The 288,358-nt window shown below is 40.3% G+C and overlaps 1 long non-coding RNA gene across 1 annotated transcript; it reads left to right on the top strand.

Annotated features, from left to right (window-relative positions):
- Positions 1-26,795: 26,795 nt before the first annotated feature.
- On the top strand, positions 26,796-36,689 carry LOC132407570 (uncharacterized). Its single transcript, XR_009516515.1, has 3 exons — positions 26,796-26,981; positions 27,855-27,984; positions 29,360-36,689. It is a non-coding gene; the product is annotated as an uncharacterized LOC132407570 (long non-coding RNA).
- Positions 36,690-288,358: the final 251,669 nt, after the last annotated feature.

Here is a 288,358-nt window from a genome sequence, read left to right as displayed (position 1 = left end):
AATGTCACTAAAGAACATTGCAATAATAGCCGATGAGAGATGAATGATTTAAATTTAGGCTGTCTTGCTGTCATAGATCGTATCAATATTAATATTCTGTACCAGCAACACAGCCCAGATGGCAGCAATTTAATTAGAAGCTTAGTTTTGCTAATGGGCTGCCTGAATGTTGTTATCTCAGTGGTATTTGCAGAAGCTGTTACTGTCAATTTTGCGAACAGCATCAGGAGGCATTGTTGTGATATCCAGTTGTTATCTTCTAATAGATGGCATTTTACAAATTAGAGTATCTCTATTTTTTTTCTCAATATTGTTTCCTATATCTGATTTCAGTGCTCAGGGAGATAATTTCTAAATTAGAAAGGGCTTTGTTCTTTTTTATTAGCTCTTTTAAAGTCATATTTCATGTGTGCTAATGTCAAAGTTTCCTATTTTCGGAGGCGTAATTTAGTTTTGATTTGTGTCTCATTTATTGCGAATTGGAATGATAACTTTGCCAAAGTAATTAGAACACTACACTCATCATGTAAATTTGGATTAATCTGCTTGCTCTTTACATTTTCATCTGTGCTACTAAAATGCAAACAATAAGTCACAAAGTTCAAGAAAACAGATTTTAATCTTTCAAAGTTCAAACTTTGAACCATGAAAACAGACTCTAATCCTTCATTTATTTCTGTCACTATTTCTGTCAGGAACAAAAACAAAATGCCAATTTCATCATCTCTTATTTTTCTAAGATTATTGAACTGTCTTATGGAATTTTGGTACCCTTGTTTTATGGAATATTGGTAAACCCCTTCTGCGACGGACACAGCGATTTGAATAGATAGGATCACAACACTCTGTCAAGGTAGGCCAGTTGAGTCTCTCAGAAGCAGAGGTGGAGTTATATGCTTCATGGTAGTGTACGAATATTGCTTACAAACATGGAATGCCTCGCAATTAAGTGCCTGTCATTTTATATGCCACGAGAGATTTCAGCGATTTTTTTGGTAGCAGTGTATACTTCACCTCAGGCTAATGTCAAACAGGCTCAAGGTGAACTGAGTGATGCAATCAACAGGCATAGAACAGAACATCCTGATGCCTCCCCCATCATTGTGGGGGATTTTAACCAGGCTAACATGAGAAAGTCACTAATTGATTATTATCAACAAATTGCCTGTAGTACCAGAGGAAGTAACACATTGGACCACTGTTACAGTAAGTTCAAGAGTGCCTATCGTGCTATCCCACCCCCACACATTAAGCCTGATTACCTCTGCTCCCTGAGTATAGGCAGAGACTGAAGACTGCAGCACCAATAATGAGGACCAAGAAGTTATGGATCAGGGAGACACAGGAGCATTTACATGAACATTTGCTTAGAATCAGTGGACTGGACTGTGCTCAGGGAGTCATATTTGAGCCTGGATGAGTATACCACAGTTGTCATCAACTTCATTAAAAAATTACGTGAATGAGTGTGTGCCTACAAAGACTTACTGTACATTCCCAAACCAAAAGCCATGAATGATCCAGGAGGTTTATAGTCTGCTGAGAGCTAGATCTGTGATATTTAAGTCTGGTGAATCAGGTCTGGATGAGAAAACCAGTTAAGACTTGTGGTGGACTATTTAAAGAACCAAGAACAATTCTTCAAGGTGACATTGGATGCAAGTCAACTCCGGCTGGGTTTGCAGCTTTTACATCCTACAAAGCAAAACCCAACATCATGAATGGAGTGATGCTTCACTTCCAATGCCTTCTATGCCTGCTTTGAAAGGGAAACTAAAACCACAGGTATGAGGGTCCCTGAACCATCTGATGACCATGTGATCTCTGTTCAGAGGTCAACATCAGGCTGTCTTTCAAGAGAATTAACCCTCACAAGACAGCAGTGCCCAGCGGAGTACCTAGTAAGGCTCTGAAACCTGTACCAACCAACTGGTGGAAGCATTCAAAGACATTTTCTATCTCTCACTGCTACAGTCGGTTGTTCCCACCTGCTTCAAAAGGGCAACAATTATACCAGTGCCCAAAAAGAGCAGTGTAAGTTGCCTCAATGACTATCATCCAGAAGCTCTCACATCTATGGTGTTGAAATGCTTTGAAAGATTGGTCATGGTCAGAATCAACAGCTGTCTCAGGAAGAACCCGGGCCCACTGCAATTTGCCTATCGCCACAATAGGTCTACAGCAAGTGCAATCTCAATGGCTCTCCACGCAACTTTGGATCACCTGGACAATGCAAATACCTTTGTCAAGAAGCTGTTTATTGACTATAGCTGAACATTTATCACCATCATTCCTACAGCCCTGATCGAAAAGCTACAGAACCTAAGCAACCTAGTACCTCCCTCTGCAACTGGAAACTTGACTTCCTAACTGGAAGACGACAAGCTGTGCGGATTGGAAATAACATCTCCACCTCGCTGACTATTAACACTGGCTTTCCACAGAGATGTGTGCTTAGCCCACTACTCTATTCTCTGTACACTCATGACTGTTATGACTTGTTATGCCATGTTAACCAAGTGCAGGTTAATCAGCGTGAGAACGCACAAGTTAGAAGTACGAGTGTGCCATTTACCTTTTAGCTTACTCCACCATTCAATAAAATTGCCTTGGCATCACTTTTCCCACACTAAACATGCATCCTTTGGCACCCTGAATGTCTAAAAATCTATCCAATGGCACAGCAAGCGTGCTGAAACCAGCAATTATTTGAACATAGGTTTGGGACTTCAAACTTAGGAGCCTTAAGCTTCTGCCCTATTAGGGAGGTGAAAGTATACCATTCTGATGAAAATGGCCAGCTTTTGATGCCCAGGGCTACATTACATAAGCTAGACTAGAAGGTAGGTCAGGTTTTTATTTAGATGTTAAAGGTGATTGCCAAGTAATTTTTGACTAAAAGCAAACATAGGTTGCTAATGTAAAAGATATGCAATTCAGTAGCAGACAATAGGTTTCAGTATTGCATGTTAATAGATTAACAGATTTAATACCTTCATTTATATCTGCCTTATGATTGTCCATGCATAATGAAATGGTTGATGGGGTTAAATAAGTGCAGAATAATAGTATCATTGGATAGATTATATGGAATTAATTGGAAAAAAAAATGGAAGCCTGTGTGTGTATGCTTAGTTTTTCTTTTAGTGAGGTGCTCATATATGATGTGGTAAAGTAATGACATATGCCATTCACATACTTCTTGTATATAAATTATGTAAACAAGCAAGAATGATCAAACAAACAATTTTTGTACACTTCCGCAGCATAGCAAAGTTTAAATTATCCCATTCAGGCCTAGAGATTAATTGCTGTGGTGGATTGTGTACTCTTGAGAGATAACAGCTTTCCTGACAGGGTGGGGGATGGACACTTTGCTTGGCAGGTGAGACAGGTGGAATTTAAAATGCAACCATGAACACATGTTTTTATGGAGCTGTGCACTGGAGTTGATGTCATACCACAAAATGCTGTTTAACTTTCATTTTGGGTGTCTGGAGTGTGGGTGTGAAGAAGGATGTGTGGAGTTCAAAGGAAGCATCGTAGTATATAGTAACTATAGAATTGTCCTGCTGTTATCTTTGTTCTTTAGCATATAAAATGTCATGTAACATTGGGTTGAACGGGCCTCTTCCTCCAGGCATGTCTCACTTTGTTGAATAAAACCCTTCTGCATCTATTAGCTTCAGTGTCTCTCTAGTGACTTTGTTTAAGTTACAACACATGGCAAGCTGCTTCATTTGCTGATCTAACCCAGGCCACCAGACAATGCTTTGAGCTAATGTTTTCATTTTGACCACACCTACATGATCAGCATGTAGCTTCTCGGACACTTTAGCTCTTAGCTTGGATGGTACAACAGCTCTCAATCTCCACATAAGGCAAATCCCACCAAGAGCAAGTTTTTCTCTGTGCTGGTAAAAAAATAGGAGAACTGGAATTTTTGTTGCACATTCCAGTCATTGAGACAGTGTGGGTTCTTTTCTGGCTTCCGTTTGGATTATTTCTGATGTAAAAGGGAGGCTTTCGATCTGTGTTAATGAGAATTGTATGTCAAGAGGAGTGGTAACTTGCCTCAATGACTACAGCCTGTGTGCATTGACCACCATAGCCACCAAGTGCCTGGTGGGATAGGTTATGTCCTACATTAAGAGCACCATCCATGCCACTTTGGAGCAGCACCAGTTTTCAAATAGGGCAAACAGATCGACTGGGGGTGACATTTCCATTGCTCTCTATATCGTATTGGAACATCATGAGCATAAGGACACCTACGTCAGAATGTGTTTCATTCACTACCTTTCTGCCTTCAGCACAATGGTTGCCCAATAAACTACACAATCTGGGACTCAATACATCAATTTGCAACTGGATTCTGGACTTTCTTACCAAACCCACCCAGTCAGACTAGTCAAATACTCATCAACCTCCCTGACCCTGAACACCAGGCACCAGTGGGTTGTATGCTGAGCCCACCCCTTTAACTCATGACTGTGCCCCTGCCTACGCCACCAACTCTATCATCAGATTTACAGAAGAAACCACAGTGATTGGATTAATTACAAATAATAATAATAATACAGCAAACAGGAAGAAGGTACGGCAATGGAATTGTGCAATGACCATAATTCAACATAAAAAAATAAAGAAGTCATAATTGACTTTGGGAAATGAAATGAAGAAGACACAAAATGCTCCACTACTCATAAATGGTGAAGCAGTGGAATGGGTCTCCGGCTTTAAGTTCATGGGAGTGAATGCCACAGAGGAGCTCTCTTGAACCACTGACACCTCCTTGATAGTAGGGAAGGCTCAGCAGTCACTATACTAGCTTAGGTGTTTAAAGAGAGTAAATCTGCACCAAAAGCTGCTGGGTGAACTTTAACTGATCTGCCATTGAGAGCATACTGACCTACTGCAGGACTGTATGATTTACTAGCTGTAATAAGATTTACCAGAAAGCACTTAAACGAGTGATCAGGATGACACAGAAAGTCACTGGGCCATAACTACCAAATATAGAAACCAACTATGAATCACGCTATCTACGATGGGCTCGCAACATCATGATGGACTCATCCCACCCCAGTAATCAACTATTCAATCTCATGCCATTCAGGAGGAGATACAAAAACATCTCTGCATGGACATCTAGACTGAGAAACAAACTTTTCCCCAGAGTTGTTGTGCAACTGAACAATAACCCCACCATCCACCCATCGTCCATAGGTACTGTGGACAATCTCTAAGTGGGCATATATGGGCATGCACTATATTTGGGGGTTAAATGGAACAGTTACCTTCCTTTGATTTCAGAGCTCTTTGTTTCTTTTTAATTTCAACATTAATTTTTGATACTAGAATGGGGCAGTCACTGTTTCCTTTCATTTTAGAGTAGTTTGTTTTCTGCAATCAACAGTTCTAAATGTTTCAACATTGCAGTCATGACAGCAGCAGAGCTCATATTGGCTGGTTTGGTTGGAGCAGCTAAACTTCTAAGTAAAGTGTATGCTTCTCCATCAAGTATACTTGGCAAAACATGGAAGCTGGGATGTGTGCACTTTTTCTTTTAGTGAGGTGCTCACGTATGACATGGTGGCATAATCACGTATTCCATTCACGTATTTCTTAAATATAGCACATAATGAACTATGTAAACAAACAACGTTCAATCAAACAATGTATTTACAATATTACTTAAATATTACTGAAATATTAAATACACTAGTGCAGGAGTGGAAGAAATATTAATAAATAAATTAACTACCATGTACTTCACTTGGTGAAAATTCCAGCAACATTGAATGCAGTTCAAAGACCCTGTTTCAATAAAGCTACATTTCATCTCTTTTTCTTTGATGAAACTAGATTTTGAAATTAAAAACTGTTCTTGCAATGGTCTACACAGAATCAATTTCACTGATCTAGTGGAAAGCAAATGCATCTTCAAAGATACAAAATATACATTGTATTTCCAATGTTGCATTATGTTTGATGTGCCAAGTGATAAAACTCCATTATCTTGTGTTTGGCTAATGCAGGCAAAAAGCCCCATGGTCACTTTGTTTTGCAAATCAGACCTTTTAGCAACCAACCACCTGCTGAGAGCTAGTGACCTATGCCTCAAACTGATTGCTGCTTGCAATTTACATTACAAAATTGAGTCTTGTTCTTGTTTACAGCAAAAAGCTGAGCGAAGAAAATTGTAATAGGGACCTAGAGGTGTGGACCTCAAGATCCCGCTGTTCCTCCACACTATGAATCCTGGCATTAAGCTTGTACTTTCCTTCAGGTTCATCCTTCCTCATTCATGTGCCTACCTAAGAGCCCCTTAAATGCCTCAATTAGTTCTGCTTGCACTACCACAGTGTATTCTAAGCACCCACCATTCTCTGTATTAAAAATATACCTGTGCCTCTCCCACAGACTCTCATTCTAACTGCTTGCCCTCTAGATGTAGTCATTGCAGGAGCCAATTCAAGCACAGCAAAGCCTCACTGACAGAGACTTGACGAGAAACAAATAATCTGTTTTTATTTCAGATATCAAGCAGCTGCAGTTTTTTTTTTGCCAGTCTGCTTTAATTGAGTGAAAAAAATATTCACAGTTCAATGTAAACATATTATTAAAGTACATACTGTGTGTTGTTTCATGAATGAAGTTACCAGAGAGAAGTGCTGGTAGACATGAAGCAGTCTCTTTATTCTACAAATTATCACAAATATGCTGACAGCCTTTGGAAACAATGTATATGTAGACAATGAGTTAACTGCCTGCTTCCTGGTCTGTCTGATATGCATTTTACTGTTCTGAGCTGCATTTTAAATTTAATCTTCAATGCATATTTGAGTGTGGAGCTTGGTCACTGATGTCAGTATTTTGTATTGCTATACGTCCTAACCCCAACAATCACTCTAACACTGTATATGTCACCATATACTACTTTTTTTCCTTGTGAATGCTCACAGTAAGTACAAGGAGACGCAATAGAATCAATGAAACACTGCACAAAAAGATGGGCAAATGACCAATGTGCAAAAGAAGACAAACTGTGCAAGTACAAATAAATAATGTTGAGAATAAGAGTTTTAAAGTCCTTGAAAGTGAGTCCATAGGTTCTGAATCAGTTCAGAGATGAGGTGATTGATGTTATCCATAATGGTTCAGGAGCCTGATGTTGTAAGTATAATAACTGTTCTTCAACCTGCTGGTGTGGGACCTAACACTCATCTACCTCCTTCCTGATGGCAGCAGTGAGAAAAGAGCATGGCCTGGATGGTGGGGGTCCTCTACGATGGATGTCATGTCATGAACAAAATCACCAGGGAGACACTAACACTAACAGATATAGAAGTGTTTTGTTCAACAAAAATGAGCAACAGTCATCATATTGGGACACACTTGTAAGAAGAGCTCTGCTGATCCAATATGACATTGCAATCTTATATGCTAAAGATGTATTTACAATGCTTCCTTTGAATTGCATATAGTTTTCACACAACTCTTCCTTTGCACCCACACTCCAAAATAAATATTAATCTCCACTGACTCTTGACCACCATCATGCATATGCAAGCCCTGAGGTCTAATTGTTCTGAGCTGAGTTTTCAATGCAATCTGCAATCCACATTCAAATCTGAAGATAGATATTTACTATATACCCTAACCCCAGAATACGCCATAGTAATTGATGCTGCTTTCCTGCAACAGTGCTCCTTGTAGATGTGCTCAATGTTGTGGAGGGCTTTACCTCTGATGGACTGGGAAGTTAACGTTACTTTCTGTAGGCTTTTGTGTTCAAAGGCATTGGTGTTTCCAGAACAAGCTGTGTTGCTACTGTGCATCTATAGGTTTGTCTAAGTATTAGATGGTTTGCTGAATCTTTGCAAGCTTCTACCAAAGTAGAGATGCTGCTGTGCCTTCCTTGTAATGGCACTTACATCCTGTACCCAGGTCAGAACCTCTGAGATGATAATGCAGAGGAGTTTTAAGTTACTGAACTTCTCCACCTCTGATCCTCTGATGAGTACTGTTTTTTGGACTTCCAGTTTCCTCCTCTTGTAGTCAATAATAATTTATTTGGTTTCCCTGATCTAGAGTGAGACGTTGTTGTTGTGGCACAATTCAGTCAAAATTTCAATCTCCCTCCTATATGTTGATTCTTCACCTCTTTGCTTCAGCCAAAAACAGTGGCGTCATCTGCAAACTTACATAAGGCATTAGTCTGTACTTAGCCTCATAGTCACAACTGTAAAGTGAGTAGAGCAAAGGGCTAAGCACACAGCCTTGTGGTCCAGCTATGTTGATGGTGATTATGGAGGAGATGTTGTTTTCAGTCTGAACTGAATGGGGTCTGCAAGTGAGGAAACCGAGGATCCAGCTGCACAAAGATATATTGAAGCATAGGTCTTGGAGTATATTGATTAGCTTTGGGGCCTGATAGAGTGGAATGTAAAACTCTACTCAATGAAGATCATCCTGATGTATGCACTTTCACCTCCAGATGTTTCAGAATTCAGTGAGCAAATGAGATGGCATTTGCAGTTGACTTGTGACAGTTGGCAACTTGGAGCAGACCAAGTCACGTCTCAGGCAGGCAGGAGTTGATATGCTCCATCACCAACCTCTCAAAGCACTTCATCACAATATATGTATGTAATACTAGATGATAGTCATTGAGGCACATTACCAATTCTTCCTGGGCAAAGGTATAATTGAAGCCTGCTTGAAGCAAGTGGGAACCTCAGATTGCTGAAGCGAAAGGTTAAAGAACTCCAGCCAGCTGATTAGCACAGGTCTTCAGCACTCAGCCTGGTCCACTGCCTCTGCCAGCTGCTTTCCATGGGCTTACTCTCCTGAAGAATGCTCTCTTATCGTCATCAGAGCTGAAATCACAGAGCTGTCAGGGGCTGGGGGAGTTCATGAAGGTGCCCCTCTGTTATGTTGGTCAAAACCAGCATAAAAGCATAGAGATTATCTGGGAGGAAATCATTGTTGTCATTTATCTTGCTTGGTTTTGCTTTGCAGGATATGATGGAATTCAAGCCCTGCCATTGCTGTTGAGCATCTCTCAGTGATTCAGGCTTAGTCTGAAATTGTCATTTGGCAAGTGAGATGGCTTTTCAGGGGTCATACCTGCATCTCTTGTACTTTCCTTAGTTGCCAGACCTGAACACCACTCATCTAACTGTCTGCAGATTGTGAATATCTTGGTTCATCCAGGGCTACTGGCTGGAGATGGCCCTGAATGATTTTGTGGGGAACACTGGACCATAAGTGTATCTATACAGTCCATGACAACCGCAGCACATTTGTTCAGATCTACTGATGTGTCCTCAAACATGGCCTGATCCACCGACTCGAAGCAATCCTGTAGCTGCTCTTCTGCCCCCCACATTGGCTTGGACAAGATGGCAGCTCTTTCACTTTTCAAGATGGTACCACAGGAACTTTTTCAGTCATTTAGGAGGTAGGAAAATGCAATTGTTTACCAGTACATCCAACAGATTGTTTGCTGGTGCAATATAATGCAAGCAATGTTTTCAAAGCCAAACACAGTCATCTCAATGAGAAGCCAATTGCGTTAAAAGCTGACACAGGCCATACTGTGACTAAGGTTGACTCAGTGGTGCAGGTTCTAGAGCTGCTAGTTTATAGCTTAACTAATCTATTCCTTCTTATGAGAACTTTTCATGTTCTCACTTAATTAATATTAGACAACTTCTGGGTGCTCTGATTCCTTCACAAAACTTCTAAAAAAAAATGCACTGATTGCTATTATAAGTTGCCTCTGGTGTGCAGATGGGCCATTGAATCTTGGGAAGGAGTTGTTGGGAATATGCAAATAATTAAATTTGTAGCATTCATGTAAAAATGGCTTTTTAATTGTTGGCACAGATTCAGTAGGCTGAATTGCTTTCTTCCATGTTGTACCTCCCTGACAGCACGACTGTGAAAAAGATCAGCAATGCTAAGTGATAAGTCAATGACAACAAGATGTAAACCTGCCCAGAGCTGCCAGATTAACCTTCCAACATAAGTACAGAAAGTAAAGGATTTTATATAAGAACATACGAAAATAAAGTGTTAGCGCTTGTTGGCATATTTCCCTATGATATTCAGCTCCCTTATTACCTCCTCCAAGAATAATAACTCCAAGAATAACTTGTCTATGATAATGTTGCTCATACCGCATTAAATAAAATTAAAACATTAAGACCAGCATCCAAGGAAATATGATTACTTTCAATCAGCTGAGAATGAATGTCTTCTGGAAAAAAATCTAACATCTGAAATAATCTTTCAGCTATCCACAGGCATTTGCAACAATTCTATATTGGTTGGTTGCTGCTTTAAGCCCCTGCAAATGGGAAGCTGATATCCCCATTATTCAGGCTGAAGAAATTTCTGATCTGGTCTTAAAATTACATTTGGTTTTCAGACCAATTTTCCTAATCAAGCCACAGGGGTTTCAGAATGAATTCTCATCACTTAATGTCACCAATCCATAAAATTTCAGTTTCATTTTTCATTTATTAGTGCGTCTTTCCAACTTGACAAAAAATGAGATCAATAAACAATTGAAAAAAATCATTCTTCAAAACCTTAAGTAGATTTCTGAACAATTCTGATTTGATATGATTGAAGCAAGGAATTGAAATGTTACAATGGTTAATGGATCAAAAGGTCACAGCAAAGGTGCACTTCCAAAAATAAAAGGACGTGTGCACAGATGCTTGAACTCCATTTTAAAGTTGGATGGTACTTTTGACCATAACTTCATATCCAAAGGTAGCTAATTTCAAGGTTGAGTTGAAAGGAGATTACTTTGTTTGTATAGAAGTAGAGGTATAGAGCAATACAGCAGGGATACTGGCCCTTCAGCCCAACTAGTCCATGCTGACCTCAGAGTCCACCAGGCTAGTCCCAACATTCTGCATTAGGCTCATATCCCTCTAAGCCCAGTAGGATCAGGTAGCACCTGTAGAGTTTATGAGCAACTGGCACATGATACATCATACACAGAAGATGAATCTCTCCCTTTTTTTAATCTAGAGACACATTTTTATTTAGCAGGCCCTTTTGGTCAAATGAGTCCATGATGCCCAAGTACACCTCAAAAAAGTAGGTTAAGTGACCAACTAACCTACTTGTTCTGGTTTGAAACTTCAAAGCATTAAACTAATTCAAATGAAGATACAGAAGTCCAAAAGTGCGGGTGTAACTTCTAGTTCACTTTTATGCGAGGCACACACATATCACGTGGTATAGTGTGATGATATATGGAATTAACGTATTTTTACATAGAACCCATAATGAATTATTTAAATTAACAAGAATGGTTAATCAAACTATATATATATATATACACGTGTGTGTCTGTGTGTGTGTGTGTGTCTGTGTGTATACACACACAAACACACACACACATATATACATACACACACAAGATTACTCGAATACTTCTGAAATGTCAAATACACAACACTACTAATCTGCACATCTTTGGGATGTGGGAGGAAACCTACACACCTACACTGTCACGGGGACAATATACAAACTCCTAACAGACAGTAGTGCAAATTGAACCCGGATCCCTGGCATTGAAAAACATTAAGCTAACCATTACACCATTGTGCGATTGTGAGACGACTAAAGTGCAATGTTTCTTTCACTGAACACTAAGTGCTGAGTCCACTCTGACCAGTCAACTCACCTCCACCATGTTTGGCTAAAACGTCCAGGAGTCATAGAGTGTACAGCACAGTTACAGGCTCTTTGGCCCATCTAGTCCATGCCAAAACCATTTAAACTGCCTACTCCTATCGACCTGCACCGGGAACATAGCCCTCTATATCCCTACCTATCCAAACTTCTCTAAAACATTGAAATGAAGCTGGCATGGACTACTTGTGCTGGCAGCTCATTCCACACTCTCACAACCCTCTGAGTGAAGTTTTCCCTCATGTTCCCCTTAAATTTTCACTTTTCACACTAAACCCATGACCTCTGGTTGTGGTCCAACCCAATCTCAGTGGAAATAGCCTGCTTGCAGTAATCCTATCAATGCACTCATAATTTTGCATACCTCTGTCAAATCTCCTTTCAATCTTCTACTTTATGAAGAAAGTGGTCTTAATCTTTCTTTTGGTAATTTATTTTTTATTGAAGTTCATCAAACAAACATGTCCATAAGATGTATTTTAGACATTGTACATATATATCAAATAATCATATATAAAACAAATCTCCACAAAGCATTTATCTGAGGTATACACTTATAGAAAAGAGTGGAAAGAAAAAACAAGCAAAAGGAAAGAACTATGTACAAGTAGGGAGTGATCTTTTTTTTTACAACAGATTCATTGATTTGTGAGAATAAAATCAGGCCTAAGAGGCATTATGCAGTTAAACCATTTTTCCCAGTATGAGACAAATTGTTCCAGCATATGATTAACAGATTCTGTTATCTTCTCCAATTTGTAAATGTCCATTGTAATTTCCATCTATGTATTTAAAGTTGGGCTCTCCTGTGATAACCATTCCTAGTAAGAGTCTTTTTACCAGCCACCAACAGTATATTCATTAAATATTTATCTCTTTTCAACCATTCAACCATGAAGTTATCCACTTTGGAAGCAGGAACAAGAGGGCAGAGTATTGTCTGAATGGTGTAGAGTTAGGTAAGGGAGAAATGCAAAGAGACCTAGGAGTCCTAGTTCACCAGTCAATGAAGTTGAATGAGCAAGTGCAACAGGCAGTGACGAGGGCAAATGGAATGTTGGCCTTTGTTACAAGGGGAATTGAGTACAAGAGCAAGGATGTCCTTTTGCATTTGTACAGGGCCCTGGTGAGACCACACCTGGAATATTGTGTACAGTTTTGGTCTCCAGGTTTAAGGAAGGACATTCTGGCAATTGAGGAAGTGCAGCGTAGATTCACTAGGTTGATTCCTGGGATGGCAGGGCTGTCTTATGCAGAGAGATTGGAGAGATTGGGCTTGTACACGCTGGAATTGAGGAGATTGAGAGGGGATCTGATTGAAACGTTTAAGATAATTAAAGGATTTGATAGGATTGAGGCAGGAAATATGTTCCAGATGTTGGGAGAGTCTAGTACCAGAGGGCATGGATTGAGAATAAGAGGTCAGTTATTTAAAACAGAGTTGAGGAAGAACTTCTTCTCCCAGAGAGTTGTGGAGGTGTGGAATGCACTGCCTCGGAAGACGGTGGAGGCCAATTCTCTGGATGCTTTCAAGAAGGAGCTAGATAGATATCTGATGGATAGGGGAATCAAGGGATATGGGGACAAGTCAGGGACTGGGTATTGATAGTGAATGATCAGTCATGATCTCAGAATGGCGGTGCAGACTCGAGGGGCCGAATGGTCTACTTCTGCACCTATTGTCTATTGTCTATTGTCTATTGTCATTCTTGAGGTATATATCCAAAATATATGGTCTTACTCTCCAAGGGTATTTCACATTTAAAGATGTCTTGTAGGGCATTGTGTATCCCCCTCCAATAGTTTTTGATAACAGGGCAGTCCCAAAAAATATGATAATGATTTGCATTTTGATTTCCACAATTTCTCCAGCAAACAGAGAGTTTACTATCATATTGGGATTTCTGAGACGGTGTAATGAAATATCTTATCAAGTTTTTCCATCCAAACTCACTCCATTTCTGTCAACTGATACACTTCCATTGATATCTCCATATTGTTGTCCATTCTTCCTCTGATATAATTATCCCTCCTTCCTTTTCCCATTTTGTTTTAATGTATGAATTCAGAATCAGAATCAGAATCAGAATCAGACTTTAATCGCCAAGTACCTGTGCACATACAAGGAATTTACTTCCGGCAGATGTTGTCTCTCTGCTCATAACAGATGATAAATATAAATGAAAATATAGATTATACATACAAGTAGTGCAATCCAAGTAATAGTTAGCCGACAGTTAACCAGCAGTTAACTGTTCAGCAACGTGACCGCAGTCGGGAAAAAACTTCTCCAGTGCCTATTAGTCTTAGTCTGGAGGGATCTGAAGCGCCTACCAGACGGAAGCAGTTCAAACAGTCCGTGCGCAGGATGGGAGGAGTCCTTTATGATGTTTCCCGCCCTCTTCTTCAACCTGGAAGAGTAGAGGTCCACAATAGAGGGCAGGGAGGCTCCAATGATGCACTCAGCAGTCCTCACTGTGCGCTGTAGTCTGGTTCTATCCTGCTTGGTGGCGGCTCCAAACCACACAGTGATGGAGGTGCACAGGACAGACTCAATGTCAAATGTGTTTTAAGATTTGACAACCCCTTATACATGCTTGAAATGATTCTACTACCATTATCTGAATTATATGCTTTTCTAAAGAGCTCTATCAAGCATGTATTTGCCTTGGTTACATTTTTAAGCGACTTATTAACATATTGTCGCATCTGTAAATACCAATAAAAATCTTGTTTTTCTAATAAGTGTTTCTCTTTAAGCATTTCAAAACTGAACAGTGTTCCTTCTTTCATTATGTTGCAAAGAACTGTTATTCCTTTAGCCGTCCAATCCTTAAATCTAGCATCCAATTTATTTGGTGTAAAATCCGAGTCATATGCACACCATTTAAGAATTGCAATATCTCCCTCTAGATTATATTCTTTTATAGTAGTTTTCCATATTTTAAGAGTCAATTACACCCATGGGTTATCAATAGTATTTATGTGCCTTTGCAGGTTGTTATCAGCCAAAATTGCTTGTATGGGGATGGGAAGTACCCGCTCCTCAATGTTTTTCCATTGAGCGTCATATGATGGGTTGCACCAACATATCACAGCTCTCAACTGCTGCAAAATAATAATCTCTAAGAGAAGGCAAGCCCCATCCCCCCCCTTTTCCTTTGCTAATTGCAAAGTTTTGAGACAAACTCTAGGCCTTTTACCCTGCCAAATATACCTTGATAGCATCTTGTTCCATTCAATGAATTGATTTTGATTAATCTCTGTTGGTGGGGTTTGCCAGAGATATAACAGTCTGGGCAGTATATTCATTTTAATAGACTCAATCCTTGAACTGAGACTGAAAAAAGGAATCAGGCTCCATCTTTCCACATCTTCCTTATTTTTTTATATAAAGGCTGATAATTACATTCTGATAATTTTGCCAAATCTTTTGGCATAATGATGTCCAAATATTTGAAAGACTCACAATCCTAATCTAATCAATCTTTCCTTGTAACTCAGGTCCTCCAAACCCAGCAACATCATTGTACATTTTCTCTGCACTCTTTCAACCTTGTTTACACTGTTCCACATTATTTGCTGAAATTTGCTGATCAAGTTACCACATTATCATCCAAGTCATCGATACAGATGATAAACAACAAATGACCCAGCACAGATCCCTGCAGCACACCACTAGTCACAAGCCTACAGTCAGAGAGGCAAGCCTCTACTACCATGCTCTATCTTTGCTCTCAAAGCTACTGTCTAATCCAATTTACTACCTCATCCTGAACACCGAGCAACTGAACCTTCTTGTCCAGCCTCCCATTTGGGATCTTATCAAATGCCTTACTAAACAACATCCACTGCCTTGGTTTCATCCACTTTCCTGGTAACTTCCATGCATGAAGCCATGCTGATGACCCTTAATCAGTCCATGTATATCCATATACTTTTATATATGGTCCCTTAGAATACCTTCCAATAACCTTCCCACAACTCAGAATCAGGTTTATTATTACAGGCATGTGACATGAAATTTGTTAACTTAGCAGCAGCTAACTCAAACAGGCTGGAAGCAGAACAAACTGCTCTTACAGTGCTGCTGAATGAATTACATACAGCATAACAGTAAAGATGTGAACCAGGGCATTACACCAATCTCGGTCTCCACAATCTCTTCACTAACTGTTCTGGCACTTTGGTTCCCATCCCCCTGCAAATGTAGCTTAAACCCCACCAGGCAGCATTCACAAACCTTCCAACTATGACATTAGTCCCCCTCCAGTTCAGGTGCAAACCATCCCTCCTGTACAGGTCCAACCTTCCCTGGAGTCCAATCATCCAAACATCTTATGCATTTTTACATAAAAATAAAATCCTCCTACACCAACTCTTTAGCCATGTATTAAACTCTATCTTCTTACAAGTTCTGGCCTCGCTAGCATGTAGCACAAGTAGCAGTCCTGAGATCAAAACCCTGAAGGTCCTGTTCTTTAAATTTACAGCTAAATCTCTGAACTCCCAATGCAGAACCTCATCACTCATCCTACCCATGTCAATGGTATGTACATGGACCACAAACTCTGGCTGTTCACCCTGCCACAAGACTGCTGAGCACTCGATCTGAGATGTCCTGGTCCTGGCACCTGGGAGATACCATCTGGGAATCTCTTTCTCACCCACAGAGCATCCTGTCCATTCCCCTAACTAATGAATCCCTCATGACCACAACTTACCTATTTTCCTCCCCTTCCCTTCTGAGTCACAGAGGCAGACTCTGCACCAGAGAGTCATCAACTGTAACTATCCTCTGTTAGGTCAACACCTCCAGCAGTATTCAAAGTGATATACCTGTTGTTCAGTTCAGGGATAGCCACAGGAGTACTCTGCACTGGCTCTTTAACCCTTTTCCCTCTCCTGACAGTCAACCAGTTTCCTGTGTCCTGCACCTTAGGTGCAACTACCGCTCTATGTGTCCTATCTACCACCCACCAGTCTCCCAAATGATCAAGAGTTCATCCAGTTTCAGCTCTAACTCTGTAACACAGTTTGTCAGAAGTTGCAGCTGGATGTACTTCTCACAGTTGTAATCGTCAGAGACACTGGAGGTCTCCCTGCTTTCCCAGATCCTGCAAGAGGAGCATTCAACTATTGTCCCAGCTGAGCAGATATACAGTAGAGAAGGGAAAAAAAAACTTTACCTGGAGCTTTTCTTTGCTTTCTCTGACTGAAGCCTCAAAGAGCTAAAGGTTCAAAGGTTCATTTATTATCAAAGCATGCATCTACTTACAATTTGAAATTTATATTCTCCAGATAACCACAAAAACAAAAATGAATATGAAGGTCATTCCGAGATAAGCATCAAACCCACATACCCCCTCCAAACACAAATTGCATCCTGATCATCAACACCCTAACCCTCCCCCCCCCCCACCAACACAAAAAAGAATAGGAACATCAAACACCCCCCAAAAAAAGACAACTCCTCCTCCGCACAAAAAACCAACAGAACACAAGAAAACATCAGCCCCCAAGTGGACTGGTCCTATGACTGGGTTCAGAGTAAATCTTTGCTTTAGGAGACACAAGGTACTACAGATGCTTCCTATTTTGCGATTTTCAAAGCAATATTTGTTCGAAATGGCTCACCCTGCTAAAGTTAACAAAACTCAAATAGGTGGACAAGAGGACAGGTTGATCTACTCATGAAGCAAGCAGCAAAAACACAATCTTGTCTTTTTTGTAATTTAACTTGCTGATTTTAATAAAATAAAGATAAAATGTGTTAAAATGTGTATATACTTTAATAGGTTTCAGTGATTAAATTGAATGAAAAGACATCCAATTATTGGAATACAGTTATAAATTAAATGATTTTAGAGATATTTTCTGGAGTAATGATTCAGTTGTGATTAATGAGAATTGAATAACAATATTTATTTCATTATTTATGGGGAATAGATTTTTGGAATAGCAAAGGTAGCATAATTCATACTTCAAGCATAGAAACGATTCATTATGCTTTATGAAGTATTGAGGATAGTCTTGCAAAAATGCAAATTTGCTCAGGCTTGATTAGTCCTGATCCTGCATTAATCACTGGCCCAGCTAAAATGAATGCATTCTCATTATACTGAAGTGTGAGTCTTAGTAGTAATTTGAGTGTTTAGTCAGGACTGTTGTAAATATTAGCCTATATATTATGTGGATAAGCTTTCAGATACTATAGCCTGATATTTGCATAACCATATATTCTAGAGGAATAGTTCAGAGATTCATGATCTTTATTCCTCTCCTGCTAAAATAGCTCATTAAAAGATGTGGTACTAAGGGTACAATTTCAAAATGATGTTTTCCCTAAGCAGCAATTCCTAATGTATGATATGCAGAATGAAACAACTTGGACTTATTAAGCATTTTTAACAGCAACAGGAATTCCAGAAGTATTTTAAAATGGAATGTGTCCATGTATGATCATGATTGTAATGAAGGGTTCGTTAGAATTCAAACTATAAGCAGAAATTGTATTTCAGTACATCCAAAATACTATGATTGCATTCTCTAAAAGATAGGTTTTTATTTCACAAAATTTTAAATATAATTTGCAACAACAAAATGACAGAAGAACAATAAAAAATGAACTCTAGCTAAAACATTAATTGCATGGAACATCAAATGTCTCAGCACCCAAAATATTTATCCATGACACAGTACATTAGTTCAATTGTTCAATTAATCTCAACAACCACTTGACTAAATACTAAAGTAGATTGCTATTCATTGGCTTATGATTTGATTTTCCTCCAAAGTCCATGAAAAATATTCTGTCTGGCTACATTCCAGAATCAAGCTGACATTGTTTGGAGCTGAATATCCCTTATCATTCTGCTGCCAATATTAAAAATTGGAGTCATAGAACCAAACTCTGCTTGCTGAATTGTTTTGTGATTACTGTAAAAGACTACCTGGATATTTGCAAATGTATAATTATATGAGAAAAAATGTTCAAATGTCTTCTGACTTTCTGAATTCAGTGGAGAATAAAATTAGTCTGAGTAGTGTTTGTAAATAGTGATTTTAGATAACTACATGCTATACACCAACTGATATTTAATCCTATTAGAATTATTGGCACAACACATTAAGCACTCTGTATATCAACTGACCTTTCCATTATCACCTGATTTACTTTGGCATGTAACATGAATTTTTAGCACAATTTGTTGGCTTGGCTTGTCAATGGGAATTGCCTCTGGGTTTACTCATTCTCCCCTCTATTGGGTCACTTGATTGATGTTCAAAGAAAAAGAAAAGTGACAGGAGTTTAATTCTGTTGATTTATCCATTAGCTGCATTCAGGTGAAGGATTCACAGTAATTTCTGCACCTGCCCGCATTGTGCATACAATTACATTGTTTTTCCGTTACCTAATTTCTATTCAGAACCAAACTTCCAAGCAGGAGTTTGCCAATTTATAAAAAGCTCACCTTCTAAATCCATATTGAATCCTAAAGTTCACTAGCAGCTGACACCGTAATAATTGAACACAGCCTTGATATTGAAATTCTTGTGCTTGTATACAAGTATTTCTGTGACAGTACTCCCGCTATTTTAAAACAATCCCCAGCAATGTATCTCCCGTTAATCTATGTATTGCTCTAAACTGGATGTCAGATGATAAAATAATTCTGAAAAAAGGTCATTGATCTAGAATATTTATCTGCCCACAAAATCTGCTCTGTCTTTATAGCCTTTAAAAAAAGAAACAGTCCTTCATCTCACGAGATCATCAAGCAGCCATTCAAAAACTTCTGGACAGTTATCACTTTATTTATCTAACTCTAACTCTATTCCTCTCCTGCTAAAATTTTAACTCTAATTGCAGTAGAATCTTAATTTTATTGTCCCAGTTAGAGATAGCCATGTCATCACCGACTAGGCATGAAAGACTGATTCCTTCCTTGAAGCTGACCAGCTCTCCCTCCTCTATTAAGAAGCTCTGTAAAATTAACACTTTAGCAAAGCAATCATTTATCTGTCCTAAAATCTCTGTGGTTTGGCATCAGATTTTATCCGATAATCCTCCGTTCTGTTGGCTTGAGTCAACTTGTTAAGCTTAAAAATGTTATAGAAACATAATCAGTTGCACCTTTTGTGACAACACCCACCACCCAGGTCATGCTCTCTTCCCACTGCTGCCATCAGGAAGACCATAAGACTAGAAGATATAAGGATATTCAGCCAATCGAATCTGCTCCACCATTCCATCATGGCTGATCCTGGATCCCACCCAACCCTATGCACCTGCTTTCTCACCATATCCTTTTACGCCCTGATTGATCAGGAAACGATCAACGGCCACGTTAAATATTCCCATGAACTTGGCCTTCACTGCAGTCTGTGGCAGAGCATTCCACAGACTTACTACTCTCAGGCTAAACAAAATCCCTCCCTAATTCTGTTCTAAAGGGTCGCCTCTCAATTTTGAGGCTGTGCCCTCTAGTTCTGGATACCCCCACTATAGGAAACGTCCTCTGCACATCCACCCTATCTAGTCCTTTCAACATTTGGTAGGTTTCAATGAGATCCCCATGCATTCTTCTAAATTCCAGTGAGTATGAGCCCAAAGCTAACAAGCACTCCTCATGTTAACCCTTTCATTCTCAGAATCATCTTTGTGAATGTCCTCTAGACAGTCTCCAATGACAACACATCCTTTCTGAGATATAGGCCCAAAACTGTTGAGAATACTCTAAGTGCGGCCTGACTAATGTCTTATAAAGTCTCAGCATTATCTCCTTGCTTTTATATTCCATTCCCCTTGAAACTAATGCCAACATTGCATTTGCCTTCTTTACCACAAAGTCAACCTGTAAATTAACCTTCTAAGGAAGGAGGTACAGGGGTTTTAGGTGCTACACCAACAGGTTCAGGAACAGTTATTACCTTTCAGTCATAATGCTCTGGAACCAACGTGGATAACTTCACTCATTTCAACTCTGAACTGATTCCACAACCTATGGACTCACTTTGAAAGGATTCTATAACTCGTTCTCAGCATTATTTATTTACTTTTTAAATTTTTTTTATTTGCAGTTTGTCTTCCTTTAAGTATTGATTATTTGTCAGTCAGTCTCTTTGTTTAGTTTTCCATTGTTTCTATCGTATTTCTTTGTTCTGAGAAAGTGAATCTTAAGGTAGAATAGGTTCATAAGAATGATTCTGAGATTGAAAGGCTTATCACATGAGGAGCGATTGATGGCTCTGGGCCTTTATCCACTGGAATTTAGAAGAATGGGATCTTCTTGAAGCCTAACAAGTGTTGAAAGGCCTAGACGGAGTTAATACGGAGAAGATATCTCCTGTGCTGGGGGAGTCTAGGACCAGAGGGTACAACCTCAGAATAGAGGGACATGCATTTGGTATGGAGATGAGGGGGAATTTCTTTAGCCAGAGGGTGGTGAATCTATGGAATTTGTTGCCATTGATGGCTGCAAAGGCCAGGACATTGGGTGTATTTAAGCTGGAAGTTGATAGGTTCTTGATTAGTCAAGGTGAAAAAGGCTACGGGGAGAAGGCAGTTGTGGTGAACTACATATACCTGTCTGGACACGCCCCTCTGCTGACTGCTCCTGTGGCTCCTCCCACAGACTCCTGTATAAAGGTGATTGGGTCACTGCTCCCCCCTCAGTCTCCGAGATGCTGTGCTCCGTTTTGTTGCTAATAAAAGCCTATCATTTGCCTCACGTCTCCGAGAGTTATTGATGGTATATCAGCAGTAAAATGGGGTTGAGAGATAAATGGATCAGCCATGATAAAACAGCGGAGCAGACTTGATGGGCCAAATGGCCCAATACTGCTCCTATGTCTTAAGGTTTTAAATGGTGTCACATACATACATTGATAATAAATTTATTCTGGACTTTGAATAATATGTAATTGTTAGATGGACCAATCCAACACTCTTGCAATGGTCATATAAACAAGTAGAAAATCTAAATTTGTTCAAGAACACTATGACAGGCAGTACTTCAAAAGAACTTGATTGCATTTAAATCTCTTGGAAATGTCCTGAGGCTATGAAATATGCCACAAAATATTGTTTCATTCCATAGATAAGTAAAACTTTATTAATAGCAGTAAAATAAATCTGCAGTATATCAGAATGAGAGCAGGAGGTTAATGGCCATACATTTCGATAAGACTTAGTCACTGTTGGCTGAATCAAGTGGAGGAGTCTGATACATTGAAGCAGAGCAGTCATATTTGTAAAACTACTACTTATCCGATAGAGCAGCATATATTTTTCTTCCACAGAATATGATTATTCCTTCAATGTAGGTGTTCTTTCCCCAAAATCTGAATAGGTCCACTTGTCCTTTGTATTCAAATAATCACACTGAGGCACAAACCAAACATTATGTGCACAATGCCTCTAGATTTCTTCAGTAGGAGTATTGTGATGTTTCTATAGGCGCAAGAGATTCTCAAGATGCTGGAAATCTAGAGAAACACACACAAAATTCTGGAGGAACTCAGCAGTTCAGGCAACATCTCTGAAGAAGAAGAAAGAGCAGATGTTCCTGGCTGAGACCTTTCATTAGAACAGGAAAGGAAGGGGAAGTATCCAGAACAAGAAGGTGGGGAGAGGGGATGGAGTAAAAGCAAAGGTAACAGGTGAAGCCTGATGAGAGGGAAGGTAGGAGGGTGGATGAAGTGAGAAGCATGGAGGTGATAGGTGGAAAAGTTAAATGACTGAAGAAGAAAGAATCTGATAGGAGAGAAGAGAGGATCATGAGAGAAAGGAAGGATTTCCTGGTGGGCAACCATTTTAATTCCACTCCCCATTCCCATTCCTACATATCAGTTCATGGCCTCCTCTACTGTCACAATGAGGCCTCCCTCAGGTTGGATAGCTCCCAACATGGTGGCATGAACATCAATTTCTCTAACTTCCAGTAATTTCTCCCAACCCCAACTTGCTTTTCCAATTCCTTTTAGCCCTTCTCCTACTCACCTTCAAACCACCCCTCTGGTGCCCCTCTTCATTCCCTCTCTCCCAGTCTCCTCTGAAGAGCAGTCTCCTCTTCTATCAGATTCTTTCTCATTCAGTCCTTTACCTTTTCCACCTATCACCTCCCAGCTCACTTCGTCCTACCTTCTCGCCTACTCGCCTACCTTCCTCCTAATCTAGCTTCACCTATCACCTTCCAGCTTGCACTCCTTTCCCTCTCCCAAGTTTGTATTTTGGTCTGTTCCCCTTTCCTTTCCAGTCCTGAGAAGGGTCTTGCTCAAATTGTTAACTCTTTATTCCTCTCCATAGATCCAGCCTGACCTGTCGAGTTCCCACAGCATTTTGTGTGCATTACTTTGTGAGCTTTCTGTTGGTTACACTTTGGTTTTACAGTGAAAGAATTTTAGAAGGACTCTAACATGACTGAGGCCATTAAGTATATCAAGGTATCATAAGCGTATGAAAGGAGTTTGAAATAACTTATGCCATCGGTTTGTACGCGGTTTCAAGCAGTTTGAGGAAACGAAGTGCACTGGTCAATGAAGATGCGGTGCTAACTCATCAAATCAAATTAAACCTGAGGTGAAAGTCAATGATGTCAAACTGTTGCTGGAATCTCATTGAACAAAAATATAACACAGACACAGAATGTTGCAGATGCTGGAATCTTGAGGAACATACAAAGAACTGGAAGTGCGCAGTAGGACAGGCAGCATCCAGATATAATGGAAGAAAGCTTCAAACAGCTGCTGAAGAGACCCAAGTAGATGATCCCCTGGAGGATGAACTGTGAAAAAGTTAACTGAGGCATCTGGAACTTCAACACTAGACTACAAAGCTTAAAAAAAGGTCAGCAGTATCCTCTAAGTCAGATGAAATGAAAGGCTCCTGTGCAGACCACTGGACAACTTAATAATGAAAATTTAACAGTCATTGACATCTTCCTCTTCAGCAGCATTGGCACAACTCTCACCCAGTCTCATTAGTTTCTCCTCTTTTCCTTCTTCAACTGGTTAGTTAACCATTGTTCCCTTTTACATCACCATCTCCTTGTATAAGTGAACCAACACTAGGATTAAGCAATATCAGGTTAATGTTCAATTATTTTTTGATTAATCCACAAGTTTAATTTTATTTTAGAAGAGGGCATTTAATACATTGACATATATTTTCCATTGCAGTTTGCAGTGTATGGGATACGATAGGATAGAATCTACTATCATCAATTTTAAATAAAATAGAAAGCATGCATATAGCTTGAGTAATATCACCTTATGTAGGAGTTTCCCACAATTTCCAAAATGAACTTTTACCTAAGTTGAGAATTTGTTGTATTGATCACTATTTTTTTTAATAATGTAATTTTTTCCTTGTTTCTCTATTTCCTTAGAATCTATAACCTGAATGATGCCTTTATAAACTTAGATTAAACTCTATTACAATTTACCATTTTTTGTTGATGAGATGGGAAGAAGTTGCACCTTCACTTTGTGACCTTCAACAAGTCACCCTTTTTGATAATGAATGAATGCCTTGTGTTGATGATGTGATGTCTGCTAACTGTATCAGTGTAGAAAATACAATTGGTGTTGCAGGTATTACCACCGATATTTTCTATCTTGAGTCTTATGAATGTGGGAGATGACTTTATTTCCATTCTATCTGTATGCCTCTCTTAGTCTTTGAGGATGTATGATCATGAGGCATCACCTTTATCACTGACCTTAAATGAGTTCCTGCTTTTCAGAACTGGCTCTTGTACACGCATTGCTTGCTCTCTAACAAGTCATAGAGACACAGAATGGAAACAGGCCCTTCCACTCTTTGATTCCATGCTAACTATCAACCACGTATTTAAACTCATATTGATCCTTCTTTTTATTTTCCCAGCATTCTTCACACCCCCAACACCCACAGTTTCTAGCATGCTCATAAACACTAGGGGGTAATTTACAGTGACTGATTAATCCAACAATCAGCACATTTTTGCATCTTGAGTGGCAACTGCAGCACTCAGAAGAAACCCACATGTCCACAGGGACTATGTGCAAACTCCACACAGCCAACACCATGATCAAAATTGAACTCCAAGCTTTATACTGTGAGGCAGCAGTTCCACTGTTTTGCCTTAAGTCAGTCATGATTCAGAATAATTGCTGAAGTGCAGGCCTTGTGATTCACTTGTGCATCAAGCAGCTTTGGTCTTACTTTTTTGTCTTTCGGAGGGTATAAATATGCTGGTCAAATTTGCTTTGTACTTTCTGCCATTTCAAAGTTAGTTTATCGTCATATGCTCATGTATATGGTGCAATGAAAAACTTGCAGCAGCATCACAGGCATGTGCCATGCATTGCAATGAGCAGTATTCACAAGAAAATCATCAACATAAGCTAGACAGAATTTTTTTTTACCACAAAGAACAGCATTAAAACAAAAAGAAAGAAAAAGTCCACTTTACTACAAAGTGATCAAAGTAGTTAGAGTGCTGCTAAACTGTAGTGAGTAGGATTGGAAGCACCTATAAGGAGAAGCACTGTCGACGTTTCAGGCTGAGACCCTTCGTCAGGACAGTGCTTCTCCTTATAGATGCTGCCTGGCCTGTTGTGTTCCACCAGCATTTTTTTGTGCATTGCTTGATTTTCCAGCATCTGCAGGTTTCCTCGTGTTTGGTGATTAGGATTGTGTTGTTTTGTTGAAGAAGTGAATGGTTGAAGGGAAGTAGCTGTTCTTGAACCTGGTAATATGGGACTTGAGGCTCCTGTGTCTTCTGCAAGAAGATGGCATGGCTCAGATAGTGACAATGTTTGATGATGGATGTTTCCTTTTGAGGCAGCACCTCCTGTAGATGCTGCCAACATCATCTGGGCCTTAAGAGAAGAGTTGACTGGAAGTGCAGTTATGCAAGGCATGGATCCAACTTACTGTTTTTGAAAAATAATCCTCCTGACTGTTTGCACATGGCTGTCCATGCTTTTTTTTTAATCACTGCCAGTATGAAGATGAGTAAACAGCAGTACATTTGTATCACTTTGATAGCTCAAAATATTCTGTAAGTGAGTTGCCTGGTGATTCTCTGGAAACTTCAACATCCATGTGTTGTGTAAGTATTTGGTCCTACTTAAAGATGAAATTGATGAAAAAAATCAAAAGATTAGGAAATTGAGGACTTGGGAAGACTGGCAGAGAAGAGGAGTTGAGTCCCAGGATAAATCAGCCATGATCATATTGAGTTGCCATTCAGACTTGAGAGACAATGTGGCTTATTCCTGCTCTTTTTCTATACTTACGGATTTCATTATCGCACACCAGTTCCTCTGCATTCACTTATTCTGAAAAGAGGATTCAAACTGTTGTGGTTCTTGTTGCGTGTCCTCTGATGATTGTGTAGCTGAGGTAGGTTATATCCATGAGATACCATATCTGGTTGTGTGGGAATTAAACAGCACCATGTTATGCCATGGTCTGCATGGTATTTCTGCAGGTATCATCTCTTCTTTGTGTTCTGCAATATTAGGTTTCTCAGTATGTTGACAACATTCATTCTAAACATTTGCAGTGGTCATTCCAGTAGCATTTCTTCATACCCTTCTGACTGTCGTGTGTCTTCTGAATTAATTCTCACGTAAACTGTGTTGGTGATTTTAGATCCAGCCACGTTATCTCTGGTAACACCTTACAGGGGGTGATTGATAAGTTCAAAGCCCAAGGTAGAAGGAGTCAATTTTAGAAAACCTAGCACATTTATTTTTCAACATAGTCCCCTCCTACGTTTACACACTTAGTGCAGCGGTCGTGGAGCGTACGGATCTTGGGCCTCCAGAAAGTGTTCACAGCATGGGTAATTGATAAGCTCGTGGCCTAAAGTAGATGGAGATGTTATACAGCTCCCGTTACATGTACATGCAGGTAAACTCTTTGAGTGATTATGCAGAATGTTTAAAGTTAATAACTCATCTCCTTCTACTTTAGGTCACAAACTTATCAATCACCCCTGATGAGTTATTAACTTCAAACTTTGAATCACATAATGAAATGTGTTGTTTGTGTCAAATCAAGGATTGTGCTGGGATGCTGAAAGTGTCACCATACTCCTGGCACCAACAGGACATCCCCAGAGTTCACAAACCCGAACTGTAATGAACGTGGGAGGAAACCAGAGCATCCAGGAGAATCTCCTTACAGACAGAGAAGGCATTCAAGCCCCAATTTTACAGCTGGTGCCATAAAGTTTTGTGCTAACTACAACACTACCAAGGTAAGGTTGATGGACCCACTGGTCTTGCTTCTCCCTTTGTATCATACCCTGCAGTAATGTATTTGGATAATGTTTATCAAGGTGTTACATGAATTAGATTTTCATTGTTGATTCTTAAATGTAATAAAATAGTGGATGTTGTTCTTCCCTCTCTTTGATCACTGAAATAAAACTGCTGGAATCATTGCTCTTGATGCTTATCTTCAGTTTGAGAGTGCAAGTATTATAAAAATTATGCCAGTATAATTGGTTGTTATGATCAGTAAAGTTATGCACTCAGAGCAAGACTTCATGCAGAAAATGTTACAGGTTGTTTAGCTGGCTTATATCTATTCTACACATGCTTTTGGAAAAAAAGCACACTCAGATATCAAGGATGCATTTCAATTTCATTATTTGATATGCTCCAGCTTATTTTGAACAGAGTGAAAATTAGTATTCAACTCAAAAGCAGAAAAAAACCCACTTTCAGTTCATCTTTCAACTGGCAGAATTCCCATTAAAGAGTGTGATAATTATTGTTTCTAGGTAATTATTCATCAATTCAGATAAAGGTCACCCAAATATTGAAACTCTGATATGATAGTGCATTGGCCTTTGATACAAAGATACTGTACTTCATTATAATGGAATAAACAGAATAATATATTTTTCCAACTCTTTTATAGATGTTATAACGGAGTCTGATGATTATGCTGGCACTGATATTGCAAAACTGTCTTATTAATTTTGAAAGCCAAGATGGATTAATTTTAAATTATGAAGAAAATGCTTAAACCTTGCATATCACTTAGCAAAGCCAATGTAACAATTTGCAAAAGTGGAATGGGAGAAATATTATTGTTTGATTTCTCTTACACTTTTTCCTTTCAGATTGGGATTTGGATGGAATTATTTACCTTTACAATAAAACTTACTTCGGAAACATTCACTTCATGACATCATCGAGGGTGAAATGGTGCTTTTCAGCTTTAATTGAAAGTGGATTTATAAAGAAAGAGAGGTATGAGGTAAAGGTTTAATCATGAGTCAGAAGGTTCAAGATTCAAATTCAATTTCAGACAATCTGAGCAAAGGAATATGTGATCAGTTTCCCTTCCTATCCCTAACTCTTCCTTTCCTTCTACCCGACATTCTCTTCCTTTCTCTTCCTCCTTAGCTACCTCCATCCTTCCATTCTACCCTCACCCTCCTTCTCTCTCTCACCCCTTCACTTTACTTCACTTCCATTCTCCCTCTCCCTCCATCCTTCTTTCTCCATTCCACCCTTTCTCTTTTTGGCTTCCTCTCTTCCTTCACCCTCCCACTCTTTCATTGTTTGTTTCCCTGTCTCCCATTCTATATTTTCTAAATCAAAAGGTACAAATCCCAAATTCAATTGCAGACAGTCCCAGTAAAAGTAAGTGGAATCATGGCTCTCAGCTCTTTGTTGACATCTAGCTCTATAGGTAAATGTGAGTTATTGATTGACCCTGTACTCTCAATCATGTGGAAGCCCCCCCCCCCCACACACACACACACACACACACACACACACACACTTTTCCTTCACAAGGGGATGTACAAGAAATATTCACATCATTGTCTGGGCAAATGTTCATCCCCCAAGATTTTCATCAATTCATGAAATCCAAAAGAAGAGCAAGAAGACATCACTGGAAAAAAAATAACTAACATTACAATTCTGATCAATGAGCGGTCATTTATCTCCTATATCTCACACCCATTCTGCACTTATAAAGCTTCTGACAACTCATCCAGTTTTCCTTAAACTTCCCTTGGTCTCTTTCTTAACCAAGACTGGCTCCACTTTTTGCGAAGATGAAATGGCCAAAATGCTAGCTAAAGTAACATGTAACAAGATGGCATTTCTTTATAAATGGCTGCTTTGGGCTACATCATGAGTCTTGCTTACTTGGAAGACTAAGCTTCCTGAGAAAAGATCCTTTTAAGCCAACATTCCATAATTATATTGGTTGTTCCAATTGATGATTCTATGTATCTTGTCTCCCTAATGATGAAAATTATAAAGCAAAGTTGTACAAATATCTTCACTCCTGCTGGACTCCTTGCCCGCACCTAGGCGCTCTAGACACACTGAATATTAATTTTGTAATGTACTTTACTTAGAAATATGTAACATTAAGGCTTTGCTTTAAAAAGAAGCTATAAGAATTATTATAAATCTATGTTGAATTCAAGGCTTGGACAAGCAAACTGAAATAAGATCTTCATATTTATGCCAAAAAAGAGATTTGGAGCTGAGACCAAGTTTTAACTTTGTTTCTGATTTCAAAGTGAAGAATAATCGTTTTAATGAGCCTGATTTGAGGCAGATTTTAAAAGATATCATATTTCATGTTTCTTTTTAATATTAGATTCATGAAAACACTTGAAAATATGGTCCAAAAGTACATTCACATCTGCAAGCAGTCAGAGATGCCAACCAGTTAGTCCTAATGCATTGTCTTGATCTGAAACATTGACAATTCTTTGTGCTCCAAAGATGTCACTCAACCTGTTGAGCTCCTCCAGCAAATCGCTTCTTACACCAGATTCTGCAATGTTTCTAACTCTGAGTTGACAGATAAACCTTCCAGAACACAGCAACAGCAACTCTACATCTCATTCTCTCCACTCGCACCCCTCTTTCTCTGCATATGAAATAGTTCATTTCAGATGATACACAAGCTCATCAACCTTTAGATTTAACTCAGTTTCTCCCTTCAAAGGTGCTGCCTGAACTGCTAAGCATTTCCAGCTTTTTTTTTCGGCTTCATGCTAGTCATAAATAAGGTGGAGTTTGTGTCTGAAGAAGCCTCTCAGATGACTGGCAAAACATCTTCTAGACAACACAGCAATCCAGTTGACTTGGTTTACTCCTGCTTCATAAGGAGGCATTTATTTCATTCATAATTCATTTTGTTTTATCTTGCACAATGTAACTTTTACAGACAGAATAAAAGTAAGTAAAATGATACAAATAAATCAAGATTTCAAATTCAAGGAACAAAGCAATGGCAATCAAATTTATATGGATGATCTGGCCCTTCTGATATCCAGATTATGTCCATATAGACTCTTAATGCAGTAAGACTTCTCAAGGTGCACATGGAGGACTGTTATAAAACAAACTCTGACAAAAAGCAACAAGATATAAAACAGTTAACAAAAAATTGAAGAGGAGAGGCTTAGGAAAGAATTACAGAGCTTAGGTACCTGACAGATGAAGACATAGTTGTCATGGTCTGGATCAGTTCTCCTTTAAATTTAGTTAGGTTGCGTTATAATCTGGACCATTGACTCCTAGTTCCCTTCTAATTTCGTTTCACATGTCCCTTGAGCTTGGCCATTAAGGTAATCTACTCTCGACCCGAACCAGCAGCTTATAAGCCCTTGGCTTTAGCCATCCGGGGCGAGAGTGTTAGGAAGCCTTAGCAAGTCGCCATCGCTACCACAAGCCAGAGTTGCCTAGCCCGCTTTGGAGTTCCGGCAATTCGCCTTCCTTCTCCAGAGTGGGACTGGGCAAGGTCAAACTGCCAGAGGTGAGTTGAAGGTGGAGCCCTGGCTCGATGTTCATGCCCCATGTCCGTGTCTATCCCTTGAAGAGGAGTCCTGGATCAGTGATTGTGGTGAACTACATACACCTGTCTGGACACATATACCTGCTGACTGCTCCTGTGGCCCTTCCCACTGATCCCGGTATAAAGGCGATTGAGGCCTGAGCCTGGCCCTCAGTCTCTAGGATTTGGTATGGTGGTCAACTACTGCTTGTTCTTTCTTCCAGTCAATAAAAGCCGATATCTCGCCTTCATGTCTCAGAGAGAGTTATTGATGGTGGAGTCCTGGCTCGATGTTTATGCCCAGTGTCCGTGTGTGCCCCTCAAAGAAGAGTCCCGGCTTGGTGCCTGAGTTGAAGGTGGAGTCCTGGCTTGATGTTCATGCCCAGTGTCTGTGTGTGCCCCTCAAAGAAGAGTCCCAGCTTGGTGCCTGAGTTAAAGGTGGAGTCCTAGCTTGATGTTCATGCCCAGTGTCCATGTCTGTCACTCGAAGAGGAGTCCCGGCTCAGTGCCTGAGTTGAAGGCGGAGACCTGGCTCGACGTTCCGGTCCTGTGGTTAACCGAGTGTCCACGTTCTGGCTGAGGTGACCCATGGTGTCCACATCCTGGCTGCAGCGATCCTTGGTGTCCACGTCTGGCTGTGGCGATTCAAGGTCCTAGTCTCAATGTCCAAGGTCCGCTGCGGTCCACGTTCCAGTGTCCCAAGTCCAAGGTCCATGACAATCCATGTTCCCAATGTCCAAGTCCAAGGTCCACGGCGGTCCAACTCCCTAGTCTCCTAGTCCGAGTTTCATGTTCCTCTTTGTCCTCCTTGATTTCCCAGTTCTCTGTGCAGCGAATGATAAACGCTATTTTATTGAACCTAAGAAAGACATGTTTTGTGTCCTGCCTGTGGGTCCTCTCCCAGCACCCTTGCCCCCACCGTGTGACAATAGCTGCCATGTTCCATTCAGAAATAACTCTCCCTTGAACTTGAGGATCAAAGACATTTGGGGATTTGAAAAACTGGTGAGGTGATACAAATAAGAAGGGAAAGCCTTGTAGACATATGAACAAAACACCGGTCTGTATGTTTAGGGAAGCTATCATAGTCTGATGTCATGATGACAGCCCATTCAATTGTTCAATTGATTTTGTGAATGGTTGTGGTAGCACCTGGAGCAGATGCCATGAGACATGCTTGACTTGTACAGTCATCACAATTTACCTTGTGTCTCAGTTTCCACTTATGGAACTATCGGTTACACCAGCAGTCGGCTCGAATTTGTTTGAGCTTTCCCTGAAAGGTTGAGGTCTGGGCTTCCATTGCTAGGATCGGTTCACACCGTACATTCAGTGATGTTTGCCAAGAGTATACCATCAGGAGATGGGACTGACATTTGATTGTAGAGGTTGGATTGTGTTCCAGTAAAGCTGCAGGATTTCATACAGAACTGGGACAGGGATTTAATGTTCTTTGTTAGTGAAGGAGTGCTTTACAGCTATTAATGGGTGGAGATCTTTAAGGAAAATGTTTTCCCTTTGGACAACAAGACACTCACTGTGCGCTGCCACAGAAAGCCTCCTGAATACTGTTTGTCTCTGAACTCCAAGACTAGTCCTCTTGCTGTCCCAGTCATGAAAATCTACTACTTGTTTTCTGGCAGTTCCTGAGGATGATTGAGAAGTGTTGAATTGCAGTACTTTGTTGGATTGGCCAGAGCAAATGAAGTAACCTGTAGCATACTGGTTCTCCTACCCCTGATGTTCAGTTATTTCTAATCTTGGGTTCAGTGTTGCCCTGATAACTACCAAACTGCTGCAAAACAAAAACACAAACACATAAATGTAAATAGCAGATATGACAGCTTTGTTCCAAAAGGCCATCACGTCCTTTAATCAGGTCCATTTCAATTTTTGGAAAAAATATCTCATTCAGGTCCACAAGCATCAAAAGAGTCCAGCACTATTTGCTGTATATATTGCAGATGTTTGCAGCTTAAAAACACATTGTTAGGGAAGTATATTACTGGCTATGTGAGCCACACACTGATTATTTAAATATCTTCCTCTTCTCAATAAAAAACAACAGCAAACTGCCCTTCAAGCTACTAATTCTGTACAATATCCTTTCAAGTAAAAGCAAATTAAGGGGGAATCATGTTAATCTTCATTGTCTCTGAAGTAATTAAAGGAGACGGAATCCAACAACTGAAGCTACTTTGTTGTATAAATCGAACTTCATTTTGAATCCACTTCTATAAAGGCTCAAAGCTCTTAGAATTTCATGAATAAGGCCTTGCTTTTGTTCAATTATGTCAGTGGTATTCTCTTTGGACTGGATGTTATTTTCTCCTTTCTTCAGCATCTATTCATTATAATTTATTTCCTTTTACTTTAGCCTATTTTTGTCCTATCAACCAATGAGGAATAAATTGCAAATGCTGTCCCTGAACACGATGAATATTGTGGCGAGCATTTTATCCATGATTTCAGATGAGAAAACTTGTTTAACATTGTGACCAGTACAAAAACAGACTGGGCGCTATGACCAGGGAGAAAACTCACTCTTGCACACCCCGGTTGGAGTCAGGGTGATCCACAAATACACATGCAAGCAACTGTATAAACCAAGCTAAAACGTTACATTAAATGAACTCAAACACCCCACCATAATCCTAAAAGCATTTTAACACAAGCACAATAAATCACGCTGGTCATTAGGAATGCTGGGGTGAGCTGTTGACAACACCGCCAAAAGCATCACATTGCTTCCAGCTAAGGGTCAGCCATCCCCGGCAACTGCAGAGACCACAACGAAGTCCAAATGTCCAGGTGGTGGTCGATGCCCCATCCTGGAGTGCTGGGGGCTTTCTGGAGCCCTCACAGGAGAGGAACCGTTTGGTGAGACAAGAGGCAGAGCCCCTGGAGTGCCACTTCCTTCCTGGGTCGATGCTGGCCGAGAGCTGATATTCTGCCAGCCAGTCCCAATGCAGCACGACTGCCTTCTGCCACTCGGGCAACTGCACCCAATATACCACATTAGAGGTGCAGTTGAGCACCTCTTCTGGCCCCTTCCAATGGCTTCCTAGCTTGGGGGATAGAGTCTTCTTCTGGGAGGGTTAGTAGATCCACACTGGGGCCTGGACCACGGACTGCTGCATTGGTGTCCGAGACTGATGGTCCAGCCCCTTTTGGGATGTACAAGTGGTGGTACCAGTGGTAGTACGATGCCAGCCCCAGGAAGCTGCCAGGCTCAGAGACATGGCGGATGGGTGGGCCATTCCTTGACGGTCGCCACCTCTTTGGCACTCACCATGTACCCCAGGAACTTCATCTGATGGCGCAGCAGGCAGCATTTTGTGTGCTTGAGGCTCAGGTCCACCTGGCGAAGACGTCTTCCAGGTTCCAAAGAGCATCATCAGAAATGGCAGCGTGCACCAGGAGATTGTCCAAATAGATGACACTGCAGTTCCACGGATTGTGAGCCAGCACCTTCCCCATCAGTCCTTGAATGTGGCTGGGGTATTACACAGACCTAACAACGTTACCTGGAAGTGCCGCAGCCCTTTGCCAATGGTGAAGGGAGTCTTAGGCCGGGCTCCAGGGTACGTTTGACCTGCCAGTGGCCACTGGGGAGAATGAGAGAGCTGAAACAGGCCAAACCCTTGATACAGTCCAGGGCATCATCAATTCAGGGCAGTGGCTAGTAGTCCTTCTTGGTCACTGCTTTGAGAGAGCGGTGGTCAATGCAGAACTGCCACAACCCATCTTTCTTCCTGACCAACACCATCAGGGCTTTGCATAGGTTGTCTGAGTGCTCAATGATGCCATCTGCTGCCTGGCATTTGGCGAGGGTCAGGTGATAAGGTCGCAGGAGGATGGGGTGGACATCCCTGGTATTAATGTGGTGTTGGACCAGCCCCCTGCACCTGCAGTCTTTGTTCCCGGCTGTGAAGATGTCGAGGTGTTGGTCCAGGAGGTTTTTCACCATCCGCCCGCTGGCCCTGGTCCAAGTTCTCGCTGCTTCACTGCCACAGCCCTCGCACTGAGTGGACAGTCTCACTGGAAGGCACTGCAGTAGTGCTGCCGATGCCATCATACTGTGCAGATGCGGCTGTTGATCACTGTGTGCTGTGCTGGGGTGACCGGTGGCAGTTGTTGCTCTGCTTGGTCTGCTTCCTGGAGCTGCCCTGCCGGTCAGCCACGGATCTAGTGCCGAGCTAGAGTGTTGGTGACGGTTGACCCTACGTCCACCAATGCATGGTATCTCGTGTCCGGCACCGTGCATTCCACGTCTAAGCCTTGTTCTTCACCCGCGGCCCACCCGGGGAGGTGACAATGGAGGGATTCTGTTGGAGGTCTCGAGTGGTGCTTCCCTCATGGCACCGCCCATTCAGCATTTCCCGGCCGCCACGCTGGGCCGTGGCATGGGGCAGTTCCAAGCCACGTGGCCTGCCTGGTAGCCTGGAACGCTCAGTGGCACACAGCAGGGCTGGAGTGGCTCTGGTCAGACCAGTCTCACGGACTGCTCCTCATGAGTTTCCTCCTCCACCTTGGTAACACCATCCCAGCTCACGGCATGTGAGGCATCTCTGGAATGCCTTGGGGGGCTAAAATAGCTTCTTCCCTCACCATCACGACCGATGATGATGGCGATATCAGGTGACCATGTTGCCGAAGGCACTCCAGCGTCATTGCCTTTACAAAGGGATGGAGCACAAGCTCTTCTTGGGCCATGGGAGGGACTGAGGTAGCCTGCCCAGCACAGTGGTGGAGGTCTGCTGCAAATGCCCCCAGGTTTACTCCCACAGGGGGCCACCTCCTGCCCGGTTCTTTCTTCAGCTTGGAACACCACTCCAGCACCATTATGAGGGCCCTGTAGTCATCCTGCTCAGCCAGTGTTAGGTCAAAGAGGACAACAGGACAACTCATCCAGCACCAGGGCAAGGTGCACTGCCGTCTCATTGGGGCTCCACCGGTTGTGCATGTGGCAAGTTTGACTTTCAGCAGCGAAGGCTCCAGGCGGTTGGTACCGTCATATCTGGGGAGCTTCAGGGTGGACCCTGTGATGTTAATTGCTGGAGCCCATTGGTCCCCCATTTTTTCCTAGCAGCATTGTTGATGACTGCCATGTTTCCTGTCCTCCGATGTCTTGGGCTCCCCAGTACAGGCCACGAGGGAGGCAGGTGATGCGCTCTGCCATGTCCCCATGTCTATCAACTTATTACCCTGGTCTTAAGGCGCTCCATCCGATGTCTTAGCTTGTCAATTTCACTTTCAATTTCTAATTCCACTCCTGACACAAATGTAGCGAGCAATTGATCCATGATGACAGACAAGAAAAGCTCATTTATTTCCACTGCCATTTTTATTATGATAAGTACAAAACCAACCAAATGCAATGACCCAGAGAGACAGGCCAAAGATACCAAGATACATACATACTGGGCAGGTGATTATAACAGACCCTGGACGCAGGGTGACCCACAAACACACAAGCAAGCAACTATATGGCCCAAGCTAAAATGTATCAATAAATGAACTTGAACATCTCACCATAATTTCACAAATGCATTTTAAAACAAGAACAATATGTAGCGCTGTCCACCAGGAATTCTGGAGCCGGCTGTCGACTGTGACCCCAGAGCGCACATTATCACATATTGCAATGCACTGCTGCTGCAAAAACACAAATTTCACGATGTACAGCAGTGATATTAAACCTGATTCTCTTTCTAAGATAAAAGTATGAAAATTTGAACCAAGTTGTAGGTGCTGGAAATCTGAAATAGAGCTGTGCTAGAAACACTCAGCAGATCAGGGAGCATCTATGGAAAGAGAAACAAGGTTAACACTTCAGGTCAAAGTGACTCCATCACATTTCAGTTCAGAACTTGCGGATGTCTATTTGGGAAATGGTTGGGAGAGCAAGTTTGAGTTTTTATTGATTGTTTTCACTCTTCATAATTATCCAAGGATTATTGACACTGAAGAAAACTTCAAAGTCAAAAACTGAAAACAGAAACCCTGAGAATCCAACCATTAAACGTCATATGGTGATACTGAATAGATCTTAATTTCACATTTTGTATTGTATCTTCAGTTAAGTTATCTTTACAGTTTAATGTACTATTAAGAAAAGTAGCCCCTTGTCTCATTCTGTACTATGCTCAATAACACCAGTGGTTTCAAACCTTTAAGTGTCATTAATTCTGGAATTTCAGTGTTGCTCAGAGATTTTACTGACACTGCAGGGACATATTAAATCAACGCTGTATGGAAATATCACCAATAAGTGAGAAACCAGGCAGAAATACACTATTACATGCTAGGATCAGGCAGGATCGAACAGGCCTTTCATGAGGAAATCACACAAAACCATTTACTCTTTGGTCCAAGCCATTGTGGATAGTAGTGTTGCTGCAGGAATTGAGTTGGGAAGTAGGAAGTGTCTGGAAGAATGATCATCGAGGATGAGAGTTATGGAAAAGAGAGATAATCATGAATGCAGTTTTGGCAGGAGTGGATGAGACTGTCCCATTTTGGATCAGTTTGTGGTAGGATGGCCACTTATGGAGACTATCAAATGGGAAAGCTCAGAGAGAGGCAATGTAATTGCAAAGAAAGCTCCTAGTTCCTTAGGAGCCTGCAGAGATATGGCATGTAATCATAACCTTAACCTGAACAAACTTTTATAGATATGTGGTGAAAACTGTATTGACTAGTTGCATTACGGCTTGTTATGGGAACACCAATGCCTTTCAGCAGAAAATCCTACAGTTGTGGATTCAGCCAAGTACTTCATGGGAAAAGCCTTTACAACCATTGAGCAAATCTACATGAAATATTGCCACAGAAAAGCAGCATCCACCATCAAAGATCCTCACCATCCAGGCCATACTCTTTTCTCACTGCTACCATCAGGTAGAAGGTACAAATGCCTCAGGACTCACACCACCAGGTTCTAGAACAGTTACTATCCCTCAAACATCAGGGTCTTGAACAAAAGGGGTAACTACCCTCACTCTACTTCTGGTGTTCCCACAACCAATGGTCTCACTTTAAGGACTCTTTAACTCGTTATTTGTTACTAAGCATTCATATTTGGTATTTGCACAGTTTGTTGCTCATTGATCCTGTTTATAGTTACTGTGCTATCGATTTGCTAAGTATGCCCACAAAAAAAAGAATCGTAGTGTTGCATGTGGTGACATGCATGCACTCTGCTTATAAATCTTACTTAGAACTTTAAACTTAAAAAGTTGGACTAGGGAACAACCAAGCCCAGGGTGCAGTTCAATTAGGATGATAAGTTGGACAATATAGCTTAGGAAACAAATAAAGAGATGATTGCTTTTGGAGATTAAGAAATTAAACATTAATGTAGAAAATCTATTGAGCAACAATAAAACATTAAAAGTAACTTCCTTCTAGAATACCTCAATATCCTGTCACTGCTGTACCATGGCATGATAAAGATCTTAAATATTGCTGAGGCAGCCCTTAGTTTCCTCACTAAGATCTCTTCTGTATTCATGTCCCATTCCATGTATGTGCCTTCACTATGGAATAATTACGTCCTGCATTGTCAAAATGAGCCCTTGCTGTCACCTCAGCCCTACAGCAGATGTATCACACTTTCCTGGTATCTGCCCAGAGAATTCCTGCCATTTCCTGGGAATATTTTCTTGTAGACAAGGTTTCCAAGTCTTATGGTCACTTTTTTAAAATATGCATCATGAAACAACAATAATTAGATAATGCTTTAGAATCTCTTCAAATAAGCCACAATCAACAGACCATCACCCCCTCCGTACTAATCAGCAAATTTCAAAACCTGTAACACCCTCTGCAACTGCTTTGTTGACTTTCTCATCTGGAGACCACAGTCCATGGAGAGCAGAAATAACATCTCCTCCCTAGTGACGATCAGCACAGGCACACCTCAAAGATACATGCTTAGCCCACTGCTCTACTCTTTGTACACTTATGACTGTGTGAGTAGGTACAACTCAAGCACCATCTATAAAATCACTGATAACACAACTGTTGTCAGAAACTGAAATGGTGATGAGGAGGCATAAAGGAATGCAATAGATCAGCTGGTTGTGTTACAACAACCTACTGCATCAGTAGGACCATGGAATTGATTGTGGACTTCCAGAAGTGGAAGTTGGGAGAACATACACCAGGGATAATAGCGGGGTCAGCAGTGGAAATGTGAGTGGTTTCTGTGTTCCTGGGCATCACATCTCAGAGGCTCTTTCCAGGGCCCAAGGCATTGACATAATTATGAAAAAGGCTTGCCAGTGTGTATACTTCATTAGGAGCTTGAGGAAGTTTGGTAAGTCACCAAAGACTCACACAAATTTCTATAGATGTATAGCAGAGAGCATTCTGACAGGTTGCACCACAGCCTAGTTTGGAAATTGCAACATACAGTATTGAAAGATAATGCAGGCAGTTGTAGACTCAGCCTCCTCTATCATGGGCACAACAGCCCCAAATATTGAAGACAACTTCAAGAGGCAATGTCTCAAGAAGGCAGCATCTATCATGATGAATGCCTCCTTATCCTTAGAATCCAGGTAGTAGAAGTTATAGAAGCCTGAAGATGCATATAGTCATCAATATAGGAATAGCTTCTTCCTCTCCACCACCAGATATCTGAACAGTCCATGAACCCATGAACACAACTTCACTATTTTGCTCTCCTTTGGCTCTATTTATTTTTTTTTACATATTTTTGCTGTAACTTCTACTATTTTTTTACGTATGACATAGTACTGCTTCCTCAGAACATATTTCACGGCATTGATAGTCAGTGATAGTAAACCAGATTCTGATTCTGTCAGTCATCGAATGAGAAAGTAAATAACCAGCTCCAAGAGCAGCTGTTTAGCAGGTGGCACTTGAAAATATCCAGCTTAAGACGAGAAAGGCAGAACCCTTAAAAGGACATCAAGTGCTCCTTATAGAATTTATTGCTCTTGTAAATCTCATTGTGTTTTCCTTTCACCTGATTATAACTATAGAAAATCACAGACACATGCATCTCTAGATTTTATTGATAGCTTAAACTGATATCATGTGATTCCCTGGATGAGCTAATTGGACTGATCTGCATACAAGCACCAGGAAAGTCAATGAAAGAGATAAAGCACAATAATATTCCTTATCTCCAAATTTGTCCTTTTTCCCTACAGTCTCCAGGAGTTAATAGCTGAAGTTCAGCTATACGTAATCATTGCTTCTTGATATGATTTCCTCTCAGTCTATTAATTTAACAAGGATCATGACTTTCATGATCAGCTTTTGCCCTTCATAGGTTTTCCAATGTGTGGAAGTAATTTGCAGCAAGCTACGAGTTATTTTTTTCCATTTAGAATGGTTTTCTTGGTTACAGGTGATTTTGTAATGTCTGCTCCCTGAAACGCTGCATAGCAGTGAGCACCTTTTAAATTAAGGCTATGGAGAACTCACGGAACACACTCACAAGCTGAGACACCAGAAATTGCAGATACTAGAATCTGGAGCATTTTGGTAGCATGTGTCCATACCACCTCTGGGCAGTGTAATGAATGAGGGATTTTAACAGAGCCAGCTTGAAAAAGTCTCTGAATTATTACCAACAAATAACTTGTAGTACCACAGGAACCAACACATTAGACTACTGTTACACCACCATCAAGAACACTTACTGTGCTATCCCACACTCACATTTAGCAAAGTCTGATCACCTGGCTGTACTTCTGTCGCTTGAGTAGAAGCAGAGACTAAAGACTGCAGCACCAGTAGTGAGGACCAAGAAGGAATGGACAAGGGAGACAACGGAGCACTTACAAGACTGTTTTGAATCGGGTGGACTGGACTGTATTCAGGGATTCATCTTCAAGTCTGAATGAGTACACCTCAGCTGTCACTGGCTTCATTAAAAGCTGTGTGAATTAGTGTGTGCCTATGAGAACTTATGAAACATACCCTAGTCAAAAGCCATGGATGAACCAGAAGTTTCTTAGTCTGCTGATGGCTAGATCAGAGGCATTCAAGTCTGGCGACCAAGGTCTGTACAAGAAAACCAGATACAACTTGGGGGAGGTTATTTCAAGAGCTAAGGAACAATTCTGAATGAGCTTGGAGGCGAAATTGGATGCACATCAACTCCTGTAGGGTTTTGCAGGCCATTACTTCCTACAAAGCGAACCCCAACATTATAAATGGCAATGATGCTTCACTCGCAGACAAGCTCAATGCTTGCTTAGAAAGAGAGAATAAAACTGCAGCTATACAAATTCCTGCAGCACCCAGTGACCCTGTGATCTCTGTCACAGAGGTTATCTTTCAAGAAGGTGAACCCTCACAACATGACAGGCGTTGATGGAGTACTTGGTACAGTTCTGAAAACCTGTGCCACCAACTGCTAAGGAAGTATCAATCTTTCATAGCCACATTCAGACATCCCAACCTGCTTCAAAAGGACAACAATTATACCAGTGCCCAAGAAGAGCAATGTGAACTGCTTCAATGACAAATGAGGCCTCACCAGTGCCTTATAAAGTCTCAGCATTACATCCTTGCTTTTGTAGTCTAGCCCTCTCAAAATGAATGCTGACATCACATTTGCCTTTTTCACCACCTGCACATTTTTGAACTTTCCCTCCATTTGGAAAATTGTTTTATTTCGTGTGATGGTCTTTGCACTCTTTATGAGAAAATCACATTACATAGTAATATAGTAGGTGCCGGTCAGCCATCAGAAGCTCATAGGAAAGAGGCAGTGAATAGAATGCACACTTCTAAAAGTAAGCTTTGTTTACAAAAATAGTAATATATACAAAATATTTACATGAGTAAGAACAATTCAAAATTTCAACATTCTGTTTAGGTTCCAAATCTCAGATATCAAATGAAAGTCAAATTCCTTTTTAGTTAGAGTCAGTGAGATTCATTAGAATAACCTTTATTACTCCAATTTCTCTAACTAATTAGATCTAGTGTTATTCCCTATTTAAAGGTTTACAGACTAACCTTTCCTTTTTTATTTATCCCTAGTTAGCTAGAAAAATAATTGAATTCCTAATCTTAAGTATTATAATTAACTTCACTTTCAGTTCAGGTCAGTATGTTTACGAATTCAAATTTAACTCCCCCTCCCAAAAAAAATATATACATAGCTCAATTCCTTGCATGACAAATTCTCCAAATTCACAACTTTTAAACAAAATAAATCTCATCCAGTAACTCATTAGTTCTTCCAGAAAATCAAATACAGATCCTTCGAATGAAAAATTAACCTATACATCCAGCATATTAAATTGTCTACATCATCAAACACTCTATTCCTATGCTGGCTCTTCGATCTCAGCTTGCCATCTTAATTCTTGGTTTGGTAGATGAAATACTTGATCATCCATGGAAAGTCGATTCACAAAACTCACACAAAACATATTCATACAATAGTATTATAATCTATAAATTCTTATTCACATCCTATTTTCTACTTCAAAATAGCTCAATATCACATTGTAATTTCCAAACGTTTCTCAGTTACAACACTACTGAACATATTTCACACATAAATTATACACTCAAAACAGTAAAGTGTTTAACTCACCAAATACTGTGGTATGATATAACAGAACTGATTTCCAGTTACATGGTAGAGTACTTGGACACTCATCTCTGCCAGTATTTCCCTTCTCCAGCTCTGTACCACTTTCGCCAATCATCTTTCCAGCTCTTAGCTTCATCCCACCCCCTCCGGTCCACTTCTATCATTTCGCATTTCCCCCTCCCCCCTCTACTTTCAAATCTCTTATGATATTTCCTTTCGGTTTGTCCTGACGAAGGGTCTCGGCCCGAAACGTCGAAATCGCTTCTCCCTATAGATGCTGCCTAGCCTGCTGTGTTCTACCGGCATTTTGTGTGTGTTGTTGTTTGAATTTCCAGCATCTGCAGATTTCCTCGTGTTTGTCTTACTATAGCTGCTGCTTGTTATAGCCATAGCTTCAATAAATCTTTTATCAATATCACTCCGCCCCAGGGACTTCGCCCTGAGGTTTTCAAGGAAATAGGTAGAGATACTACTAATTTCACTTTTAACGGTTTATATCTTTAGTTTCTAATAGTTTGCTGTGTTTCTCTCACTTGTCAGCACCAGTATCAGCCACACCTCATTCTCACATTGCTGATTTTTTTTCAAGTTCTCTGTTTTGTTAAAATTTGGTAAACCTCTTTTTCATCCCTCCACAGGTGGAGCTTTCTTATGTTACATCTTTGGGTTTAATTACCCTGGGTTACACTAAACTTTTATTTCTTCTTCCGAAGTACATAACCATACTCTTCCTGACATTGTATTCCATCTGCCACTTCTTTGCTCATTCTCCTAATCTACCTAAGATCTTTTGCAACTTCTCTGCTTCCACAAAACAACCTGCCACTCATTTACTTTTGTATGATCAGCAAACATTCCAGAACTCAGTGATTCTTGAAAGATCATTACAATTGCCTCCACAATCTCTTTTGTCTCCTATTTCAGATTCCCAGGGTGTCAACAATCTCGTTCAGGGGACCTATCTACTTATATAGCTTTCACTTCCCTAATAACGTTCTCCCTAGTAATGGCAACTTGAAACACTTCTGCCTCCTGACACTCTTACAATCCTGGCATTCTGCTAGCATCTTCTACAGTGAAGACTGATGCAAAACACTTCTTCAGCTGACATTTCTTTGTCCCCATTACTACCTCTCCAGCATCATTTTCCAGTGGTCCGATATCTGTTCTTGCCTCTCTTTTACACTTTATATGTATGAAGAAACTTCTATATATTGGCCAGCTTACCTTTATATTCCATCTCTTTCTTCTTTATGACTTTTTTGTTATCTTCTGTTAGTTTTTAAAAGCTTTCCAATATTCTAATTTGCCACTCATTTTTGCTCTATTATATACCCTCACTGTGGCTTTTAACTTGGCTTTGACTTCTCTTGTCAGCCAAGATTACTTCACCCTGCCTTTAAAATACTTCTTCTTCTTCTTTGGAATGTATCTATCCTGTGTCTTCCAAATTCCTCTCAGAACCTGTAAGGAAAAGGTTACAAGGCTACAGAAACGTGGCTTTTTGGGGATACATATAGTGAATTGTTCAGCTAGAGAAGTTGTATGGAGACAAGTAGCCTTCTGTGTTGTAAGTATTCTATGATCTTAAAAAGATTTATGATCTTACTATGTCTCATTAAAATTGTTAAGATATTGATTAAGCCATTAGCAGTGTAAAATGGCCTACACTGTGAAGATAAATGTCATTGAAATCTCTCCGTGAACTGCATGCAACTTCATCATAAACCTCAGTAAATGAAATAAAAACATGTTCATAAAATGAGATGTGCACTTCACGGACATGAAAAATTGATACCCAAAGGCAAATGACATCTCAGCCAGAATTTCATTTGGATAGTCCATATAGAAAATTGAGTCTTAAATGTTTTATCTCTGTGAACTTAGCAAAGATTTCTCCAAATCCATTAAACAGACTTATCCAGTTTCTAGCTTTAAACTAAATTCTGATCTGATCAAGTAGCCTCTAAATCATCTTCTCCCAACTTATCATCTGCCTTTGTCCTAACATGCCTTCCTAAATTCTTGCATATTTTATTTTCCTATTTTTTGCTGCAAGCCTCAGCTTTTTTAACCAGACTGAAGCTGACAATTACCCATAACCTGTAGAGAACAGTTTGCTGATCCTCTGCATCAATGATCAATCACTCTTCCATGAAATTTAATTGTAAGAATAATAAATTATCTTAAATGCCAAAATGAGGGCTGGGTACCTAAAGGTAACGGAAATATATTTGGTAATCACATTGCAATATGTTAATGTGTTGTCTCAGATCAAATATCCGTCTAAAATTCAATGTATGCCACCAAAGTCAAGAAAATGTATTACACTGATTATACACTGATGTCTGTTTTTCAGTATAAAACTGATTGGGTAAGTCCTACATAGTAGCTATGAACCTTAAACAATGACAATGTTGCACTTATACCTCCCCATTTATATTCAATATACATTGATTTTCTCTGACGGACAATACTGCATGTTGGACAGCACCTAGGGCTTTGTGCTGAGCCCACTGCTGTACACTCTGCTCAAACATGACTGCATGGCCAAACACCCGAGTAATCACATTGTTTAGTTCGTCAATGATATGACAGTGGTTGGGCTCATCACCAACATCTATAGAGACTCCCTACAGAGAGAAGATGGAAGAGCTTAAGGACTGGAGCCAGGCAAATAACATTTCCTCAATGTCAACAAGGCAAAGGAGATAGTATCAACTTCAGGAAACTTTTCACCATTCACATTCCTCCTTAAATCAGTAGTACAGCATTGGAAACTGCAGTTTCAAACTCCTAAATGCAGATCTCATAAACCTCTCATCTCTCATCTTGCACCATCAAGAAAGCACACCAGTGCCTTGACTTTTTGAGGAGACTGAAGAGAACTTGGACTATGCACATCGATACTAATGACCTTCCACAGATGTGCAGATGAGGGCATCCCAGTATGCTGCATGACTGTGTGATACAAAACTGCACTGTGGCTGCAGGAAGGCTCTACAACAGGTAGTTAACACTGCCTAATACATCATCAGCACCATCCTACCCACCAGCAAGGAGAAAATTAACGGAACAAGGCCAGTAAAATCAGAAAGGATTCCACCTAACCTATTTTGGTTTGTTTGTCCACCTCCCATCAGGAAAGAAGCTATGCATCATCCATCCCAGGAGAACTAGACCTCAAAATGGTTAATTGCCCTAAAACATCAGGTTGATCAACACCTCCACCCATTAACCCACCCCATCAAACCCCACCACTATTTCATTCATGTCAGTGAATTTTCCCCACAGCCACTCGGTACCCCTCAGCCCCCATGCACGGTCACTTTACGCTTAAACTCCACACCTCATACCTACACTGATGCAGTCACTGCACAGCTGTATTTTCATATGCGCTACTGATACCTGGAAGAGTCCCTCTGGTGGAGAGTCACTTTGTCACTTTAACATCTCCTACCAAGTTCACCTTATGTTCAGATGCTTTATGTATATAGAGTGTCTATAAAAAGTATTCAACCCTCTTGGAAGTCTTCATGTTTTATTATTTTACAAGATTGAATCACAGAGGATTTAATTAGTTTTTTATACACTGATCAACGGAAAAAGACTCTTTCGTGTCAAAGTGAAAAGAGATCTCTTTAAAGTGATCAAAATTAATTACAGATATAAAACACAGAATAATTGATTCTATAAGTATTCAGTCCCCTTTAATTTGACATACTAAATCATCACTGGTGCAGCCAACTGGTTTTCAAAGTTTCATAATTAGTTAAATGTGGATCACCTATGTGCAGTCAAGGTGTTTCGATTTATTGTAGTGAAAATACACCTGTATCTGGAAGGTCCAACTGCTGGTGAGTCAGTATCCTGGCAAAAACTGCACCGTGACAAAAGAAGACTTCAAGCAATTCTGCGAAAAGGTTATTGAAAAGCACAAGTCAGGAGATGGATACAAGAAAACTTCCAAGCCACTGAATAATCCTTGGAGTACAGTTAAGTCAATCATCAAGAAATGGAAAGAATATGGCAACAGCTGTAAATCTGCCTAGAGCAGACAGTCTTCAAAAACTGAGTGACCATGCAAGAAGGGAACTAGTGAGGAAGGCCAGCAAGAGATCTATGACAACTTTGAATGAGTTACAAGCTTCAATGGCTGAGATGGGAGAGATTGCATATACAACAACTGTTGCCTGGATGCTTCACCAGTAGCAGCTTTATGGGAGAGTGGCAAGGAGAAAGCCACTGTTGAAAACATTTGCATGAAATCTCCACTAGAGACATGTGGGAGACTCTAAATTCAGCTGGAAGGAAGTCTAAATGCTTTGTTTGGTGTAAGCCAAATACTGCACATCATCAGAAACACACCATCCCTACCATGAAGCACGGTGGTGGCTGCATCATGCTGTGGAGAAGTTTCACTGTAGCAGGCCCTAGAAATAACAATTTAGGAGAAGATTTATTTTCCAGCATGGCAATGGCCTGAAGCATAAAGCCAAAGCTACCCAGGAATGGCTTAAAAACAACAAGGTTAATGTCCTGAAATGACCAAGTCAGGGTCAAGACCTCAATCCAAATGAGAATCTGTGGATGGATTTGAAAAGTGTTATTTTCTCATGATCCCCATGCACTGACAAAATTTGAGCAGTTTTGTAAAGAAGAATGTGAAAAATTGTAGTGTCCTCATGTGCAAAGCTGATAGAGACCTATCCACACAGCCTCAAGGCTGTAATTGCTGCCAAAGATGCATCTATTAAATACTGATTTGAAGGGTTGAGTAATTATGCAATCAATTAATTTGTATTAAATGAATGTATTAAATTTATATCAATTTGTAGAAATCTGTTTTCACTTTGACATGAAGGAGTCTTTTCTGCTGATGTGTCAAAAAAGCCAAATTAAATCCACTGTGATTCAATGTTGTAAAACAAAACACAAGAACTTCTAAGGGGTAAGGGGGAATACTTTTTTATATACTGTATATACAATCAATCCAGGAGAACATAAGCTAATCATATGCATATATAGATGCACTCAAGTAACTAGTACATTGTGTTTTATAGAATTGCCCTTATATTTATAGTTAGTGTTTTTATGCTATGTTTTTTTTAAAGTTGTATTGGATCCAGAGTAACAATCATTTCATTCTGCTTTACACTTATGTACTGAAGAACAACAATAAACAATTTTGAATCTGATTTGCCACATGGTAACCTTTATATCAATTTGTATAGGCAGCTGGAAACATGAGCCTGAAATGGGCTGAATGAGCACAAAACAAGTTTTTTTTTGTTACGCTCTGGGTGTTGAGGGTCTGGAAATCACTGCCAGGGGTACTGGTGAATTTGGGCTCAGATAGATTTAGCCGTAAAATTTCAAAGTGAACTGAATGAGTATCTGAAGAAGGAATATGGCAGGTCAATGAGGAAAGAGCCAAAGGAGAGGGAACTAAATGGAATGATTTTTCATGGAGTTGGTAAGGACAAATGGCTTCCTTTCATGCTGCAATAACCATGTTGCAAAGCAGGCTTCTGATTCTATGATTTCCAACACCTGCAGTTTCTTTTATTTCAATAGCTGAGTCTGTATGTTGATCAGCCAAATGAAGGGCAAAGTCAGGAATCAGAAATCAAAGCAGCTCTTTGTCTCCCCTGCATTGAATGCAATAGAGTTAATATATTTCAGGATTACAATACATATTTTCCCTAACATTTTATTTGCTTTTCCTTTTCCTTCACTCAGCTGGTCTTGAATTTTGATCTGGTCATGGGCTCTGTCTAATCTCTGGTGATAAACATATGGTAAAAATTAACTAAATTAAAAAGAAACATTTCTGCATTTCCACTTTCTCCAAACTCAAGGGGTAGACCGAGTACCTGTATGGGCCACAGCTATCCCTGCCTTATCATTGGCTATGTAGAGCAGTCCATGTTCCAAGTCTTTACCAGTAATGCTCCCTAAATCTTCCTGGCTGCACTGTTACTGTTTCATGCAACCATGCTAAGCTCATCAATTTTATCAACTTTGCCTCCAACTACCATATGGTCCATAAATCCACTTGGTTCATTTCTGACATTTTTCTTCCCTTTCTCAAACTCTCATTCTCCTTTTATGGAGACAAACAATCTCCTGTTATCGTTAATACATCTACCAATTCTCATGACTATCTTGACTACACATGCTCCATGCTATCTCCTGTAAAAATGCTATTCATTTTTCTCAATTCCATTGTCTCCACTGCAAGTGTTCCCAAGATGAGGCTTTCCTTTCCAGGACAGCAGAGATGTCCTCCTTCTTCAAAGAACGGAGTTTCCCTTTCTCCACAATTGATGCTGTTCTCCACTACATCTCACCCATTTCCCAGACATCTGCACTCCTTGTATCTCCCTGCCACCTTAACAGAGATGCAGTTACTCTTGTCCTCACTTACCATCCTATGAGCCTCAAAAGACATCATTCTCTGCAACTAACACCATCTGCAATTGGATCCTACCACCAAACATATATTTACCTACCTCCAGCCCCCCACCCCAATTTCTGCTTTCCACAGAGATCGATGATTTCCTTATCCATTTGTCCCTCCCCAGTAATCTCCCTTCTGGCACATATCCCTGCAAGCAACAGAAATGCTACACCTGCCCATTCTCCTCCTCCCTCACCTCCAGGGCCCCAATCAGTCCTTCCAGGTGAGATAACACTCCACCTGTGAATCTGTTGGGATTGTTTATTGTATCCAGTGCTTCTGATGCAGCCTCCTCTAGTTTGGTGAGACCTGACATAAATTGGGGGACTACTTTGTCAAGCACCTCCACCCCATCTGCCATTTCCTGGTAGCCAACCATTTGAATTCCTATCCCCATTCCCATTCCAACATGCTGGTCAATGACCTCCTCCTTTTCCACAAAAAGGCAACTCTTAGGGTGGAGGAGCAACACCTTATATTCCATCTAGGTAGCATCCATCCTGAAGGCCTGAATATCAAATTCTCCTTCCAGTAACTTTTTTCCTTCCCTCTTCTTCTATTTCCCACTCTATATCTCTTCTTCTCACCTGCCTATCACTTCCATTTGGTGTCCCTCCTTCTTCCTTTTCTCTCATGGTCCGCCTTCCTCTCTTGTCAGATTCCTTCTTCTCCAGCTTTTTATCTTTCCCATCCATGTAGTTTCACCTGTCACCTTCTAGCTAATCCTCCCTCTCCTCCCTTCATTTCCAGTTCTGAAGAAAGGTCTTGGTCTGAAACAATGGCGTTCGTTCATTTTCTTAGATACTGCTTGATCTACTGGGATCCTCCAGCATTTTGTGGGCATTGATGTGGTTTCCCAGCATCTGCAGAATCTCTTGTGTTTATGCATTTTCACTATTCTTGCTCTGAAGTACTTATTTGTTATAACACTAAAGGAAGACATTTGGTCTATGAGGCTCATGCTAGCTCCTGTGAAATTCCACCAATCCCTTCAACACACACAAAATGCTGGAGGAACTCAGCAGGACAGGCAGTATCTGTGGAAAAGAGTAAAATCGATGCTCCAGGCCGAGGCCCTTCATCAGGACTGGAAAATAAGATGAGAAGTTAAAGCAAGTAGGAGGAGAGGAAGTAGTAAAAGATGGCAGGTGATAGGTAATATTGGGAGGGGGGACGGGTGAAGTAAAGGGCTGGGAAGCTGATAGGTGTAAGAGATAAAGGGATTGAAAAAGGGGAGTCTGATAGGACAAAGTAGAGGACCTTGGAAGAGAAGGGACAGCACACCAGAGGGAGCAGGTAGGCCAGTAAGGAGATAGGGTGAGAGAGGGAAGCAGGTATGATGAAAGGAGGGCAATTCCCAGAAGTTTGAGAAATTGATGTTCATGCCACGAACTTGGATGTTACCCAGATGGAATATAAGGTGTTGCTCCTCAAAACTGTGCATGGCCTCATCACCATGGTTGGGTACTGTCTGCACCTAATAAAGTGGTTCATGGTTTGACGTGTTGTGCATTCAGAGATGTTCTTCTTCTTTCCTTTGTTGTAATGCGTGGTTGCATGACTTCCTGTTACCTTCCTGTCAGCGTGAAGCAATCTAACTATTTTTCTCTGACCTCTCTCATTAGTGAGACATTTTAAATTACAGAACTTCCACTCACTGGATGTTTTTGATTTTTCACACCATTCTCTGTAAAGTCGAGGGACAGTTGAGTGTGAAAATATCACATCAGCAGTTTTTGAGATACTCAGACCACCCTGTCTGGCATCAACCATCGAGTCAATTAGATCACATTTCTTCCCCATTCTGATGTTTGGTCTGAATAGCAGCTGAACCTCTTGACCATGTCTGTAGGTCTCAGAAACTGAAAGTTAGATGAAAAGAGGACCTACCACCGGCATTAGAAATTCATTGTCACTGTCTCTCACTGGCCCCACAAAAACTCACAATGCAGTACTACACCATGCTGTTCATTCAATTCAAACTTCAACAGCAACATTTATTCCTGTTTACTATCCTGACTGCTGCCATGCCTTGGATGGTGGAATCAACAACAGGAAAATCATAACCTCCAGACTGAAGATGATTGAAGGTAGGACTGATTAGAGATAAAGATGGGAAGATGTGCCTGGAGGCTGTGGAAGTGAGCGAGGTCCTCAATATATACTTCTTTTTTGTGTTCACCAATGAGAGGGAACTGGATGACGGTGAGGACAATATGAATGAGGTTGATGTTCTAGACCATGTTGATATTAAGGGAGAGGAGGTGTTGGAGTTGTTAAAATACATTAGGATGGATAAGTCCCCGGGGTCTGATGGAATATTCCCTGGCTGCTCCACGAAGTGAGGGAAGAGATTACCGAGCCTCTGGCTAGGACCTTTATGTCCTCGTTGTCCATGGGAATGGTACTGGAGGATTGGAAGGAGGTGAATGTTGTTCCCTTGTTCAATAAAGTTAGTAGGGATAGTCCAGGTAATTACAGACCAGTGAGTCTTACATCTGTGGTAGGAAAGCTGTTGGAAAAGCTTCTTAGAGATAGGATCTATGGGCATTTAGAGAATCATGGTCTGATCAGGGACAGTCAGCATGGCTTTGTGACGGGCAGATCATGTCTAACAAGCCTGATAGAATTCTTTGAGGAGGTGATCAGGCATATAGATGGGGGTAGTGCAATGGATGTGATCAACATGGATTTTAGTAAGGCACTTGACAAGGTTCTGCACAGTAGGCTTATTCAGAAAATCAGAAGGTATGGGATCCAGGGAAGTTTGGCCAGGTGGATTCAGCATTGGCTTGCCTGCAGAAAGCAAAGGGTCGTGGTGGAGGGAGTACATTCGGATTGGAGGGTTGTGACTAATGGTGTCCCACAAGGATCGGTTCTGGGACCTCTACTTTTCGTGATTTTTATTAAGGACCTGGATGCGCGGGTAGAAGGGTGGGTTGGAAAGTTTACAGATGACACAAAGGTTGGTAGTGTTGTGGATAGTGTAGAGGATTGTCGAAAATTGCAGAGAGACATTGATAGGATGCAGAAGTGGGCTGAGAACTGTGAGGTGGTACACTTTGGAAGGACAAACTCCTAGGCAGAGTACGAAATAAATGGCAGGATACTTGGGTGTGGTGAGGAGCAGAGAGATCTGGGGGTATATGTCCTCAGTTGCCTCACAAGTAGATAGGGTAGTTAAGAAAGCTTATGGGGTGTTAGCTTTCATAAGTTGAGGGATAGAGTTTAAGGGTTGCGATGTAATGATGCAGCTCTATAAAACTCTGGTTAGGCCACACTTGGAATGGCCAAAACCCACTTTAGAAGAGAAGATTAGAATGTCATCCAAATAAACGAAAATGAAATGGTTAATAAGGTCTCTAAGAACATATTTCACCAGCGCTTGGAAAACAGCAGGGGTGTAGGTGAGATCAAATGCATGACCAGATATTCAAAATGACTGAGGGGGGGGTTTTAAAAGCTGTTTTCCATTCATCTCCCTCCCTTAACCGGACCAAGTGATAGGCTTCCCACAAGTCCAACTTAGAGAAAATTATGGCTCCCTGAAGGGGCTCAATAATCGAGTTGATAAGGGGCAGAAGATACTTATTCTTTATGGTGATACTGTTCAGGCCACGGCAGTCGAGGCAGGGGCACAGTAAGCCATCTTTCTTCCCCACAAAGAAGAAACCTGTGCCTACAAGGGAAGATGAGGGTCGGATAATGCCAGCCATGACAGAGACATTCAAGTAAGCCTCCATTTCTTCCCTTTCTGGTCAGGATAGGTTGTACAGCCGACTGGTGAGTAGAGGAGTTCCGGGGAGAAGGTCAATTGTACAATCGTAAGGGCGATGTGGAGGCAGGGAAAGAGCTTGTTGCTTGCTAAACACTTCTCCCAGATCGTGATACTCTATTGGAACCTTGGATAAGTCAGGGGGTTCAGAGGTGGACAAGGTCATGGTGACCCCCACCGGGGAAAGGGCTGATTGCAGTCAAGTGGAATGGCAGAACAATGGTGGACCAGTCAATATGGGGGTTATGATGGCTTAACCAGGAGTAACCAAGAACTATAGGAGCTTGAGAAGAGGAAATTAAATTGAATCATACCTTTTCTCGATGGTTTCTGGAGAGAAGGAGAAGCAAGTGTTCTGTACAGTGTGTGACTCGGGCAAATACTCTACCATCCATTCACTGGGCTTCCCTTGGATACTCAATGGCTGTCGAGGAATTCTGTCTTGGAAAGCTAGGTTTCAAAAAGTTCAAAAAGTTTCCCTCAGTGCCAGAGTCCACTAGTGCTAACAGAAACAGGGACTGTTGGTTGAAGCTGCATCTGAGTTCTGGGGAAGGTAGGGAATGTTGTCTGGCTCACCAGGATCCCCCTTTCTACCAGTGAGCTTTTTTGGCCGAAAGAGACAGGTAGAACGGAAGTGGCCAGACTGGCTGCAATATAGACACTCACCTGCTCTCAATCTCCAGAGTCATTCTATGGGGGAAAGGCGGTTCCGTCCCAGCTGCACGGGTTCATCCCCCGAAGTGGTAAAACGGCCGGGCTGGGAGCTATTCTAAGAGAAGGAGGAGGAGAGAGGCTTGTTCTGGCGGGAAGCAGTAATGAGTGCTGTGGAGTGGCCAAAGGTGGTGGATGACCAGTTCTTTCTCTATAGCGTTCTCGGAGACGATTGTCCAACCTGGTGGCTAGGTTGTATATTAAAATGTATATTAAAATTATGAAAGTTTCTTTACTTTTTTTTCTTTTCATGGAATGATAAGAGGAGAATTGATTATTTTATTTTTTATTATATACTATTAGATTAATACTATGTATGATCTTGATAATGTTTATTTTACCTTTTATATGAATTGTTATCAATATAGATATTGGAGATAGTTCTCCTCTTGTTTGTATATATGTACTTTTTTAATTAATAAAAAGATTGATAAAGAAAGAAAGAAAGGGAAGCGGCAGAGAAAACTTTTCTTAGCACGGAGAGACAGAGTTACACAGGTAAACCTCAGAACTGGAGTTGAACTTAGAAAACTTATCTTGACTTGGAGAGACTGAGTTGCATAGGTAAATCTCTGTACTGAAGCAAATCTTAGAACACAAAATCCTAAGCGGGTGGGAAACGTTAATTACCACACTGACAAAACCAACGATCTGGCAACTAGTGGGTGCAAAGCTGAGGTTCTTATACTGCAGGTCTTGATGAAAACCAGGTGTGCCACCATCAAAGAGAATTAGGAGAAAATGGGGAATTACTTAGGACTGTGACACTCTGGCACACTTAAACAGGATCATGAGTTATTTGCAATTATACACAGGGCTGAACATTTCTTTTTGGTTTAACATACAAAAAGCTGGATGAACACAACAGGACATTTTTAAAGGCATATTTTAAGGGAAAAGGACAGTAACTTTTTGGGGTCATGAAGGATCTCAACTTGAAACATTTACTATTTGTTTCTCTTTTGAGATGCTACCTAAAGTTTTAAGTTCCTCCAGCTTTTAGTGTGTCACTTGATTCCAAAACTGCACTGCCTTGTGTATTCAATGTTGCAGTTTAACTTGTTGCTCAAAAGACATCATCTTAAAGAGAGAAGCACTGTCAAATAGACTTCGGTACTCAATTTTCCATTGTAGGAAAATAATCTATAAGTTTTAGCTGAGAATCTTGGCCTATAGATTAATTTGTGAATAGTGTAAATGTACAGTATACAGAAATAGACACCACACAACGATAGAGCCAATGAGTTAATACCTTCACAATTCCTTTCCCGACCTGGAGCTCCCATTTATGAGGTATTTTTAAGATAAAACTGTTAAGTTCATCAAGATAAAATAAAACATTCTAAAATATGATCCAAAATATGCAGGGAACTAAACAATTTAATCTGAATGATGAAAAACAACTTGGCTATGTGCAAATCCAAAAACTAAAGAGGCTGTTTCATAATATTAAGTTAAAATGAAATGGTGTGGAAAGAAGAATCAGTTGGGTAATTAATTAGTTTAAATACCATTGATAATATGCAGTAAAAGACAAGCTCTGTGCTGATGGTCAGTAAGTAAAACTAATGAGAGCACTCAACAGAAATAATCACTGCCCAAAAATGTGTTGTTGCTGAATAATTTTATTGTGAATGTGCAGTGTTATTTCTCTAGGTAGTTCGTAAAATCCTAACAAATTTGTTAACACCTGTCTGTTAAATTTAAGGATTGGAAATGGCATCCCCTTTTCCGTGGGTTCCCTCAATATCCAAAAATCTATTGATATTTTCTTGAAAATATTCTTTTTTGAAAATTCTTGAAAGTAAGTCCATAAGACATAGGAACCTACTTAAGCCATTTGGCCATTGAGTCTTCTCTGCCATTCCATCATAGATGATTTAATAACTCTCTCAAAACCATTCCCCTGCCTTCGCCCCATTTGAGCCCCTGATTATTTTAGAACCTACCTCTTTCTTAAGTATATTCAATGACTTGGCATGCACAGGTGTCTGTGGCAATGAACTCCACAGATTCACCACACTCTGGTTAAAGAAGTATTTCCTCATCTCTAAAAGGATGTCACTCTATTCTGAGTCTGTGCCCTCCAGTCCTAGACTCCTCACTGTTGGAAAAGTTATTGTCCCCACATGGACAACGTCTGCAGTGCAGCTTGCTAAGGTTGCCGGCACTGTGTGGTAATGAGAGGGAAGAGGCTGCACATCACTGTAGGGAAAAATGCAGTACAGTACGAGGTGTAGCTAGCCAACATCTCGGACTTCTGCGTCATTGGCCTGGACCTTTGTCCTTCTGGGGGCCCTGTGCAGATGCACCAGGGACAACATACTACCTCAGTGCTACCCACACCATGTTCCTGTCATCAGCTGCACTACTGCGGCGCCCTCCTGCAAGACTGTTCGGGTATTGCGAGAGCTGTGGCAGCAGAGCAGCAAGGGCTTGGATCAGGACCAGCGGCAGATGCCGAAAGACATCCTGGACCAGCACCTTGACATCTTTACAGTGGAGATGAGGACTCTAGGTGCTTGGGGTTCGTCCAACACTACCTTATTAGCAGGGATGTCCATCCCATCCACCTGCAGCCTTATCACCTGGCAGCAAAGCAGGGGATCAAAAAGATGGCAGCGGCTGGCATCAGTGAGCATACCAACATCCTGTGGGCAGCCCCAGTGGTGTTGGTCAGGAAGGAAGACAAGCCATGGCAGTTCTGTGTAGACTACCACTGTTTCAGGGCCTTGAGCGAGAAGAACTCCGAACCACTGCCCTGAACTGATGATGCCCTAGACTGTATCATGTGTTTTTCCTGTTTCGGTTCGCTCAGTCTCCACAGTGGCCACTGGCAGGTCAAACTGGCCCAAGAGCCATGGCCCAAGACTCCCTTCACCATTGGTAAAGGTTTGTGGCACTTCTGGGTAATGCTGTTGGTCTGTGTATCGCCCTGGCCACATTCGAGGACTGATGGGGAGGCTGGCTCACATTTTGTGGAGTCATAGTGTAATCTATTTGGATAATCTCCTGTTGCATGCCACCATTTTTGATGATTCTCTTCACAACTTGGAAGATCTCTTTGCTGCCATCCGCCAGGAGAACCTGTGCCTCAACCCCACAAAATGCTGCCTGCTGTCCAGAGTGGACAGAGGTCTCTGCCCTGGATCCAGAGACCAAAGCCCCACAGTCTCAATGGGGATGCTGGAGGTGCATGTTGAGTTGCTGTTCCAGTGGTTGCAGCTTTCTGATAGTGGTAGGCATCTCCTGCAGCTGGATCTCTGCACTGTACCACAGTGCTGCAGTTGGCACACGGTGCGACTTTTTGTGGTTGCAAAGACTCTGGACAAACGGATCTACTGGTCTGGGTGCATGCAGGATCTGGAGCTGTTGATGCACTGCTGTGATGCTTGCATGTTCCAGAAGGGGCTGGGCCACCAGTCAAGGGCAGCACCTGCTGGAGGCCCCAATGGAGTGGACAGCAGTGCACCTCCTGGGCCCTTGCCCCCCTACAGATGCCAGGAACAGTTACATTGTCATGGCATGGTGCCCGCAGCCAGGAACTGGACTTCACTATGGGGGACAGAGTATTGGTCTGCTGCCTCATCCAGAGGAAAAGACTATCCCCCAAGTTTGGAAGCCACTGAAGGGGGATGGGACAGGTGCTCGATCGCCTCTCTGATATGGTACATTGTGTGTGGTTGCCTGGGCAATGGAAGGCAGCCATGCTGCAGTGGCACCAATGGCACCATATCGGCCCGTGGATACCATCCGTCCAGTGAGGCTGAAGGAACAATGTGACCCACCGTGTTTCTTGTTTCTTGACTCACCAAACAGTGTCTCCCATGCAGGGGCTCCAGATCATTCCTTATCATTCTTTTTTTGTAAAATCCAATTGTGGAATTATGACGAGATGTTCAAGTTTTGTTACATTTTAGCTCAGGTTATACAGTTGTTCGCTTGTATTTTTGTGGGTCACCCTGACGGTAACCGGGGTCTATAATAATCATCTCTCCCATCTGAATGTGACTGAGTAATTCTCTCTCTGGGTCATTGCGTCGGTCTGTTATTGTGCTTGTTGCAATAAAAATGGCAGTGGAGATCAATGAGCTTTTCTCATCTGTGCAAAAAGAGAACAAGAGGAACAAAAAATATTGAGGTAGTGTTCATGGGTGCCATTCAGAATTCTAATGGCAGAGGGAAGAAGCTGATCCTACACATTGACTGTGTGCCTTCAGGCTCCCATTCCTCCTCCCTGATACTAGCAATGAGAAATGGCATGGCCTGAGTGATGGCGGTCCTTTGTGATGGATGCCATCTTTTTGAAGCATTGCCTTTTGAAGATCTCCTTGTTGCTGGAGTAACTAGTGCCTTGATAGAGCTGGCTGAGTTTGCATCTATATGCAGCTTTTCCCAATCTTGTGCTGCATATACATGGTGATGCAACCAGAATGTTCTCCACAGTACATCTGTAGAAATTTGCGACGATCTTTGGTGTCATACCAAGTCTCCTCAAACTCTTGATGAAATATAGCCTCCGATGTGCCTTCCTTGTACTTGTATCAATAAGCTGCATCCAGGATAGATCTTTAGAGCTGTTATTCTTTCCGCTGCTGATCCCTCGATAAGGACTGGTGTTTGTTCCCTTGACTTCTCTTCCTGAAGTCTAAAATCAATTTCTTGGTCTTATTGATGGTGAGTGCAAGGTTGTTCTTTCATCACCATCTGAAATTCTCCCAAAAGTAGTTGTGTCATTGGCAAATTTATAGATGGTATTTGAGCTGCTTGCTAGCCCCATGCTCATCGGAGTAGAGCGGTGGACTCAGCACGTATCCTTGAGGTGCACCAGCATTAACTGTCAGCGAAGAGGAGAAGTTATTTCCGACCTGCACTGACCATGGTCTCCCGATCAGGAAGTCAAGAATTCAGTTCAGTCAGAGGTACAAAGGCCCAGGTTTTGGAGTTTGTTGGTTAGCACTGAGAGTATAATGGTGTTGAATCCTGAGATGTAATCACCAAGCAGCAGCCGTATTTAGGTATTGCTGTTGTCCTGTTGATCTAAGGACAAGTGGAGAGCCAGTGAATCCGCATCTGCTGCGGGCTTATCATGGCAATAGGAGATTTGCAGCGGGTCCAGGTCCTTGCTTAGGCAGGAGTTGATTCTGGCCATGAACAACCTCTCAAAGTACTTCATCACAGTTGATATGAATGCAACTGGGCAATAGTTATTGAGGCTGTTCACCCTGCTCTTCTTTGGCACTGGTATAATTGTTGCCCTTTTGAAGCATTTGGGAATTTCCGACTGCGGCAGTGAGAGATAGAAGATGTCCTTGAATTCTCTCACCAGTTGGATGGTACAGGCTTTCAGTACCCTACCAGGTACACCATTAGGACCTTGCAAGAGTTCAGCCTCTTGAAAAATGCTCTGACGTTGGCTGCTGAGATAGAGATCACAGGATCACCAGATGCTATAGAGGTTCACGCATAATTCTCCAATTAGACCATGGTTCTGATTTAATGGGTTGTTAAAGAAAATAATCCCTTTGTGTCCAGGAAAAGCAACACCAGCTGATGCCAATAGTTCCCAGAATTTTGCCATTTAAACATCATTGGTTCTGGTACTTCAGCTGAATCATTGAGACATGTGGACCTCCAGCTCTTAATGGTGTAAGCAGTATGCTGAAGGAGCTGTTGCCACATCTAGAGTTTTCATTTTTGTCATCCCATTATGGAAGGATGGAGAGGCTGTAGAAAAGGTTGGATTAGGAGGCATGTGCTATAAGGAGAGTTTAGACAAACCTTGGCTGTTGTGTGTGGAGTGACCAAGGCTCACGGGAGACCAATAGAACATTAATCAAGCCATGAAAATATCACAGATAGATGGCTAATAAGAGAGAATAATATTATCTGAAATTGAGAATTGAATATTAAGAAGATGAGGTGCTGTTCCTCAAGCATGATTTAGCCTCATTGTAACAGTAGAGGAAGCTGCAGACTGATAAGCTAGAGTGGGAGTAGGATGGAGGATTAAAGTGGTAAGTAACTGGTAGCTCAGAGACTGAGCACAGGCACTCTGCAAAGTGTCTACCCAATCTGAAGTTGTTTTCTCCAACATAGAGGAAGCCATATTGTGAATACCAAATACAGCACACTAAATTGGATAAAGTGCAAGTGAAGTGTGCCTCAACTGGAAGAGCAGTGTGGATCCTGGGTGGTGTGAAAGGGAGAGGCAAGAGGGAAGTACTGTATTGCCTAAGGATGCAATAGAAATTGCAATAGTTGATATGAATAACAATTGTTGTTGGCAAGAGTGACTCAGAAGTCACAGAGGGAAGAGTACCTGCAAAATGCTAAGAGGAGAAGAGACAACTGATGGTGGAAAATATGCAAAATAATCTTTTGAATGTGGGGTTGAAGGTGAAGACCAGGGATATCCATCTTTGTTCTCTCCCAGAGGAGAGTGTGTGAGAACAGAGATACAGGAAATCAAAAAGATACATTCAAAAGATAACAATGGAAGATGAAAGCCATGCCACAGGAACAATGTTTGCAAGGGAGCCACTGGTACTCTCCACCATAAGTTACCCACCACACATTTAATCTAGTGGCAATTTACAGTGATCATTTCTCCTACCTTGGGTTGTGGGAGGAGACATGCCATTTGGGAAAAACCACACAGTAACAGAGAACATACTAACTCCATACAGAGTACCAGAGGGATTGAGATTGACCCAGTCACTAGAGTTGTGAGACAATTGCACAATCTACAACACCACTTGGCTACAAAATTATTGTCTTTCATTTACTATACATCAAGGGTGGCCAAACTTACTTAATGTAAGAGCCACATATGATTAACTTCAGGTGCTTGAGAGCCGCAAGACATGAACAAAATTTACACACACATTTTTATTGTTACATACATTGTTACAAAAATTTTATATAAATGTTAAATACATGTATGCAATAATATTTATTTATGCATGTAGTTTTTAAACTGTTAATTTGTATTAGTTTCAGTAATCATAATGCACATATATACTAAATGTTTTCAAAATCTTGACTGATGATTGTTTTAATTATATTGAGTGTATTTAATACGGCAATGAACTCTGGGAACATCTAAGAAAAATATACAAATTTGCATTTCAGTAACATAGTCGGATTAGAATGCCAAAAATAAAAATCTAGGGGAAAAAAACAGATTTTTTTAATGATATTTATTTATCTTGTCATTTGTGGAAAATCAGCCGAAAAGGTTTTGTGATTTGTTTCATAGTGGTGTTTCAAATTACTGGCTTTGAAATGACTGAGTGACACATTGCAGATAAGACACAAAGGTTTACCTCCTTTAATGGTGAATGAAAAATTTCCCTCTCACTGTGGCTTAAAATGTCTGCTTTCACCTTCTTATTTTTGTTTCTTACAATTTGATGACGCCATCTTCCTTCACAAAATTTTCACAGACACGTGTAAACAAAACTTGTATCCGCAGTGTACCTACTAGGTCCGCACAATTCAGCGTCCTGTGTTACACTGCTTTATTGTACATGACGTGAGAGAGGTTGGTCCTAGACTCACTAACACTTTGAGCACAAAACTACGTCTGTGCTACTTGTGCCTTCAGTGCCCAATGACATAGATCTACATCAGGTATTTTGAAACTCGCGCCTCTGTCTTCAAGCTGTCTTCAGTGCCACGTAGTGATTCTCACCAACTCCTGAGCAATGGAATTAAGTCTCAAGCGATTTTATCATCAAAATGCTTTCCCATTTATTTCTACGCAATGGCAGCACATGGTAAAAAGGAGGTCAATCAACGTATTTCCATGAGCCGCACATTGAATGCCAAGGAGCCGCATGTGGTTCATGAGCCACTGTTTGGCCACCCCTGCTATAGGTAAACCCATGTATTTAAATTTTCTGGATTGCTGGAGTATCAGAGTGAAAAACATACTTTTAAAAAGTTGCTAATCTAGTAAATTAGGCAAATTTAGCAGTCAGTTCTGTTCCACAAAGTCACTGAGAGATATGACAAGTCGGTGATGAACTGGGATTTAAAGAGAAAAAGATACTTAACAAGTGCAAATGCTCTTCTTTGAAAACAAGCATACATTTCTTGACAACTATCTGAAGGATTTCAGCCTGAAACGTCAACTGTGCTCTTTTCTGTAGATGCCGCCTGGCCTGCTGAGTTCCTCCAGTATTTTCTGTGTTGATCTGAGGGGGTAGTTAGTTTAGAAATTGTTCAATACATGTCATCTCCAACTACAATGTGCATCACAGCCTCAGTATAGAAAAAACAGCTCAGTGGTTGTTCCACTACTATAAATCTAATGCCTAAAGAGCGGGTGATCCTCCAGCTCTGGCCTGAATTCAATGTGATGGATGATGATTCATGGGACTGAAGTACTCAGAGCAGAAAGGCAGTGGATTCATAGCCTTGGATATACTTATTCTATGAGCCTTAGTACATGGAGAGCACATGTGAATGTTAGAAATATTTCAGACAACACCAGCAGGATTCAGTTAAAGGAGATGAAAATTGCCTGAGTAACACACACAAAATGCTGAAGAAACTCGTCAGGTCAGGCAGCATTTAAGGAGAGGAATAAGCAGTTGACGTTTGGGCCGAAGTCCTTCACCATTAGCTGTTTTTCAGGATTTCCAGGACCTAATTATCAGGATTTGAAAAGTACATGTCTGTCGTCAGCAATCAGTAATTCCTAAAGATTCCCAATCAGAACTGCATTGTTCATAGCAGTCATAGTTTAATTTTCTGTTGATCACTTGTAATAAAGATATACTTCAACCTGCAACTTGCACTTCGAGAAATATCATAGAAAAGGTAATAGACTGTAACACTGAGATACCATTCGGCAGGTAGAGTTGATACTGCAACACGTACAACAAGCTGGAGGAACTCAGCAGGTTGGGCAGCATCCATGGAAACGAGAAGTCAATGTTTTGGGCTGAGACCTTTCATCAGGACTGAAGAGGGAGGGGGCAGGGGCCCTATAAAGAAGGTGGGCGGAGGGTGGGGAGGAGAAGACTGGTGGGTGCCAGGTGAAAAACCAATCAGAAGAAAGATCAAGGGGTGGAGGAGGGAAAGCAGGGAGGGGATAGGCAGAAAAAGTGAAGAAGGAATGTAAGGGGAATGCACTATGTGTAGTAGAAGAAGGCAGAATCATGAGAGAGGTGATAGGCAGCTGGAGAGGAAGCAGAGTGAAACTGGGATGGGGTAAGGGAGAGAGAGGGAATTACCGGAAGTTGGAGAATTCAATGTTCATGCCAAGGGGTTGGAGACTACCCAGATGGTATCTGAGGTGTTGCTCCTCCAACCTGAGTTTGGCCTCATCACGGCAGTAGAAGAAGTCATGTATGGACATACCCAAATGGGAATGTGAAGCAGTGTTGAAATGGGTGGCAACCGGGAGATCTTGTCTGTTGTGGCGGATGGAGCGGAGGTGCTCGATGAAGCAGTCCCCCAATATGCATCGGGTCTCACCAATGTAGAGGAGACCACACCGGGAGCACCAGATGCAATAGATGACCCCAACAGACTCACAAGTGAAGTTTTGCCTCACCTGGATGGACTGTTTGGGGCCCTGAATAGTGGTAAGAGAGGAGTTGTAAGACAGGTGTAGCATTTATGCTTGCAGGGATCAGTGCCAGGTGGGAGATCTGTGGGGAGGGACTTGTGGACCAGGGAGTTGTGGAGGGAACAATCCCTTTGGAAAGTGGACAGGGGTAGAGAGGGAAAGATGTGCTTAGTGGTGGGGTCCTGTTGAAGGTGGCAGAAGTTGCAGAGGATAATGTGCTGGATCTGGAGGCCAGTGGGGTGGTAGGTGAGGACAAGGGGAACTCGGTCCCTGTTGTGGTGACAGGACAATGGGGTGAAGGCCAAAGTACGGGAAACGGAGGAGATGCGGGTGAGGGCATCATTGATGATGGCAGAAGGGAAACCACGATCCTTAAAGGGAGAGGACATTTGAGATGTCCTGGAACAGAAAACCTCATCCTGGAAGCAGATGCGGCAGAATTGGAGGAACTGAGAATAGGGAATAGCATTTTTGCATTTGGCTTGTGTGGGAAGAGGAATAATCAGGTAGTTATGAGAGTCAGTGGGTTTATAGAAGATGTCAGTGGACAGTGGACCTCTGCCCCGTCCGCCACAACAGACAGGATCTCCCAGTTGCCATCCACTTCAATTCAGCTTCACATTCCCATTCGGATATGTCCATTCCATACATGGCCTCCTCTACTGCCATCCTCCCATCCTGTGCACGGACTGTTTGAACTGCTTCCGTCTGGTAGGCACTTCAGATCCCTCCAGGCTAAGAGTAATAGGCACTGGAGAAGTTTTTTCCCTACTGTGGTCACTTTGCTGAACAGTTAACTGCCGGTTAACAGTCGGCTAACTATTACTTGGATTGCACTACTTGAATGTATAATCTATATTTTCATTTATATTTATCATTATTATTGTTATGAGCAGAGAGACAACATCTGCCGGAAGTAAATTCCTTGTATGTGTACAGGTACTTGGCGATTAAAGTCTGATTCTGATTCTGATTCTGATTCTGATGATGAGACCAAACTCTGGTTGGAGGAGCAACACCTCATATACCATCTGGATAGTCTCCAGCCCCTTGGCATGAACATTGATTTCTCCAACTTCTGTTAATTCCCTCCCTCTCCCTTCCCCCATCCCAGTTTCACTCTGCCTCCTCCTCCAGCTGCCTATCACCTCTCTCATGATTCTGCCTTCTTCTACTCCAGATAGTGCTTTCCCCTTACATTCCTTCTTCACTTTTCCTGCCTATCCGCTCCCTGCTTCCCCTCCTTCACCCCTTGTTCTTTCCTCTTACTGGTTTTTCACCTGGCACCTACCAGCCTTCTCTTTCCCACCCTCCCCTCACCTTGTTTATAGGGCCCCTGTCCCCTCCCTCTTCAGTCCTGATGAAGGGTCTCGGCCCAAAATGTTGACTGCTTGTTTCCACGGATGCTGCCCGACCTGCTGAGTTCCTCCAGCTTATTGTACGTGTTGCCTTGAACCCAGCATCTGCAGTGTACTTTGTGTTTAGAGTTGGTATTGTTATAGGGCAAGATTTTTATGCAGATGGTGATAAGTACCTGTAATTCAGTGCCAGGTCTGGCAGTGGAGACAAATATAATAGATGTGTTTAAGAGGTTCTTAATAAGCACATGAATGTCTAGAGAATGAGAAAAAGTAGACATTGGATAAGTAGAAGCAATTAGTTTAGTCAGGTAATTAATTACAAGTTTAATTATTTCAGCGCATCATGAGCTGAAGGGCCGATTCCTGTACTATGTTCTATGTTCTATGTTCTACATAGTACATAGTATCTGTAATAGGGATCCAGTTAGTTCCTCTCTTGCCCCTTCTACAAAGGCCTGAAATGTTTTCAGTCAATCTCACTTCCTTCTTAATGCACTAATACCTTCATTGCTACCTCTGACGATATATTCCAGCCACAAATAACCTGCTGTGAAGTAAAGAATTCCTCATCTCATGCTTTGTTCTTCTGGTCAATCACTATCACTCAGTGACTCCCGTTTTGCCAATGACAACAGTTTCTCTCCATCTGTTCAGTTCATATGCTACATAGCTTTAAATATCAGATCCCCTCGCAAACTTTTCTCATCCAAGGAGAACAATCTTACCTTTTCTATTCCATCCACAAAGCTAAAACCATTCATCCCTGGAATCAATTTCACTTTATTTTCTGTTTCCTTCATATCTTCAGTAAGTTATAGCATGCAGAACTCTTTACAAATCTCCCATCATGGTTGAACCAGCTATGGCATGATATCGTAACAGTCTGGACGATACTATTACTGCTTGGAGCATCTGAGTTCAAAGTTCAATTGTGGCTCTGTCTGTCAGTATTAAGTCCTTCCTGTGAGCACGTGTATTTCCTCCAGGTACTCCAGTTTCCTCCCACAATCCAGAGACGTACCAGTTAGTGAGGAAATTGGTCTTTATCAATTGTCCAGTGTTTCAGGTTAAATAGGTAGGTAGCTAGGCGGTACAGCTCGTTGGACTAGAAGATCCTGTTCCTCTCTGTATCTCTAAATAAAAAAAATAAAAAAATAAAATTTATGAAGGCGCATCATGTTTTCCTTACTCTTCACCTTTACTTATTATGGACACACTCTCATATTCTTTTTAATCTATTTTTTCTCACCCTGCCCTGTCAGCTGGGCACATACAACACACAATATAGAACACAGAGAAATACAACCAAAGAATTGGCTTTTTGGCTCACAACGTCTAGGCCAACCAAATTAAAATAATTCCATCTGTCTAGACATGGTCCTCATCCCTATTTCCCCTGCCTACTCATGTGTACGTCTAAGTGTCTATTAAATGTTGCAATGGTATCTGCTTCTGTCACTGACCCAGATAGCATATTTCTGATGCCTCCTCTTGCACATCTTTGAAAAATGTGACTGTAATTTATTCTTATTCCTATCATCAAAATGCAACACTTTGCATTTCTTAGCATAACACTTATTTCGCTACCCATTCCATTGGCCGTCTGTACCTCTTTGGTTTATTACTATCATCCTCACAGTTCATTATAGTTACAGGTTTTGTGTAATTTGCACATTTAAAAAAATTGCTCTGAATATCTGTGTTACTAACATATAATAAGGAAAGCAATGGACCGGGATACAATCTTCGTGAAAATTCCGATTGCACTTGCTGTCAGTTTGAAAATAACGTTTCGATAAGATCATAAGATATAGGAGCAGAATTAGGAAATTCAGCTCATTTAGTCCTCTCTGTCATTTCATCAGGCTGATCCCAGATCCCATTCAACCCGATGCACCTGACCTCTCACCATATCCCTTGAAGCCATGACCAATCAGGAATCTACCAACTTCCACTTTAAATATACTCACAGTCTATGGCAGAGCATTCCACAGATTCCACAATCTTTGGCTAAAAAATTCCTCCTTACTTCTGCTTTAAAAGGCCTCCCCTCAATTTTGAGGCTATGTCCTCTAGTTCTGGGTAGCCCCACTAGAGGGAACATCCTGTCCCCATCCACCTTATCTAGTCCTTTCAAAATTTGGTAGCTTTCATTACAAGTTTCTGGCTCCTGCTACTTGCATTCAATCTGGATCTGGTGACTTACTTCTTTAAGTGCAGCCAGAATCTCCAGTACATCCAGATTAAAAAAATATTCTAGCTGGTCTAGAATCTAATTACATCTTCCTTTGCTGATGCTGTGAGCATGTTCCTTGAAGAAATCAAATGCTAAGTACTATTTTTGGATTTACCTTTACTCTATAGGAGGAATTTAACAATGCTTCTTTAAAAAAAAGTCCTTTCAAAATTGAGAGCTAAGTAATAGCAGAGTTACTTAATAGTAATAGAAGAGTTAGAAGAGCTAAGTAATGGTTAAGTTGGGTACAGAATGAAAAAAATTAAGCAAGGGAAAGATTAAAAATTAGAGATGGAAACATCCAATCAACAATTATAAATCTGATCTGTTTAAACTCTGCAAATAAACAGTCTTATAAGCAGCTAAGACTGAAGAATTTAGGAGCAGAGATAATTTCAGATTTAAAAAATAGTTTAAGTGGTAGGTAAACTCTAATCAGAATTAACATTTGGCAATGTGTTTTATGGGCAATTAATGTGCAAATCCAGCAAGCTTTTGAAAACAACAGGAGATCAAAGGAAATGAAGGCAACAGTTATGAAACAAACAGAGAAATGGTGTAAATTAACCAGAACATCGTGGAGATTTGCAATTCATAATGAAAGGTAACTAATTCCATCCATCATCTGTGTAATTTGCACATTTATAATGAGGTGCATCATGAGCATGATTTTCCAGAAATCTTCCTGAATCACACAACTGGTTAGCAGTAATTTGTGGTTATGTTAGATCACTGTATGAAAGGGACAGGTAGAAGAGCGAAGTGTCGTCTTTCAACTCTGAAACCTGTATTTGTATTCCGCCCAGTGTAATGATAGCAAAGTTTCTTTAATTTCCCACCTATTACCGTTCAAAGTGAGAAAAACACAGACAGCTTTGGGTCAATTCCCTGTAAGTTCATGTTCAGAACACAAAAGAGCTATAACTTGTGCCATCTCAGAGAGTGATACCAATTGGACATTTTATGTGATAAAATTAAAGTGCATAAAGGTCTGTTCATATCTGATTTTGATTGAAGCCATGATTTTTGAAATAGGTGGAGAACCTCTAGACCGTACCTCAACCACCAACAGTTACCCCAAGCTGCCTTACTAATGGCATCTATCATAGACAATAGACAATAGACAATAGGTGCAGAAGTAGACCATTCGGCCCCTCGAGTCTACACCGCCATTCTGAGATCATGGCTGATCATTCACTATCAATAACCAGTCCCTGCCTTGTCCCCATATCCCTTGATTCCCCTATCCATCAGATATCTATCTAGCTCCTTCTTGAAAGCATCCAGAGAATTGGCCTCCACCGTCTTCCGAGGCAGTGCATTCCACACCTCCACAACTCTCTGGGAGAAGAAGTTCTTCCTCAACTCTGTTTTAAATAACTGACCTCTTATTCTCAATCCATGCCCTCTGGTACTGGACTCTCCCAACATCTGGAATATATTTCCTGCCTCAATCCTATCAAATCCTTTAATTATCTTAAACGTTTCAATCAGATCCCCTCTCAATCTCCTCAACTCCAGTGCGTACAAGCCCAATCTCTCCAACCTCTCTGCGTAAGACAGCCCTGCCATCCCAGGAATCAACCTAGTGAATCTACGCTGCACTTCCTCAATTGCCAGAATGTCCTTCCTTAAACTTGGAGACCAAAACTGTACACAATATTCCAGGTGAGGTCTCACCAGGGCCCTGTACAAATGCAAAAGGACATCCTTGCTCTTGTACTTAATTCCCCTTGTAACAAAGGCCAACATTCCATTTGCCCTCTTCACTGCCTGTTGCACTTGCTCATTCACCTTCATTGACTGATGAACTAGGACTCCCAGGTCTCTTTGCATTTCTCCCTTACCTAACTCTACACCATTCAAACAATACTCTGCCCTCTTGTTCCTGCTTCCAAAGTGGATAGCTTCACATTTATTCACATTGAATGACATCTGCCAAGTATCTGCCCACTCACCCAGCCTATCCAAGTCTCCCTGTATTCTCCTAATGTCCTCTTCGCATGTCACACTGCCACCCAGTTTAGTATTGTCAGCAAACTTGCTGATATAGTTTTCAATGCCCTCATCTAAATCGTTGACATAAATCGTAAAGAGCTGTGGTCCCAATACAGAGCCCTGTGGTACCCCACTAGTCACCTCCAGCCAGTCCGAGAAACACCCATTCACTGCTACCCTTTGCTTTCTATCTGCCAACCAGTTTTCTATCCATGTTGAAACCCTGCCCCCAATGCCATGAGCTCTGATTTTACTCACCAATCTCCTAATCACGTAGTATGCTTTACTCCTATTAAACTTGCATTCAACAATACTTATTCTGAGTGACAGAAATAAATCTTAATCACAGTAAAACAATAAAATTGCAGAAAACAGGAAAGCAAAATATATTAAAGAATTAAAGCATCAGTTACAAATATTTCACAATGAAAATTGAAAGCATTTGACTTTGATTTTTTTTTCTTCAGGTTGTTTATTGAGGTACTTTGCAGGGAACTCAAAAATAAATGGAAAATATTAATTTCTGGGAAGACCTGGTGCATTTTGGCTGAACAGGGTGAATACACATCTTAAAGATTCATTCCCAATGAATATACAATTTGGTCAATGGAACCGACTTTCAGAGGAGTACAACGTGCGTGCAATTTTATAGATATTCTAGTGCACTCATCCTAGTGCAGCTAAGTTGCACATCCTGGTCCTGTTTTCTTGAATCAAGTCTGCTGATGAATTAGGGAGGAGTCTGTCAGAACAAACCACTGTCAAAGACAAAGGCTATTTATTTGTTAGGGAATCTGGGAAAAACAGGTTCCTCAGATTAGTTTATCATCAAATACATCAGTATGCTGTGTAATTCTTTGCTCTCTTGAAGCTTATAGTATACTCAGGAACAATAAATACAACAGTGATGAGCACAAAGCAACAGAATGATGCAAAGATTGCAATGCAGTCTGAAGTAGTGCAAGAAGAAATGATTAATTGACAATAATGGAGCAACCAATCCGCAAATCTCTTGGTTGTGTGGTTGTGAGGAGAAACTAGAGTGTTTAGGAAACCCATGCAGTCACACCGAGAATGTGCAAACCCTACAGCAAGGAAGGTTCGGTTTCAACCGCTGGAGCTGTAATGCAGCAGCTCTGCTAGCTGCATCATGTTATCACCCCAGGAGCTCCATCTTAGCCGAAGTAGTCATCATAATTCACCAATGCATTTAGTGTGCTTGCATAGCTTTTGATCAACTAAGCAAAAAGGTGTTTGAAATCAAACCTTCAAACCTGGCACAAACTTCATTACTCTGTATACACACATGACCATGTGGCTAAGCCTACCTCCAATGTCATCTTCAAATTTCCTGACAACACCAGTGTTGCTGGACAAATTGCATGTGATGAAGTATCAGCTTATTGGAGCAAAATAGGTCACCAGCTTGCCCTGTTGCCCAACATCAGCAAAAATAAACAGCTGACTGTTGACCTCAGGAAGGGGAAGGAGGGAAAACCTGCAGTAGTCTACATTATTGGATCAGAGGTGGATAGAGTTGGCAGTTTTAAATTCCTAGAATTAACATACTGGATGTCTTTTCTTGAACCCAACATATTGATGTAATCATAAGGAAAGTGCATCAGCATCTTTACATTCTTAAAAGGTTAAGGAGGTTTGGCTAGTCTTTAATAAATCTTCGATAGATTATTCAGACTGGTTGAATCATGGTCTGGTGTGACAATTTGAATACACAGGAACAAAAAAAGCTGTGAAGAGATGGGGACTCTGCCCAATACATCATGGGCACATTTTTCTCTCATTGGTGAACTGCCTCAATAAGGCAACATCTGTCATCAAAGATTTCCACCGTCCATGACGTTATATCTGTTTTATAGCAGTTATTAGGCAGGAGGTATAGAAGCTTGAAATCCCGCACCACCAGGTTTAAGAATTACTAAGAAAGTAGCTACTTCCCTTTAATTGCTGAACCGACTAGCGCAACCCTAACCACTACAGTTTACCAACACCATGGCTACTTTCACCACTTAACATTAAAATTTATTTTTTTGTTCTATTTGTATTTTCTTGCAATTTTTGTGTATAATTTATGCTTAATTTATGTTTTACTTGTGAATGTTGCTTATATGATGCAATGTATCTGTGATGCTGTTGTAAGTTTTTCATTATATTTGTGCATAATGTACTTTTGCATATGACAGTGATGATAAATAAATAAAGTCAAAGGTTTTCTAGTCATTTGTGATTCCTGAACTTCTATTTCCTCTTGTGGCTACCTACGTCTAGCTCCTCAGATCACCAATTCTGTTTCCTCCATAGCCTCCAAATCCCCTGGAAAGATAAGTGCACCAAATCAATGACCTCTCTCAGGCCAACACTCCCAGCATCAAACCCCTAATTACACTTGGTCAACTGAAGGGCAGGCCACACTGCTTGTATGGCTGACAGCAACTGCTAAAATGGAAACTCTATTTTGAACTCTCTCATGCAAACTGATTACCAGGTGGACAGAGAAAGGGAACAATGTCCCAAACGCTATCTTAAAAAAATGTCAGCAACCTTATTGTACTGGCCTCACTGAGGTGTTGTAACATCATCTAGACAGTCAGCCAAAATCCATTCAAGAATAACATGAGAGTCAGGGTATAGTCTCCTAGCTTCCTGGTTTTATTGCAGACTCAATGGCATGACATAGTGAAACTGAAAAGCAACAAAATAGAGTGCAATTACTGCATTGTTCCATTCACACAAGCAAATATACACAGGTAAGGAAGAACTTGGTTAAGTTTTCTGAAGGTAAATATTATAAGATTTTGACAAGTAAATAGTACGGTACATGTAAAGCATTAGCATCTAGGTTAGTGAGAAAATAAACTCAAAGTCGTCATTCTATTTCTTATTGATACCGTTTGATTAATTTATAAACAATATAATATCAACTTACAAGCAATGATTCTCCTGAGGAACAACAGGATGGCTTTGGATAGAAACTCCTTCGTCTCCTAACATAAACTTCTGGCCTACTTCCAGCCAATGTGCTGTTCTACTTACTATGTCCTGGCTGCACAAGAAGTGACATAATACAGATCAGAAACTACTCATTAAAATAAAAGCTGATTGTGTTTAATCACATAGAAATATCTAAATCAATTGCCCAAAAGGACAGAACACTTATTAACTGCTGGAAACTCTTCTCAGAGTGGGAAAGGGATATTTGAGATCGAGATCTGGGAAGCTTAAATCCATGAGTAAATGGTGCACTGCGTAAAAGTTCAAAGGAATAAACTGCCAGAAACACACTCGTCTAATTCTTCATTCGGCTCCTGCTCTACTTCCAGAATAGTCCGTAGATGTTACATTGTTCTTCAGTCACCTCAGAAGTTTGAAAACCAGAGTGGGCTCTTTTTGATTCCAAGGGACTCCTGAAGGAGAAACAGAATATTCCTCCAATGGGCAGCAGGTGCAAAAAGTGAAATTTTAAAATGCAGCTAAAAAGTTGAAGAATAATACTTATAGAACAGTTGAGAAAGAACTACTTGTTCAACTTTGAGTGACAGATGGGTTTGAGTGGCACTCAATATCTGCATAACTAAACAGAAAAATAGTTTATTACATGTCTGTTATTCCAGCAATATACAAGTGATTCAGTAGAAGTGAGATTTAACCAACCGATGATCTTCCAGAATTCAAACAGAGCTAATGTGACTATTAATACACTTTCTGGTCCAGCGAATGGTTAATGAGGCTTGGTTGACTGATGTGGTGAATTATTTCTGGAAATTATTTCAAGGTGTCCCTGCTGCCACTATGTTTTCTGTTTAACTTAAGGTCTTCTGAAGAGCAAATAAACTAATACCTTGTCTTTGCATTTGCTTAAAATGTGTCCTACAACCTAGATATAATACTATCTGTATGGGTACATGGAATGGAAAGGTTTACAGGAATATGGACCAAATGCAGGCAAAAGAGACAAGTTTAGATGGTAACTGTCAGCCTGGACCATTTGTGCTGAAGAGTCTACTTCTGTGCTGTGTCATCCAATTGACCACTGGTGTTGCTTTCAGAAAACTGAATTTCATTATCCTTATAAAGTAAATCTATAGCTTTGTTTCTGGATAAAGTGGAAAACTCACCAACCACTAAATGTCTATCTTTTCTTGTCCACTTACTTTCACCATACATTCTCCATCAGTTTCTGAATATACTGGGAAAGGAATTGTATTATTATATGTATTAGTAAGATATTCCAATTCATGATAATGTATAACTACCTTGTGATGGGGTAATTAGTCTGCAAAGGATATGTCATGTCACCTGCATGCCTAACGCATGTCTTCCCAAACAGATGCTTTACTTCCAATTGAAGGAAGGTCAGTGAGCCACTAGTTGTCAAAGAAAATGTTTTAAAGTTAACGTTAAAATCAGCCTGAAGAAATTCAACATTACATCTAAAAACTGGGAATACATTTCACTTGATAGACATATCTGCAGGAAACCTGGTCAAGAATGAACCACGTTACATTAAAACGAGCTCTGATTCGCCACAGAAAACAAGCGGCAGGAAAGACAGAACAACCAAAAGACCCAACCTCTAAGCTCAGCCATCACTTATTCTTGCCCGTACTACAAGATTCAGAATAATTCTCTACAGCCACCTGAGGACCCCCGGTAGACAATCCCTCAGGAGAACATCGTAGTCAACTCAAGTGATCACACTACTGCTTTGCAACTGCATTAGTTTCAAATTCTGATCTAATGTGTAGTGAAGTCTTGGATTATCAGGATCCCTGATGCATTTTACAGCCATGTCACAAGCAATTACACTTCATAGAAATAGCTTCTTGGACTCACCATGCTCATGTCAATCATCAAGCCCCTACTCATTAAATTTTCAGTTTTCCCTTCCCTTCCAGGGGCTTGCAACTGACAGAAAAGGATATGTTTGTGTTAGGCATCCGGGTGACGATTACTACCTCACCCTGATGCTCCTGCTGCTCTTACACATAAGGGATAATGTAACAGGCCTATAACCCCCAACAAGCACTTCTTGGAAATGGGAAACAAACCAGAGCACCCAGGAGTGGGACCATTTGAGAGGATGTAGAGACTCGACTGGGACAGCACTGAAGGTCCGGATCAAACGCGGGTCTCGGGAGCTGAGGTGAAGTCATGATCACGGCTTGTCTGTGTTGAGTTGACTTCGTCAGAAAAGGAGTTGGCGAAGTTAACTCCTTTACTGGAAAGTAAGGCTGGAGCTATAACTCAGCAGGATGTTCCTTTCATCACCCACAGCAGCTGCTTGTAACATAGCACAAGATGTCATTTAAATATGGCTTCTCTTCTGCAAGTGCCCTCACGACTGCCATCAGAGGAGGCCTGAGACATGCTCCTTCCATTGTTACCATAGAAATAATGAATTCATTACCTAAAAGAAATGTAAAACATTTGGCTGAATTGCAGTTAGAATTTCAAGCATTGGAAACATACACGTAAGTGAACAAGGTCTGTGCTTTACTGGGCTAGGTGGAATGACAATTCTGTCACTTATTATTATTCTTTCAGAGACACATATCTTTCATAGAAAAGGGATGAATACAAATCATATTGAACTGTCACATTCAATGGTGGAGAAGTACTGAAACAGGCAAATAAAGAATGTTCTGATCAGAATCCATTTTTCCTAAATGCAACTGGTTTTAAATCCATGATTTTGTATCCTCTTCAAGGGCTATAATACAAATCCTAACAGCATTAACCAGTCTCTTTCTTTCTAATAATCACTTGCCTACAGTTACAGGAGAAATTTTCTGTAATTTCCCTGTACTTCAAAAGAAGAAATTCATCAATTTGCCATCTTTAATTTGATGTTTATATTGTCGTGGGCTGCTGTAAACAGAGGACAACTGATGTATAGTCCCTGCAGTATGCTTGCAAGCTAAAGCTGAATGCACAGCAGATAGAAGTAAGGGGAAAAATATTGAGATGTTTTGAAAATGTTACATGCCAGAATTATGTTAAGGAAAAAGCAAGCTTAAGGTAATGACTTGAACTGACAATTTAAGAACTGTCATGTTTGTTGACAGATTACTGAAATAGATGGTCAAACAGGAGCATGACTGGTTGTGAACAAAGGCCTTGCCATAATAATTACCATGCTTGTATGTTTGGCTCATTTTGAGATAGCTTGCTATGAATTGCCAAATTGGGAAGGTCATTGCTGTTTGTGAAGTATAAAGCTTGGCGAGTCCAGAGGTAGAGGCCTGAAGGGGTCACAATGGCCAGAGACCTCCCACCTCATCAGGGTCAGAGTTCTCTGCAAGTCCTGAAGTCTAGGTTGAAAGTTCAAACCTTGATCGGTGAGTCCTGTGGTCAAGACCCAGAAGATAGTAAAGTCAAAAATTAGAGGCTGGATATCTGTGACTCTGCAACTGGAGGTCCAGAGGCAGCAAGTCCTGGCACTGGAGACCTGTTTGCTAATGTGAATGTTTGGTTGGGTGAAAGGGAGAGTGGGAACAAGGCTTGCTTTTAGCTGTTGTTATCTTGTATTAATTGTTGTAATTACTGCTTGAGTTGTCCTTCTGAAGAGAATGGCATGCTATGTTGCCACAAGAACATGTGGCGACACTTATGGACTGCTCCCAGGACATCCTAGGGTGTGCTGCTTGTTAACAGAAATGTTTTTCATTTCACTGTATGTTTCAATGTGATAACTAAATCTGAATCTGAATATGATGCTAATGTCCATTTGGTGTAGAAGAGAGGACATTCATGATATCAGTCCTTGATCAATACTGATTTGGTGCCACAATGAACTGCCCGTCTAGAAATTTGGAGAAAAACTAGAGTAATCATGGGCCTGGGCTTGCAAGCCATTGTTGCATCTCCTTTATTCTGATACATATAAAACTTTGCCTCCTCAAAAATATCAGTATTTATGGAAAATAGCTGCTGTTACATTAGCAAAATAACACTGATTTGGAGCCTATACATCTGTCCATGTGATGGAGTGTGGATTCCAGATTATCCTCAACAGCACATCAGAACCAATTGAATTACAAGGCAAGCAATCCACTCTCAATTCCCGTGGAATGCCTAGGATGACAAATTGCATTTCAACTATAGAGTCACCATTTCTCATCGCAAACCTCTCCTTAATGGAAGGAAGAAAGCAATGTCTTTTTAAAGAGATCAATTTCTTAAGGCTTTTTCTGAAAGCTTAGGAGATGCGATTGCAAGAATTGTTATGGTGTTTGGATAATTGTTTTAGATGTCTTCAGTAAGAAATATGACTGACATTACACCTCTAAACAAGTTAAAGCATACTGGTACAAGATTTGGAGCATTAATAATAAATCTTTTTGACTTTCCAAGCCAATTGCTACAAGAATGAGAAGGACCTTAGCATGAAGCCAAGTGCACCAAGGGATCAGTTATTACTTTTATTAATTTTAGAGATACAACATGGTAACAAGTCCTACCACACCAACCAATTACACCCATGTGACCAATTAACCTACTAACTACTACGTCTTTGGAATCAAAGGAGGAAACCCATGCAGTCACAGGGAGAACACACAAACACTCCTTACAGAGTCCTTACCTGGGTCGAATTGCATTACAGTAATTGTCACACCATGGTCCTGTTCTGATGCTCAAAGTACATTGAAACAAGACCACAAGATATAGAATTAGCCCATCGAGCCTGCTCCACCATTTCATCTTGACTGATCCAATTCTCCCCTCACCCACAATCTTTTGCCTTCTCCGCATGTCCTTTCATGCCCTAACCAATCAAGAATCTATCATCCTCTGCCTTAAATATACATAAAGTCTTAGCCTCCACAGCTGCCTGTGGCAGAGCACTCCACAGATTCACCACTCTCTAGCTAAAGAAATTCCTCCTCATTTCTGTTCTAAAAGTATGCACCTATATTCTGAGGCTGTGTCCTCTGGTCTTAGACTCTTGCACCATAAGAAACATCCTCTTCACATACAGTCTATAAAGGCCTTTCACTATTTGATAGGTTTCAATGAGGTCACCCCTCATTCTTCTAAATTCCAGTGAATGTAGGCCCAAAGCCATCAAAGCTCTTCATATGACAAGCCATTCAATCCTGGAATCATTTTTGTGAACCTCCATTAAACGTTCTCCAGTTTCAGCACATCCTTTCTACGATAAGGGGCCCAAACTTACTCACAGTACACTTGGGCCTCATCAGTGCTTCATAAAGTTTCAGCATTACATCCTCACTTTTGTATACTGGTCCTCCTGAAATGAATGCCGACATCACATTTGCCTTCCTCTCCACAGACTCAACCTGCAAATTAACCTTTAAGGAACCCTGCACAAGGACTCCTAAGTCTCTTCGCACCTCAGGTTTTTTGTATTTTCTCTCCATTTAGAAAATAGTCAATCCTTTCATTTCAAAGTGCATTACCATACACCTCACGACCCTATATTCCATCTGCCATGTCTTTGACCATTTTCTTACTCTGTCTAAATCCTTCGGTAGCCTGCCTCAAGACTACCTGCCCCTCCACCTATTTTCATATTGTCTGTAAACTTTTCAACAAAGCCATCAATTCCATCACCCAAATCATTGATATATTAGTTAAAAGAATCAGTTCCAGTGCAGACCCCTGTGGAACACCACTACAGACTGGCAGCCAGCCAGAAAAGTCCTCCTTTGTTCTGACTCTTTGCCTCCTGCCAATCAGCCACTGCTTTATCCATGCTGGACTCTTTCCTGTAATACCATGGGCTTGTATCTTGTTAAGCAATCTTATGTGTGCCACCTTGTCAAAGGCCTTCTGAAAATCCTAGTACACAACATCAACCAATTCTCCTTTGTCTATTGCACTTACCCTGCTTATTTCTGACAAAAATTCCAAGAGATTTGTCAGGCAAGATTTTCCCCTGAGGACACCATGCTGACTATGGCCTATTTTATCACGTGCCTCCAAGTACCCTGAGATATCAGTAAAGAGTATAGTTAATGTTTCTGGCTGGGACCCTTCAACAGGACTGGAGAAAAAGAAATGTCTGACATTTCAGTCCATGGCCTTCTCTGCTGTTGCTATGAGGCCACACTCAGGTTTGAGGAGGAACATCTTATATTCTGTCTGGGTACCCTCCAACTGGATGGCATGAACATCAATTTCTCGAACGTCCAGTAGTGCCCCCCTTCACTATTCCCCATTCCCATTTCCCTTTCTCACCTTATTTCCTTACCCAGCCATCACCTCCCTTTGGCGCTCTTCCCCCATTTCTTTCTTCCATGACTTTCTGTCCTCTCCTATTAGTTTCTCCCTTCTCCTGCCCTGTATCTCTTTCATCAATCAACTTCCCAGTTCTTTACTTCACTCTTCCCCCACACTCGCAGTTTCACCAATCAGCTTGTATTTCTTCTTCCCTTCCACCCACCTTCTAACTCTGACCTCATCTTTTTTCCTCCAGTCCTGATGAAGGGACTTGGCCTGAAATGTCAACTATACTGTTTTCCATAGATGCTGCCTCGCCTGCTGAGTTCCTCCAGCACTTTGTATGTGTTGCTTGGATTTCCAGCATCAGCAGATTTTCTCTTGTTTGTTGCTAGAAATTCTCCCTCCTGTAATCCAGCACAAACAAATTTTCCCAAATTACCTGCATATTGAATTCGTCAATAGCTATTGAATCATTGCCTTTTTGGCATGCATTTTCTATCTCCCATTGTAATTTGTAGGGCACATCCTTATTCCTGTTGGGGGTCTGTAAACAACTCCGATCAGGATCTTTTTTACCCTTGCAGTTCCTTAGTTCAATCCACAATGATTCAACACCTTCTGACTTTATGTCACCTCTTTCTATTGATTTGATTTCATTTTTTACCAACAGGTTAACGCCGCCCACTCTGCATTCCTGCCCATCCTTTTGATACAATGTGTATCCTTGGACATTAAGTTTCCAGCTACACTCTTTCAACCATGATTCTGTAATGCCTACAATATCATACCTGCCAATCTGCAACTGTGCTGCAAGTTTATCCACCTTATTCTGCTGTATACCGCACACATTCAATTACACCTTCAGTCCTGTATTCATCCTTTTCAATTTTGTCCTGCTTTTACCATTCAACTCATGCTGTTGACTGCAATTTTGCCTCTCCTCACTGCACATCGCCTCTGTTTGTTACCTCTTTTTCAGCACTATCATCTGCATTTCCTACGATACTTCTCACATTGAGATATAAGCAGCTCATCACACTAATCGCACCATGTTAAACCGCTTGATTCCTAACATGACTGGATTGGGGAGCATGCCTTTTGCAAACAGGTAGAGTGAACTCAGCATTTTCTCCTTGGAGTGACGGAGGATAAGAGGTGACCTGACATAGGTGTATAAGTTGATGAGAGGCATTGATCATGTGGATAGTCAGAAGCTTTATCTCAGGGCTGAAATGGTTGCCACAATGGGACACAGGTTTAACGTGCTGGGGAGTAGGTACAGAGGAGATGTCAGGAGTAGGTCAGGAGTAAGTATTTTACTCAGAGAGTGGTGAGTGCTTGGAATGGGCTGCCAGCAGCGGTGGTGGAGGTGGATATGATAGTGTCTTTTAAGAGACTTTTGGATAGCTGCATTGAGCTTAGAAAAATAGAGGGCTATGGGTAAGTCTAGTAATTTCTAAGGTAGGGCATTTTTGGCACAACTTTGTGGGCCGAAGGGCCTGTAATGTGCTGTAGGATTTCTATGTTTCTATGTTTGATGTCTTACCAACATCTGCCTCCACAACCTCTCCACTAATTGTTCTGGAACTCTGGTTCCCATCCCCTGTTACAAGGGGGTGTTGAGAGTGAACTCAAGTGCAGGACACAGACACAAGGGTAGTATAAACAGAACAGTGTTCATTAATAGTTACTAGGGAGGCCAGTGAGTGAGGACAAAATGTCAACATGGACCTAAACTTTAGATAACAAACCAGTAAAACCTAGACTAAGACTTGGACTTGGAATTGGACTTGAACCTGCATTGGACTAGGATTCTTCACCTCGGCTTGGACTTGGAACTTGAACCTTTGCTTGGACTCAGAACTTAAATCTCACATTGGACTCGGAACTTGAACCTCGGTCTGGACTTGGGACTTGGATCTCGGTTTGGTCTCTGAATTTGGATCTCGATTTGGACTCAGATCTTGGACCTCGGCTTGGACTTGGAACTTGAATCTTGGCTTGGACTTGGAACTTGGACCATGAGCTTGGATTTGGACTGGACTTGGACCACAAAAAAACAGAATACCCAACTTGGAGTAGCAGCAAATGGCCAGACTTACTCAGCTGGAAAGGACTTGGACGACAAGGAGACAAAACCACACAATGACAGTCCACACATATCTTTGCTTGGAGTGGGAGCAAACAGCCAGCAAGTCTTCAGCCAGCCACAAAAATGACAGAATTTGTACCTTACTTGGAGCTGTGGCAAAACAGCTGGCAACTCAGCTGGACATGAAAACGACTGAATTTGCTAAGCAGCCACAGGCACCAAGGCAACTAGAGTGCACAATTCCTGGAGCTCCCAGGATGATCATAGCCACAGTGGCTACGGTGAGATGATCCGATGACTGGTTTCCAGTGACGAACTTCTGGTGATGGTCCAGCAATCACCACTGTAACCCAGAGCCTCTATGTTGCCAGTACCAAATGAAGATCAGGTGCCTTAATCAAGGCATCCAACAGAACATGGGGAAAAGGAAATAACTGGAATGAAGAATCCATGGATCGGACCATGACATTCCCCTGCAACTCCAGTTTAGACCCCACCGTGCAGCGCTAACATACTTTCCCACTATGATATTAGTCCCTTCCAGTTCAGGTGCAAATAGTCCCTTCTGTACAGGTCCCACGTTCCCTGGAAGAGAGAACAATAATCCAAAAATCTTAAGCCCTTCTTCCTACACCAACTCCTTAGCCACGTATTAAACTGTATAAACTTCCTAATTCTAGCCTCACTAATGTGTGGCATGAGTAGTAATCCTGAGATCACAACCCTAGATGTCATACCCCTTAACTTAGCACCTAACTCCCTGAACTCCCTATGCAGAACTTCATCCCTCACCCTACCCTTGTCATTGGTACCTATATAGACAACGACTTCTGGCTATTCACCCTCCCACTTAAGAATGCTGAGGACTCAGTCCGAGATATCCCAGACCCTGGCACCTGGGAGGCAACATAGCATCCAGGAATCTTGTTCTCGCCCACAAAAGCTCCTGTCCATTCCCCTAACTAATGAATCCCCTGTCACCACAGCATGCCTCTTCTTACCCTTCCTAGTATCTAAAGTCATGTACCTATTGTTGAGGGATAGCCACGGGAATAATCTGCATAGGCTCCTTAACCCCTTTCCCCTCTCTGACTGTCACAGAGTTTCCTGTGTCCTACATGTTGGGATGTAACTATCCCTCTGTATGTCCTATCACCTCTTCAGCCTACCAATGATTCAGAGTTTTTCCAGTGCCACCTCCAACTCCTTAATGTGTTTTGCTAGAAGCTGCAGCTGGATGAACTTCTCACAGTTGTGGTCATCCGGGACTCTGGAGGTCAACCTGCCTTCCCACATCCTGCAAGAGGAGCATTTCACTATCCTACCTGGCATCTCTACTGTCCTAGCTGAACAGCAATAAAGAAGAGAAGGGAAAAAAGAGCTTTCCTTTCCTTTGCTTTCCCTGAGTGAGGCCTCAAAGAGCTGAAGCCTCAAGGTCACCACTGTGACTAGATTCACTCAGACGACGGCTGCTGTGATGATGTCTGTGTACAGTTACTACAAATGCAGCTGCAAACCAGGTTGCACCTGTAATACCAGAGTCATTGTTGTGTAAAAATTCATCCTCTCAGGATAGTGGAAATGACTATTATCACTTTCCATTTCAGACGTTTTAATCAGTGTTGTAAAAATTGCTGCATGATCAGCCTTGGAAAATTTTCTAAATTGGTCCAACCTCGGCATGTGCGCTCATCGATTAATTTCAGAAGTTTTTTGTGCTGTGATCTCTCAGCAGTTTGTGCAGTTGCTTTATCCTTCAGTCTCCCATTGCAAATGAAAGTGCTGCATTCATCTTCACTTACCAGCGGGAGGAAGAATGAATATTGCCTACTGCTGTTCAGCAGCACGTTCCCTGACAAAGTGTTAACCTGTTATCAGGGATGGAGTCATCACTGCAGCAGCTTTCTATCAGATGAACACCCAGCAATGGATAAAATTAGTTATAACGTCAATGAGCGATTTAGCCCATCAGACAAATAGTTTGTTTCTCTACTTTTTGCACTAACCATCAAACACACAGTTTATAACAATCCTGTCTGAATCCTTTTTTAATTCTCCCACAAATTCTCCGGCTCCTCCCAGACTCTGCCACTCACCTACATACTTGAGGCAAAATGCAGCAGTCAACGGATTCCTGCCGAATGGTCTCGGCCCGAAATGTCAACGGTACTTATTTCCATAGATGCCGCCCAGCCAGCTGAGTTCCTTCAGCAGCGTAAGTTGCTTAGATTTCCAGCACCTGCAGCTTTTCTCTTGTTTGTCAGTCAATTACCCTCTGTATTTGGAATATCCTTGTCTTTCAGTGAGGCTTCCATATAAGACAGACATACTTTATTGATCCCGAGGGAAATTGGGTTTCGTTACAGTCGAACCAACCAAGAATAGTGTAGAAATATAGCAATATAAAACTGTAAATAATTAAATAATAATAAGTAAGTTATTCCAAGTGGAAATAAGTCCAGGACCAGCCTATTGGCTCAGGGTGTCTGACACTCTGAGGAAGGAGTTGTAAAGTTAGATGGTCACAGGCAGGAAACACTTCCTACGACACTCAGTGTTGCATCTCGGTGGAATGAGTCTCTGGCTGAATGTACTCCTGTGCCTGACCAGTACCTTATGGAGTGGATGGGAGACATTTTCCAAGATGGCATGCAACTTGGACAGCATCCTCTTTTCAGACACCACCGTCAGAGAGTCCAATTCCATCCACCCCCACTACATCACTGGCCTTACGAATGAGTTTATTGATTCTGTTGGTGTCTGCTACCCTCAGCCTGCTGCCCCAGCACACAACAGCAAACATGATAGCACTGGCCACCACAAACTCGTAAAACATCCTCAACATCATCTGGCAGATGTTAAAGGACCTCAGTCTCCTCAGGAAGTAGAGGCGGCTCTGACCCTTCTTGTAGACAGCCTCAGTGTTCTTTGACCAGTCCAGTTTATTGTCAATTTGTATCCCCAGGTATTTGTAATCCTCCACCATGTCCACACTGACCCCTTGGATGGAAACAGAGGTCACCGGTGCCTTAGCCCCCTTCAGGTCCACCACCAGCCAGCTCCTTAGTTTTTTTTTCACATTAAGCTGCAGATGATTCTGCTTGCACCATGTGACAAAGTTTCCCACTGTAGCCCTGTACTCCGCCTCATCTCCCTTGCTGATGCATCCAACTATGGCAGAGTCATCAGAAAACTTCTGAAGATGAAGATGTTGTAGTTGAAGTCCGAGGTGTAGATGTTGAAGAGAAAGGGAGACAGGACAGTCCCTTGTGGAGCCCCAGTGCTGCTGACTACTCTGTCTGACACACAGTGTTGCAAGCGCACGTACTGTGGTCTGCCAGTCAGGTAATCAATAATCCATGACACCAGGGAAGCATCCACCTGCATCACTGTCAGCTTCTCACCCAGCAGAGCAGGGCGGATGGTGTTGAACGCACTGAAGAAGTCAAAAAACATGACCCTCACAGTGCTCGCCGGCTTGTCCAGATGGGCGTAGATACGGTTCAGCAGGTAGACAATGGCATCCTCAACTCCTTATCAGGGCTGATAGGCGAACTGGAGGGGGTCTAAGTGTGGCCTAACCATAGGCCAGAGCTGCTCTCAAACAAGTCTCTCCAGGACCTTCATGATGTGGGAGGTCAATGCCACCGGTCTGTAGTCATTGGAGACACTGGGGCGTGGTGTCTTCAGTACAGGGATGAGGCAGGACGTCTTCCACAGCACAGGAACCCTCTGGAGACTCAGGCTCAGGTTGAAGACATGTTGAAGTACTCCACATAGCTGGGGGGCACAGGGTTTGAGCACCCTGAGGCTGACACCATCCGGTCCTGCATCCTTGCTTGGGTGGAGACTTTTCAGCTGTCTTCTCACCTGTTCAGCTGTGAAGCCCACTGTGGTGGTTTCAGGTGAGGGAGGGGTGTAGTCATGAGAGCAGGGTGGGGGGCTGTAAGGAGGGTATATAAGTAAACATGCAGCTATTACTCTACAACCATCAGGCTCCTGAACTGGTGTGGATAAATTCACTCAGCACAACTCTATATATAAGGTACTGTGAAAATCACTCCAGGTTTTTTTTAATGTAAGTTTTGTTTTAGATTTTTTTCTGTTGAGCAAATTTTAGATTTTGAAACATTTATTTTCTGAAAAGTTTAAAGTGACAGATAATTTTTTTATTTCATTAAAGAAAATAACATATTAAGTGCATTGTTCCTTTCCATGCCTTGTGGTGCATCAGGTGGCAACCTTGCCAATTTTTCAGTACTTTTTGTCTGTTTTTTTATGAGCTTGAGTTGCAAGGTTGATGCTCGGCCCAGTTTGGATGGAGAGCGTTAAGGAGCCAGCTGGATTCGAACCCTTACCACTCACCTCGAAGTCCAGTGCAGATGCCACTACTACACTTCCACCCAGATTTTCATATTGATGTATAGACCACTTTTCAAATAAAAAACTTGATTACTTTGTAGACATATAGTCCAATGGATTATTAAACAAAGGTGACAAACAGGATGTTAATAATCAATCACATAATGAGTTGAATGAACTAAACTGAATAACTGAAACAGAAATGGGTGTGGAAGGAATCAAAATGGGCAAAGCACAATCAATCCAAAAGGCGAGGTGTGGTAGTTTAATCTTTAAGTCAGCAAGCTTTACAGTATGGGAACAGTGAGCATAACAAAGCACAAGGTGGTCATCCTGCATCAGCAAGGTCTCTCCCAAGCAAAAATTTTGCAGCAGCCAAGAGTTTCAAGATGTCCTGACCAAGTTCTTATGAACAAGCACAAAGAAACCTGTAAGGGTGGGCACCAGAAACACAGTGTTATTAATTTGTCAGTGTGCATCCATGGTTTGATTTTGCGAGTCCATAGCAACAACTCAAATTTTCCAGCTATCAGTAATGCATCTAGTAAAGGGTCATATTGAAAATGTACAGATGTGGACTCAGTTACAAATGAGAATAAGAAGGATTCTCTACTCAAAAAGATTGCTTTTGATTATCTCAAAGTCAAAGTAAAATTACTATCAAAGTACCCATAAATTACCTTGAAATTTTAAGGCATTTACAGGAAATTAGAGGCATGCAATACAATTTATGAAAAAAAGACTACACATAAACAAACCTTACCAACTACCAATGTGCATATAAAGCCAAATGTGCAAATAAAAATACATTTAAAATATAAACAGCGGGTTCCAGTTAATTGGGTCTTAAGTTAGTTCGGGCAACCATTTATTTGGGACAACTCTTTAAAAAAAACCAAAAACTAATCAAGAAAATAACTGGTATTCCCTTCATATATATGTGGGACTCTGCTGCTTAATTGAGACAGAAGACTGTTGTCAAACAGTTCCTAACCTGCATCAGTGAAGTGAACCTCTGCAGCTGTTAGATACTACACCATGCCTAAGTATGTTCAATAAGTAAATCTATCCCTCCTGGGCTGATAAGAACCATTACCTTCTTACTAATTTTTTCAGACTGTGGTTGCAAGCTTAATTATTTGCACCAGATTTAGTCAAGTACCCACCACCTCTCAACCAAAGTTGGATTTCTTTAAGAAATCTTAAAAGCTCGAGAAGTTTACTTTGAACCTATACGAGTAAAAGTTCAACGTAAATCTATCTATCTATTTATTTACTTACTTACTTATTTATTATTTATTTTGTGATTTAATTTTATTGAAGTATATCATCAAATAAACATTTCTATAAGATGTATTTCAGTTACTGTACATATATCATATAATCATATTTGTCAAAATTCTCCACATAATAATTATCTGAGGTATACACTTATAGAAAGGAAATAAGAAAACTATGTACAAAGTAGGGAGTGATTTTTTTTACAAGATATTCATTGACTTGTGAGAATAAAATCAGGCCTATGAGGTATTATGTAGTTAAACCAGTTTTCCCAGTATGAATCCAATTGTTTCAACTTCTGATTAACAGATGCTGTTACCTTCTCCATTTTGTAAATGTCCATTGTAATTTCCATCCATACATTTAAAGTTGGGCTCTCCTGTGATAACCATTTCCTGGTAACGGTTTTTTTTTACCAGCCACCAGCAGGATATTCATTAAATATTTATCTCTTTTCAATCATTCTTGAGGTATATACCCAAAATATATGGTCTTACATTCTAAGGGTATTTCACATTTAAAGATGTCTTGTAGGGCATTATGTATCCCACTCCAATAGTCTTTGATAACAGGGCATTCCCCAAGGGTATAATAATCTTATCAAGTTTTTCCACCCGAACTCCCTCCATTTTTGTGAACTGATACAATTCCATTGATACCTCCATATTATTGTCCATTCTTCCTCAGATATAATTATCCCTCCTTCCTTCCTTCTCCCATTTTGTTTTAATGTATGAAGTCAAATGTGTTTTAAGACACGCTTGAAACGTAAATTTATTAGCGTAAATTTATTAGCGAAACGTAAATTTATTAGCGAAGCACATATATACTGCATGTTACCATATACTGTCGGCTGGTGGTGTAGTGGCATCCACACAAGACTTCAAGGTGAGTGGTCCAGGTTTGAATCTGGCTGGCTCCTTGCACACTTTCCAACCCATGCTGGGTTGAGTATTGAGCTAACAACTCAACCTCGTAAAAAACAGATCATGGCGAAAGCAACAGCAAGGTTGCCCCCCGATACGCCACAAGGCATGGAGGGGAACAATAACCATATACTACGCTGAGATGAATTTTCTTGCAGGCATTTACAGGAAATATGTGGAATACAATAGAATTTTATGAAGAACTATGCATGCTATGAGGTTTCACTGTTAAGGCTAATGTATTGGCTTCTATGTAATGTTCCACTGCTAAGGAAATGGTTTCTCTGTAGCAACAATGTTTCGAGATAGCGGAGCTTTCGAATGCAGGGGTTAGCCAATGAGGAAACGCTGCTCTTTCTTGTGTGTTTGGAAGCTGAGTTTTTTGTAGGCTTTCATTAGGGAGCAATGGAGAAAGAATTGGAAGACTACTGGATGGAGTGGACTGAGGAGTGAGGGTCCAAGGGCTGGCTACTCTTGGAGGTCAGCGATGCTCGGAGGAGGTCGATGGTTGATGAATAGCCATATCAGTGAGTTCCAATGATGCGCAATAGACTTCTTTCCTTAAAATGGGCCCTTTTTCTTTTTACTTTCTTCACTAATCCTTTATTCAGATAAAGATTTATAAAGATCAATTATTTGATTGCATATTGTGTACTGTTTGATATTTTGTGATGTGGATTTGTAACCAGGCAACACATCACACAGCATCCACATAAACAAGATTCTAAGTTTTGCGGGGTCAGAGGTTGTTTTCCCCTAGACTAACACATGCTGGCCAAGTCTGAGGGTTACACATAAACAGATGAACATAGACAAGCAACTAATATGCGAGAGAAGACAAATTTGCAAATAAAAATAATACTGAGAGCATGAGATATAAAGAGTCCTTGAAGTGAGTTTATATGTGTAGAATGCATTGAGAGTAGTGATAAATGATATGCCTGTTCAGGATCCTGATAATTGTCAGGGATCTGGTGGTGTAACACCTAAGATTCCAGAACTTCTGCTGATAGGAGTAGTGAGAAGAGGGCTACATTGGAAGAGGATAGAAGGATATACGAGGGGTGATTGATAAGTTTGTGGCCTAAGGTAGAAGAAGACAATTTTAGAAAACCTAGCACATTTATTTTTCAGTATAGTCCCCTCCAATATTTACACACTTAGTCCAGTGGTCATGGAGCACACAGATCCCTTCTTTGTAGAAGTGGTCCACAGTAGAGGTGATTGATAAGTTTGTGGCCTAAGGTAGAAGGAGATGAGTTATTAACTTCAAGCTTTCCGCATTATCACTCAAAGAGTTGAACTGCACGTGCATGTAATGAAAGCATCTTGGACCTCCAGGTGGTCCACAGCAGGGGTGAATGATAAATTCATAGCCTCAGGTAGAAGGAGATGAGTTATACAGCTCTTGTTACATGCACATGCAGTTCGACTCTTTGAGTGAAAATGCCAGAAGTTTAAAGTTAATAACTTATCTGCTTCTACCTGAGGCCATGAACTTATCAATCACCCTATGCTGTGGACCACTTCTGGAGGTCCAAGGCGCCGACTTCTACAAAGAAGGGATCCGTATGCTCCAGGACCGCTGGGCTAAGTGTGTAAATGTAGGAAAAATAAAAGTGCTAGGTTTTCTAAAATTGACTTCTTCTACTGTAGGCCACAAATTTATAAATCCCCCCTTGTAAATAAGTATTTTTTAATAGTGAGTTAACTATTGCAGACTCAGATTTCTTGAATATGAAAGCTTTTATTAATGTGTTTAGAAAACTGAAAAGGAATCAAAACCATTCATTAAATGAGGGCAAATTATACTCAAATTATATCACTAGGTCTAATTGTGGTGATCTTAACAAAAGCAGAATTGCCTAATATAAAACAGTACTTCACCTTCAATGTTTCCTAAAGCACCTGACTCAAAGACTGATTATAATGGCAATGGATCAGAGAGGTTAGGGAAAGCAACAGGCACAGTGATTAGTGCTGAACAGCCACTGTAATCAATCTAATTGAGTAAAGGATTCCCAACGTGTAAGATTCAGCTGTCTGCCATATTAACAAGATAATTGCAATGTATATTATTGATGGGAGTTTGATTAAAGAAAAAGTTATAAAACAACATGAAGTATATTACAAACATCAAAAGCAGTTCCAAAAGCAATAACTTTAAATGTATTACTTATGAATATATACCAGTAAAGAGATGTGAATAATTTTCCACAAAATGCTTCAGAAGATGGGAATGCATAATTTATATTGACACTTGCTAATTTTTGCTGGAAGAGGCAAATGTAATCAATCACTCTGTTTTTCTTGGGAGAATCCAATTAGTGTTTGCAGTTGACTAATAATGGGTATTGTAGAAGAGTGCAAAATGATAACTATTGGTAGAAGATACATGAACTAATTCAAAGACTTAAAGATTCAATGTGTATTTATTGTCAAAGTTTGTATGGAGTATACAACACTGGGATTAGTCTTCCCACAGACAGCCACGAAACCAAGAATACCCTGGAACCCATTCAAATGAAAAACATCAAACCCCCACTCCATGCAAAAAAAATTGCACAAACAGCAAAAAAAAGAGTGAAAAACATAGAAAATAAAATACAAAAGATAAAGAGTTCAGGAATATTCAGTTCAGCTCAGTTCAATTCAATCTCGCACTTGTCATTCGTTATCTACAGACCACCCCAATCAAAATTGCCCAAAATTGTAACAAAAAAAGGAGTGATCTGAAACCAGAAATAACATTAACATGAGACCCAGAGCAAAATACTTCTTCCACTTCTTCACTAAGATCACCAAGATCTTAACGGTTGTAGGGATCACTTGCAATGGATTGAAAATCTTGAGCATATAGACATTAACAAAGAGGATGTGCTGTTGCTTTTGGAAAGCATCAAGTTGGATAAATCTCCAGGACCGGACAAGATGTACCCCAGACTACCATGGGAGGCGAGGGAGGAGATGGCTGAGCTTCTGGTAATGATCTTCGCATTATCAGTGAGGACAGGAGTGATTCCAGAGAATTGGAGGGTTGCAGATGTTCTCTATTCAAGAAAGAGAGTAGAGATAACCCAGGAAATTATAGACCAGTGAGCCTTACTTCAGTGGTTGGTAATTTTAATGGAGAAGATCTTGAGGGGCAGGATTTATGCACACTTAGAGAGGTATAATATGATTAGGAATAGTCAGCATGGCTTTGTCAGCATGAATTATGATTGAATTTTTTAAATTCTGATTTGTCTATCCATGGCCTCCTCTATTGTCAAAATGAATCCAAACTCAGGTTGGAGGAACAACAACTTATATACCGCCTGGGAAGCCTCCAACCTGATGGCATGAACATTGACTTCTCTAACTTCCGTTAATGCCCCTCCTCCCCTTCTTACCCCATCCCTGACATATTTAGTTGTTTGTTTTTTTTCTCTCTCTTTGCCCATCACTCTGCCTGTTCTCCATCTCCCTCTTGTGCTCCCCTCCCCTTTCTTTCTCCCTAGGGCTCCCGTCCCATGATCCTTTCCCTTCTCCAACTCTGTATCACTTTTGCCAATCACCTTTCCAGCTCTTAGCTTCACCCACCCCCTCCAGTCTTCTCCTATCATTTCGCATTTCCCCCTCCCACTCCTACTTTCAAATCTCTTAGTATCTTTCCTTTCAGTTAAAACTTAAAACTCTGCCCTCTCGTATTAGCCAGTTCAGTCCTGGAAAAAAAAAACCTCTAACTATCCACACAATCAATGCCTCTCATCACTTCTATCAGGTAACCTCTGCCGTTCCAAAGAGAAAAGGCCAAGTTCCTGCAACCTATTTTCATAAGGCATTCTCCCCAATCCAGGAAACTTCCTTGTAAGTCTCCTCTGAACCTTTTCTATAGTTTCCACATCCTTTTTGTAATGAGGTGACCAGAACTGAGCACAGTTCTCCAAGTGGTTTTGCTGTCCCGAAACATCGACAGCGCTTCTCCCTATAGATGCTGCCTGGCCTGCTGTATTCCACCAGCATTTTGTGTGTTGTTCAAAGTTCCAGCATCTGCAGATTTCCTCGTGTTTGATTTTTTTTGAAGATGTGACTAAACACATTGATGAAGGTAGAGCATTAGGTGTAGTGCATATGAATTTCAGCAAGGCATTTGATAAGGTACCCCATGCAAGGCTTATTGAGAAAGTAAGGTGGCATAGGATCCATGGGGATCTTGCTATGTGGATCCAGAACTGGCTTGCTCACAGAAAGCAAAGTGTGGTTGTAGACGGGTCATATACTGCATGGAGGTCAGTGACCAGTGGTACGCCTCAGGGATCTGTTCTGGGACTCCTTCTCTTCATGACTTTTATAAATAATTTGGATGAGGAAGTGGAGGGATGGGTTAGTAAATTTGCTGTTGATACAAAGGTTGGGGGGTGTTGTGGATAGTGTGGAGCACTGTCCCAGGTTACAGAGGGACATCGATAGGATGCAAATCTGGGCTGAGAAGTGACAGGTGGAGTTCAACTCAAATAAGTGTGAGATGGTTCAATTTGGTAGGTCAAATATGATGGAAGAATATAGTTTTATTGGTAAGACTCTTGGCATTATGAAGGATCAGAGGAATCTTGGGGTCCGAGGCCATAAGGACATGCAAAGCTGCTGTGTAGGTTGACTCTGTGGTTAAGAAGGCATATGGTGCACTGGCATTCATCAACTGTGGAACTGAGTTTAAGAGCTGAGGTGTAATATTACAGCTATATAGGACCTTGGTCAGACCCCACTTGGAGAACTGTGCACAGTTCTGGTCACCTCACTACAAAAAGGATGTGGAAACTATAGAAAAGGTTCAGAGGAGACTTACAAGGAAGTTTCCTGGATTGGGGAGAATGTCTTATGAATATAGTTTGCGGGGACTTGGCCTTTTCTCTTTGGAACAGCAGAGGATGAGAGGTGACCTGATAGAGGTGATGAGAGGCATTGATTGTGCGGATCGTTAGAGGCTTTTTTTCAGGGCTGAACTGGCTAACACAAGAGGGCAGAGTTTTAAGGTGCTTGGAAACAGGTACAGGTTTGAATCCAATATATTAAATCTTCATGGATCCTATGTGTTGTAATCTTCTTGATCAGCCTACTATGAGTAATCTTGTTAAAAACTCTCCTAGTGCCCATGTATACAACATCAACTGTTCTATTCTCAAAAATCATCTTAATCTCCTCAAAAAAATCTCCATCAAGTTTGTAAGGCATGACCCTATCTGCAGAAGGCTACATATAGTTTTCCAAAAGAAATCTATGCCTTTCTATATGTGATTAGATCCTATCCCAATTAATCTTCTCCATTATTTTCCCTACCATTGATGTAGGGCTCGCTGGTCTATTATTTTCTTATCTGCCTTTACTGCCCTACATAAAATAACGAGGAAAGGTATTTGCAATTCTCCAGAGCTCTGAAACCTCAATTGATGCTGAATAGGATTAAAACACATCTCTATTAAATTTCTAGCAATCACCATTCTTGTCTTTTTCTACATTGAATAATCCCATCATGCCCTGACAACATCCAACTTCAAGAGACCAAACACTTCTTCCTCCTTAACTTCCCTAGAATATCATCTCCCTGATCTCATGATCCTCCTGTGTAATCCCACCCTCTCCGTAGTGCCCATTTTACTGTTAATGTATGTATAAAATGATTTGGGATCCTCTTCAGTCTGACTCACCAAAGACACTCCATAGCCACTTTAGACATTCTGATTCCCTGTTTATGTTCCCTACAGTTTACTTTATATTCTTTAAGAAGTCTTGTCCGATTTTAGCTTCCTAATCATAAAACTTAGAAACATGGAATATTACAGCACAATACAGGCCATTCAACCCATGATGTTGTGACATCCTTTTAGACTGCTCTAAGATGAATCTAACCCTTTCATCTCACATAGCCCTCCATTTTTCAATCATCCATGTGCCAATGGAAAAGACTCATTCATAAATAACCATTAAAATATCCTGGTAGTGCATTCCATTCCACTCTGTCAATGCTTCTTATCTTGTACACCTTTATTACAACACTTCTCACCCTCCATTGCTCCAAAGTGAAAACCCCTAGTTTGCTCAACTGATCCTTATAAGACATATTCTCTAATCCAGACAGCATCCAGACAAATCTCCACTACACCCTCTCTAAAATTACTGCTGATGATGAGATGACCAGAACTGAACACGATATTAAAGGGGTGATCTAACCAGTGTTTTATGGAGTTGCAACTTTATCTTGTATCTCTTGAACTCAATCCCTTGAATAATGAAGTCCAACACCAACAAGCTTCCTAACAACCTGATGAGCCTGTCTGAAAGCTCTGAGGGGTCTATAGACGTGGAGCCCAAGATTCTTTTGTTCCTCTAATCTGCTAAGAATTCTTTCAGTAACCCTGTATTCTGCCTTCAAATTCGATCTTCCAAAGTGAAGTACTTCACACTTTTCAGGGTTGAGCTCCATTTACCATGTCTCAGCCCAGCTCTACATCCTATCAATGTCCTTTGGTAACCCTTGACAGCATGTAAGCTACCCAGCAATCTTACAATCCCACCCTTCCACTTCCTCATCCACGTCATTTATAAAAATCACAAGGAGCAGGGGTTCCAGAACAGATGGTTGTGGAACAACACTTGTCATCGATCTCTATGCTCCATCCAATACTAACCTCTGCTTTTATAGGCAAGACAATTCTGAATCCACACAGCAAAGCTTCCCTGGATCCCACGGCTCCTGACATTTTAAATGAGCCTGCAATAGGGAACCTTATCAATCACCTTGCTAAAATCCATATGCACCACATCTAATGATTATACCTTCATCAATGTGTTCTTTCACATCCTCAACAAATTCAATCAGACCTGTGAGGCATTCCCTCCTACTCACAAAGTCCTGCTGACTATGTTTAATAAGACTTTGCTTCTGTAAATGCTAATAAGTCTTATGCCTAAGACTCTTCCCCCACCACTGTGGTGAGACACAATGGTCAACACTGAGTGGCCACTTCTTCAGGCACACCTGCACATTTGCTCATTAGCACAAACTTCTAATCAGCCAGTCATGTGGTAACAACTCAATGCATAAAAGCATGCAGACATGGTCAAACAGCTCAGTTGTTACTCAAACCAAACATCAGAATGGGTAAGAAATATGATCTCAAACCATGAGACGATTGTTGATGTCGGACAGGGTGGTTTGAGTATCTCAGAATCTGCAGAACTCCAGGGATTTTCATGCTTAACAGCTCTGGAGTTTACATGGAATGGTTCAAAGAACAAAAAAAAATCCAGTGAACAGTGTTATGTTTTGTAGCTCCAAATCATAAAACTAATCAAAATAATGTGCCAGAAATGATGTGTTTAACTTTGCTTTACTATAAGCGAGGCTTGCATATATCTTGATCAGTAGTGTAACACCCCAAACTCTTGTATATCACTCGCTTGTGCTTGATGATATCATCTTGGAAGGGGGCAAAACAATTTGTAAATAACAAACAATCTATAAGGAGAAGCACTGTGGTCATTTCGGGCCAAGACCCTTCATCAGGACTAACTTCTTACTTCTCAGGCTTCTCCTTATAGATGCTGCCTGGCCTACTGTGTTCCACCAGCATTTTGTGTGTGTTGTTTGAATTTCCAGTATCTGCAGATTTCCTCGTGTTTGTAAATAACAAATATTACTAGATGGTCAGCAATGAATTGGAAGATTGCTCAGCTACCCCGTTGTTTCTGGTATTTGGTGAGATCTATATCGATTTTTCTCATGCATATACAGTAACAAGATCATTACTAACAATAAAATAACATACACACAAACACAGATGCATACATGCACACATAAACTCATACATGCATTATATTTAAAACTAATGCTTTTTGATTAATGGATGATATAACTTCAGCTTTAAGTTAAAGCAAATCCAAGTGAGGTTACAGAGTATTTAATTGAATTTAATTTATTTGAATTTAATTCAATTATAAAGAAAGCAAGACAGTGGCTACATTCCATTAGTAGTTTAAAGAGATTTGGGTTGTCTCCTAAAAGCACTCGAACACTTCTATAGGTGTACCATGGAGAGCTTTCTGACAGGCTGCATCACTGTCTGGTATGGGGGTGGGGGCTACTGCACAGAACCGGAAGAAGCTACAGAAAATTGTAAAATTAGTCAGCTAACCTCCATTAAACCCAAGACATCTTCAAAGAACAGTGCCTCAGAAGGTTGGCATCCATTATTAAGAACCTCCATCTCCCAGGGCACCTCATGGTTCCCATCGGGAAGGAAGTACTGAAGCCTAAAAGCACACACTCAGTGACTCAAGAACAGCTTCTTCCCCTCAGTCATGTGATTCCTAAATGGACATTGAACCCATGAACTGTACCCAATTTTTAAAATATATATTAGTTCTGTTTTGTGCTATATTTATTTTACTAGTTAATACACATACATGTACATACAGCAATTGAGCTACTTTATTTTTTTCTTCTTTCTATATTATCATGTATTGCATTTTACTGCTGCTGCTAGGTTAACAAATTTCACGACACACATCGGTGACAATAAACCTGACTCTGAGTTTGGTTCTGATCGACTGTATTTCAATGAAATGACCAAATGTCCCTTTGATAACAATGTCAACAACTTATTTTCTTTTTGACCCAAAGCAAAGATTTCTAAACTTGTAACCAAAAATATGACTGGCAAATATCACATGCGTAAACATCATGTCATCCTGTATTCTTTTCCATATCACAATGTAACTACTTGATAGTGGAGATTTGAGGCCTTACTTGAAATACCACTGGAAATGTGTGTGATCTGCAGTCAGGGACCAGTGATATGGTGCTCTGCTCCATTCCCTGGTCCATGATGCCTTTTAAATGTTCCATGTGCGGGATGTCACAGAATTGATCCTTCTTATTCCTGTCTTTGCTGCATAACAGTAAGCTTCTTGGACCTTGCAAAAGTTAACCAGATGAAGCACAAAAAATGGCATGCAGCCTACTTTTCAATTATGTTTCTCTTGCCACTTTGGTTCATAAGAAGAGTGTGTACATGAGTGGGGTGTGGTGCTAGAGAGAGTATTTCCAGAGGTTTATATTCTGATTTTTATTTAAGTATAAGGTTGCAAAGGGGAATGTTTTAAGGACAGAGTTCAAAGCAGAGTTCATTTTGAAAGGCAACAAGGTAATATATTCACCTTAAGCTTTGATTGTTCCATTTGATTTGATACAGCAACAACATCTATCATCACTAACTACAAGTGTTTAAAAATGCAGTCTTTCATATTAAGCATCTTTAGGGAAATCACTGAATACTGAGTGAACACTTATTCACTGGGTTCAATCAGGTTTGATAAAAGTTCTGCTCTATCACAATGATTCAGTCAGAAAGTAAACTTGCTGATGAAGTCCTTGGGGAACATTGCTTTACTTTAAAGACAAAGCTTGACTCTCTCTAAACTTATTATAGCATTCTCCATTTCATGTCATTTTGGACATCAGCTTGTCAGATAACCGTTGTTATCTCCAGGCTATAGACAATGATTAGCTTCAGTGACAGAGGAAAAGACTCTCAGACTCGCTAAGTATTTTCTGCCTGTGTGTGCTGTGGGCTAGCAGAAGCTATTCTTGGTTCTGTGATTATGTCAAAATTGGGATAAATTTTCTGTGGAGGAAGACTGGAGTGCCAGACAGATGTTGCATATTATAAGTGACAGTTCAGTCATGAGTTGAATATTTAATAATACTTTTGATACGTATTTTGTATGTGATGTGACTTGATATTAAATGCATTGTACTGCAGTGATAATGCCATCACCACCAATTATAAGCAGAATTTCTCCCTCAGTCAGTGATGGAAGAGGAAAGGACTAACTCATAAATTTAAGAGACAACTAAAGATCAACCATTAATTGAAACACCATCATGCTACAATCATCATCCTACTTTAAATGACCCACTCAATATCTTATTTTCAGTGAACACAGGACTAAAGGATACCACAGTATTTGTCTTCATCAACGTTAAACATCTCCATCACAAATTTGGAGCAACAGATCCCTCAAGTGTAATTCATCTTACCAATAGATAAATTGTAGCTTTCTTCAATGTGTGAATATGCTCAGTGTCTGATGTTTGCTCTTTATTTCAGGTGTGCAGTCCCACTGTTTTTCTCTCAGAAGGAGAAGTCTGAAAGTTTGACTGCCTTCTAGGATGGAGGGAGCACTAGTGCTGAACAGTGGATGACTTTGAGGCTGATTGTTATGGCGGCTTACTGAACTTTTACCTATGTTTTCCAGCTGTATTACAAACAATTCTATCATTGAGAAATATCTTAAAATAGGCAGTATTGATTAAGCATGTTTTATAAATCAAACTGCTTCTTTATATTTTGATCGGAGTCAATGGAAATTGGCATGGTGGAAAAGTTCTATGGTTTTTACTCTTGAATCTCCAGCATATTTTATGTGTGTGAACGCTGCATTTGAGATGGCAATTGTTCCTGAGCACTCTCCCATTTGCTACATTCTCACTTAAGGAAAGAGTTATGTCCCCCAGTCATTTAAGTGAATTCTGGCTTCTCAGACTTAAAAGCCTGGCAAGGCTTTAAATGAATATTTGCTCATAATATATACAGTGTTGACATCTTCTGAATTTCATTAACATTAGCTGAAACATTGACAAGAAATTAATTATCAGAGAAGCAAACAAGAGAAGATCTGCAGTGGCTGGAAATCTGAGCAACACACACAAAATGCTGGAGTACTCAGAAAACCAGGCAGCACCTATGGAAAAGAGTACAGTCAGCGTTTCGGGCCGAAACCCATCAGAAAGTCTGGAGCAATAGAAGCTGAGGAGCAGATTTAAAAGGTGAAGGCAGGGGAGAAAGAAACACAAGGTGATAGGTGAAACCTGAAGGCGGAGGGATAAAGTAAAGAGCTAGGAAGTTGATTGGTAAAAGAGACAGAAGACCATGGAAGAAAGAAAAGGGGGGAGAAGCACCACCTTTAAAATCTACTCCTCAAACTTTGTTTTTTACAGATAGAATTAGCACATTTTTAAATTACCTGTTATTTTGAACTTTTGCTTGGTGAGAGTGTTCTAGCCGTACAATGCTGTGCATTGAAGGACAAGATTATGACAAGAAGAAATGTGAGTCGACTTAAAGTAATTAACCATGGATAAGAATACCTCTGCCTAACTAGCAGAACCTGTATCTGAAACATCTTTAAAATCCCGCATGGCAACGAGCTGTTCTGCTGAGTCAACCTGTATCAACAAATTTTGTCAAGATAGTTGAAGTTTGACCAGCAACCATTTAAGAGTCTCTGGTATGGGATAACTACTCCCTAATTGAAATTACTGTGCTCCTGGCAAAATATGCATGCCACGTTGTCAGGTAAATTAACCCGCACATCATTAAAACATAAGGTCTTGCCCATCGATGTATTACTGGAACAGAATTATTGACCTCATTAGTTCTCCTTGGCTTTGCTTGGCTACATCTCATTATTGGACTATGATGTCAGGAAGATAAACAGACTTAAGGGCCTCTCTTAACATCAACCACAAAGTTGAATCATTTCAGTGTGACTTTGCATCATAATTTTTGCATCATTTCTCAGCTGCACATACAGCTTCTAATTATTACCTCTTAGACAGCCTGATGAAAATCGTGAATTTATACTGTGATAGAGTCATGCTCTGAGGTCAAGCTACCCTTGTCTAAATATCAGTTTGATTCCTTATCATTAACTCAATAATTAAAGATTATCTTGTCACATGAATCAGCAAGGATTGTGCTGGGTACGTCACAAGTGTCGTATCACTTCAAGCACCCTCAAATCCCTAACCTTAATGGAATGTGGGAGGAAACCAGTTCACCTGGAAGAAACCCACCATGATTTCCGTAAATAAAAGACTGTTAAAAACAATGGGGGGAATAGAACGTTTCAACATGATGTAAAAAGGGAATAAGAAAACATTCCAACAGTCTCTCAAACTGGAATTTAGCAGCTTTTCAGCATTTCTCTAAAGTGTGATGCTAGTTAGTAAATCATATTCAATATTTTCCTTTACCTTTGGGAACTATGCAACCTCTGTTCATGAACACTCCAACAAATTCATTTATGAGGCTATCAGAAAACAAAAAATATATATATACTTTGATTTGGGGCATCCAACTCTTTTTATGCCATAGACATTTCCCATTAACAGAGGAGTCTGTGAAACTCCAGGTTGGGAACTCCTGCTTCAGATACTCATGGATGATGCATGAAGCAGTTCTGATAGGATTAGGTTTCTTGGTTATGGAGAATGTGGGAAAACATGGGGTAGACTTGAGGGTCATGTGTTTGGAATGGACATGGTGCAAAGATAATGCAGCTGAATACCAGGAGAAAGACGTTTGCCCAGTGACTGGAAAGGCTGGTTACAAGAAAGGAGGAAATAGATGCAAATGTTGGAGGCATTCTAGGGTAAGATAGGAAGAAAGGCAAAAAGAAATTTGGGGATGAGGCGATTGCCATTGGTAATGAATGGGCAGAGGAACCAGAAGGAATCCATGGGCAAAGAGACCTTTGCTTGAGCCACTCACATGTGTGTCTTGTGCAGGTAGCTGTTTATGTTTACCTCCAACTGCTTGTATATGTTCAGCCCATGCAACAATATTGGGTGGGTTTCTTGTTGTTCTGGAAGCCAATTCTATTGAAGAAAAGCCTTTCTGTGTCAACTCCATAATATATAGCTGGTGAGCAACATCCAACCTCACATTAAAAGAAATTAAGCAGATTGCTGCTCCTTAAAATAAACCCAAAATCTGCAACGTCAGGATCCCTTATGGAGAATTCTAACAGCCCTGAACAATCCCTGAATGTCACTTCTCTTTCATAGCCTAGGAACCCAGATAATTTGATAATGGTATCACTATCTTGAGTGAGACAAGAGAGGAAAGTGAAAGTCCAAATAAATCAACAAGGTGACAGATATACCTTCTTTTGGGGGGAGAGGAAGCTCATGGGATATACTTTTACATTGAGAATGATGTCCCTTCATGTCTTAGGGAATTGACCTGTAGGATAAATGAACATCATCTCACTCTACTGTGGGATACCATATACCTGGGGTTTATGGAATGGGCAAATGGGTCTTCCCTTCCATCCCAAAAGGAGGTAGATTAATTCTTAGACCATAAGACATAGGAGCAGAATTAGGATATTCAGCCCATTGAGTCTGCTCCACCATTCTATCATGGTTGATCCCGGATCCCACTCAGCTCCATTCACCTGCCTTCTCACCATATTCTTTGATGCCGTGACTGATCAGAAAACAATCAACATCTACCTTAAATATATACACAGATCTGGCCTCCACCGCAGTCTTCAGCAGAGCATTCCACAGATCCACTACTCTCTGGTCCTCCTGACCTCTGTTCTAAAAGCTCGCCATTCAATTTTGAGTCTGTAACCCTTTCATTCAGAATACCCCCACCATAGGAAACATCCTCACCACATCCAGCTTATCTAGTCCTTTCAACATTCGATCAAGGTGACCTGTAAATCAGGATCAGAAAAGACACCAATCTCTGGTAAGTTTTGGTTGACAAGCAAAGTGTAGGGAACTTCACTGCAATCCTCCTCCTGATACAATGCATAGAACTGTTAAAAATAGCATCTTACTTCTCTTAATGTACTCTTTAGTTTTCTATGTTAGACAACATAAAATTTAGTCTGCATATGTAATGCTTTCTCTTAACTAATAGAAAGGAGATTGCAGGTTTTAAAGAACATTCAGGGTTAACAATAATATTTTTTTTATTTCAGGAGAGGTAAATCAAAATAGACAGGGTTCAGTTCTCTTAATTTGTAGAATAAATAAATGGAAACTCACAATTTCTGATTCTGCTACATTCAAATGTAGTGGCAATAGCACGTCCCACCAAAGAATGACAACAGATTAATACATGCTTTTCCTGAATGTTTAAAATTCATTGTAAATCCTCCTTGAAATAGTGTCTAAAGGATGCAGCTCAAATTGCATGCATCCATTTGAAATGAAAGACAAATTTAAAATAACCACCTGATGTTGCCTTGCGATAATTTATTATAGTCAGTTCGGCTTGAACAGAGTTGAAATGAACTTCATTGCCTGGACTGGTAAATCAATAACACTTAATCTGCTTGTTCCTAAAGAGATAAAACTTAGTTTCACTGGCATTTATTTATGGACCAAATGTCAAGGCATTTCTAGTCACTAAATCAGGTGTTTATGTATCTAGAAGAGTATGATCAGTAGAGCTAGATGACAGAAATAATAAATCCCAGACCCATATGCACGGTATTACAAATTTAATTTATGTTTCTATTGAAAAATTTTGATAGGAAGTCAGGGCCCAATATGCAGGACACCATCAAGGTTGATATCAGCAGTAACAAGAAATTAATAGATTACGATACCAAGGTTATTAGTTTAAAAAATATGTAGATCACACAAGAGAAAGTCTGAAAGTCCACTGTTAGCAACTGTGAAGGAATAAGTCTAGAAATGAGGCACTGTGGCAAACAGAAAACAATAAAATCAATGACAGTGCTGGAAGAAGTCATGAGACAGAGGCTTGCAAGGCAGCAAAATAGACAGAGCAACACACACAAAACACTGGAGGAACTCAGCAGGCCCGGCAGCATTTATAGAAGAGTAAATAGTCGACAGTTTAGTCTGAGATCCTAAGATAGACAGAGGGTGAGACTTGAGGAAACCAAATATTAAAAAGTCAGTCGCATACATCTTCCAACTTGCTTTAACTGTTGCTGTGGTCATGAACTAATTTTTCGTCTCCACCCGGCTGTCCTGCTTGGAGACAAGAGATGAGTTGCATATTAAAAAGATCTTTTTTCTTAACTTGACATGTTGCTGATGCCGATGTTTAGTTCCCTTATATGAGAAGAATGTAGTATTAATAGTAAGATTCTTAGCAGTGTGGAGGATCAGATTCTATAGGACACTCAAAGCAGCTGTGCAGGTTGAATCTGTGGTTAAGAAGGCGTACAGTGTATTGGCCTTCATCAATCATGGTATTAAATTTAGGAGCCGAGAGGTGATGTTGCAGCTATATAGGACCCTAGTAAGACCCCACTTGGAGTACTGTCCTCAGTTTTGGTCGCCTCATTGCAGGAAGGATGTGGAAGCCATAGAAAGGGTGCAGAGGAGATTTACAAAGATGTTGCCTGGATTGGGTAGCATGCTTTATGAGAATAGATTGAGTGAACTTGGCCTTTTCTCCTTGGAGTGACGGAGGATGAAAGGTGACCTGATAGAGGTGTATAAGATGATGGGAAGCATTGATAGTGTGGATAGTCAGAAACTTTTTCCCAGGGCTGAAATGGTTGCCACAAGAGGACACAAGTTTAAGGTGCTGGGGAGTAGGTACAGAGGAGATGCCAGAGGCAAGTTTTTACTCAGAGAGTGGTGAGTGTGTGGAATGAGCTGCCGGCAACGGTGGTGGAGGCAGAGACAATAGGGACTATTAAGAGAATTTTGGATAGGTACATGAAGCTTAGGAAAATAGAGGGCTATAGGTAAGCCTAGCAATTTCTAAGGTAGGGACATGTTCAGCATAACTTTGTGGGCTGAAGGGCCTGTATTGTGCTGTAGATTTACTATGTTTGTATGTTTCTAATGCCACAGATTGTCTCTTTTCTGTCATTGGATTTCAAGGCCACAGGAAGGAAATAATTTTTCTCCCTCTAATATATGGGTCAGAATTTATCTGAGGAATCCATTATACCATCATAACGTATTTGGAGAAAAAAAATCTTTTTTTAAATATGTTACTCACTATATGATCAATGACTCCATTAGTTTGTCAGATAAAGGGATATCTATTAAGTAAGATAGATTTTTACTTAATTTGCTTCATTCAAACCTGCTTAATTATTTATGTGCTTCTAGTGGTTTAACTTTGCTTGCATTGCTTTCACATCTTAAGGATTTTTTTCCCCTTTTTTGTTAAACAATTTTTACAGTTTCTGAGAACATGTTAATGTCACAAGTATTCAGTTTGCTTGACAGCTTTGACAGCCAGTCCAGCCTGGGAGCATGAGGCAATCAGCTCTCAGCACATTTCTGTGGGATTTGCTGCTGGAGGGATCGATACTGCCTGTGTGCAGTGCTGCTCTAAGGAAATTCTGTTGCCAGAAATAAGATCTGAGGCTACATTTTATTTTCAGAATATTTTCTTCTCATTTCTGTTGGTCAAATATTTAAGCTTCAACTTTAGCAAGGAAAATAATATCAAGTTATATTATATTTTTCAGTACTGAGGAATGGAGAAGTTGGGTTAGAATAAAAAGGTTGGTGGGGGGAGAGGAGGATGGAGGCTAGCTGGGAGGTGGTAGGTGAAGCCAGGTCAGCAGGAAAGGTCAAGGGCTGGAGATGAAGGAATCTGATGGGAGAGGAGAGTGGACAGCAGGAGAAAGGAATGAGAGAGGGGAGCCAGGGAGAAGTGATGGGTAGGTGAAAAGAGTAAAAGGTCAGAGTGGAGAATAGAAGAAAGGAGGGGTGGAATTTTTTTTCCCCTTAAGGAGAAATCGATATTCATGCCATCAAGTTAGAGGCTGCCCAGGTGGAATATAAGATGTTGCTCCTCCACCCTGAGTGTTATAGTTCTTGTACTTGCACATTTTGTGCCAGGTGAAGCAGACCTATCTGGTCCATGATATTTCATCCTGAACACTGTGAGTAGACAGTCCTCTCCCTGTGGATGCCATATCTTTTTTCAACTAGTCACAAATTCCAGGCGAATGCAGTTGTCAATAGTTGTTATATAAGCATCATCCCAAGACCATGCATGTAGACTATGTTATAGAGTCAGCTGGTAATTGTTTTGCCCCCTTTATATCATATAGACACTTGTCATGAATGAACAAAGCTGGTTAGCGCTAACCATTAACAAGAGAAAATCTGCTGATGCTGGAAATCCAAGTAACACAAAGAAAGTGCTGGAGGAACTCAGCTGGCCAGGCATCATCTATGGAAAAGAGTAAACAGTCACCATTGTGGGCCGAGACCCTTCATCAGCCCTAACCATTGATAAGTTTGAGAGATGCAAGCAATTTAGAATAAAAGAATGACACATGCATCTAAGTCCAGTCAGTGAGTGTTGAGAGTGTCAAATGTGTTGCCATTGGAGATGACCGATGTGGGTTGGATTTAAACATTTAAGAGATGCTTGGATAAGTACATAGATGGGAGGGGTATGGAAGACTATGTTCTAGGTGCAAGTCAATGGGACTGTGCAAAATAATGGTTTGACATGGGTAGATAGGCCAAAAGATCTGTTTCTGTTCTGTAGTGCTCTATAACTCTACTTCTCTTTAAAGATAGATAGATAGATAGATAGATAGATAGATAAATATTTACATATTAATGAATTCAATTGATGTGGAGATAGGCAAGTGACTTTGAGGTGAAAGCTAGATCTAGATCTCATTGAAAACTAAATACAAAAGGCTTAATACATAACACCTATTTCTGCTTGTTACATTTTCATACTTAATGCTGTCAAAATGGATTCTAAGTTATCATGCAACTTAACTCAGCAGTGAAACCACAAGGTCTCACTGAAAGAATGGACAGGAACAATAACCTCTTTCACAGAAACACATTATTGTAAAATTGCAAGACCCAATAAAAGTCTGAAGTTTACCTAAAGGTTATCCTGCTATTTTAGTTTGAAACGTTCCGATGGAGCTGGCCAGATGACAAATGGTTTTGATGAATATAAGGGTAGATTACAAACTCTGGAATGTTCTATATCTTCCCCCAGTAAGGTTGCCAATTAGTTTAAGATTAGTTAATTTGGAATCATTTATTCTAACATATCGTTATTAAAAGATATATTTGTCAGATTATACAGTAAACATACATTAGGGACACAGAGAATTTGAGATAGTACGGTAGTTTAGTAAAGCACAATGTTTTACAGTATCTGCAAACCAGGTTTAATTCCCACTGCTGTCTGTAAGGATGTCCCCCTGACCACGTGGGTTTCCTCCTGGTGCTCTGGTTTACTCCCATAGTCCAAAGACATACCAGTTGAGAGGTTAGTTGACCATTATCAAGCGTCTCATGATTAGGCTAGGATTAAATTGGGGGTGCTGAGCAGCGAGGCTTGAAGGGCCAGTAGAGCCTATTCTGTGCTGTACCTCCATGAATAAATAAATAAAAGTAAAAGGAATTATGCAATGATGTCAAACCTACTTAAAAAATCTCTAAACCTGCATTTTTGACATTGGTTTTAAAAATGCTCAGATAATATTCATTAGATTTTATTGAGTTTAAGAACAATGGAAAAAGACTGGAGTACGAAACATATTATTACTTTATACAGAGCTTAAAGCAAGATATTATTAATTTATATCATGTTGGACAACTCCTGCATCAGTAAAGTGTTTGAATGAAGTAACCTTTATTAACAAATTTTCTTTTGAAATGTGGGCAATGAAAATGAGATATCGTGAAATGAAAATAATTTACTGCACAACATAAATATTCTCTGCAGTGCATAATATTAAACATACATTATTCAAAGATATGCTGAAAAACAAGGTAATTCAAATGAATTAAGATTTGTTACTAAGCTCCAGTGTAATAAAGGAATTAGTAAGTGAAAGCTGTGTCATAATTCCCGTCCCTCAGTCATCATGAATTATGAATGTTGATTGTAGTTGGTGTATCTCACACTAAATACAGCAAGCTGATAAAGTGCAAGCTGTAACTTTTCCCCCAGAAGAGATCTGAAGGTGGTTTTATATTATCTCTGCATGCAGAGTTAGAAGCATCATTTATTTTCTGTCCTCACCTTGGATTTCATCCCAAATTGGTAGACTTTAATGTACTATTCATTAGCATTTGTGCTTGTTGGCTTCATTAATTTCAGTAGAAAAAGTTTTTGTAAGTGTAGCACAACTTCCATCATTCAATTTAAATTTGGATGTTTGGAGCTGCCACTTCTGTATTATCTATGTGAGGCTGAGCTAATACCTCATGAAAACTGACTCAGTTTCTCTCAACTTTATTATAATTAAAGTTACAGTCTAGGAGGAAATGATTTTGCATGTTATATATGTGATTTTGTTTTTACTTTTTTCATACATTACTGTCATTGATTAAAATGCCAGTATTTATTATCTATTCCAATTACCCTTCATTTAGAAAAGGTAGAGAATGAGGCAAAGGGAGGGGAGGGTAATTGCACTATTAATCAGAGACAATATCACATCTGCACTCGGGACATATAATGGAGAGGGCAGACACTGAGTCCATTTGAGTAGAACTCTGGAATAGGAAGGGTGTAATCACACTGACAGGATTTTACTACAGAATCCCAATTAGCCATTGGGACATTGAGGAACAGATATGTAATCAGATTAAGGAGGTGTGTAAAAATAATCAGGTTGTTGTCACAGTGGATTTCAACTTCCCTAATATAATTTGGGTCCTGCTTAGTGCACGTGGTTTAGATGGGGCAGAACTTGTCAAGTATATCCAGGAGGTTTCTTAAATCAATATATGGATGATCCAATGAGAGGAAGGCCCGTACTGGACCTGGTGTTGAGTAATAACATTGGTCAGCTGACTGACCTTTCAATGGGGGACCAGTAAGGGAATAGTGACCACAACTCCTTAACTTTCAAGATAGCAATAAATAAGGATAGGTATGGTGTTTGTGGGAGAGTTTTAAATTGGAGTAAAGCAGATTACAAGGTCATTTTGCAGGAACTAAGAAATGGCAATACTTTTTCTCTGGCAAATCCACGTCAGACATGTGGAGGGTGTTTAAATTACAGAGGACAGGAAAGGTGCGTTTCCATTAGAAGGAAGAATGGGGATGGAAATATGTGAGAATTTTGGATGTCCAATGAAGTGAAGAAGTTAATCAAGAAGAAAAAGGAAGAGTATGTAAAGCTTTGGAAGTTGGGATCAAACAAAGCACATGAGAAGTATAAAGAAGTCAGAAAAGAACTAAAGGGAATTATGAAAGCCAAGAGGTGCCATGAATAGTCCTTGCAAGTAGGATTAAGGTGAATCCCAAGGGATTTTTTACATATATCAAGAGCAAGAGGATAACTAGGGAGAGGATGGCACCACTCAAGGATAAAGAGGGAACAATTGCCTGGAGGTAGAGAATGTGAGTGAGGTACTTAATGAGTACTTTGCTCCATATTTACCAAGGAAAAGGATATGGAGGACCAGGAAACCAGTGCTGAGTGTATAAATATGTCAGGGTGTTTAGAGGTCAAGGAGGAAGCAGTGTTAGGTCTCCTAATGAGTATTAAGATGGATATGTCCCCAGGGCCTGCTGAGATTTACCCCAGATTATTGAAGGAGGCAAGAAATAAAATTGCTGGGCCCCTGATCAGTATCTTAATCTCCTCTCTAGCCACAGGCGAAGTCCTGGAAGACTGGTGATTGGCTAATGTTGTACCACTATTTAAGATGGAAAAATCCTGGGAACCATAGACCAGTTGGTCTCATGTCAGTTGTAGAGATATTGCTGGAGAAAAGTCTTAGGAATAGGATATATGAGCATTTGTAAACCCATGGCCATAGTTGGGAAACCCCACCTGGCTTTGTGCATGGCAGGTAGTGCCTTACCAATTTGATTGAGTTTTTCTGACAAGGTGATGATAGAGATTGATGATGGTAGCACATTGGAAGTTGTCTACATGAAATTTAGTGAGGTGTTTGACAAAGTCCGTCATGGGAAACAAATCCAGAAGATTAGCATGCATTGGGCCTGCAGCAAATTGGCTGTTTGGATTCAGAACCGGCTTGCACATAGAATTCAGAGGGTAGTGGTTGAAGGAACTTATTTGAGCTGGAGGTCTGTAATTACTGGTGTTCTGCAAGGATCTGTGCTGGGACGACTGCCGTTCATGATGTATGTAAATGAACTGAATAAAAACGTAGATTAGTAGACTTGTAAATTGGCACGCAGTTCCAAGATTGTTGGAATTGTGGACAGTGTAGAACAGAGGCAAAGATTATAGTATGAAATAGATCAGTTGCAGATATGGGCAGAAAAATGGCAGATGGAGTTTAACCCAGATGAGTGTGAAGTGTTACACCTTGGAAGGGCAAACGCAAGGTAGGGCTACACAAGTCGATAAGGTGGTTAAGACTGCTTGCTTTTATTCATTGAGGCATTGAGTTCAAAAGTCAAGAGATTAAGTTTCAACTTTAAAAAACTCCAGTTGGACCACACGCAGAGTATTGTATGCAGTTCTGGTTGCCTCACTATAGGAAGGATGTTGAGGCTTTGGAAAAGGTGTAGAAGAGGTTAACGGGATGCTACTTGATTTAGAGGGCATGTGCTATAATGAGAGGTTGGATGAAATTGTTTTGTTAAATTGTATTATCGCCGCAAACAGTGAGGGGGCAAGTCGAGTTTGGGGGATGAACTGAGATGGTGTGTTGCAGAATTGATGCAGATGGAGTGAGCCATTGAGAGACCAGATCAGGTCAGTGTAGTACAGATCCCTACACAACTGGCCCATGTGTGAGGTTGGATCTCTCTGCATGCTGAGAGGAGAGGTTAGGGGTAGAGGAAATTAGATGCCCATACAACTGCCCTGGCTGCAAGGTTGGATCAGTCTGGGCATTGAGCTGATTTGAAGACCTTGAGATTGGCTTCAGTCTGGGCAGTGAAATCTGGCCCAGAGTGAATCACTTGTTATCATGCCCTAGACCCTGATCCCTTCGCAGCGGGCGGTTCCTAGTGTGAGGTACAATCCTCTGTTAATACAATTTAAATGCCAACCCAGATTGGAGGCAAAATCCAAAATCCCTCACTCACCAAATGGTCACTCCTCTCTCTAGGGTGTTTTGCTGTTCTGTTGTTTGGTCAAATTAAATGCTGGCCCAGATAGACTAAAAAGACAGGGTGTTGGGATCTGGGGCTAGAGCCGATTTTGCTGCTCTCTGTCATGGTGCTGAGACTATGAATACTGCCCCAGCTGTTGTGAACCGTGCCCACTAATATGATGAACTAATAATTGAGGCTTTGGGCCTACACTGCACTGTTCCGGGTTTCAAATCTGAAGATTCAGTTTGGTTCAGAATGTTGTTGTTCACTTCAATTGTTTGCATGCTTTGTGTTTTCATTTTCTTTCTCGTGTATCAGGTGTTGGTCTTTTATTTACTTTTTTCTCTTTAATTGGGTTATTTCAGATTTCTTGCTTTACGGCTACCTATAAGCAAGCAAATATCAAGGTTATATAATTCATACCTACTTTGATAATAAATGTACTTCAAGTCATTGAATCCTGTGCTGTATTATTCTATGTTCTATGTTCATTTGACATGTCAGGAAATGCTAAACTGCATTGGTGATGGGGAGTCACACATGCTCAAGGTTCAGCAAACAGCTTCTTCTCAATTGCGATTAGGTTCTGGAAGTGACCTAAAGACCCTGAACACTACCTCATCTTTCCCCCTCCCTCCCTCCCCCTCACATTCTCTTTCTTTCTCTCTCTCTAAATCTCATTCTAATGTCATTGTTTAATTTGTTATTTATATTCTGCATCTGCAAATTATGTATAATTTATGTTAATTTATGCATATGTTAACTATGTTTGTTTTTGCCTTATATACCAAGTTGTTGCTGCAAAAAGCTTATTTTCATTTTATTTATACTCTGTCCATGGATCCCAATGAGAACATTAAACACGAAATGGAACTTGAACTTGAATGATCATGGTAGAAATACAAAGCCCATTTCCAGAAAAGTTGGGATATTTTCCAAAATGCAATAAAAACAAAAATTTGTGATATTTTAATTCACGTGAACCCTTATTTAACTGTCAAAAGTACAAAGAAAAGATTTTCAATAGCTTTACTGACCAACTTAATGGTATTTTGTAAATATACACAAATTTAGAATTTGATGGCTTCAACACACTCAACAAAAGTTGGGACAGAGTTAAAATAAGATTGAAAAGTGCACAGAATATTCAAGTAACACCAGTTTGGAAGACTTCACATTAGGCAGGCTAATTGGTAGCAGGTGAGGTATCATGACTGGGTATAAAAGTAGCATCCATCAAAGGCTCAGTCTTTGCAAGCAAGGATGGGTCGTGACTCACCCCTTTGTGCTGAAATTCGTGAGAAATGTTAGTCAGTTCAAAAGGAACATTTCCCAACGCAAGATTGCAGAGAATTTAGATCTTTCAACATCTACAGTACATAATATTGTGAAAAGATTCAGAGAATTCAGAGACATCTCAGCGTGTAAAGGGCAAGGTCGGAAACCACTGTTGAATGCGCGTGATCTTTGAGCCCTCAGGCGGCACTGCCTAAGAAACCGTCATGCTACTGTGACAATTATAGCCACGTGGGTTTGGGAGTACTTCAGAAAACCATTGTCACTTAACACAGTCCGTCGCTGCATCCAGAAATGCAACTTGAAACTGTATTATGCTTGAAGGAAGCCATACATCAACTCTGTGCAGAAATGCCAGCGAGTTCTCTGGGCCTGAGCTCATCTCAGATGGACCGAAAGACTGTGGAACCGTGTGCTGTGGTCAGATGAGTCCACATTTCAGCTAGTTTTTGGAAAAAATAGGGGCTGAGTTCTCGGTGCCAAAGCTGAAAATGACCATCCTGATTGCTATTAGCATAAGGTGCAAAAGCCAGCATCTGTGATGGTATGGGAGTGCATCAGTGCCCACGACATGGTGAGTTGCATGTCTGTGAAGGTACCATTGACTCTGAGGCGTATATTAGGATTTTAGAGAGACATATGTTGCTATCAAGGTGACATCTCTTCCCGGGACGTCCATGCTTATTTCAGCAGGACAATGCCAAACCACATTCTGCACGGGCTACAACAGTGTGGCTTTGTAGACACAGAGTGCGTGTGCTTGACTGGCCTGCTGCCAGTCCAGATCTATCTCCTATTGAAAATGTATGGCACATCATGAAGAGGAGAATCAGATAACGGAGACCACGGACTATTGAGCAGCTGAAGTCTTATATCAAGCAAGAATGGACAAAATTTCCAATTGCAAATCTACTACAATTAGTATCCTCAGTTCCAAAATGATTAAAAAGTGTTATTAAAAAGAAAGGTGACGTAACACAATGGTAAAAACATGCCTCTGTCCCAACTTTTGTTGAGTGTGTTGCAGCCATCAAATTCTAAATTTGCATATATTTACAAAATACAATTAAGTTGGTCAGTAAAACTATTGAAAATCTTTTCTTTGTACTTTTTTTCAGCTAAATAAAGGTTCACGTGAATTAACATATCACAGATTTTTGTTTTTATTGCATTTTGGAAAATATCCCAACTTTTCTGGAAATGGGGTTTGTATATTAGTTATCAAATTATTTTTATTGCAATAATCTGACTGTTTCACGGGCACCTTGGCTCATTCTACATTTAATTCTCAATCCATCCAATTACATGAATTTAAATTCTGGTGTTAGCACAATAGGATCCAGATTTGCAATTGTTTATTCAACTGAGAACAGTGGAAGGGAGAACAGAGACAACTTTGCACCTTCTTGCAAGGAATAAAAAAAGGACTTTATAATTAAATACACAACACTTCAAAAACAAGCATTATTTAAGGAATACACAATTTCATTTATCATTCCAAATTAAAATACTGCAGATGTTACAATTCTGAAATAAAATAGAAATGCTAGAAATCATCAGTAGATCAGGGAGTATATGGGTGCAGAGAAGTAAAGTTCATTTTTTCAACTTATTGACTTGTATGGAAATGGACTTTACAATATAATTCTGATGCAATATCAATGCGGCTATTTCTGCCACAGATGTTTCTGATATATTGAAAATTTCCAGCATGCAGAGATTACTTCAAAATTTTCTTGATGTGCCAAAGAATGAATTCAATACCTGTATAGTGGAGTCTCATAGTTTTCAGTGTGGTTGGTGACAGGACAAAGCAGGGAAGTAGAGAGAGAGATATTGGTAATCAAATAAGTGGCTTTGGAATAGGTTAGAGTTCTGTGCCTACATCAGAAGATCGGTTTTGGAGATGTCAGAAATCATTAGATATGAAGCTTCAATAGTTTGAAAGAAGGCACTCTGGGGAATTGAATAATTTGGGGTGTCAGACTTGGCAGGTGAGAGTTTGTATCATAAGAGGTATTTTTTAAAACCTTTTCAGAAAATTCAACATGTAAAAAAGGCATAGAAAACAGCTTACCAACACAATGTACAAAATAAATACATTAAGAAAGGTGAGGATTTTCATTTAAATCTTTGTTATGATCCATACAGTCATCTTGACATCTAGCATATCAGCAGGGAAAAATGGCTGAAAATACTTAGACCCATTGGATAGAAATTATTTATTTCAACCTTATTTTGCGACATTAGTTCAGCTTTATTTTTTCTCATTGCTTCATTTATTTCTCTCTGGGAATGGAGCACACACCCAACCTAACCTGCCAGACAATTCTTCCTGCTGTAGGAACTCAGCAGACCAGGTAATATCTACGGAAAAGAGTAGACTGTCAATGTTTCAGGTTGAGACCCTTTAGCATTTTACGTGTGTTGCTTTGGATTTCCAGCATCTGCAGATTTTCTCATATTTGGCAAGACTTCCTGCTCTGCATTTTACACTTCTACATTCTTTTGTCTATGCTTGTTTGTATATGCTTTCACTCTCTTACTGCTTCAATTCACTAATTGGCCAGATAATTTTTGTTTGCAGTGTTTTTGCATGCTCATCCTAGTTTTGCTGACCCTACCCGCATTGCAATTTAATAAGTTTCATTATTGCCCTCTCCATTTCCAACAAAGGGATCTCAGCTTGAAATGTTAATTTTGTTTCCCTTCTCCTATCTTCTATAGATGGAAAGTAAAAATAAATGATGTTTCTTGATCAATATGGGCAAAATATTGTGGTCTTTTCTCTTAATGAAAAATATAGTGCTCTTTTCTAGTTGTAGGATTTTATTCAATTCTGCACTACAATCTTTAATGTAGTTGCAATAATCTGGCTTCTATTATCCTCTCTTGATCTAATATCAATTTTTGATCTGCTGGCTAATTTAAAAATGAAAGTACTTTTGATACCAAGATGATAGCTATATTATTGCATAAAGTGAAATGGTCATCTTTAAAAATGATTTTGATAAAAAATTAAGTGAATAATTTAGAAGATATTAGATTGTTTTTCATGAAGGTAAAGGTTTGAAATATGTCATTACTATCTTTGTAAGTGTGCATCCAGTTTTGAAACAATTACCTGCATTATAACTCTTAATCATTTTATTGGTAAAAATGAAATTACTCTCTCTTAAATTTAACAGCAGGATTCTCCAGTCTAGGATTTTTCACCCATCTACTACCTCTGTATATAACAATTAGAGCTAAACTTGTCTGTACAACCTCTTTACTAATGACAGATTTCAAGGAACACAACTGTATTAAAACTGAAGTATAATAAGGATTAATTAAATGACTGAATTACATTTTCCTCTATGTCTGATGTATTTTTGAAATAAATAGTTGTAGGTGGAAGTAAGTGAGTGATTGGGATCTTTAGGAAACTGTACCAGAAGGGAGTTACTGTTAGAGCAAAGGAGCTTTGTGATTGAGAGAGCTTTGTGGTCGTAAGTTCATTTTGAGATTGAAATTTTTGTCAAGGTTTCAAATAGTTTATTTCCACTTGAGCCTAGGACATTGCAGTGACTCAGTCAATGATGGGAGAAACAAATTTATCCTAAAATCAAGTTAAAGAATCATAAATGGTAATCAAAATTACAATGATGCCCATGGCATTTATTATAAGATTGTTACAGCAGGTGAGGTAAAATCTGATACATGGTTAATCAGCAACATTTAAAAGCCACAGCCATTCTTTTGGATTTAGTTTAATTAGCTAATTCATCTGCTAATTATTGCCCTATCAGAAAGCAAGCTGACAACACTTACAGAGATGCAACTCAGAGTGCTTGTTATATAGCAAAAATGAAGTTATGTGTTTCCAGAATGTAATTATCAGATTAAAGCACTACAGCTTTGACAAATCCAGATGTGACTGGTAGTGTACAATAAAGCAGTTAATAGAAGGACCTCACCCAGAGATGACCCAGCTCAGCTTCCAGTTGATGAGTCTGATCTCCCAAAAGGTAGTCTTCATCAATCCCGATTCAATGCATTAAAAGGGAAGAACTGGAAGTCAATTACTGCTTCTTCTGGAAGGATTGTTTGGGTCATTGGTGGGAAGGGATAAGGTGATACAACTGTCATATTTTAATGGAAAGTACTTGGAAAGTTAAATGTTTGGAGGAGATGGTAGTATTGACAAGAGACTCATGGTGAAAACAATCCCTTCAGATTACTGAAATGTGATGGGAGGAAAAGAAATGTCTGTACCCCACCCTTCCTTTCTTATCCTTCCTTGTACCTTCCAAAATTCCAGCCTCAAGTGAATAATCCTATATAACTTACATCTCGTTCAGAGGGACTAGACATATCTTTCATCATTCCAGTTCAGATGAAGGACCCTTAATCTAATTTGGTGACTCACTTTCATCTTCTTCTCATGCGGAATGTATCCAGCAGCGAAGACAACACGAAAGACTGGAGCTGCTGAAATCCAGAATCTGGAGGAACTCAGCAAGTCAGGTGGCATCTGATAAGGGAAAAGGAGAGTCGATGCTTCAGCTTGAGACCTTTCATCTCAATTCACTTTCTCCAGCATCTCGTTTTTTGCCTCCAGCTTACTCTACTTCTGATCCCTGGATGCGACACCAACTTGGGATCTAGAACGGTAGTGGTTTAGCTTTGGCAATCTATTCGTGTATGCAAGGTAACATTGGCATCTATTCAACAGCATGAATAACTACCCTTGTATACTCTGCCAACAAAAAGCAACACAAATTCAATCTGAGGACTTACCACCCTATTAGGTTACTCTCCATCTACATCAATTTGCTGTAAGTGTTGCTGACAGTGCTATGAAGAAGCACTTAGTCACTAATAACTTGTTTACCAACGCTCAGTTTGATTTTTTTCCTGGACAGATTAGTCTCAAATCTTGTCATAAGCTTAGTTCAATAATAACAAGACTGAATTCCATGGAAGAAATGATGGGTGACAGTCCATGACATTAAGATAGTGCCTGACTGAATATGGTATCAAGGTGCTATTGCAAAGCTGAAATGAATTGCAAGCAAGAAGAAAGTTGATAAACATTTTGCATTTAGGAAGGTGGATAAGGTTTTCTGAGGGCAATTCACCAATAGGTATCAGCTGACCTTCCCTCCATTACAAGTTCAGAATTGGCATAACGTATTGGTTACTGCATAATGTTTAATCATATTTACATTTCCTCAGAAATTAAAGAGGCCAGCATTTAAGATCACAGCAACACCAAGACAACATTCACAGATCATAAGTCAGAATTCTAAAGGGATAACTTTTACTTGTCTTGATCTAGACAATTCCAACAACACTCAAGAACCTCAGCAGCAGCCTGATAAGAACAATTTGTTTTATTTTACTTGGTTACTTACTGTCTATTATGCGCTTGGAGTTTAGGGCAGGAATGAAGGTTTTCTGTCTCTGGTGGAGTTTAGGGCTTCCGTCATCATGTCAGTAGCTTCCTCTCAGTTTTCATTACTGTCAGTCATGGAAGTCCCAAGTGGAACACTCAGGAATACCAACGTAGTCAGATGTAGAAGGAATCTTCATTGCTGACTCTAAAACAATTTTGTTTTACCAGTCAGGGTTGTTAGCACTGAGCTGAACCCCTGAACCTGGAGGACACTATTAGTCTGTCCTCTACTATTTGACCTGTTTGACATGGGTGATCCTACCAGGAGCCAAAGCATAAAGTCCTGACTCCAGTCAGCATAGCTCTCTGGGTCATTGAGGCACGTAAGCCTCCAAACCCTACAGCAAGGTTGCAGTCTTCTTGAAAGGCTGCATTTCAAGTTTAAGTTTATTGTCATCTAATTGTACATTCACAACCAAAGTAAAACAACGTTCCACTGAACCTCGGTCCACCCACAAAATATATAACACACACAGCATGTAAACCAAAATATTACCATAACCAAGTGCAGCACAGGCAAGCAGTAGACATTACAGTGTACAGTAAACAGTACTCCAGTGACGAGACCTCGGTGGTGGAAGGGTTTTCATTAGTTTCACAACCTGAGGGACGAAGCAGTTACACAACTTGGCTGTTCTAGTCCTGATCTGACAAAAAGAGACTCAAAAACTGGATGTGGTAAAATTTGGATAATTGGCTATCTCAACATTTGAAAATACTAATAATTTGCATCTGGCTCCTGTTGTGTGCTCTGAATTGCCTTGAAGATTCACTGAGGCCTTGTTTCCTGTGTTCCATTAAATTCTTGAACTGGTGATCCAACACCCCTGTGAATCAGACTTCATCAGAACTGCTGTTTACAAAATGACTCACCATAATCTCCTTAAGCTCAAAAACAGCTAGCTTACCAGTGATGCCCAGAACCTGAAACTGAATAAATTAAGAAAAAAAACAGCAAAGTACTTGGTAACTATGTTCTTTCTTGGACACATAATGCTTCCTCACTAGTCAAGAAGGTACAGCAGCATTTACACTTTCTGAGGAGATTGAGATGTACAAGGCTCTCAGCCCTAACTTCCTACAGGAGCACCATTGAGAGTTTCCTGTCTGGCTGCATCATTGTGCACTACGAAGGTTATTGATGCACTATCAATAACTCTTGGAGACATGAGGTGAGATATGGGCTTTTATTGGCTGGAAGAAAGAACAAGCAGCAAGTGACCACCACACAACATCCTGGAGACTGAGGCCGGGGCTGTGTCTCCAATCGCCTTTATACCGGGGTTCATGGGCAGAGCCATGGTCTGTGGGCGGAGCCACAGGAGCAGTCAGCAGGGGGAGGGGGTGGCCAGACAGGAATATGTAGTTCACCACAGTTATAAAGCAACAGACTGCAAGACCCTACAGAGAATAGTGAAAACTGCTGAGGTGGTTGCTGGGGTCTCCCTCTCCTCCATTTGTGACGGTTACCAGGAGTTGTAGACAAAGGGTCCAAAGTATTGTTGAAGATCCACACCACTCATTCCACAGTTTTCAAGTCTCTTTTTATCAGATTTAAAATATGGTTTGAACTTTAAGAAAAGGTCCCCAAAATGGCTGTTTATTGCTGCTCTGTCTTCAGTCCACACTTCTAGCAAATTCAAAGCTCAAAATTCAAGTAAGTTTGTTATTGAAGTACATGTACGTCATCGTAGAGAATCATTTTCTTGCAGGCATTCACAGTAAATGTAATGAAATACAAAGGAATAGAATGGGCAGAGCAAAGACGGCACCAAATGGCTGCCTCTTTGAGCTCATCTGCAGACAGCTTAAATTGCTCTCTTTAATGCCTCTTTATCCCTTTTTAAGGTGGCTGGGTTCTGTCGGAGGTCCCCGATCTGCAGTAACACTCAGACTGTGGTTTTTCATGGCAATGCGTTCCCGTTCCTGGAGCTACCCAACCGAACGGCCATTTTCCATCATTCTCCAGGCTCTGCATGGAAGATGCTGGGGTACTGCTCTGCGCGGCCTCGTGAATGACAGATTCCAGGCTGGTGCCACCGACTCGGGTGTCACAGGAGAAGGAACATCGGGATTTTCTGGCAGACGGAGGCCTCCACAGTTGAGAGAGTGCTCCTTTTTCTTTCTCATAGAGATGGGGAGAGCTTGCCGCTAATTCTCGAGTCGGAGAATCTTGGAATAAAAGGTGACGTGGCAGAATTTAACAGCATAACAGCGACTGTGGGTTACCCCTTTCACAGTGAAATGGGTGACATCTCTCTGGCCCTTGCTAGTTAGTGAGGGAGAGAGCTTGGGGCATGTCAAACTGTTGGGTAAACAATAGCTCTTGCGGACTGCAGATCATGGTCTCTCTTTGGGTGCTTTGCTGTTGCATGGTAGGTGGTGAGCCCTGATATTTTTGTTTTGCTGAAATGGGTGGGGAGGATGAGTAGGAAGGGATGTTGATGTTTTGCTGCCGCTTGTGCGGGGAAAGAGGAGAAGGGGCTCTGGAGTTGTAATGTTTTTTGTCCTCCACTTTGTTTTTCTGTGAAAATCCACAAAGACTAGGTATTTCAGGTTGTTTGCTATATGCGTTCTCTGATAACAAATGGAACTATTTGAATCAATGAAAAAATGTGCTTGACAGTTTTAGATGACATATCGAATCGATGCCATATTTTAAGAATGTAGCAGCGCTGCTGTGCTCTCGCTCTAATGGCACGTACATTCTGGGCTCGGGACCGATCCTTGGAAATTGTGGTAACTTCTGCTTTACAAAAAGACCACTCAACAACCTGATGGCCAAAAGAGCATCTTTATCTGGGACGGCAAGTGATATTTACAATACAGAGGCTTCCAGGTACCTGGTGCGGCATGGGTGGAGGAACTATATACAATGCATACTGGGAGTAAAGGACCCCGCCGACCCCAGATCCCGCCTCTTGCTACCCACAGCTCCCCGATTAGTGTTAACTTACTGTTAATAATACTCGCATTACAACACGAATGGTCACACCAGGGAAGTTAAGGAAGCTGGCCCTCTCCACCTCTGATCCCCTGATGAGGACTGGCTCATGGATCTCTGGTTTCCTCCTCTTGTAGTCAACAATCAGTTCTTTGGTTTTGCTAACAGTGAATGAGAAGTTGTTGTTGTAGCACCATTAAGCCAGATTTGCAATGTCCCTCTTACATGCTGATTCATCACCATCTTTGACTTGGCTCACAACAGTGGCGTCATCAGCAAGCTTAAAGGTGGCATTAGATCCGTATTTAGCCTCACAGTCGTAAGTAAAAAGTGATTAGAGCAGAGGGTTAAGTACAGAGGCTTGTGCTCCAACTGTGTTGACGGTAATTATAGAGGAGATGCTTTCAGTCTGAACTGACTGGCATCAGCAGGTGAGGATGCTGAGGATCCAGTTTCACAAGGAGAAATTGTGCCAAGGTCTTGGAGTTACTGATTAGCTTTGATGGCATGTAAGCATTGAATGTAAAGCTGTAATCAATGAAGAGCATCTTCACTGCCCAAATGTTTCAGGATTGTGTGAAGAGCCAATGAACTATTGCTTGATTTTGACCTGTGTGATGGTAGGCAAATTGGAGCGGTTCAAAGTCACTCCTCAGCAGCAGTTGATATGCTTCATCACCAAACTCTCAAAGCACTTCATCACAATGGATATAAATGCTATTGGACAATAGTCATTGAGGCAGGCTCCCATGTTTCTCTCGGGCACCAGTATAATTAAAGCCTGTTTGAAGCAAGTAGACACCTCAGACTGCCCAACCAAGAGGTTAAAGATATCAGTGAACACATCAGCTAGTTGAAAAACACAGGTCTTCGGTACTCATCCAGGTACCCCATCTGAGCCAAATGCTTTCCATGGGTTCACCTTCTTGAAGGATCTTCTCATGTCGACCTTGGAAACTTAAATCACAAGGATTTGGGGGCCTGTGGAAGTTAATAAAGGTCCCTGCATATTTTGTCAGTCAAAGCAAACATAAAAGGCATTGAGCTCATCTAGTGCAAAACCTTGTTGCCTGGTTTTACTTTGTAGGAGGAGATAGCAGTCAAACGTTCTGTGATTCAAATTCGGGTTGGAATTGCCATTTTGCATATGAGATGGCTTTCCAGAGGTTGTAACTAAACCTTTTGTATTTTATTTGGTCATCAGTCCTGAGCACTACTAACTTGGCCCTCAGTAGATTGTGGATCTCTTGGTTCATCCAGGACTTCTGGTTGGGGCAGACCGAACAATTTTGTGGAGAAACACTCATTCATGACTGTGCTTACAAAGTCAGTGATAACTGTGGCTTATTTGTTCAGATCCTCTACTGGGTCCCTGAACGTGGCTCAGTTCACCACCTAGAAGCAATCCCATAATCACTCCTTACCTCTGAGTAACCTCTTGTTCTTTAGCCTCTACTTGTATGCTGATAGGAGGAGCACAGCCAGATAATCAGATCTCCCAAAATGCAATCTAGGGATTAAATGGTAAGCATTCATTATCATTTTATAATGGTGGTTGAGCATGCTGGGACCCCTGGTGCCACAGGTGATATATCGATGATAATTGGGCAAAGATTTCTTCAAAGAAACCTAAGTGAAGTTCTTGCCGTTAATTTGAAAGTCTTTGATGCAGCTGCTTCTTGTTTGCTAATCGTGATAGTCAATACTTCAAGTGCTTGCTTAATATCTGCTTTTGGCAGTACGTATATAAACTGCGGTCAGGATCAGGGAAGAGGACTCTCTCAGTAAGTAGAATTGTTAGATATTCCAGATGAGAGAACAAAAGTGAGCCAAGACTGCTTCATCCAAGCACCATGAAGAGTTTATAAAGAAACATATACTCCCACCCATTACCCTCTCCAAATGAGCACTTCAATCCATCAGATGCATCTAAAAGATCTTAGACTTGACCTCAACATCCTGCTTCAGGGTGAGCCACGTCTCCATGAAACATGGAACACAGCAATACCTCATTTCCCTCGGATACAGCCATCTTACCCTTATGTCCTCTATCTTATTCTCCAATGACTGAATATTTTCTAGCAATATACTGGTTAGAGGAAAATTTACATCCCACCACATTAGTCTGGCTCAGAGTGCTCCCCATCTTCGTGCCATGTCCTTTATCCACTTAGGTGAGCCATATCTGCATTCCTGAGAGCTGAACCAGTCAAATTCAGCAGGGAATCATGGAATTTCTCATTCATTTATCTGGTTTAAATGTACATTATTTAGAGGGAAACTACAGGCTGCAGATTGCAGTGATAATAGTTCGTAAGAAGTATATCTTGAAGTTTTGTGAGCTGCCTACAAAACATTATCCTGTATCCTCAATATTATTCTGGAAAACCTGATGAAATTGGTGAAAAATAACGTGAAGTTTAAACAGGCCAGGGTAAGCCTAATTAATTGCCAGTATGATTTTGCCTTCAGAAATTATGGATTGCTCAGTCTTTCCAAAGTTTGGGGCATAAGAGTTTGGAGATCAAGTTCAGTGCTGTCTATAAGGAGTTTGTAAGTTTTCCCTATGAACACATGAGTTTCCTCAGGTTTCCCCCCATAGTCCAAAGACACACTGGTTAGCAGTTTAATTGCTCATTTTAAATTGTCCTGTGATTAGGGTAGAGTTAAATAAGTGGGTTACTGGGAGGCATGGTTCATAGTGTCGGAAAGGCCTGGTCCTTGCTGTATCTATAAATAAATAAAAATTGACTAGAACTACAACTCTGGATATATTTGACAAACTGCTCAAAGTTGCATTACTTTTCTGCAAGATGAAAAAAAAGCATGACATATTCAAACTGAAGACTATTTTAAAAATCCAAGCAGCTTCATCATAAAAAAGCAAACACGAGGAAATCTGCAGATGCTGGAAATTCAAGTAACACACGCAAAATGCTGGTGCAACACAGCAGACCAGGCAGCATCTACAGGAAGAAGCACTGTCGACGTTTCGGGCCGAGACCTGATGAAGGGTCTCAGCCTGAAACGTCGACAGCACTTCTCCCTATAGATGCTGCCTGGCCTGCTGTGTTCCACCAGCATTTTGTGTGTGTAGCTTCATCATAAACATTATTTATATTCTTTATTGATTAACATTTAATAATACATATTAATACAGTGGATGGCATCCTTACACGGGAAGTAGGGCTGCATTCTCACAGGTGTACAGACCTAGGGTTCAATCCTGACTACTAGTGCTGTCTGTGTGGAGTTTGCACATCTACCCACGACTGCTCCAGTCTCTTCCAACATTCTTAAGATATTTATATTGATAGATTATTACATTATCTATAGTGTATCGGTGAATGGTAGAATCAGGAGAAGTTATTGTGAATGTGGGGGGAATAAAATGTGGATTATATGGGAATAGTGATGAAGGGTTCTTGATGGTTGGTCCAGATCTGATGGGACAAATCACCTACTTCCACACTTTTCGACTGATTCTTTGACTCTGTCACTGATAAACCGAAAGCCTTCACGTTGATTAACTTGTTCCGAGAGTAAGCACAGAGTTGTGGCTGACACAACATTACCCAGTCTAGCATAATCAGGAAACCTCGATTTGAATGTTTTGCTGGTCTGCACTGGGAGAAATTGCCTTAGTAAAATCAATGCAATTTGTTGGAAATTCTATTCCAGCATGAGTGGAGCTGTTACACTATCAAGTATCAGAAAAACAATAGAAAAATCAAGAGGGTTGAAGAAGAGGAATCAATTGCAATGAGAATTAACTTAAACTGCTCATAATTTCAATTTTTTAATTTATCATCCTTTAAACCAGTGTTATTTCAGTAATCTACAGTTGCCTTTTATATGACTTTGACTAAGATAATTTGATGTACATCATGTCCATGGTAATATACTTCCTAATTATCTGCCACATTCCTGAGAATGAAGCAAGATTTCCTGAGAGAGCTGGAAGGTTGGAGATAGAAGCAGTAGTGATAGTGAAGGTTAAGGGTGGTGGTCGTAATTTAGAAAGGAAAAGGATAGACTTTTAAACAAGAGAAAGTCTGCAGATGTTGGAAAACCAAAGCAATGCACAGAAAATGCTGAACTCAGCAGGTTTTCCACTTTTACAAAGCCACTTAATGTGGGACTAAAATGAGAAGTAAAATTAGAGGGAGCTTTGAAGAGGAGTTAAGGCTTTTGTGGTAAATAAAAGAGAGACCTGGGGCATTCCTTGTCCTTAACTCTGATAATAACATTTAAAAAAATAAAATAATTATGGTGATAAACAATTATTCATGAACTTACAATGTTCCAAACAATGTTACACCAAATGAAATGTTGTTGAAGTGGATAGTAAATACCAGACGCACATTTCTCAAATGTAGCTACAACTAATATCAATGAAATAGTAAACAAAAACAATTTTCAGTGGATTATTAGAAGGTAGGTTGGATATTCATATCAGAAATCCATATCAACAGTGACAGATGGGGTTACAGGTTTTTACTTAACACAAAACTGAAGCATGTAAAAATGAGTTTAACATCATAGACCTGAAATGCCCCACAAAAGGCATAATGCAAAACATGGATATCAATTGCCTAAGTAACTTTGGGAGGAAAATCCACCCTATAATTTTGTAGATGTTTTAATATCCAAAATTTAAAAGTAACCAAATAATTGATTTGAAACTCTATTTATTTTATGTTTACTGTAAAAAAAATCAATCTTTTATGTTCAACAACAATGAGAGACTATCAGTATAAAGAAAGGGACAAGCTATTTTGAAGCAGCATCCAAGTGATGAAACAAATTGAATATAAAAATATAAGTTAGAATTTTTAATAATTTTAAATACTAAGCATATGTATATAAAAAACTGCATTTGAATTAGAAGCCAGCAACATAAATTATGATGTATTTTCTGAAAATGCAAATATGGATTATACTGATATTTCCTGTGTTAGCACTGACTTATAAAGACAATTATGTGTTTGAAATTTTAACAACTGATCTTTGAGAGATTTCTATAAGGAAGCATGAAATATAAATATGCAAATCTGTTGACAATCACTCTCAGAAGAAAGCATAAGTTCTTTCTTAGTTTATTGGATAGCAATAATAGGTTAACCAGAATGAATTCTAGTCTAGATGTACTGCATGCTTAGTCAACCAATATGTATAACTGCCCTAAGCCAAAATTACATCCTATAAATACATACTCATTAAAATAAATTACATGCAGATTTCTCAAAGAATGTTTATTGCATGCATTATTAATATTCTATTAAGTGACCAACTTATTCATTATCTTTCATCAGAAGAGAAAATTTGTCTTCGACCTGCAACATTAACTCAGCTCCTCTTTCTACAAATGCTGCGTATTATCAGCATTTTCTGTTCTTATTTCAATTTTCCAGAAATTTTGTTTTGTATTTTCATTGTAATGCCCTGGTTCCTATCCTTACTGTTATGCTGTAGGCACTTCATTTAGCAGTTCTGTAAGTCTAATCTGCTTTCAGCCTGTTTGGATTATTGTTGAAGATAAGGGATGCATGCCATCCATCTAGTGGGAGGTTTTCTTGGTGAGGGACTCTAAAGTTGGTCTGGGAGTTTTTTTTTGGTTCGGCGGGAGACAAAGAGAGAAGGTGCTGGGGACAACCGGTCGTAGGATATGACCCAGTCGGAAACCTGCTTGTTCGAGATAGATAGCGAGCGATGTTGAGAAAGTAGTGTGTGCTTTCACGCAGTCCGAGGGCCCAGCACGTGAGTGACAGAGAACTTCAAGATGAGCTCCAACTTGTGCATATTTGACTGTTTAATATAAGTGGGCCCTTTTGTTTGTATTTTTCTTTACTAATCCTTTAGTTAAGTCGTGATTCATAAATAGAATTCCTTTAATCATATGCAGTGCACTATCTGTTATTTCCTGGCACTAATTTGTAACAGGGTAGTAAATTGCACAACAGCCACACAAACCGGAGTTTAGAGTGGGGGGGCTGTTTTAATCTCATGAGTTTGACGGGACCAGGGAGTGTTTTCTCTAGACTTACCAACCAAGGAAACTGGGGTGTCATCATTATTTATTAATTTTACTTTCTACTGTGGAGAAGTAGCAAAATGAGGTGGGACATGAGGTTCCATATGCTGTTCTAAATGCCAGCAGCATAACAACCAGTAACCACTATGGGGCTTCTCTGAGAAATACTTTTACCATCAAAAAAAAGGAAATACCATTCTTTCTCTTATATGAAATGCAAGCAACTGACATAAATTGGACAGAATTACCTGAAACAAAATGGTAGAAGCTTCTGAAGTCACTGGGAAAACAAACAAGATGAGCCTCATACATCTTTGTCACATTGTCTAATTGAGTCACTCAGGCTGCCCTTGCTTAGGAAATTAAGTAGAATTTATTTGTTAATTGAAAAGTAGATTGATTCTGTTTTTGACTTGATGTTTGGATTGAAATTGCAATTTAATACAGCCATGCATTTTTTTAATCAAAGGTGCATTCCCCACTCAGAGCAAAGCTTTTAGTAATAAAATAGCAAAGGTCCTTGCTGTGAATTTGTAGCGTTTGATAGCACGCAGCTTGAATCTAACTTATTTTATTTCCAATTGCAGTACTCACTTAGACCACACACATCTGCAGCAAAATAAGATGAACTAACTATATAACATTATTAATTGTTGCAGATTTGATAGGTAAATTGGAGCATTTAAGATAATTATCCATTTAAATAAAACTGACTTAAAGTCAAGACTTGCAAAGTTATTTGAATGAATTAAAAATAAGGAATGAAATTTGGCTCAGAAGGACCTGCTTATGAAACAATACCGGGCACCTTAAAGTTTTGAAATATTTTTTGGAGCAATTGCACACAGCTCTGAACCAAGGCATGAATGGATGTATTGGTTTCTGATTTAAATTCACCTATAAATTTTCTCATTCAGGTAGCACTTAAAATAGCATTGAGTTTGATCTTATCCAGATTAACACATTTAAGGAATACTAAATTCTATGGGGTTTACTGGTGGTAAAGTAACTAATTACTGAATAAATAATACAGAAGATTGCAATTAAATCAAGAGACATCAGTTCAAATCCCACAGTGGAGGTTGTGAAATTTAATTCAGTTAATATATTGGAATGGGAAAAAGAAAGACACAAGCGAGTCATTGGTAATGATTACAGCAGAGTAATTGTATTACTGCAAATCCAGCTGATTCTGTACTGAGAGTCAGGCATAAAATGCCATATTGGTCCGGTCTTTATGCAAGGCCACCATTGGGTAAAGAGCCACTCATGGGATTGGCAGCAGGGTCTTTAAGTGTGACAATCCACTCAGTTCTACCATATTTACTGTAGTGAATCAGAGAAATAACCTGCTTGACTAACTGTTGTGGAGCTAAGCACAGTCCTGAAACACAATATAGTTGCTTTCAGCCATATCAACCTTGCAAAGTCCCTGTCATAAACATCTGTCGACTGGTGTCCAAATTAGGAGAGAGAGTCCTCAGTTTAGTTAAACAATGATGCAATCTCAGTCATTGCCTTGCAGACAATGCAGCAGACTCCTTCATCATAGCCCTTGCAAAGTCCCATGCCAATGACAAGACAGTAGGAGTTGGCACAGTTGTATTCAAGTAGAGATGGAGCAGACCTTTGAATTCTCATCATTGACTCCAGATTCTATTGAACTCTCACGTCATCAGGTCAAATACAGGCAAACAATTGCTATGTTTGTTACTACAATCCAGAATCAACTGGAGAATTAATGCTCACCCATACTGAACAAGATTTTGAAGAAGCACCAGAAAGAAATAGTGAATTTAGGAATTTAATGCTTATAACTAAGTATAACATGGTAGAGCTACAGCCAGTCAAATTCTGAACATATTGTTATCAGAATAGCAGTGAGTAAATGAATATAAGTTACTGCTTGCTGTGCCATTGGTGTTTAGGGCAGTAATGAAGATCTTCATTCCCTGTCTGTCCTTGGCCATCTTCTCCATTGTGCAGTCATACAAATCTCAGGTGGAGACTCGGGAATACCGTAACACACAGATATAGAAGGATTCCTCTTTGCTGTTGTAGCAATTTTTTTTGATCAGTCAGGGTTGTTAGCCCTGAGCTGAACCTCCAAACCTGCAGGACCAGTGGACCACTCTTAGTCTGGCCTCTACCCTTTGACCTCTTTGGAATGGGTGACCCAACCAACAGTCAAAGCACAAAGCCCTGACTTCAGCCAACGTAGCTGTCCGAGTCATTGAGGCACTCAAGCCTCCAAACTCTACAACAAGGTTGTGATCCTCTTGGAGGAACATAAGGGATAGACCTACTTTCACTCAACCTCACAATTCAGTCTAGGGCACATACATCTGCCCATGATGGCATTTACAAGAAGTGTGCAAACTATAGTCCTTGTGGTGTGTAATGTTGAATCAGGTTTGTAGTCTAGCAAGTGAGTATATAAGTATATTAATCATTTATTTACAAACAGTAAACATTCAATCAAATATTTATATTCCCCAAGTTAAAAAAACAAAACAGTTGAATATTCAACAACTTAGTTAAAAGCGCGCATACAGCATACCTTCCCAGCGGCTATGGGCACCACCTGCTCAAAGCAGAGGAATGCAGAGCAAGCCCCGTCCATATTCTATTTTATTCCCAGGATATTTGAAACTGGACACAAGGTGACTAACTAATGGGAAAAGCAGCTGCATTTTCTAAACTAACCAATCACAACAGAAGCAACTTTTGACAATCAGAATGAGTCATAATCCTCACAGGACACTCCACCCCTCAAGAGTTATGACCATGATTCTCCACCCCTCAGACTAGTGTGACTCTTGTGAAATTCCAACTAAGCTACATGTAAGATCCAAGAGTACAATACCCAATACTGTAAACCCAATAGTCACCCTTCAGTCTACTACACTGGTCCACCAGTTTCCCTGTGCCCCAAAAGGCCACCAGGCCCAACCTGGATTGTGATACAATGAGCTGATCCCCACTTAATCATATACACTGACTCTTAGATGTGATCAACCAAGTGAATGATGTTTCCCGACCCATCAGGAATGTAAGTGCAGCATCCTGTATCAATAACAGTACAAGTGAAACCTTCTTTTGCGAGCAAGTAATCTAAGGTCAAAATCAGTTCCTGGGACTGTCTGGCCACACCATGCTGAGAAAAGCTATTATTCAAAACCTTCAAGGCCTTTACTATACTGACCATCCCAAGACAGCATTCCTGCTCATTCTTGCCATCTACCTTTCACCTTGTACCTGTTAGGTAGGGAAATTGCTTTAAGATTCAGGATCTTCCAATTAAACAAGTGCTACATATGGAAATGCCAGCCCTTAAAGCACTTACTCCACAGGGGCAATGAAGGCTGTTACCATACTTTGGGTTGAGGTTGGCGGGTAGAGGCAGTCCCCGGGTTACGTACAAGTTCCGTTCCTGAGTCTGTCTTTAAGTTGGATTTGTTCGTAAGTCGGAACAAGTACATTCGGTATTAGTTGGCTTCAGTTAGGCAAACGTTTGTCTTAGCATATAGTATATATTTTATCTTTCTATGCACATAAAGCACTTAAGAAACATATGTATTCCAATAATTAAACAATTGCATTGCTTAGTAATAATTGTAGCTTTCATTGGGCCAGGGCCTTTCACATGCTCCATTATTCTCACTTTATCCATTAAAATTGTTCTGATCATTGACCGACTGTAGCCTAACGATTTTCCAGTGACCAGTAGTGTTTCATTTCTTTCCAAATGCTTTATTATTTCCACTTTATTTTCAATCGTGATCGCTTCCCGTCAATGGAACAGAAACATTGGAGGCAGCAGGTCCCGAGGTCCGCTGGGTCCTAAGGATCACCGCACTAAATTCCCCAGGTCCGCACTGAGACAGGTTAAATGGAACAAGTGGGGGTTGTGCTGGGTTTAGGTATTTGATCCTCCACAATATTCCGCGTGGGAATTTAAACTGGAGCTGTCAGTATTTTTTTTTACGAGGTCAAGTTGCGAGCTCAGCATTAACATGGCATGGATGGTATTGGAATCACTGGATCGACATCAACCCGGCACAGGAGCGGTCTCTCACTGGATCAAACTCGGGAACCTCCGTTCTCCAGCCCAGCGCTGATCTCACTGTGCCACCAGCCGACCAGAACTGGGGTGGGGATTCAGGGTGAATCTTACGAAGAAAAATTTAAGCCAAATACAAAGTTAAACACTCAACACAGTGTCAACGGCAACGACTTAAAATGGCGGACGGCATTCTCCTTCCTCGGTTCGTAAGTACGAGTTTTCTGTAAGTCGGACTTTTGTAACTTGGGGACTACCTGTATAGACTTCTCCCTCTCAGCTCCCCCAGAACAGAATACCAAATCTGGAGAAGCCAGATAATTTCACCCGACTGCCTTTTTCCTTCTCAAAAGGATCAATACCAGTGGCATCCCTTCCATGATGTAGTAAGGAGTCCTGATTTGAATTCAGCAATCTGACCCATTGTTCCAGTATGCAAATTCAAATGTCATCCCTAGGATCTCCCACCACAAGTCAGCATCCGCCACTTTGTCATTCTGTAATGCAGGAAGATTCAAATGCATGAGGAAAAGGAGGAGGTGGAGGAGGATAACATTGCCATCCTCTCTTGTTTTGCAACCCTTTGTGCTTGTTATTTTGCAATTTATTATTAAGGTGACTGCTCACTGCGAAACCATTTTGCTGCTCTGTGTTTGGATCAAGCCTACTGCATTTCCTGTCAGGGTGAGAGAACCAGATGACCAGGTTAAGGGAGGGTCATGAGTGGAGAGCCAGGGGTAACCCAAGATGAGAGGAGTGATGGGCGAGTCAATAAGGAGGAACTGGATGGGCCTGCAGCACTTTCTGATGCTCATAATCTCTGACCATTGCAGACCCCAAGGGTTGTCCGTCAATGGCCACGAGCAGAAGGGATGTGAGATCAGATTGGTCGGGAGTCAAAGCAGCGCACACGGAATCTGTTGCAGAAAGTTGCCTGCCGCACTGGAATCCACCAGAGCCTCCTGTGCACGTAGAGCTGCTAAGGTGTGAAGGAGGGCAGAGAGAATGAGTCCGACTATGGTGCTGTGACAAGGAGTTGGGAGGAGCTTCAGATAGAAGGCCCCTTGTCTCTAGCTGATGGTGCTGTTTTCCAGGGTGCAGTGGGCACTTGATGTGTGGGTGGTCGATTGTGTAGTTGTATGGTCTGTGAGGTGGCAAAGTGCAGGCTTCCCTTTTACTGAAGAAAATGGTTAAGTTGTGTTATTTTTGCAGGAGCTTGGTGATGTCAAGGGTTTCCTCCATCTCCATAGGTACACTGATTGAACTTACCTGAGGTTGCAGGTAGCAATTTTTTTTTGATCAGTCAGGGTTGTTAGCCCTGAGCTGAACCTCCAAACCTGGAGGACCAGTGGACCACTCTTAATCTGGCCTCTACCCTTTGACCTGTTTGACATGGGTGACCCTATCAAGTGTCAAGGCACAAGGCCCTGACTTCAGCCAACATAGCTCTCTGAGTCACTGACGCACTCGAGCCTCCAAACTCTACAACAAGGTTGTGATCCTCTTGGAGGAACATAAGGGATAGACCTACTTTAACTCAACCTCACAATTCAGTCCAGGGCACATACACCAGCCGCTGAGACTGTGGACCTGGTTCTGCAGCATCCGGGCACTGTCAACATTTCCAGGCAAAACCATTCATCAAGACTGATTTGGGATATCACCAAAGACATTCGAAAATTTCTACAGATGTAGAGGGGGGAGCATTCTAACTGGCTGTGTCACCGTCTGGGAAGGGGGAGGGTCATTGCATGGGATCGAACTATGTTGCAGGGAGTTGTAAGCTTAGTCAGCCCCATCATGGTCACTAGCCTGCATTGTTTCCAGGACATCTTCAAGGAGCAATGCCTCAAACTGACAGCATCCATCATTAAGGATCGCCATCACCCAGATCATATCTTGTTCTCATTGTTACTATCAGGAAAGAGATACAGGAGCCTGAAAGGCACAAGGGTTCAAGAACAGCTTCTCCTCTGCCTTCTAATTGCTAAATGAACATTGAATCCATGAACATTACCTCTTTGCTTTTTTTATTCTGTTTTTGTACTAATTTAACTACTATATATATATATACTTTCTGTAATTCACATTTTTTCCTTTTATTATGGATCACAATATACTATTGCTGCAAAGATAACAAATTTCACAACATAAGTCAGTGATATTAAACCTGATTTTGTCTCTGATTTCAATGCAAGGTTTTAACCCAAAACATCAACAATTGCTTCCAACCCCCCAGATGCTGTTAAATCCCTAGAGTTCCTCTAAAGGACTGTTTGCTTCTCCAGCTTTCAACATCTGCAGTCTCTTGTGACTCCTCTATCTAGTCATCTACCCTTGATTGTCAATGGTACTTTATCCATTACTAAATATCTATCAGGATCCTAAAGATTATCATTAACTAGAAATTCAGCTGGACAAACCACAGAATATTGGTAAGAGAGGATGTGTATTTTTAGTGAGTGACTCAACACTTGACATCCATTGTCATACTACCATCTACAAGGCATCATGATAGAAATAGCATCTTAGGTGTCTATATGTCCTGTACCTCAAGGCAGTCAGCCACATGTATATGGTATCTACAACAACAGTTAATAACAGCAGGGCTATCCCATGTCAGGTAATTCACCTCTTGGCAGCCAAAGCCCTTCTAGCATTTAAAATGTGGAGATGAAGAATGGATGTATCAGCTGTTTAAGAGAAGATTTTCTTCATAATTCTATTGTCCATCTAGATTACACCTCCATTTTTTACACCTGGAAACTTAAACGACTGAAACTGTACAGGACATCTCCCTGATAACACTCTTTATCTTTCTGCTCCAATTGTCCGTACTGGTCTTGGACTGCTCACTTTATTGATCTTCCTCTAGCCTGGCTATTCCTTTCAGTTTATCAATTAATGCAGTATATAGCACTCTGATATGAAATGAACTTCTGTAGTTGCACAGTGGGAAGTATTCTAAATGGTTGCATAATTGTAGAAACACCAATGCCATGAATGGAAGAGGTTGCCGTAAATAATGGATACAGCAAAGTCCATCACAGTCAAAGCCCCTTCCAACTTTGAGTACATTTATATGGAGCATTGCCTCAAGAAACTGGCATCCATCATCAAAGACCTCCCCCTACACACAATTATCCTGCCCATGCCCACTTCCCATTCCTCGCATTGTGCAGGTGATCCAAAAGTCTTAGGTCCCATACCATCAGGTTCTTGAGGCTGCTATTACCTTACAACCAGCAGGCCAAGGACTCCTTACAACTCATCTGTTATATTATTTTTAGATGCATAGCTTGTTTTCCTTGAACATTTGTGTTTATCATTCTTTATCCTTATATAGCTTTTTTTGTAATATTCCGTTGTATTTCTTTTTCCCTACAAATTCCTTCAATAAAATAAATCTCGAGGCAGGGTAGGTTAACATGCAGTATATGTACTTTGATGATAAAAACTTACTTTGAACTTTGAACTTCACTTTGTACTACAGCCCTGGACGTACACTACTGTGTGCCTCTGAACTGCTGAGGCAGCAGAAATCCCACATTCAGGAAACCAGTGCCATTCTCCACTGTATCTCAGTATTGAATGACCTGCATTGCCTCTCTTCTCTACTGGAGTTAGATAGATTGTGTGTAAATAGAAGAACTTGAGACACCCAGGAGCTCTTCAACATGGATTAAGATCAGGCATTACACAATCCCTTGGGATAAAAGATCAAGGAGAAAACATTACCTTTACTATTCTAATATTCTTTTCATGATTCAAGACATTCCGGACCCAGAAGGTTTAGAAACCTTTTCCATCTGTAAGAAGATCCAGGTTATTCCCAAAGTGCAGTGATGACTGTGAACTCAGAGGAAACTTGTTACGCCGGAAAATTCCACTGCCCATCTTCCCAACGATGTGGTTCAAAGAGCTGAAGTTGATCACCTACGAGGCAGAGTACGCATGACTGTCACAAGCAGAAAACTGAGACAAATGGCAGAGATCATTAATGTGGTCTACAGATCACCATGACCTTCACTTGCACAGAGGGAATGATCCAGCCATTGGAGCAGGGTCAAAAGTCATCCCACAGTGTATTATCTTTCTCAGTTATTGCTTATCTCTGACAGTTCTCTGAACCAAAAAGGATAGGTCCATACCTTCCGCCCTATGGTTCTCAACGTGCCGTGAGATATCTGTCACTGGCATCCCAAAGGCTCCATTAGTAAAATACTACCATTTGTCTCTTCACTGAAACACCAGCTAACACTATCTGCAAGATTGCGAACATCTTGTGGCTTTTGAGAGTCCCAGCAGAATACATCCAGTAGTAAAGCTGATCTGCCTGGTTTTTCAATGCAACATTATTTTTCCTTTAGTCATGAGTTAAACAAGAACACAGCATTCCGCACTCCTTGTTTGAATGGGGCTGCTCTACAATGGTCATTCCAGGAGCTGTGAGATCCAACTTATGTTGGAGAGAGCTGAAGTATACATTGTTCAATGCATTAGTTATGCATCTGATGTAGGGCCACTGACAGACAGGCCAATGTGGATCATTGTCAGAAGAACCTAGTCTGAATTTTGCAGTTGGTGCATTTTCACATATAAATAACTGCTAACACACTTTACTCAAGATAAAAATCAATTTTGGATCATGTAGTGCTGCAAAGAAAGTGTTACAAGGCCATTTTCCCTGATCTTTTTTCCTTGATCAAAACAATGATAACAATTGATTGCATTACACTGAAATTAAAACAATGTCAATGTTTAGTTTTGCAAAGGCAAACAGCCTTCAGGTATAATTACTGATCACTAAATATTGATTTCTATTACATTGGATTTCCCAAACCATGCACAGCTAAAGGGTAATTAGTGATTAGACCAATCTCAGCAATAATTGAGGCTTCAGTAAAGGTATCTTGATGAAGTGTGCAGTATTTATGAAGTCACTTGTCCTGTGGCCTTGACTGATCCTGATTCTGAATGATTTATTTAAAACATTTAATTGGTTTCACTTAATCCTCAAGCCTTTGTGTTTTCAAATACAAAGTTGACTGTTTATCTAGTAATAGCTTAATAAACAGTTCATCAAAATCTTTTAAGGTAGGTTAAGATTTTGTGTCAAATTGGACAACGGAGCAAAGTTAAGATGGCACTAAACAGTGATTTCTTTGCTTGTATCTTTGGAATCAGCTTTATTTCTATCTTTGGTATCTCTTTTTTTTCCTTTTCAATGTTTTTGAAGACACTGTCCTGGAGTTACACTCTGACTCTAGTTCTTTGAGGGAATGGGACCCACTCTCAGGGCCTCATGACTGGCCACTTTTCAATATGCCAAGGACACAGCCTGGAAGACTAGCATGCCTTCAAGATGCCGGATTTTTGTCACTCTGGAGACGGGCTGATTCAAGGCCAGTGCCCCTGACTGAGGCATCATGGGAGAACACGGAACATCAGGAGCTGTGTGACCAGAGACCTGGGCCTTTCGGGGCCAATTCTCTGGGCATAGAGCTTGCAAAAAGCGATGCAACTTGGTGAACAAGTAGTCTTTGGGTACTGCAGTCTGCCTGTATTGATACTTTGCTTCACGCTTGAGTGCTCGGTGGAGGGCGCTGATGCTTTTTTGTTGGTGAGTGAGGGGAGGATCATTGCCATGCTGCTGAGGGGGGAGCTGGGGGGGGCTTTGGGGTTCTAATGTTTAACTGTCATTCATTCTTTGGGGTTCTCCTCTGTTTTGTGGATGTTTGTGAAGAAAAAGAATTTCAGGAAGTATATTGTATACATTTCTCTGACATTAAGCGTACCTATTCAACCTATTGAATACAGCTGTTGAAAGAAAGGTTATTTTTCAGATAATATGCAGAATAAATTCATGACATTAAAGTCATAGTTCAAAGTAAGTTTATTATCAAAGTATGATATGTCACCATATACAACCCTGAAATAATTTTCTTGCCAGCATACTCAAAGTTCTGTAATAGAATAATAACCATAATCAAATCAATGAAAGACCACACCAACTTGGGTGTTGAACCAATGTGCAAAAGACAACAATCTATGCAAACACAAAATAAATTAATAATACTAAATAAATAAGCAATAAATATTGAGACATTGAGATAAAGCATTCTTGAAAGTGAGTCCATAGTTTGTGGGAACATTTCAATGAAGGGGCAAGTGAAGTTATCTGCTTTGGTTCAAGAGGGGTAAGATCTGTTCTTGAACCTGGTGGTTTGAGTCCTGTACCTTTTCAGCCATTGAGTACATCTATATGAAACACAGTCATGGGAAGGCAGCTATAATAATCAGGAATTCCCCACCACACAGGCTATGCTGTCTACTCGCTGTTGCCATTAGGAAGAAGGTACATGAGTCACAGAACTTGACCATCAGGTTCAGGAACAGTTATTAGCCTACAACCATCAGGCTCCTGAACAAAAGGAGATAACGTCACTGAACTTCACTTGCCCCATCATTGAAATGTTCCACACAACCAATGGATTCACTTTCAAAGACTCTTCATCTCATGTTTTCAATATTTATTGCTATTTATTTATATTTGCATTTACATAGTTTGTTGTCTTCTGCATTCTGGTTGAACACTCTAGATGGGTAGTCTTACATTAGTTCTGTTATAGTTGCAATTCTATATATTTGTTGAGTATGCCCACAAGAAAATGAATCTCAGGGTTGTATATGGTGACATATAGGTACTTTGATAATAAAATCTACTTTGAACTTTGAACTTTCCTGATGGCATCAGCAAGAAGAGAGCATGATCTGGGCGGTGGGAGTTCATGATGATGGATGCTGCTTTCCTATGACAGCATTTCATGCAGATGTGCTCAAAGGTTGGGAGGGCTTTACCCATGATGGACTGGGCTGTATCCAGTACTTTTTGTCAGATTTTCTGTTCAAAAGCATTGTTTTTTTTTCCATACCAGATGTCATTACAATTCCAGGAATGAATTAGTGCTTGGTTCATGAGAAATTATTTCCTAATGAAATGACACAGATAACGAAAAAATCAAGACCAGGAGTAGGTCACTCGAAAGGATCGTGTCTAATCTGAAGATCTGGATAAATTGATTCCATTGTTATTTATTATCCCTGGAAGTCTGAATTATTAAGAAAATATCAATGGATGGTATGACACAATAATAAGAAAAGTGTCTATCACTGTTTTAAAACCTGGAATGAATCACCTTCAAACTGGAGTCCTGATGCAGTGTCTTAACCCAAAATGTCAACTTTCTCTTTGCCTCTTCAGGTCCTATGTGACTCCTTGTGTTCCACCAGCAGTTTGCCTTTTATTTCAAAACTGTCATCTTTATCCTTCATATGATTTTTGCCTCCCTTCAGCTTAGACATTTGCCTAAGGTTGAGAGTGGCTTTCTTCCACCCCAGTTCTCTGGGTTTTGAAGCGACTAACGAAGACAGCGTAGATGCCACAGATGCTGCCACAGGTGAAGCAGGGTGTGATAGTTTGTGAGATGCAGACTGTACTCCCTCCAACGGGCTTCCATTTGCTGCCAATATACAGGCTCAAGGCTTGCAATACCATCCTGAAGACACTTTCACCATTTTGAGCAGTCATGTACCAGGGATTCCCAAGAGTCAGTAGGCTTGTTAATCTTTTCTTGACATCTGATATTGCCCTTTACCCACTTATTTATTTATTGTATTTTTTTATATTAGTTATAGTTATTTATTTATTGAGATACAATGCAGAATAGGCTCTTCCATCTCCTCAAGTGTTACTTTCCAACAACCCCTCACTTAACCCTACCCTAATCAGGGACAATTTATAATGACCAATTTACCTACCAACTGGTACGTCTTTGGACTGTGGGAGGTTTTCTCATTACCACATTCATTGTCTTCTTTTCCAGGGCCATACTTACACATCCAGCTTGCACCGGCCATTCAGGCTCATTTGTTTTCTCCTACTTCTACTCAGTTGCTTTACAAATACCTTCAGGTTGTGGCTAAAGTCCAAGTCTCATACATAAAATTATGCAAAAACTTCACACTTTTCTAGTAAAATATTCAAGAACCACTTGCAAATGCTGTAAATCTGAACAAATTGAAGAAATGCTGGAAATACTCAGCAGGTCAGGCAGCTTCTATGGAGTAAGCCAGGTTCTTGAAATTTCAACATCTTGATTTAAACATTTCTAAAGTTTATGTTCAAAAAATATTTTTAGATTGATTATGCTAGAGTATAAAGGAACAAGTTACATTTGCCTCAGTTCAGCTGCCTTTGTTTACCATTGATTTTTATATATGCTGCCTGTGGCGCTGTTCCAAAACATGCACCTTGGACTGTTTATAAAGATTATCTGAATTCCTTACAGCAGTATTAATAATTCAGTAAAATATGCTTTCAGAAATGTAGATATTGATTCATTAGTATGTCTTGGAGACTGTAAAATCAATAGTTTCTCCACTGCTGGTATATCAAGGCTCCAATGATTATTATAAAGCCTGTATTTGGTTCACGTAAATTACATTGCATTAATAACATGAAGCAAGCTCTGTTATTTAAATGAATCCCTAAACCTTGTAGAGAAGAAAATCTACTTTTACTAGGCAAATAGAAGGAAGTGAGTAAGAAAGAAAATCTTGTAGTCATAAGAGAAACTAATGCCTTAGAGAGCAATAGCCATGGAAATTCCTTACACGGTTAATATAAAAAAAAATTAATGAATAGAATTTTCATTTTTGCATTTAAAACTGCTCAATCCATTGGAGATGCCTTCACCTGCCAGGACAGGCATGTCCCCATCTCACCAACGGGTTGTTCTGTAGCCTCTGTGGCGAGCATAGGGCAAGGCAAGACATGGAAGACGCCATGACCATCCACTGCAAACAAGGAAGATTCCTCTTGTGACATTTGTTTGTACCACTGAACACAGACTTCTGAGGTTGAGAGAGTGGAACTGCCCAGTGCAATGGCTTTTCCACTTTAAAAATTCTCCTACAAAGGTCACCTGTCATCATCAAACAAGGCAGACAACAACCACATATAAAAACCATTGTGGAATTATCACACCAGTTATCACGGAGAAATCCACAGTACACCATTGTGTATCATTATTAATAATCTCAACATTTAACAGAAGAAAACTACTACAGAGGTACCATGGAGAGCATTTTGACAGGCTGCATCACTGTCTGGTATTGGGGGGCTACTCCACAGGACCAAAAGAAGCTATAGAAAATTGTAAAATCAGTCTGCTCCATCATGAGTACTGGCTCCATGGTATCCAAGTAGTCTTCAAAGAGCAGTGCCTCAGAAAGGCTGTGGCTGTTATTAAGGACCCCCATCAACCAGGACATGCCTTTTCTCATTGATACCATCAGGAAGACAGCATAGAAACATGAAGGCACACACTCTGTGGTTCAAGAACAGCTTCTTCCCCTCTGCGATATGATTCCTAACTGGACATTGAACCATGAATAGCACCTCACTTTTTTATAATTTCATTTTTTGCACAATTTTTAATTTAACTATTTAATACACACACACACACACACACATGCACACACACACATATGTATATAAACATACACATTTACTGTCATTGATTTTTTTTCTATATATCTATATATATTGCATTGTACTGCTGCCACTAAGTTAATAAATTGCATGACATATGTCAGTGATATTAAACCTCATTCTTATTCTGAACATTAAATTCATGTGCCCACTGACTTAGTGGGTAGATATTGAGCTGTTAAGATTTCCACTGTATTTCCTGATAACATTAAGGATTACAAATCATTTTATGAAATTTGATGGACTTATTACATTTCAGGTTTTCAACACACTAGATCTATTAAGTTAAATTGCTATGAGTTTGAGGATTGAGAATAATAAAATTGTTGCTAGAGTTAGCAAAAATTAGAAGGGAAATGATTTTTTTCTCCTTATATTACAGCAAAGTATGTTCCTTAAGTAAGAGGAAAGTGTGATTGAAAGAAGTGGCTTACTTGGATAGAGGGCAGGAGAAAAATGTAAGACCACACATCTCCTTTGACACCTGCTTACCCAGAATCTCCAAGCACAATGACAAACATGCTGCATATGTTCATTTTAAACCAAAGAGTATGTCACAGTAAGCTGATTTCTATATCACTGTGATAAATGAGTGACCAAGTTTGAAATGCTGTGTTCTGTAACATCCATTTATCTTCATAAAACAGGTGCATATAAATCCATTCCACCGTGACAAGTTTATACCAAACATGCATCATGAAGATAAAACCAAGTAGATAATGCCATGAAATACTGTTCAATTATGGAAAATCAACTGTTTATTTCTCATCATCAGGAATACAATCAAGTAATTCTTTTGTGTCAGTAACACATACTGGAGAGTCAGAAAATCAGAGACTAGACACATTATTTGAAATGACACCAAATGCTGAAGCAGATCTCAGAAATGTTTACTTTGAGTCAGGGTCCTGGAGGAATACAGTATGGAAACAGACCCTTCTGCCCACTGAAACTGTGCCGACCTTCTACCATATATTTAGACGTTATGACAATAATAAATACAGTGCTGTGGAAAAGGCTGAGTCATATAGGTAGCCAGGATGCCTAAGACCTTTGCACAGTACTGTAGTAATTTTATGTATTGCACTGTACTGCTGCAAAAAATTCCTTAGTGTTAATGAGTGATGATAGACCTGATTCTGATCTGGGTCTCTATTGTGGACTGAGAATGGGAAGGGGGAAGGGAGAGGGGAATCATGGTTGGTAAAAGGGGAAGAGAGAGTGGAAAGAGCAGGAACCACCAGATAGACATTCTGTAATGATCAAGAAACCAATGCTTTGGAATTTAATGAGTTTGCCTGGTGTCTCAGGGCTGGGTGTGCCTGCCACCAGCACATCTTGACTGCTAACTGTCCCACACACCTTCCACAGATTCACCACATTCTGGCTAAAGAAAATCCACCTCATTTCTGTTCTAAGGGGATGTTCCTCTATTCTGAGTCTGTGCCCTCTGGTCTGCATTCATCCAGATCAGTAGATTCAGGATTAGGTTTATTATCACTGACATGCACTCTGTGGCCACTTTACAAAGGATGTCCCCTACCTAATAAAGGGGCTACTGAGTGTATGTTTGTGATCTTCTGCTGTTATAGCCATCCACTTCAAGGTTCAATGTGTTGTACATTTGGAGATGCTTTTCTGCACACCACTGTGTAACGTGTGATTATTTGAGTTACTGTTGCCTTTCTTTCAGCTTAAACCAGTCTGGCCATTCACCTCTGACCTCTCTCAATAACAATAACTTTTCATCCATAGAACTGGTACTCTGTGGATGTTTTTTTTTTGTTTTTCGCACCATTTTCTGCAAACTCTAAAGACTGCTGTGCATAATAATCTTAGGAGATCAGCAGTTTCTGAGATACTCAAACCACCCCATCCGACACTAATAATCATTCCATGATCAAAGCCACTTAGGTCAGATTTCTTCCACATTCTAATGTTTGTTCTGCACAACAACTCAACGTCTTGATCATGTCTGAATGCTCGTATGCACTGAATTTCCTACATATGATCGTCTGACTGGATATTTTCATTATTGAGCAAGTGAATAGGTGAACCTAATGAAGTGGCCACTGTGTGTATTTCATGAAATTTATTATTTTGCAGCAGCAGTAGAGTGCGAGACATTAAAGAAATACTATTAGTTACAAAATAAATAAATAATCCAAGAAACAAGAAAAGGTTGTATCCATGTCATGGATCATTCGAAGCTCTTCTTAAAAGCATTGGGTGTGGGCTTTCTGGCTCCTGTACTTCCTCCATGAAGGTAGTAACATGTAGAGGACATATCTCAGATACTGAGTGTTCTCAATGATGGATGCTGACTTCTAAACGCAGTGCTTCTCGGCTGCACTAACTGCACCACTGTGCCATCCCAATTCCTGCAGGCATGGATCAAGGCTGCTAAAGTGGCAGCCAGCCATACTTTGCCAGCAATTTTTCATAGAAATGCTATCCCGAAGCTCATTTAAATGTTGTACAGCATGAGAGAATGTCATGAGTGCACTGTCCCTTTGAGATGATAACGCAGCAGTAAGATGGTTAGTTCAGGCTCATTAAGAAAGCAGCATCTCACTGCTTTCTTCCCTGAAACCTATGGATACTGGCTATGTTGGGCATTAGTCAGAGTAACTACTGCAAATCTGAGCCGACTTATTCCCCATTTTGGAATCAACTATTAGCAAATCAGAAAAAAATGTTTCCCCTGTTGAAGGAATCAAGAATCCAAGGGTCATCATTTCAAAATTAAATCCTGGGCATTCAACAGTGAAATCAAATTTACCAATCATCATCAAACATGGGGAGATATGGGACGTAATTCTCCCAGCAGGCTCAGGACGCAAGGTGAATTGGAAAAAAAAAACAACAACTTCCATTAGGCATTGAGAACAACTGACAGCAAAGACAGTATCATTAGTATGGTGTTGCTCAGGATGAAATAGAATGGTAGAAGAACTTCAAGCATCTGAATGGTCTCCTCCTGTTTCTGTGTTCTGATATAACTCCCCTTCAACTGTTTTGATGATGAGTCACAGAGCCAGAGGTGCCATCCTTTTCCTTTGAGCTAGAAGTCAGTCTATGCATAACTGGCGTCTTCTGTTGCAGGTTTCCCAGCTTCTTCTTTTGATCTGGACCCAGTGGAAGTATTATGAAAAGAAGAAGTTCTTGTTTGAACAGGGCTTTGAGAGAGATTTCATCTGCTATCTTGTTTTACTGCATGCAGAACACTTTAGAAACTACAGCTTCTGGATTTTGTAATTCTCTGTGGAAATGCAATATTACACCTGCTGTTATCCAAGTGCAATACTCCTCAACTCCTCTGCACTCTCATGCATAACATAAGTTAAAAAAAATCTTTGTTGAGTTCCTTTTGTTAGTTCCCTGATGTAATGACACCAACTGTAAGTCCCTCAGCAATATCCTTAGAAGATTTGAGCTAAGTAGGAGAAAATATCTCAAGCAACCAAGGAAAGTTATCCCAAAGAACTTGTATATAAGGACAGGGTCATGAGAAATGAAATGGTCAAATAATTCATTGGCATTCACTATGTGACTATTTAGAAAGATTCTATTTAAAGGAATATCTCTCAGATTTTTAGCCCCACAATATTTGTTTGGGGAAGAACTGAGTTTTGACAGTGAATTTTGAAACTGCATCTCTTGCACTTCCAAGAAAGAGACTAACAGACTTAACGGAGACTTACAGGAAAACAATTTGCAATTAATCTTAATTGTTTTCATGTAAATATTTTGAACACTGTAAAAATATTCTTATCTGTTGGCTAATTATAAAGCAGATTGGAATAGATAAACTGTGAAAGATTTACAGCAATTGACTCAATTGTCTAATTTCAATACAAGTTGCTTAAAAATCATCAGAATACAAAAAACAGTGAAATAAGAAAGTGACAAAAGAAATCAAAAACAATCAACAAACAACATTCATTTAACAATCTTGGAAGTAATTTGAAAGAGCTTCCGTATCTGCAATGGCATCTCAACATCATCAAATAATAAGAACAGATATTAACATCAGAAAAACTAAATGCTGATTTTGACCATTTGAGTTCTATCCCCCTCAATTGTGGCAGAATGTACAGGAAGGACTGTGAGAGAAAAACTCAGGAATATGATTAGATTTTTTTTTGTTATTCTCACTTTTATATTTCAGGCCTGAAACATTGGCTCTGTTTCATGCTCCTTTAATGAAGTTTGACACATTTAATTCCCCAACATTTTCTATTCTCTCACCATCCCTCTTAACCAGGGGTTCCCAACCATTTTATGCCATGGTCCAATTCCATTAAGCGAGGGGTCAGTGGACCTCAGGTTGGGAACCCCTACTCTAACAGTATGTTTGTCTTCATTGGCTATGTCAGGAATATAATGATGTTGAAAGAAATTTGAAAAGAATTTAAATTACAGAACAGTTTCCTATTAACAAAAAGCAAACCATGACTTGGTTTTAGTTTTAGTGCACACAAAATAGTTTTGAAGTTATTTCAAGCTATTTTGTTTAAATCCTGCTCCATCTGCAACAAATCCTGCTCCATCTGCAACAAGAAGGATTTCCCAGTGGCCAACCATTTTAATTTCAATTCCGCAGTCCCATGTTGGTTCAAGCCTGCTCTACTACCTCTTCCTTTGCAATCCTGATGAAGGGTCCTGGCCTAAAATGTTAACTGTTTATTCCTTTCCGTAGACACTGCTGGACCTGCTGAGTTCCTCCAACATTTTGCATGTGTTACTCTGGATTTTCAGCATCTGCAGAATCTCCTGAGTTTATAGCTTTGAAGTTCTTTGGTCCTGTTGTAAGTTCCTATGTCTTATTAAGTGGTATGTCAATGACTGTATTTGTCTTGACCATGAAATTCAGTATAAGGGTGGTTTGGCTCAATGGAGGAAAGCAATGATGTGGAGAGGGGTTTGATAGTTGGGTCCGATGTTTGCTTGGAGAATGGGCCTTACTGTTAAGTGTAAAGGGGGATGTAACTTTTTTTTTATGGTAAAATATTACAGACAGTGAGCATCAGGCATTTCAAAGAGTCCTACTAAGGTGGAGAACAATCATACTGCAAGTTTGTAATTTAATGTCTTATAACATGAGTTACGAAGAACTCACAGGAAATGATAAGTAATAACTTGCTGTACTGACAACATTAAAGATAATAGCTAGAGGTCAGATCCTTGCCTGAGTATTTATTTATTTCTTAACTTATTATGATATAGCACAGAATAAGATCTTATGGTAAAACTCCCAATTGTTTCCAATGAGAATTGCAAAGCATCGAAGATTAGGATTTAAGTTTATTTATCACATGTACATTGGAACATGCAGTGGCATGTGCCATCACACTAACAACCAACAGACCTGAGAGTGTGCTGGGGGCAGCCCATAAGTATTGCCTCACATACTATAAACTCAACACTATAAAAGCAACCTATCAGAATGTGTAAAAAATATTTCAATTCAGTTTAATGATAACATATTTTCTAATTTCATGCTAATTTGCACATTACCGAAACAACGCTAACCAAGATTGTTTCTTAGTTGTATAAGCTGGATTGCCAGTAGACTGGTGGGCTAGTGGGTTGGATGCTGCAGTTGACCTTTGGTGACCTTTGATGTGCACCATTAGTGTGTGATCTGGAACACCTCATAATTTTAGAAAGCTCAAAAAGGTCACCTACCTCTCAGCCTTCTTTGCTCCAGGGAAAACAGCCCAAGCCAATCAAATATTTCCTCATAATTCAAGCTCTCCAGTCTTTGCAACATTCCATTTTTTTTAAACCTTTGCAGGTCACTCGCATCCTTCCTGTCATGCGGTGTCCAGAAATGCACACAATGCCCAGTGCAGACTAGTCAATAATCTGTACACTTGCAACATGGCATTTCAATGCCTCTGCCAATGGAGGTAAGTGTACCATTCACCATTTTCACCACACTGTCTGGCAGTGTCGCCACTTTCAAAGAAGTATGCACTTGTACCCCAAGGTCCTTCTATTCAATATACTTCTCAGGGCCCTGCCATTTACTGTAGATGTTGGGCCCGGTTTACCTTCCCAAAATGCATCACTTCACAATTGCCTGAGTTGAATTCCTGCAATGAACTCCGAGTTTGCTCAGATAGTACTTTTGCTTCCAAATCAGAAAATAATGATAACCAATATATACACCGAACGCATAATCTAGGTGGATATTCTAGTTCAAGTTTATTGTTTAGTCTCAGGATGTAATGACATGAAAATTATTTTTGTTCACAGAGGCAGACAATACATTACAAAGATATCAAACATAAATTACATAAAAGTAAAATAATATACATTGTACAAGATATACATCATTTACAAGATAAAATAAACAAAAATAAACATGGTGCAATTTGAAGGAGATACATTCCGAGGTACAACTGAAGGTTTTCAATTTGGTTTGAGAGCCTGATGACAGTGGGGGGATAAGCTGTTGTTGAACTTTGAGGTGTAGGTCTTCCAGCACCTGTACCTCCTGCCTGATGTGAGGAAGAAAGTATGGCACTGATGCAGGAGCCCTCAATGATGAACATCATTTTCCTGAAGCATTGCCTCAGGATCTTATAGATCTCTTAGATGGTGGAGAGAGCTGTGTCCATGGTGAATATGGATTAGTCCACCATTCTCTGTAGCCCTGTGCATTGAAGTTCTCAGAACAAACCATAAGACCATAAGGTGCAGGAGAAGAATTAGGCCATTTGGCCCAATGCATCTTCTCCACCATTCCACCATCTATTTTCCTCTCAGCCCCAACCTTCTACCTTCTCCCTTTAATCCTTCATGCCCTGACTAATCAAGAATCCATCAGCATCTGCCTTAAATATACCCAATGATTTGGCTTCCACGTCCACCTGTGGCAATGAATTCCACAGATTCACCACTTTCTGGCTAAAGAAATTCCTCCTCATCTCCATTTTAAATGGATGCCCCTCTATTCTGAGGTTGTCCCCTCTGGTCTTAGACTTCCCTATCATAAGAAACATCCTCTCCACGTCCACTCTGTCAAGGTCTTTCAACATTCAATAGGTTTCAATGAGATCCTCCTCATTGTTCTGAATTCCAGTGAGTACAGGCCCAGATCCAGCAAAAGCTCCTCATATGATAAGCCTTTCAATCTTGGAATCATTTTTGTGAACCTCCTTTGAACCATCTCTAATGCCAGTATATTCTTTCTTAAATTAGGGGCCCAAAACTACACACAACACTCCAAGAGAGGCCTCAGCAGAGATATATAAGGCTTATTATTGCATTTTCCTTCCTCACCACCAACCCAAATCATGATTCAATCGGTCAGAATACTTCCCTACTGTACATAACTAGAAACTTGTCAGAGTCCTCAATGAGAAATTTCCTTAAACAACTAAGAAATTAAACGTGCTAGGGCACTTTTTTCATAGTTGCTGAAGAGCTAACCTGTGTTTACTGCAGATGCTAGAAATCTGAAGTAAAAACAGAAAACAGACAGCACCTGTAGATGGAGAAAGAGATTTAACGATTCAATATCTTTTTACTATGTCTCAATGTTCTCCTTATTCATAATCTAAGATATTGGAAAATTTAAAATAACCATAAAGGCTAAAATGGCTCATATAGCCAGCTGGCTTCCTTTATCCTTCTGAGACATTCTGTCCTTGACACCAGAGGGAGTTAGTTACTTTAAACACCCCTTAGTTAGGTGATAGCACTAAAGGAGAAACTTATTTCCATGGTTCAATCTTGTAATGTCACACTAACTTTTAGTTGAGATAATAAACTGAGGCCCACATTCTAACTGTGACGCATGCAAAGTATTTCTTGAAATTATATAATAAATATATTTCTCTCTCTTCATGGTTTTCTTTGGATTTTGTTGACTCAAAAGCATTGAGAACAGTTGAAGTGAGCATCCCACTGTTAATGGGGCTTTCTGATATCCAAGTTGACTTCCAGATTTGACTCCAAAGACATCATAGTATAGTTTCTAACTAACCAGTACTGAAAAGCTTTGCAATACCATGGAGCTTTCATGAAGCACAACTTTTCTGCAAGATTGTGCATTTGTGTTGCCTTCCTCGTGATCACACATAATCCATCTTAATAAAGGAAGTGAAGGCAAACTGCATCACACTACATTCATTTCATCGCAGTTCAACAGCTGTCTCAATACTCTGCCAAATTAAAGGGCAGTCTTAATGATCTTGAAGCTTTGATAAAAAAGCAATTCCATGCAATCGGTCATTTGAATAATTTGCTCCATGTGAAGACGTTTCTAACGGCAAAACCAAACCATAAGTGAGATGGCAGATGTAATTTGTCTAAAACAATTTGTATGATCCACCAAGCATTTAAGTACTTCTATCCTTACACCATTAACCTTTCATTTCATTTTAATCTGCTTTAGATAACTCATTTTCAAATATAGCCTGGTATTCCAAACAGGTTTATCATTAAGCAATTATAAGTGACCTCACTCTGCAACTCTGACTGATGTGCAAGTCATATTTATTGTCATATGTGAAAGAATGGTAAGGTATAGGTACAATGAAAATCTTGTTTGCAGTGGTATCATAAGCATATAGATCTAGACAATATGGAAAACAAAGACATTGGTGCATATGACATTAAACATTACTGAATGTAGACTCATCAATTTTGGGTTTATATTCTGTATTTTTGCTCATTCTTTTTTATTGCTGTTTGTGTGATTTGTTTTTTTTTGTGTACGGTGGTGGGTTTAATGTCTTTTTCTTTAAACGGGTCCATGGTTTTCTTTGTTTTGTGGCTGTCTTTGGAGAAGACAAGACTCAGGGTTGTATACTGCATACATACTTCAATAATAAATGGACTTCGAATGTTGAACTTTGAAAAAAAAAACATAATCAGAGACAAGACCATGGCAGGGAAAGAGGTGGTCCATAGTTTTCCATTGCAAAACTGGAATTAGGGGTGTACAGGCCATTTCAAAACCTGATGGTTGTAGGAACGTAGCTGCTCAAAAACTTGGTGGTGTGGGACCAGGCTTCGTACTGCCTGCCCAACATTAAGAGAGAGAGACCAGCATGAACCAGATGGGAGGGATCCTTGATGATACATGTTTCCTTCCTGAAGCAGCATCTTGCCTAAACCCCATTGATGGTGAGAAGGGGAGTGGTTGTGCCTATGGTGGACTAGGCAGTGTCCACTGATCTCTGCTGCCTTTTCTGTTCCTCTCCGTTGAAACCACCATACCAAGCAACAAAGCAACCATTTCACTCCAGAACAGGACAGATGAGCCTCCAGTACAGACCTCAGGATGTGTGGAGTAGCAGCGTCTTAGAGCTACAGCATAGAAAAAGGCCCTTCAACTTACTGAGTGTGCACAGACTATCGAGCACCCGCTTTTACAATAATTCTATCTTAACTCACTTTATTCTTCCACACCCCCTCCACACACATCCTATTACTCACCTACAGATTAGGAGCAATTTACAGTGTTATATACCCTTAGGGTTCATTTTTTCCTGTGGACTGTCCCTTTAAAACGCCAGAAGAATGAGACTGACATTTGGACACTGCTTGAGCTGCTCCGGGGGGGGAGGGGGGGGAAGTTATTTGATGGACAATTAAGGTTATGGTTTCTCTGCACCTTGTTTACTTTTTACAAGGACAGTCACAGACACACAGTCAGAGTCAAGATGGATTCCGTCAATGGAAGACACCAGTGAGTCGGTAGCTGGTTTGAACTTTCAGTAGCCCAAAGGGGTGAGTTGAGATCGATCCAGAGTATTGATAAATGACTCTCACAAGTTTCTGCAACTAGAAGAAGTTTGCAGAGAAGAGAGAAGAGGAGAGGAAGGTTTGAAACAGAAGAAACCTAGTGACAAAGAGATCACTGTTTGGATTCTCTCTCCATGTATCCCGTGAGGGTGAGTTTGTTTCCATTGGAATACGAAGTTGTGATTGCCACATAGTTAATCTGCAGGAGTGGGTTCTCTGGTAAATACCACGTGTGTGTTTACCCTTTTGTGTGGTAATTCACTGAAGAAAGGCACCCTTGTGACAAATCACTGTTGGAGTTATTTCGTATGTTATTTCGTATAAGTTATTTTGTTATTTCGTATGTGGAACTGGATAAGAGGCTGTCACCTTGTGTGTGATTGGGGTAACCTTGTGGAATCGACTGGTATGTTGACCCATGCCTGGGAGGTGGTTCCCTTGAATGTGGCCCCCTTTGTGATAAGCTACTGTTGGTGATAATCCATACGTGGATTCTGCTTGCGTATCTTGTGGCCACCACTTTGGGATGTCCTGTAGCTGAATTCGGGTTTGGTACCGTTTGTGTTGAAAGGATATTCGTTGAGGATCATGGTCGGTGATACTTTGTGTGTGGAGTGGAACAACTTCAGAGATAAAACCTACTGCTGTTGTTATTTTGTATTGTTGTCGTGGAATCTGTGGAATATCAACACAATTGCCTTCTCACAACATTTGCCTTTGGATTACAAACATTAATTAACTGTGCATCTGAACTGAACTTTTCTTACATACCATTGTAAGACCGTATCACTTACCACCTAAGCTTGAAGAAGTCTGGGGGCTTTATCTATACACCCATATATGCATAACACCGTTAACTCTGGATTTACCTGGTTTAAGTTACTATATGACATAGTCACTAATAAAATAGTGATTTGTTTACAGCAAAACCAGACTCCAGGTGTGTTCTATTGCCGCTGATACTTTTACAGAGTTGTGTGTACGTAACAACAGTCATCAATTAACCAAGCAACCCATGTTTTAAGAATGTGGGAGGAAACCGGAACATCTACCATAAAGAAGATCCACATGGTTACAGAGAGGAAATTAAAACTCCACACTGACAGCACTGGAGGTTAAGATTCCCCCTGGCTCATTGATGGTGTGAGGCAGCAACATTATTAGTTGCACCACTGTGTTGCCCTGAAGGAACCATGTTGCCAAGGATACCACCTGACTCTGATTCAACACATTAGGACAATTAATTTCAAGAGGTTGGAGGGAATACAAGAATTTGAAAGTCATTAAGAAATTGATGAGCTAGAGTCTGAGACTTGGACAACATGATGCATCCTGGTGGTGAAGAGTTTCCTAAATTCTTCCTGCAGTGAGGCCAACCACACTTCAGATCTAGTGCTGCAAAGCTTGCAAGCCAAGGGGAACAGAAGTGTGTGATTGTGAATGACATGGGCCAAAGTATTCAGCAGGCAAAACTGGAGGGTTCTTTTGCACTTGCCCTCTGTATATGAGGATACGCACATGGACCAAAGAACTGTTGTACAGAGGACCAGTCAAGTTAGCAGAGTGAAAAAGTGGTGATAGGGGCCAATATAATTACGGGTAAATATACCACTGGAACTTGTGCTAACTATCCAGTGCTAAAGTTATAGACAACTTGACAAATTTTCGAGTTGCAGCCATTGGAGGAGCTGCTGGATCCTGATCTTCTCAGAGATGTTATTGAAATTCTGAGATTAATAGAGTGGACTGTAGTTCATTTTGGCCTCTATCAGTTCTATGTTTTTTTTCATGTTCTTGCCCATTCTTTATTGTTGCTGATCGTCTTGTTGCGGGTTTGGGTGATCTGTTAGTTTTTGTGCAAAGGAGGGGTTGGGGGTGTTTGGGGTTTGGGGGTTTTTGTTTCTTTTTCTTTTCATGTTGAGGGTTGATGTCTTTCTTTCAACTACATATATGGTTTTCTAAATTCTATGGATACTTATAGAAGTGACAAATTTCAGAGTTGTATTCCACACACATACTTTAATAATAAAATGAACCTTTGATCCTTTTGTTTCCGGCTGCCATTCTCCATGTGCAAATAGTGGTATACAAATGATCAAGTAGGAGGTTCTGCAGAAGAAGGTTGAGCAGTTCAATTCCAAGTTAAAAAGTATATCCACTTTGGAAATATCTTTGGATCATTGTCTGAGTCTAGTGCCATTGACATTGGCTCAATATTTTCAGGAGGTGAAAAGTGTTGCTCTAATATTGATGTGAGAAAAGGATTGAAGTTCATGGGACATCAGAACTAGGGAAAAAAGCTGCTCTGTTGGGATAGGATTTAGATTGACTGGGCTGGGATCAGCATCCTGGCAAGTTGTAGCTGATCATTTTCTTACAGTAGAACCTCTTTGTTAATTAAATTTTCTAGGATAACTAATCTTTAGAACAGTTCAGCAAATTGACTAACAATGGCTACAGATAAGAGTTTAAATTAAATATTAGTGGTAAAGATGAATTAACTCATACAAAACAAGGTGGGAGTGCAGAAATCTGATTGGATGAGGACTGACCAATCAGGAGGGACAGACTACGGGGGTATAAATAACACCGGGGGAGACATGCCCAAACATCTTCCCTGATGAAAATGGCAGAGTTTGTCACTGAATCTTTGGTTATAATCAATACCTGTACCTGTCTGGAAACCTGAGAAGAATTTATTCATCATGTACATGGGAAAGCACTCGATCCTTTTACATTAGTCGTAAAAGCTCAAATGTGGGAAATTTAGTGGGATATGAGGAAAGATAAAGTAAAAACATAGGATAATGAAATTGGTAATGACTAGGACTGCAAGAAGGAACACAAGTCTATTTCCACTTGGAGTCAGATCAAGACAAAATCACATCAGGACAAAACTGAAGGTACACTAACAGAATATGTGCAACCCTCAGAAAATGACAGATGAATTAATGGCATAACATAAATAGATGGATAGAATCTAATAGCAATTCTGCAAAAGCAGCTTCAAAAGGACTGAGCTTGGGTATTAAATAATTAAAAAAGCCAACAGCAGCAATAATTGCCAACAGAAGTTGGAGGTATCATTATATCACAAGAAAAGATGTATGATGATGCCAAAAAGAGCAGAAAGCCCGAGGATTGGGAATATTTCAGATTTCAGCATAGGAGTTTCAAGGCAAAGAAAGTTGAACAGAAGAATAATATAGCAGGAAACATAAAGCCAGAGAGTAAAGTCTCCATAGAAATATTAAAAATAAAATAACTGATTAAGATTTTATGAGTCCATTACAAACTGTGATAGGACAATTATATTGGGAATAAAAAATGACTGGGAAATTAAACTTTTTTGTATCTGTCTTAATGACAAAGTCACAGAAACCAACTCAGAATAATGTGCGACTGGTCCAGAGGGAATCAGAGCTGGAAGAAATTAACAGAGGGGCTACAATCAGATAAACAGCTATACATGATGAACTGTATCCCAAGGTTTTAAGAGAGGCCGCAGTGAAAGTAGTAGAGAAGATGCATGCATTGTTGTCATCTTTCAAAATTTAATCAGCTCCAAAGTGGCTCCAGCAAAATGGAAGGTAACAAATGTAATCTCACTATTCAAGAAAAGAATTTGAGGCTGAGGATAGAATGTTTTGGTTATATGGAACGACAGAATAGCCTGAACTTGTTTTCATTGGAATACCAGAGACTGAATAGGGACCTGATTGAAGTACACGGAGATGAAGAGTCTAAGAGCAGAGCTCATTGATTTAAGGTGAGCAAGAAGTTCAAAGAAGATCTGAAGAAGAATATTTTTTCACCCAGAGAGTGGTCGCATTCTGGAACACACAACTGAGAACGTGTTGGTGGAGTATACTCTCATGACATTTAAGAAACATTTGAATTACCAAGCAGAATTGCTAGAGGAATTCAATAGGTCAGGCAGCATCTATGAAGTGGTCAATGTTTCAGGCTGAAACCTTGTATCAGACCTGACCTGCAGAGATCCTCCAGCAATGTGCTTTTTTGCTCCAGATTCAAATATCTACAGTCTCTTGTGTCTCTACTTGAAATGCCAAGGCAGAATAACCTTCATACCAAGTCCTTGTAAATGTTGTTGATATAGGTAGGTGCTTGATGATAAGCATTGACTCAATGGACCTGAGAGTTTGTGTTCCATGGGAGATAGACTAACAAACTGTTAATCAGTTAGCTTGGTAACAGTAGTAGTGGAAATGTTGCAACCTCTTGGTAAGGAAGCATATGCTCATGACATTTAGAAGATAATAATAATAATAATTTGAAAAATCAGTTAGGATTGTTACCAATCCTCTAAGGGTTAGTTCAACAAAGTGACACTACAGTATAAAGATATGCCATACTAGTTTTGAGTGGCAGAGACATCAAGAAGGAATAAATAGCTTGATCCTCCTTCTATTATGATGCAATTAGCCAACACAGGACTATAGTTGACAATATTTCCTTGGCCCTGGACTTATCTCTGGAGGATTAAGATAGTAAAGGCAACTACATCAAACTATTGCCCGATGATTAGAGTTCTCCCTCAGTACTATCATTCCAATCAAACATCACCAAACACTGGACTCTACGAGTTCATGCCTCCCTCTACAATTGGATCCTTGACTTTCTGAGCAACAAATCATAATCAGTGACACCTCCAGCACAGTTATTCTTCACAAGGTTGTGTCCTCACCGCCATAATCTACTCTCTGTGCACTAGTGACTGTGTGGCCTGGTTCTTCTCTAACTTCTCTAACAAACCTGTAAATGATCGGACTGTAGTGGGGCACATTTCAAATAATGGTGAGTTAGAGCACAAGAAGGAGATAGAGAGCTTAGTAACATAATGTCAAGACAGCAACCTTTTACCTCAATGTCAACAAAACAGAAGATCTGGTCATGGATTTCAGGAAGGAAGGGTGATGCACATGTTCCTGTCTACATCAATAATTTTGAAGTTGAGAGGGTTGAGAGCTTCAAGTTCTCAAGACAGAGCATAATCAATAGCTAGTCCAGCCACATTGATGTTACAGCCAAAAAAGCTCACCAATGCCTCTACTTCCTCAGGAGGCTAAAGAAATTCAGCATGCCCTCATGAACTCTTACCATTTTTTATTGATGCACCAGAGAATCTGGCTGGATACATAACAGCTTAGTAAGGTGACTGCAATGTACATGGTCACTGGACGCTGCAAAGAGTTGTGGACGCAGCTCAGCACATCACTGAAACCAGCCTCCCCTCTATGGACTCTGTCTATAATTCTCTCTGCCTCAGTAAAGCAGCCAGCATAATCTAAGGTGCCACTAACCCTTCTCCCATCAAGCAGAAGATACAAGAATCTGAAAGCATATACCACCAGGTTCAAAGATAGCTTCTATCTCACTGCTATCAGACTCTGGATTACACCATTTGTATGATAAGATGGACACTTGGCCTATCAGTCTACCTTGTTGTTAGCTTTCATTTCATTGTTTACCTGCACTGCATTTTTCAATAGCTTTTACACTTTATTCTAATTTGTTTTAGCTTTACCTTTTTCTAGTTCAATGTACTATGTTAAGATTTGATCTGTATAACCATACAAGACAAACTTTTCATTATATCTGTGTGTATGTGATAATAACAAACAATACCAATTATGTGCTTTCCTTCTAAGGACATCATTGCTCCCTGTCCTTCAGTTATATTCAGTAACAATACATTCCCCTGGTTATTGATCTCAAAGAAGTGAAAGGATTGGATGGAGTGCCCAATGGGTGCAGAATGTAAATGCAAGATAATTGAGTAGCAACTATGAGCAAGCTTTAAAGTACTCCAACTGATATTGTTTCGATGGAGATGTTGAGTGAAAAATAAATATGCATTTTTCTTTTAAGTGCTCCAATTCATATTCTTGGTTCATCTTTGATACTATATTAATTGGAATCCCAGATGCACAGAGAACAGGTACTCATTGCATGCAGTTTGTGCATTAATTTTGATGGTGCAAAAATATTGAATAGTTATCACATGGCTGCAATAAATTACGTACTTAAAGGGAATCAATTTCAAATAACAGTCAGTAAAAATCCTACTCTGTATTTTTTTTCCCTTTTGTTGAAAGTAAATGTAACATTTTTCACTTATTAAAATGGCTTAGTTCTAATATCTACTTAACTGATTTGGAGATTCAGACATTCATAATGAGAAATATTCTTAATTTTGTAACTTTTCTGTGTTTTATTTTATCTGATCTAAGGCTTATATTTCCTGATGTAAACCTGAAGTCCTTTTTCTCTCAAACTGAATTAGCACCATTATGTTTATATACAATCCCTTTCCTGCATGAATGTACACATCTATTGTGAAACGTCATTCATTTTCCCATAATTTATTTCAACCTTTATTTCAAACTGCTGATTTATATTGTGAAGAATATAATTTTAAAACATAAGCATATACTTAATGCTTTAATTTATTTATCAATGCATCAAGAGTCTAAAAGTATTTGAAGACGCGCTTTTGAATGAATGGATAATTAACACCAGTAAAATATTGTTTCTGTGGTAGGAACGTTTTGGATCTGAGGCCTTGCAAATAACAGGCTTTTTGCTAAATATTTGGAAGATATATTCAAATTGAAAATCACAACTAAGAGCTTGGAGATAGGTTGTCTGTGTATTTCATAAATTTATTAAATAACTTTGTTATTATCCTGATTTTGCTTTAGCTTTTGACATGGTGTTATTTGTCTTTTAATGATCGTTACAAATACAGGTATCGATTTTAACCATCATTTCAATGACAAAGTCTACCATTTTCTTCAGTGTTGATGTCTGGGCATGTCTTCTTTGGTGGTATTTGTAGCCCCGTCATCAGACCCTCCTGATTGGTTTGTCTTTATCCAATCACATTTCCACTGCCCCACTTTGTTTACAATTGAGTTCCTGTTCTTACTTGAAGGGAAACCTTCACCTTTGTTAAAATTCATTTCCTCTATATTAATTTCAATAGCCTTCTTCACCAGGCAGTTGCAAAAGCCATTGGAACAGCACAGTAGTTTTGTGCAGCAAAGTCAATCCTATAGCCATTGCAGATGGAGTGTTCTGCTACCACCAATTTCTCCGGGTAACCTGAATGTGCACCTCCTGTGCTCCATGATGTGGGTTACCACTGTATGTCCCATCTAGCTGCTATCTGCTGCTCCTCATTCATAGCAGATCTTGTAAGCACCAGCCACCTTGAGTTCCAGGTCACCATTAACCCACATAGCCTTAGATTTGAGCTTCCTTACAGGTTTGTGAATGGTATTGATAGAGTATTTCTTCAGGATCCTGGCAATCCATTCAGTAACCATGGAAATATTGGGAAGACAGGTGGTAATGACAGGTTTCTCCCCGTTGCTTGTTAATGTTTGGCTCTAGATACTTAGAGATAAATCAGGAATAAATGATTTTTTGTTAAGTAAACCTGTAAATGACTTGTAGTATTTCCCTTTGAAGTGAGTAAGTGTAATTGCATGATATGCTGGATATACAATTGCCAGTATTTAAGAAGAACTTTAAGTTCTTCCATTGATTTCCATAACCTTGCAGCCATTCTTTAGAAATGTTGTGCATGATTGTCTTATTTCCTTGGGGAGACTCTCTTGAGTCCAAAATGTTTCTTGCATGGATAATCAAAGTAGAAAGAACCGATCTGCATTGGGAGGCATGATGGTGGCTGTTATTGTTAGGGTGTAAGCCCTTGTGAGTTGGTTTCTGATAGACGTCATGATCAAAGCTACTGGCCAGTTTCTGTCAAATTAATTACCACCAGATTAAGCATGTTCAAGCACCATCACTGAAGAAGATGGTAGAGTTTATCATTGAAACGGCGGTTAAAATTGATACCTGTAACCAGCTGGAAGCTAGGAAAGTGTTTATTCGTCATAGTGCTGGGAAAGCACTAGATCCTTTGTTCAATCATTACAAATGTTTGCTTCCTCAAAGTTCAAAGTAAATTTCTTTGTAAAGTACATATATGTCAGTACATACACTCTGAGATTCATTTTCTTACAGGTATTTACAGTAAATACAAGAAACACATGTCAGACTGCACCCAATCAGACGGACAAGCTACCAATGTACAAAAGACAACCATCTGGCCAAATACAAGAAGAGAGAAAAAAAGAAACAATGATGATGATAATAATAAATACGCAATAAATATTGTAAATATGAGATGAAGTGTCCTTGAAGGTGAATCCATAGGTTGTGGGAAAAGTTCAGTGATGCGCCAAGTGAGTGAAGTTATACCCTGTGGTTCAAGAGCCTGATGGTTGAGTGGTTGAGGGGCAATAAACGTTCCTGAACATGGTGGTATAGCTTCTAAGGCTCCTGTATCTCCTTCCTGATGGCTGCAATGAGAAGAGAGCATGGCCTGGATGGTGAGGGTTTTGAATGCTATTTTGTTTTCTGGTGTGGTGTTATTAGGACTCTGTTTAATTACCATTTTGATAGAGTTGTGATGAAACTCTGATTCAAGTTCAACGTCTTTTGACAGTGTCCATTGCTCCCTTGTTTCATGAGTTCAAAAAAGAGGGATTTAAAAGATGAATCCATTGACAATGGATTTATTTTAATATCAAAAATATCCTTTCTTTTGTTTTTGAATTTGAATTGACTTTATTATTTACATCTTTCATATACATGAGGAGTAAAATCTTTATGTTGCATCTCCATCTAAATGTTCAATATGCAATTTAAAGTAATTTATAATAAATATTATGTACAACAGGATAGTCAATATAACATAGAAACACTGTTGCATCAGCATGAATTAAGCAGTCTGATGGCCTGGTGGGGGAAGCTGTCCGGAACCTGTTGGTCCTGGCTTTTATGCTGCAGTACTGTTTCCCAGATGGTAGCAGCTGGAACAGTTTGTGGTTGGGGTGACTCGGGTCCTTAATGATCCTTTGGGTCCTTTTTACACACCTGTCTTTGAAACATCAGGAAAACAATCTCTCCCTTAATGTCGCAAAAACAAAGGGGCTAGTTGTGGACATCAGTAGGAGTGGAGACAGGCTAGGCCCTATTGGCATCAATGAATCTGGGGTTGAGAGGGTAAACAGCTTTAAGTTCCTCGGCATAAACATCACTGAGGATGTCACGTGGTCTGTACATACCGGCTGTGTGGTGAAAAAGGCATAGCAGCGCCTCTTTCACCTTAGACAGCTGAAGAAGTTTGGTATAGACTCTCAAATCCCAAGAACTCTCAATGGGGTCACAACGAAAAGCATCCTGACTGTCTGTATCATTGCTGGTGTGGGAACTGTACTTCCCTCAATTGCAGGACTCTGCAGAGAGTGGTGCAGATAGCCCAGCGCATCCTGTGGTTGTGAACTTCCCACTATTCGGGAACACTGCTGACATGGGTGAAAAAGAATTGTTTTTATTAGCCCAAGCCATTCTTTATAAAAAATGTCTGCTCTTGCTAATAGGTCAATTAATTATGGTGATGTCTATATACAATCCATTGTGCTGAAACCCAAAAGCAGTTGTGAAGTGACCTGGGTCAAAGTGTATTAAACTAATGCCTGACTAGTCCAAGCTCAGTTTTTGTTATCACTTCAGTTTGAAATTTAGTCCTGTACCCCATCGACACAGTGGTCACTGTTGCTGCATCACAAATCTCGAGATTAAGGTTTGACACTATGCAGCCCATGTGGAATTTACCTGTGGTGGTGCCGATTTCCCCAGGATGCCCTTGTGTCATTCCACTTTCCAAAGGTGTTCAATGGGTTAATTTGCCACAGTAAATGCCTCTGAGTGCAGATAGATTGCAAGAAAATCCGGAGGGAGTAGATAGGCATGTGAAAGACAATCAGGCTCAGGGAAATACCTGGATTGGATGGTGTCAGAGTGATTTTTGGGATTAGGACATATACATTTAATAACTGACTTTAGCTTTCAGTCTTCACATCTGAAATCGTATCGTGGATTTAATTTGGAGTGCAGCTCTGAACAATGGTTTCCTAAAAACTGTGAATCCCAGACCGGATAATGCAGATTAAAAATTAATTTGGATGTCTATGGTGTGGTTGCGAATCAGGAGGTGTAGAGGCTGTTATGTGGTTTCAAAGAAAGCATTGTCCATACATGTAAAAAAGGAGTTGTCCGTCGATGTTCAGCACACAAAATCTCAAGCCCCATGTTGGACCAGCCAGATCATTCCACTGAAAACGGCTCCATATGATGCCTGCTGTACCTCGTTTGGTCGAATAAAGAAGCTGTTCTGCATCTACCAATTCTTTTCTCCAGTGACTTCATTCACGCAACAACAGATGGGAACACACTGAGAGTCATTGTAGACTTGAAATGTCAATACTACCTTTTTTTAATGAAATATGAAATATGCAATATAATCTAATTAATATTTATCTTGTATGCAAATATTGGAGTAATCTGGCATCACCCTTTTATTGAACACCCTGCAACAACTTCTGGATATAATTAAGGAAATAATAATAATGTTTGTTGCATTGATTAATATTCCCTTTGGTTTGGTTAGATCCAAGGCAGTGGCAAAGAAACCTATCCATTCAAAACTTACAAAATCCTGGTGGACTCAGCAGGTCAGAGAGCATCCATGGAAAGGAAAAATAGTCATCATTTCAGGACAAGATCTTCATCAATGTCCGGATAAAAGGTTTTGCCCTAAAACTTCAGTTGTTTATTCCTCTCCATAGATGCTATCTGACCTGCTGAGTTCCTCCACCATTCTGTGTTTGTTGTTCTGGACTTCCAGCATGTGCAGAACCTCATGTGTTTGTAACCTATTCATTCAGTGCCTTCCAGTCCCATTGTTTATGAGGTAGTATTCTTACAGTTAAAAAGAGAGTGAAATTATTTCAAGGAGATTCACAAGATGGTCTGATTTATTACCAGAATTCTCAAAATGTTTTACTTTGTTGAAGAGTAAAATACATGTTGGCATTTAAACTTAATTAATTGCTTGATAAATTAAAGTAATTTTGTTCCACTTCAGAAACACAGCTTGCTGTTTTTGAATCCCTGAGATATTGTGTAAACCAATCAGTCAGAAGCTAATATGGAATCAGCAAAATATATCTCAAAGTTAATTGGATGTTAATTGTTTAAAAATGACAGATGCTTGTTAATGTTTGGCTCTAGATACTTAGAGATAAATCAGGAATAAATGATTTTTTGTTAAGTAAACCTGTAAATGACTTGTAGTATTTCCCTTTGAAGTGAGTAAGTGTAATTGTGTGATATGCTGGATATACAATTGCCAGCAGATCTGCTATCACATCAGTAGTTGGCATGTTAAAATCATAAGTGTTATACTAGGTACTGATACATTTGGCCAAGTAGAGTTATATCAACAAAATGTTTATTATAAAAGATGAGGAAACATTTAGAATCAAGAAAAATAATTGAACTCAAAGTACACTGCAGATGCTGTGGTCAAAGCAGCACGTACAACACGCTGGAGGAACTCAGCCGGTCGGGCAACATCCGTGGAAACAAGCAGTCAACGTTTCGGGCCAAGACCCTTCGTCAGGACTGAAGAGAGAGGGGCAGGGGCCCTATAGAGAAGGTGGTGGAAGAGTGGGAAGGAGAAGGCTGGTAGGTGCCAGGTGAAAAACCAGTAAGGGGAAAGATCAAGGGATGGGGGAGGGGAAGCAGGGAGGGGATAGGCAGAAAAAGTGAAGAAGGAATGTAAGAAGAAACCACTATATGGGTAGTAGAAGAAGGTGGAACCATGAGGGAAGTGATAGGCAGCTGGAGGAGGAGGCTGTGTGAAACTGGGATGGGGAAAGGAAGTGGGAGGGAATTACCAGAAGTTGGAGAATTAATTGAGCATTTTTCTGTCTTGTTTATTTAAAAAACAAATTAATTTATGACATCTACACATACTAATAGCAGATATTTGTCGTTGGTACTCCTTACTGAAACAGCACAAAGAGGATTTTGAACATCTTTGTTCCAATATTAATAAAATTGGCATAGTACGAGCCACTCCTGGGGATCAATGTGCAAGGCTCCTTGTAGTAAAACCCCAATAATCTGGTGGTTTGGGGGTCTAGTTTAAAATCTTGCTTTACATCCTTTGAATGTTTTTTTTTGTTTTGCAAGGAGGATATTTTAGCATTTATTTTGAGGGGACTAGAATATAAAAGCAATTATGAAATTCTGAGGCTTTACAAGACATTGGCTAGACCACTTGGGCCAGTTTTTTAACCCCTTATCTGAGAAAGCATGTACTGGCATTGTAGAGGATCCAGAGGAGATTCATGAGAATGATCCCAGGACTGAAAGGGTTAACTTATGAGGGGAGCTTGATGGCTCTGGGTATGTACTCACTGTAAAGGGGGAATCTCATTGAAACATCAAGTATTAAAAAGCCTCGATAGAGTGGATGTGGTGAGGATGTCTCCTATAGTGGGAAAACCTAGGACAAGAGGGCACAGCCACAGAAGTTGAAGTACATTCATTTAGAACAGAAATGAGAAGGAATTTCTTTAGCCAGTGGGTGGTGAATTTGTGGAATTCATTGCCAGAGATAGTTGTGGAGGCTACATCATTGGGTATATTTATATTCAAAAGTTCTTAAGCAGTAAAGGTGTCAAACATTATGGAGAGAAGGCAGGAGAACAGGATTGATGGGGGATAATAAATCATGGGCCAAATCGTCTAATTTTGTTCCAATATCTTACGGTCTTGTGATATTCCAAGATTAACACACAGAAGTGTGTTGTCTAAATTCCTGAATTCTGAGGTATATGCACTGATTTGCTTTATCGTCCTTTGAGGCAGGTAATGGTGTGTGAGGAATATCGAAACACCACCAAGGTGGGATTGAGCACAAAATAGGATTCTCTGCACAGTTGCTTATCTATGTTAGTAATCTGAATTGGGAGAACTTTGCACATTTTTGATGTAACTCTGCTGAGGAAAAATGACATTCACACACTTCCTTTTGATACAGAGGGAGGCCATTCAGCCCTTTGAGTCTTTGCCAGCTCACAGGGAAATCCAATGCCCTTCCTCTTTTCCAACCTGTAAACTTCTTTCCCCACATTTCTATCAATCCTACACACACCTACACAGTGAATATTTAACTTACTAGCCCACAAATCCTTGGGATGTCGGAGGAAACCACAGCACCCTGATGAAACTCACATTGTCAGAGGGAGAATGTACAAACCTCTACAGAGTCACCACCAGAAGTCAGGATTGAACAAAAGCCATTGGATTTAGGAGGGAGCTACTCCACCAGCTATACCACTAGGCTGCAGTCTCCACAAGCACCCTGCCCGCCCCACCACCACTCCCCGAGTGGAGAGGACAGTTAACCTTACATCCAGCAAATGATAAATACAGTTTTATGGATGTTCACAGACTTAATATTAAACACTGGTGTCTATATTTGTGTCTGATTTTCTTAAGATTCACAACTGCTATTGCAAGACAATAGCAAAAAGAATGTGAAGCCAGAGCAAAACCCCCAAGTATATTATGATGTATTTGTTAGATTTGCACAAGAAAATCTCATACAGAATCTGTTTTCATTCTCCTAACAATGCACATCATGCCAAAGTTAATGGAAACTTCCAGAGAAAATTTGCTGGTTTGATTGCATTTTAATGACTTCATTCTGTACCATATGATGTTGCATGTGTCTTGAAATTTCCTAGTGGCTGATAGTATATATTACACAGAATGGACAGCAGTGATGGCGGAGGCATAAGTTTCATATTACTTATTTCACGCAATTTCTATAGTGATCAGTAAATACTAATAATATGGTCCTGTCTATCCCACAGATCTGTGACTATAACAGATCTCCAGTCTCATTTAGAAACTGATTTGGCTATAATTAAATAATACACCTCGGAAATTTATGACTGAATCTCTTTTAGATTCCTGCTTTTCATCTCATGTTCCAACAATTCTGGTTAGCATACACATACGAGAAATAGAAACAGAAATGGACAACTTGATCTCTAGTGACCGATCCACTATTTGACGAGAACATGATTGACTGCAGAGCTATTTTCCTTCACTTACCCCATATTTATTAATTTGTTAATATCAAAAAGCCTATCTATGCTGTTCATAAGCATACTCAGTGGTTTAGTTTCCAGAACCCTGCATGATAATGAGTTTCAAACATTCACTGTCCACTGGGTGAAGAATTTTCTTCTTATCTCTGGTTTAAGATTGGGATCCCAATTTTTAGATAGGAGAAATATCAGCCCCATACCAGCCATGTTAAGCCTCTTAAGAATTGTTGGAATTATTGGAAGACTATCTCAGGCCATTTGCTTCTGCTTAGTCCCACAGAATAAATTGGGTGGAAATGTGCTTAGAAGTATTATTTTACAGCTGTTGAAATTGAAACAATCTATTTGCAAATAACCAAGCAACATTCAGTCAGCTTAGTTTAACCTACTGTGTGGAATATAATAGTTCCTTGGTGCTTAATAACACCAATAATTTCTTGTTAGCGCTTGAATATTATGTTTCAAAATTTTTGTAGGAATTTGTTTTCATCTTCAATATTTAAAGCTTTATTGGTGCTCCAATTTCAATGATCTTAAAATACATTGCAAACAGCACACTTAAAAATCTTTTGATTGACAATCACTGTTGCCATGATCTTTTGAATCAAAATATGCAACACTAAACACCTTTCATAATTTAAAGATGGAATAGAACATTGTGTGAATGCAATGATGAGATACGAAAGTATGGGGATATTATCCTCTTAGTTTTGGCATCTTGGATTAAAAGCACTGAAGCCTGCTAGAACTAAGAGTCTTCTTTATATGCGGATATTAAGTGAGATTGCAGGACTTTAATCCTTTTCCTTGTGCATGGACGCAATGAAACTACACAATGATCTGCCTTCACTTGGCATTTTGAGACAGATTGTTAAAAAAAGGCTTTCATGGAAGAAAAATTATATTGAAATTAGCGCAGTTAACTGTATTCCTATAGGATAGGACTTGCGAGTTAGTACGTCAATGTAACTAATTCCTATTCCCTGCAGTGAGGGCTTGATGACATCAAAATTTGGAATAAACAAGAAGAATATTATCAGTCAATGGGGAAATCTGTCACTGGGGAAGTAACACTTGATTGCAGAATGTTCTTTCATTTTGTATGTTATATAAAAATACTCTGATGTAACATTTTAGCTCTATAGAATATTTACTTATTATAGTAAATCCCTCACCAAGGTGTTCAGTAGATTAGAAGATACATATCTGTTGCCACAGAATAGCAGAGTTATAAGTGCAGATACAGGGTCTTTGACCCATTCAATCAATACTGACCATCAAGTCCTAATCCTATACTAACCTCCATGTCCTATTTAATAACTCACAGGTTCTGCTGTTTACTTACACATTTAAGGATTCAATGTACATTTATTATCAAAGTATGTATGCAGTCTACAACCCTGGGAATCATCTTCCCCAGAGTCCGCAAAGAAAACCATGGATCAACTCAAAGTAGAAGACTATCAACTCCATCCCACATGCTAAAAAAAACAAACTCATACAAACAGCAACAAAAGAGAGCATGAATGAAAGGACAGAATATAGAACACAAACTCCAAAACAGTCTTCAAATTCAGCTCATTGCTCATTAACTGCAGGCCACACCAATTCAAGATCGCCCAATCTAGCAACCAAAAAAGGAATGGCCGGAAATAAACATGAAGGATTGTTTACCATGACTAATTAACCTGACAGCATGCACATCATTTGGATGTGGAAGGAAACCCGGGCACACAAAGTAAACCCATGCAGATATAGGGACAATATGCAAAACTTATGCAAACAACACCTGAGGTTGGGATCGAATCTGAATATTTAATGACGCAGTTACAATTCTACTAGCTGCACAATTGTGCTGCCTGCTTCTTTTGTAGATCTAAAAAACAAACTGCACCTTCTTTGCAATAATTTCACAATTCACCTACCTATTTGGTGCAACATAACTATAGAAATCTGAAGCATTTTTAGTTTCAATCCTTGTTCCATAATTAAATTGGCTTGCTTAAGCTGGAAACTAGCTGCTTCTCCTTTAAAGAGAAAAGACAAAACTAATGTCTGCACTACTTTTACACAACATCTTCATGGTCTTCTGATTAAAAGCTGAAAACTCTGCCCTGAACTCACTTTAGCTCTGTACTGTGTAACTTGGCAGAAGTTTGGAAATTCTGATTAAAGACAGAAGGCAAACCTTGGTACTATCTGGGAAATTTGCCCACTGTACCTCTGACAGTAACCTGGCACAAAACCATTGGATCCTTAGATTTCAATTTGAAGAAGCAGCATCTGATGGTTGTATACCACAATTTCCTTTCATGAAGTTGAATTACACATGTTAGATATCAGTAACTGTAAGAGATTTACTTTAAATGTTCTAAATATATATATATACATTTTTAAAATTGTTGGTTGTTTTTATGCTTGAACATCAAAGATGTTAAACCTTTTTGACAGTCTTGACAGCCAATAAATTTGGCTTAACCCAGCCTCAAAACTACTTTGGAGTGAAGACTGTTACTTTTACATGGAGACTTGCTTATCATTTGGAGACAGCTTTCATGAGCTTATTATGAAAGGATTTGATGTTTATTTTTGAGGGAATTTAAGTACAGACATAAAAACATCTTGCTGGAATGTTATAAGGCCTTGATAAACTGCAGCTGGAGTATCATGCACAGTTTGGGAATTGGCAGGCTGTCATGTGAAGAAGGGATGGACAGGCTAGGCTTGTACCATTGGAGTTTTGCCTCTTCTTGAATTTAAATTCATGACTCCTTATTTTTAAACACTAGTTATAGACACCGTCCAAAAAAAAATCAACCACACCCCAATCACCAAGTATTAATTTTAAACTTGCCATTGTAGAGTTCTGTTGGTTCAAGATTTACAGTTGCTGATATGCTAAATGATTTACCCCTTAGTGTAAGTCAGGGTTTCTTCGATTTCACAGGAGGTCACTAGGGGTTCCACGAGAGATTGTGATTAAAAGAAACATTGTTTTTATAACTTCACACAACACACAATTACAGTGCTTGCAAAAGTGGGCAGTGATCAAGCAGCCCTATTATCAAATCTCATAAGAGGTTTCTCAGCCTCATATAGAAGTGCACAGTAGGACCATGTTTATTTGGTTGAGTCGATTCTCAGTGTTTGACTCAAAATAGGGAGGGCATTAATAATCGGTGAGCACTGTATTACATGGAGGGTAGGAAGGTAGGCTGCTGAGGAGCGTGAAGTGTGTTTTCTAAGCATTGAATGGACTCTCCCAAATCAGGCTGTAAAGTCAGTCTCTCCCTCCCAAATTACCTCCACCAATTTCCCTTTACTCACAGCTGACTGACTTGTGGAAGCAAACAAACTCTACTGGTGAAGTAGAAAATTGGAGGGAAATTTTCATTTTAAAGAAGGAATTTTTACATGCCATGACTCAGAAAAACTTATTACCCAGAAAAGGAAAAGTCATACAGTTGGTAAGGACCTAATAATGCCAGCATGTAAAATTATAGTGAGTAAAATGCTAGGACAAGATGCAGTATGAGAAATTGAAAAGGTGCTTCTCTCAAGTATTACAATAAGTTGATGTATTGAAGACATGTCACATGTTGCTGAAGAGGATTTGTGTGATTCACTGAAAGACAACTGTTTTCACCAAGTCAACAGATTTCACCAATAAATGTTATGTAAGGTTTGTAAATGATGGTGAAATTCACGAAAACTTTTTCTATTACAAAGAGCTGCCCAATACACGCAAAGGCCAAGATATATTTAATGTTTTGTCTTCATATCTGGAAATAGAAACATAGAAAATAGGTGCAGGAGTAGGCCATTTGGCCCTTCGAGCCTGCACCGCCATTCAGTATGATCATGGCTGATCATCCAACTCAGAACCCTGTACCTGCTTTCTCTCCATATCCCCTGATCCCTTTAGCCACAAGGGCCATATCTAACTTCCTCTTAAATATAGCCAATGAACCGGCCTCTACTGTTTCCTGTGGCAGAAAATTCCACAGATTCACCACTCTCTGTGTGAAGAAGTTTTTCCTCATCTCTGTCCTAAAAGGCTTCCCCTTTATCCTTAAACTGTGACCCCTCGTTCTGGACTTCCCAACATCAGAAACAATCTTCCTGCATCTAGCTTGTCCAATCCCTTTAGAATTTTATATGTTTCAATAAAATCCCCCCCTCAATCTTCTAAATTCCAGTGAGTATAATCCTAGTCGATCCAGTCTTTTTTCATATGAAAGTCCTGCCATCCCAGGAATCAATCCGGTGAACCTTCTCTGTACTCCCTCTATGGCAAGAATGTCTTTCCTCAGATTAGGGAACCAAAACTGCATACAATATTCTAGGTGCAGTCTCACCAAGGCCTTGTACAACTGCAGTAGAACCTCCCTGCTCCTGTACTCAAATCCTTTTGCTATGAATGCCAACATACCATTTGCCTTTTTCACCGCCTGCTGTACCTGCATGCCCACCTTCAATGACTGGTGTACAATGACACCCAGGTCTCGTTGCACCTCCCCTTTTCCTAATCAGCCAGCATTCAGATAATAATCTGTTTTCCTGTTCTTGCAACCAAAGTGGATAACCTCACATTTATCCACATTAAATTGCATCTGCCATGAATTTGCCCACTCACCTAACCTATACAAGTCACCCTGCATCCTCTTAGCATCCTCCTCACAGCTAACACCGCCGCCCAGTGTCATCTGCAAACTTGGAGATGCTGCATTTAATTCCCTTGTCTAAATCATTAATATATATTGTAAACAAGCACTGAGCCTTGCGGTACCCCACTAGTCACTGCCTGTAATTCTGAAAAGGTCCCATCTACTATTACTAATCACAGTAATGTACCGTGAGCTGTAGATATAATAATTTTATGTAGGGGTTCCCTAAGACCTGAAAATTATTTCTAGCGTTCCGCCCAGGCAAAAAGGTTCAGAAAGGCTGGTGTAAGTTAATGGATAAGGGAATCAAATGAAAGTTTTTACGCTTGTGTGAATTTCAGGGATATAGGAAAGATGGGGACAGGGCTGATGGAATGGATTCCAAAGGACCTGACAGTCAAACAGACTCTATCTGTGCCATTACAAACATAAAATGGAGGCTTAATATCTAAAGCTATTAAGAAGTTTTCTCAGCTCACAATTAAACCACAATTTCAGAGAATGAAGCAAGCTCAAGGAAGCAACTCCTTCACTTTTGTCCCCACATGCCTCCTATGTATGTTGGATTTTTTCCATCAAGCTTTGTGAAGGAATGTTCACAAGTATTTTATTCCATCCTGTGTCCCTCAATAATAGATGATAATTATCAATATATAATGCTGTTTGAAGTTAAAATACATAATCACCATTTAAAGATGTCACTAGAACACCAGAAATTTGCTCTGAACTCCATCATGTCATAATAGTCAAACTTCTCATTGAAACAGATCATTAAACTTGACCTTTTCTTTATTTTATATTGAAAGTAAATGAGAAATAATTTAAATTCCAGGCTAAATCAGCCTATCTGATGAAAATTTAAATTTTATTGATCTAATGCAGTTGAATAATCTAACAGTAGACTTCTCCATATTTTTTTTGCCTTGAAGGCTGTAGTGTTGAATTTGGTAGTTGATAAATGTTCTCAGAGCAAAAATAATTGTGTTTTTGCCAAGGCCAGGTATTATGATATTGCTGCATTCTGCACAAAACTTTTAATTTAGTTTCAGATGACCCTATCATTCTTGGTGAATGTAGAAACCCACACAATTTGACGTAAAAAGCATGGGCAGCTGTCTTTAGAATGAGTGACAAAAATGAGTGAATTTTTCAGATAAAGTTTGAATTTCTTGCCTGGATTTCAAAGTTCTTCTTCCCTTTGGTGTTCAGTTATGTGCTTTTTTTTAAAAAAAAGAAGCTATTTATTTATGATGTTTGCTACATTAAAAGAATGAAATACTTCTAATCAGCCAGTTTCCTCAAACCGATATTATTCAGATGATCATGTGTTTATTTGATGAAAAAGGTGTTTATGATATGCAAGAAAATGGTGGTATAATTGTTATAGTACTAGACAGCAAATTTCATGACATATATTGGTCATATTATACCTGATTCTGATTCTGACAAGCTATCCAGAGACCTGTTTTGTTTGGTAATACGTAATCCGGAACTACTGCACTGAAATCTCACATTTTAAATTTAAATAAATGTCATGAATGAGAAGGGAGTAAGAGAACAGAATCAGTACACAAAGTAGCTAATATGTTCCTAATTTGCAGCTTTAACATTTTTGGGCTCAAGCTGTAAGAAATATTCTCTTTGTCCTATACAACATTTCCCTACATTCTTAACTACTGAAAAATAACTTGTTTTTCTCTCTTTCCTTGTTCTGATAAGGGATCCAGACCTGAAGTGTTGACTGTTCATCTTTCCAGAGCTATTGTCTGACCTGCTTAGAGTTTTGTGCTTTGATTTGCATCACCAAAGATGTTCATTTTGCTAGTACTTTCTCACAAATAAATTATTTTCCAGACACATTTGGAATGAAGTCTGTTGTTATTGTCCACTCTGACCTATAGACAATAGACAATAGACAATAGGTGCAAAAGTAGACCATTCGGCCCCTCGAGTCTGCACCACCATTCTGAGATCATGGCTGATCATTCACTATCAATACCCAGTCCCTGCCTTGTCCCCATATCCCTTGATTCCCCTATCCATCAGATATCTATCTAGCTTCTTCTTGAAAGCATCCAGAGAATTGGCCTCCACCGTCTTCTGAGGCAGTACATTCCACACCTGCACAACTCTCTGGGAGAAGAAGCTCTTCCTCAACTCTGTTTTAAATAACTGACCTCTTATTCTCAATCCATGCCCTCTGGTACTGGACTCTCCCAACATCTGGAACATATTTCCTGCCTCAATCCTATCAAATCCTTTAATTATCTTAAACGTTTCAATCAGATCCCCTCTCAATCTCCTCAATTCCAGCGTGTACAAGCCCAATCTCTCCAATCTCTCTGCGTAAGACAGCCCTGCCATCCCAGGAATCAACCTAGTGAATCTACGCTGCACTTCCTCAATTGCCAGAATGTCCTTCCTTAAACCTGGAGACCAAAACTGTACACAATATTCCAGGTGTGGTCTCACCAGGGCCCTGTACAAATGCAAAAGGACATCTTTGTTCTTGTACTCAATTCCCCTTGTAACAAAGGCCAACATTCCATTTGCCCTCTTCACTGCCTGTTGCACTTGCTCATTCACCTTCATTGACTGGTGAACTAGGACTCCTAGGTCTCTTTGCATTTCTCCCTTACCTAACTCTACACCGTTCAGACAATACTCTGCCCTCTTGTTCCTGCTTCCAAAGTGGATAACTTCACATTTATTCACATTGAATGACATCTGCCAAGTATCTGCCCACTCACCCAGCCTATCCAAGTCTCCCTGTATTCCCCTAACGTCCTCTTCGCATGTCACACTGCCACCCAGTTTAGTATCGTCAGCAAACTTGCTGATATAGTTTTCAATGCCCTCATCTAAATCGTTGACATAAATCGTAAAGAGCTGTGGTCCCAATACAGAGCCCTGTGGTACCCCACTAGTCACCTTCAGCCAGTCCGAGAAACACCCATTCACTGCTACCCTTTGCTTTCTATCTGCCAACCAGTTTTCTATCCATGTTGAAACCCTGCCCCCAATGCTATGAGCTCTGATTTTACTTACCAATCTCCTATGTGGCACCTTATCGAATGCCTTCTGAAAATCTAGGTACACAACATCCACTTCCTTACCCTCGTCTAACATCCTCAAAAAACTCCAAAAGATTTGTCAAGCATGATTTGCCCTTGGTAACTCCATGCTGGCTCAGCCTAATCCTATTTCTGCCATCAAGGTGTGCCACTATTTCGTCCTTAATAATGGACTCAAGCACCTTCCCCACGACTGACGTTAGGCTAACAGGGTGATAGTTCTCCGTTTTCTCCTTCCCTCCCTTCTTGAAAAGTGGGATAACATTAGTCTCTCTCCAATCTTCAGGAACTGATCCTGAATCTAAGGAACATTGGAAAATGATTACCAATGCATCCGCAATTTCCTGAGCCACCTCTTTTAGAACCCTTGGATGCAGACCATCTGGACCTGGGGATTTATTAGCCTTCAGTCCTACCAGTCTACTCATCACAGTTTCTTTCCTAATGTCAATCTGTCTCAATTCCTCTGATATCTTATGACCCTGGCCCATCCATACATCTGTGAGATTGCTTGTGTCCTCCCTGGTGAAGACAGATCTAAAATACACATTACATTCTGTTGCCATTTCCCTGTTTCCCATAACAATTTCTCCCAATTCATTATTCAAGGCGCCAACATTGTTCTTAACTATCTTCCTCTTTCTCTTCACATAGCTAATAAAGCTTTTGCTATCCCCTTTTATATTCTTGGCTAGACTCTCATACCTGATTTTTTCTCTCCGTATTGCTTTTTTAGTTAAGATCTGCTGTTCCTTAAAACTTTCCCAATCATCTGTATTCCCACTCATCTTAGCCCTGTCATACTTCTTTTTCTTTAATGCTATACAATCTCTGACTTCCTTTGTCAACCACTGTGGCCCCTTTCCCCTCTTTGAATCCTTCCTTCTCCTTGGAATGAACTGCTTTTGCATCTTTTGTATTATCCCCAAGAATATCTGCCACTGCTGATCCACTGTCTTTCCTGCCAGGGCATCCACCCATTTAACTTTGGCCAGCTCTTCCCTCATGGCTCCGTAGTCTCCTTTATTTAATTGCAACACTGACACCTCTGATCTGCCCTTATCCCTCTCAAATTGTAGATAAAAACTTATCATGTTATGATCACTACTTCCTAATGGCTCCTTTACTTCAAGATCACTTATCAATTCCTGTTCATTACACATCACCAAGTCCAAAATAGCCTCGTTCCTGTATGTTCCTATATGTTCCTCGTTCCTATATGTAAACTCCAGACCTGCAGGAGAGCAACTGACTATTTTTTTCCGTCCAGCAACTCAACCAGTTCAGGTGCAATTAGAAATCGGCAAAAATATATATTTGAAGTACATATCAAGTACTTGATCATTCTTGAATAAGTGTACATCCCAGTCAGCTGTGTGACAGAGGGTTCTCTGATAATGTGGGCTATTCCCAGGCACACACACGGAAATGAACAGCTGGTGCTGCTGACAGATCACGTCCTGGTGGAAGATGCCCTTTGCTCTGTCCAAATGTTGTAGGTCTGCCTGCATATCAAGATGTCCATGGAGGAATGCTATTGACAGGCATGCTCCCGATAGCAAGAGTACATGCTGAAAGACACAGCGAAGCTTGGTGCAGCTTTTGCAAAGTCTTGGTGGGGAAGGGCTACAGTGCAGAGTTCTTCTGCAATTGGAGAGGGAGGGGCTGGTGTGGGTGAGGAAGTCCCTCTATTATTGTAGTAGATTACCACCCCAGAGTGTCACATAAGTGGCAACAGTGCTATTGATGTGTATGAATGTATTATGAATATCAGCTATATCAATGATTTGGATATTAATGTGGTCGGCTGGATCAGCAAATTTGTGGATGTTATCATGATTGGGGGTTTAGTGGAAAGTGAGAAAAGCTATCACGGCTGGAGAAAAGGGCTGAAAAATAGCAGGTGGCATTTAAAGCAGGCAAGTTTGAGGTTGTGCACTTTAGGATCTGGGAATACAGGTCCATAATTCATTGAAAGTGGTGTCACAAGTAGATAAGGTTGTAAAGAAAGCTTTTGGCATGTTGGACTTCATAAATCCATATGTTGAGTACAGGAACTGGGATGTTATATTTAAGTTATATTGGTGAGTCCTAATTTGGAATATTGTGTGCAGTTCCGGTCACTTAACTGAGGAAAGTTGTAAGCAAGGCTGGAAGGGTACAGATTAAATTTATAAGGATGTTGCCTGGTTCGGAGGACCAGAGTTATAAGGAAAGATTGAATAGGTTAGGACTGTATTCCTTAGAATGTAGACAATTGAGAGGAGATTTGATAGAGGTATACAAAATTATGGTGGGTATATATAGGGTTAATGTAAGTAGCTTTTTCAACTGAGGTTGGGCGGGACTACAACCAGAGGTCATGGTTTAAATGTGAAAGGTGAAAAGTTTAAGGGGAACATGAGGGAACCTTCTTTACCCAGAGTTGTGAGAGTGTGGAATGAGCTGCCTGCACAAGTGGTGCATGAAAGCTCGATTTCAACGTTTAAGAGAAATTTGGACAGGTACATGGATGGTAGGGGTATGGATGGCTATGGTCCTAGTGCAGGTCGATGGGAGTAGGCAATTTAAATGATTTTGGCATGGACCAGGTGGGTGAAAGGGCCTGTTTTTCTGCTGTACTTCTCTATGACTATATGATTCGATAATAGTATAGTACAGGAAGCATTTACTATGAATTTAAACAATGCAAAATTATTTCACAGTTTATTTGCATATTTTGTTATAATGAATCAACTTTATTTTAATTTTAAAAATGAATGTATTTGAAGACCAGCAAGTTTCAAGTAAGCCATTGAGTTAATGGCCTTCCAGCAAGACTTGATGTCTGTCTTCATTTGTGTCCCCTGGAACAGTCCATATTCCTTTGCGAGTCCATGCTGTCTGTGCTCTTACTGCCATACAGACTGATACAAAATTATCTTCTTTGTGAAGAAAACAAGGCAAAAATGTCTTGTTAATGAACACGGTCAGAGGAGAATGGCCAGACTGCTTCAAGCTGACAAGAGGGTGACAGTAACTAAAATAATCATATGATACAACAGTGGTGTGAAAAACATTATCTCTAAACATACAACATGGGAACCCTGAAATGGATGAGCTACAGCAGCAGAAGACCATGAACATACACTCAATGGCCACTATTTAAGGTACAGGAAATAAAAGTCCAGGGGATACTCAATAAAGTGGCCACTGTGTGCATGTGCACTATATTAAATATTTACAAATTTTTTGAATAAAGTATATGTCTGAAATAAAAAATGGCTACTTTGCCAACAACATCCCATAAATTATTATTTTTTTAAAAAGATATATTGCATTTATTCAGTAACAATTTGTTTTACCGAACAAATTTTTACTGATTTACTGTTCACCAAAACAAATAACTACTAAATATATGTATTTGTTTTAATACAAAATATTCTACCCACACGAGCTATGCTGAAATTCCGTGAAAACAGTATTAAATCTTAAAATGTCTGTGTTTAATATTTACCTGAGCATTGCTCCTGTTATTTGCTTCTGTTGAAATATTGAAAGTGGTTATAGGTTCTCAGTCTCCCAGATTAATTTATTTGCTGTCAAATACTCAATAGTAACTAGATAAAAAAACTGAAGGGAACCAACTGTTACAAATTGCACAGGACAGAATGAAAAACCCTCCCTAGCATTAGCCATGTGGATGCTGCATTAAATCAGGTGTACAACATCTGTGATTCAAGAACACGTTGCAAAATGTCCTAACAATATTGCTGAAGATTTCTTAAAAATTGGATTTACGTTCTTCCTTATTGCTACTCCATAAAGAAGGATTTAAAATAAATGTAGATCAGTGAGAAGTCCAGGTTTATGTTGCATCGTCTCCTTTTAGGAGAAGAAGAAAAATAACCTGCTTTCATGTTGACAAATTGGGGAATGTGATGTTTTGATTTTCGAATCAGAAAATATTTTAGCTGATTAGAGATGAATGGAATAGATGAGTATTTGAATTAAGTTTGTCATTAAAGCAGTATTTTGCAAAATTCATTTTTGATGATTTGAAAGTTATTAAGCTTATATTTCCCCTTATTTTAATGATTCCTCTAACCCTGAAGATCCTATGTCAAAAAGGCTTAGCTAATATAGATTACACAACTGATTTAGACATGAAGAACCAACGTTATCCATGAACTGACAATGATTTTACCCTGACATAATATGAGGAACCCTGGGTCTATGCTGAATCTTTCAAACTTGCGGGAAGCTGAAGGGAAATCCTGACAACACAAACTTCTCATTGAATCTCCACAAGTTCCAATGTTACCAAGATTGGCAAAACAGTGCAGAAATATGGATAGTGCCCATGAATCTTTTCCGGTCTCCAATAATGTTTAGAATAAATTTTGAAATAGTCTTTGGGATGAAGTCTATTCATCATGGTGCTGTAGAACTCAGATCTTTGCCTCATCCTTACATCTTTGATTGTGCTCATGGTTGAATATTAAGCAGTCCCTTTTCAGGCAATTCATGAACTTTTAGCAGACAAGCAGATTGAAGGTTGTACACACATAAAATGCTGGAGGAACTCAGCAGTCTTCGAAACGACTTCGAAAGGGTTTCAGCCCAAAACCTTGACTGTACTAATTTTTTTTCCATTGAATACTGCCTGGCCAGCTGAGTTCCTCTAGTATTTTGTGTGTGCTGCTTGGATTTCCAGTATCTGCAGATTTTCTCTTCTTTCTGAAGGTTGTACAATCGGGAGAGAGTTTTCATCAATCAAATTCTCAGGAGTATGGCTCTTATATTATAAAATGAAGAGTTCAATAACCAGAAGGAAAGCAGAAAAAACTGAACAATCACCAAGGTGAGCTCTGATTGAAAACATTTAAAGGCTGAGTAATATTTAAGGTTAAGGAACAGTTTACAGGGGTCTTCAGACAAAGTCCAAGCATACCTTTTCTTCCCCACATAACTCTCAACTTTCCCCATGGATTGGTCCCTCCATGATTCCCTTGTCCATTGGTCCCTCTCCACTAATCTCCCATCAGCTACGTATCCCTGTGAGTGACAGAAATGCTACATCTACTACCCTTTTACCTTCTCCACTACCTCCATTCAGGGCCACAAAATGTCCTTCCAGGTGAGGCAACACTTCACCTGCAAATCCTTTGGGGTCATCTATTGTATCCAGTGCTTCTGATGCAGCTTCCTCTACACTGATGAGACCCAACGCGAACTGGGGGGCTGCTTTGTTGTGCACCTCTGTTCCATCCACCAATTAGTAATTTCCCGGTGGCCAAACACTTTAATTTTGCATTGTGAAATTTTCCCACTGAGGCTAGGGGAGAAAGAAACCAGAGGATAATCCCTTACATTTATCTTTACCTTCCCCACCTACCCAGCTTCACCTATCACCTTCTAGCTTGTCTTCTTTCCACTCGTCCACCTTTCTATTCTGGCATCTTTCTTCAAACTTCCAGTCCTGAAGAAGGGTCTTGGACCTTTCATAGATGCTGCCCAACTGGCTGAGATCCTCCAGCATTTTGTGTGTGGTGTAATAGAATGTAAGAGGTCACATTGAAACTGTATAAAGCATAGGCTAACCCTAAGCTAAATAACTGTGCATGCTGTTCTCCTCAACTGCAATGATTCCCTGGGTTGTTGCTTGTACTGAGTAGTGTAAGGACGGGAGACCTTCTCGGCTGGATTTGACTTTTTGGCAAAGGAAACTGGGAATCTGAAGGATAGGTTAAACTGAGGTACATGAAATATTGTTGGAGATCTGGGCAAAACCTACTTCACTTAACAGAGGGCACAGTACCCATGGACATAGCTTTAAGTTAAATGAGAGAAGGGTTCTAGCAGTTTTACTCACAGAGTTAATTTGTAACTTACTATCCAGAAAAGGGTCATAGAGACATGAGCATTTGCAAAGTATTTGGATGAATATTTGAAAAGCCATAATTTTCAGAGCTTTGGATAAAGAATAAGTAAGTGGGAGTACTTAATGTGATGAGAACACACAAGTTCAAATGACTTCCTTTGTGTAGTAAATATTTATGATTCTGTGGTTTTAGGAATACAGTGTAGATATCTATTGATATTTAATTTTATTCTGTTCACAATTCCTTCACTCACAACCCATGACTACCTGCTATAAGACCTAGAAAACATTCAGGCAAGGTCTGATAGGTGACAAGTAATATTTGTTCCATAAGAGTGCCAGGGAATGGTTACCTCAACAAGAATAAATTTAATAATGTACCCTTGACTTCCACATCCAAGTCTCTCAACACCAATGACATGGAAAAGAAATTCAAGTGGACCAGTCATATACATTTAATGGTCACTTTTTTGGTATATCTCTACACCTTCTTATTAATGCAGATATCTATTCAGTCAATCATGCGGCAGCAATTCAAAGCATAAAAGCATGTTTCAGGATGGGGCAGAAATGTGATCTAAGTGACTTTGGCCATAGAATGATTGTTGGTTCCAGACGGGGTGGTTTGAGTATTTCAAAAACTGCTGATCTCGTGAGATTTTCCCACACAATAGTTTCGGGAGTTTATAGAGGTTTGTGTGAAAAACAAAAAAAAAGAAGCCAGTGAGCAGTAGTTCTGTAGGTGAAAACATCCTGTTAATGAGAGAGAGAGGTCAGAGGAGAATGGTCAGACTGGTTCAAGCTGAGAGGAAGGTGACAGTAACTTAAAAAAAAACATACATTACAACATTGGTGTGTAGAAGAGCATATTTTTGTATGCGCAACATAGTGAACCTTAAAGTGGATGGGCTACAGAAGCAGAAAGCCACATTTTGACCAAGTAAGGAAGTGTTATGTTTGTTGCCTTATTCCACATATTATTGCCCACAGGGATTTTGAAGATGCACTTCAAGATCTATCTGTTCCTTTCTCATTCATATCTTGGAACTTTTTTTGTGTATTTCATTTTTTCTTATTTGACAATCATAAATCAACTCCAATTCCTCTGTAAATAAATTATCTCACACCTCTCCGGACTGAATCCCATTTGCCCACTTGGTTAGTCCATCAATTTGTTCCTAAAGCATGGAATCTCCCTATCTACCACACTGCCAATTGTGATATGATCAACAGACTTTCAAATCATATCCACTACCATTGACAGTAAACTAATTTAAATTATCATCATAAACAAGAGTTTCTGAGCTCTGTGGAATCTTTTTTTTTTTGAGAATGCCGCATCACAAAAATTATCCTATACAATTACTTTCTGTTGTCTGTCACTGAGTCTTCTTTTAATCAACCTCAGTTGTACACATATCATTTGGGCTTTTACTTCCTATGTTAAAGTCTTACTGGAGTCCATACATAACACATAAGATGCTCCCATCGCCTCAATCATCAAAAAAAAATTCAAACAATTTGTCAAATATGATCTCACCTGAACTAATCTGTGTTGAATCTCTCAGATTAACCTAGGAATTTTGATTTTCTGAACCAATGGAAAGTCTTACCATAACAAATATGACCGCTCAATGGTGTTCAAGCCTGAAGCCACTTTTTCAGCAAAAGGATTTCAGAGAAGCCATTTCTTGGAGTTCCTTGATTAAGCATAACACACTGGACTTGAGTTTTGGAGTTTACTGGGAGATAGATTAAAGGAAAAGTCAAATAGAACTTGACATTCAAGGTTCCAACAGGCCAAAAATTTCTTAATGATTATTAAAGAGCTTGACCTGTTTTATTCCTTTCAGTTTCTTTATTAAAATACAAATCTCAGAAGTAAATCCATTACAGCCTGTTTTTTTAATGTACAGATAATGCACTACAGAGTATCTTGCCCCTGCTTTATAGAATCTGTACTAATTTCTATCAGAGCTCCTACCTACGCTTTAATATTTTCTTACGTTTTTCATCAAGTAATGACATCATCAACCTGCATATCTTTGGTTTTCAATAGTGTTGATACTCACAATCTCTCAAATAATAAAGTGAGGAGCATATTATGCTAAAAGTAATGATCTTGTGCTTGAAGCAGCCACTGAGGTGGTGTTGTATGAGAAGAAATTCTCTGACATGTGTACATATTTAATGGAAGCCAGTGTACAAGATTAACCTCTGAACTGATGGTAGCTCGCAGATCCAATCTTACTGCTGGTCATGGTGGTTTAGGGCCATGCACAGCCTTGGAATGTGACTGGATCGTATCGATAGCTAAGAGGTCTTCCACCTGGAGGTCCCATGGGTCTTTACCTTCTCTCACCCCCCACCAACTCCCCTGCAGTTTTCTCATTCTCCTTTACCTCCAACAGGCTGCTGCCATCTACAACATTGTCCTTTAATGCTTTTAAACAGGGTGAACAACTATAAAAATCATAATTGTCACAATCTATTTCTGAATTGGTATTTACCCCATATTCAATTAGTACACCTGAAACGCTGAAGTATCAATTACTCTAAAAGGTATTGTAGTGTCTGCTCAAATATTAGTGTTGTATTTTATTTTGCATGTGAGACTAATATCAATTTTGCCTTTGGTGGAAAAAAAGTGACTGCATTTAGGACATCGACATGCCAGCAAAGTTCTTTAAGGAAAATGGGTGAGATATGTTTATGGTGATTGACAACTAGAATTTCCTTATTTCAGCAGTGAGTCATCAATAGAATTCTCTTATTTCCAGAAGGTAAGAATATTGGGTTTATTTTGGATGCTGATGGAATTAGCTTAAATAGGTTTTGCAATTGCAAGCTGCTCATTTAAAAGACTCTCTGTCAAATTGGGAAAAATGGAGAAAGCCAAATAAAAGGCTCTGTTGAAAAAGAGAACTAATAATCAAATACCTTGTTCAATTTCCAGTTATGAAGATTAATGATATCTTAATATAAAGTAGATTTCTATCGTTATAGCTGCCAACATTATGTGTAGAATTCTCATACACCCAGCCAAGAAGGAATGGAGCATATAACCTACATGATATTTTACAGCCTCTCAATTGGGACATGACAGCAAATTGTCTCTTCCCTTACTCCCACTCAGTGCCCTGACAATGATTTGGAAAACACAACACTCTCTGTTTCAATGCCACATTTCAAGTCGTGCAAAATCTATTTTCCTTTGTTTCATAAATCATTTTCTAGACAAGCATCTGTTTCCTTTTTCTGCATTTGAAGATATTCCAGATGGTATGGCATACGTGCCAAAAAATTAAATAAGCCCAGTACAAGTGAGTATAAAGAGGAAATTTAAATAATAAACAATTGAACTGAAATTACCTAGAATGTTGTGGCATGCTGTAAAGTTCAAATTTCGAGGTACATTTATCATCAAAGTATGTATACGTTATACAAACTTGAGACTCAGCTCCTTACAGGTAGCCAAAAAGCAAAGAAACCCAAAAGACCATCAAACAGCCAATGTGCAGAGAGGGAGAAAAAAACAAATTATGTAAAAAATAAAGGTGACCAAGGGTTTGCTGGGGAATATGAGTGAAACCTTTCTTACTCATTAATTTCTAACAATGCAAGATGAAACTCAAAGAGCATTTTAAACAAAATGTTTTGCTTTTGATTCTTTCTGCAAGAAAACAGCCAGCCTATTGCCCACTACAGTAAGAGTTTTGATTGTATGCACACTGGACCTTCAGCTGAAGGTCCACGTTGGAGGTTCTGTGGATCATATGGGATATAGACAGTATTTAGAGTTGGACAGAGAAGTAGCAAATGGTGTTCAATCCAGAAAAATGTTAAGTGATGTACTTTGTAGATGGAACTTGAAGATGGAGTACAAGGTTAATGGTAGGATTCTCAGCAGTGTGGGGGAACAGAGAGATCTTGAGGGTGAAGTCCATAGATCCTTCAGAGTTGCTGTGCAAGTTGATATAATGGTTGATTAGGCATATGGTATGCCGGCTCTATCAGTAGAGAAATTAAGTTCATGAGCTGATCACCTTATCATCTATGATAAGAAATATAGACAGAATGAACAGCCATTACCTTTCTCCCAAGGCATCAGCGTCTAAAATTACAGGACATCCACTTAAAGTGAGTTGAGGAAAGATTAGGGGAGATGTCTAAGGTAGGTTTTTTTTTACATAGAGAGTGTTGGTTTCCAGAAGCACACTGCCTGGGGTGATTTGTAGACGCTGGTACAATCGGGACATTTAAGAGGCTCTTATACAGGCATATGGATATAAGAAAAGTGGAAGAGTACAGACTGTTTAGGAAGGAAGGGTTAGATTGTAGAGTTAACTTCTATAGTTTGGTAAAATATTATGGGCCAAAGGGCCCATACTTTGCTGTACTGTTCTGTGTTCTACGTTCTATGAATTCAGCAAACTGTTCCCCAGTTAAAAGAATATGTTAATATGTAGAACATAAGACAATTATGCAGCTTTTTAAAAAATGCCACATGTAGAATGGCAATACTTGATACTATACATTGATATAATCCTGTTGTATTTCTGATTTCCCAGCTTGATGGTTTAGTGTGAGCTATTTTTATCATTTTAACAATTTATTTTCTTGTGTCCACTGAAATTCTGATACTCAGCCTTACATGGAGTTGACACAATTTACCTGTATAATCAATGGCCATAATTAGCATGGAAATATTGAAGTGAGAATTGGTTGTCCATTTGACAATGGGTGGGGCATTGCATTTAAAGTCACAAAGTAATACAATACTGAAACAAGCCCTTCAGCCTAACTGGTTCATGCTGAGCAGAGTATGCTCCCTGCTAGTCCAAGTTACTCACGTTTGGCACATAACTCTCCAAACCCCCTCCTCTTCCATGTCTCCATCCTGATCCCTCTTAAATGTTGCAATTATTATGCCTGCCTCCAGCACTTCCTCTGAAAACTTATTCTGTATAAAGAAGTTACTTCTCTGATCTCTCTGATCTCTTTTAAATCTCTCCTTGTAGCTGTGCCTTCCAGTTTTGGACTCATATACCCCAGGAAAAAAGCAATGACCATCCACCTTATCCTTACCCATCATGATTTTATAGGCTTATTGAGGTGAATGGGATCCATGGGGCATCGATTGGTTGTAGCAGTTTTCCAGATCCAATTATTTATTTAATCCAGACAATGTAGTAGTAAGCGTACAAGCACAACAAAGTAACTTAAGCCTAATTTATTATTGTAAAGTAGAAAACACAAATAAATCACACAAAATACTGCAAAGAAAGTCACAAAGATTACTCTGTTAATGATTCTTAGTTGGGGGACTTCTGATTCTAGCTCTTGAAACCACCCCTTGGTCCCAGGCACAAATCCCAATTCTATTCCGGGTGAAATTCCAACAAAGTCTAGAAGTTATTGCATTTATACAAATTTCAGAAGCTCAGAGTCATCAAGAGATAGACAGAACCTTTGTTTTCATCCTTTAACACAGTCTGGTTTATTTCATTCAAACAAAGCATTATGCCCATCAACACAATTATCAATTACACATTGTAATGGTCCCTCCTTGTCATCTCATAATGTCCAACACACACAACACTCCTTAGGCTTACACAATAGATTAATGTTTACAGATAAGTGATAAACAGGAATTCTGAAAGAATACCAACAGAAGTTCTCATTAATGTATCTGCACACCCCTCATACTATGAGTTCAGAAAGAGTTGAGGAGTAATCCTACCCGGAGATGCTCAGCCATTACTCGACGAATTCTATATGCTACGCTGTTCAGATTCAGAACTGGCTTGTCCATAGAAGACAGAGGGTAGTGATCAAAGGGACTTATGCTAGCTGGGGGTCTATGACTAGTGGTGTTTCACAGGGATCCCTACTGGGACCTCTGCTGTTTGTGATGTATATAAATGTCCTGGATGAAATGTAGATAAAGTATGTTTACAAATGATACAAAGATTGGAGGTGTTGTGAATAACACAGAAGACTGGAAAGAACTTCAACAATGTTAATGAGCAGAGAGATCTTGGGGTCCAAGTCCATAGCTTCTTGAAAGTGGCTACACAGGTAGCTTCAGTGGTTCCATAGAAATCTTGCTTCAGTGGTTCAGAAGGCATATGAAATGTTTTTGGCATAAAAAGGCATATGAATTGTCTTTATTAGTCAAGGTGTTGAGTTCAAAAGTCAGAAAGTTATGTTGCAACTTTATAAAGCTCTAGTTAGGATACATCTGGAGTATTGCATGCAGCTCTGGTCATCCCATTATGGAACGGATGGTGAGGCTTTGGAGAGGGTGCAGGAAGCTGCCTGGATTATAGGGCATATCCGATAACAAGACGTTGGACCAACTTGTGTTAGAGGCGTATACATGAGGGATTCCTAAGAGACATTTAGATAGGCACAAGAGTGTGAGGAAAATGGAAGTATATGGACATTAAGTAGCCAGAAGAGAGTTGGTTAGTTGGCCATTTCATTAGTAATTTAATAGGTTTGGCACAATGTTATGGGTGTAAGAACCTGTTCCTGTGCTATATTGTTCTAAACTCTTCATTCAATATTCTATGAGGTTGTGCAAATTCTTGAATTAGGATATATAGTAAGTATTAGCTTCAGCAACTAAATTCAGCAACCCATCTTTAGACCTGAATATGGATTGCAGATTAATTTTAAAATGCATTATTGGATGGTAGTTTCCTAGAGCTATGGGCATCAGTTAATTGAAAAACCAGACACTGCTGATTAGCATTCATTTTGGATGTCTGGAGTGTGGGTGTGGAGAAGGAGATATGAAAATAATATGTAATTCAAAGGAAGCATTGTAGATACATTGTAAATAAGGAATTGTCCTTTTATTTTTACATATAAAATGTCACGTAATATTAGTTTGAGCAGGCTTCTTCCTTTGAAAGGATTTCAATATGATGCCTGCTGCCCATTTTTATTGAATAAAACACTTCTCTATTTACTAGCTTCAGTGTCTCTCCAGTGACACTGTTCACATTACAACACCCCTCATTTTCCTTCACTTCAAGAATAAAGATACAGTTGTGGCCAACTTCTCTCTATAACGCAGGCACCCTAGTCCAGGCATCAGCCTCAAAATTCTCTTCTGCACTCTGTCCAGCTTGACAAAATCTTTGCTTTAACAGCGTGACGAAAACAGTAGCTTGCTCTTCAAGTGTAGTCTCACCATCATTTATATGCTCTGTTTACATCTAATGCCACATCATGTTGTATGGCAGTATATGCAGAAAAGTAGACACTTCCCATGAGAACTCTAGTAGTCCAGTGGCCAAATAGAATCTTGAGACCTTATGCTCTGCAAATAATTTGGTAGACAGGGTGGATTGAAACTGAAGACTTTCTGCTTGGTTGATCCTTGAGGATAAATTTGCTGAGCCATTGCAGGGAACTTTCATTCTACATTTCTCATCATATCTTGAGCTTGCACATACACACCAGAGAAGCACCATCTGTTCTGGCAAGAAAACCATCTTTGTGCACAATGTGTGAATTACACATCAAGAAATATGACTTTTTACAAACATGGCAATTGTGACAGCCACCTAACATATGTTGTGAATAAGATAAGCAACAGTACAAGACAACTGTTGTTAGTGCCAATACCATAATATCTGTAAAGCACTTTGAAAAATGATACATCTAACAAAAAAAAGAATTATTTTCTTTTTAAGTGTTTGTGTAATGAATAATGTTTTATATTGTCCAGTACAGCCTCACACCAACAAAGGCAAACTAAAATTTTCTTGTCAACTGCTCCATCAGATTTTGTGCCGCCTTTATATCTTTTGTATGTTTCTTTGACAGCTGTTTAATTTTCTTTTAATGTTTTACTGCTTTCTAATCTAATAGAAAGCTAAATGTGACAGGGTCATGGAATGCTGTGGTTTAGTTTTCATTTCCTTTACTTTCAAGCAGCCACATTGTGCAGGATTTCTGGTGTAGCCTCTATGTTATTGGACTCACCAGGATGCAAATCAAAGTGTTTCTCAGAAGGAGGTTGGAAATTGGTTTTGGCTTGTTGGTCTTTTTGAGTATAAGGATAATAAAAAGCAGACACATCCATCCTTCAAGCTCTCTGGAAAGAAAATACACTTTTTGACAAATTGAAACCTTGTGATTCTATCTTCAGTCAGAACACTTTCATTACCATCTTTTACAAATTGAAGAAGTCAGGAAGGCATCCTACAACTGCACATGAGTCTACACCAGAGGTTTTCACTTGTCTTACTAAGAAAGTACCTTATTTGCTTTATAGATATTTCAAATATCTATATTAGGTAGATTGCCAGAACAAACGGTTTGTGTTTATGGAGCATAATTATGAGATTGTGCTCACATTCATTAGAGTTCAGAAGACTAAGATCTGATCTACTTGAAGCATTTATGATTCTGAGGGAACAAAAGGATGGTGCTGATAGAAACTAGATCTTGTGAAAATAATTACAAAAGGAAGGGTCATCCATTTAAGATGAAGACGTGGAGTGATTTCTCTTTTTAGAACATTATAAATCCCTGGAGTCCTCTGCCCCAAAGATCTTTAGAGACTAAGTCATTGAATAAATTTGCAGTAAAGTTAGATAATCTTTGAACTTTTGGGAATTTGTGCATTATTGGGGAGTTGACCATTATGGAGAGCTAAAAGAAAGTGTATTAACACCAAAATCCTATCAGTCCATGGCTCTATTGATTGTGAGGTAATTGTCTATCCCTGCTCCTTACCCTTGACATCTTAATTGTAATCCCTAGTCACAAGCAAAATGTTGTAGATTCAGTTGCAATTAAAATCATCATCTTTCAAACCCGGAAAGCTGTTTTTGGAACATGGTTTTCTAATTAAATTAAATTAAAGCAAATACATACAAAGTTGAGCCCATTCTCTGACAGCCTCTGATGGACTTCCAAATGCAGACAACCAGGAAAACCTCAATGACTACGATAAGCTGCATGTCCTCTGTTGGACATTCTCCCTCTCCCCATTGAGCCCAAACAAGTTAGAATTGATGAAAGACGTCACACAGAAACAGACCCTTTAATTTAGTTAGCCAATGCTGGCCAACTCTTACCTAATAGAGGAAGGAAAAGTTATAAGAACCTTAGAAAAGGCAGGAGTTCAGAATATCTTTTTCTGCCCCCTGTTAAGGATATCAGAAACAAGAGAACTGTTGGATGCTGGTGTTTTTGATCCAGGGTTCTTCAGAAGTCAGGAAAGAGGCACAAAATTTGTTGCTTACAATTGTTTATTAAGCACCAAGGGAACACAGGATTCACAAAAGACAGTAGCAAAATCAGAGCCTAATAGCATGAAAAGGTGGAAAAGAGTCAAAGGAAAAGAGGAAGAACCAAAGTGGTGTGGTCTTCTTATACCAGATGCTAATTCTATTGAATTTCCATAGATAAGGGTTAACCAGTCAAATAGCCCCTATTCAAATAATGTGATACCTGTAACTGCAAACAAGTTCTTACAGAAGTGACTGCAAACTCTACAAAACACAAAATTACATGTATAGAGGTAATTATATTGTAGCACTCCAGGGAGACGTGATCGACAACTCCTTCCAGCAGTCCTAGTGGCCTGCGCTACTTAGTATTCTTGTTTCAAATTATGTTGGCGCATGGCCTAGTATATAGGACATCAGTCTAGTGATCTGATGGTCACTGGTTCGAGCCTCAGCTGAGGCAGCGCATTGTATCCTTGAGCAAGACACTTAACAACACATTGCTCTGCGACAACACCGGTGCCAAGCTGCATGGGTCCTAGTGCCCTTCCCTTGTACAACATCGGTGGCGTGGAGAGGGGAAGGCCTGCAGCTTGGGCAACTGCCGGTCTCCCATACAACCCTGCCCAGGCCTGCACCCTGGAAACCTTCCAAGGCGCAAATCCATGGTCTGACAAGACTAACGGATGCTTATGTTGCAAAATGCATTCATGGGATTATGGTGCAAAATTCAAGGTGTGTGTTTGTGGGGGGCACTCTGACTGCAACTGGGGAGTATGATAATTGCCTCCCCAGTCTGTATGAGACTGAGCTTTTCTGTCCCCGAGTCATCACACCCGGTTTGTTTTTCTGCTTATCGCAGTAAAAACGGCAGCTGAGTTAAGTGAACTTTTCTGGTGTGCCATTGTGGACCAAATGCTCACCATATTGGTGCCAAGAATAGGATTAACAGTGAGATTGAAGAACTATGACATCAGATGTTGCACCTTAAGACCCGGGAAATAAGTCGAGGGACTGCACAGCATGCATTCTCCGCATCTCCGGGCCGAACAACTGTAGATGGGACACCGACCTGGTGGGAGGACCTGGGAACCGCCTTCCTAGGGAACACTGACAGGCAAATGTAACCATGCTCTGCAATCCAGGGGACATGGCAGAATTTTTCACCCACCCACCTGAAGGCCCGCACCAAGGAAACTAAAACACTGCAGCCATGGCAGGACGGGCAACATGGCAGGCACCACTGATGTTGACAGAGCAAGAGGAAAACTAACATGCCCCAGCAATTAACACCACGAGGTCCACCCTGAAGCTCCTTAGATATACTGGTATCAGTCGCTTGGAGCCTGACCTCCAGCTGAATCTCTCCATTGTCACCTCCCTGTGAAGAGCAAGGCTTCTGCATGGTCTGCGTGGTGGAGGACATCAGATGCCTGCACTTGTCGACATGGGGTCCACCATTACCATCATCTGTTTGGATGTCTTCCTCAATATGGATCAGCCATCCCTGCTTGCGTGGTTAACTATGCTGGTCCAGCTGGCTACAGTTCCCAGCAACTGTGTGGCTATGAGGGGGAAGTGGAGGCTGTGCATCACAGTGGGGATAAATTAGTAGAGCACGAGGTGTAACTAGCTGACATTCAGGACCCTGCAACATTGGCCTGGACATCCTGTTCTGCTGTGGTGCCTGTATGGATGTGCTGGGGGAAACACCCTACCATAAGACTATAAGACCATAAGATTTAGGAGCAGAAGTAGGCCATTCAGCCCATTGAGTCTGCTCTGCAATTCAATCACGGGCTGATCCAATTCTTCCAGTCATCTCCACTCCCCTGTTTTCCCCCAATACCATTTGATGCCCTGGCTAAACAAGAACCTATCTATCCCTGTCTTAAATACACCCAATAACTTGGTCTCCACAGCCATTCATGACAACAAATTCCATAGAATTACTGCCCTCTGACTAAGGTAATTTCTCCACATCTCTGTCCTTCAATCCTGCAGTCGTGCCATCTTGTCCTGGACTCCCCTACCATGGGAAATAACTTTGCCATATCTAATCTGTTCAGGCCTTTTAACATTTGGAATGTTTCTATGAGATTCCCTGCCTCCCATTTTCCTGAACTCCAGGGAAAACAGCCCAAGAACTGCCGGACGTTTCTCATACAGTAACCCTCTTATTCCTGGAATCATTCTTGTGAAACTTCTCTGAACCCTCTCCAATGTCAGTATATACTTTCTAAAATAAAGAGATCAAAACTGCACACTATACTCCAAGTGTGGTCTCACGAGTGCCTTATAGAACCTCAACATCACATCCCTGCTCTTATATTCTATACCTCTAGAAATGAATGGCAACATTGCATTCGCCTTCTTCACCACCGATTCAACCTGGAGGTTAACCTTTAGGGTATCTTACACAAGGACTCCCAAGTCCCTTTGCATCTCTACTTTTTGAAATCTCTTCCTATTTAAATAATAGTTTATCCATTTACTTCTTCCACCAAAGTGCAAGACCATATACTTTCCAACATTGTTTTTCATTTGCCACTTCTTTGCCCATTCCCCTAAACAATCTAAGTCTCTCTGTTTCCTCAACACTACCCGCTCCTCCACCTATCTTTGTACCATTGGCAAATTTAGCCACAAATCCATTAATCCCATAGTCCAAATCATTGACATACATTGTAAAGAGCAGCAGTCCCTACACTGACCCCTGTGGAACTCCACTGGTAATCGGGAGTCACCCAGAATGGGATCCCTTTATTCCCGCTCTCTGTTTTCTGCCAAACAGCCAATGCTCCATCCATGCTAGTAACTACCCTATAATTCCATCGGCTCTTATCATGCTAAGCAGCCTTATGCGTGGCACCTTGTCAAAGGCCTTCTGAAAATCCAATTACACCACATCTACTGCTTCTCCTTTCTCTACCCTGCTTGTAATTTCCTCAAAGAATTGCAGTAGATTTGTCAGGCAGGATTTTCCTATTAGGAAACCATGCTGGTTTTGGCCTATATTGTCACGTGCCTACAGGTGCTCTGTAATCTCAATCGATTCCAACCACTGATGTCAGGCTAACAGTTCTATAGTTTCCTTTCTGCTGGCTCCCATTCCTCTTAAATAGCAGAGTAACATTTGCAATTTTCCAGTCATTTGGTACAATGCCAGAATCAATTCTTGAATGATCATTGTTAATGCCTCCAAAGTCTCTTCAGCTACATCCTTCAGAACCCAAGGCTGCATTCCATCAGGTCCAGGAGATTTATCCACCCTCAGACCATTAACCTTCCTGAGCACCTACCTCAGTGCCGAAGCCGTGCCTGTGCGGCAGGGCAGCTCCATGAAGTGTAACGGCCTGGTGCAGCAACAAACAGCGTGAAGCACCCCAGCCCGTCATCAGCAACCACATCAGAAGCACTACTGCAGCGCCCTCTAGTGGGACCACCCCAGCAGTGCAAGACCTGTGACAGCGGAGCAGCGAGGACTTCGATCGAGACCAGCGGCAGTGCTGATGGACCTTCTGGACCAGCGTCTTGACAACTTTGCAGACATAGAAGAAGACTGCAGATTCACGGGGCTGGTTCAGCACAACATTAACACCTGGAACACCCAGCTTATCCATTTGCAGCACCATCGTCCGGCCCTTGCCAAATGCTGGCAGTCGAGCAGTGAATCAAAGTGATGGCAGTGGGTGGCATCATTGAGCCCTATGACAGCCTGTGGGCAGCCTCGGCGGTGATGGTCAGGATTGGTCAAAGGCTGTGGCACTCCCGGGTAATGCCGTTTGTGCTGTGTAATGTTTCAGCCACATTCAAGCACTGATGTGGCCAGACAATCTCGTAGTGCACACCATCATTTTTGATGACGCCCTGCAGAACTTTGAAGAGATCTGCGCCAGGCGAACCTCCACCTCAATCCCACAAAATGCTGCCTGCTGTGCCACCAGACAAAGTTCCTGGGGCACGTGGTGTAGAAGGGTTGGCGACGGACCTTGAGAAGGTGGCGGCGGTCGAGGAATGGCCCACCCCCATGGTGTTTCTGAGCTTCCCATCTTCCTGGGGCTGGCATTATACACTAAAGACCAGTACCGGCTCACTGAGAAGGGGAGGCACTTCGCCTGCACTGCCCTCTGTGCTGCCCCCAACGATCAGCTCGTAGCCACGGTCACCTCGGCCACAGTGCTGGTGTACCCCGATCCAGCACGTCCCTTCATTGTTGACACCGACGTCAGCAACAGGGGTCTATAGCCCAAAGCTGTCCCAGGAGGGGGACCAAGGAGACTATGTCATCATGTACCTTATCCGCAACTTGAGCTGCACTGAATGGAACTACTGTGTCATCCACAAACAGCTCTTGACCATGGCTGAGGCTGTCCGCCACTTCCTCACCTACCACCTTGGCTAACAGTTTCAGCTTCGCATGGACCATGCGCTGCGGACCTTGCTGCTGAGTCATCTGTGGTCCCGAGGGGCAGCTGTTACAGTGGTTGGACGCTCTCCAGGACTATACAGCGGTGCACCAGAAGTCACTATGGCAATGCTGAAACTCTCTCACGCCGTCCTTCTGAGCCCATCGAGTGTCGCTGCTGTTTCAGCCTCAAAGATCCGAACCAAGCGCAATCGGTGGTGGTAGCGCTTCAGGTGGCCGCTGGTGGTGGCCTCCCCAGCATGGCCCACCAGCAGCTGCACAGCAGGAAGCTGGCCTGGGTGAGGAGATGGCTGAGGGTGGGATGGCGGTCGGTGTGGTGGGAGGACTCAGAGTTTAGAGCCCTTTACTCTCAGTGGGGCACACTGGAGGTGCATGACGGTTTGCCCTTCTGGCAGTGGCAGTTTCCCGATGGTGACAGACAACTCCTTCAGTTGGTTGTCTCCTGCGGGTTCTGCGCCATGGTGCTGTGGTCAATGCACAGGCTGGTGGACGGCGGCCACTTTGGAGTTGCAAAGATGTTGGGCAAGCTGCATAAGTGCTTCTATTGGCCCAGGTGCAGGAGGATGTGGAACTGTTCATGCACTGCTGCGATGCTTGTACATCCTAGAAGGGGCCATGCTGCCATTGTACAGCGCAAATGCAGCAGTACTTGGTGGGGGCCCCAATAGAGAGCGTAGGTGTGGACATCCTGGGCCCCTTCCCCTACAAATGCTGGGAAACTTCATGATCTCAAGGCCATGGATTACTTCACAAAGTCACCAGAGACATACACGATCCTGGATCAGAGAGCCACCACCAGTGCTGAGAGACTCGTGGAGGAGTCCTTCTGCAATTTTGGTGCCCCTGAAGAGCTCCACAGTAACTCTGAGGCACAGGTGTTTGGTGAGGTCCGCATGCACTTGTGAATCGCCAAAACGTGGGCCACTCTGCTTCACACACAAAGCGATGTGCTACCAGAGCACTTCAACCACACACTGGCTCTGCAGTTTGCCACCCTCTAGCTGGCACTAGGACAATTGGCATTGCCACCTATGCCTAGTGTCATGGGCATACCAGACAGCAGTTCAGGAGAGCATCCGGTGTACGCTGGCTGTGCTGAAGTTCGGGAGGGAGCTCCCCTCTCCGGTCGATCTGGTGTTTGGCTCCACTGTTGAGCTAGAAATTCCCGGTGAGGCCAGTTAGGAGTACCTGCAGCACCTCAGGGGGCTCCTGTGGGCTGTTCATGATACGGGCTTGGCAGAACCACAATGAGCCAGGAGCCACCAAAACAGCCTTATGATGCCCATGGCCAGGGATAGGACTTCACTGTGGGGGACCGAGTATGAGTCTACTGAGCCTCCAAGAAGAAGGGACTATCCCCAAAGCTGTGAAGCCGTTAGAAGGAGCCAGTAGAGGTGCTCAACAGCGCCTCCGATGTGGTATATTGGGTGTGGTTGACTAAAGGGTGGAAAGCAGTCGTGCTGCAATGGGATTGGCTGGCTCCATATTGGCCCTTGGCCACCACCGACCCAGGGAGCCCGAAGGAAAGAAGTGATGCTCAAGTGCTCTGCCTCTTTCTTCGCTAAGTAGTACCTCCCCTGGAGGGCCTTCAGAAACCCCCAGTGCCCCAGGCATCTGTGTTGATCACTGCCGGGGCTCTTGCTTTTCTGTGGACTCTGGGGTTGCCGGGGGATGGCTAATTCCTCAGGTGGGGGCAGTCCTGTGCTCCGGGAGGGGGAGTGTAATTGCCAGCTCACCCTGGCATTCCTGGCAGCCAGCGCTACTTACTGTTCGTGTTTTAAAATGTGTTTGTGGGATTATGGTGGTATGTTGAAGTTCATTTATTGTTACATTTTAGCTTTGGTTATACAGTTATTCACTTGCGTGTTTGTGGGTCACCCTAACTGTGAATGGGGTGTGTGATGGTCACCTCCCCCGTCTGTATGAAACTGAGCAGTTCTCTCCCTGGGTTATCACGCCCGGTCTGTTTCTGTGCTTATCTCAATTAAAAACAATGGCTGAGTTAAACGAGCTTTTCTCGTCTGTCATCATGGACCAAATGCTTGCCACAATATGAAAACATACACAAGCATAGGAAAATTAAGTACAAGGTAAGAAATAATGACACAGTCTACTCCAACAGGATGTAGGTTTAAGGCAGGGGTTCTCAACCTTTTTTATGCCATGGACCAATAGCATTAAGCAAGAAGTCCACGGACCCCAGGTTGGAAATCACTAGTTTAAGGTGGGAGGAAGGCACTTTAAAGGCGATTTGAAGGGAAGGTATTTTATGCAGGGAGTGGGTGAAATGTGGAACTAGCTGCCGGTATATACAATCACTGTTTTTAAGGAGAATGTAAACTGACACTTTAATAGACAAGGTATAGAAGGATATGGATCTAATGAGAGCAAATGCAATCAGTGTAGATTCACAAAAAGGTCAGCATAGATCTAGTGGGCCAAACAGTCAACTTCTATGCTGTACTCTACGGCTCACCTATTTACATTATTCTTACCCTAATTCCACTTTTTAAATAATTTGTCCATGTAAGTGCTATCTACTGTTGCCGATTAACTGACTGACCTACAGATATTTGGGATATAGGAGAAAACCCGTATAGATTGCTGCCTCTTACTATGATAATAGTGAAGCAGATGATAATTGATGGTAGGAACGAAGTCTGTGACTCCATGAACGATGTCCTTCTTTTTTTCCTGTCCATTCACTAATATCAGGTCCAAATGATCCAATGGAAAACTCCTGATGGCCTCCAACTTCAATTCCAGTTCCCATTCGCATTCTGACATGGTCTCCTCTACAGATGCGATGAGGCTATGCCCAGGTTGGAGCAGCAAAACCTTAAATTCTATCAGGTAGCCTCCAACCTAATGGCACAAACATTGGTTTCTTGAACTTCCGTAACTTCCCCCCCCCCACCCTCACCATTCCCCATTCCTGTCTTCCTCTCCTGTCTCCTTACCTGCCCATCATCTCACTCTGATGCTCTTCCTCCTTCCCATTCTTCTATGATCTTCTACCCTCTCCTCCCATCCTTACTTTCACCAATCAACTTCCCAGTTCTTTGCTTTACCCCTCCTCTCTCCCTGTTTCACCTATCACCTGCCACCTTCCGCTTCTTCCTCTTTTTGCACTGACTTCTCATATTTTTTCCCAGTCCTGGTGAAGGGTCACAACGCAAAACATTGATTGTTTATTCATTTCCACAGATGCTGCCTGACCTGCTGAGTTCCTTCAGCATTTTGTGTGTGTGTTGCCTTGGATTTCCAGCATCTGCAGATTTTCTCGTGTTTGGAAAACTTACAAGTCAGGTTTAGCAATATCCTAATTTGTGAATGCGCCATCCTCACAGGACAGACAAAGATGTGTTGGACCAACTTTCTCTTTTCACAATCACTCTTTTCCATTGTTATATCATAGTCCCATTCCACCGTGTTTGGCAGACTTGGGTACTGTTTTGTTTCAGGGTTTTTCAGGTGATCTATTTCTCCTGTGCCCTTCCAGGGACTTGTCCAATTAGCCCAACACTGACAGTGAGTCCACCTTCAATGTTCACACTTTATCTTTAACCTTTCTTAGTCACAACCCAAAAAAAAACTGACTTTTTGAAAACAATTCTTCACGAACTGTGGACTCCAAACATTTGGAATGTGGTTATCCTGAAATGGTTTGTGGTTTATACCTGGAATTCAGATTCCATTCCATTTTTGACATTAATTATCAAAAGATGTGTCAGAGGCATTGTTAGTTGTTCATCCAAAATTCCATAACATCCCCCTCATTATAGACCCTATTACACCCAACCAGACAACTTTGTATGTTGAGTAAAGATTAAAGCTGAACTACTAAGGATAACTCTCAAGCATTATCTGCAAGAGGTCTGCAACAAGCAATCTATTTTTGGACTGAAATCTTACGATGCTTTCACATATATTCATTTGGAATCTATCTTTAGAGCTGTTGTGGTATTTTCTTTAAAGTGTAGAATTGAAGCTTGTCTGTGGGGTAGATTAATGGGTAGCTTGATCATGACTTGGACCTGGTGCCTTGCCACATTTAATCTATAGCAGTGCTTCCCTGCCCTTTCTATGCCATGGACAAATACAAATAATCAAGGTTTCCAAGGACTCCTCGTTAGGAACCCTGAGCTATGGAGTGTCTAGGTAATCTGAGTCACCTATGCAACCATTCTATTGTAATGTTCTAAGTTTTAAGTACTTTATAGCTATTGCAAGTAATAATTTAATATTGTGTTTGTAGCAATTGTATGGAAATGGAGAAACCATTCCTTTCTCATGTAACACTTGTATAAATCTTTCACTTGTCCCATGCAAAAATTTAATATTCCCTTGATTAAAATCTATGCTTGCATGAGATTAAATGGATTTCTATTCTTCATGAACAAGCTTGTCAAATTTGAGTTGGGTTGCAATGTATCAAAGCCAAAAGTGATTGTGACTAATTAGCTGTTTCTAGAGAATCTGTCATCGGGATACAATAATAAATGTCTTTGGACATTCCATTGCAGACATGGTCTACTATAAATGGAGCAACAGTGATGTGAAAAGAGACAGGAACTCAAAGAAGCCTTTGTGTTTATGGCTGATCTGCTAATCCTACTCTTCTTTCAGGAAATCTGGTCATGTAGGCATTGTTTTCTTTGGCTCTACTTGGACAAAAATCAATGTAATAACCTAAGTTTCTACAGATCAAATTGTGCCAAACCAGATATTCTACCACGGGGTTCACAATCCAACTTGTTCTCCTGTTGGTGGGCCATCTTCTGCCACGAGTGGATGTAACGAATAGTTACATCATATGACATAATGAACAGTTGACTACTATCTGGGAGCATGGCCGAGAAAATTAATAACTTTTATCCAAAGCACCCTTAACATTGGTCAATTTTACTCCAAAGAAATTCTGTAATTCTGCTTGATCTGCAGTTGCAAACTTTGACAAGAACCTCTCTGAGCAGATAAAAGGTGACGAGTAATTTGAATAGTTATTTACTTTATTTTAGTAATTAGGTAACATGAAAGGAATATATAAATTGATAAATACACTTAACAAAACCAGTATTAAATTTAAAATATTTATTATGAAATTGAAAAATAAACACACATTTCACTTGAGTAACCATTTCCTTTGGCACAAATTTGTTTGGTGTCTAAATATTGCCATCTTGTGGTCTAGAATTAAACATTAGGCACAGGGTAGCAATCATATAATTACTTCTTTGCCCTTATTTTCTGCTCCAGTTCCTCTGATATAAGTTGAAATAACTGCTCATTTCCACATCTGCTTTACAAGTGATTGCAATTATATGACTTTGTTATTGATTTTTTTAACCAATTAGATCGTTGAACTTATATGTCTGTTGATAGTTCATAAAGGGGCTATCTGCCACTCACATGTTAACTGAGAGTCCCTTTGCTTCTTTGCTTAAGCACCTGAAGCTGCACACGTTTCTATCGGAGATTAAACAACCCTATTAATTATTGAGAATGTTTTTCAATTTATTTTGTGTAATTCATATTCATGGTGAAGCACTATAACATAGTTTCAATGTATTCTCTAACACCATCATGAAAATGCTGAAAACATTTTTATTAGTTTTATGTTTCTTATAAGGCGCTCATTTTGATACCAGCTTCCATTTTTGTAATGCCGTTAACAAAGATTTCCTTCAGCAGTTAACAAGAAGCTTATCAAAGAAAATAATAGGTCCATAACCTGAGGAACCATATGAGAAAGTGAAAACGAAAGGGTATATTTAACATCTTTACCATCTTTCTACAGGGGCACAACTGGGAGCATCACAACTGGCTGTATCAATTCCAGATATGGGAATTGTACTTTCCTCAATCGCAGGGCTCTGCAGAGAGTGGTGCGGACAGCCCAGCACATCCGTGGATGCAAACTTCCCACCATTCAGGACATTTATAGTGACAAGTGTGTAACTATTGGATCATTGGGGACCATAGTCACCCCAATCACAACTTTTCCAACTGCTACCATCCAGGAAATGGTACCACAGCATTAAAACCAGGACCAACAATCAGACTGATTAATTCACGCTGACACAATTGTATTTCTAAGCTATATTGACAGTTCTGTTGTACATCTTACTGTACATACTCTTTATTACAAATTACTATAATTTGCACATCACACATCCAGACAGAGACTTAACATAAAGATTCTTACTCCTCTCGTATGTGAAGGATGGAAGAAATAAAGTCAATTCAATTTAATTCAATTCATGTTTCTTTCTAACATAGCAGAAGGCCATTCCACTCTGTCAGTCACAAGGAAATCCAAATCCCATTAATTTTCATTAGAATGTATTGTCTCACATTCTCATAATTTTTTTTCAGATTCTGCCACCAACCTACACACTAGAGGGAAATTACAGTGGTCAATTAACTTACTAGTGCTCTTTGGGATATGTGAGGGAACCAGAGAACATAGAGCACAGAACAGTACAGCACAATACATAATCTTATGCCCATTTAACCTGCTTGAAGATTGATCTAACCCTTTCCTGCTACATAGCTCCCCATATTGCTATCACCTATTTAAGTGTTTCTTAAATGTCCCTCATATATCTCTCCCTACCACCACCCCTGGCAGCTCATTCTATTCAATTACCACTCTCCATGTAGAAAACACTCCGCATAAAGAACTCAGAGGAAAAGTCCAATGGAGAATGTGCAAATTCCACACAGGCAGCATCAGAGATCAGGACTAACTCCAGGTTTCCCTAACAGAAAGGTGGCAATGCTACGATTGCACCACAATTCCATAGAGAGGAGGGAGGTTAACAGAACATCTTGGCAACTGAAAGCACGGACACCAAATGTGGCACAATTCAAGAGTGGGATGACTGAGAACAGCCTTAGAGGGTTGTAGGGCTGGAGGAGGGCAAAATCTGGAAGTGAGTTGAAAACCACAAAGAGAATTTTAAAACCGAGCCTTTGTTTAGCTGTAAGGTAGCATATGTCAGTAAACACAGACACAGTCTGTGAATGGAAGTTCTACCACACTTTGGGATGGATGGCAATGTTTTGGATGCTGTCAACTCTGTGAAGTAACAAGCTAGGCAGGAATGCAGTGGAAGATTCCAAAGGATAAGGAGTATCAAAACTAGATGTGAAATCAGGCTGTGTGACTGAGGTGGAAATAGGTAACCTCGTCGATGGCTTGGATATTCTTTTTCAGGTCAGAGGTTATGCCTCAGTTTTCGGCAACTGACAGGAAGAAGGTCAGGGTTAGTATCAGAGGCAAAAGTTATGGTTTCTCACTTCCAAATAACTTGAAGGATATTTCTACTCACATAAGGCTCTGGAAGGAGTCGTGAGAGGTAGAGCACAGAAACAAGCACTTCGGCCGAGAAGCAAGCTTGCATTGTTACACTAGCCCATTTTGTTCCTCACACTCTCCTATCAACTAATCCCAAATTGTACCCTTCATTTACCTTCTTTGGATAATTAACTTACTTACAAGAGAAAATCTGCAGATGCTGGAAATCCAAGCAACACACAAAAAATGCTGGAGGAATTCAGCAGGCCAGGCAACATCAATGGAAAAGAGTATACTTGATTGTACTGTTTTCCATAGATGCTGCCTGGCCTGCTGAGTTCCTCCAGCATTTAGTGTGTATTATTCTCACTTACTTCTCATTACTACTGTTTGCATTTAGGGCAGCAATGAAGGTCCTCCATCTTTGACAGTGTTCAGGGCTTCCATCATAATGTCAGAGGCTGGCTTTTCATCAATCTCGATCAAGTTCCATGTGGAGACTCAGGAATTCTGTTACACTCAGATAAAGAAGGGTTTTCATTGCTGTTTCCATAACAATTTGTTTTAACAGTCAGGGTTGTAGCACTGAGCTGAACTCCTGAAGCTAGAAAATCGGTGGTAGTCTGGCCTTTAACCTTCAACCTGTTTGACATGGGCGACCCTTCTAAGAGCCCTGAATCCAGCCAACATAGCTCTCTGGGTCATTGAGGTATCCAAGCCGCCAACCCATGGCAAGTTTATGGTCCTCTTGAAGGAGGGCAACTGTTTAACCTGACAAACTTCTCTGATACGTGGGAAGAAACTGGAGCACCAAGACAAAATCCACATGGTCACAGAGAGAATGTGCAAACTTTATGCAGAGAGCCCTGGAGGTCAAATTATTCCTAGGTCATTGGTGATGTGAGGCAGAAACTCAACCATTTGGGTCATTGAGCATGTATTAAGTGTTGTGTGTTCTCAGCATATATAGTTAAAATTCTTCTCAGTATATACATCCAATAAAATAATTGTTGTAATTCCATACTCTTAAATGCCCAGAAAGTATAACATAGGTTCATCTGGTCACAGCTCCCTTTGGTGTTGTTTAACCAAGGTCTTGATGAATTCCACACAGATAACATACTGTTTTGCCAAACTACATTTTCGCTGATGCAGAACTAAAATGTAGTATAGAAATTAAACACATACCACACTGGAATGATGCAGTTCTTTACAACAGAGGGGTCATTTGCTCATGTAAACAACAACATTCAGCATTTATGAACATCTAATTTGTCAGGCTGCATCCAATTATTTTGAGAAAGGTCACAGATGGAGGATGGGGGAAGTTGTTGATTTGCTTTGCCTGAAGAATTCCCTTATTTTCAGGAGTGGGTGAAGAGACTGTGTAAAGGACAAGCTTTCTCTGAACTCTCATTGTTATCAGGCCAAAGGGACATTTTAGCTGAACTTATCTGCTGACATTTGCTATCACATTCATTATTAAATAGAAGCATTACAGAGATAATAGTTGTTAATATTACTGCATCTCCCAGGACACAATTGAATTGAGTGTGGAGAATGCTAAATTCTCATATTTTCCCAGCAGTGTTCAAGAACATAATCCTTTTTAATACCTCACAAACTAGATACTGCATTCCAAATTATAACAATTTTATCCTGCTCTGCAGTGTGAAAGGCAGTGTAAATATGCCCAAATTGTAATTCTAATTTTATTTAATGCCAAGTAAATTCAATTCCTGATTCAGATTGTGATTTGGTATGATGGAGACAAGATGCAGTGAAAGGATTTATTGCTTTTGTTGCTGTACCTACTATGTATGTATGTATGGTTAATAAATAAAACCTCACTGACTTTTTTAAATGTAATACAAGTGATTTGCGGTGGCACTTTGTTGCAACTTATTCATTTATGGAATATAAACATTACCAGGATGACCAGTGATTAACTGCACGTTAAAATGGTGGTGAGAAATCACCTTGAACTGTTACAGTCTGTGGTAATATGACATGCAATGATGTGCCAGAACATGATTGGACAGAGCACTGAGTGTGCACAGGATTGCTAGAATGTTCCAGCACATGACATGTTTGTTTATTACTGTAAATAAAAGTTCTCTAATTCTTCCAGAATATGATTCTTCACTGTTAACCCACAGTACGTTTAAACAGAAGTAACGTAACACAGTCCATGTGCTGAAGGTATTCATAGAGCACTGTTAGGTAGCAAGTTATCTACAAAGTTGAATCATAGTCTAGCACTAGTGGAGCAGTTCCCTCCAAGAGGACCGCAACCTTGATGTGGTTGGGAGGCTCGTATGCCTCAATAACACAGAGAGCTATGATGGTTGGAGTCACGGTTTTATGCTTTGGCTCTTGGTAGGGTCACCCATGCCAAACATATCAAAAGGTAAAGGTCAGGCTAAGAGTAGTCTACTGGCCCTCCATGTTTGGGGTTCATCTCAGGGCTAACAAGCTGTCTCGTCAAACAAAATTGTTACAGAAACAGCAATGAAGAATCCTCTATATTTGAGTGTGATGGTTTTCGTGAGACTCCACCTGGAAAGTGCATGATTGTCAGTAATGAAAACTGAGCTACTGATACGATAAAGGAAGTCTTGAACACAAGACCTTTATTGCTGCCTTAAACACTAGCGGCCTTAAGAGCAGTAATTTAGTAAGAGGAACAGTTCAATGAAGATCTTCCATTTCTGGATCACATCTCTTTAGAATTCTGTAACCAGAACGTTGTCATGGTCTATAGTATTTGCTCTGTCTGGTCTTCTCATATGAGTTCTGATACTACATGAAGTGAACTGGATTGGCTTTTGACCATATTAGATCACCCTCTTGCCACCTACAGGGTCAATGAATCCTGGCCACTCTTTAATAACTTGCACTCATGGTCAGTCTGCAATTTTAAGTTTTAATCTCGTCATCTGTCACTGACACAAGCCCTGGTAGGTACTGCCATCCAAATTGAATCCTGCCCACCACTCACCACTTGTATGTAAACATGAAAGGCACCACTCAGTGATCACTACAGAACCTGGCAGTTTCCTAAAGAGATTTCCGGGTAGACCCCATAGGTAGATTCTGTGTCCCTTGACAATCACTGGCAGGTGACGTGGTCATGGGATGATGAAGCCAACTTACCCAGGTGACCAACTGGCTTCTTTCTTGTGCACATATCATTACATTTCAAGATCCTGACATTGCTCTTCACACATCATTCTCCAACTGAGAGGTCAATGCCAAATACAGGTGAGATTTCCATTTCCTGAATCCTGCACCACAAGCCTTATCTTTAGCCAAAATCAAAACTAATCAAAAATAAGCTGATAGAAACTCCCACCTGGTTTCTACTTTATGCTTTTAGGGCTTTTGAATTAGGGAAAAATTTAGTATGTTTTGCAGTAAATTTTTGATTTTATTTGCATGTAACAATCAATTTTGTTTATTTTTGGAAGAATGTTGCAGACTATAATTCTGCCCCTTTTTATTATGGTCTTATGGCCAAACCACAGCATAAATATAAACTGTGGTGCCAACAGCTCCAAAGTCAGTAGCAGATAGTGCATGGATACATTGAACATAAAATAATATATGTAACAGCAACTTTAACTCTGAATATTTGTACGTGGTACTTAAATTTAAAAAAACCTGTCGTTTGGGGAAATTATCTTCAGGTGCAAATTGCCTACAGTGGTAAAGTGTGGTTATCTACAGTGCCTATAAAAAGTATTCAACTACCCCGCCACCCCTTTGGAAGTTCTCATGTTTTATTTTTTTACAAGATTGAATCACAGTCAATTTAATTTGGCTTTTTTGACACTGATCCATAGAAAAAGACTCTTTTGTGTCAAAGTGAAAATAGATCTCTACAAAGTGATCAAAATTAATTACAGATATGGTGTGGTGTGGCCTCTGTCGGTCGTGGCTGAGCATGGGTACTGTGCATCTGGTAGTCACTGGTTTGTTGAGCAGCGTTGACTGTGGCTATTGAGGCTGATCCTGGAACGGCAGGCTCTGCCACAGTTGCTGCATGTGTAGGGCATCATGGAATTGTTGTCCACTGTCCGCTGTGCACTCCATTTAGCTCTCCGCTCCTCAAACTGACACAGGATCACTCTTTCGCCTTGCTCTAGGTGTTGCTGAAGAGTGCCTCGCCATTTGTTGCTGTCATCTGCTGTATCCTCCCAGCACTCTGTGTTGATTTTTAAGCCTTTCATGTTGCACTTGCAGAGGTCCGTGAAGCGAAGCTGGGGTCTACCAATGCAGCTTGCCTGTTGCTAGTTCTCCGTAGAGGATATCCTTTGGTAATCTACCATCCTTCATACGATGGGTGTGGCCCAGCCAGCGCAGTCTGCATTGTCTTAAAAGCATGAACATCGTGGGAAGTCCAGCGTGGGAGAGGACCTCAGAGCTTGGGACTTCATCTCTCCAGATGATGTCGAGGATGCAGCAAAGGCTGCGCAGGTGAAAACTATTGAGTTTCCTCTCCTGCTTGGAGTAGATGGTCCAAGTCTCGCTATCATACAGGAGGGTGCTGATAACACATGCATTGTACACAGTAGTCTTGGTCTTTGTAGCGAGTTTTGGATTCTCCCAGACCCGCAAGGAGAGTCGAGCAAGGATCGATGCTGCTTTGCTGATACGCCTATTGATTTCAACATCGAGGGAGAAAGTGTTGCTAAATGTCGACCCCAAGTATGTGAACTCGTGGAACACTTCTAGATTGTAATTGTCGATGGTAATGACAGTTGACTCCACTATGTTCTGGGCAAGGACATTTATTTTCTTCGGCTGTTGGTAAGCACAAAGTCCTTGCATGCCTGAGAGAAGTGGTCCATGAGAGCTTGTAGTTGCTGTTCATTGTGCGAGGTTACAGCAGTGCCATCAGCAAACAGCATGTCCCATATTAAGATCTTTCACTCCTGTGTTCTTGCTCTCAGGCACACAGGGTTGAACAACTGCCCATCAGACCTGGTGTGCATGTAGATGCCTTCTGCTGACATCCCAAACGTGAGCTTCAGTAGCAGAGAGAAGAAGATGCTGAATAATGTTGCATCCTTGTTTGACTCCACTATGAATAGCGAAGGGTTCTGATGAGCTGCCATCATGCAGAACAGCAGCCCACATGTCATCATGGAATGACTTGATGATACTCTGGAGTTTTGGGGTCTGCCGATCTTGAGGAGAATCTGAAAGAGCACGTCCCAGCTGACAAGGTTGAAAGCCTTGGTCAAGTCGATGAAAGTGACATAGAGGGGTTTCTATTGTTCCCTGCACTTCTCCTGGAGTTGACTGAGTGAGAAAATCATGTCGACAGTTGACCTTCTTTCACGAAAACCACATTAGGACTCAGGGTAGACCCGTTCTGCCAGAGTTTGTAGATGTGCCAGAGTTACACGAGCAAAGACTTTGCCGACAGTACTCAAGAGGGAGATACCCCTGTAGATGCTGCAGTCGCTCCTACCACCCTTGTTCTTGTACAAAGTGACAATTTTGGAGTCGCGCATATCCTGTGATGCGGTTCCTTCCTTCCAGCACTGACAGAGGACCTTGTGTAAAGGTTGGAGACTGAGCTCTTGCAGTGTTTCATCCCGTCTGGAGGAATTCCATCATTGCCAGGAGCTTCCCCTGAGGCCAGACTGTCAATGGCCTTGCTGAGGTCCTCGATGTTTGGTTCGGAGTCGAGTTCATCAATGACTGGTTGAAAATCGATGGCATCAATGGCTGAGCTAACAACAACATTTTCCCTTGAGTAGAGCTCAGAGTAATGTTCTACCCAACGTTCCATCTGCTTGCTTTCAAGGGGGATTATTTCACCGCTGGATGACTTCAAGGGTGCTGTCTTGCTCTGCGATACCATCATACATCGATCTGATGGTGCCTGTCACAGCTACTGTCTGAATATCCTCACTGAGCTGGAGCCAGTACTCATTTGCACACTGTTTTGCAGTCTGTTGCACTTTGCTCCTAGCAGCTCGAAGTACTGGGAGTGTTTGGTCAGATGGTGAGTGCTTGTCCTCTGTGCTTCGCTTCGATGACAGCAGTCATGATGTTGGACTTTGCCTCAAACCAGTCACCGCTCTTTGTGGTCTTTCTTCCAAAGACAGAGAGTGCTGATTCGTGGTTGGTGTCACAAAGGTATGACCATTGTTCTGTTGCAGTATCTCTTTGTGAGGAGGTAGTCATAGCACCCTGTACTGACTTGGCAAACTGGTTGGCCTTTTCTGACTGTGTCATCTCTGTTGTGTTGATGCGAGGTTTTCCAGTTTGTTTGGAGTGGTGGATTTTCTTCAGACATAGTTTGATCTTGCAGCATACTAAAGCATGATCCATATCACAGTCTGCACTGTAGTATGAGTGGGTGATTAGTACAGAGTTGATGAAAGAGCACCTGGTGATGATCAGGTCTAGTTGCTGCCAGTGTTTAGACCGTAGATGTTGCCATAAGACCTTGTACTGTGACTTCGTCTGAAAGTAGGAGTTACACACAGGCCGTGATAGGAGCAGAATTCCAGGAAACGTTATCCATTGTCATTTAATTTGCCAATTCCAAACTGGCCAAGATAAGATGGCCAGGAACTGTTATCGGCTCCCACTCTGGTGTTGAAGTCACCAAGGAGAACAAGGTGCTCATCACTGGGAATATTCCTGACAACAGCTTCTAATTTGTCGTAGAACATGTCTTTTGCCTCAGAGGTTGAGTTCAAGGCAGGGGCATACGCACTGATGAGAGATACTGGGCCATGACTGGTGTGTAGGCAGAGAATCATCAGTCATTCTGATCCATTTTCTGGTGGCTCCACCATTTGTGACAAGAAGTTCCTAACAGCAAAGCCCACTTCATGCTCGCAGGGCTTGTCTTGGTTCTTTCCCTGCCTGAAAAATGTGTAGTCCCTTTCATTCAGTCTACCTGAATCTGCCAAACGGGTTTCTTGTAGGGTAACCATATCTACCTTGAGCCTTAGTAGCTCATTTTTAATGACTGCTGTTTCTCATACATCTTCGATATCCTTGAGGTTTTGGTCAAGTCCAGTCATCATTGTGCGGACATTCCAACATCGCAACTTGAGAGGTGTTATCTTATTTGATTTGTTTTCTTTCTTGTCTGGTACAGTAGTTACAATCAGCTCTTTGTGGAATAATCCATTATCCCCATGCACCCAATGAGGAAGACTGACTGTGGCAGGATAGCACCTTATTGGCTGGGGGCTGCCCAGCTTGAGGCGGACGGCAGCTGTCCAGTGAAACGCAATGGTCTCTCCCACCATCGGAAGCAGCCCCTGGTGCCATGCACTACGCCAATCAAGCATTATGACTTATAACTGGTAACTGCTGCTTCCCATGTTTGTCCAGTGTTATAAAGTGAAGCTGGAGTGGCCTCTCCAGGTCAGAGTTGATATGGAGATCCGTCTGTTGCCCATGCAGTGGGAGCCCCCTCTCCATGCTGATGACAGGTCCAAAGGAACGACGAAAGTCGATACAGCTTGGTGTCAGCAGCGTCGCAGGAGTTGCCGTGCAAGTGCTGGGTGCAGCAGTCAGCCACCTTCGGGGCTCCGACTCCAGATTTTTCCTCAGGGTTTACTCCCAAAGCCTTTCCCGTGAGTGGGTATAGCCGCAAGGCAGTGGAGGTTTGAAATCGGAGTTTTCCCTCTCCTAGATGAGCGAACATCCATGATTAACCAGTCCCATCTGCCCAGAGCAACTGGTTTTAAGGCGCCGGTGGTCCTCCTTTGCCCCTTCTCCTGTCAGTGAGAACAGCTCCGCTGGGCATAAGAACTATGCCACACGTGAAGGCCAGGAGTTGGACTTGATTGTCAGAGGCTGTTTGAGATGCACGTCATGGGAACTTGTCCCCACTACCACCCTTCGGCTATGACTAACTTTGGAACCTTTTATTCATATACGTAAAATCAATATTTAAGAGGCTTCAATGAGGTCCCCCATTCATTCTTCTAAACTCCAGCAAGTGCAGGCCCAGAGCATGAAATGTTAATTTTATTTTAACCCTTTCATTGAGGCCTGGTTGAGAAAAAGAAGGAGCAGCATAGCAGGTAAAAGGCAGGCAAGGTGAAAGGCTTCTACTGATATATTAAGGGCAAAAGTACAGCAAATTACAAAAATAATCCTCTGAAAGATTGGAGTGATAATCTACGTATGGAGACAGAAGCGATGGGGAAGATCCTAAACTGATTTTTTTTGCATCTGTCTTTACTCGGGAGATGGACACAGAGTCTATAGGAATAAGGCAAAACAACAGCAAGATCACAGACTCTATACAGATTACAGAATAGGAGCTGTCATGAGGCAAAATAGTGTAGATATTCCCTTGGACCCTGTGGGAGGTTAAAGCAGAAATTGCAGAAGACACTTGCAGAAATATTTAAAGTATCCTTAGCTACAGGTGAGGTACCAAAGGATTGGAGGATAGCTGCTGTTATTCCCTTGTTTAAAAAAGGCTGTAAGAATAAGCTAAGAAACTATAAGCCAATGAGTGGAAAAGTTATTGAAGATACTCTGAAGGACTGGATATATAAGCATGTGAGTCAACAGTGACTAATTAGAGATAGGCAACATGGTTTTGTACGTGGTAGGTCATGTCTAACTAATCATAGAGTTTTTCGAGAAAGTTACCAAGAAAGATGATGAATGCAACACAGTGGATATTGTCTACACGCACTTTATTTATTTTTTTATTGAAGGAATGACATAATACAGAATATGTAATGCATTACATTTTCCTCCATTTTACTTTTATATCTTGCCCCTGAATAAAACTTCCCTCACCCGCCATCCCCGAACAAACCATGGCAGCTAACGTATTTACAATACAACACTTCACAAATATAAGTACGGACATTTCAAAGCCACTCCCCAAATTCCTTCAAGACGAAGACCAACACACATCCACAACATGTCAGGTGATCCAGAATACACTCATTTACAACGCATCAACCACCCTGTGAGGTAAACCATATGCGTGTTAAAAGGGAGGCAACTTCCCAAGTACAATCAAATGCCCTCAACTAGTAGGTAACTACTTAAGATTCCCAAAATATGACAAGAAAGGTCCCCATTTCGAATAAAACTTTTTCGCAGACCCCCTCAGAGTAAATTCAATCTTTTCTAGTTTCAGATATCTGACTGGTTTGCATTTAAACCCAAAGTATCATCTGCCACACCAAATAGAGCTATAAACGGACAAGGTCTCAGTGTCACCCCCTAAACCTCACTGATAATTTTAAAATCCAGTGCCCAATAGCCATCAAGCTGAAGACAAGACCAAAATGCATGCTCTAAACCAGTTGGAGAGATGGAACACCTGTCACAGCCAGCGTTGTCTACAAGTTCTTTAGCAAGGCCTCTGACAAGGTCCCACATGGAAGGTTGATCAAGAAGGTTCAGTCGCTTGGCATTTAAGATGAGGTTGTAAATTGGAAGAAATAGTGGCTGTGTGGGAGAAATCAAAGACTGGTAGTAGATGGTTGCCTCTCTGAATGAAGGTCTGTGGCTAGCAATGTGCCACAGGGATCAGCGCTGGATCTGTTGTTTGTCATCAATATCAATTATCAACTAGATCAGTAAATTTGCGGATTACACCAAGATAGGAGGTGTAGTGGATAGTGAGGAAGACTATCAGAACTTGCAGTGGGATCTGCAACAGATGGAAAATGGGCTGAGAAATGGCAGATGAAATTTAATGTAGACAAGTGCGAGGTGTTGCACTTCATTAGGACCAACTAAGGTAGGTTTTACATTGTAAATGGTAGGGCACTGACTAGTATGGTAGAACAAAGGGATCTGAGAATATAGGTCCATAATTCATTAAAAGTGAAGTGGCATCACAAGTAGATAGGATCATAAAGCAAGCTTTTGGCATATTGGCCTTCATAAATCAAAGTGTGAGTACAGAAGATGGGATGTTATATTGAAGTTATATAAGACATTAGTGAGGCTTTATTTGGAGCATTGTGTGCAATTTTGGTCACCTACCCACAGGAAAGCTGTAAATAAGATCTAAAGAGTGCAGAGAAAATTTACAAGGATGTCGACACAAGCATCTGAGTTACAGGAAAGGTGGAAAAGGTTAGAACTTTATTCCCTAGAATGTAGAAGATTGGGGGGAGATTTGATGGAGGTATACAAAGTTATGAGGGATATGGTAGGGTAAATGCAATTGGGCTTTTTTCCACTGTGGTTTGGTGTGACTACAACTAGAGGTCATAGGTTAATGGTGAAAGGAGAAAAGTTAAAGGGGAACATGAGAGGAAACTTCTATTAGAGAGTTGTGAAAGTGTGGAATGAGCTACCAATCAGTCTCTAAGGTGGCTTGATGATTCTTTTCGGTCTGCCATTTCCATAGATGAATTCTTTTCATTTCCTGTGTTAATATTAGTGTCCTTCTGAGAAGTCTGATCAATATGTTCATTTTTTTTTACATTTGTTGGCCCCTTTAGTGTACTGACAGGTGATGTGTCGCAGCTATGGGTTGGAACTTGTGGTCGCAGATCCAGACAGTTCCTTCTCAGAGGTGCTCCTCACTCTGTCTGGATATGGTAGGAATGTGGAGCAACTTCCTCTTGCACATATTTTTCCATGGACTATGTGACAGAATCATGATCTCAGACTCGCACTTGATCTCCAGGTTTCGGGACTGATAGGCTTTTTGCAGTCTTGTCATGATATGCGTTCTGCTTTCCTTTCCCTTTCACTTTAGCCAATTTGTCCATATGAGCTCCTTTTGGTATCAACAGGTTTTCATGCATCGAAGACTTGGTGTATATCAATTGACCCATCAGCATTCGGGTTGGTGAAAGGCCATTTTGCAGTGGCGCACTTCTGTCAATCATCAGACCCGGTGGAAATCTTCTCATCCATCTTGTGCGTTTTTCATGAGGCCCTTCACTATCTTGACTGAACTCTCTGCCAGCCCATTAGATTTGTGGTGATGTAAGCTGGAAGTTATACTGTATGTCGAAACTCCCAATCTTTGGCAAAGGACTCAAACTCACAGCTGGAAAATTGTGGCCCGTTGTCTGATACCACTTTACATGGAGCTCCATGCCACACAATCGGGAAGGTGGTGACCACCTTGCTGGATGTTGATTGCAGTGTTGCAACCTCGGGGTAATTAAAAAAGTAGTCTGTTACAATAATATGACTCTTGCCATTACAATCAAACGAATCCACTTCAGCTTTGAAGTACAGACAGTCTGCTACAGGGTGTAGTGTAACAGGTTCAGCATGCTGCTTTAGTCTGTAGGTAAGGCATATTTCACATGAAGCAGTGCTCTGGATGATGTCTTGTTTTGTGCTTGGCCAGTATGTCACTTCCCCAGCTCTGCGTTTACATTTTTCCCTGCCAAGGTGTTCTTCATGTATCTTGTGGAGCATAACCTTTCATAGCAACTCTGGAATCACAAACATGCTCTCTTTGGAGGCCATATCTTACATTACTGTCAATTCAGCTCAGAATGCCTAATAATCCTAAATAGACATTGGACAATTATTCATAGTTGCTGGCCATTCTTTCTGCATTGTCCCTTTGAGTACTTTCATTGTTTCATCCTTTCTTGCTGCTTTCCTAACCTGCTCTGTTCTATCAGGAGATACTGGAATGGAGGTGACAATCATGTCAACATTGGCCTGTATATCAGCATTAATCTCCTGGTCACTTTTTTCTTTCTTGTTGATTGCTCCAGACAGCGATTCAGTAGCAAACTTATATTGTCCCAGTTTGTAGATTATCTTCTCATCATACTTCAGCAGCCTTATCAACCTGCACTGTATCCTCATGGGACTGTCATTCAGTGCTTTGGACATAATTGAGACCAGTGTTTTATGGTCTGTCTCCACTTCCAAAACTTGTCCATAGAGGTACTGATCGAACCTTTCGCATGTATATGTGCTGGCAAGAAACTCTTTCACTATTTGTGCACATTTGACTTCCGCACTTGTTAAAGCCCTTGATGCATAGGCCGGAGTTTGCCATGTGTCATTGTGCTGCTGCAGTAGTACTGTTCAAGCTGTACTGGATGCATCAGCTGAGATCCTAGTACACCTTTCTGGATCATAAAATTTCAGCACGGGCTCTTCTGTTAGGATTCTTTTCAGCATCTGGAAATACTCTTCTTGTCCATGATGACAAATCCACATATTTTGCTACTCAAGGAGTGACCTAAGTGGTGTTGACACAGTTGATGCCTGAGAGATGAACAACAAGGTAAGTCACCATCCTCAAAAAAATGCCTCATGTCCTCCTTGTTTTGTGGCCTTGCCATATTTTCAATGACTGACATCTTTCTTGGGTCAGACTTCACTCCCTCTTCCGATATGACATCTATGAAAGTCAGTATTTTAACACCAAACTTGCATTTCTCTTTACTTAATTTCAAATTGACATTCTGTGTCACATCAAGCACTTGTGCATCATGTTCATCCTTGTTGGACTCTGTGATCGACTTGTGGATGAGGCGATCCACAATCTCAACACCAGTTATGCCCTCAACGATCAAGTGGATGGCTTACAGTAGACTGCTGGTGCAGGCAGAATCTCATAATTCCATACAGTAGCCAAAGAAAGCAGTATCCTCCCTGTGGTGCTTTTAAAATACACAGTCTTGAACTTGCCTCATCAAACTCAGCTGCCAAAACCCAGATGATGCATTGAGTTTGCTGAAACACTTGGCACCTGTAAATTAAGACATGATCTTCTCCTGTCTGGGCAATTTACAAGGCTCTCTCTTGATAACTTTATTATAATCTCTTTGATCTGGACATATCTGCAAAGCTCCAGTTTTTCTTCTGCATGATGACCAATAAGCTCTCCTGATCTGTTGGTTCTTCAATTTTCTGTATGACACTTCTCCATTTCATGCATTCCAGTTCTTATTTCAGTTTGCCTCTGAGTGAAAATGGAACTCTCCTGTATGCATAGACAACAGGGGCTACTGTCTCATCTATGTGAATTTTGTATACACCTGGTAAGCATCCTAGCCCCTCAGAGACATCTGTGTACTCATCCATGAGTGTTGTGTGGTTAACATTGGGCTATGAAAACACTACGGAAACTCTTTTCACCAGACTGAGCTTTTCGCATGCACTCAGACCTAATATTGGCTATATTCTCTTTTCTACAATCAGCTGCTGTGCCTTTAGGTGCTACTCCTTATGCCCCCTTTTTACTGGAATGTTCTCTCCAGTATAGTCTGCCATTTTTAACTTCACTGGGGTAAATCTTGCCCTTTACTTTGAGAGTCTTGTAATCATCCATGGACAACAGATTCACCTGGGCTCTGGTATCGAGCTTGAATGGAATTACTGTCTCATTCACTGTCACTGGAACAATCCATTCTGATTTACCAGCACCAGCAGTCTTTAGAGAATCTACAAAGACCTCCTTCATCTCCTCATCAACTGCATGCACATTTCTCTTGGTAGCCCCAGCTTTGTAGCACTTTGCAAAATGATTCTTCTTCCCTCAATTATTGCAGGACATTCCACAAGCTGGACTTGTCCTTGGGATGTGACTACCTCCACATTTTCTGCATTGGCTGTTTGAGCCTTCCATTTTGCTTTGTTGTTACTTTGGGAAATACCTCATGCACTGCCTCTGTTTTCACAACATGCACTGTTATGCCTGCCCTGTGCAGCCCCTTAGCTCTTGTTTGTGTGGTCTCTGCTGCCCTACACATACTCCCAGCCTTTTCCAGTGTCAAATCATTTACATGGAGCAATCTTTCTCTGAACCCACTATCTAGAATTCCACAATCTATTTGGCCTCTAACTAGTGAGTCTCTGAAACTTCCAGACTCACCGGATCTACTCAGTGTGTGATGTACAGCTAAGTATTGGTCAAAACTAACACCTTGATTCTGGTCATGGGAAAATAACTTGCATCTCTCAAACATGATGTTACTACTTGGGACAAAATACTTCTCAAATTTTGTCACCAGAGTGTTCAATGCAAAAGCTGTTTCATCAATGTTAAAGCTGATATTGATATCCAAAGCATTTTCACCAATTACATGTAGAAAAATAGATATTTTCAATTTTTCATCAGTCCCTCCCACTCTGTTCACCGCTATATATTGAATCATTGTTGGAAGCATTTCCCTTCTTACCCCATCCCTGACTTATTTATTTCCCTCCCTCCTTTTTTTTCTCTCTCTGCCCATCACTCTTTGCCTGTTCTCCATCTCCCTCTGGTGCTCCCCTCCCCCTTTCTTTCTCCCTAAGCCTCCTATCCCATAATCCTTTCCCTTCTCCAGCTCTGATTCCCTTTTGCCAATCACCTTTCCAACTCTTAGCTTCACCCCGCCCCCTCCTGTATTCTCCTATCGTTTCGGATTTCCCCAACCCCCTCCTATTTTCAAATCTCTTAGTTTCTTTTCTTTCAGTTAGTCTTGATAGAAACACAGAAACATAGAAAATAGGTGCAGGAGTAGGCTATTTGGCCCTTCGAGCCTGCACCGCCATTCAGTATGATCATGGCTGATGATCCAACTCAGAACCCTGTACCTGCTTTCTCTCCATATCCCCTGATCCCTTTAGCCATAAGGGCCATATCTAACTTCCTCTTAAATATAGCCAATGAACCGGCCTCAACTGTTTCCTGTGGCAGAGAATTCCACAGATTCACCACTCTCTGTGTGAAGAAGTTTTTCCTCATCTCGGTCCTAAAAGGATTCCCCTTTATTGTTAAACTGTGACCCCTCGTTCTGGACTTCCCCAACATCGGAAACAATCTTCCTGTATCTAGCCTGTCCAATCCCTTTAGAATTTCATATGTTTCAATAAGATCCCCCCTCAATCTTCTAAATCCCAGTGGGTATAAGCCTAGTTGATCCAGTCTTTCTTCATATGAAACTCCTGCCATCCCAGGAATCAATCTGGTGAACTTTCTCTGTACTCCCTCTATGGCAAGAATGTCTTTCCTCAGATTAGGGGACCAAAACTGCACATAATATTCTAGATGCGGTCTTCACCAAGGCCTTGTACAACTGCAGTAGAACCCTTGATGAAGAGTCTCCGCACAAAACGTCTTCCTATAGATGCTGCCTGGCCTGCTGCATTCCACCAGCATTTTGCATGTGTTGTTCCAGTTATCAGTTTAGATTTCCAGTAAAATGCATAGGTGTGGGAGGACTTAGCTTATCCATGATAGGAAATTTCGGTCTCTCACTTGAATTTCTTTTCGTTAATTCAGAAACAATGTGCACCCTTACCTCGCTGGCCAGTCTTCTTCTCTGTCACTAGCGTCTCTTTCTTCAGTCACTGGCAATATTCTTTTATGTTCCATATTTAGACCTCACACCGACTTCCGACATAATATATTAGAGTTGTTCTTAATAAAGACAAATTTAGTATGAGTTTATTGGTAGAACTTTTTATTTACAGAATGGCTGTCACTCAACACTGAGCATGTGCAACTAGTTCACCAATGTCACTTCCAGTTCAGGGGTGAACTGCCTGCATTGCCCACTGGGAACTGAAGTTCTTTATTATGTACACACATAACAACACAGTGCCATCTCTGCCAGTGATGCTTGTTCCACTGAATCCTTGTCATATGAAAGAAAATACTTAGTAAGAGTAGTGGAAAACTGACTCTGTTGAAGTAGAACTGTCTGAAATCCTTTTACTTAAGAAATAGTGGTTGCAATAAATTGCAAGTACAAAGCAGTGAAATACAATTGAAAAGTTTGCAGGAAGACGATGTTGGAATTGTTTACTGAATATACCTGTAAGTCCTGAAGCCCTAGCCAGGAGATCCATCCTAAGTCTTGTGGAACCATCCCCAAGCATTGAGCTGAGTACAGGGCCTCTGTAAGATGACAAGTGTGCTCGTAACTGACCACCTGTACATTTCCTACTCTTGAACTGCAGACATGGAAGTAGGGAAAGCACTGATATAGGGCAGTACAATGATGTATCCAGTAGAGCTGCTGACTTACAGCTCCAGAGGCCTGGGTTCAGTTCTGACCTTGGGAGTTATCTGCATAGAGGTTGCACATTGACTTTACGACTGCATGTGTTTCCTCCAAAAACTTGAGTTTCTCCCACATTCCAAAGACATGTGAATTTATTGATTGGCCTCTATAAATTGCCCTTTAGTAAGTGGTAGAATCTGGAGGGAATCTGTTGACATGTGGGAGAATAAACTGGGATTAATGTAAGATTAAGGTAACTGAGTGCTTCATGTTCATGCAGACTCGATGTATCAAAGAGCCCTTTTCCACTCTGTGCACTCTGTCCCTGCAACATGCCTTGGATCCAGTAATTTTACTCCAAATCACAAGCACGTAGTGCCACCGAACCATAAGTATGTCTCTTCATATTGCTGAATAAGATTAACAATCCAAGCCGACATGCAAGACCATGATCACAAAGCTCACAAAACTCTAAATATAAAGCAATCAGAAACACTGAAGCACAATCTTGCTGATAGATCTAAGAATTTTTTGCTGACAATGTACTGTTCTGGATTAAAACCATACAATTTTTCTGCATTGCTTTTCAGCCCAATATGGACAAGAATAATTTTAAACTGGGTGTTATACATTATTCACAAAAATAATTTCACTTGTAAACCAATGGATGGATAGTTCAGTGACAAGTAAATTATTATTGGTTAAGTAATCTGATAATACTTTAGTTATGGAAATTTACAGGCACTATTCTAAAATATTTCTGCACCAAGATTGTTGACCTCATTCAAAATTTCTCTCTTAATATGTAATCTTCTCAAGAGAAAGCTTTTTGTCATTCACTATTATGGATGGAACTCATTCTGTTTGAGTTTCTGTTTTAAAATATGTTGACAGCAGACATGTTGACAATTTAAGCAATAATTACACATCTCAAAATGGCAAGTGGAAGCTCTCCCAGGCAGATTCTGAAGATTCCGGCAGCCAGCCATTTGCATATTCAGTGGAGAGTCATGATGTTTCTCTTGAAGACTTTTGCACCTTGTTCTTGTTCTAACACTGAATAAATTGTCTTATTTCACACTAATGCAGGGGAATGAATATGATAACTCACAGGTAATATGAGCTGAACATTAAGCATTCATATAATAAATTCAAATACTTAATCTCAGGTAATAGAACCAATGTTAAAATTACATCATCTATTTTTGACGTAATTATTCAGAAAATGCCTTAGTTCAGCCTCAAAATCCTATTTATAATGAAAATAAAATTTTCATTTTATCCAAGCTAGGCATCAAAGAAATGTGTTGTAATTCAAAGTGTAAAGTAGATAATTCATCTGCGAAGGACCTGCATGCAAATTGTATAATTCAATAGAAGATTAACATGAATGTCTGTGTTGATTCTACATGTCTTGTGTAATGTTGACTGGATAGCATTGCAATTTACTCTACTGATGCCATAGGTTATAGGTCAGAAGCAGGCTCGGAGATGAGTTGTAATGGGATCACAAGCTGTTAATTCAGATAACTGAAGAATAGCCTCTAGGTCTGTCAGAAAGTGGCTGAGGATGGGCAGTCCAGAGGGAGCAGCGATCCTTCAGTTTCTGCAGGTAAAAGTCTCCCTGGCTTTCCTCTCTAAAGTTCATGACAAGTGAGCAGCAGATGCCCATTGCAGAACCTTATCCTACTGGAATTAACTGGCTTTAAACTGGAGAATCCATTCCACACTCACACAGCAGCCATTCCTGACTTAAAATCAAAATCTCTGCTCATTTGACTGGAAAATTAGAAAGAAAAAGTAAAACTTATATTTTATTTACATAATTTATAGTTATTATTTGCATTCATTTTTATAAATGTCTTCATACAAGTGTGTCCCAGCTCTGGCAGAAGGTGGAGTGAGACCCACATCCTTGCTCCTACCAGAGGTTGCCAGAGTTCTGTGAAGCAGGGGTTTTGGCAATTCACGAGCTGAGGTTCGTATACAGCTCAACTCAGGAGGTTCAGCACCATTGGATCAACAGCAATACGAATTTAGTATTGAATCCATTTAGCACTCCAAATTGAGTATGTTTTAGTCCATCGAAATTGCATTTTGTGTTCACTAAACCTGTTCAAACCAGAACGTTCTTCCTCATGAAGGGTCTTGGCATGAACGTCAACTGCTGATTTCCCTCCCTATTTACTGCTTGACCTGCTTGAGCTCACGTGACGTTGTGTGTGTGTGTGTGTGTGTGTGTGTGTGTGTGTGTGCGTGTGCGCGTCTGTGTGTGTTGCCTAAGGTGTCCAACATCTACAGAATCTCTTGTGTCCATTATAGACACTAGCCTCCCCAGCATCGAGGACATCCTCAAAATGCGATACCACAAAAAGATGGCATCCATTATTAAGGACCCCATCACACAGGACTTACCCTCTTCTCATTGCTCCCATCAAGTAGGTGGCACAGGAGATGGTATTCACACCTTCAATGCTTTAGAAACAGTTTCTTTCTCTCTGCCATTAGATTTCTGAATGGACAATGAAATTGTGTATACTACCTCAATATCTTTTGCTCTGTTTTTTTTCATTACTTATTTAATTTAATCTACTAAAATATACTTTATTGTAATTTATAGTCTTCAATTACTATGTATGTCAATGTACCGCTGCTGCAAAACAACAAACTTCATGACATGTGCCAGTGATTTTAAACCTGAATCTAATTCACACAGAATGTGATGGGTGCGTGGAATGCATTGCCAACCATAGTGGTAGACACAGATACAATAGGGTTATTTAAGAGACTCTTAGATTGGTACACAGAGCTTAGAAAAATAGAGGGCTATACGGTAGGAAAATCCTAGGCAGCTTCTAGAGCATGTTACATGGTCAGCACAACCTAGTGGGCCGAAGGGCCTAAAATGTGCTGTAGATTTCTATGTTCTATGTTCTAAGGTTCTAATTCAGATTCAGAATATTCTCTCCAGATTAGCAGTCCCATTTGAAGTACTAAACCACAAGTTTGCCAAAATCTTTCTATTTAACGTTTTCTTAGATCGAAGGAACCCCATTGCAAGGTCTTAGGGTTTGGACCTATTGGCACACAGTAGATGTAGATTTCCCACATACTTGTTGAAATAGGGGGGTGGTCTACTGCAGGTGTTATTGAAAAACTGCAGCATTAAGGAAAAATGCCATCTTTTTTAGGCTAATACCACTGTCAGTGGCATTGATTACATTTCAACAGTGGACTGTGAGCTTATATCTCTGAGGGAACGGTAGGTCATTGAGAAAATTCAAGATCTTGAAGCTTTACTGCACGGGATATAAATACACCAAGTCATCATGGACAGTAGGTCTGAAGCTGCCTACTCACAGATAGCAAAAAGACATAGATACCACCAAGGTCACTGGTAGTGGCATGAAGGCTGCAATTATATACAGCGGTCAACCCATTAGTGGATATAAGTTTCAGCTTGTAGTTTATGGCTCTAATTCAACCTTACCCACTTTCATGACCTCTGGTCACCAACAATTAACCCTTACCCGAGTAGTTAACCGCTTCTCTCTGTGTGCTACTTAACCAGTTGTGTATTTGCAGCATTTTAATCTCAAATTTCTAGCATCTAGAGTATTTGAGAAAAATAAATTATTTCTAGTTTTACTTCTCAATTTGGACCCATTGAAATAAAAGAAGCTGACTGTAAACCACAGAGACAGACATGTTTATTTCTGGTGTCAAGAGGATAATTTCTCTGATCGTGCACATTAATCAAAGAGACCATTTTAGGCTGATGAAATTGAAAGCAAATATTTATTATTCTGATTGCATTCAGGAATATACTTAGGTTATCCAATACTACAGACTCTGAATTTTTACAATAGAATGCAATACAATATTTTTAAAAAACCTTATTTAAAAATCAGTCCTGCATCCACAGCCAACAAAATGAGTCAATTTCTATTATTCACAATATCAATTATGAATAATTAATTTTACAGCTTTCTTATAACAGCCTCAATGAAATTCAAAATCAGGTAACTTTTGCTGTTTCCAGCTGCAGTGTTGAAACACAGATGCTCCATTTTTCCTATGGCGATATGGTCTTCAGCAGGTTTTCAACCTAATTCCAGAAGTCTGCAGGCAACTATCTTCTTTGGCTTCCCTGTGAACCAACAATGAACGTAACATCCCAAATACAGCAGACTGTGAGGACTCCTTGGTGTGTCGTGTTTAAACTGAACGGAAAATCGGCAATTTTGACAGAGGAACAATTCAGTCAATCAGTGGTGGAGTATGGAAAATTAATGAGATTGTGATGGCTTAAAGAAAATGAGAAACAGGGGACAATTTCAGAAGCAAGCAATCCACAAGAGCAAAGAACAGAAGCTTGCATCAGATTTTAAACAATCACAGGGGTCCATCTCTCTCTGTCCAGGCTCAAGCCAATTAACACAGAAGTTGCAAGGCTTATATTGGAGTCTTGGAGAGATACAACACAGGCACACCAAATTCACTCTGGCCATCTACTATCCATTTTCACTAATCCGACACTAATTCCATTTTTTTTCTGCTAACCTTGTCATTATCTCCTCCCAGGTTCCATCGCTCCCTGATGCAATGGGGGGGGGGGGGGTGCGGGGATTTAGAGTGGCCAATTAATATCCCAATGTTCACATATTTTAAACATTTTGTGCTGTGTGAGATAACATCAAAATAATGCCAGAATACGTCTTTGGTCACCGAATTACAGGAAGGATATTAATAAGGTTGAAAGAGTGCAGAGAAGGTTTACAAGGATGTTGCCAGGACTTGAGAAACTGAGTTACAGAGAAAGGTTGAATAGGTTAGGACTTTATTCCCTGGAGCATAGGAGAATGAGGGGAGATTTGATAGAGGTATATAAAACTATGATGGGTATAGATAGAGTGAATGCAAGCAGGCTTTTCCCACTGAGGTTAGGGGAGAAAAAAAAACAGAGGACCGGTTAAGGGTGAAGGGGGAAAAGTTTAAAGAGAACATTGGGGGGCGGCTTCTTCACACAGAGAGTGATGGGAGTGTGGAATGAGCTGCCAGATGAAGTGGTAAATGCGGGCTCATTTTTAACAATTAAGAAAAACTTGGACAGGTACATGGATGATAGGTCCAGGTGCAGGCCAGTGGGACTAGGCAGTAAAATGGTTCAGCACAGCTAAAAAGGGCCAAAAAGTCTGTTTCTGTGCTGTAATGTTCTATGGTTCTATCTCAAAATCAGAGTCAGGTTTATCATCAGCAACCAATGTTGTGAAATATGCTGTTTTGTGACAGCAGCATGTCAAATATATATAATACTATACGTTATGAATTAAATAAATAGTGCAAAAATACTGCTTTATAAAGAAAATAACAGTGCTTTATAAAGAGTTTCAAGACTTGAATGGAGTAAGCTCATTAGGTATAAAACATTTCAGTCAGTGGTGGTGGAGTAAACTGTTGAAGATCTTTATTTGGTTGATTTCATTGCATCCAATCTCTATGAGGTGCTAGAATCCAGTCTGATTGTCGTTGCAATCATGTATGCTTTAACTGTTTTGACCATGAACTCTCCCATCTTTGGCTCCCACAAACTTGGGTCCATATTCATCCAATAGCCTTTAACAATTTTTACTCCAGTGTAGTGGGATTAATGCACTGTGGGGTGCATTGCCGCTCTTTGAAGACACAAACCAACAAAGGCAGATGATACAATTTCCTGTCTGCTGCAACTTGATTACTTGTTGTTCTTTTCTGCACCTTGAGGTGCATCAGGTGGTAACCTTGCCATTTCTTTAGCATTTTTTGTCTGTCACTTTATGAAGCCAGTTTGCTAGTTTGATACTTAACCCAGAAAGGAATGAAAATGTGCAAGGAGCCGGTTGGATTCAAACCTGGGACCACTCGCCTTGAAGTCCAGTGCTCACACCACAGGCCAGCTACAATTTGATTCTTTACTCACAGTTTAATACCTGGCCAACATTGGACGCAGAGCAAAAATTATCTTTCTTTATCGGTATAAAATTATGTTGCTTAGACAACAGATAGGAGGAAACCTATTCCCATAACACAGGTTTCAAAAAGAGTAGATTCGGGTAGGGGGAAGAAAATTAGGGGGATCTGAAGGGGAATTTGTTCATCTAGAGGGTGGCAGGAGTCTGCAGTGCCCTGCCTGAGAATGTATTAGAGACAGATGTTAACAAATCATTTAAGGAGAATCCAAATGAGCAATTGATTTACTAAGGCATAGAAGGTTCCTTCTAAAATGTAGATAAATGGGATTTGTGCAAATGGACAATTGACTGTTGGCATTGATATGGTATGCTAATGGGCCTATTTGACTGCTGTCTCAGTCTGTGACTCCACAACTCAAAGATTTTGATAAGTATTTTACAGGGACACCTGTTTTATCGTCACTTGTTTCACAGATATTCACCCAGGCAGAATTTGTTCATTCAGAACTCTGAGAAACACAATAAAATTCACTCTTATGGAATTTATTTGACTGAAAAAAATGCCATTTTTTCAACTCCTATTTCTTGACATATGTGCAGATAATGTGAACTTTCTTATATTGGATAAAGGTAGGCAACTTGCCTCAATAAAGTCACAGTTTTGGGAGTTTGAAATTTAGTCATACTGACAGCCAATAATAACAAATTATTGGTTTAGAAAAAAATAATAACATATCAAATACAACTAATGAAAATAACAAGGGGAAAAAGTGAGGATAAAACTAGAGGGAAACAGAGAACCCAGGAAGATACAAATTCAGTACTGTCAAGTACTGAATAGGTTTCTGATGTAAATGTCAATGTTTTGCCAAGAGCTGTGAATGACTGTTGTAAATCCTACTGTTGATATAACAGGTGAGTGTTTTTGAATTTTTTCTGCCATCAATCTAGATCTACGCAGCAGTTGTAAGATAACACACAGAAATCAATAGTTCTTGGATTTTTCTTGTTCTGTATAGATTAATTGCTCAAGAGGATTTACATTGCTTCTAAAAATTACCTTTAATCCATTCTGTTAATGACTCTGATACCTATTTTCTATTTTCTGAAACAGAGCGTAAAAAAATCAGTATTGCAAATTTCTCTCACCATGTGACTGAATTTTTGGATTATCAACAAATCTAACATCAGGAAGGATCACTGAGGTCATATCTAATTCACTTAGAGTCAAGAAATCGTTAATGGTGACATCACACTATAGGGAGTTATCAAATTATAAAGCTTTGAAGTGGCTCTTTCGCCCATCACGTCCATGTGGAATATTAATAATCTATCTGTATTGATCCCAATACCAATATTTGGTTTGTAGTTTTCTGTTTAAGTGCTCATCTGGACACTTCCATTCAGACAATATTCCAGATTTCAATTGCTCTCTGGATAAAAAAAGTTCCCCGCTGGACATTTTACCCTTTACCCTAAATCCATGGGCACTAGCTTTTAATATACTTATGGGTAAATTTCCAATCACCTACCCAATGTGTTCCCCACTTAGTTTTATTCATCTCCTGATGAAGGGTCTTGGCCTGAAACATCAACAGTGCTTCTCCTTATAGATGCTGCCTGGCCTGCTGTGTTCCACAAGCATTTTGTGTGTGTGTGTTTTTATTCATCTCTATTTCTTTTCTTTACCTCTTCCTTCCTTCTCTTTGCTCCTCCTCCTCCACACACCTCAGGACCAAGGATGACTTACGTTGGTGGTTGCTGTCCAGTGGGAAATGACAGAGGGATGTAAATTAGAGATTGTGGGATAGTGAGAATGACACAGGGATGAAATATGCAAGAATATTATCTATGCAGGAGCTGTAGAATTGTGCTAGTAGAGATTATAATATAGAATTATTCTAATCTAGGGCTAGAACAATAATAACGAAGGGCAGATGGATGTTCAGTAAAGCTTTATTGATCAGCACATTTCCAGCACTATAAGGAAGGAGGCTTTGCTGGACTTGCTTCTGGGGAATGCAGTGAATCAAAAGGATCAGATACCAGTAGCGAACATTTCCGTACTGGAGTCATAAGGTTTGGAAAAGCTATGGTAAAAGTTATGAACCACCCCAAGGTAAATATATTCAGCTGGAAATAGAGGCAATTTAACATGGTGTAAGAATAGATCTGGCTTGTTTTAACTGAGCATCCTTTATAGGGTCATAGAATCATAGATTAAAATAGCATGAATAGAAGGCCCTTCGGCAACAAATCTATGCCAACAATTATGCCCACCCAGCTAGCCCCAATTTCCTATATTCAGCTAATATTCCTCTACACTCCGCCCCTCCATGTACCTATCCAGCAAACACGAGGAAATCTGCAGATGCTGGAAATTCAAACAACACACACAAAATGCTGGTGGAACACAGCAGGCCAGGCAGCATCTATAGGGAGAAGCACTGTCAACGTTTCGGGCTGAGACCCTTAGTCCTGACGAAGGATCTCGGCCCGAAACATCAACAGTACTTCTCCCTATAGATGCTGCCTGGCCTGCTGTGTTCCACCAGCATTTTGTGTGTGATGTACCTATCCAAATGCTTCTGAAATAACATGACTGTCCCTGCCTCAACAGCCTCTTCAAGCAGTTTTCCATATACTCACCACCCTTTGCTTGAAAAAAATGTTTCTGAGGTCCCTTTTCAATCTGTCCCTTCTCACCCTAAGCCTATGCCCCTGGTTTTGGACCCCCCCCCCCCCACCTGCCTACCCTGATAAAAGACTGTTACTGCACAGCTTATCTATGCCTCTCAGAACTTTAATCATTTCTGTGAGGTCGCCCTTCATTCAGCTACGTTCCAGGGAATAAAGAACTCGCCTGGTCAACCCCTCCCTATAACTCAAGCACTCTACACGTAGACCTTGTGTAACCCTCAGGTTCTGTTGGCTGCGTAAGCCGAGGGAAGACAATCTCTCACCCTGCCAGACATGTGAGATTGAGGTGTAAGCCCACTTGAAACCCCCTGTTCGTGTGGCTGCTGCGTGATGTGTCACCCCATTACAAATCAGTACCACGAAATGTCAGACAGTACCCCATATACAATTGAATGGTTTAGCTTTATAATTCATAATTTGACTAAAGGGTTAGTAAAGAAAACGTAAAAAGGAAAGGGCCCATTTCAATGAAACGGTCTAATATGCACAAGTTGGAGCTCACAGTTTCCCCTTCACTGATCCTCCATCGATTTCCTCGAGCTTATCAACTCCTGGCCCTGCTCCAAGTCCACTCCTGTGAGCTCTCCTCTCCAGCATCTTCCCTCTCCATCTCCTGCTGAACAAAAGCTTTAGATAAACCTTGGTGTCAGGCACACAGCACAAAAACATATCCCCGTCATTGGACAGCTCACATTCCAAAGCACCCGTTATCTCTAATTATAACCCAAACACTGTTTTAACAGAAAGACCATTACATTAGCAATGAAATCTTTCCCAGGGTGTTATACTTGTTAGCCTTTTCTATGCTCTTTTCAGTTTAACCATGCCTTACCTAAAACAGGGTTTTCCCCACAACTTAAACAACAGCAACATAATTTCCCAACTCCTTTTCTCAGTTCCCCCAGAAATGAAGGCCAGTAGGCTAAATGCCTTTTTCACCACTTTGTATACCTGTGATACTGCTTTCAATGAACTATGCCTTTGCATTCCTAACCCCCCCCACCCCCCCGTTCCATTACACTCCATAGTGTCCTAGCTTTCATAGTTTAAGTTTTACATTGGTTTGCCTTTGCAAGATGCATCACCTCACACTTGTCTGTATTGAAATCTATTTGCCACTCCCTGGCCCACTTCCCTAACTGATCACGTATACCCCCATGATCTACAATAATCTTCTTCACTATAAATAACATTTCATATTATCTGAAAACTTGCTGATCAAGCCTGTGCATTGATATCCTATCATTTATGTAATTAATGAATTACAAGGGTCCCAACACCAGTTGAGGAGATTTACTCAGAGGGAAGAATGTATGACTGAAGCAATAAATGAATGTCTCATGTTATATTTTCTAAGATGAAAGATATTGCCGGGGTTTCAGAGAAGGAAAGGATAGTTGCAAAGCTAAAATAGCTACAGATTAATACAGATGAGGGCCTCTCAAAGCCTAACCCTGCTTCTCTGTCATGAAAGGTTGGAAGCAGGTAAGACTAGTCAACAGGGCTCTGGTGAAGCTGTATAGATGAAGCCCCTGTACAGTGGATGCAATGGATTGTAGAAGTATTGATGAATTCCTATTTCACCATCGACTTCAGAGGGTGATGGAGATGAGAGATCTTCAATGGCCTATGCTCCACTTAGGAGCTAAAGGCCCAAGTAAGTGAGTAAGTAATGCAGATGAGGGACCAGAAAGCTAGCTGCACACTAAATAGCTTAATCATTGTCATTGGTTGCATTGTCATTGGCTGAGGACAGGAAATTGTTGAAGGATTGGCGGGAATTTCCAAACACCTATAAGTACGTGAGTTGTGTTTAATTGCAAAATTGCAAATGTTACCATCTTGTCCAAAAAAAATTAAAATTAACCTAGTAACTACAAAACAGTTAATTTTGCCACTGTGGTGCTGAAACTTTTTTAAAGGACAATGAAGGACAGATTTAGTAGTACTTCAGGAAAGTGTGGATTGATGAGGAGAACCCAGCGTTGATTGCTTAAATATTAACAATGTTTAGATACTTTGATAGAATTCTCTGATGTGACAACAGGGAGTGTTGATGAGCAACATTCAGTTGATGTGATGTAACTTGGCTTTCAAAAGGTATTTGATAAAGAGCTAAAAATGATGTTTGCCATCAAGAACGATGACCTTGGAAGGAGAAGAAGAGCAGAGCAACCTGGATAGATAATTGACTAGATGACAGAAAGCAGCAGCTGTGAATAATTGTTTTCAGAATGAGCAAGGTATACATTGGAGTTCTCCAAGATTCATCAATGGGACCATGGTACACATGGTGGCCATCTTATTAGGTACACCTGTACTCCTGCTTGTTAATGCAAGTATCTAAAGAGCCAATCATATAGCAATAACTTACTACATAAAAATCAAATCAAATCAAGTTTAATTATCATTCAAACCATACATGGATACGGTCAAACGAGACAGCATTCTTCTGGGGCCAAGGTGCATGACGTATATTCAAATTAGTGAGAGAGAGGGAAAATAAACATATTATTACGCAAAAAACACATGTATAGCACAATACTCTGAGTAACATGAGAATAGCGGGTGCAGCTCCTGGCAATCAATCCACTGGTTGAACACTGGAAGGCAGCACCAATGGGAGAGGCCAGCACCCAGCTGAGCATAGATGCAATGCTGCACCATCTCTAGCATTTTCTCACCTGGATTTCTGCAGCAGGCGAGCCCTTGGCTTGAGGCACAGACCTTACTACAACCGAGTTCACACTGTTCAGTCATTGTTGTCTCGCTACCAAGCAAAGGAAGCTGGCCTGTGGCATCTCACCTCATCAATGTCCAATATGGCCTTGTGATCACAAGAGGAATGTCCAAGACAGACGTTCACATTTGTGCTGCATGCTGCTTTTGCACATCAACTCTGATACCTCTGAGTAACAGGCAGCAACACAGCCTACACCCAGGTCATCTCCTTCAAGCCCTCTCTGGCCCGTCCGCCAGCTTCTTCCTTCTACAGCCTGTCCGCTGGCTCCTTCAAATTCGGCACCCCTGGCCGGCTGCTCAAAAAAGCATGCAGTCATGCTCATGAGATTCAGTTGTTGTTCAAACTAGACATCAGAAGAGGGAAAGATGTGATCTAAGTGACTTTAACCATGGAACGATTGCTGGTGTCAGACAGGTGGCTTGAGTAACTCAGGATATACTGATTTCCTAAGATTTTCTCATGCTACAGTCTCTAGAGTTTACAGAAAATGGTGCAAACAAAACAAAATTAAATCCAGTGAATAGCAGTTCTGTGCGTCTAAAAGCCTTGTTCAAGTGAGGTCAGAGAAGAATAATCAGACTGATTCAAGCTAACAGCAAAGTGACAGTAGCTCAAATGACGACATATTACTATAGTGGTGTGAAGAAGAGCATCTCTGAGTGCACAGAACGTCAAACCTTGAAGCAGATGGGCACCAGAAGATTACAAGCATACCTCAGTGGCCACTTTATAAGCACAGGAAGTACTTAATAGAGTGGCTACCTGGTGTATATGCAAGGTACAATTTCCAAACATACAGTACACAGATAACATAAAAAATTGGAAATGTGGTGAACTACAAGAAGGATAAATGAGTTTAGCTAACATAACGCTATATAAATGTTTGGGTGTGCGGCAGATGAAATGTAATGCAGTAAAGTGTCATGTGAGAAAGTGGTCAATAACGCTATTGGGCTTTATAAACAGAGAAAGAGAGTAATAGACCATACCAAACTTGTACAGAAACAAATAGGGTATCATGTCCACTCCACTTTTGAAGGATGCAAAGGGCTTAAAGAGAGTGCAGAGAGATTTATTAGAGTGAGTTAAAAAAAAGCAAGTTTTAACATGTGGAGTGGATGGAGAAACTGGGTTTTTCTTTTTGCAACTGAGAAGGTGGGTGGAATTTGACAGGGACACTTATAATCATGAATGACCCAGTCAGATTAGATAAATATTAACAGAGGGTTAAGAACCAGAAGACTTTGAATGAAAGTGATTGGCATTAGAACCAAATATAACATGAAGAAAATTGCTATGCAGCTGTTTAGAATCTGGGAAAAAAAAGTGCCTGTAAGGATAATGGGGGCACATTAAATGTGGCATTGTAAAGGAAACTGAATAAGGACATATTAAGGATGTTAAGGAAATCGTGGAGAAAACGGAAGTGCAGAAAATCTTCATTGAGAGGGAAGATTAGCCATAATCAATTTGATTGCCGGAGGCACATGCAATAGGAGCAAATGGCTTGATCCAGCTTCTATTTGCAATGAATTTACATTCCTGTTTATTCCACCTGGGAGATTTCAACTGAATTGACAGGTAATTTTGGAGTTATTTTCCTTCAGATGTAAAGCCCCATCTGCCCACTGAGTTCAGCATGAAATATTTCATATCACTCTGGTGCCCTGAAAAGGATTTAATATCACTGAAAGATTACCAATGTGTTTTTATGGGATATATCTGTATACAAACAGTCCCCTAATATCCAACATTATCATGATGGTTTGGGTGTGATTGCACAATGGTTTAAATTGTTAGATTAGTATCCAAAGCCTTATCTGAAGCTGTTAGTTCAAATCTCACCACTGCAGTAGAGAAAATAAAGTCTGCACAATAAAAACATTGTACAGTAATGATGGAACAATTGAACTGTTGTTGATCCCTGTTTGGTTCACTAATCTGCTATCTGGCTAATGAATGATTCTAGATCCAGAGCAAAGTGATTGATTCTAAATTGTTAACTTTAAATACAAGACATTCTGCCGGTGCTCAAAATCCAAAGCAACACACACAAAATGCTGGACGATCTCAACAGGTCCAGCAGTATCCATGGAGAGGAATAAAGAGCTGATCAGTCCTGATGAAAGGTCTTGGCCTGAAACATTGGCTCTTTATTCCTCTCCATAGATGCGGCCTAACCTGCTGAGTTCCTCTGGCGTTTTGTTTGTGTAATGCCATAAATAAATAAAAATACGGATTAGAATTCAATGTGTATTACATCTATTGTAAACCATTACAGATTTAATTGGTAATTGATCATTATTGTCAATTATAGTGAGATACAGTGAGAAGCTATGTTTTGGATTCCTTCTATACGGATTATTCCAAACGTAAATATGTTGAAGTAGTACTGAGGCATTCAAGTCTGGAGGCCCAGGCCTATACCTGAAAATCAGGTATGATTTGTGGTGGGCTATTTCAAGGGCAAAGAGACAATTTCGAATGAGGTTGGAGGCGACACTGGATGTCCAGCAACTCCGGCAGGGTTTGCAAGACATCACTTCCTACAAAGAAAAATCAAATAGCATGAATGGCATCAGTGCTTCTCTACCAGATGAACTCAATATCCTCTGTGCCCACTTTGAAAGGGAGAATATGACTACAACTGTGAAGATCCCTGCTGCACCTGATGACCCTGTTATCTCTGCCTCAGAGGCTGATGTTAGGCTGTCTTTAAAGAGAGTGAACCCCTACGAGGTGGAAGCTCCTGAAGGAGTACCTGGTAAGGCTCTGAAAACCTGTGCCAGCCAACTGGCAGGAGTAATTAAGAACATTTTCACCCTCTCACTGCTACGGGCAGAAGTTCCCACTTTCTTCAGAAAGACAAAAATTATACCAGTGCCTAAGAAGAATAATGTGAGCTACCTTAATGACTATCACCTGGTAGCACTCACATTGACAGCGGTGAAATGCTTTGAGGTTGGTCAGGACTAAACTGAACTCCTGCCTCAACAAGGATCTGGACCCAATGCAATTTGCCTACTGCAGCTATAGGTCAACAGCAGACGCAATCTCAATGGCTCTTCACACTGCTTTTGACCACCTGGACAAAACAAACACCCATGTCAGGATGCTGTTCGACTATAGCTCAGCATTTAATACCATAATTCCCACAATCCTGATTGAGCAGTTACAGAACCTGAGCCTCTGTACCTCCCTCTACAATTGGATCCTCGACTTCCTAACTGAAAGACCACAGTCTGTGCCAATTGGTGATAACATCTCCTCCTCGCTGACGATCAACACCAGTGCACCTTAGCCCACTGCTCTACTCTCTCTATACCAGTGACTGCATGGCTAGGCTTAGCTCAAACACCATCTATAAATTTGCTGATGATACAACCATTGTTGCTAGAATCTCAGATGGAGATGAGAGGGTGTACAGGAGTGAGATATGCCAACTAGTGGAGCAGTGTTACAGCAAAAACCTGTCACCCAATTTCAGCAAGACAAAAGAGCTGATTGTGGACTTAATGAAGATTAAGATAAAGGAGCATATACCAATCCTCAAAGAGGGATCAGAGTTGGAGAGAGTGAGCAGCTTCAAGTTGCTGGCTGTCAAGATCTTTGAGGATCTAACCTGGTCCCAACATATCGATGCAGTTATAAAGAAGGCAAGACAATGACTATACTTCATTAGGGGTTTGAAGAGATTTGGTATGTCAACAAATACACTCAAAAACTCCTATAGATATACCGTGGAGAGCATTCTGACAGGCTGCATCACTGTCTGATATGGGGGAGTTTCTGCACAGGTCAAAAAGAAGCTGCAGAGGGTTTTAACAAAACACACAAAATGCTGGTAGAACACAGCAGGCCAGGCAGTATCTATAAGGAGAAGCACTGTCGACATTTCGGGCCGAGACCCTTCGTCAAGATAGATGACAAATAGATGCTGCCTGGCCTGTTGTGTTCCACCAGCATTTTGTGTGCGTTGTTTGAATTTCCAGCATCTGCAGATTTCTTTGTGTATGCAGAGGATTTTAAATTCAATTGGCTCCCTCTTGAGTACTTGGCTACAAAGTACCCAGGACATCTTCAAGGAGCAGTGTCTCAGAAAGGCAGCGTCCATTATTAATGACCTCCAGCACCCAGGACATGCGCTTTTCTCACTGTTACCATCAGGTTGGAGGTACAGAAGCCTGAAGGCACAGACTCAGCAGTTCAGGAACAGCTTCTTCCCCTTTGCCATCTGATTCCTAAATGGACATTGAACTCCTGAACATTACCTCACTTTTGTAATATATATATTATTTTTCTGTTTTTGCAAGATTTTTAATCTATTCAATATACGCATACTGTAATTTATTTATTTATTATTGTTATTATTTTTTTCTTCTATATTATGTATTACATTGAACTGCTGCCGCTAATTTAACAAATTTCACGACACATGCTGGCGATAACAAACCTGTGTCTGATACTGATTCAAAGAGATAAACAATAGCAGAGATCAGAATATAGTGGCATGGTTATAGGTACAGAGAAAATCCACAGCAGGTAGGTGCAGGGACAAAAATAAGGTAAATTGATAGATCAGTAGTTCCCCTCTTTCATACAAGAGGTCCATTCAAGAGTCTGATAATAGCAGAGTAGAAGCTGTTCTTGAGCCTGATGGTATGTGGCTTCAAGCTTACAGCTAGACGGGGCGGGTGGAGAGGATGGCGAGACATAATTATGTTTGTTACTTTCCTGAGGCAGTCGGAAGCATACACAGAGTGAACAGAGGGGAGGCTGACCTTTTTTTGTGATAGACTGCACTGTGTACACAAATTTCTGCAATTATTTGTGGTCTTGTGCTGAGCGGTTGCCATACCAAGCTGTGATGTGGTTGAAGTCTTGAATCATGCTTTATCAATTTTATTTTTGCTTTGGCCTTCCTCATTTCCTTTTAAGATGGCTCATCACTTGGAAAGTTGAAAAACTGTCAGCCACTTTATGAGGTGTAGGGTACTTCTTCAGTTCTCTGTCCTATCTATTGTTTAATTGCCCTGGAGTGCTATCATCATTATTTACTATGCATTCCCTTATACAAAATGTGATTTTTATTGCTCTTCAGTTGAAATTGCTGCAAAATATACAAAAAGCACCCATTTCAGAAACTTAATCAAAAGGTGTAATTTGTACTTATTTTGACATATTATTTGATGTACAGTAATTTAAATTTATTTAGAACAATAATGAGATGAAACTCTAAACGTATCTTATTTTTAACAGACAACACTCAACAGAAGGGAATTTATTTCCTCAGTATATACATTCCACATTCCCCTTTAAACCAAATTAAATATATATTTTTTTCTCTTCCCCTCAAGTAATGGCCAATTGCATCATGTTGCTAGGAATCACTTGTGGTTTCCTTAACAGCCTGTAAATTGCTGTGAAAACTGCAATTATCTAGTTTTGCCTGAAAGTGTGAATCCTCTCCATTTCTCTCAGGGTTATTTGTTATCAAAATGGAATTTCAAAGGGTGTGAAGTCAATAAATTAATTGTTGTTTTGAAAATAATCCCTTAGATTTAAAAAGGTGTTAACCAGCCATTTATAGAAATGAGGAAGTCACCTGACAGACTGTAACACAACAATAATATAGGGCAACACGTTTTTTGCTGTATTGTTTGATATTGTTAAACTATTGAAAGGTCTCCAAGTTTATTAACATTAATCACCAAACTGCAATTGAAGTTTGACACAAGTCAATGATTTCAGTTCTGCTGGAAGAACTATCAGATTGTTTATTTTCACACTGGAGTTTAAGAATAATATAATCCATCTCATTTTGAAATTCTCTTTATTCATGGTTTTTATGTGAAGTTTGACCAAAGAGCAAGGCACAATTAAAAGAATCACGGAGTGCTAGAGAGAGAGAGAGAGCACAGAAACAGGCCTTTCAGATCACAAAAGCCATTATGACCATCAAACCTTAGTGTTTACATTAACGTTACCCAAGCCTATTTTGCTTTACACATGTTCAGATCAACTCCACCCAGATTCTACCACTCATTGAAATAACCTCCCACCCCTCACTTCGTAGAGATGTAAGAGGAAACTGAAACACCTGCAGGAAAGATTCACCAAGCATGTGACAGCAGTAAACCAATTCGCGATTCCAGAACACATTAAACTGGGGCGGCGTGATAGGGTAGTGGCTAGCACAATTCTTTAGAATATCCAGTAACCCTGGGTTCAATTTCTACCACTGTCTGTGCACTCTCCCTGTGGCCACGTGGGTTTCCTCCAGATGCTCTAGTTTCCTCCCACAGTCCAAAAAGGTACTGGTTGGCAGATTAATTGGTCATTGTAAATTAGGCTGGGGTTAAATCAGGGGTTCCTAGGTAGCATAGCTAGAAGGGCCAGAAAGGTCTCCTTTATGCTGTATCTCAATCAATCGATCAATAAATAAATAAATATTGGAGTTGGTGGCTGCACAGTAGGAGAGAGACTACATCGGAGTTACAGGGAAATAGTCACCCCGAAGTTGCAGGAGGCGAGTAGCTGGGTGACTGTCAGGAGGAATGGAACGTAAATAGACAGTTAGAGCAGAGCACACCTATGGCCATTCCCCTGAAAAATAAGTATACCGCTTTGGACACTTTTGTGGGGGATGATCTCCCGGGGGAATGCCACAGCGACTGGGTTACAGACACTGAGCATGTGCCCGTGGTGCAGAAGGGAAACAGAGAAAAGAAGGGAGTGGTAGGGGACTCAATAGTGAGAGGAACAGACAGGAAATTCTGTGGATGTGAACGGGACACCCAGACGTTATGTTGCCTTCCAGGTGCCAGAGTTAGGGACATCTCAGATTGCATCCACAACATTTTGGAGAGGCAGGACAAGCCAGATATCTTGGAACATATTGGTACCAGTGACATAGGAAGGAAAAGCAAAGAGCTCCTGAAAAGAGATTTTAGAGAGCTAGGTAGAAAACTGAGAAGCAGGATTTCCAGGGTAGTAACTTCTGGATTGCTGCCTGTGCCACGCGCCAGTGCGGGTAGAAACAGGATGAAGTGGCAGATAAATGCGTGGCTGAGAAGCTGGTGCAGGGGACAGGGCTTCAGGTTCTTGGATCATTGGGATCTCTTCTGGGGAGTTATGACCTGTTGAAAAGTGATGGGTTGCACCTGAACCCGAGGGAGACCAATATTTTTGCAGGCGGGTTTGTTAGAGCTGTTGGGGTGCGTATAATCTAATTTGGCTGGCAGTGGGGTGGGAGCCAGAGTGATGGGACTCAGATAGGATGGATAGTAAAAAAGTAAAGATAGCGTGCAGCTGGACTGGTAGGAGAATGATGGGACATAGTCGCAGCCAACAGCATGAGTATGAGTACATTAGGGATGCAAAATCAAAAAGGGTGGCAAATATGATACTCAAGGTGTTGTTTCCCAATTGTCAGAGCATAAGAAATAAGGTGGATGATCTTGTTGCACTATTACAGATTGCCAGTTATGATGTTGTGGCCATCACTGAACTGTGGCTGAAAGATGGTTGTAGTTGGGAACTGAATGCCCAAAGTTACACGAGGTATTGAGGGATAGGAAGGTAGGCAAAGGAGGAGGTGTGGTTCTACTGGTAAAGAATGACATCAAATCAGTAGAAAGGTGTAGCATAGGATCAGAAGATGTTGAATCCTTTAGGATTGAATTAAGAAACTGCAAGGGTAACAGGACCCTGATAGGAGGTATATACAGACCTCCCAAAGGTGGCTGGGAGATGGACCACAGATTACAACAGAAAAAAGAAAAGGGTTGTCAAAAGGGCAATGTTATGATAGTCACGCGAGATTTTAACATGCAGGTTGATAGGGAAGATCAAATTGGTAATGGATCTTAAGAGAGTGAGCTTGTTGAATGCCTAAGAAATGGCTTTTTAGAGCAATTTGTTGTCAAGCCTAGTAGGGGATCAGCTATACTGGATTGGGTGTTATGCAATGAACTAGAGGCGATTAGGGAGCTTCAGGTACAAGAACCTTTAGGAACCAGTGATCACAATATGATTGTGTTCAACTTGAAACTTTATAGGGAAAAAGTAAGGTCTGACATAGCAGTATTTCAGTGGAGTAAGGGAAATTACAGTGGTATGAGAGAGGAATTGTCCAAAGTAACAAAGTAAATTGGAAGGAGCTGCTGGCAGGGATGTCAGCAGAGCAGCAATGGTGTGCGCTTCTGGGAAAAATGAGGAAGATGCAGGACATGTGTAATCTAAAAATGAAGAAATACTCAAATGGTAAAATAGCATAACCGTGGCTGACAAGGGAAGTCAAGGCTATTGTAAAAGCAAAGAAAGGACATAAAACAAAGCAAAAATTAGTGAGGAGGTAGAGGATTGGGAAGCTTTTAAAAACCTACAGAGCAACTAAAAGAATCATTAAAAGGGAAAGATGAAATATGAAAGCAAGCTAGCAAATAATATCAAAGTGGATAGTAAAAACTTTTTCAAGTATTTAAACAAAAAGAGAGATGAGAGTGGATACAGGACCACTAGGAAATGAGGTAGGAGAAATAATAACAAGGGATAAGAAGATGGCAGGTGAACTAAATGAGTATCTTGCATCAGTCTTCACTGCAGAAGACACTAGCAGTGTGCCAGATGTTGTGGTGTGTGAAGGAAAAGAAGTGGGTGCAGCTACTATTACAGAGAGAAGATGCCCAAAAAGCTGCAAGACCTGTAAGAACATAAGTCACCCCGAATAGATGAACTGCACCCTAGGGTTCTGAAAGAGGTAGTGTTAAGGATTGTGGCAGCATTAGAAATGATCTTTCCAAAATCATTGATGCTGGCCTGGTGCCAGAGAACTAGCAAATTGCAAATGTCACTCCACCCTTTAAGGAAGGACCTCAGTGGTTGGGAAGATGTTAGTAGCAATCGTTAAGGATGAGGTGACACTGGACAAGATAAGACAAAGTCAGCATGGTAGCCCCCAACCTGATGGCATGAATGTTGACTTCTCCTTCTTGGGAAAAAAGAATCCCCCCCTTTCTTCTATTCCCTACTCTGACCTCCTGTCATCTGCCTATCACTTCGCGTCCCCCCCCCCACCCCCGGTCCCCTTCTCCTTCCCTTTCTTCTATGGTCAACTCTCCTCTCCTATCACATTCCTTGTTTTCTAGTCCTTGATCTTTTCCACCCACCTGGCTAGCCTCCTTTTCCTTCCCTTATCTTTCTTATTCTGGCCTCATCCCCCTTCCCTCTCAGTCCTGAAGAAGTGTCTCAGCCCGAAATGTTGACTGTTTACTGTTTTCCACCGAAGCTGCCTGACCTGCTGAGCTCCTCCAGCATTTTGTGTGTGTTGCTTTGCGTTTATTCATGATGCTCTGGTTTCCTCCCATGTCATATGGCATGCAGATTAGTGGGTCATTTAGCAACTCTAAACTGTTCTTACTCCAGAGGTATTGGTAGAATCTGGTGAAATAGGAGGAAATGGGGTAAGAACAATTTCCAGGAAAAATTAGTGTGGGAATGGGACTGTTCTCAGACCCAACATATAAAAAATGGTTGGTTGGCTTCCATCCATGTTGGAAGTAAACACAGAATATGTGAGAGTTATTGGTTTATATGTGTCATTTCATATCAATAGAAACATAACATGGTTCATTAAGAAAGGAGCAGGCATGCAGAAGTCCTTCAGATTTGAACCATCTTCCTGAAATACATATATTCCAATGTTAATGTTTGACTTCCCTGGTCATTAATTTCACCTGAACTCTTATTGAAGGAGCCTATTCTAACCACCAAAAATGTGCTTAATCATGTGGATTGCAATTCAAAGTTATGATTTTGTAACACTGGAGATCATATCCAACAGTATATCAATCAGGAAAGGGAAAGGACATTACAGAAGTGAACAAAGAAAAAGTTGTGATTTCTATTGTTTCCGTCAGTGGGCTTTTAAACTAAAAGTTAAATCTCTCCCCCACAAAGATGGAAGTATCCTTAAGATCACCGGAAGTCATGCCTCACTTAATTGTTTGTGGATTGACCCCAGAGTAATGGTGAGTAGAGCAGGTTTCAGTTTACCACAAGGAGGAGTAGAAAGAAAAAGAAGGGATCTCACAGTGTGGTGAACTACATATACCTGTCTGGACACCCCCACACCCCACCCCTGCTGACTGCTCCTGTGGCTCCTCCCACAGACCGTGGCTCCTCCCACAGACCCCAGTATAAAGGCGATTGGGGCCTGAGCCCTGCCTCTCAGTCTCCAGGATGTAGCATGGTGGTCAATTGCTGCTTGTTCTTTCTTCCAGTCAATAAAATTGAAGCACCATCAATAACTCTCTGAGATGTGAGGCGAGTGGTGTCAGTGGTGCAGCTGTCAGCATGGTGCTGGGTGGGATGTGCGGGCCACCACTTGCAGCCGATATCTCCCCTCACATCTCAGAGAGTTATTGATGGCGGATCAATTTTATTGACTGGAAGTTTTAAAACATGGAAAGTATTTTACGTCCGGAAAAATTAGACGAACTCTCAAAACTCAGAAGCAGCCCTTGCCTTTGAACTCTGGCTTGCATGCTTCCAATCATACTTGGAGGAGGTTTGTGCGACTGAGCCCGCTATTATGCACAGAATTCTGCTCTCGAGGGTCACCTCGAAAGTTTACTCACTTATCAGGGACCTGCTGACTTACGAAGGGGCACTGGACGCCCTCAAAAGACTGTACCTGCGGCCGGTGAACACCATCTACGCAAGATATCACTTAGCGACGCGGCAACAGTGACCCGACGAGTCGAGCGCCGAGTTTCTCCGAGCCCTACAGACACTCGTTCGAACTTGCGACTGCAAAGGTCTGACGGCAGAACAACATGCATAGCTGTTAGTACGACACTCCTTCGTTACGGGGATCAGGTCAGTGTACGTACACCAACGGCTGCTGGAAAATGCCGTTCTTACCTTACGCTCAGCAATCGAGACGGCCGACATGCTGGAGGCTGCTCTGCACAACGCTGACACTGTCCAGTCGCGCAATCCCCCGCCGGCCCCATGGACACCTCAGTCTCCACCCACGAGCGAATTCACCGCCGTCACTGCCAGTCGCGAGTCCACGAACTCCCCGAAACCAACCACAGCTGCTGCCAGTTGCAAGTCCGCGCAGTGTTACTTCTGCAGACTCGAAAAGCACCCCCGAAAACGCTGCCTGGCCCCAGAAGCGACCTGCTCCAGCTGCGGGAAGAAGGGCCATTTCGCCAAGGTCTGTAAGTCTGAACCTCGAGCGGGGTCGGGCAGCGCTGCATGTGAGGCATGGGGATCGCCATCTTGCCTACCCACCTCGTGCGAGGCATGGGGGCCGCCATCTTGCATGCCCAGATGCGGGCGGCCATCTTTGTCGGCGCCAACTCGCCCCGCCCCCGACCCACCAGTGCTTACCAGGCACCAAGATGGCAGTTCAACTCTGGCCTCCGTAACCCTCAACCAAAGCGCCCCACACCAGCTTGCAAGGTCAATGATGGACACCCTGGTGGAGGGGCACAGGACTAGCTGCCTGTTTGACACGGGCAGCACTGAGAGTTTTATTGACCTGGACACGGTGCAATGCTGTGGACTCATGACACGGCCAGTAAGCCAGAGAGTCATCATGGCTTCTGGGTCGCATTCCACAGACATCCGGGTGGGTTGTGTAGCGACATTGGTGGTGCAGGGCACAGAATATCGGAACTTTGTGCTGCTGGTCATGCCTCAACTGTGCGCACCTGTGCTATTGGGGCTGGACTTCCAGAGCCACCTTGAACATGTGACTATGGCATATGATGGGCCCCTCCCACCACTCACTGTCAGGAATCCTCAGCTTTGTGGGACTTCGTCATATACCCCGCTACTGACCACACACACACACCGACCCGCACATCCCACCCAGCACTATGCCGACAGCTGTGCCACTGACACCACTTGCAGCCTCACGTCTCAGAGAGTTATTGATGGTGCATCACACAGGCATCTGTCACATTAAGAGTGCTATAATCTCTGAAATTTAAGTTATTTTGGCATAGAATAAGGAATTGTGTTTTTCTCTGTTATTACTAAAAACTTTAGGACTTGTGCACAGCTCAATTGCCAAACAATTGTAAATAGAGGTGGGCAGGAAGATATGTGAGTTCTGCAGTATTAGACATACCTGGATTTTCCATGGCACTCCATTGAAGGAACTGTAAGGAAGATGTACAGGATCATGTAGGAATATAAATAAAGTAACACCTAATTGATCATTTATTCGTTACACTGCTTAGAAAAAGACGAACAGCAGAAAGTCAACAGACGCTGGAAATCACACATCATGTGTCCTGAAGGGTCTTGGCCCAAAACGGTGACTGTCTATTCATGTCCATAGATGCTGCCTGGCCTGTTAAGATCCTCCAGCATTTTGTGTGTGTTGCTTTAGAGAAAAACGTATATTGGCCCGAAAGGCTATGTAAACTTTGTTTCTATTTGTTTTCAAATCTTTATTGCTGTAGGGATGAAACAAAAATTGCACCCCTTTGGGAAGTTATTATGCCATGTACTTACAATTGAGGCTTAGTACACAAGAAATACAAGAAGCTAAGATAGCAGGAGCAGGAGTAAATTGTGCTCCGTCATTCAGTATGTATATAACATGCCCCAGGCCTCATTTTTTATGTAATTCCCCAAAACATTCAGTTCCTTGATTTTTCAAAATGTTACTTATTCACTTTTGATAATCCTCAGTGAACTAGGCTTAGTGAACTAAACCCCTTAAGCGAATACAACCTGCTTCCTGAGGATGAGAATTCCAGAAATTCTCACAATCTTCGAGAGGAAGTTTTAAATGGCTGCATCCTAATTTCACAACCATGTCCCCTCCTCCAAGATTGTCTCACACTATTGGAAACATCTCAACGTCTATCATGAACATTTCATGTTTCAATAAGATTACTCATTTTTCTAAAATACAAAGATAAGAGATCGAATTTCTTCAGCCTCTTGAAAGGATAACCCTCTCATCCCAAGAATCACCCTTGCCAATCTCATTTGGACTCCCTCCAATGCCAATATATCAAGCATTTAGCTGGCACGCAAAAAGTGTGGACAGTATTTCAGGTGAGACCACACAGGTGCTCTGTACAATTGTAGCAATATCTCCCTCTTTTTAAATTCCAGCTCTTTTGCAATAATAGCCCAGGTTCCTGTTGCATTTCTGGCCAATTAGCACATGCCTGCTAATGTCGATAGCGGGGTGGAGATATGTCCCTAGTAAAAGAGGTGGAAGGTGCTTTTTCCCTCCGCTAGCCTGTGCAGTCACCCTTGTGAAAAGAGTAGTACCTTCTTACCCCCCGATAAAGGTCACATGAAACCGTGGGAGCAGGTGTGCATATTACAAGTCCTGGTTATGCGACTACTGATGCCAGGCAGACAAGCTCTGAAGAGTATTGATAATGGCTGGGGTCACCCTTCTTGTAAAGACACTGACCAGAAGAAGGCGATGGTAAACTACTTTGGTAGAAAAAAATTGCCAAGAACAATCACAGTCATGGAAAGACCATGAATGCCCATGTCGTACCACCTGTCCATAATGATGATGGTCTGCTGATTGTGTTGTGATTCATGCTTAAGAACACCTAGACTTCTCTATGCTCATCTGCAACTCTCTCAATTTAGATAATACTCTGCATCCAGATTCTTCGTACTAAAATGCATAAGCTCACACTTTCCCACATTATGTCCCTTTGCCAAGATTCTGCCCACTTTCCAAATCTCACCATATCCATTTGCAGAGTCCTAATAGTCTCCCTGCATCATGCCCTCACGTTAGTCATCCAAAGAATGTGGGTTTTAATCCTACCCACAATGTCAATTAGAAAATCTGAGTTCATGTCAAACAAATTGTAAGTACAGTTAAAGCTCCTGTTATGTAAAATGGGTTGAGATTTTTATCAGGTTGTTATAGAAATCTAACAGGTTTCAAGCATCCTTGAGGGAAGGAAAACAGATGTCCATACCAGTCTGTCCCATATGTGCCTCCAATTGATCTTGAACTGTTAGGTGAGGTAATCTGGCAAGGTAGCTTAGTTTATTAAATTGTTGCAAAGACAGCCCATCTTGTCAGGGCAATGAGAATACACAATGTGCCATACTTGGCACTGAAGCTGAGTTTGACAACATAGATATGGATAACAAAGTGACTGGTGACTTGAGACAAGTATAAATTTACCAATGTGTTCTATTGAAAATGGGCATTGTTTTCCTTAACGGTGGTCCAGAACTGATTTAAACTGTTCATCCATTTGTGCCAGTTCCAATGAACTGTGAATTATAATTTTTTTAGAAACTCATTTATGTTCAAATAACTTTCTTTCTGTAATAGAATATTGAAAAAATTAAGTTCGAAGAGGCCATAAAAACAAAAGGTTATTGACATCATTTTGAGCTTGGCATATTCTTTGCTCTTTTTCGAGCCTGCTCTATTATTTGGGAAGATATATTTCACTAAAGCTATCATTACTAAAGCAATAAATAACAGAAATGAAGGTGCCACAGGACCTTACTGCTATTGGAAATGCAGTTTATTTAAGTGAAAGATTTAAGTGGAATATGATCGTACATTAATGCTTTCTATTTCAGATTTTCTTCTTGGCTTGTACAAATGTAGCTGTAAAAAAATCATTCTTTTACCCTAAGTAGACAGATTTTTGCTGATAGTTCTGTTTATGACTCAAAAGGAGGCCATGCAGCCCATCAGGTCTATGCTGCCTCCCAATGACCGTTCTCATTAGTCTCGTTGACCCTCTTCTTTTCTCTGCACTGGTTCTCCCTCACACTTGTCCATCGACATCTCTTTGACTCTATGTTTCATTGATCAGTCCTAGCAGGCAATTTACCTTTTAATCCACCAATCAGAAGCTGCTTAAATATCACTGGCATATGTAGTAAAACTTGTTGTCTTTGTGGCAGCAGTGCAATGCAATCCATAATAACAGAGACAAAAACTGTGAATTAGAGTAAAATATATTATATATATATATATATATATATATATATAAATAAATAGTTAAATAAGTGGTGCAAAAAATAAGAAGATTGTGATGCAGGAAGGAAATGGAACTTGCATACAGTCACAGGGAGAATGTGCTAACTCTGAGACTTGGAACAATAGGTCAGGATTGAATCATATTGCACAGCAGTGAGTCATCAGCACTAAGCAGCTAGAGCTGTGGAGCAGGTTTCAAACTAATTTTGCAAGAGAATGGAAGCTGGAGTAATAGGGATGAGGATGGGGCAGTGATGCTGTAGGGAAGAACAGGTAGATGATGAGGCAAAATTGTGGTCAGTAGGATAAGATAAAGTGTAACATTCAATTCATTTCAAGTTTAATTGTCATTTAACCATACATGAAAACTCGTGAATACTGCCAAACAGAACAGCATTACTACGGGGTCAAAGACACATTGCCAACAGTTAAATACTGTAAGCACACACAAGATCACAATTGCATAATAAGAGCCCTGACAATCACCTCCAACCCCCATGATAGTCCAGACTCTCCAGCGCAAGAGCATCTATCAATTGGCTCCTTACACCCGCTAGGTGACTCCATGGCTTTAAGGCCCAGTCTTCGCCCAATGCTCAACTCATGCTAGGTGAATCTGTGGCTTTGAGGCCCAGTCCTTGCATATACAAGCAAATATATATATCACCAAAAACACAGCCAGACAAATATACATGTATATTGTCCAGATGCCTCAGTCCATTTTAAATCTTCAGTCGCCACAACTGCGCTATGCCACCCCGTCGGAGCAGACGTCTCTCCTCCAACAGTTAAATTGCAAAGGTTGAGGAATACTGGACTGAAGATGTTATATTTGAAAGCATGCCACGTATAGAATAAGGTAGATGATCTTCTAGCGCAGTTAGAAATCGGCATGTGTGACATTTTGGGCATCATTGAGTCGTAGCTCAAAGAAGATCATAGCTCTGCGCTATACCTCCAACGTAGGACAGGCCGTAGGCAGAGGGGTGGAGAGACACTATTGGTAAAAAATGAAATCAAATCCTGAGAAAAAGGTGTCATGGGATCAGACGATCCCAGGTGTCAATTTCTCTGAAGAACTAACCTGGTTCCAACATATCAATGTAGCTATAAAGAAGGCAAGCCAGCAGCTATACTTCATTAGGAGTTTAGGAAGATTTGTTTTGCCCCTAAAGCACTCAAAAACTTCTACATATGTACCATTGGAGAGCATTCTGACAGGCTGCATCACTGTTTGGTATGGGGGAGCTACTGCACAGGACCGAAAGAAGCTTCATCAAGGGTACTAGACTCCATAGTAGCCAAGACCTCTTCAGGGAGCGGTGTCTCAGAAAGGCAGCATCCATTATTAAGGACCCCCATTAGCCTGGACATGCTCTCTTCTCATTATTACTGTCAGGAAGCCTGAAGGCACAGCTTTTCAGGAACAGCTTCTTCCTTTCTGTCACCCGATTTCTAAATGGACATTGAACCCATAAGCACTAACTCACTTTTTTATTATTTCTGTTTTTGAACTATTTTTAAATTTAAATATTTAATATACACATATTTACTTAATATAAATAATGTTTTTCTGTATTCATCGCATATTGTATTGTACTGCTGCTGCTAAGTTAACAGATTTCATGACATATGCTGGTAATACTAAACCTGATTCTGATACTGAAAATGAAGAACCTTTGTGGGTAGAGTAAAAAAAGCTGTAAGGGAAGAAGAACCTGATACGAATTATATACAGCCCTAAACAGTGGCCAGGGAATGGGATGTAAATTGTAACAAAAAATGGAAAAGGGATATAATAAGGTTACAATAGTCATATGTAATAAAATTGGGAAATTACATTGGTGCTGGGCCCCAATAGAGATAATTTGTAGAATTCCTACATGATGGTTTTTTAGAATAACGTTTGATTGAGCCCTTTAGGGAAATGTCAATTCTAGACTGGGTGTTGTGTAATGAACCAAATTTGATTAGGGAAGTTAGGATAAACAAACCATTTGAAGGTAGCAATCAGAATATGATGCAATTTGAGAGGGAAAAGCTAAAGTCAGATGTACCAATACTACAGTGAAGTAAAGGGAATTACAGGGGCATGAGGGAGAAGTGGGCCAAAGTTGATTGGAAGCGGACACTAGGAGGGATGATCGCAGAACAACAATGGCTGAAGTTTCTGGGGGCAATTCAGAAGTCACAAGATAGATATATCCTAGAGATAAAGAAGTATTCTAAAGGGAGGATGAGGAAACTGTGATAGACAAGGGAAGTCAAAGACAGCATAAAATCAAAAGAAAGGTCATATAACATAGCAAAAAGTAGTGGAAAGATAGAAGATGGGATAACGTTTAAAAACCAACAGAAGGCAATTAAATAAATAAAAATATAAGGGGAAAAAAGATGAAATATGAAGATAAGCAAGCCAATAGTATAAATGAGGGTACCTAAAGTTTATTTTTCAGATATATAAGTGTAAAAGAGTAAAGAGTGGATATTGGCCAACTGGAAAATGACAATGGAGAGGTAGTAATGGAAGAATAAAGAAATGACAGACAAAGTTAATAAGGATTTTGTGTCATTCTTCATTGTGGAAGCCACTAGCAGTTATGCCTGAAATTTGAGTGTCATGGGGCAGAAGTGAATTTGATATTATTAAGGAGAAGGTGGAAGGTCTGAAGATAGGTAAGTCACCTGGAGCATATGGATTACAACCCAGAGTTCTGAAAGAAGTAGCTAAAGAGCTTGTGGAGGTATTAATAAGGATTTTTCAAGAATCTTTAGATTCTGGGTCGGTTCCAGAGGAATGGAAATTACAAATTTCACTCCACTCATTAAGAAGGGAGGGAGGCAGAAGAAAGGGAATTATAGGCCGGTTAGCCTGAATTTACTGGTAGTAAAGATATTGGAGTATATTAGTGAAGATAAGGTTTCAGGTATTTGGAGGTACGTGACAAAGAAGGCCAAATTCAGCATTGTTTCCTGAGGAGGAATTCTTGCCTGACAAATCTATTAGAATTTTTTGAGGATAGAGCAGGCAGGATAGTCAAAGGAGAGTCAGTGAATGTTATTTACTTGGATTTTCAGAAAGCCTCTGATATGGTGTTGCACATGACGCTGCTTAACAAGATAACAGCCCATTGTATTACAGGAAAGATGCTAACATGGATAGAAGAATAGCTGACTGGCAGGAGGCAAAGGTCAGAATAAGGGGGCCTATTCTGATTGGCTGCCTGTGACCAGTGGTGTTCCCACAGGGACTAGTACTGGGACTGCTTTTTCTCATGTTATATGTAAACAATTAGAATGGCAAAACTAATGACTTTGTGGTTAGGTTCGTGGATGACACGAAGATAGGTGGAGGGGCAGGTAGTGTTGAGGAAGCAGCAAGTCTTCAGAGGGACTTGGACAAATTGGCAGATGGAATATAGGCATAGACTATTTTCTAAACAGGGAAAATGTTCAGAGCAAAATATTGGAGTATATTACTGAAGATAAGGTTTCTCTCTCTGCCATAGTTGGATGCACCAGCAAGGGAGATGAGACTGAGTACAGGGCTATGGTGGGAAACTTTGTCACATGGTGCGAGCAGAATCATCTGCAGCTTAATGTGAAAAAGACTAAGGAGCTGGTGGTGGACCTGAGGAGGGCTAAGGCACCGGTGACCCCTGTTTCCATCCAAGGGGTCAGTGTGGACATGGTGGAGGATAACAAATACCTGGGGATACGAATTGACAATAAACTGGACTGGTCAAAAAATACTGAGGCTGTCTACAAGAAGGGTCAGAGCCGTCTCTATTTCCTGACGAGACTGAGGTCCTTTAACATGCTGAGGACGTTCTACGAGGCTGTGGTGGCCAGTGCTATCATGTTTGCTGTTGTATGCTGGGGCAGCAGGCTGAGGGTAGCAGACACCAACAGAATTAACAAACTCATTCATAAGGCCAGTGATGTTGTGGGGGTGGAACTGGACTCTCTAACGGTGGTGTCTGAAAAGAGGATGCTGTCCAAGTTGCTTGCCATCTTGGGCAATGACTCCCATCCACTCCATAATGTACTGGTTAGGCACAGGAGTACATTCAGCCGGAAACTCACTCCACCGAGATGTAACACTGAGCATCATAGGAAGTCATTCCTGCCTGTGGCCATCAAACTTTACAACTCCTCCCTCGGAGTGTCAGACACCCTAAGCCAATAGGCTGGTCCTGGTCTTATTTCCACTTGGCATGATTAACTTATTTTTATTTAATTATTTATGCTATATAATTAATATTGCTATATTTCTACACTATTCTTGGTTGGCGTGGCTGTAACGAAACCCAGTTTCCCTCAGCATCAATAAAGTATGTCTGTCTGTCTGTCTCTGTCTGCCCCTCTCTCTCTCTGCATCTTCCTTCTGATATTAGGATGCTTATGACCAATCTTTTGGTGACAACTTTAATTTTTTAAATTGAATAACATTTTGACAAAGCAAGTATCTTAACCTGATGAATCATAAAACTGGAAATGTTGAAACTCAGTTGTTCATGTATTTTATCTACTTGCACGGGTTTAACAGAAGTTTTTACTTCTAGATATTTCAAAAATAAACTTAATGCACAGTACAAAAACTTGTATATTCTCAATATCAGCTGTTCAATAGATTCAGTTGCTTTAAAACTTCTGTTTAAAATGTAATACCATTGCCACTCATGTGGCCCCCCTGAGAGATGCACCAGTTCAACATTTCAGGGACATCACCACCTGTCTCACTTTTATGACTGGTAGCAGAAAGACCCTAGATTATGCTTTCACTCTGTTCAAAGATCCTCTGGAAATTAATTTAGGGTATTTTCTCACCAGATGTCTGAAGAAATAGAAAGGGTAAATAATATTTTTGTGTTGTAATTGAGCATTTTCTTGATAATTAACACATTGGTTGCAGCAACCTATAATTTTCACAGAAATTTTCATTGAACTTTCAGATATAAGCTGATTTATCTCCAGTAAAAAAATTCTTTATCCTTCATTCTGCTCCAGCCGTCAATGTTTATTTCTTCACTACAATCAAGCTGTTTGGCTGAAAAGAGATGATATCTGAGATAAATATGAGCATTTTCCTTAAAAATCTATGTTTTTGAATCTGCACGGTGGTTTGACATTTCTCACTCATGATTTCAACTGATTCAACTTATTTACAACCAAGTCCGCTGCAAGTTATTTATATGATGAAATTTTAAAAAGGCACGTCTATTCCTTTGTAACATTCAAGAGTAAGCTGCTGAAATATTTGCATCATTTAATAAAAAAATGCATGGGAGACAATTTCATTTCAGTTGTTGACCAATTGAGAAATATAATACAATTCCCATAAGTAGTTGGCATGTTTCTTCCAGTTTCTTCAGCTCCTTCACTACATCACTTAAGGTATTTTGATGTCAGCACCTCAACTAAATCAATAGACATGGACTTGATAGGAATTATTTTCATTTGCCATAATTTAGAGTAATTTACTATTGTTTGAAATAATTGTTGTCATCTCCTTTATAGATTTTCAGGCTAATTGAAGTTTATGAGTCTTAGTTCATGAATTTCATTACAGCTGAGATTAAATATAATTCTGGCATCTGCAAAGCATCTTTCATGAGCCCATGAATTCCCAGAGGTTCTTGGAAGTGGAATGCTTTTCAAGTATAGTCAATGTTGTATAGCTGGTTATATCCAACAGCCAGTTTGAACACAGAAATCTCAGCGACATGATAAAGAAATTGCTGTGAGTTAAGCATTTTGGACTTGCTTTGTATTAAGGAGAAGATGGAGGCAGCACAAAGTATTAGAGGTTAGATAATAATGAACAGCAAGAACCTCTATGGACTATGCTAACACTTATACTAATTAAGTCATTTCACAGTAGAAGTGATTTAATCTGGATCAACCTTGTAGCATGAAGGAAACAAGTTCTGAAAGTGTTGCCCAAATAATCACCAGTCTAAAACTGCAAACTTCAAAAACATTGAAATATACTGTATTTTCTCTGAAATGGCAACTTTACATTCAACATGCCAGTCATAAGAGAGATTGTAGATGCTGGAAAATCTGAAGCAACACACTGAAAACATTGAAGAATCTTAGCAAGTCGGACAACATCTATGGAGGGAGATAGACAGGCGATATTCTAGGCTGAGGCCCTTCATTGGGTCTGATATTCTGCATTCTGTTATTGCTTTTCCCTCGTACATATGTACATATGTTTTGAAATCATCTCTCTGGATGACTTGCTGTCACTGTGAGCACGGGCAATGACTGAACACAGGTACAGAGGGACAGCAGACTCTATGTAGAGACAGAAACAAGAAGTTAGACATAGTAATTCAAACAGAACATCAGTGGTACAACTGAGCGACAATGCAAGACAAATCATTCTCCACATGCTAATCAGAAATTCGCTATAAATAATCAAAATTGTGGAAAACCCTTGCCTGTTACAATAAACTTGACAAGATTAAACAGAATGCACAAGGGCTTAGCGACTCCTGTCAGATGACAATTAGAAACCTAGAAGCCCGATGATTTACGACTGCCCATAGAGGCTCGTAGGGCTTATGACACTTACAAAACTAAGCCCTTCACAGTATCTCAGTACATTTGATAGTAATAAATCAGTACAAATATACAATATTTAACAATGACTTTCCCCTTTCTTTAAATATAATTCACAATAAAATTATCAGACAAAATATTATAATTGATGTTGCTCTGACCTTTCTGGTAAATGGAGCAAAATATCAATGTGTTACTTCTATTTTGTTTTCCCAATAGGGATATTAGCATATTATAATTAACCAGGATAATTAGCAAATCCTGGAAATGCACTCTGTGGGAAGAGAAACAGAACGTTTCAGGTCTAAGACAACTTCATTGGGACCATACAGGAAATTATTGCTGGCTAAAAATGTCCAAGTTATTAGCGTCACTTTCAGTGCTTTGCCACATTAAGCTTGGGTTTAAACTTGGTGAAACATTCTGATGCATATCACAAAAATGACTATACTGATTTAATTAAAATGTGACCTCACACCTGCCAACAAATCTGTAGAAGGAGTGGTAGAGGTAAAATCCACATTGAATTGTGCTCATTCCCTGGAGTATCATCAGTTCCATTTGCCAGTTTAAACATGTCAGCCTTATTTAGCTGATTTTGAAAAACCATTCCAATGCTTAATTAGTTGAAAACTTTTAGAAGTTTAACAAGGAAATACAGAGATGTTTTAAATGTAAGCTGTCACATACATCATGGAAAAAGTGACAGACACAATGTGCTCGGCACAGAGAAATGTTTGAACAGTGCTGAGATGACAACTAGAAAGCAGGCAGTATGTCATTTTATATTACTCTAATTTTTATTGAGGGTTTTTCATTGTATGTGCAGTTTTTCAAATCGGTGCCTGGAGTTGAATTCTAGTGTCCTAGATTTATGCTAAATAGTGTATTTATAACATCAGTTGGCAATGACATTCACTTTCATAACTATAAATTTAATCCTCAGACAGTGAAGGCAAGTCAAGACATAATAGGCAGTCTTATCTTACATAATTCTTCAAATAGAATTAAATTAAATCCATATTGTCAAGGTAAGTACCTAGGATCACTCCTAATTTGATCACTGAACAAGTTAAACAGATGGGTGAAAGATTGGGATCAGAAGCACCTACATATTTGGATTATCTGGGAGAGGATGCTTCCATTCTTAAGAGAGCCTAGAAATGGAAGACGTAATCTCAGACTGATATGAGGGGCAGTTTCTTCAGCCAGATGTTTACGAAACAGAGGGTGGTGGAGGCCAAATCTTTTAAAGCAAAGATTGATAGGTTCATTTATAAGAGCATTAAGGGTTACAGGGAGTCCTCAAGAGAATGATGTTGAAGAATATCACTCAGAATTGATTGGCAGACCAGACTCAATTGGCTAAATGGCCAAATTCTGCTCCCATTATCTTGGTAGAAGTCTTGGAGACCATATCTTCATATGTTTGCAGTCCACACTTATTGTGTTATCAAGCAGTTGGAATCTGATTTGATGCCATTTTAGAAAAGCAAACCCTACTTGTGGCTGCTTTTTTTAAAAACATGCACAACAGAACACATATTGAGCAGTGTCGAGATGAGGAAAATGTTTGATGGTTTAGAAAGGACACTGCTGTCAGCTATGACAGCATGACTTTAGATGAGGACAGAAAGATTGATAACAAGTTATTAGCAGTTTTATTTCTCAGATATCGCATTCTAGACAACATCAAAAATAATTTACTTTCCTTATTCCTACATTGAATGATCCAATTAAGTTACAGAATATTGATAAATGGAGGCTGACTATGCTCTGCTCAATTTATACATTTTTAAACTGAAGAATTATCTAGTAGATTGGCCAATGCAGTGAGCTTGAATGTAGGACTGACAGATTTTTTGGTAGGGATGCCGGAGAGGAGTACTGGCAACACCTAACATCAAGTTTGGCTATTGCCATAGCTTTTAGCATTTTGAGTTGCTTTCCTCTATCATTTAGAATTTTCAACATTCCACCTTCAATTGCTGTCATAATTTTTGCTGTTTCCACGGCCCTAGTTGCTCCTTGCCCAGCTTTATTCATGAACAACCTTGGAATGGAATGGAATGGAATGGAATAAGGAGAACCAGCAAGAGGCATGAATGGGAATGAAACGGGCTGGCGGCTATTTCTATAGTTTACATACATGAGCTTCAGTGATGAGGATAGTTAGAGAGCTCTGTTTTATGGGGACATAGAAGGAGGCTATATAGTCTATTGAGTCTATTCTGGCTCTCAGAGAAAATTAATTTGTCTTTTTCTCCATTCCTGCCACCTACTCCATCATGCATTTCTATTAGTGTTCAGCTCCTTCTAGCAACGTGACTGGGGTCAGTTGACAAGTTAGCCAACCTGACCTCATAGTGTAGAGTTGCAGGAGGAAGCTGGACTGCTCAGAGGGGATGATGTAAAACCTACACAGACAGCACAGGGGCTATGGGATTGGAATCATTGAAAATATTGTGTAATCATGACTATATGACCCTTCCATTAAAACGGTGGATGGATAACAATTGAATAATTAAAATGCTGCTCTTGCTGTCATGGCTGAAGAGCACAGTAAGTGGGGCCTGCAATGCCAACTGAAAAATTGGCAATGTTAGATAAAATGCTTGAATGTTAACGGTAAGTATTAGAGGTTTTTCTGAGGAATGTTCTTTGTTGCATTGAGTTGTTGAAGCTATTAGAATAGTTGGGAATATATAACATTTGATGATGTATTCAAGACTCTTGAGTGTGCGGGCGAGGTTGTTAAACTTCCTGCTGTACCTCATGTTGATTCCTGGGATTTGCCTCTGGAAATCCCTGAGGATTTCCTCCATGTGCATCTAAGTAGTCTTCACACCCTTACTACTTCCAAGGTAGATCCAGCTTTGTCCATGCATAAATCATATATTCGTCCAAAGACTGGCTGCTTTGTTTGAACTTGTTTCCCATCACATCCAGCTATTATGTCTTTACTTGATAATCTATGCTCGGTTCAACACGGATACTTTATCACTTATAATAATTACTTCTAATTCACTCAATAGCCACCCCTCTGATACCTTGGCCACCATTTCCCCACCAAGTTCTACCCCTCTCATTTGCCCTGGAAACACTCCATCTCAGAACATTTTTGATCACCTGTACCTTTAGCTTTCTTAGCACTTCCAGCATTTACAACCATGCAGTCAGCTGCCAAAGACTTGAAGTCTGAAAATCCCTCCAGAAAAGCTCCTCCAACTCTCCACCATGCTCTCTCTTTTTAGTTGCACCTTAAGTTGCACCACCATTTTAAGATGTTGAATGGACCTCTTGTAAGTGAAAGATGAAATCTTGACCTCACAATCTACCTCATAATGGCCATTGCACTTAATTGTCTATACACCCTGCACTTTCTCTCTAATTATAACACTATATTCTGCATTCTGTATTTTCTCCTTGTATGAACTTGATGCACTTATGCTTTGAATTCATTTGCACAGATGGAATGCAAAGCAAAGTTGTTCACTTAAATCCTTGTACATGTGATAATGATAAACTAATTCTAATTCTAAAGCACACCATTGGCTAAGAATTTAGCAAGTATTGATTCTTGGCCCTTTGCAGATGTACAATATGTGGACAAGAGAAAATGAAGTTAGCACCAACTGCATGCCCCTCAATAATGAGGAAACAAAACGAGTCTACATTCAATAGACACGGAACAATCCCCTTTCTCTCTTTGAGTACAGCTGAATATAGCCACCCTAATGTTGCCATGGAAAACAAATTTCATGATGCCATGTGATTTTAATTTACTCACTGTTGGTTTTCTTAAAAGAGACATTATCTTTTTTTATGACATAGGTTTGTATACAGCCCATGGAGTTTATGCCAGCTCTCAGAGCAGTTCCAACAATTCCATTCCCACACATATATTTCCTGAAATGTATTTCTCATACATCCTTTTAAAATCCAGCTGATTCTCCCACCATCCACCTACACCGGAATTAATCTGCAGTTAACTGAACATTATAACCCTTTTGGGATGGTAGGGTAAGACCAGAGCAGTTAGGAAAAGCCCACATAATCATTGGTAGAACATGCACAACAATACCAGATATCTGGATGGAATCCAGGTCTCTGAAGATGTGAGGTAGCTGCTCTACTTGCAATACTACTGTATTGTTTTCCTTGTCTATGAGGACCTGATGTCGCATCCTAGCTATGCAACCCTCAGGTTCTGTCATCTGTGTAAGTCTAGGGAAGACATTCTCTGGCACTGCCAAACAGGTGAGATTGAGATGCAAGTCTACCCCGAAACACCCCTGTTTGTGCAGATGCCACATGATTTGTTACCTTGTTACAAATCAGTACCACGAAATAACAAGACAGTACACCATATACAATTAGCTTTATATTTCTCAATTTGACTACATGTTTAGTGAAGAAAAATCAAAAAAGAAAAGGGCCCATTTTAATGAAACAGTCTAATGTGCACAAGTTGTATCTCATGGTTTCCCCTTCGCCGGTTCACCATCGAATTCCCTGGGCTCTGTTGAGCCCCAACCCACTCCAAGTCCATCCTATGATCTCTCCTCTCCTGCGTCTTCTCTCTCCATCTCCTGCTGAACAAAAGACCCCGATCACCTCGGTGTCAGGCACACAGCACGAAAACACACTCCCTTCATTGGATGGTTCACATTCCAAAGCACCCGTTATCTCTAACCATAACCCAAACACTGCTTCTACAGAAATACCATTACGTTAGCAGTGAAACCTTCCCCAGGGTGTTACAGCTAATTCACCAGAATCACATTGTGTGTATGTTTACCCAGGTAACAACATTAGAAGTTTGGAAAGTCCTGCTTCAATCCATCAAGGTTCAAAATAGACTTTTCATGCTTGTAATTCACAAAATGTTAAAGCATTTAATAATAATAAGTCAGCTTAAAGAATGGAACTGTAGGAGAATTTAAATTTCATATGTTGTGTATGAAAACTTTGCATGAAAATTACCGGGCTAATGTTTCTTCACATGTTGTAATCAAGGGATTCTTTTTATGTTTATAAAAGCAGTACACTGAAATGCTAAATATGTAACTCAAGTGATGGTAACCTGTGAAACACAGTTCAAACAGATAATGGAGACTTGCATTTGTGTAAGAGTGCTACAGTATGAACACAATTTCATCAAAAGTTTTAACACTTACCTTCATTTATTGAAATCACAGTTGTAAAATTAAACCCTTTCCTTACTTAAAATGCTATTGCAAATAATTTCAGTGCTCCTTATGAAATTCTACAAGAAATTGTTAATTGTGCAGTAATGATCTTATTTCCCTGCTTTTCTAAAGCTTTGGGGACACATTTTGTTTGTCAGTACTTTATAATGCATTTAGAGAGTGGGTTGAGCTGAACTAATGCACTAAATCACATTTAAGAGGTACAGAACACTTTAGAGATTTCTGTACCTCTTAAACTGATTTAGTGTTGGTTTGATGGTTTTTTGGGTTGTTGAAGAATGTTTCTTTTTTCATGACAAGCAAAAAACTTTAGGAAAGTAGATTTTTATCTTGATATGTTCTTGGCATCTTTGACACACCCGCTTTCTGCTTGATTACTATGTGTAACAAAGTTCAAAGTAAATTTATTATCAATGTACATATACTATATGTTACCATATAATACCTTGAGATTTATTTTTTGGTGGACATTCACAATGGAGTCAATGGAAAACCACACACAAAGACTGACAAAGCGAAAGCATCATCTGTTTTCTAAGTTGGTAACTATAGCAAGCACAGAGCTACAAAAAAAAGCATATAGCCTCATGGACAGAATGATTCTGAAAAGGCTGTGGTTCCTCCTTAATTGCAACATGTCAAGTCTGTGTATATCAAGTAAAAGAAGAGAGTCTGCTGGAGAAACCATCACCATTGGCAGAATGCAGCCTTTTGAACTGACAACTTAAGTTTGCATGATCAGTTTATATGAACTGCTGATTAAACACTTTGTTATTTTGCATCGTGTAAATTTTAAATGGAGTTTATTTTTAACTGAAATCATTTACTTTATGTGTGTTTTCAATGTTTCTTTCAGCTATTGGATTTCTAAACTGTTGTATTTAATCTAATTAAATTGCAGATTTCAATGTTTTGCACTTAAGGCTGTTATCCCTGGAGAAAAGCTTTCATTTCTTATACAAATTCTGTTCAAGTGTACCCGTTGGGAAATAAGTGTTACAGAAAGGCTACATTCAACTCATTAACTAATTGCATAGTTATCAACTGTTCAACAATTGCATACTTTCCAGAAATGTATAAAGGCGTAAAGCATTTCTACTGATCTGAGCACCATTTAGAAAGCTGGTAACACCATAGGACACAACATGAATAAACTACAAGTTTACAATGTCACCTCTGTAGTACTGATGCATCACCACTTCAGGCATATGATGAACTAAAGCTTCGAGGTCTTTGAAATGCAGTCAAGTTGCCTGTCACACAATTTAAAGTGACAAGATTGACTCCTGAATGGAACATAAATAAAAGCAAACATGAAGTAAAGTTAACGTTTACAAAACAAATGACTGTTTAGTCTAGTAGTTAGATTAAAAGAGGCAAAACAGTTATCATTACATTGTTCAATAAGCTAGAGAAAGCCATATTGAATGGAGGTGGGTGGCTTGCACCAGATGGATGTCATAATAATGTGTTTGTTTGTAGTAGAATTGGATTGCATGTAGTCATCATCCACACTGTCAACATCAATGAAGGGTGAAAATAACATCAAAGATCCAGAATAAATGAGTGCTTGATGGGTGACATGGACATACTGGGTTAAAGACTTGTTTCTCTGCTCTATGACTTTATGACTCTGCAGCATAGACAGGTAATTATCCTCTGATTATCTAGTATAAACTCCAATCAAGAAGTATTGATAAGTTCAGCCATGTGCTACGTGGTGTCTGGCACTGTCAGAACTGAAAGTGCATTTTTGAAGAATCTGTCTTTAGCCTCAATCGAGTCCATGAGAAAAGCCAAGAAAATAATTCAAGGATTGCAAATCAAGTAACTGATATTTATTAGCTAGGATGCATCATTGTTTCCAATGAGAGCAGGAGAAAGCCTTTCACCTCCATGTAAGGAGGTATAGAAGCCTCAAGGCACTCACTCAACAATTCAGGAACAGCTCCTTCCTCTCTGCCATTGATTTCTGAATGGACATTGAACCTATGAATGCAACATCACTACTATTTTTAATTTTTATTTTTGCATTATTTATTTAACAATTTAGTATATAGTTACTGTAATACAAAAACTCAGAGGGTTTTTCTTTATTATGTATTGCTTTGTACTGTTTCTGCATAATCAACAAATGTCACAATATATGGCAGAGATATTAAAATTGATTATGATTCTGATCTCGATGTTGAAACTTGTAAAATAATTTCAGATAAGTTAAAGAGGAATCAGAAATCATTCACCATTCCCTGAATCTCAAAGAACGTGCTGCAAGTTGTTATTCTGCATTATAATAACAGAAAACACTGGAAGCACTTGGCAAGTCAGAGTTCACAGTTCAGGTCAAAGATCCTTTGGGCTTTCCAACTTCTAATCAAGGGTCTTCAATGTGAATCCTTAACTTTGTTCCTCTTTTATCTGACCATTTCCAGCACTTCTATTATTTCAGCTTTCCAGCATCCACGATTCTTTTTGATTTTATTTTTATTTGTTTATTTAAAAAGATAATGCAGAACAGGCCGTAACTCACCACCCAACAATCTACCTGTTTTAACCCTAGCCAAATCACAGAACAAGTTACAATGACCAATTAACCTACCAACCTGAGTGCCTTTGGAATATTCAAATCCATTCAAATGGAGCTCTTGAATCTTTGGAATGTGAGAAGAAACCAGAGCATCTGGAGGAAACCCATATATTCATGGGAAAGATGTACAAACTTCTTACGATTGGTCCCAAAATTAAATTCTGACTCTGACATGCTGAGCTATAACAGCATTGTGCTGTATTGCTACCGTGGTGCCCCTTGATCTTGGAAACCAAGACTTTCTTGATCTTTTAATTGATAATAGGTGATATGAATTATTGAAGCTCATTTATTTGTTTCTGAATAACTTTAGAGATTGGTATTTTATTGGTTAAGTGTAGCTCAATCACTCTGGCCTACGTATCCAAACAAAACCCAAAGGTCTGGTGGGTGTAAGATTCAGTCCAGCAACCAGATCTGGAGTCTGCCAGTCAGGTGCTGTCTTTTCTTCAACATGGAGGTCTGAAATGTCAAGATGCCTGTAGCCAAGAGGGACTTTGTGAAGAACAGTAGAATCCAAATGGAGAGTTTACACAAATAGAACATAGAATAGTACAGCACAGTACAAGCCCTTCGGCCCACAATGTTGTGCCAACCCTTAAACCCTGCCTCCCATATAACTCCCCAATGTAAATTCCTCCATATACCAGATGGTGACATCCTGATAATCTTTGACAGCAGACCTATATTAAAGTCCTTCCAATTGGTTTTAAAAGCCTTAGATAATCAAATATATTTAATAACTAAAATATTAAACTAAAATACTAGAAGTCTCTTGAAATACAAACAAATAGAACAATTAATGTAAAAGCATTTTAATATTTTAACCATCTTCGTGGGCTCTCTTTAATGTTCTACCCAGACGTAAGGGTGAAGAGGTGGATTTGAAGTGCATTGTGTCCTTCAGCACTCAACGGTTGATAGAGACAGAGCTTGGATATGTTGACAGGATATCTCTGTGTCATCAGTGTTTGGCGGCGTAGATCTAGCTCAGGCAACAATCAGCATGATTGGTGTAATGAGATGAGAAAGGAAAAGGTAAAAGTAGTGAAGGATTGCATGCAAAATGAAAGAACTGAGAGAGACAGATAGAAGAGAGGTGACAACATGAAGGTGAAGTGATTTTGTCACCAACCAGATTTTGTGAGTGCAAAAAGTGCCTTCCTGCTCAGAGTGCTTGTGTTAGATGATTTCTGCAGATCGGGAATGGCTAAGGTGGCTACTTTGCTGAGGTTTCAGATGAAATTAGACTTATAAACACAAATAATAGAAACTCAAGAGTTCTCTCAAAACATATGAAGTAGGTGCTGTGCAGTGTAGATGGAAGTGTAGATATATATATATGAAGGGTAGCCAGATGGCCTGCATTCTGAAGGAGAGTGAAAGCAGTAACTGTCCTAAATGGTTACCTCCAGTGGCACTGACTTCAACTATCATGAAATTCTTTGAGTGGCTGGTAAAGAATCATATAAAACCCCACCTTCCACCCTTTCCAGTTCATCTGCCACTCAAACCGGTCTGCTGGTGATGCCATAGCCTGGGCCCTCCACTCTGTCCTGTTCTACCTAGAAAATAAGGTATCATACACTGGGATGTTGTGCATTGATGTCAGCTTGGCAATTAATATGATCATCCCTCAGAGGCTAGTGGCTAAACTGTCCTCGTTGGGACTCAACATCCCTCTCTGTAACTGGATTTTGAACTTCTTAATGGAAAGACCCCATTCAGTCCAGGTTCGCTGCAACATCTCAAGCTCTATCACACTGAGCACTGGTGTCTTCCAGGATGGTGCAGATCACTCCACTGCTCTCCACGCTGCTGACTCAAGATTGCATTGCCAGACACCTTTCAAATTGCTTCATCAAGTTCGCCGATGATACTATGAGGTTTGCCCTGATCAGCTACAATGATGAGTTGGCGTACAGAGAGAAGGTCAAGTGACTTGTCAAATGATGTGAGAAAAACAACCTGAATCTCCAAATGGACAAGGCATAAAAGATGATTGTGGACTTCATGATAGCACAGGTCCACCACACTGCATTACACGTCAATAACTCTGCCTTGGAGTAAATGAAGAGCATGAAGTTCCATGGTGTGCACATAATGGATGATCTAATTTGGAACCACAGCACCTCCTCACTAGTCAAGAATGGGCAACATCATCTACTCTTTCTGATGAGCTTGAAGCATGCAAGGCTCCTAGCCTCCATTCTAACCACTTTCTACAGGAGCACCACCAAGAGTGTCCTGTCTGGCTGCATCATTGTGTGGCATGGAAGCTGAAAGGCATAGGACCGCAAGACTCTATAGAGGACATTAAAATCTGCTGAGAGGATCATTATGGTTTCCCTCACCCCTGTTTGTGACATTTACCAGGAGCTTTGCAGATGAAAGGCCCCAGCACTGGTGAGGATCCCTACCTCCCATTGCACAAACTTTTTGACCCACTACTATCAGGAAAGAGGGACAGAAGCATCAGGACTAGGACTGCCGGACTGGGTGTCAGCTTCTTCTCTCAGGTGTGAGATTAATAAATACATTGTCACCACTGTCACCAGAGAGGTTTCATCACTGGACAGCGAGCTATCTACAGTACGGTTTACTGTTTACCTGTGTTGTGCTTTACTACATGCAGTCTGAATTATAATTTGCTAGCTTACTTACTTAATAATACTTTGGTTTATGTATTGTATATAATATATATTGTGTGGGTGCACTGTGGTAAAGTTGTTTCATTTGGTTGTATATATGTACATTCAGGTGACAATAAGCTTGAACTTGATAACCTTGACAGACAAATCAAGTTCTCAATTTGCAGGCAAAAAAAAAATTAACAGTTAAAAAAACTGATGATGAAGGGCCAACAGAATAAAAAAAAATGTGGAGGGCCAATACACGTGATCGAACAATCCATGAGGCAGCATAAAGATTTAAGAATGTTCACCAGTAATAGATGTTTTGCTAAGGAGTATTTCCAATTCCCTTTTCTTCTTTTTCCTCACATCACTCTGCTTATCCTCCTTTACCCTGCTCGCTTTCCTCTTCCCGGCCTCATCAGGCTTGCCCTCTTATTCTTCACTTTGCTCTCCTGCTTTCTCTCCCTTTCACTCTTACTATCCTCTGCCGCACAATGCTACCCCTTCCTTGGTTTATCTTGCCCAGTTTCTCGTGCCATCTCTTCCTCTGGTCCTCTTTAACTCAGAAGATTTGCTGCCATGAAATGGACACAAGCAGTTTCTTAAAATCTTAGGGTGTGATGGATATTCACTGCCCAGGGCCAGAGGTGGTGGAGGGTGGGGCTTTTGGCCAAGCTCAGCTTTCTAACACAACAGCTGACTGTTCCAGGGGTCAAAGAGTTGTTTTTAAGTAAGTTAAATTTCAACCAATGTTGAAAACAGTTGTTGTTGTAAACAGTGAATAATAGGATCCTCAATGACCCATTATTTAATCAGAATAAAACAATAGGTTCTACATCAACTTAATTAAAACATGCATTTACCAGCCTAACAAACATAATGGAAACATGACATGCATGTGAAATCACCAAATAGTAAAAATAGTTTAAGAGCAGTCAGTCTTGTTAGGAATGGTCAAAGAATAATAAAACGAATGATAGAAAGATGGGGTGACTAAAATTCATGGAGCAGCCTTCAACTTCTGCAATGAACAACTCATTTGTCTGGAATTCATTGGTATGTCTTTTATGATTACAGGCATTGAACCCATGTTTTTTAGAAATCCTTTTCATTTTAGAAATTTTATGTAACTTGGAAATCCTTTAGAAGAGAAAAATCCTCTGTGGATTTCAAATGTGCTTTAAGAATTGTACCTAAATTTATATTACTAAAAATAATGAACTGTGTCCAAACTATTTCATTAGCTGGAAGTATCTTCTCCATGGTAGGGTGCATCACTGCTCAAATAGTGGGTATTGGCTGTTAAACTCACACAGGGATATGATCTAGCTTTTGAAGAGCATGTGGCTACAGTATAATCGCCCATAATGAGGGTACCCCATAGCTATCAAAATCGGATAAGCCTTAAGATCTTTGTTGTGAGTTCAGAACATTGCAGACAACAAACCCAATACCATCACGGGGGTAAATTAAAACTCAAAATGAATCAGGGATTTCACTCTGTGACCGACAATGAGATTTCCAAGGACACAAACAACTAAAGTCAGAGCTACAGGCTGCTGGAAATATAAAAACATTGCAAATATCTTTGACCCAAAATATTAAATCCTTTCTTCTTTACATGGATATTGTTTTACAATGGTTGTTGTGTTTCAAGTATTTTCTGATTTGATTACAATCTGTTGGTGTTCTGCATATGGGGAAACGGATTGGATGAAAAAGTAATTTCCAGAAGAAAAAATGTGGGTTGATTGAATTTGAATCGACAATAATTACTGACAGACTAAAATATTTTTGGAGAATTTAAAATCTCATACAAAGATTCTTTTCTATCTAGCATGCCATAATGCAGAACTGAAAAACCACAGAAGACAGTGGCCAATTGCACTGAACTTTCATTACAGTGAAGTACAATTGATCTACAGAATAACTTCCTTGTTTGTGTGGAAGCTGCCTGGCTCTCTTGTTGACATTGATTAACAAATAATACTGCTGACAAATGAACTGATCCATAAAATTTCAAACTCTTTTAGCCCTGTCTATTTTACAATCATTTCCAAAGGACTGATAATGATCTAGTCCCTGTGAATATTCTGAAAAATAATAGCTACAGAAATCTCATTCAATATAAAACCAGTAATGCTTCATAAATTATAAGCCACCTGGTCAGCTTAACTGACCTCAGAACTGTTGTCTGAATTCTAACTGATGGTAACGTTCACCAAACTCAAAACAATGTCAATGTTTTCACAAAGCATTTTGTTTTTGGTTGAGAAATTTTGTTTCAAATGGATTCTGAAGTAGAATGCTGAACCAGTGTCTTCTAAACAGTAAAAATAAAGACATCTCGTCATTTACAAAAAATAAAATGTACCAGCTGTGTTAGCAACCTGAGCTGGGCAGACTAGAAATGACATGGGCTTAAAGCAGGGATCACCAACCTTTTTCGCACTGCGGACTGGTTTAATATTGACAATAATCTTGCGGACTGGCGGACGGGGTGGGGGTGGGGGTGTTAATCACGACCAGAATATATGTGATAAATCAACTATAAGTCACTTATGTGGCTAATACACTCAATTTCATTTCTAAAAGTGTTTATCTAACAAATTTAATATTAAACACACAGTACATATTTTCCTTGCATGAATATAGTGATAAGTCAATTATAACTCATTTATAAGTCAAAAGCATCATAACATTTTAAGTAATATGAGGATATTAAACACACAGCACATATTTTCCTCGTATGAACATAAAAAATCATTGCAACACACTAGTGAGAGTACAAGGTGAGGGCCGGAGGTCTGTGTGCCGGGGCCACGGCAGTCGCAGTCTGGAGAGAGCAACCGACCGAGAGGGGAGTGTGACAGGATGCGTGCCCGCCCCCCCTTGTAGGAAGGTAGGATCTATCGGTCATCAAAAGTTTGGCTTGAGGGATGACTTTCAGTAGATCGCAACGAGGTAGCTGCTCTGCTACTTACGAAACCCTGAGCCCGAATTAGGTCGTCTGGACTATATTAGCACTGGGATCCATTTGGTGTGCTAAACAGGTTTAGAGGTGGTGCCCATCTGTCCGTGCTCCAGGCCAGTAGTAACGGCACTTCTTGCTGGCCACGCAAAGCCGCCGGTTACATGAGGCCAACCAGAGATCCCTGGCACGAGGGTGTCACTGCATTTAGGTGACTGATGACCTCACGTGGGTAATGACCTCGTGTGCATTCAAGTTAGTTCAACAGTGGGTGTGACAGGGAATGAGGAAAGGTGCAGCTGACTCATATTGTTTCATATTGCCAAATCATATCATTTCCCCGTGGTTGGGGACCACTGGCTTAAATGTTACAATCATCATTAAAGAAGTGAAGGAAACTATCTTAGAGAGTGTTTATGTCAATTCTGCTAATTTTTTTGAATTTTCCATACACTTAATTTGAAGTTGAGTCATTTGCATACACTAAAACAGAAGGTCTTCTTAAACTTGTATCACAGATGAAATGCAGATTTGCAAGGCACTGCTGCTGACAGAAGCATTTCTCTGAAATCATTCCTCAATTCTCCATTTTGTTGAAAACACAATAAAATCCAGAGTTGTTCATAATTTACTGTGATTGAACAAAGTCACAATAACATCTCTGGCCGATTATATTCTGACTTTAAAGAAATGTTTATTTCTGAAATGATGGCTGATTGACTTAATAAGATGATAACTTCATCATTCAATACCTTACACTAGTTGGATCAGATTAGTCCAAATAGAATGTGAAGCTAGAAATATTTGTTCCCTATTAAAACTGCCAAATAATTTTCCGATCTTCAGGCTTAATTATCAGAACAAGGAATTTATCCATAACTTAAAAAAAATAGTACTTTCTATTTGTCTTTAAATTTATTGACATCCCTATTTCGACATACTGTTTGAATTCTACACCAAGGTAATTTTAAAATCATTTTTTTGAATTCAATTGATATCTTCTGGATACGATCACTGGAAATGTTAATTGATAAGTCATCTCAATGTTGTAAAAATACTGGCTCATATATTTCTTTCTACATGGAGCCGTCCACAAGAAAGTTTGTTAACAAGTATCGAAGTGGTCAATGGGAAATTGCAGTGGCAGCTTTCCTGATGTTTCTAAACCAAATGCCATAAGCACATTTTAGCTGTATCTGCACTAGTGGCACACAGAATTCCCAGGTCTGGATTTGGGCCCCATTCCTTAATATTGATTGCAAAAAAATAATTTATGGTTGTAGAAATTAATCTTTTCATACAAAGCGTTATACTAAGGTATAATCTTTTTATTTTGTACAAGAGAATAAAGTCCCATTAATACTAATCATATATCTTGTCAAAGTTGATCTTTCAATTCATGCCATTGATAATATCGATAATATAGTCATGGCCAGACTATGTAACAATTTCTTCCCCCAAGCTATCAGAGTCCTCAATACCCGAAGCCTGGACTGACAACTTGCCCGACTGTCCTGTTTATTATTTATTGTAATGCCTGCACTGTTTTTGTGCACTTCATGTAGTCCTGTGCAGGTCTGTAGTCTAGTGTAGCTTTCTCTGTGTTGTTGTTTTTAATGTAGTTTAGTCTAGCTTTTGTACTGTGTCATGTAACACCATGGTCCTGAAAAACGTTGTCTCATTTTTACTATGTACTGTACCAGCAGTTATGGTCAAAATGACAATAAAAGTGACTTGACTTGACTTGACTTTTTTGTCCCTGAGGATTCATGGTATAAAAAAGCTGCCAACTTTCCCTACAATGCACCATAATGAAGGCAACTTAACTTTAAAAAAAGATTCTTTTCCATCCTTCACAACAATTAGCCCACAATCATTCCTTTCAGTGTCAAGATAATCCATGTATCACTGTCTGGTATGGAGGGGTGGCGGGCACTGCACAGGATCAGAAGAAGCCGCAGAAAGTTGTAAAATCAGCCAGCTCCATCATGGGCACTACCTTCCCCAATATCCAGGACACCTTCAAAAAAGAGAATGCCTCAAAAAGGCGGCATCCATCATTGAGGACCCCCATCACTCAGGACAAGCCCTCTTCTCATTGCTACCATCAAGCAGGATGTGCAGGAGCCTGAAAATATACACTTAACATTTCAGGAATAGTCTTCTCCCCTCCACCATCAGACTTCTGAATGGACAATGAACCCACGAACACTATCTCAGTATTTTTCCTCATTTTTTCTGCTATTTATTTAACTTGCATTTCTTTTTTTATATAGATACTTACTGTAATTTATAGTTTATATTATCATGTAATGTGATCTGCTGCTGCTGTAAAGCTGCAGATTTTACAACATATACCAATGATATTAAATCTGATTGTGATTTTGACTCAAAAATGAAAACTGCATTAGCTCAAGCAATCAAATCTTATTTAAGGTATTGCTCCCTCCCCTAGCCCTTCAACTACTGAGACTCTGAACAAAGGAGCTTCTATTATAACTCTATTATTACCATAAGATCATAAGACATAGAAACAGAAGTAGGTTAATCGGTCACGAGAAAATCTGCAGATGCAGAAGGATTATTCAGCCCATTGCATCTGATCTGCATTGCCTTGTTGATGACATTTATTTTAAAACTGACAGAGCAGTCATTGAAAGATATGGAAATTGAGCTTGGATTTACACAGTTCTATATTGCCAGGATCTCAATTCAAGAGCTATTTGAGTGAAAGGTTAGCTTCTGTTTGGCTGCGTACAGTGAACACTTGATTATTTTTGTTCTGTGCCTCACAGAACAGTAACTTGCAACTTTGACCCACCTGCTCCAATCATTTGATAACTATTATAATGCTTATTACTATTTTGAACAATGGAGATTTCTCCCAAGTCCCACTAAGTTCTGGCCATCCAGGAGTCTATGTCATGCAAAGTGAGAGTGCGTTGCAATACACAGTTCTGACATTTCTGAACCCGTCATAACATTCAGCAACACTGATTAAAGTATGTTTGTGTGACTCATCTTATGAGCTTTTAAGAGTTCAGAAAGATGACAAAGGACACCAACATAATAAAATAACATCAATATGCAATGGCTATGTTATTCCACCGTTATAAATAAATGAGAACATTTACAATGGTGGAATAATACAGAGTAGTAATTGCATATTGATGTTATTTTACTCATTATATTGGAATCCTGCCTTTGCAATTGATCAGGATGAACAAAGATGGATATAACCTGATTTGCGTATGTTGGAACAATGGCCTCTGACACAGCTTAAATCAAATTGAAAATAACTAATGCTGAAATCACAATCCTCATTCTTGATTAGATAAGACAGTTATTGAATATATCAGGAGTAAAATTGCATCTCAATAGCAATTTGTATTTGAGGTCATTGCTGAGCTTGTCAATTTGGGTTGCATATCAGTGGGTCAACTATAACTTAATTTAGTGACATCAGATTTATACCACTCTAAATAGAGATCATAAAAGTATGTCCAGTGAATCTCAAAACAGTGTCGTGGTTTGAGAACAGCATCATGATCCTGTGATGTTGCTGTTTTTCACTGCACCTGTCCATACCTGTAGATGACAATGAGCTGTTCTTTGACTTTGATGGGTAAAGATGACAGGAGCTATATGCCCACTGTAATTACTAAATCGACTTGAATGTCCAGCAATTAACCCCCAGTCACTAATGCACTACTTACTGTGGCTGTGCATATGAGAGGGACTATTACAGGGAGAAAATGGGGAATTGGTTTGCTCCGGAGGCTGGAATGAACTCAGTGGACCCCCTTTTCTTGAAAGACAATGCAAATACAGAACATTTTAAAATATAAAATATGCTTCTCATGAAATTTAGTCCTATTAAGACCAATAAAATCACATTTTTAAACAAAATTAGAGTAGGTACAGTTAGTATGAAATATGTTTAGGTCTACTGTAATTTCCAGGTTACAGCATCTGAACAATTTGGCTGACTTGTTTCAGAGCAGGGGTTTCCAACGTTTTTTAAGTGGTGAATCCCGAGCAATAACTGAGGGGTCTGAGGACCTCAGTTTGGGAAATCCTTTAGCGGATTACGGGGGTGAAAAGGAGACAGATTTGAAGAATTACAAAGTAAAGCCGCAATGCTGTCCAAAATAATCATTTACTTATTTATTTGTATATATTTAAACCAGAGTACACTACCTCAGAGTAGAGTGGTGACCTTTTAGAATGATCAGGAAGAACTTGTTTAGCTAGAGAATGGTGAATCTGTGGAATCCATTGCAACAGGCAGCTCTGGAGGCCAAATCTTTATGCATATTTAAGGCAGAGGTTGACTGCTTCTTGACTGGACCAGGCATGAGAGGATATAGGGAGAAGGCAGGTGATTGGAGCTGAGAGGGAAAATAGATGAAATGGCAGAGCAGAATTGATCCAATGGCCTAATTCTCCTCCTATATCTTATGGTCTTATGGTCATAATCTCCTCTCATTTAGCACAGTTGGGAAAAGTAAAATAAAGACAGATGTTTTCATTCTTCAGCACAATAAACCTTCATGAAATAGATAATGGCCATAACATTTCCTTCCAAGTTCAATATGGTACTTTATTTAATTATTGCACTCACCAATTCAATTAATTTTCAACAGTCAAATTATACCAGAAACATTTGGAAATGTATCGATGCTTAAAACTTTTGAGCCACATAAGACATACCAATATTAATCTCGTATTTCATTAATGCATAGAAGGAGACTATTCGACCCATTGAGACTATGGTGGCCCTCAGAACAGTTCCATCAAGTGCATTCCACCAGTAATTTCCCCGATGAGCTCCCCTCTCTGACATGCACATCAATTCACCAACCATGTACAACAGAGGTAATTTACTGCAGCCAATTACTTCCTATCGTTGGTCAGTGGGAGAGAACCAGGAGGAGATCCATACGGTAACAATGAGAATGTATAAAATCCATAGGGGCAGCCATCAGAGTTCAGAATTGAACCCAGAGGACTAGAGCTCTGAGACAACATCTCGGCTGGAGCACAATGCTCTATGTAAAATCTATTTGCTAACAATGAGTACATTGTTACCCATGTAGGCACATAGATTGTTACCCATTGTTACCCACCAATGATACAACGGTGTTGGAGGTCATCACCAGCAACAAATGAGGCTGTCTACAGAGAGGAAATGGAAGAGCTCAGGTCTGGTATTAGGTAAATAGCCTCTTCCTCAATGTCAACAAGACAAAGGAGATGATTATCAACTTCAGGAGAACTTGTAACACTCACAGTGCCCTTTAGATCATCTGCACAACATTGGAAACTGAGCAGTTTCAGACTCCTGGAAGTGTTCATCTTGTACAAATTCTTATGGTCCCAGAACACATTCTACATAATTAGGAAAGGTCTCCTACTTTATGTGCATCTTATTGCCCTATATCACTATTATATGTAGACTCTAAGATTCTTACAAAAATTTTAGCCATTAGGTTAGAAAAGGTACTATCACAGATTATTTCAGAAGACCAAACTGGTTTTATTAGGAATCGGTATTCCTTTTTTAATGTTAGAAAATTGATTAATATAATTTATACTTCATCACCCATAATTCCAGAATGTGTTATTTCATTAGATGCTGAAAAAGCTTTTGATAGAGTTGAATGGACATACTTATTTAATGCTTTGAGATATTTTAATTTTAGTCCTAATTTTATATCATGGATCAAACTAATATATTATAAACCTGTTGCTTGATGGAACTGTTCTGAGGGCCACCATAGTCTCAATGGGTCGAATAGTCTCCTTCTATGCATTAATGAAATATGAGATTAATCCATCAAGTCTATTGCACTTATAACCTATTCACTATTATGTTATGTTTTCTTTATATATGAAATTCAATAAAAAGATTGAAAAAGAAAAAAAAAGAAAAAAGAAAGGAAAGGTCACCAACACCTCTACATTCTGAGGAGGCTGAAGAGGAGAAATGGACTATGCAAATGTGTATAGATGAGCAGTGGCTAGCATCCTAACAAGCTGCATCAGTGCATGGTACAGAAACTGCACTATTTTGCACAGGAAGGCTCTACAACACGTAGTCAAGACTGCTCAATGTATCACTGGCACCAGCCTACCTGCCAACAAGGACATATATACTGAAAGGTGCTGAAAAAGGGTCAGTAATGTCATGAAGGATCATGGCTCATGATCTGTTTATCTCACTCCCATCACAGAGCAGGCTACATAGCATTTATACCAGGACCACTAGATTCAAAAACAATTACTTTCCCCAAGCAGTAAAGTTGTTCAACACCTCCACCCAATAACCCACTCCTTCACACCCCCATTATTTCCTGTCTGTTATCCTACTTACAGACACTCCTTGTACCTAGTGTCATTTTATGGAAATACAATCAGTCTACGTATATAAGCCAGTCCTGCTGAAGGGTCTTGGCCCAGAACATTGACTGTACTCTTTTCCATAGGTACTGCCTGGCCTGCTGAGTTCCTCCAGCATTTTGCTTGTGTTGTTTGGATTTCCAGCATCTGCAGATGTTCTCTTGTTTATATAAGCTATCTTATGCTTTTATATTTATTGTGTTTTTATTATTATTATGTTCTTTATCTTATTGTGTTTTTGTGTGCTGCATCAGATAAGGAGTAATAATAACTTCCTTCTCTTTTACACTTATGTACTGGAAATGACATTAAACAATCTTGAGTCCTGAATATTGACTGTAATTTTTAAGCTTAAGTTATTCCATTTATTTTTCTGATCTAACATGTCTTCATGCAGTGAAGGATGAAATTGGAATAGATCCACAGACAGCAGCTTGCAAACAGTCACCACACTCAGGCACCATCTTGAGATGCAATGATACCAGAAAGGGTTAAGAAGAGATGCACAAAGGTGGTGCCTGAGATGGAGTGTTTTAGTTATGAAGGAAGTCTATGCAAGCTAGGTTTGTTTCCTTTGAGTGGAGCAGCTGAGGGGTGGAGGGGGATCAGATAGAAGCACCTGAAATTATTAAAGGCATAAATTGAGTGGATAGTGGGGAACATTCCTGCATTGCAGCAATGTGCAAACTAAAGAAGTTCAACATATATTTATTATCAAAGCAGGTATACAATATACAACCTTGAGATTTGCCTCCTTACAAATAGCCACAAAACAAAGAAACCCGATAGAACCTATTAAAAAAAAGACGTCAAACACACAATGTACAGAAAAAAACAAGTTGTGCAAACAATAAAAGTAAGTAAATAAAATTCAGCATTGAACTTCGCAAAAGTGAGTCCACAGTCACAGAGCTGTTCACAGCCAATCCAAAGCCAGTTAGTTGTAGGCCACAGCCTCAGTTCAGCACAGAGCTGAGTAAACCTTGTGAGTAGCAAGCTGAACAATGACCCATCGCTCACCTCCAACCCCAACATACTGACCTTTTCAATCTGGCCTGGCACTTAACCTGGCCAAACAGCAAGTCGCTCCTCACTCTTGGACTCAGGCCCTGCCACTTTGATACACTGTTAGCCCAGGACCCGTCATCTTGATTAGGCCTATACCTGATCTTTCCAATCTGGTCTAGCACTTAAATCAGTCAAATATCAGTTTGTTCCTCGCTGTCAGGCACAGGCCTCACCTCATTGATTATGCTAGTTCTGCTATTTCAAATCAGCTGGAAGTCTGCTCCAGTCATAGCTAGACATTGGATCATTCCTCACTCATGGGCCCAGGACCTGTCACCTCAATGTGGCCCATACATACCACTCTGCAGCCATCCCACACCTTCAAGACTTCAGTTCACACTGTAAAAATGCCAGGGCCATTGTTGGTTGCCGCCAGCAAGTTATCACTGTGTTTCACCAGCCCATCCTAAATGGGAAAGCTATAAGATGCTTAAAGGTTGTCTAAGGAGGATTCTTTTCACCTGGAAGATACATAGATTCTGGAATACACTACCAGAATCAGTGAAGCGTTTAAGAAGTATCCAATTGCCGGGCCGCAGAAGATAATTGAACCATGTACTGATGAAAAGGATCAGTGTCGATGAGTACTTGACAGTCAGCAAGGACTTGATGGGCAGAAAGGCCTATTTCTCTGTTTTAAGGCTCTTTGACTTCATGAGATGCTAAATTACACATACCTTAATGCTCTGAAAAGCTCGGAAAAGGCAATTCCCTTTTGAACCTTTCATCAATTTTGAAATAATTTTATTTCATAAGGAACTTTCCAAAAAAACACGTGTAAATTCACAACATTGAGGGATAAGGACATATAAACATCTTCACATTTTCACATTGAAAATCTCCAATAACAACTTATTTAATTGCTTTACATCACTAAATATACTTTACATTACTGTTAAGGAGATTTGAAAGGGATGATATCACACAGTGGCTTCCAAGATAGATACTTAACTTATTGGTGTGCAGTCCACTGCATAAATACTAAGGTATTTGACTCTATCATACAATGAAACTCATCTGAAGGGATCAGACTAGATGGCATGTCCTGACAGGTTAACTTGCTTCTTATATGATGAAGTTGTGTTATAGAGCAACAATAACTCTGCGTACAATATAAATCAGCTGAATTCTAGTAATCATACCAATAAGTTCACAAACAAGCTGCCCACTGAGAAGGAGATGCTCCTGGGAGCCTGCAAGCATTAGTAGTTAACGTGTTCAGTGATCATTTAACTTTTAACTTGGAACCTGAGTCAGAAGAAACCATATTGCTAGATACCACATACTGAGAGCTGCTGATGAGTTATTGGTTGGAGAAGAGATTCACCAGCATGTTGCCTAAACAGAAGGACTTCAGTTAGAGGGAAAGATTAGATTGACTGGGTTTGTTTTCTCTGGTGAGTAGGAGGTTGAGGCATTACTCGACATGGGTCTATGCCTTGATAGGGAAGATAGTCAGAATAATTTTTTTCCATATTTGTAGTCAGAGAAAAAAGAGGACAGAGGTTAAGATGAGAGGGAGGAGCTTTAAAGGGGATCTGAGCAGAACATCTTTATGTAGGGAGAGGAACTGATGTCTGTAAATTGCTATTGTGCTTATGTCAGAGATGGCTACAACCCTCTGCATCCCCTTTCACTCCTGTGCATTGGACTCTCCATACCAGGCGGTAATGCAACCAGTCAGAATGCTTGTTGCATTTCATCTATAGAAATTTGCTGGTGTCTTTGGTAATATAACAAATCTCCTCAAACTCCTAATGAAGTAGAGCAGCTGGCATGCTTTCTTTCTGATTCCATCAAAATGTTTGGCCTAAGAGCGATCCACTGGTATGTTGATGCCCAGGAACTTGTAGCTGCTCACCCTTTTCAACCGATCAAAACTATCTCATTATTCATACAAAGAAACAAGTCCACAACCTCAGGAAAGTTTGGCATTAAAGTGTTGATAAAATGTCTGATTTGGAGATATCTAAAGAAATGAGTGTTGGGTAGGCCAAACAGTTGTTCAAAAGTTGCAAAGCACTTCTCTATGAAAAGATCTTCAAAGTACTTACTGCCCTTTCTGTGCCAGTCCAGAAATGTTAAATCCTGCATAGCAGGCTGAAAAAGATGACTGTTTAAAGTACGAGTAGAGACGGAAACTGTGAAGCTCATTACATTTTCTGAACTGAGCCCATATTCTCAGAGTGCGTCTGACAACTGGATTAACAATTGATTTAGGCAAACGGCAAGGAAGTGTGGATCCAAGAAGTGCAAAGACGGAGAAATTCTTGTTAGACTTCAACTCCATCGCCACCCATATTGGGCAGTCAGACTGACTATAAAAGTAAGACCAAAAGATAAGACAACGTATGTTGGCTGCCCTGTAATATAAACGAAAACTGAGCAAGGCCACACCGCCTACCCTTTTACGTTTTTGAAGGTGAGCTTTATTTAGTCTGGGACGTTTGCCCTTCCATAGATAGGACAAAATAATAGAATCTAACGTATCAAAAAAAGCTTCAGAAATAAAATAAAAATTGGTAAAGATTGAAATAAGTATAAAAATTTGGGAAGGATATACAAGGAAATGCTGTGGATCTGTTTCTTTGTATGAACCCATTGGGTAAAGGTTTAATATCTACTATTTGCGATATGTTAGTAATGTTGAGGAGAGCCCCCTTTGACAAAATTAAAACTGCCTGGGAGCATAATATAAATTTTCCTCTGTCCAATGAGGTTTGGGATTCTATTCTCAAGTCAGTTAATTCAACTTCTCTATGTGCTTGCCATTGCCTTTTACAGTTCAAGGTTATACACAGGGGTCTAAAACTAAATTATCGCACTTCTATCCTGATATTAGTCCTTGTTGCGATAAGTGCAAAGGGGGTGAAGCTTCCTTTATTCATATGTATTGGGCTTGTCCTAGCGTGGAGAACTTCTGGAGAGATTTTTTTTTAACTTTAACTCGTATGCTTAATTACCACTTGGAACCTAACCCTCTCATTGCTCTTTTCAGCACTTGGGAGAAGCTGACATGCATTTGACTCCGACTAAGCATCGTCTATTGTCTTTCGCCTCTCCTTTGGCTAGATGTGCAGTCCTTCTTAGGTGGAGAGATGCTGCCCCACCCACCCATGCTCAATGGCTCAGAGATATTATGTCCTGCTTAGACCTTGAAAAGATTCATTATTCACTTCTTAAATCTGACATAAAGTTCCAAAAGGTGTGGGGACCTTGCCTTAAATATTTTCATAAATCCCATTTAGATTTATGGGTGCATCCCTCTCTTTTTTCTTTTGGATTTAAATCCCTTACTTCCAGCTTCTTTCAGTTAAGATTTATGTTTTTTTATGTGTAAACATAATATAGTTCAGGTAGTAGGCAATATACCTTTTTATAACTACAGCTCTGTGGTGATAAAAGTTCTGATTAACTTTTTTATATATCATAAGGTTGGCTTGGAGTTGGGTAGGGGAAGGCGGGGCGGTAACCAACTTTATATGATTTTACTATGGGTGCTTTTTCTTAATTGTTATGAACTGTACATTTGATACATTTGTTTTGCACTGTATAAATCTTTTTCTTACTGTTTTTTTTTGTTTTGTCGCATTGTAAAAACTCATAAAAAGATTCATTAAAAAAACTATGTAATAATTTGTACTGGTAATACTCAGCTTCAGTTGAATTTCTTCTTAAAGAAATCAGATGGAAACCTTCGGCCGCTGGATTTTAAAGCAACATGTAGGAAAAAGAACAGAATGCTGATAGGAGTCAGCAGCTCAGGCAGCATCTGTGAAGACAAGAAGTGTAGGTTGGGATTTCAGGTCAAGGCCCTACATGTTCTGTATTCATATGCCATCTCTGAGCACAACTTCTTGTGAAAATCAAAAATAAATTACAGATTCTGAAGACTGGAGATACACAAGAGGTCAAGCAGGACCTGTGGAGAGAGCCACAGAGCAAAGTGATCTAAAGGAATGCAAGTGAAGCAATAATATTGTTCCACTCTCCTCAGAGGGCCATGAACTGCTGAGAGTTTTCAACATTTTCTAAATCATTTATAAAGAGATTCAGCTAATTATCTGCAAAGATAAAATCTTTCTTGAGCAACGTGCACAGAACACTGGAGGAACACAACAGGTTATGCAGTATCTGTGAAGGAAAATGGAGGGTCTGCATTTTCAGGAAATTAAGTTTGGGTGAAAGGTATTAGCTGAAATGTTGACTGTTCATTTCCCTCTATAGATGCAGCCTAACCTGCTGACTTCCTCCAAAATATTCTGTATGTTAATCAAAATTTCCAGCAACTGCAGAATCCATCGTGCCTTTGTTTTCTTTCTGGGACTAATTACAAGCTTTGTAAGTTCTCAAAGAAAGTAGGTGCTTTTTTTTGCAATATGTATTTATCTGTATTTTGTTCATGGGATATAAATGTTGGCTTTATTTTTATATACCTTTGAACTAAGAAAGTAGATAAAAGCCCAAAAATTAGGTCAGAATCTCAATCAGGCCTGGCCGCATAAAGAAGAGCTTGTTGAGGGGAAATACATTTTTGTGGAAATCCAGTGTTTACCTGGTCACAATTACTGAGATTAGATTTTTTTATTTTGGACATTTATTCAAGAATTTAAATTTGATGTAACTATATGCAACCTGGTGAAAACTTAACATTTGAAAGTATTCAAAGCTTGTATTTCTTTAAAGATTATCCCTCAGTCTCAATTGGTACTAGTTTGGAAATACAGGAGACTGCGGATGCTGGAATCTGTAACAAAAAGAAGTCTGACAGAGACACTCAGTGAATCAGGCAGCATCAATAGAGGGAAAGGAACTATCGATGTTTAAGGTTGAGACACTTCATCTGGACTGGGTAATGCCTGACTGCTGAGTTCCATCAGCAGTTTGTTTATTTGCTCTTGGTATTTGTCTATTAGTTATCTCTTCTCTTCCAGAGAATCTTACAATCCTGTCAATTATTTAACTTCTCCAAAGTTAAAGAGAACTTTGATGCTCTAACTTTGGAGAAGCTGTGGTCATCTCTAAGCCCAAACAACAGTTCACAGTTATTGTCACATCCAGGGAAAATGAGAAGTAAGTACTTTTTCTCTGCAGAAAGAGGTAAACAACATTAGGTTTGTTGGAAGTAAACAGCTGCAACAATTTATGAATAGAAGTAGAAAATATTGAGAATGGGTCAGGAAGCTTCTATGGGGAGCAAAACAGAATTAGTAAATGTCTTTTCATCTGCAAAAAGTTTCTCAATTTATAGAAGAAATTAACATTTCACAGTTTTTGTAAAAGCTTAAAATTATGTCATTTTTTTACAAAATTAATTAATTCAGGGAAGTTCCCAAAGCAGAAACACAATACTTGGATTTCATACAATTAAGATACAATGTTTTATTGATGATATTTATCAGAGATAACTCCATCATATTCTTCATATGTGTTTGCTTTGTTTATTTTTTCATGTTCAATGTAAGTAAGCAAGCAAGATGTATCATTTAAGAAACACTAGGATAGGTCCACACAAGAGTGAAGCTTAGCAAGATATGGACTGAACACAGGAAATTGGGATCAGGTTGGCGGACACTATGATTGGCATAGATTGTTTGGATGGGAGAGTCCGTATCTGTGCTGTATTGCTCTGTGACTCTACGAACCCTAAAAACAGCTAAATGATAATCAGAATGTTCAAGTGAGCTACCTTTCACTTGAACATTTCTGGAAGACATGATACAAATAGCTGATATGAAAGTTGAGGACATATTTATATTACAGCTTTTATACAGTGAAAGAATAGCAGTAATGGAGGGTGCATACAGCTGATCAAAGTTCTCCATTAAATGAAGCAGATTAAACCATCTTCAGGAACAGTTTTTTTTAAAAAGGCAGAGTGGTTTTATAAATTTTAAATGAGTAATTGATCCATTTACAGAAACATGTTCTCTGAAATCTTGACATTTCGGAGTTACCGTTTTATTTGTAACTTGTCAATTATATCTAAAAGTATGCACATTCCAACTTTTCTTTAAGTAAAAGGTCTTTCACATTTCATTCCAAGCAACTTGCCTTTATTCTTTGTTTGTATTGATTAAGGAATGGAAGTTGATTTGCAAGTTTTCAAAATCCCTCTGCCTTCAAATATGTTCATAGATGGTCTCTCACATTTGATTGAATGAAAACCCTTTGCAGAATAAATCATGCAGTCTCCTGCTATGTACAAGTTATAGATCAACAAATAGAATGTGTTGTGTGTTTAATAATTCAGAAAATTTTGAGTAATATTGTAAATATATAGTTTGATTAAGCACTCTTTGTTTAAATAATTAATTACAGGGTTATATGTAAAAAGTCATGAATGGCATGCATCGTTATACCAACGCATCAAAAGTGTGTGGCTCGCTAAAGTAAAAACAAAGTACACAGTTTGTGTACTTTGCATTTCGAGCCAAGTCCTGATGAAGGGGCTCAGAGCGCCCGAAACGCTGACGGCGCTTCTCCCTATAGATGCTGCCTGGCCTGCTGCGTTCCACCAGAATTTTGTGTGTGGTACACAGTTTGTCCCAGCTCCATGTTTTTCTTTCAATTAGATTTAAGTTGTGGTGTTACCAAACATAACGGTGGCAATGAGGAAGTTTTATACAAACCTGAGATGACCACCTACCTTTTGAAGTGCAATGAGACACTCAAGTTTTTAAAAAGAACACATGGTGCCTATCTTTTCCAAAGAGGGACAAAGGCAGTCAATTTAAAAGAAAAGGCAGAAAATAAGCAGAATTCACAGGTTCATTAACAGTGAATACAGCGTGATAAGAATAAATAAAGAAAAAGCAGAAATGGCTGGCTACATCGGAAAGATAGATGTGTTTAATTGCACAAGAGATAAAAGATAGTTTTGCTGAATGTAATAGCTGGAAGAGCACACAGTTTGCTTAGAAGTTTGACTGCTCGAAACAAACCAGCCAAAATGACCCTTGCCGATGTTGTGAAAATAATGCTGGAACACTTAGAACCAAAACCATTGTTGAGCGCAGAAGCTTTAGGTTTCATAAATGGAATAAAAACAAGGGGAGTCCATTTCTGCATATCCGGCTAAATTGAAAAAGTTGTCAAAACAGTTGACTGTTCTGGTAGATTGCCAGTGCATTTGATCGCAGCAGCTTCAATGGGGTCAACCAAAAGTGGTATTGTGTTGCATTGATGTGGCTGGGGATGAACCCAGGTGCAGGACACAGGCGCTGAGGCAGTGTCATTAGACGTTAGCACCACTGCGAACAGAGAGCCGGTATCTCGGAGAGTTTTTATACACGTAGAGAATCCAGGAGACGATGCAGAACTTAGAATTGACAGTCTTAAATAACCATGAAACAAGGTTACTCATACAAGAGTCAACCAACAAATTGGCAACTCCTTGTTGTGATTCCAGGGTTTTTATCCTGCGTTTACTGATGGGAAGCAGGTGTTTGTAAATTGCTGAATTGGGAACAATTGGAAATCAGGCAAGGGGATTTAAGGCTCAATTCAAGAGGTTATGGGGAATTGCCAGATGGGACCATGACATATTGTCCTTTTTAAAAGTATTTTTTCAATGAATGTAAGACCCTGCTGGACATTAAGAACTTAATGTACTGCAGGTCTACACCATCAGCGAGTTGCTCGTTAACAGAGAAACTGAGTGAGCTAGACTTGGTGCAATCGTGCTGCTGCTTGCATTGGAAAGGTGTCAGAAGAATCAGTATGCGAAGGAAATGTGCAGTCTAACAGTGAGTGATTGTCTTAATTGCTTTCCTTGTGATCGCCGGTGGTCATAAGAAATGCTGCAAATTCAATTCACTGATTTCTTAGCACGTGACAGGGGAGCTGAGTGGCCTCATTGTAGCAAGGACTAGGCATCAAGCTGTGGTGCCACCTGTTTACAGCCACCGAGAAGAGAGGCATCAGAGTCAGTGTGTTCTACCAAGCAGTGTGTGTGGCATCCAAGCTGTGGTCAGTGCAGCCTCCTAGTGTTTGCTCAGCAGATGTTAAGCTATGTTGTGTTCTACTGCAGATTTCTTGGACTTTTTTGTGTGATTATATTTTAATGACATCTCATATGTACTTTATAAGACTGTGTCTGACTGTTGGTACCGTGTGCTGCAGTTTGGCCCTGGAGTAACGCTGTTTCGTTTGGCTATATTCATGCTTGTTTGAATGCAATTAAAACTGAACTTGAACTTGAATTGGCATTTCCGTGATGGGCTTGATGATGCACTAAGAGATTATTTAGTTTGTGGAAACTTCCAAGCAAACATTCAAAAGGTGCTCCTAACCGAAGCATAATTCACATTTTAAAGGGAGGATGAAATCGCTGTATCGATTGAAACAGCAGACAGAGACACAATTAACTTGCAGTCAGGAATGAATGTGATCATGAACAAAATTGCAACAAACTATTTGTGTTACTGTTCAGGCAGGGGTTCACATACACCAGACCAATTCAGATTTAAAGGAGAAACCTGCAGAAAGTGCAACAAAGAAAGACACATACAAAGAGCATGTTGGGCAGACAATAATAAATAGACTGCAGAGGGAAGAGGTAAAGATAAAAAAAAACAAACAAATTGTAGTTTCAAAAAGAGCACTCATCTGCATGGTGTTGATGAAAAATTTGATCATGTTGACAAACGTAGGACTGGAAAGTCTTGAGATTTACAATGTAAAAACTAATAATAGCACAGCAATATGACTTCCTCCAGAAGTAAAAGGAAAAGTAATTAAAATGGAATTAGACACTGGTTCAGCTGTTTCAGTATTTCCACAAAATGAGTCTGAAGCCTGCAGATATCTAACTAAGAACTTATACTGGAGGAAAGATGATTCCTGTGGGAAAGACATTCATAACCGTGAAATACAACAACAAACAAGCTAACACGAGGAAATCTGCAGATGCTGGAAATTCAAACAACACACACAAAATGCTGGTGGAACACAGCAGGCCAGGCAGCATCTACAAGGAGAAGCACTGTCGACGTTTTGGGCCGAGACCCTTCATCAGGACTACACTGGGCGTGTATGTGGTAAAAATAGGATGGCCAGCATTGAGGAGTTATGATTGACTGAAGACAACAAGTTTGATTGGAGATTCATTCACCATTTTCAAGCCACATCCCCTGCAATAGAATCAAGTGAAAGCAAATTAGGAAAGGTACTGGATGATACCACAGAGCATTCAAGGATGGCATTGGAAAACTCAAATATATCAAGATTAAAATAATGTTAAACGAAAATGCCACACGCAAGTTTTACAATGCCATTCCAGTTCCTTATACCAACTGTAATAAAGTAGCTTTATCTAGAAATGCCCAATACTGTCTCCCGTCTACATGGCAACCCAGAACGGCTGGAATGTACAGCAGGAATTCCAATTTCCTCATTTTAACCAGTGCCAGGATGAATTTTCACTTGGTGGGAGCTACCTTATGTGGGGATTGTGAGTTTCTGTGTCATCCATGCTGAGAGCTGAAGTGTTGCAGGAGCCACATGCCAGCCAGCTGGGTGTGGTCAAAATGAAAGCTTTGTCTGGTGGCCCAGGATAGATTAGTAGGTCGAGCAGCTTGCCATGTGCTGTTCCAGATGCCAACACATGCAGAGTAGTGCCTTGCTGTTCCAGAGAACAGCCTGCATTGCCCTGGCGGAGGATTTTGCTAGACAATTCATGGACGCAGATTTCTTGATAATAGTGGATGCAGTTCCAAAGTGGCCAGAAATGTTCCCAATAGCCTCCATTACAGCCTTGCACACTACAGATGTGCTTAGAAGCCTCTTCTCAAGGCTGGTGTTCCAGAACACTTAGTCAGTAACACTGGACCACAGCTTGTTCAGGAATGGTTTCAGTTATTCCTGAAGATGGATGGAATAAGACATACTACATCTGCACCATAGCTACAAATGGCTTGGAGAAAGGGTTTGTCCAGAGTCTAAAGAACGATTTATAAGACCATAACACCATAAGATATAGGAGCAGAACAAGGCCATTTGGCTCATCAAGTATGCTCCAACATTCAATCATGGGCTGATCCAATTCTTCCAGTCATCCCTATTCTCCTGCCTTCTCCCCATACCCCTTGATGCTCTGGCTGATCAAGATCCTATTGACCTCTGCCTTAAATACACCCAATAACTTGGCCCCCACAGCCACATGAGGCAACACATTCCATAGATTTACCACCCTGTGACTAAAGTAATTTCTCTGCATCTCTGTTCTAAATGGACATCCTTCAATCCTGAAGTCATGCTGCCTTGTTCTGGACTCCCTACTATGGGAAATACTTTGTAACTTTCCCATATCTAATCTGTTCAGGCCTTTTAACATTCGGAATGTTTCTATGAGATCCCCCTCATTCTCCTGAAGTCCAGGGAATACAACCCAAGAGCTGCCAGACGTTCCTCATATGGTAACCCTTTCATTCCTGGAATCATTCTCGTGAATCTTTTCTGAACCCCCTCCAATTTCAGTATATCCTTTCTAAACGAAGAAGCCCAAAACTGTACACAATACTCCAAGTGTGGTCTCACAAGTGTCTTAAAAAGCCTCAAAATCACATCCCTGCTCTTATATTCTAAACCTCTAGAAATGAATGCCAACATTGCATTTGCCTTCTTCACCACTAACTCAACATGGAGGTTAACATTTAGGGTATCCTGCACAAGGACTCCCAATTCTCTTTGCATGACCATACACTTTCCAACATTGTATTACATTTGCCACTTCTTTGCCCATTCCCCTAAACTATCTAGGTCTCTCTGCAGGCTCTCTGTTTCCTCAACACTACCCGATCCTCCACCTATCTTTGTATCATCGGCAAGTTTAGCCACAAATCCATTAATCCCATAGTCCAAGTTATTGATATACATCATAACTAGCAGTGGTCCCAACACCAACCCCTATGGAACCCAACCAGTAACTGACAGTCAGCCAGAATAGGATCCCTTTATTCCCACTCTCTGTTTACTGCTGATCAGCCAATGCTCCAAACATGCTAGTAGCTCCCCTGTAATTCCATGGGCTCTTATGTTAGAAAGCAGCCTCATGTGTGTCACCTTGTCAAAGGCCTTCTGAAAAACCAAGTATACCACATCTACTACATCCCCATTGTCTATCCTGCTTGTAATTTCCTCAAAACATTGCAGTGGATTAGTCAGGCAGGATTTTCCTTTAGGAAACCATGCTGGCTTTGGCCTATCTTGTCATGTGCCTCCAGATACTCCATAATCTCATCCCTAACAATCGATTCCAACAACTTCCCAAACATTGATGTCAGGCTAGCAGGTCTATGGTTTCCTTTCTGCTGCCTTCCACCCTTCTTAAATAGCAGAGTAACATTTGCAGTTTTCCAATCATACGGTACAATGCCAGAATTGATTCTTGAAAGATCATTATTAATGCCTCCACAGTCTCTCCAGCCACTTCCTCAAGAATCTGAGGATGCATTCCATCAGGTCCAGGAGATATATCCACCCTCAGACCATTAAGCTTCCTGAGCACCTTCTCATCGTAATTTTCACTGCACAAACTTCACTTCTCCGATACTCTTGATTGTCCAGTATACTACAGATGTCTTCCACTGTGAAGACTGATGCAAAATACGCATTCAGTTCCTCTGCCATCTCAGTGTTTCTCATTACAATATCTCCAGCGTCATTTTCTATTGGTCCTATACCTACCCTCAACTCTCTTTTACCCCTTATTATACTTAAAAAAAAAACTTCTGGTATCTTCTTTGATATTAGTTGCCAGCTTCCTTTCATAATTCATCTTTTCCTTCCTAAGGACCTTCTTAACTTCCTTCTGCAAGTTTTTAAAAAGCTTCTCAATCCTCTATCTTCCCTCTAGCTTTGACTTCCTTATATGCTCTCTCTTTTGCTTTTCTTTTGGCTCTGACTTCACTTGTAAGCCATGGTATTGTCCTTCTTCGATTCGAAAATTTCTTCTAATTTGGAATATGTCTGTCTTGCACATTCCTCATTTTTCACAGATTAGTGAGCAACATCTGCAGAACACACTACAGTAACACTGAACCAGAAGCTCACCAATTTTCTCCTTGCATATCACAATGCAGCACACTCCACAACCAGTAGCTCACAAGCTATGCTTTTCCTGGTTCTTTCCTTGCACTCATGCTTGGACCTCCTCAAACTCACTCGCCGGGATATGCAGGACAAACGTTGAGGGGTCCTCAAACAAGGAGGTTCACTGTTTCGTTCCTGGGCAAACAGTCCTGGCGAAGGACTACAGAGGTGATCAAAAGTGGGCATTGGAAGAATTAAGGACAAAACCGGACAGAACTCTTGCAGAGTGGAGATTGAGTCTGAAGTCATCTGGAGACAACACTTCAATCAGTTGATGAGAGCAGATTCAATTATTAGCAAAGAAAGGTGTCCAGTGTTGTCAGGAACACTTTCTACAGTCTCAGAGTCAACTACTACAACTCCAACAGAGGAGGACCCAGAACCTGAGTGAGATTGCATCACAGCCACAAGCCTCACATGCCCAGCTGAGTGATCCCCTTTGTCAGGATGTGATGAGCATTTAGTCCATGATCACAGATGAGAGATGCTTACTTAGCCCAACTGCCAGTTTTACTGCAACAAGCATGAAAACAGATTGGGCGCTATGATCTGGGGAGAGAACCCACTCAGTCACATACAGATGGGGGAGGTGGTGATCACACACCCTGGTTACAGTCAGGGTGACCCACAAACACACATGCGAATAGTTGTATAACCCAAGCTAAAATGTAACAGTAAATGAATCTGAACGTTCCACTTTAATCTCACAAAAGCATTTTAAAACAAGAATAATAAACAGCGCTGGCCACTGGGAATGCAAGGGCAGTCTGCTGACTAGGCCACCCACCCCACTCCCCCAGAGCACTACAAGTCCCAAAGTCCCGGTGGTGGTTGAAGCTACTGCCTGAGGCTCTGTAGGGTGTCTGTAGCCTCCCAAGGGAGGCACCCTTCAGTGAGGCAAGAGGCAGGGCATCCGGAGTGTCACTTCTATCATTCAGCCTCACTGGTCGATGGTGGCCGAGGGCCGATATGCTGCCAGCCAGTCTCAGTGCAGCATGACTGCCTTCCACCGCTCAGGCGACCACACCCGGTGTACCACTTCAGAGATACGGTCGTGAAGCTCTCCTGGTCCCTTCCAAAGTCTTCCAAACTTAGGGAATAGTCCCCTCTTCTGGGATGGGTAGTAGACCCATACTGGGGCCTCCACCAGGTACTGCTGCATTGGCGCCCTAGACTGCGGCCCCTTGTGGGACGTGCAAGCATCGCAGTGGTGTGTGAGCAACTCCACGTCCTGCCTGTATTCAGGAGAACAGAAGCATTTGTGCAGCTTGCCCAATGTCTTTGCAACCCCAAAATGGCCGGCCCCACGGCTTGTGCACTGACCGCAGCACAGTAGTGCGAAGCCCCTAGGGGCCACCATCTGCAGATGTCTGGCGTTGTCGGAAAATGGCCATCACTTGAACAGCCACTCATGGCAGTTCTCCAGTATTCCCCACTGAGAATATAGGGCTCTGGTCTCTTGCTCCAGAGTGGAGATATCCGCCCGTTCTGGTCAAACTGGGAATGGACTCTGAGCATTCTGTAACTACCTGTGTGGTTGAAACCATGAGGAAGTATGGCCATTGTTGAAGAACCTGAAGATGAATGGTCATGGGCCAAAGTTCTGAAGAGTTCCCAAAGCAGTTTCTGAGGGCTGAGCTCATTGGCTGTGAACACCATAATCACTGTCTTCCTTTTTGAAACTCCTCAGTTGCATGGTTGCATGGCATATGGTGGGGCATGCGCAGACCGGGCCAGACCTGCCTCTCGGGCTCCTCCTCACCAGTTTCCTCCTCTGCTTCGGTGCCGGGGCTCCAGATGTATGTGGTAATGCTGAGACACCTTGGGGGCTAAAATTGCATCTGCTCTCTCCTCCTCAGCTAGTGTTGTGCAAATGTGCTGCCAAAGGCTCTTTGGCATCAGCACCTTTATAAAGGTATGGAGGGCAAGCTCTTCGTGGGCCATAGGACGTAACTAGAGGTCGCCATGCTGAGCACAGTGGGGGAGATCTGCTGCGAATGCCCCTGGACTTTCTCCCACACAGCCCAGTTCTTTCCTTATTGCTTCTTCCAATGGCATCTTCCCAAAAGGCTGCTCCAGCACCACTACGAGAGCCCTGTGGTCATGTTGCTCAGCCAGAGTGAGGTTGAGGAGTGCCTGCAGGCATCTCCCTCCAGAGCCAGAGCAAGGTGCACCGCAATCTTGGTGGGGTTTCACCCTTTGTGCAGTGAGGAAAGTTTGACTTGCTTGAAAGTAAGGCTGCAGGTGGCTGGCACCATGGTATCTGGGGAGCTTCAGGGTTGACTTTGTGGCATAAATTGCAAAGGCCTGTTGGTCTTCCTCATGCTCCGGTCGCGTCGGTGGTGATGCACTCCGCCGTGTTCGCCAGGTTGGGGAGTCTAGGTACTCTCATCCCTTTGGGATTTCCTGCAAAGGCACGATGCTCAATTCGCAGGTTCTCCCTCCAGGTCAGTGTCCCATCTCTGAGAGGCTGCCCTGGAGATTTGGGGCAGACATACTGCTCGATCCCTCAACTTATTCCCCAGTTTTAAAGCGCTCCATCCAATATTGTCGCTCTGCAATTCCACCATCAATTTCTAATGCCATTCCTGACACCGACGTGGTGAGCTGTTGGTCCATGATGACATATGAGAACAGTTTGTTTAGCTCAACTGCTGGTTTTATTGCGACATGCTCAAAAACAAATCAGGCGGTGTGACCTGGCGAGAGAATCCCCTTAGTCACATACAGACGGGGGAGGTGGTGATCCCATACTCCGTTACAGTCAGCATGACCCACAAACACACATGCAAATAACTGTATAATGCAAGCTAAAATTTAACAATTAAAAAATTGGAACATCCCACTATAATCTCATAAAAGCATGTTAAAATAAGAACAATAATTAGTGCTGGTCGTTAGGACAGCCGGGGTGTACTCCCTCCTGGAGCACTACGATATATAATGAAATGTTTCATAATATTTGAGTAATATAACTATATTGTTTAATTTTAATTAAGTATTCTTTGTTTGTTTAAATAGGATATAGGTTCTGCGTAAAAGTACATGAATAGCATTTATCATAAGTGCGAACCTCACCAAAATGAAAACTAAGTACACATGTTATTCCCAGCTCTGTGTTTTCCTTTCAATTATTTTTGTGTTGTGGAGTTACAAAACATAACAGTTTTGCTTGGTTATGCATTGTGTTTTGCCATTTGTATTGAATTCCTGTGGTGTTGTTAGCTTCACCCCACACGTCACCACTGCATGAACATCCTCACCAGATATGAGAATCCCTCTGCATTGGAGCAGTGTGACATCATCCAAAATATCTAGTGTGTTTAATAATACCACTAAATTGACATTCAACTGTTCATTCTGAACCACCATCAATTATTAAACTTAATCTGTTCTCTTATAGTTTTAACTACCACCAGTTTAAATAACGAGAAGGCCTTGGGCCAAATGGTGTTTGTTCTGACTCACTTCCTGCTCTCATACCCATTTTCTGTTCCCATGGTCACACTTACTACTTGCAATACCATGGCTCCATTTGATCACCAATGCTGCAGCCATCCTACGAAGTGTAGAAGTGGCCTGCCCTTGAATCGGTGAATCCTGAGGCCCTTCCCCATAACTCCGTGACGGGCTTTTGATAACTTGCAAATGTTTTTGAGCTTTTTTTTAATGGTCTCTCATAAAAAGAAGTATTTAGAAACAGCTTAATTGTATCTAATTAGCACAAGAAAGATTAAAATATAAAAAGAACAAACTTAGTTAAAACATTGTCTTAAGCTAATTTAAATCATTAAGGAAAAGTAAACAAACTCATTTGCCTATATTTATCTTTTTTAATCAAGGTCAGAAATGCAATTTAAGTTAATGAGTTGAAGCAACCTATGCAAGCTACCCCTGGAAGTACATTTTGACTCAATAAGCTGTATACAATCTCATCAACATTATTTTATAAATCTGTTATAAACGTTCATGAATTTTAAGTGACCTGTCTTGATATTGTAACACTGAACACATAAGAAAAAAGCTAATTAAGAAGAACTTGCCTGAGGAGCCATCATAGATCCCAGACTTTGGTTAATTTGACATCAGGAAATGGCTTGATTTTGCTTTAATTGTCTATTTACATGATACTGAACATTACCTGTCAATGCTGGTATTTAATGTATGTCTGTTGAGAAAATAAACTAACTTACTGAGTCATGGTGACTCAGTAGACATAGGAGCAGATTTAGGCCATCATGGACGATTCAACCCATTAGATTGCTTTTTCCCATAACCTTTGACACCCTGACTAAACAAGAACCCGTCCCACCTCTGCTTTAAATATACCCGATGACTTGGCCTCCACAGCCATCTGTTGCAATGAATTCCTCAAATTAACTACCATCTGGCTCAAGAAACTCCTCCTCATCTCGGTTCTAAAGGAATATCCTTCGATTCTGATTCTATTCTGTTCTCTTTGGTCCTAGATTCATTCCCCTGCTACAGGAAAGACACTCTCCTCTCCATTTGATTGAGGAGTTTCAATATTTAAAAGGTTTCAATGAGATCTCCCACCTCATTCTTTTGTCCTCCATTGAGGATGGGCACAAAGGTATCTAACGCTCCTCATACATTAACCTTTTCATTCTCAGGCTCATGAAGCTCCTTTGGACCCTTTCCAATACCAGCGCATTCCTTCTTGGATAAGGGTCCCAAACTATTCAAAGTTTCTACTGAAGAATCATCAGCAACTTGCTGAAAAATGATATAGTGCTGGCATTCAGATTTGTTTGGTTCTCTTAGGCTTGTAGTTGAAAAAGGCAATGTGTTAGCAATATGTTTGAATTTTCAACAACCCACCGCAGTGTCATTTTTTTTAAGGTGAACGCTGTAGCCACAATTTAACATTGTCAAAAGGATTCATCGCTATTTAGCTGTTCAGTTATGTTTCTAGGCAATGGTGAATTGTGCGATGGTAATGATTCAACACTGGTACTGCTACAGTATGCCAATATTAATTGCCACTTGCTACCCAACCTTGACACTTGTTCTGAGGAACTGAGGAGTTTCAAAAAGCAAACAGGAGTAAATCTGCAGATGCTGGAAATTCAAACAAAACACACAAAATGCTGATGGAACACAGCAGGCCAGGCAGCATCTATAGGGAGAAGCACTGTCGACGTTTTGGGCCGAGACTTCCACGACCAGAAGTCCTGGATGAACCAGGAGGTCCTCAATCTGCAAGGGCCAGATCAGAGGTATTCAGGTGTAATGAAGTGGCAATTCCAGACTAAATTTCAATCAAAAAAGACTGCTCAACAGCAATGGCAGGATTTGAATGCTATAACTTCTTACAATGTGAAATCAAGCAAAATAGGTGACAACAAGCAAAATAGTTTACTCCCAGATGAGCTCAATGATATCTATGTTTGCATTGAGCATCAAAAACTTCAGGAACTCCCACAGCTCCCAATGACCTTGTGATATTTGTCTCTGAGGACAACACGAGAGCATCCTTTCAGGCGGGTGAACCCATGGAAACCACCCAGCCCAGAGGGGTTCCTGGCCAAGTATTAAAGACCTGTGTTGATCAGCTGGCCAGACTGTTCACCAAATCCTTTATCCTCTCACCTTGGCTGTCTAAGATGCCCACCATCTTCAATCAGCCTTCAATCATGCTGGTGTCTAGGAAGAAAGTAGTAACCTGCCTGAATGACTGTCATCCCATAGCACTTACATCCACAATGAAGTGTTTTGAGAGGTTTGTGAGTAAACATATCAACTCATGCCTGAAATGGACTTTCAAATTACCTACTGATGCAACAGATCCACAGCAGATGCCATTTCATTGACTTTTCAGTTAGCCTTAGAAGATCTGGACAGCAAAGATACAAACATCAGAATGGTCATTGTTGAATATACCTCAGCATCCAATGCTAACATATCCTCAAAACTAATCAAGAAGCTTCAAGAACTTGGCCTCAATACCACGATGTGCAATTGGATCCATGACTTCCTCACTTGTAAACCCTAGTCCGTTTAGATTGGCAACAACATCTACTCCACAATCTCCATCATTGCAGGTGCACCACAGGGTTCTGTGCTTAGCCCTTTACTCTTCTTGCATTATTCTTAAGACTGTGCAGCTAAACATAGCTACAATATTGCAGTATTATATTTACATTAAGTCCAAATCAAAATTCAAATCAAATCAAAGTGGGTGCATATCAGCATATAGGAGGAAGATTGAAATTCTGCTTGAGTAGTACCACATCAACACTCAGTACTAGCTAGACTGAAGAGCTGATTATTGACTCCAGGAGAAGGAAATTAGAGGTCTATAGGCCTGTCTTAGTTAAGGGATCAAAGTTGGAGAGGGTCAGCAACTTCAAATTCCTTGAAGTTATCATTTCAGAGAACCTATTCCAGGCGCAGCATGTAAGTGCAAATACAAAGAAAGTATGGCAGTCCCTCTACTTTCTTAAAAGTTGGTGAAGGTATAGCTTATAAACTAAAACTTTTACAAACTTCTATAGATAAGTGGTAGAGTGTATATCAACTGGTTGCATCACGGTCTGGTATGAAAACACCAATGCCCTTGAATGGAAAAGCTTGCAGAAAGTAATGGATATTGCCCAGTCCATTGCAGGTAAAGTCCTCCCCACCATTGAGCACATCTGCACAGAGTGCTGTTGCAGGAAAGTAGTCTCCATCATCAAGGACCCCAAGCATCCAAGTCCTGCTATCTTCTTGCTGCCACCATCAGGACGAAGGTACATCTTCACTTGCCCCAACATTGAACTGTTCCCAAAACCTATGGACTCACCATCAAGGTCTCTTCATCTCATGTTTTTGACATTTATTTCTTACTTATTTATTTTAGTTACTCAGCTTAATTTGGTAAAACCTGAGGTATGGGCATTGCCGAGCACACTCGTTCCTCAATTCCTAGGAACTCTTGGGCTACCCATTCATGAAAATAAAGTTTTAGAAGTTTTATCTGACTGTTGGGTTTTTTGTTAATGTCTGTCACTCCTCTTCCTTATTATTTGCATTTTCTTTTTTCTCAGAGCTCAACTTGGTAAAATGCTAATTTGCCAATTGCTAGTGACTATCAGACTATTCTAGTGCTGTTTTGAATTGTGGTTTTCTGAAAGTTTACATAGATATTATCGTAGAGACCTAATTATCTAATGCTATTTTGTAGTGCCTTTGGGATGACACCAGTTAGAGATATTATTCTTGGGACAATGTATACCCTGTTCATATTCCATAGATTTTCAATTTCTTCTTTTAATTCAGCATATTTCTGATGTTTTTCACTTATTTATTTCTGTAAGTTTTGCATGTTTGGAATGGCTATATCTTTTAAATAAGTTGTTCTTTCTTGTTTATCATGTATTTTTATATCCAGATGATTATTATCGATTGTCCTGTCTGTAATAACTGAATAATCATAATATAATTTGTGATATTCTGACTCTAAAACTAGACCAAGTTTGTATTTGTATTAAGGTGTGATTTATTTTATGTGTTTGTATTTTAAAGCAAGATTTTGATGAATAATGTTTGCCACTTGATTGTGCCAGTGCAAGTAATCAGATAAAGCTAAACTGCTGCAGGATCCTGTAACGTGTTGGATTGTTCCTTTTTTTTCTAGAGGGTCATGCTCTTTCATTGGTTAACTTTTTCTTCAATTGTGATAGTGACTTCATAATGTCTTCTGGGTTGTGCTCTCATTTAAGATTAATGGTGTGTACTTCTTATCAGAATTGCACATGCTTGCGTAGAGCGCTGATTCCTGTTTTTGTTGATGAAAGTATATCCTCACATGTTTTACCTGACTGTTGTGTAGATTTTCAATGTCTGTTATTCCTCTTCCTTCTTCTACTCTAGGTAGTGTTAATCTAGTAGATTTGAGTATACATAATGTTTAATGAAATTTGTCATTTCAATTCTTAGTTTTCTTTGTAAATTTTCCAGATCAGCTTTAGACCAAGATATTATGCCAAAAGAATACATTAATATGGGTATATTGAAAGTGTTTTTTGCCTTTGTTATCTTTTTATGGTTGAGTTTTCTTTGGCAGATTTTCTAAAGCCTTGAAGTAAATTCTCTCAATTTTCTTCCTTTATCACACTATGGTCTATTTTCTTTCCTTGCTGATATCCCAGATACTGATGTTTTATTTTCATCCATCAATTCTATTGTATCCTGCTGCTCGGTTTTGTATTCTACTAGCTCTATTGCACCTCTCTTTATGTTTAATGTTCTGCATTTATACAGTCCAAAGTTCATATCTTTTGAAAATGGTTCTACCATTTGAATTAATCAAGCTTTACTGATGAAAGAGTGTATCATTTCTAAGTATCCATGTATAAAAGGTGTATTAAGGTATAGCTCGTTTTGTTGTTTCTGATTTGATACCCAATTTTCATCTAGTTCAGTAAATTAGAGAGCATGTTTAAAGCTAGACAAAACCATAATGAACTTGGAATGAGTTACCTTGGAAAATGTCTCAGTTTATTTTGATAATGATGGTTGTTCTGTTTTGGTTGTTAATAAGTAGGGAGATTGCAGCACACTAATGCTTCATCAGATGTTGCAGGTATTTTAGAAATATTGGGTGTAGTTTACATATATTAAGAACTTCTATTAGCCATTATTTGTTTTATCATAATTATAATTTTTTGTTTATTTGCAGAGTTTGGTGTCTTTGCATATTGATTGTTTGTCTGTTAAGCTGTGGGCAGTCTTTCATTGATTCTATTGTGTTTCTTGTATTTTTTGTGAATGCCTGCAAGAAGTGCTTCTCAGGGTTGTATATAGTGACATATAAATTCGAACTTCGAACTAGAAAGCAACACACAAAATGCTGGAGGAACTCAGCAGGTCAGACAGCATTTATGGAAAACAAAATGTCAACTTTTCGGGCTGAGACTATTGTTCAGGACTGAAAAGAAAGAGGGAAGATGCCAGAATAAAAAGGTGGGGGGTGGGGGAGAGAGGAAGACAGCTAACTGGAAGGTGATAGGTGAAGCTAAGTGTGTGGAAGAGGTTAAGAGCTGGAGAAAAAGGAATCTGATAGGAGAGGAGAGTGGACCATTGGAAAAAGGGAAGGAAGAAGGGACCCAGAGGGAAATGATAGGTGAGAAGAGGTAGAAATCCAAAGTGAGGAATAGAATAAACCTGATTGTTGTATATAAGTAACTAGTTAGAACACTTATTCTCATATGATGACACATTGTAACATCTATGCTCAAGGACTATGAAATACTATTTATTAACAAAACAGCTTTTATCTACCACTGTTAATATTGCAAGATGTCCCATCTTGTTTTGGAACTGTGCTATTAAACAGAATCTGATGCAATATCACATAAGGAAATTTTATTTGTTCAAGAAAAAGTTGTATGTCATATTCTTTCAGAGTAACCGCGAATGTTGAACAACTGGCTCTGTCACTATTTCATCCTAAGAATTTGTTTTTAAAGAGCAGGTTTCTGACAAAGCAGCTAAGTTGAGGACTGTGTATGTGCTTGCATTTCTATGTCTGCAGAAAACCTGTCTGTTACAGCCTGAGGAACATACTGAGATAGTCAAGAATTGATTCCAAACTTTAAAGAAAAATGAAGTTTTGACTAATGACCTTTATTCTATTAGATTGCCATTTGTTATTGGCCTTTATCCTTCGTAATAGATGTCACATAGAGTAAATGCAACTGGATTCTGGCCATTTTATAAAGATAATTTTTCCAAAAAGAAAACTCTTCCAAGAAGGAAAAGTACATGAATGAGAGGTGTATGGAGGGATATGGGCCAGATGCAGGTCAGTAGGTCTGGGCAGAAAAATGGTTCAGCACAGCCAAGAAGGGCCAATAGGCCTGTTTCTGTGCTGTAACGTTCTATGGTTCTATGGTTCTATATCAGAGCAGGTGAATAAAACATAATCCAAGAATTTATATTTAAAGTGTCTCTTCAAGAATGGAGATTAGGGAGGTTTGGGAATAAAGAATTAATGAACTATGGTAAGGATTAAAGTTCAAAGTTTAAAGTAAACTTCATTATCAGAGCACATACATGTCACAACCTTGAGATTCTTTCTTCGGCAGGCATACTCAGCAACAACAGTATTAATAGGATTAACGAATAAACAAAGCTTCATTTTTCCAATGCACAAGTAGTAAGCAACTGCACCTCTTGCACTAGGACCTGTGCTAAGTTGGATCAGAGGCAAGGTCCCCGATTATAATTGCAAATGGTCTGTTTATTTAAATATCAGGTAGACCTCCAAACTAGGGGAAATCTACTTGAAATAAATTGACATCTTCTTGACAAACTTCTAGCACCCATCATGAATCAGCAATCTAGATAATGTTTTCAGGGAGAGCTTGAGTTTCCAAGTGGCTGTTCCGAAGGAGAGAGGGTTGAAGTAGCTCCCCAAATTTAACAAGAAGCATACAAATGTATCCACATCAATGGCTTTCAGCATTGTTACAACACATAATCTGCAGGTGCTGGAAATCTGAAATAGGAATATTTGCCTCACCTTATCTAGACCTTTCTGCACTGAGATTACTTGAACTACTAAGTACTTCAGCATGTTTTGCTTGTACTTCCATTATATCATGTAGCTTACCCTCCCGCATTTACTTTTGCTTGGCTTTTGTTGCTTTGAACATTGCCCATGTTCCATACAGTGTTCATATTCCAGCATCACTTGCAGAATGCATTGTAAA

Source organism: Hypanus sabinus, chromosome 18 (genome assembly GCF_030144855.1).
Source record: "Hypanus sabinus isolate sHypSab1 chromosome 18, sHypSab1.hap1, whole genome shotgun sequence".
NCBI lineage: Eukaryota > Metazoa > Chordata > Chondrichthyes > Myliobatiformes > Dasyatidae > Hypanus > Hypanus sabinus.
Note: the sequence above shows the minus strand (reverse complement) of the source record. Positions and strands in the feature narration are given on the sequence as shown.